Raw genomic sequence first — 216,825 nt, 5'->3', positions numbered from 1 at the left:
TCACTCACTCATCATGTAAAGGTTAAGGGTTTAGGGAGGGTCAGTTTTTTTGGCGTCTTGAGAACTGTTTGACGGAGGCTTTTGCCCGGGTCTGAGGTTATTTGCAGTATGATGTACTTGCTAACATTTCCCTGATAACATGACTGACCCTGTATACTTCTATATAAACACACTTACTTGCCGTTTCCCTTTCTATACAGCCATTACTTTATCTACGTACCCGTTTTCTTCGAGGCGTTTAACTTCCGAGGAGTAAAGGGCAGCTTGTGGAAGATTTTCTTGAGGGTTTCGGGACTTGTTTTGATGCGGTGAATGTCCTTGACCTTTGTCAGACATGTCTCCACTCTCTCCAGCTCCACCTCCGCCTTCCGCGCCGTCTGGTGGAAAACACAACCAGGGTGTGTATATGATTACTGGACCAACAGGTGTGTGTGTGCCTGAGTGGGTGCGTGTGTGTGTGTGTGTGTGCGTGCGTGCGTGCGTGCGTGCGTGCGTGCGTGCGTGCGTGCGTGTGTGTCTGTGTGTCTGTGTCTGTGTGTCTGTGTCTGTGTTGTTGTTGCTGTTTGACGCCCCACTCAGCAATATTCCAGCTAAAGTACAGCGGCCTTGTCTATAATCGAGTCCGGACCAGACAAGCCAGTGATTGATTTTATGAGCAACGATCCACGCGCCGGGTAACACAGAGTCGCCTAGCCTTATCATCCGCTCAAGTAAGTCGCCTTTTCCGACCAGTATAGGTTGCCAGGAACCAGCATAGGTTGCTAGGAACCAGTATAGGTTGCTAGGGACCAGCTTGTTTTGCCTGGGACCAGTATAGGTTGCTAGTGACCAGCATAGGTTGCTGGGGACCAGTATATGTTGCTAGGGACCAGTATAGGTTGCTCGGGACCAGTATAGGTTGCTAGGTACCAGCATAGGTTGCTGGGGACAAGTATAGGTTGCAAGGGACCAGCATAGGTTGCAAGGGACCAGCATAGGTTGCAAGGGACAAGTATAGGTTGCAAGGGACCAGCATAGGTTGCAAGGGGCCAGCATAGGTTGCTAGGGAATAGCATAGGTTGCTGGGGACCAGCATCTGTTGCTAGGGACCAGTATAGGTTGCAAGGGACCAGCATAGGTTGCTAGGGAATAGCATAGGTTGCTGGGGACCAGCATATGCTGCTTGGGACCAGCATAGGTTGCTAAGGACCAGTATATGTTGCGAGGGACCAGAATAGGTTACTATCCACAGGTAGATCCACAGGTAGATCAACAGGTAGATCAACAGGTATTTTAGGTCTTGTTACTGTGAAAACAACATGTGAAATACTGGAATTCTGGAACATATTATCGGAAACTTGGTAATAGAACATTTAGGCAAGATGTAGACATCCCCATGGGCACCAATTGTGCCCCTCCTCTCGCTGATCTGTATCTTTATGCATATGAATCGGAATTTCGGCTCAGAATGGCAAAATCAGAATCGGAAATCTGATATCCTTCAATTATAGCACCCCCTTCCACTGATTGACTCACCTGAACTAGAAATAAAGGATACCAGTGAGACCACCTCTTTTGTTTCATATTTAGACATATGCAATATTCAGAATAAGAAAATCCATGAGACTGCAAGACAAGAGGGATGACTTAAAATTTCATATTTTGACATGTACCATATGTTCCCGTGTTTGTTCACCTGGCTTGCCTTTGCATGTGTTTGTGACGGGTGCCAGGGGTGGGGCAGGATACGCTCACCTTTTCGCGAACAACTTGTATCATCATTTATTTCATAATGATTCATAAATACATGCTCATGATATAGTCGGAATACTACAGTCGACTGCTTTCAATAAATTTCTTAAGACTATTGAAAGGGTTGTCGGTTATATTAACTAACCGTAGTCTTAAAACCTATACGCGGAACAGGGCCTGATTGGTGTGAGCACGTCTTTGTCCCCCATGCTTGCCATAATATGCGACTATGCTTGTTGTAAACGGCGACTAACGGGATCGGGTGGTCAGGCTCGCTGACTTGGTTGGTGCATGTCATCGATCTCAATCGCGTGGATCGATGCTCATGATTTCAATCTCTGGATTGTCTGATCCAGACTCGATTATTTACATACCGCCGTCATATAGCTGGAATATTGCGGCGGTAAACAACAAACCAACCAACAAACAAAAACATTGATATCCATCAGTAGTAACTTGTATGCACTTGTAGTAACAACTTGTAAGATCTGGGTTAGAATTGGTTTTACCCAACCCATGATTGTCGTAAGCGGCGTCCAACGTGACCGGGAGGACAGGGGCATCTCAATTGCGTTGATCGATGCTCATGATTTCAATCTCTGGATTGTCTGATCCAGACTCGATTATTTACATACCGCCGTCATATAGCTGGAATATTGATGAGTGCGGCGTTATTAAAAAACACAAAAACAAAAAATAAAAACAAGATGTCGACAAGCGAGAACTTTGCATCTCAATCTCCGTTTGTTTTCAAATTGAGGTGCGGGGGCAGGGGTGGCCCAGTCGTCTAAGGCGCCGCGATTCGCTGTGCAGAGTTGCGTCCCTTTGGCACGCCAGAAACCTATGATTGTGGGTTCGAATCCCGGTTCGATTATGTTTCTAGGTTTGTCAGCACCATACCCGTGCTCGTGGGTTTCACCGAAGTGATAACGTCAGAGACCTGCATCACTTCGGGCTTTCCTCCCACATTAAGCTGACACGCCGTGATATAACTGGAATACTGTTAAAAGCGGCGTTAAACCCAACCCACTCACTCACTCAAATTGAGGTGCAGATAAACACGACGGTAAGATAAATTCGTTGCAGGCATATCCCTCGGGAAATATCTATATGATGTGTATGTGTATACCCCGCCCCGAAGAGTTAGGTCTACAAGTTATAATCGTTAGTTTACCCAGACCTCCAATCTGCTTATCCCCAGCAATCTCTCGACTCGGTGTTAGCTCACCTTCTTGGCATGTCTCAAGTCGGTCTTGGCATCCTCCAGCTGGCTGGACCGCTGCCGAGCCTTCTCTTGCTTCTCTCGGATCCACGCCATCTTCTTGTTAATATCTCCCAACTTCCGGTCTATGGCAGGCTTCTTGTCCTTCAGCGCGTTAATCTCACTCAACAGACGCTCATAGGCCTCGTTGAACTCACGGCTGTTGTTCTTCGTGGACTGGCGCTTCATGTCCTCTATCCTGCAAAGCATGAGTGGATTATAGGTAACTGTGTTTGTTGTCTATGTATGCTGGGGATTGCATGGACATAATCTCAAGTAAACCTTTGACAATAACATGTAACTAAACATCCCTTTTCCTCGTTGGTCTCACAAGCATCCCGTGAGGTGCCCCTTCCACCAACCGCTCTTTCCGTTGCGACTGTACTGCATTCTGCTACTCTCATTTTTTCACATAGGAGTCAAGTCTTGATAACACAGTCAGTCCATAGATGCTTTTAATACGTATTGCTGATAACTATTTTTCTTTTACATTTTTTACATTTGCAATTTCGCAATCATATCAACACTCAATGCAGACGTATGACTTAATTCATCAAAACAGAATACTTATATATATATAATTTTATAATATCTGGTTATGAAAAACACGTGTAGCACAAGCTACTAAATATTTTTTATCGCCTACCTCTCCAGGGATACCTCAACAGCCATACCTCTCCAGGGATACCTCAACAGCGATACCTCTGGTTAGTTTCTGGTGTTGGCGTTTTATGTTTGCCAATTCATTATACCAGAAAAAAAAAATTCTTACTTTAAAATGATATGATCTCTGCTAAGTGCATTCATCACAATTTGTGAAAGTTATTCCGAAACATGGCAGTTGTAGAAGGTTTAGAAGCGAGAACATCTGTTGGTACTTGGCGTACCTGAACCTGTGCCTTCTCAACATCATGGCGGTTTGCCGGCGCTGCATCAGTGAGTGTGTGAGATAGTTTGAAGCAGCTTCGAACAGTATTCCAATAATACCACGGTGTGTCAGCTTAGTGTGGGAGGAAAGCCCAAAGTGACGCAGGTCTTTGACGTTTACCAATTTGGTGAAACCCACGAGCGCGGATATGGTTCTGACAAACCTTGAAACATAATCGGGCCGGACCGGGATTCGAACCCATAATAATAGGTTTCTGGCGTGCCCGAGGAAAGCAACTCTGCACAGCGAATCGCAGCGCCTTAGACGACTGGGCCACCCGTGCCACCTATACATGATGAGTACTGCATTGTTCAGTACACCCCCACCTCTCCATCTTCCGACCTCCCCCGACCTCCCCCGTATGAGTGAAATTGGCTTCACACATTGTACCCATGTCGGGAATCGAACCCGGGTCTTCGGCGTGACGAGCGAACGCTTTAACCACCAGGCTACCCGACCGCCCCTCCCCCGTATGATGCAGAATTACTTAACTAGATGTATTCATATAATTTTTCACGAGTACTTTTTTTCAATTGGGACAAACATGCCGACTTAAGCAAAAAAATGCTTATTGTCGCCCAACGCAAGTATCCCAAATGCTTTGGTAGGTCACTGGATTATCTGGTCCAGACTCGAACCGTAACTGAAGGACACAACTCTGCACAGCGAATTGCGACGTCGTAGACGACTGGGCCATCCGCGCCCTCGACGTAGCTGTATAAGGGAACTGTGTGAGTGAACATGAAATTAGTGAGTGAGTATGGTTTTACGCCGCCTTTAGCAGTATTCTAGCAATATCACGGCGGGGGACACCAGAAATGGGCTTCACACATTGTACCCATGTCGGGAATCGAACCCGGGTCTTCGGTGTGGCGAGCCAACGCTTTAACCAATAGGCTACACGACCGCCCCAACATGAAATTAAAGACAATAGGACGATCCAGAAGCTCACCTGAAGTCCTTGATCTCGAGGTCAAACAGCACGTCATGGTGTGCCACCATCAGATAACTCTCCTCCTGCTGCAGCTCCTTCTCCTTGCTGCTGACTCGAACCAACTCCTCATCACAGTCAGTGATTTCCTTCTTGATGACCTTCACCTTGTACTCGGTATTGCATACCTTCACCTGCAAGTCTCGCACCTTCCGAGTCTGAGTCTCGCGCTGAGATTCCAGCGCCTCGATATCGAACATCAGATAGGTGGAATACGAGCTATCCGCCTCCAGCCACTTCCGGATGTCCGCGCACACGTTCCTGATGTTCTCACACGCAGCCGGAAATGCCATGAGTATCGACGCATGCATGCAGTCACAACGCTCAGCGACCGTCTTCACCCAGTAATCGAAGTGATTGACATGCAGCTCATCCCGCTCAAATTTATCCGCCATCTCTGTAATATTGTCCACATTCACTTGAATAGCCTGTGACAGTTCCTGACGTTGTTTTTCATAGTTGGTAGCTGTTTCCAGGTAAGAGTCTCCAAGAGGGGTACTGAAGCTCAGCATGTATTTATTCATATACGACAGCAGTTTCTGTATGACGAGAATCATGTCAGAGAATCCAAGCCTTAGGGTTGTAAGAATCTTCCTGACGCACTCATGCACAGCAGACAGACAGTGCATGTCCACCATCAGCTTGTCCGCAGCGTTGTGGACCCGCTCCGTGATGTCCACAACCTGTCGGCGACAACTCAGCTCCGTGTAGCGGGCAGGCTTGATGACCGCTTCTATCTGAGGCAGCCACTTCTTCACCTCCTCTTCTATGTGTTTTCCAGGGCCGTAGAAGGACATCTCCAGCATTGACAGACGCTCCTCGATACCCAGCGCGGCCTGTTTCACGGCTTCGTACACCGAGGACAGACTCTGGGGCCTCTCGAACTCCAGGTTGGCCAAAGACTGGCGTTTCCTGAAAAACTGAAGACCGGTGGCTTTGGGCATTTTGACCACAGTTCAAACGTCTTTAAAATAAGATACCTTACTATGTTTCTGAGAACACTTGCTGAACCGTCTCAACACAGAGGACGATTCTCACAGTTTAGTGGCATCTTGGAAAGAGATCCTTTTATCTGAACAGAATAATTCTACTGAATCCAATCCAACTGTTCTTTCCAATAGTCTTGTAAGCTACGAGATGTCCTTTTTCTAGGTATTCGTAGAGTCTGTGATTACAGAGGTATAACTATATAATTATTGAGAACGGGTTCTTCTCAGCTGTGTTTCCTCAACCCGCGTGATTACAGTGTTAACGCTGTATGTGGCTACGGTGAAGATGTGGCTAGGTTGGACTGTGTTACAACACGCTGTTACTTAGCGAACAAACGTGTCTCCGTCCACGTGTGTGGTCGGCTTCCTCCTCAATAATGGATGGGCCTTCATGATGCGGGGCGTCGATATCCGGGTGTCCTATGGTGATTTCCTGGAGGTGTGTCTCTCATCGATAGTCCCGTGATCGCTGAAAGCAAACATAATATTAAACATTAAATGGGTCTTTGAAATATACATCTATCCTGCAGATCACAACACTAATCTACTTTCATTTTAGAGTTTACCTGGCTTTTGTTTATCGAACATTGCTGAGAAAGTTCACTGAAGAACATTTCATGACCCTATGTCCGCCTCCGTGGCCTTGTGTTTAGAGCGTCAGCATGGAGGACGGTAGGCTATCCATGTTAAACTGTGGCAAGGTATCTCAATGGGCTAACAGTAATAAATTGACATTAGACCGAGTAGTACACGTGGACCCACGCGCACGCGCACGCGCACGCGCACGCGCACGCGCATGTACCATATGTGCGCAATTATCATTCTGTGTACAGAGTGAGTGAGTATGTTTTACGCCGCTTTTAGCAATATTCTAGCATTATCACGGCGGGGGACACCAGAAATGGGCTTCACATATTGTACCCATTCGGCGTGACGGGCGAACGCTTTAACCACTAGGCTACCCCAACGCCCTCTCTGTATAGTACGGTGGCCCATAAGGGACATGGAGCCTGTTTTTCAATATTTTGATATTTCACTTACTGTTATCGTAACCTTTTGCAAATTAACACGATTTGTCATACAAATATGTGATAAATCATGTATAAAGAAGATATTGAATCGCTGAAAAGTGAAGCGAAAATGTCAAAAACTAAAATGAAAATGTCAAAAACAAAAACGAAAATGAAAGTACATTTTCCATGTTTTCGGTTGTTTTTATACATGATTTATCACATATTTGTATGACAAATTGTGTTAATTTACAAAAGATTATGATGAAAGTAAGTGAAATATCAAAATTATGGGCCACCGTAGTATAGAGAACTGGCATAACAAAAATATACATATGACAACAGATATGAGTTGCTCAATAGGATTCACTCCTTTCGAGGATTAAAAGAAAAATCTATACTATTGAAGGTACCTTTTCAGATTATATGTCAATGTTGAATAATATCCTAATACTATGGAGGCAACAGATCAATACCAAATTAAACATAAATAAAATTGACACAGGAACAAACAATAACATCTTCCATATGACAAGGGTTAAGGGGGTTCTACGACAGGCTAAAGACAACTAAAGACCTCCCAGACGTATGCAATAAGTAGCAAAACCTATTCCCAGACAGTTTGTCAGCACCATACCCGTGCTCGTGGGTTTCACCAAAGTGGTAAACGTCTGAGACCTGCATCACTTCGGGCTTTCCTCCCACATCAAGCTGACACGCCGTGATATAACTGGAATAATGTTAAAAAAGGCGTTAAACCCAACTTACTCACTATTCCGAGACATTGCTTTCACTTGGGAGAAAATCGTCCCTCAGCAGAGAAAATGTACAAATGGCGATTCTGAGACTCGAACCCACAACCAAAGGACCCTAGCAACTCAGCAGTGCCTTTGACCATAGGGCCACCCGACCCACCAATAAACAGTATGAGTAGACGTGTATTTACCGTTGTAGTTGGCACTGCTTTTGTATGCAAGAGGTTATAGGTGTCGTAGGCACTAGGCAATACAGCGTTATCTCGCCCCCTGGCTGTGTGATAAGACTGCATGTGTGTGAGGGGGTATAATAGTATATAGTCAGCAAGTCGGTATTATCACGAGGCTATCAGTAATCCCTGGCCTTTGGAAAATCAAAGAACGCGAGCTGAATTGGAACAAATGCGGTCGTATACAGATTAACCTCGAGATTAACCACGAGATCTTACACAAATTACCCGCTTATCAGAAAAAAAGGTTAAATATGATAATCCAGATCGTTAACAGCAAAAGGTCGATTAAACCTATCACCCGTAACTTAGATTAAGAGTGAGTGAGTGAGTATGGTTTTACGCCGCTTTTAGCAATATTCCAGCAATATCACGGCGGGGGACACCAGAAATGGGACTGTACCCATGTCGGAAATCGAACCCGGGTCTTCGGCGTGACGAGCGAACGCTTTAACCACTAGGCTACCCGACCGCCCCCTTAGATTAAGAATTCCGGCTATGTACCACAAGCGGAACCAGGATCGTCTGTATTTTCATCCTACAAAAGTTATTATTGTGTTGTTGCTAGCCCTTGTAACATGATCAGCTGATGTGGATAGTCAAATATCCATTTAAGTGAATAGACACACCCCTTTAGATCATTTAATTGGTTGATAATGTGTTATGGGTTTCAGATTACACGCTGACGTATCATATCTGGGGATAAATTTAGTCTTTGAAAGGCATTTAGAAGTGATTCACATAAGGAAGAGAAAATATGGATGTCAACTTCTTTATTATGAGGAACACCACCTGATGAAGGAGTAAGCATATACTCCGAAACGTTGTGTTCCTCATAAAAAAGAAGTTGATATCCATATATTCTCTTCCTCGTGGGGATAAATTGGTTAACATTTCAAACAACAGCACAGCGTCACGTGCTTGTCGTAAGAGGCGACTAACGGGATCGGGTGGTCAGGTTCGCTGACTTGGTTTATGCATGTCATCGATCTCAATCGCGTGGATCGATGCTCATGATGACAATCACTGGATTGTGTGGTCCACACTCGATTATTTACAGACCGTCGCCATATAGCTGGAATATTGCTGAGCGCGGCATCAAACAACAAACAAACAAAAACAAATGTTCTCGTTCCCCGCCCTCCGATTTGAAACCTTCTGAACAAAATAATGAACAGCATCCCTTATTTCTGTTTAATTTCTGTTTAATGATGCGGGGCATGTGCCACTTTGGTAGAACCAACCAGGGGTGTGGTGCTAACAAACCATCGGTCGTAATTTGTGCAACCTGGGATTTGAACTCGTGATCAACAAGATGTGGGGACGCAACTGTGTATCCCTGTGTTGTGATTATTGAACACATCCAAACAAAGAAACCTGACAAGACAGTTGGGCGTTCTGAGAGAATGAGAAAGAGAGAGAGAGTGAGAGAGAGAGAGAGAGAGAGAGAGAGAGAGAGAGAGAGAGTGAGAGTGAGAGAGAGGGAGAGTGAGAGAGAGGGAGAGTGAGAGAGAGAGAGAGTGAGAGAGAGAGAGTGAGAGCGAGAGACGATAACAACTTGGGAGTGATTTAATCCTTTTATAGGCGAGCGATGGTGTGTGTGTGTGTGTGTGTCTGTGTGTGTGTGTGTGTGTGTGCGCGCGCCTGCGTAAGTGTGTGTCGGGTGTGAGTCAGTGTGAGTGTGTGTCTGTGTGTGAGGGTGAGTGCGCGTGTGTGTGTTGTGTGTATAGATGGGTGTATGTGTGAGTGTGTGTGTGTGTGTTTGTTTGTGAATGTGTGTAGATCTGTGTCGGTGGGTTCATTGGTGTGTGTATGTGTGTGCTTGTGTGTGTGTGTGTGTGTCGGTGGTAGCATGTGTGTCTTTCGGTGTGTCTGTCGGTGTGTGTGTGCCTAATGAAAGTGTAAATAAGCTTTTCACGTCACAGCGTTTTCATTCACAGTAAACTAAGTTCTTTCCTAATTTCCAAAAGGATCCTTAGATTATGTACATGGCAAATTACCTTGATTAATCACGACGGGTAGAGTGTGGGGTTAAATCCTACAGGTATAATAATCCCTGGAGATTAATCTGATACTAGCCACCAGGGTCAAGGTCAACCTGAATATCTAATTAAGTCGAGGCAATCTAGGCGATATCATCAGCTGCGTTCTACAAGTAAGAGAGTGCCTGGCGGGGGGCTGATAAATATTATCTATACTGGGCGGTATGGCGGTGTAAGGTTACAAAGTCAGTGCCGTAATTGCGAAACGTGCAACCACGGACCTAAATAACCGTTGTTTCGTGGCGTAGCTCAATGCTGGGGAGTAGAAGACGCCCCGAGTTTTTGTCAATCTTTTGTCATTTCGCAATGGATCACGGCGCATGCGCTATGTGATTGGTTAATTGATTGGGGGGGGGGGGGGTTAATCTAGGCACTCCCGTGCAATCAATCACAGGTATTTGTGTGTCGATATCTGCGGCGGATAACGAGTGGTTAGATTATCACTGTTCCCCTCACCGCGTTCCCGGCTGCTGGTTAATTGTGACCTTCCCATGTTTATTGATGCAGCGTGGCAAACAGCTATGAGTTTCGCACAGACGATGACAAATTATTCCTTCATTTATTCACTTGTCAGAAAGCTCGAATACGGTGCTGACAAACCGAGAAACATTATCAGGGACTCGAACCCCTGATGAGTTTTTATCACTCCTAAGGGACGCAACTCTGCACAGCTATGTACTTTAAATATCACACTGCATACATCAAGACAGCGGGCAGTAAGGGGGCCCAGCGGTGAAAACGTTCAACACTGCTGTGTCGAACTTTGATGTGTCGAACTATTTACGTATGTCCCTTCGACACAACTGTATTAAGGTCATTTTTGATGTCGTGAAACAATATCTCTCCCTCACTACTTCAAAGACTGACCTTGAAGAAACACCCTCAAGTTCCGGGTGATCATCGAACAAGTATCGATGTCCGTCGTTCGATACAAGCGGAGTAGAGACACCAGACTGTTGTGCTAAAGAAGGCTTCTGAACCCACAAACATCAACATCCTACTATGTAGCATAACTATTTTTATTACGTTTTTATTAGAATCTGACATGGCAAAAATAAAACAAATTCCATTATATACGGCACGTTCAGGAATCGGACAATTGTAAATAAACTGCTGTTTATTGGATAAATAAATCTCTGTAAAAAACCATTACTTCCCACTCGAAACCGTCAAGGTGTGATTTTGCATCGAAATGTAATTAAAATATGAAATGTTGATTATGCAATGAACCTAATGAGACTGTCCAACACATTGTCAGTGGATGCCCAGTAAGTAAAATAAATAAATAAATAAATAAATAAATAAAAGCGACAAAACCATTTTCATAATCATAATAAATCTCCACTAATAGTTCACTGCACGATTCCGACTATTCCATAAGCAAGTGTTGAATCACCATCAAATACTCATGATACCAGGTATTAGCGAAACAGTGAGCGTATCCTGTCCCATCTGTTGCACCAGTCACAAACACATGCAAAGGCAAAGCAATTGTTCACCTAATAAAATACGGGACCATATGGCACAAGTCAAAATAGGTAAAAAGGGACGGTGTGGACAGAGGACGAGTGATCATGTTCATCATCATCCGAGGAGAGCCTAGAGCAGTGTATGTTATAAATATGCACAGAACTATACATTCAGTGTGAGATAACCAGAGGTGCTGATGCCCGTGCTTCTGGACCCACCTGCACAAAGCGATCTTAGCGCTAAGATGATCGTAACTCACATACTTTAACATAGGCTTACAATAGTCTTAGCGCTAAGATCGCTTTGTGCAAGTGGGCCCTGGTGATATGTACATTGTAGCTACAGCAAGTGTACTCACAGTGTCTAGATGATCTCACAAACGACGTACAGCAATATCTTTGTCCGTCGTAGACGACAGGGTTGTCTCATATGAGTAGCCGTAGCAGTTGATGTCGTTGCGTTGTGCAAATTAGCACCAAGGTTGTTTTAAAGCCCATTCATTGCATTCCAGTAGTCCAATACTTTGATCACCGATGTCACTTGACAAATTACCATACAAACCAGGGACAAGGGCACATACCGACTAATTCTGCCAAGATCTCTGCCGCGTTCCACTGGATTGCCACTAAGCGTATCCAGGCAGGCAATTTCGGCACTAGTTGATGTTGTTAGGGAGCGGTGATTATGCGCAACTTTACAATCGAACAGCGGTAATCAATAAGCTTTATTCCTTGTGTGATCACCTATTGTTAATGACTGCTCCCCTCTATACAGCCCAGCTTACTTTCGCGAGGATACCACCTCGCGTGTCGGGCCATGTTCGCCAAATACCTCGCGCTCCAGGTGATCCGGCATGAGTTCAATGTTACGTGCTTGGGAAGGTCATCCGAGTTGAGTGGGCTTTCAGAATGATGAGATCGTGGACAAAGTGTTCTACGATCACTCATCTGTCCCTATAGTGTTTCACTTCCCAGGGGGTGTCACATAGGATCCTGTCAACAACACTCAAGTTTTTATTTCAAACACTTCAAGGTATACACGAATATCTCCACCTGCTTAGCAACAGAATAGTGTGTCATTCAATCCTGTAATACCAAGTCGATCATAAATAAAAACAACACAAACTATTGATTTAGTGAGTGAGTGAGTGAGTATGGTTTTACGCCACTTTTAGTAATATTCCAGCAATATCACGGCGAGGGACACCAGAAATGGGCTTGGGCTACCCATGTCGGGATTCGAACCCGGGTCTTCGGCGTGACGAGCGAACGCTTTAACCACTGGGCTACCCGACCGCCCCAACTATTGTTTTAAGAAAATGGAAATGAAATGAATTATTGCCACGGAACGGTAGATTGTAAGTGTGTGCTTCTCTTAAATAAACACAGCATCGTCCATTCCATCCATAACAAAATCAACAGTGAGTGAGTGAGTTTTGTTTGGATGGGTGGGTGGGTGGGTTGTGTGAGTGAGAGGGTGAGTAAATTGGGTTTAACGCTGTGTTGAACACTATTTTTTCATATCACGACGCCCAACTTAATAACTGAGGATAAGAATCTATGGATGAACAACTTCTTTATTACAATTAAGAGCGACATTTCGGTGTAGGTTCTACCACTGTTATCAAGAAAGTGATCTAACGGTGTTAAAAGTTGTTCATCCATAGATTCTTATCTTTACTTAGTACTCCAACTTCTAAATGCCTATCAAAGAAGCCCAACTTAATGCTTGAGCAGGTAATGAGATGATCACTATCCCGGTGTTCAGATCACTATCCCGGTGTTCAGATCACTATCCCGGTGTTCAGATCACTATCCCGGCGTTCAGATCACTATCCCGGTGTTCAGATCACTATCCCGGCGTTCAGATCACTATCTCGGTGTTCAGATCACTATCTCGGTGTTCAGATCACTATCTCGGTGTTCAGATCACTATCCCGGTGTTCAGATCACTTTTCTCCCAAACAATTCACAAAAATTAACCAGATTTCTTCAGTTTCAGGCCTGAAGAGGAAGACATTCTTGTTACTCTTTCTTTTGTATATTAAAAGAAAATTCAACAAACTATACTTTGCCCCGTCCTCAAATATGTGTCTTTCTGAAAAGTGCATATGTTAACTGGGTTATGACTGTGTGAGTTCGATATTTTTCATTTTTTAAGCAAATATTCAACAAAACAACATGTGTCGGACAAACCAAGTAAAAATCATTAAAGTGACGTCACCACAAAGGGAGATAACCATCTTTGTGTCACGTGCGGGTCCCCTGATTGATGACTGTTCAACTGACATGTAAACAAAGCCACGCCGAGTCCAACCGGTTTAAAAATAGACTGTCGGCAATTAATACAATGTATGAATAAAACCACTTCAGGTCGTATTGCCTCAACAGAGACATTCAACACTGTTTTCAGCCAGTGCCTGACTGAAACCTCGTCAGACAGAGCTGGATATTGGGGTAAACGCTGCTGGGTTAGTGAGGGAGCGAGGTGTAAGTGGGGGTGCGAGGTGTTAATGAGGGGGAAACATGTTAGTGAGTGAGTGAGTTGGGTTTAATGCCGCTTTTGACAGTATTCCATTTATATCAAGGCGTGTCAGCTTAATGTGGGAGGAAAGCCCGAAGTGATGCAGGTCTCAGACGTTTACCACTTCGGTGAAACCCACGAGCATGGGTATGGTCCTGACAAACCTAGAAACATAATAGGGGCGAACCGGGATTCGAACTCACAATCAAAGGTTTCTGGCGTGCCCAAGGGACGCAAAGGGAGATAACCGTGCGGGTCCCCTGATTGATGACTGTACAACTGACATGTAACTTCATCGTTTTCCAAATTCGTGGATCGGTGCTCATGGTGTCAATCACCGGATTGTCTGGCCCAGCCTCGAGCTTGTACAGACGACCGTCATGTACGGGGATATTGGTGTGAATACAGCGTTAAACAACAAAGAAAACAAACAACTGAACAAGCATGAATCTGACACACCAAGGGTCATAATCGGTGAAATTTTGGATTCAAACCCATTTATGCAGCAAATGGTCATCAAGCAGTGTGGATGCGGACCCTCCGTCCACTGTGCTACTAGTGTCAGTGGGGACATGGGGAACACTATCCCGTACTACTAATAGCAAGGACTAGTGGTTGATCTTGTGAGCACCATTCTGCGTAGTGGGGAACGATAATAAAAAAAAAAAAACACCCTGTTGTAGCACCGACCTAATTTAGTCGTTCCTGTTCAGACCGCCTCCATGGTCCAGAGGTAGAGCGTCCGCCTGGAAAGTGTAAGGTCCGGGGTTCAATGCCCGGTCGCGTCAAACCAAAAGACGTTAAAAGATGGTACTTGTTGTTACCCTGTCTGGCGCTCGGTATTAAGGAGCTAAAACAAGGACTCGCGGCTCGGAGTGTACCGTGTCTGAGTGGGGTATTCATGTATCATGGTATCTCAGTGGGCTAGCACTATAAATCGGCATCAGTCAGGACTAATACAAGCAGACACACACACACGCGCACGCACGCAAGCACGCACACACACACACGTGCATGCACGTCGCTATATAAGTGCAATAATCTTGGACGCGACGTTAAACACAATCTCACCTCACCTCACCTCACCTCTCTTGAACAAACCTTGTCCCAAATCATAGGCTGCCCCTTCGCCAACGCTGTCTTGTGTTGTTAGTTTGTATGCAGACTTAAGGCTTGAGTTTGAGTCTAAACAGTACCATTTGTGAAGGACATTCTTCCTCCAGTAAAATGGTACCGCCGAATTACCATTTAAAAGACACATTTGCTGATATCAACGCAACACTTACCCACTGTTCGACTGACAGGAAATACCCCGAGTATTGCGCTTAGCAGTGACCACTGGGGTCATCCAGTCTGTTCGCGACGTGTATACTGATTAAATTACATAACGCAACACGCGTCAAAAACACTTTACATAATCAATAGAACCTCTTCTTTTGTATCGTGGATGTCTGTATAAACACGAGGAGAACCGCCTGTTATTGATGAAGGGATATTGTGTCAAGCCTTGATGAGCCCTACTGCCCTTAACGAGAAGTTAGCATGCAACCTGCTTAGACTGTGCGCCGGTCTATGTACTGGCTAATAACTAGTCAGTTTCACCCATCTTCGGTGTGCCAGGACCTTGACGATGTTTGTTTGTTTGTTTGTTTGTTTAACGCCGCTCTCAGCAATATTTCAGTCACATGATGGAGGTCTGTAAATAATCGAGTCTGGACCAGACAATCCAGTGATTGACATTATGAGCATCGAGATGTGTGAACATATGCTGCAGATGTTCAAGTTCATGGTCAAGGTCAAGGTTGCTGGAGCAGATGTTCTTGGTTCTCTTGGTCAGTGTGGGGATGGTGCCAGACTTAGTTTTACGGGGTTGGCTAAAGCTGAAGTTTGTTTGTTTGTTGTTAAGCGCCGCACCCAGCAATATTCCAGCCATATGACGGCGGTCTGTAAATAATCGAGTCTGGACCAGACAATCCAGTGATTGACATCATGAGCATCGAGCCACGCAATTGGGATACGACGACATGCATCAACCAAGTCCGCAAGCCTGACCACCGATCCCGTTAGTCGCCTCTTACGACAAGCATAGTCCTGTTACGGCAGGCATGGGTTTCTGAAGTCCGGATCTTCACGGGTCGGCTATATGGGCGTGGCCTTATCGCCCACATAGCCAAAACAGTTAGATATCTTAGATATCAACTCGCTCGCTATCAACTCACTTAACATGATAACCTTTGGTATTTTGCAATATAACAGTACAAACACACTATTCATACACACTACCATGGGTTATTTATAATGTAGTTGTATAATTTTGACGTGGCAGTGTAGTCATTATGAAAGGATCGGGTTCGGGCAAACTTGCATTCCTTAAAAGTCTGAATTCCCGAATCTCCCTGTCTTATGCGGGCCGAAGGGACAAGTAATATTGACCTTGACCTTGACTGGAAATGGTCAGGCATTAACTTGCTTGAAAATGGTGAACCCGCACAAAACGGAAAAATAGAAACTGAAACAACGATCGTGGTCTAAAATGCAAGATTCGCTCTGATTATGTTTACAGGCGTCACTCACTCACTCACTCACTCACTCGAGACGCCCACATTATAAGAGAGAACTGCATTAACCACTAACCGACGGAGCACTGATTTGGCTCATTCAAAAACTTCACACAAGCACGTGTAAAAGAATGCACTTCGATAAAAAAAAAGTAGTCATTACGTCACGTGAGTAATTAGAAAAAACCTAAGTTCGCTCGTGACAGATCAGCCAGTATTATGCGAGAATTGTTTGAAGGGTATTTAGGTGTTCTCACTTTGTCATAACTTTGTACTACATGTTTGACAGCTTACCAAGGATCGAGAAAACGCGATAATGTCCCTTACAGTCCCCCATAGAACAGTGTACGTCCGACAGGTGTACGGCATGCGAATGGTCAAACAATGCCCGTCTATCTGAATATCGCCAACGTCTCACAATCGTGTGACAGCCCTTGTCGTTAATTGCTTTGTAGTTAGGCTTTGTTCAGACACAATTAGACCGACTGCATTATGCATAGAGTGTTGATAGCATTACCTGAAGGAAAGGAATTGCCATACCAAACACGCACGATGACGTCACGATCCTGCCGAGCTCGTGTCCGTAATTGGAGTTGTGTGATGGCGGAGTCGATACAGAACTCGCATTCATGATGCTGATTATTTATCAGAAAATGCCGAGATCATAAATTATGAATATATCATTTGAATGGGTGCAAGCAGATGTTATCAAACATTCGGCAGCTACCACTTCAAAGGGTTTTAACAACCACCTGTTGATTTAGCCCAAGTGCGTTACTAAGTTTATTTCTTGTTAAGGACCTAGTGAGTAGTATTGTTTCCGTCCCCGTGAAGATCTGGGTTAGAAACAACTCAAAAACTAAAAGGTATATTTCCGTGTTTCGCATGTATGAATTTGTGCCGCAGTTGATGTTTTAGTGCTTCTCGTGTTGAGCTAGCTCACTCACTCACTCACTCACTCACTCACTCACTCACTCTTATTAGCTTGATAGGGTCCCACAGGCGGGGTAGGATGAAATGTCTTAAAGCCTAATTATAGATCGATTAAGTCAGCGTATTTGACAAGAATATGGATTGTTTATTTGTTCAACATCCATGAAAACCAGTGGTTGATATTATGAGCAACGTCCCCTGCTGTCCGGGTACGATGGACACGCCATCAACCCAGTCCACAAGCCTCACCAACCGGTCCAAGTTAGCCGCCTTAAAGTGCCGAGCACCTCCTACAGCCCGGCTCCAATCATGGGGTTGAGAAGTATGGGGTACAGAGCATCTGACCAGGAAGTCCTACAAATGCTGGACGTTGGGGTCTGGGGCCGGATACAGCGTATAGGCAATCGGAGGTCATTTGTTGGTCACCTTTCTGATCTGTCGGAGGCCATGTAGGTAGAGTAAAGTCAGCTGCCAATATGTTCTGGTCGTGGATTCGAAGGCCAGATTTCGTCAATGTTTCTATTTTTAACCCTACTTGGAAACGTTTGACCTGTGGCACGTGGTGTTTGACCTGTGTCACGTAGTGTTTGATCTGTGTCACGTAGTGTTTTCCTAAATATTCCCAGTGTACCGTTCCAACTCACCGACTCGCGCACCCACAGTCGACCATAGTGTTCCTTATAGTTTAGCGATCATACTTATGAATTTCTGAAACCAGGGTAGCATATGGACTTCCATTCTTGGACGATGTAGTGAGTTGCCGAACCCGTGCCATTGGTGTGCCTGTATCAAGGTCTTTTATTCTGCAAACCGTCGTCATTCACCCTATTCATTAATTCTATCAAATGTCTTCAAATGATTAAGAAATAGCTTTAGGGCTCAGTCACACATTCAGAATTTTTACTGCCGTCCTTGATAGGACCATTCCCGATTAAAATTTGTCAAAAGTCTGATCAAGATCCTGTGGTTCGTGGGGGGAAATTCACAAACAGTCAGATATTGTTCAGGAAGCGTCCCGCCGAATTCGTCCCGATTCTCCCTTTCTCAATCCGAATCTGATCCGATTTGTATCTTCCGCATGGTGAAAAACGACCGAATCTGTCCCGAGAGCGTCCCGATTCTCCCGAATGCGATCAGACAGTGACCGGACATTGAACCGACAAAGACGGTTCGCATTCGGCAATATTTGAACGCAATCTGGATTCAATCGACAAGAAACGGCAATGAACAATTCATGCCCGTCCTTCATGAGAGCGTCCCGATCTACAGGACACCGTCAAGACTACAAAGGACATTGTTACGATTTTGCTCAGATACGGCAGAATCTGTCACGATAGTCACGATTGTAATCCGACTAGACAAAATCGGCGGAGTTTCCCGAATGTTACGGAATGCACCATACCGTCGGGAGTGCTTTTTCGACCTCTCTGGACCTTTCCCGATGCGTAGGACGATTGCGTTCAGACAATGAAAGGACATTCCAGATCATTGAGGATAGTAATACAGGACCTTGATAACATCACCGATTTGATGAGAAGTCTCGTCAATGTAAGGTAGGGTGATTTTGATGAGGCGGATCTCAGTTCATGGCCAAGGTCAAGGTCAAGGTTGCTGGAGCAGATGTTCTTGGCTCTCTTGGGAAGTGGTGCCAGACTTAGTTTTAGATGGGTGGCTAGAGTTGAAGTTTGTTTGTTTGTTGTTTAACGCCGCTCTCAGCAATATTTCAGCCATATGACGGCAGTCTGTACATACTTGAGTCTGGACCAGACAATCCAGTGACTGACATCATGAGCATCGATCCACACAATTGGGATACGATGGCATGTATCAACCAAGTCAGCGAGTCTGACCACTCGATCCGTAAGTCGCCTCTTACGACAAGCATAATCGCCTTTTACGGCAAGCATAAGTTGCTGAAGACCTATTCTACCCCGGATCTTCGAGGTTCTAGAGTTGAGGTGATTGTACTGATCCACAACCTCCCTATGACCGTTAGACCAAAATAAAAGTTGGTATCCATAAGGTTGTACGTTTTCTTAATAACCTCACCAACTTCTAGAGCGACAGTCGAACGGCCTTCCTATCATCCATGACCTAGTTAAAAAGGGCTTCTGACTTATGGACTGTTTTTCTTAAATAATAGGTCGCTTGTCGAATACATGAGTACATATGTCTTATAGTGATCAGTAAATGTGTCTTAAAGAGATCATGGAATTGTTGCATTCAAACAGACATCGTTATGATTCTTATCAGATATCTTCATAAGGATTACAGTTGATGTTGGCCTTTTCAGAATTTTGGAAAATGTATAAAATACCAAAAACGGTGTGGGAAACGTTCTGGAACGTGTCAACGAGGCTCAAAGTGGAGAATTCCTGGAAGCGACGTTCTAATTTTTCAATTTAAGTGTTTGGCCGAAGCTGAATATATTTGGAGACGGTAAAAACATTACACCTGGGTACAACGTGGGTCTCACACCTGCTTTAAGATAACCCATCCCCAGGAGGAAGGAAAATCTGCCTTCATCGCCATACTTCCCAGGTTGATGGTGAAACACTTGCACGTGAAGGGCTACAAACAGTCGCATGGACGCCAGGTAACACTCTCCCAGAAATGAAAGTATTCCGTCACTTTAAACTTGTTCTTGCTCTTGCTTAATGGTTAGAAAATGTACCTTCATCCCGCCTCGTCCTCCTGCGTTTGGGCGATCCGAAAGCAAGTATTTACAGAAACGTAAATAGCTTTTGACTGTTAGTATCGGTAGACTGTACTTTTTACACTGCGAGTTATAGGCTGTACATATTCCTAGCTTTCGTGATAACGAGAATACACATCCAGACATTTTCTTAAAGAACTTAAAGGTAGTCATCGAGTCATACTAAAAGGCTGGAAGACCTAAAGTAACACATGACATCTTTCTGCACACGCCAGCAGCACAACATCTTGAGGAAACGTATCACAAACAACGGTGTATAAGTGCTTGGCGATAATCATGGTTCCCGGGTACCAATTAACTAACCTGAATCTTCACGGGGGGGAGACAAGCATAGTTGCTGAAGACCAATTCTAACCCGGATCTTCACGAGGGGAGACAACTATAATTGCTGCTGAGAATGAATTCTTACCCGGATCTTCACGGGGGGGGGGGGGGAGACAATCATGGTTGCCAAAGAACTATTCTAACCCGAATCTTCACGGGGGAAGACAAGCATGGTTGCTGATGACCAATTCTAACCCGAATCTTCACGGTGCCAAGCATGGGTTAGTGAAGACAATTTCTAAAGGTGATGTTCACGGGGGTAGACAATCATGGTTGCTGAAGACCATTTCTAACCGGGATCTTCAAGGGGTCTTAGGTCAAAATTCAGTCAACATTTTGTCATACGTTTGTCGACATACTGGAAGTGGGAAAATTCCGAGACTGAAATCTGCCAATCGCAACATCGCCATAGGACGTCCTGAAGCTGGAGAGTCCCAATGTTCACCAGAGCACCATATCTCATTGATGGGATCGATGTACCCGCCTCAATTCAACCACCTGTCGTCCGAGAAGTGGTAGACCAAGAGTTACCACCCCTGCACTAGGTCGCTACATCCGGGTCTTTAATCTACGCCATCGACATGCTACTGTCATCGAGACTGCAGGACATGAGCCTCGTTTGAGGAGGGTAACGGACCAAAAAATCACAAATGGTCTGCGAGAGATGGGAATTAGACCCAGAAGACCGGTATTTGTCGCTGTATTGATACGTTTGCATCGACGACAGCGTATGCATGGAGCAACACCGTGCAGGCATGGGTTGAGGAACTGGTGGCGACTTCTTGATGGAAGACAGCGTCTTCAGACGCCGAAAGGATTTTTGTGAACTGAACTGCGCTCGATAGGGTGACAGATTCGATGGCGAAAGTGTGATGGTTCGGAGAGCCATAACCTCTACACGGAGGTCTGACTTCGTGGTGGTGGTGGTGGTGGTAGTGGTGGTGGTGGTGGTGGTGGTGGTGGTGGTGGTGGTGGTTCAAAGGAATCTGACAGCAAATCGGTACGTCGACAATTATTCAGCTTCCCCTTCTACCGATCATCAACAGACAGAGGGGGTTGTTTTAACGTGACAACGCTACACCACACCGCTAGTGTCACTGTTTACTTCATAATTCAAACGCCACAGTCTTGCCATGGCCGTCCAGATCATCAGTTGGATGAACTCGATAGACGTTTACGTCAACGTCAACGTGCGCCACAGATACTTACACAACTAGCCGACGCGTTGCAGGAAGAATGGAAGAGAACTCCACAGGACAACATCCGTAGACTTATTCAGTATGTGCGCACTGTGGTCACACCAGGAACGCCCCCTCGTGGACGCACGTGTCTTGTGACGGGACAATCAGTATTGTTCTTACGTCTACAGATCACGTGACAATCATCATGCTAACTTTCACCCTTGTGTCAATCATATTAAATGAAATATGCACGTTTAATTGATCACAGTAGAAGAAGCAAAGTAAGCCTAAAGGTTGATTACCAAAATATGAGATAAAACATTTTCCTCCACGTCTTTGGAATACATAATGCATTTTTGTGAAAGAAGTCATTATTGTAGATATATTACTGAGTGATATTATTTTCCTGCAAATTCAACTATTTTTAACTTTCGACCTCAACTGGATTCTTACTTATTGCTGATTTTTAAATTTGGTGTGATCCTTTTATCAACAGAGATTATTGAGGGCTCTGTTCAGGATGTTGAAATACCATAAAATTCCTATTATAATGGATGTAACTATCACCAAGCAGTGTTTTAACTCATTGCTCAGCATTGTTCAATCCTAGCTGGCATTTTGCACAACCACAGGTGGCTGAAGTGATAACGTAAATCCTGCTGGGGTATCGTGTAGGAAGCTGAGATACCGTGGGTCCTCCATGACCCCCAGCGAGGTGGCATGGCTTTGTTACTGTTAAAACATGCTTACCAAATTTGCTTTTAAAGATAAGTTTATTTATTTATGACATGCGTGTAGATATAAACTTGTTCGCGTCACTTTTAAGGCTGGAATAATGCCGATGCGACGTTGCATTGTAACTCACTCACTGACTCAACTGACCCATGCTTGCCGTAAAAGGTGACTATGCTTGTCCTAAAAGGCGACTGATAGGATCGAGTGGTCAGGCTCGCTGACTTGATTGATGCATGTTATCGATCCCAATTGCTCGTGTTATCTGGATTGCCTGGTCCAGACTCGATTACTTACAGACCGCCATCATACAGCTGGAATATTGCTGTTTGCGACGTTAAACAACCAATAAAAAAACAAAACTGACCATACTGCATTCGTCCCCACTCGCCCCTTTCCGTCACCTCCAAGAAGCCATTCGGTTTGTCCCGGATTGACACGAGTGGTCACGAATGCCTCGGATGACACTGGAATGTATGCTCACAAAAATGTTACAAGCTGACGCTTTTATATTTTACGGACTCTTCACAACAGTCATGTCTCAGGTGGGGTGTCTGCCACGTCAAGCCAGCATTGTTATATGGAATTGCGATGCATTCTTGTAATTGTATTACATTAATTTTTTTTGGTTAAAGATTCAGTAGACGTTCATGACATTGTTTTAATAGAAATTAGTTGTCAGGAAAGCATTAGTATCAAATGTAAGCAGCGATGTGGAAGCTACTATATTTAGAATTTTTGGAGTCAAGTGACATCTGAAATCTTCTAGGACAGCTACAGACTAATCAAGCTTGGTATGGAACTTTCTAGAAGGTATCTAGACGATATAAGTGGACAAGGGCGTGCCTCCCATCTCACATTACATCAAGACCAGCGGTTGTGAAAATCGTGTTTTCACCCTTGATATTCAGCCGGGGCCGGTTTTGGAAGCTTGACCACTGTTGTTGCAAGGTGAATATTCTTATCACTGACTTTATTGCTATAACCACTGCCATTGTAATTAGTACTGCCATTGTAATTAGTACTGCCATTGTAATTAGTACTGCCATTGTAATTGTTCTGCCACTCTACTGTGTTCTGCCATTGATTTACTTTGCAGTAATTTGTATTGATTTGTTAAACCTAGCTAAATATATGATACTATTGTTAATTGTAAAACATTCCTTTGTTGTGTGTTGTTTCTGAATTCTTTTACGATCTGGGTTAACAAATTGTTTCACATTGGCGGTCGACACTTAACACCATGTCGACATTTACACTCGCAAAACACGCACAGAGAGCTTGTCTTGTACTCATTTAGTTAGCTGGGTGCTGTCTGATTCCTCACGCTTAACGAGTGAATGAAGGAACATGGTTTTACGCAATATTCCAGCGATGTCACGGCAAGGGACACCAGCAATGGGCTTGACACATACCCATGTCGGGATTCGAACTCGGTCTTCGGTGTGACGAGCGAACGCTTTAACCACAATGCTACCCTCCCGCCTACGCATTGCACGAGTGTGTTTTTGTATATAGGAAGAATCAAGAACCCAATACGCATTGTGTTGAGTTGAGGTGAAATGACTTTTAATGTCGCGTTCAAGATTATTCCACTTATATAGCGATGTGCATGCACGCGCGTGAGGGGCCTGCTTGTACTAGTCAGTTTAAGACACAGTATACTGACTCCGAGCCGACCAGTCCTTGTTTTAACCCCTAAATGTCGAGCGCCAGACATGATAACAACAAGTACCATCTTTTAACGTCTTTTGATATGACGACCCGGGGATCGAACCATGGGCCTTTCGCTCTCCGGGTGGACGCTCTACCAGTATACCATGGAGGCGGTCGAAAATGGTTCCCGAGACAAGGGAGTTAACTGACTGGGATCGAACCCCCAAGCTTCCCATTTCCGGGCCACACCACCACACGCCACACCCCAACACCATCACACCATCACACCACCACACAACCACACCATCACACCACATCATCACACCACCACACCATCACATCATCACACCACCTGACCATCACACCACCACACCATCACATCATCACACCACCACACACAACACCATCACACCTCCACTCACCACACCATCACATCACCACACCTCACCATCACATCATCACACCATCACACCACCACACCAAAGCATCACCACACCATCACACCACCACACCACCACACCATCACATCACCACACCACCACATCATCACATCATCACATCATCACACCATCATATCATCACACCACCACACCACCACACCACCACACCAAAGCATCACCACACCACCACACCATCACACCATCACATCATGACCGCCTCCGTGGTCAAGTGGTAGAGCGTCCGCCCGGAAAGCGGTAGGTCCGGGGTTCGATCCCGAGCCGCGTCATACCAAAAGACGTTAAAAGATGGTTCTTGTTGGTACCCTGTCTGGCGCTCGGCATTAAGGGGCAAAAACAAGGATTGGTCGGCTCGGAGTCAATACTGTTTTACACCACCACACCACCACATCACTAATACACAACACCACCACTACATCACACATCACACATCACACCATCACGCCATCACACCACCACACCATCACACCACCACAACACCACATCATAACACCACCACAGCACCACATCATAACATCACACGACAACTACACCATACCTCCACTACACCGCCACTACACCAGGACATTACTACACCACACCACCACTACACCACTACACCATACCACCGCTACACCAGACCAACAATACACTACACCACTACACTATTCAACCGCTACACCACACCACCACTACACCACACCACACCACACCACCACCACTACACCACTACACCGCCACTACACCACTACATTACTACACCACACCACCACTACACCACACCACCACTACACCACACCACACCACCACACCACCACTACACCACCACTTCACCATTACACCACACCACCACTACACCACCACACCACACCACCACTACACCACCACTACACCATTACACCACACCACCACACCACACCACGACTACACCACCACTACACCACTACACCACACCACCACTACACCACCACACCACACCACGACTACACCACTACACCACACCACCACTACACCACTACACCACACCACCACTACACCACCACACCACACCACCACTACACCACACCACCACTACACCACAACTAAACCACTACACCATTACACCACTACACCACTACACCACACCACCATTACACCACTACACCACTACACCACTACACCATTACACCATTACACCACTACACCACTACACCATTACACCACTACACCACTACACCACCACTACACCATTACACCACACCACCACTACACCACCACACCACACCACCACTACACCACCACTACACCACACCACCACTACACCACACCACCACTACACCACCATTACACCATTACACCACACCACCACTACACCACCACTACACCACTACACCACCACTACACAACACCACCACTACACCACACCACACCACCACTACACCACACCACGACTACACCACCACTACACCATTACACCACTTCACCACTACACCACCACTACACCACTACACCACTACACCACTACACCACCGCACCATTACACCACTACACCATTACACCACTACACCACTACACCATTACACCACTACACCACACCACCACTACACCACCACTACACCATTACACCACACCACCACACCACCATCACTACACCACTACACCATTACACCACTACACCATTACACCACTACACCACCACTACACCACTAGACCACACCACCACTACACCACTACACCATTACACCACTACACCACACCACACCATTACACCACACCACCACTACACCACACCACCACCACTACACCACTACACCATTACACCACTACACCACTACACCACCACTACACCACTAGACCACACCACCACTACACCACTACACCACTACACCATTACACCACTACACCATTACACCACTACACCACTACACCACCACTACACCACTAGACCACACCACCACTAGACCACACCACCACTACACCACCACTACATCACCACTACACCACTAGACCACACCACCACTACACCACCACTACACCACCACTTCACCAAACCGCCATTCTACCAACACACCACCACTACACCACTACACCACACCACGGGACAGTGGGTTATCATTAAATCAATAACAACAGAAGCAAAGAGAGGCAGTAATTTTCAACACCATTTTAATTGTGTTTCGTGATATGATGATAATAACATTTCATTTTCTCACAAGAAAAACCAGTCGATTGCCGCTGAAAAGCAATCATTAACGAGAGTTGCAGTAGATCCCAGAAATATCTGGTCGTTCGGACAGCATCACTTTCAAAGATAAGAGTTATTTATTAAATAAATAATAATCCACACCTGTGGGTGAAATTGACTGCCTGATACAGGTGTTTGAACATGAGCCTTGACACGCCTACAGTAACAACAACAACAACAACATACATACAGCAGTACAGTAACAACAATATACATACAGAGGATGTAACACAACAACAATCCACAAAAACAACAATAAATGTAGGCCGGTGGCACTAACAGCACTAAGGACAATATACATGTCTGTAGAAACTCAATATGCACCCGTATACACATATGTCCATTGCACGGAATTCAAAAGTCTAATTTCTTAGGGTACCAGTAATCACCATTAAACACAAGTTGACATACGCCCGATCCCGTCTTCTGTCGTTACAATGAAAAACTGACGAAACGAAATTAGCAAACTGACAGAAGGCCCAAGATCAGCATTGGTCTTACACAAAGACCCGGATGTTCCAAATGCTCCTTTTATGTCTTATGTTGTGAACCAAGGTGAGGGTAAAACACCCACACACCCCACCATCCCCCACCCCACCCCACCCCACCCCACCCCAACCACACCCCTCTCCCAAAACCCCACACCTACCCTTCCGTTATATCGCCTATCCCCTTTTCTTTATCAAGTCTATCGTGACAAAGAGTGTCAAAAGAGGTGACGAACGGGGTGACCATAGGGGTGACGAAAGAGGTGACGAAAGAATACAGACACGTACACAAATACTACTCCTTAACATACCAACCCTAAAACATATGTGGTTATTCGTCGCACTAGGTATTGTCTACTGCTGTTTCCCAGAAACTAGCCCGTTAATATCGACCTCAGTAGATCTCCGGGAAGAAACGTCCATGCAGTGAGAAGGGGATGACAGTTGGGAGGTCTGCTCTATTGGTCAACTCCATCGTACGAGCATCCAACACGGCCAGGTAGGTCGTCCTCCGCACGCCATCCAGGATGGGTAGCATCAGAACACCATCATCCTCCGCCTTGCCCCGGGGGTTAGGCACGAACCACGCCTCCGAGGGGTAGTGGTATGGGACGTACCACACCTTGTCCCCATTCTGTTTACATAGGTCTTTCTTGACCAGAGCAATTTTACTGAGTGTCACATTGTCTTTCTTCAAAACGATTCCGTAAGCGTAACAATACGGCCGAGCTCGGTAGTTTTCGTTGATTGCCGGCATGTCGATGTTTGGCGTGTAGGGGGCGTAGGCTGGTCCTTTAAATGTCTCAACTCTCACTTTTTTTGTGGCTAGGGATATGTGGTAGCGTTTAATTTGAGCAAGTGAGTCAAACTGGTTTCGTTTGATTGGATCTGTCAAAACCTTCATTTCTAAATTCTTGACGAAATCGGGGCTTGTGTAGGCGGACACGTCCAATATTATACCTGTGTCGCTTGTCTCGAAGGCATTTATATGATGCATGGCAAATACATTGCCTGTTGTCAAGGAGGTGACTTTGCCTGTCTTCAACTCTACCACATACACTGTTGTCGGCCGATTGGGATACCAGTCCAGACAATCGAAAGGCTCGGCTTTGAGCACCATTTTCTTAACGTTCACATAGAAGGGGCTCGCAAACAAAATGGCGTAGTTCTCTGTCACGGAGAAGGAATGCATGTACGGCACGCGATCAACGTTCCACCTAGCGATGGTTACTCGCTTTGTAGGGGAGACAATTCTTATTAGACTGATGGCACTACTGGTCCATGGCAATACGCTGACACTCGACAAGAACGTAATGTGATGACCGGTTCCTGGTTCCGGAAGTGGGTGTGCAGACGACAATAAATTGAGAAAACCTAGCAACCCGAACCCACTAGAAGAAGTAGATACGCGTGCCGACACGGCACCGCCCGTAGATAGGTCACGTGGGTAGAAGACATAGTACTTCCAGAAGTCGCTGAGAGCCACGTATTCCGTCAGGTTCCGTTTATTGTCGGTGAAGGCGTAAATGTTGACGTTCATGTTATCGATGCCGCGTACCAGTGCCTGCAACATACATGTAACGTGTATATAGATAATATTTTAATTTTGAGCTGGCCTATTCAAAGCATGGGGTATGCATTGCCTCATCTTCCCGAGGCAAGAGAGTTAACTGACCATAAAAGTCCAAGTTTCCACCCTTGCCGAACTAGGCTGTAATTCCTGGACTCGATCGTAGCGCCACCATTACGATCGAGTCCGTTATTACGACTCATGTCCCTTCTGAGCCTCTCCTATGGACCAATCAGATTCCACCCCTCGTATCACTTGCAGTTGTATCAAACAAAATGGCGGCGCCCAGTCGTGACGATCTGATCGATAATGAAGTTCTATAGTGTGATAAAACGGGTCTAACTGCATTAAATTTCGTGGGCGCCTTGCTTAGAAACATGAAAATATTTGAATTTATTTTTTTTGACAACGAGTTGGCGTTGTACATGCTTTGCAAATCCTGCAATCGACCGAAATATACACAACGGTTTACTGACCGGATTTCGATTTCGTTGCACGAGTTTGATTGTACTATGCATAGACTCGTTAGTCCAGCCAAAATGTAACTCCATAATACAAGCCTAGTTCGGCAAGGGTGGAAACTGGACTTTTATAGTCAGTTAACTCCCTTGCTTCGGGAAGATAGGATTGCCTGGCCATCTCAAGCGTTCAACGAAGCAGAAATTTAGAAACGTGAGTGGGTTTAACGCGGGTTTCAACAGTATTAACAACACGGCGTACCAGCATGGTGGTTTAACATTATTACCACTTTGATGAAAACCACGTGCATGGGTACGGTGCTGACAAACCCAGAAACATAATCAGAACGAACCGGCATGCGTTTTCACATCGGAATCTTCCGAAAACAGTCCAGTCATGAAGAAAAGATGAGGATAATTAACATGGGACTATTGACATACCTGAAATTTCTCCACTTGTGAAAACTCCGGCTCTACACCTTGAAATAGGAGGTATGGGGCGATTGTTTTTTCTTTCATTGAGTCCTTGTAGAAATGCGTACGGAGAAACTTGGTAGAGAAAAAGACGGAGTTGTTTCCGGGAAAACGCCAACTAGCCAGCTTCGCAAAGGCGTCGAACGAATGCGAAAAGTTACGTGGTCCGTTGGAGAACGACCCAAGACCATTTCGCACCTGAAAACAAGAGCGAAAGACGTTAGAGTAAATTAAAAATAAATAAATATGAATAAATTTATATAGGAACCCTTGAATAAAAGGAACCGTCAAGTCTGTTATCTTGTCCTAAAGGGGATGATTATTGGCTGCTAGAACTGAGAAGGGGGTGAATACAGCCTGTTAGAGCTGAAAAGGGGGTGAGTATTGGCTGCTAGAGCTGAGAAGGGGATCAGTATAGTCCGCTAGAATTCAGAAGGGGATGAGTACAGCCTGCTAGAGCTGAAAAGGGTATGAGTATAGGCCGCTAGAGTTCAGAAGGGGATGAGTATAGCCTGCTAGAGCTGAGAAGGGGATGAGTATAGCCCGCTAGAGTACAGAAGGGGATGAGTATAGCCTGCTAGAGCTGAGAAGGGGATGAGTATAGCCCGCTAGAGTTCAGAAGGGGATGAGTATTGCCTGCTCGAGTTAAGAAGGGTATGAGTATATCCCGCTAGAGCTGAGAAGGGGATGAGAATAGCCCGCTAGAGTTCAGAAGGGGATGAGTATAGCCTGCTAGAGCTGAGAAGGGGATGAGTATAGCCTGCTAGAGCTAAGAAGGGGATGAGTATAACCAGCTAGAGTTCAGAAGGGGATGAGTATAGCCCGCTACAGTTCAGAGGGGATGAGTATTGCCCGCTAGAGTTCAGAAGGGGATGAGTATAGCCCGCTAGAGTTCAGAAGGGGATGAGTATAGCCCGCTAGAGTTCAGAAGGGGATGAGTATAGCCCGCTAGAGTTCAGAAGGGGATGAGTATAGCCCGCTAGAGTTCAGAGGGGACAAGTATAGCCCGCTAGAGTTCAGAAGGGGATGAGTATTGCCCGCTAGAGCTGAGAAGGGGATGAGTATAGCCCGCTAGAGTTCAGAAGGGGATGAGTATAGCCAGCTAGATGTCAGAAGGGGATAAGTATAGCCCGCTAGAGTTCAGAGAGGATGTATATAGCCAGCTAGAGTTCAGAAGGGGATGAGTATAGCCCGCTAGAGTTCAGAAGGGGATGAGTATAGCCCGCTAGAGTTCAGAAGGGGATGAGTATATCCCGCTAGAGTTCAGAAGGGGATGAGTATAGCCCGCTAGAGCTGAGAAGGGGATGAGTATAGCCCGCTAGAGTTCAGAAGGGGATGAGTATAGCCAGCTAGATGTCAGAAGGGGATAAGTATAGCCCGCTAGAGTTCAGAGAGGATGTATATAGCCAGCTAGAGTTCAGAAGGGGATGAGTATAGCCCGCTAGAGTTCAGAAGGGGATGAGTATTGCCCGCTAGAGCTGAGAAGGGGATGAGTATAGCCCGCTAGAGTTCAGAAGGGGATGAGTATAGCCAGCTAGATGTCAGAAGGGGATAAGTATAGCCCGCTAGAGTTCAGAGAGGATGTATATAGCCAGCTAGAGTTCAGAAGGGGATGAGTATAGCCCGCTAGAGTTCAGAAGGGGATGAGTATAGCCCGCTAGAGTTCAGAGGGGACAAGTATAGCCCGCTAGAGTTCAGAAGGGGATGAGTATAGCCCGCTAGAGCTGAGAAGGGGATGAGTATAGCCCGCTAGAGTTCAGAAGGGGATGAGTATAGCCAGCTAGATGTCAGAAGGGGATAAGTATAGCCCGCTAGAGTTCAGAGAGGATGTATATAGCCAGCTAGAGTTCAGAAGGGGATGAGTATAGCCCGCTAGAGTTCAGAAGGGGATGAGTATTGCCCGCTAGAGCTGAGAAGGGGATGAGTATAGCCCGCTAGAGTTCAGAGGGGACGAGTATAGCCCGCGATGGTTCATAAGGGGATGAGTATAGCCCGCTAGAGCTGAGAAGGGGATGAGTATAGCCCGCTAGAGTTCAGAAGGGGATGAGTATTGCCTGCTAGAGTTCAGAAGGGGATGAGTATATCCCGCTAGAGCTGAGAAGGGGATGAGTATAGCCTGCTAGAGCTGAGAAGGGGATCAGTATAGCCCGCTAGAGTTCAGAAGAGGATGAGTATAACCCGCTAGAGTTCAGAAGAGGATGAGTATAGGCTGCTAGAGTTCAGAAGGGGATGAGTATAGCCAGCTAGAGTTCAGAAGGGGATGAGTATAGCCTGCTAGAGATGAGAAGGGGATGAGTTTTGCCCGCTAGAGTTAAGCGTTGCTTACCAGATCATGAAAGTGACAGTCGGAATGAGTTTTCTAATCATGCAACCTCGAAAACGTTAACACGGTGTATTCCGAACGACAATTACGGCCCGTACGTCTGATTCCGACAAAATTATCGTCTACCTCTCGCTTCCGTGGGATAAAAATTTAACGGAGGCGGCGTTGCACAATACGTGGGAAGCACTGCCATACAATCTCAACCATATATTAGACATTCCGGAATCTACGTTTGTTCAGTTTTCAAAACTTCAATCAAGAACTGTATCAACATATTTTTCAAGCGTAGTCTGAAATGGAAGTCGACAGGTTTAAACGAGTGCCATAAAGCTCGAGAGGGCTGCTTTCTAAATGGCTGATGTCGACTTCTTGTTATTTATTTCAGTTGTCGGTCAAAGTTCGCGAAAGGTCGTTCTGACGTGACCCGTAATTGGATGTGCGGCAGCGAGAACTTAGATCTGTTTTTAATGAGATCGGTAGAAATTAATGGCCGCCAAACATCGACGTATGTTTATCGCTCCTCCCCTCCTCCCCTCCCTAACAACACAGTGGCAACCACGACTCCGACAAACAAAGACCCAACCCCCGGTATACAGTGCTCTGACCCGTGAAGAAACTAGGTAATGCCCCATGCGGCTGACGGAAGATAACTTGGAAATGTCTCATTTAGAACATACGGAGAAATATCACCAAGCCAAGGCAATCTCGGTCTGTCGCCATGGGATAGTATCAGTGAGGGTAAACAATTTGCGAACGCACGCGGTGGAACGTCGTAAATTTACCGTAGATGTAGTTTTTGGTCCAAATTCCACAAAGCAGTCTTAGCGGTGAGAGTAAGACCATTTTAAGTCCACTTTAAAGTATGGGAGATATGATGGCCTTGGTACTAAGATCGTTTTGTGCAAGTAAGCTCTACCGTCGTTTGGGAGATGACCGGTCTTCTTGGCTGTACTGTGTTTTATGAAACAACTTGACTTGTTATGTAAAATACCAAGGTCAAGGCAGACGCTATATGCGTTTGTTTTATCTTAGGACCAAATGGTAACATGTGACAGACATTACGACATGTGAGTGTAGGTACTCCTTGGTGTCATCGATTTGGAATTTACATCACTGCATCCAGATACTAGGTCTTCAGCAACCCATACCTGCCGTAAAAGGCGATTATGCTTGTCATAAAAGGCGACAAACGGGATCGGGTGGTCAGGCTCGCTGACTTGGTTGATACATGTCATCGATCCCAATTGCTTAGATCGATGTTCATGATGTCAATCACTGGATTGTCTGGTCCAGACTCGATTATTTTACAGACCGCCGTCATAAAGCTGGAATATTGCTGAGTGCTGCGTTAAACAACAAACAAATCTTCCGCAATAAAACTTCCGCATCCAGATACACCTTCCTTCAATAAAACACATCCCAGTTTTAGAATATAAACACTTATAAATCACTTACCAGCGTTCCGCGGATCCAGGGTGGAGCCGGATGATCAAAGGTCAAGGCCACATCATGCATTTCATTTAGGTTAGAGGTGAACAGAAGCTCGAACCCAAGGTCATCTGTCCCACTGCATATTATGGGCACGTGCATCACACTACAGAACGCAGACAGGATCTGATACATCAACATGGCTGGTGGTTGTTGTTGTACACAGGTGTCCGTATAACACAGGTGATTGTTTGAATGCTGTGAAAAACACATATAATATAGTTTCAGACGTCACTGTTGTCCGTATACGACTCCGTCGACAATCCCAGTCTGTGTTGTACACAGTTGACGGCCGGTTGTGTCAGTGGCTTGTTCCACTGGTGGTCAGATATGCAATGAAGATCCATCGGCAGCGCAGCCTATATAGTACCGCGAGGGGAGGTGAGGTGGTGAATGATCTATGGTCCGTTTCAGATAGCTCTGCAACAATGGGCCTTACTTCCGAGTTGCTGCAATGGAATTGTATCACTTGTGCAGGGAATTCAGAGATTCCGTTGTAGGCTCAATAAAGACAATAATATTTAATAAACGACCCATGTACCTGGATCTATCTATCTATCTATCTATCTATCTATCTATCTATCTATCTTTTTTCTTTCTTTCATCCATCTATCCATCTATCCATCCATCCATCCATCCTTCTATCACAAGGTTTCGTTTTTTACACCTATCTTGAACCTAAGATCTTGGGTTCGAGTTCCAAAGTCGCTGTGTTTGTCTGCACCATACAAGTACACGAGATTTTCACCAAGTGGTCAACGTTTGTGTGTCCGTGGTGTGTGTGTGTGTGTGTGTGTGTGTGTGTGTGTGTGTGTGTGTGTGTGTGTGTGTGTGTGTGTGTGTGTGTGTGTGTGTTTGGGTGTGTACCCGAGTTTTTCACCAAGTGGTCAAAGTGTGTGTGTGTGTGTGTGTGTGTGTGTGTGTGTGTGTGTGTGTGTGTGTGTGTGTGTGTGTGTGTGTGTGTGTGTGTGTGTGTGTGTGTGTGTGTGTGCGTGTGCGTGCATATGTATGTGAGCGTGTGTTTGTGTGTGTGGTGTGTATGCGTGTTTGTTTGTGTGTTTGTGTGTGTGTGTCTGACTGTGTTTGTGCGTGCGTGTATGTGTTTGTGTTTGTTTGTGTGGTTAGAGTTCCAAACTCAATGTTTGTCTGCACCATACAAGTACCCGAGTTTTTTCACCAAGTGGTCAACGTTTGTGTGTGATGTGTGTTTGTTTGTGTGTACCTGTCTGTCTGTTTGTGAGCGCATTCAATACCGTTAAATGCGGCGTAAAACACAACTCACTCACTACTTCGAAACAGATGATCTTGAGTTACTTAACGAATAGTTCGAGATATGACAAAAAAACTTTTTACACACATCGCTAATACCACTGTACAGGGGGTACATCCTCAAGTGTTTGTTAACTATGAGTGACATCGGTTTCTATCTCAGAGTATGTGTATAAATAATTGCCATCCTTGTCAGACTATACCAAATATCATAAACTTTAAGGGCGTTTTATCATTGAATCAATAATATTCTTAATGTATCGTCACTCGTCACTCGTCACCTCATTACGATGACGCTATAACACCGGGGAGATACATGGTGTTAGGTTGGGTAAGGCAAGAATTTCCGGAAACTGCCGTTGTGGAAGGAATGTTTGCTAGGCAACGCAAGTACTTGTAATCAGCGTTAGCTGTCGATGTAACATTGCACCGTGAATAGCATCATCTGTCTCGCGCATCAACTTTAGAACCGTGGTCACTCTAGCGGTGAGGTGAACTGGTTTTTAATGTCGCGTTTAGGAGTATTGCACTTCGATAACGATGTGAATGCTCGACAGGTGCGTTGAAGTGGGGTTCAACGCCGTGTTCAAGATCAATGCACTTATATAGCACTTGATCGCACCTATTGCATATATAACCCCATGGTGCCTGATATGGTTAACTACTTCTAGTGGTTGGCGACCTACATCCCGATTTTATACTGTTATAGCCTTACCCTCTTACTTCTCAAATACTGGTTTTATAAACAATTTTTTTATGTTCTAGTTCTCATACTGACAGCCGTCGACATATTTTTACATCCTATTAGTGTAGAACTTGTGCTAGTCACGATATATTGCCGATGTGACTTAGATTTTCACTTATTTACTCACTCACTTGGGGGATAAAGAGAGTAGAAACATTTAACGTCTTTAAACAAAGCTGCTATATCAAACTTAATGCCGTTGTGGTAATGCTTGCTAATGTACCTCATCAATGCCAAATAATTACACTAACACGTAATTGCACTAACGTGTACGTGATAAACAACACGTGCTCAAAATGACGTCATAAATAGACCAGGGTGTGTTTCACAGGATATTATGCTTCTCCTACATCAAAGAACACCTGCTTCTGTCAAGTTAAGTTAACTGTGCAATTATTAGGGTGTTTTTTGTATATGTGTCGTTTGTTTAGACGTGTGTATAGTACTGACGTCATAGCGTTATTACTCGCATTCATTGACATTGACACCCAAACAAAGATGTCGTGATCTGAGAACAGATTTTATTACGAAACGACAGGGGTTAGCCTGCCATCTGTGCTGTTTTGTAATTAGTGGAGTTGTGACAAATTACACATTTAATCATGTGTAAGTTTAAAATTGAATATTACAGGTTATAAATTGGATTTATAGGTTAACCTCAATTCTTGAATACATGACACTTTTTAATGGACAACAAAGTCTTTATTCTTTATAACGACGTTTTGGGGAATGTTCTTCCCTCTCTATCAAAGGACTACCGGGATGATGGAGCGAGAAGTAGCTATGAGATGCTACAAAGAATAAAAAAGTTGTCATCCATAAAAAGTGTCATGTATCCATATTCTTCTAAACTTCTAAACGCCTATCAAAGACTTCATATCAATTCGTGTTGTCAAAAGTAAAAGCTTAAACACTATTAAAATGTTAATGACAATCTACTAAACGCAATTGGATGCTCGCATCTTCAGCAGCAGTCTGTAATATTATAAGCTTACTTCCCGTGCCTGTAAATTAGGCCACAAGAATCAGTGTTATAATGTAAGGTGAAGTCCTGTCCAGATAAAATGCTGTTCCGCAGTCAGGCCTAACTGCGGCGGGGAGAGAGCATTTCCTTGTTGCTCACCTAATGTTGCCGCTACGGGGAAACTTGTAAGGCGTGACGAGTACAGTATGCGCAGACAAACATTGCACAATGTGACAACGGGGCTACACACATTCCTCGCCAGGATACAACTGTTGTAATATTTGAACTTATCTGATGTTACTACTTCCGTGTAAATACAGGAGTGTGGTGAAGTGTGGTGAAGTATGGTTTAACCTTGCGTCCAAGATAATTGCACTTATTGTACAAGTCCGGACTTATAGCAGCATTTCTAGCCCCAGACCACTGAGATACCATGCCGCTGTTTAATATGAATATCCCACTTAGACACAGTATACTAACTCAGAACCGACCAGTCCTTGTTTTAACCCCTCAATGCCGAGCATCAGAAAGGGTAAGAACAAGTACCATCTTTTACTATGTTTTTCTAATGAAGCGGCCTGGAATCGAACCACCGACCATTCACTCTCTGAGCAGAAGCTCTATTTACATGACCACGGAGGAGGTTGTAAATATAGGTTAGGAAGGGTACTGAAAATCCTTGCGACTTCTTATTGCAAGTTAACTAGTTCTCGTGAGTGAGTGAGTGAGTGAGTGAGTGAGTATGTTTTTACGCCGCTTTTAGCAATATTCCAGGAATATCACGGCGGGGGACACCAGGAACGGGCTTCACACATCGTACCGATGTCGGGAATCGAACCCGGGTCTTCGGCGGGACGAGCGAACGCTTTAACCACTTGGGTACCCGACCGCCCCAACTAGTTCTAGATATTTCTATATTTTTAAAAAATAAAACATAACGTCTGCCATGTTCATTTGGAGCATTTATGCATTACACTTGGACTATCTATGGTCGTTTTAATAACCATATCTGAATTTACATGGAAGAGGAAGCCTATTTGTACAGTCATGTATTTATGGGTATCACATCGAGAGCTGATTGTAGGGACGTTTTAATGCTGAATTCAAGTGTTTATTATTTTCGAATTTCAACCACGGCTCTGAAGCGCCTCCGAAATCTAACATACGAGAGATGTTATGAGATTACACTATCTGCTCGCCCGTGAAGATCCGGTTAGAATTGGTCTCTACCAACCCGTGCTTGTCGTAAGAGGCGACTAACGGGATCGGGTGGCCAGGCTCGCCGACTTGGTTAATGCATGCTATCGTATCCCACATGCGTAGATTGATGATCATGATGTCAATCAATGGATTGTCTGGTCCAAACTCGATTATTGACAGACCGCCGCAATATGGCTGGAATATTGCTTAGTGCGGTGTAAAAAAACAACAAAAAAACAACATTAAGTAACACTGGCGTGTCTGCAGTGATAAGGAACCGATTCGCGGGGGTGAGGGAGGGGGTATTTATCTTCTGGTTTTACCAATAAACTAACAATTGCAGTTTGAACACGCTGCATGTCAGAAACTGCATAGTTTGAAATGAAATCTGAAGTGTTCGGCTCGTCATTTCAAAGAAAATTGCATATTTAAAGAAAGTGCCCCCAAATATGTTCCGTTCACAACAGACATCCAAGGCGCCCTCCTAGACAAACCTCTGGTCTCTGGAATGAACATATTTTACAGAAAAAAACAGTTGCTAAATTACAGTTACAAAATATAATGAAAAGGAGCCCAGAGACTTTCTTCATTTGTATTGTAGTAATCTAGACTTGCCAAACATTATAGACTTGTATAGTTGTATTGGATATGTTTGTTTCAGGGTCTGTATGCCTTCCTCGAGCGTTCAGTGGTCGGCCTCTGGAGGAATGTGTCCTCCTGTCCATGCAGATGGCGTGGTATTGCAGGAGTAACATTGTGTCGGGAGAAGGGCTTGTCACAACGTGTTAACATAGCTATGGTATCTGGGTCTAATTGCAATCATGCTATTGCCTCCGGCATAACGCTCAGACGTCGTGCAGTGAAAGGATAATCACTTGAAGCAAACCCTGATCCTCAGTACAGGACACACGTTAGCGTTTATGTATGTCTTTAATAAATCAGATTGCGGAATTTGATTTCCTCACCTGTATACAAACAGAACACTGTAATCATTTACATTAATTTAAAATTTAAAAAAAACAATCGCATATTCGGCAATTTGTCCTAATTTAAAATGTGAAGTAACATGGAGAGGATGAGCCAGTGCTTCATTATCACGCCAGCGGAGGGAAATCGATTATTGAACCAGTGCAAGAAATGAGGAAGTGTGACTTACATCTCAAACAGTGAGTGAGTGAGTTGTGTTTAACGCCGCTTTGAACAGAATTCAAGCTATATCAAGGCGTGTCAGCCTAATGTGGGAGGAAAGCCCGAAGTGATGCAGGTCTCAAACGTTTACCACTTTGGTGAAACCCACGAGCACGGGTATGGTGCTAACAAACCTAGAAACATAATCGGGGCGAACTGGGATTCAAACCCACAATCACAAGTTTCTGGCGTGCCCAAGAGACGCAATTCTACACAGCGAATTGCGGCGCCTTAGACGACTGGGCCGTCAGTGCTCCATATCCCAAACCTGGTCTAAAGTAGTCATGGTAATACAAAAACAGATTTCTTCCTCTTATTGCCAAATGGGAGCTCATTCATCACTATGTTTTTCGAAACATCTCCATAATAACAACAGTAGTTTAACCAGGGTAATGAGCCTTGTGACCTGCAGAGTGAGTGAGTGAGTATGGTTTTACGCCGCTTTTAGCAATATTCCAGCAATATCAGGGCGGGGGACACCAGAAATGGGCTTCAAACATTGTACCCATGTCGGGAATCTTCGGCGTGATTTTGGCCAAGTCTCGCGTTCTCGCGATCTTGCATTCTCGTGTTTTGGGCATTTTTACCTCGTTTCCAAAGGTCGAGATCGCGAGAATGTCCCTTACAGTATTCTGTACACTAGGCGACCCGACCGCCCCTTGTGACCTGCAAGTTGAGGAAGAAATCACTTCACTGGATCGGAACATGTTTAAATTTACAACTCTGGTATAAGTCCAAAGAGTACAAAAATGAAAAACACTATAATATATGCAATGGCCTCTTGCCAAAGGGAGTCGCACACTAAACGAAATAGCATTGGACTCCACGACACAGCTCGTGTATGTATAATACACCATGACTCGCTACATACACCATCACTCGCTACATACACCATCACTCGCTACATACTCCATCACTCGCTACATACGCCATTACTCGCTACATACTCCATCACTCGCTACAAACACCATCACTCGCTACAAACACCATCACTCGCTACATACGCCATTACTCGCTACATACTCCATCACTCGCTACAAACACCATCACTCGCTACAAACACCATCACTCGCAACATACAACATGACACGCTACATACACCATCACTAGCTACATACTCCATCACTTGCTACATACACCATCACTCGCTACATACACCATCACTCGCTACATACACCATCACTTGCTACAAACACCATCACTCGCAACATACAACATGACACGCTACATAAACCATCACTCGCTACATACACCATCACTAGCTACATACTCCATCACTAGCTACATACTCCATCACTTGCTACATACTCCATCACTCGCTACAAACACCATCACTCGCTAGAAACACCATCACTCGCAACATACAACATGACACGCTACATACACCATCACTCGCTACATACACCATCACTCGCTACATACACCATCACTAGCTACATACTCCATCACTTGCTACATACTCCATCACTCGCTACATACACCATCACTCGCTACATACACCATCACTCGCAACATACACCATCACTAGCTACATACACCATCACTCGCTACATACACCATCACTAGCTACATACACCATCACTCGCTACATACACCATCACTAGCTACATACACCATCAGTAGCTACATACACCATCACTAGCTACATACAACATGACACGCTACATACACCATCACTAGCTACATACTCCATCACTTGCTACATACTCCATCACTCGCTACATACACCATCACTCGCTACATACACCATCACTCGCTACATACACCATCACTTGCTACATACTCCATCACTCGCTACATACACCATCACTCGCAACATACAACATGACACGCTACATACACCATCACTCGCTACATACACCATCACTAGCTACATACTCCATCACTTGCTACATACTCCATCACTCGCTACATACACCATCACTCGCTACAAACACCATCACTCGCAACATACAACATGACACGCTACATACACCATCACTAGCTACATACACCATCACTCGATACATACACCATCACTAGCTACATACACCATCACTCGCTACATACACCATCACTAGCTACATACACCATCACTCGCTACATACACCATCACTAGCTACATACTCCATCACTTGCTACATACTCCATCACTTGCTACATACTCCATCACTCGCTACATACACCATCACTCGCTACATACACCATCACTCGCTACATACACCATCACTCGCTACATACACCATCACTTGCTACATACTCCATCACTTGCTACATACTCCATCACTTGCTACATACACCATCACTCGCTACATACACCATCACTCGCTACATACACCATCACTTGCTACATACTCCATCACTCGCTACATACACCGTCACTCGCTGCATACACCATCACTAGCTACATACTCCATCACTTGCTACATACTCCATCACTTGCTACATACTCCATCACTCGCTACATACACCATCACTCGCTACATACACCATCACTCGCTACATACTCCATCACTTGCTACATACTCCATCACTCGCTACATACTCCATCACTCGCTACATACACCATCACTCGCTACATACACCATCACTCGCTACATACACCATCACTTGCTACATACTCCATCACTCGCTACATACACCATCACTCGCTACATACACCATCACTAGCTACATACTCCATCACTTGCTACATACTCCATCACTCGCTACATACACCATCACTCGCAACATACAACATGACACGCTACATACACCATCAGTCGCTACATACACCATCACTCGCTACATACACCATCACTAGCTACATACTCCATCACTTGCTACATACTCCATCACTCGCTACAAACACCATCACTCGCTACAAACACCATCACTCGCAACATACAACATGACACGCTACATACACCATCATTCGCTACATACACCATCACTCGCTTCATACTCCATCACTTGCTACGTAGAAGATATTTGAACAAAATGTTTTACCTTCCAACTTCTTTGTCAAAAGAAGGGCAAAGCCAAACCTCCCGTAAAGACAGATTCTATCAGAGAATACGCAAGGCACTTAGTTTGCCATAAAAAAAATCATGTGTGACATGTAGCAGAAAAAGGGGGAAAGTATTACGAGATAGTTTGACAAAGGCGTCGGTAGAACCCAAGCATGATGGTGATGGAAAACGCGAGTTACCATAGCAACCGCGAAGATGAAACTATTAGCCCAATTAGAGGCAGTTTGAGAGCTACACTGGAAGAATACCTTACATCTCTCAGTGTTCACTTCAAACCTTCTGGACTGCCTCCGTGGTCTAGCGGTAGAGCGTCCACCTGGAAATTGGCAACAGTCCGGACTAGTACAAGCAGCCACACACACACGTGCATGCACGTCGCTATATAAGTGCAATAAACTTGGACGCGACGTTAAACCCAATTTCATTTCACCTCAAACCTTCTGATACAAAGGTGCATCTCATGGAGAAAATCAGAGTAATTAAAGCTCTATACATTGTAAGTGAGAAAACTTAGCTGCACTTCAAGGTCAAATTGGTGCACGTATTCCGTCGCACTCCGAGTTAAACCCCAAACTTAACTGATCTGGAAGAAAATGCAAGGGTTTTATGTCCAGACAAAACACGACATGTAAGTTAACTGCTGTGAACTGCTCAGTCAATCAATAGATGTGCATACCAATATCTGATCATGATTTAAGATTCTATGAATTGCTACTCGTATATACCTCATGTACCAATGTTACGGTTATGACTACGGAATTGAAATTTAAAAAAATAATTTTAAAATATTTTATAAATGCTGTGAAAGATCTTACATTGGCATCATTTTCGCAGAAACACAAGAAATGCAAAATGACAAAGTGCAGAAGACGACGTGATGCGTACAAAGCAGGAACGCCGTCGGCATGGGTGGCTGACGTCAGTCGGACAGATCGGACTCAAGGTCCGAGGAATGTGATTAAATGATTTTGACACGACCCCTGACCTCGCGTCACCAGCCACATGTAGATGCAGGTGGCCAGGTAAAAGAAGGAGCATGTTATAGTCTGTTTCGAATTTGTCGTCGTTCGTATACGTTTGTTCAAAATCGAGTATTTTTCATATATAAGCACCTCCAAAAGTATCAATAATACAATATTTGTGCCAAGTGTAAACTGGGGTCAAACGACACAAACTGACATTTAATGTTATTTTCCGGTGTTTATACATATTTACTGAATCGCGGAAATATTACTGTGCGAGGTAAACTGTCACTTCAGCTCTAATTCAGTTACTCACAAATCCAGATCAGGACGTGCTTTAAGTAAGAGTCGTTCAAAGTAGAGTCATCTTGACATGCCCAAAGTCATCCTGGTGTTATGCAAGGTGGTTCCAGGAGATGCGACGTAAGGTCAAGGTCAGGTATTTCTAGGGGAAAGAACAACAGAAATAGACGGCCGAGTTAATTCTTATAACGAGCACGGGCGTATCAAATGGCCACGCACTTTACCACTGGCAGGTGGAGGTTATATGACACGCGATCGATATTGATAGATGACACAATTATACTCAGGGACAAGAATTGTGATGTGCAGGCTATTTCCAAAGTCATTATCGTGTACAGCAAATGCTAACAATAGGGGAGAGGGTCTTATTTGGAGTGGTTGGGTAAGGGGACAGGGAGACAAAGCGAGAGGGCGGGGTGGGTCGAGGGACAGGGAGACAGAGAGGGAGGGAGAGGGTTGGGCGGGTACAGGGACATGGAGACAGAGAGGGGGGGAGAGGGTTGGGCGGGTAGAGGGACAGGGAGACAGAGTGGGAGGGAGAGGGTGGGGCGGGTAGAGGGACAGGGAGACAGAGAGGGAGGGAGAGGGCGGGGTGGGTAGAGGGACAGGGAGACAGAGAGGGTGGGGCGGGTAGAGGGACATGGAGACACAGAGGAAGGAAGAGGGTGGGGCGGGTAAAGGGACAGGGAGACAGAGAGGGAGGGAGAGTGCGGGGCGGGTAGAGGGACAGGGAGACAGAGAGGGAGGGAGAGGGCGGGGCGGGTGGAGGGACATGGAGACACAGAAGAAGGGAGAGTGCGGGGCGGGTAGAGGGACATGGAGACAGAGAGGGAAGGAGAGGGCGGGGTGGGTAGAGGGACATGGAGACAGAGAGGGATGGAGAGGGCGGGGCGGGTAGAGGGACATGGAGACAGAGAGGGCGGGGCGGGTAGAGGGACAGGGAGACAGAGAGGGAGGGAGAGGGCGGGGCGGGTAGAGGGACATGGAGACAGAGAGGGAGGGAGAGGGCGGGGCGGGTAGAGGGACATGGAGACAGAGAGGGAGGGAGAGGGCGGGGCGGGTAGAGGGACAGGGAGACAGAGAGGGAGGGAGAGGGCGGGGCGGGTAGAGGGACATGGAGACAGAGAGGGAGGGAGAGGGCGGGGCGGGTAGAGGGACAGGGAGACAGAGAGGGAGGGAGAGGGCGGGGCGGGTAGAGGGACATGGAGACAGAGAGGGAGGGAGAGGGCGGGGCGGGTAGAGGGACAGGGAGACAGAGAGGAAGGGAGAGTGCGGGGCGGGTAGAGGGACATGGAGACAGAATGGAAGGGAGATGGGGGTGCGGGTACAGCGGTTTGGAGAAAGAGGGGGCGGGTACAGGGAGAGGGAGACAGAATGGAAGGGAGATGGGGGCGGGTACAGGGACAGGGAGACAGAATGGAAGGAGAGGTTGGGGCGGGTAGAGGGACATGGCGACAGAGTGGAAGGAGAGGTTGGGGCGGGTAAAGGGACATGGAGACAGAGTGGAAGGAGAGGTTGGGGCGGGTCGAGGGACATGGAGACAGAGTGGAAGGAGAGGTTGGGGCGGGTCGAGGGACATGGAGACAGAGTGGAAGGAGAGGTTGGGGCGGGTCGAGGGACATGGAGACAGAGTGGAAGGAGAGGTTGGGGCGGGTAGAGGGACATGGAGACAGAGTGGAAGGAGAGGTTGGGGCGGGTAGAGGGACAGGGAGACAGAATGGAAGGGAGATGGGGGCGGGTACAGGGACAGGGAGACAGAGTGGAAGGAGAGGTTGGGGCGGGTAGAGGGACAGGGAGACAGAGTGGAAGGAGAGGTTCGGGCGGGTCGAGGGACATGGAGACAGAGTGGAAGGAGAGGTTGGGGCGGGTAAAGGGACATGGAGACAGAGTGGAAGGAGAGGTTGGGGCGGGTAGAGGGACATGGAGACAGAGTGGAAGGAGAGGTTGGGGCGGGTAGAGGGACATGGAGACAGAGTGGAAGGAGAGGTTGGGGCGGGTAGAGGGACAGGGAGACAGAATGGAAGGGAGATGGGGGCGGGTACAGGGACAGGGAGACAGAGTGGAAGGAAAGGTTGGGGCGGGTAGAGGGACATGGAGACAGAATGGAAGGAGAGGTTGGGGCGGGTCGAGGGACATGGAGACAGAGTGGAAGGAGAGGTTGGGGCGGGTCGAGGGACATGGAGACAGAGTGGAAGGAGAGGTTGGGGCGGGTAGAGGGACATGGAGACAGAGTGGAAGGAGAGGTTGGGGCGGGTCGAGGGACATGGAGACAGAGTGGAAGGAGAGGTTGGGGCGGGTCGAGGGACATGGAGACAGAGTGGAAGGAGAGGTTGGGGCGGGTCGAGGGACATGGAGACAGAGTGGAAGGAGAGGTTGGGGCGGGTCGAGGGACATGGAGACAGAGTGGAAGGAGAGGTCGGGGCGGGTAGAGGGACATGGAGACAGAGTGGAAGGAGAGGTTGGGGCGGGTAGAGGGACAGGGAGACAGAATGGAAGGGAGATGGGGGCGGGTACAGGGACAGGGAGACAGAGTGGAAGGAAAGGTTGGGGCGGGTAGAGGGACATGGAGACAGAGTGGAAGGAGAGGTTGGGGCGGGTCGAGGGACATGGAGACAGAGTGGAAGGAGAGGTTGGGGCGGGTCGAGGGACATGGAGACAGAGTGGAAGGAGAGGTTGGGGCGGGTCGAGGGACATGGAGACAGAGTGGAAGGAGAGGTCGGGGCGGGTAGAGGGACATGGAGACAGAGTGGAAGGAGAGGTTGGGGCGGGTAGAGGGACAGGGAGACAGAATGGAAGGGAGATGGGGGCGGGTACAGGGACAGGGAGACAGAGTGGAAGGAAAGGTTGGGGCGGGTAGAGGGACAGGGAGACAGAGTGGAAGGAGAGGTTGGGGCGGGTAGAGGGACAGGGAGACAGAGTGGAAGGAGAGGTTGGGGCGGGTAGAGGGACATGGAGACAGAGTGGAAGGAGAGGTTGGGGCGGGTAGAGGGACAGGGAGACAGAGTGGAAGGTGAGGTTGGGGCGGGTAGAGGGACATGGAGACAGAGTGGAAGGTGAGGTTGGGGCGGGTAGAGGGACATGGAGACAGAGTGGGGGGAGAGGTTGGGGCGGGTAGAGGGACAGGGAGACAGAATGGAAGGAGAGGTTGGGGCGGGTAGAGGGACATGGAGACAGAGTGGAAGGAGAGGTTGGGGCGGGTAGAGGGACAGGGAGACAGAATGGAAGGAGAGGTTGGGGCGGGTAAAGGGACATGGAGACAGAGTGGAAGGAGAGGTTGGGGCGGGTCGAGGGACATGGAGACAGAGTGGAAGGAGAGGTTGGGGCGGGTAGAGGGACATGGAGACAGAGTGGAAGGAGAGGTTGGGGCGGGTAGAGGGACAGGGAGACAGAATGGAAGGAGAGGTTGGGGCGGGTAGAGGGACAGGGAGACAGAGTGGAAGGAGAGGTTGGGGCGGGTAGAGGGACATGGAGACAGAATGGAAGGGAGATGGGGGCGGGTACAGGGACAGGGAGACAGAGTGGAAGGAGAGGTTGGGGCGGGTACAGGGACAGGGAGACAGAATGGAAGGAGAGGTTGGGGCGGGTAGAGGGACATGGAGACAGAATGGAAGGAGAGGTTGGGGCGGGTAAAGGGACATGGAGACAGAGTGGAAGGAGAGGTTGGGGCGGGTCGAGGGACATGGAGACAGAGTGGAAGGAGAGGTTGGGGCGGGTAGAGGGACATGGAGACAGAGTGGAAGGAGAGGTTGGGGCGGGTAGAGGGACATGGAGACAGAATGGAAGGAGAGGTTGGGGCGGGTAGAGGGACAGGGAGACAGAGTGGAAGGAGAGGTTGGGGCGGGTAGAGGGACATGGAGACAGAATGGAAGGGAGATGGGGGCGGGTACAGGGACAGGGAGACAGAGTGGAAGGAGAGGTTGGGGCGGGTACAGGGACAGGGAGACAGAATGGAAGGAGAGGTTGGGGCGGGTAGAGGGACAGGGAGACAGAATGGAAGGAGAGGTTGGGGCGGGTACAGGGACAGGGAGACAGAATGGAAGGAGAGGTTGGGGCGGGTAGAGGGACAGGGAGACAGAGTGGAAGGAGAGGTTGGGGCGGGTTGAGGGACATGGAGACAGAGTGGAAGGAGAGGTTGGGGCGGGTAGAGGGACAGGGAGACAGAGTGGAAGGAGAGGTTGGGGCGGGTAAAGGGACAGGGAGACAGGATGGAAGGAGAGGTTGGGGCGGGTAGAGGGACATGGAGACAGAGTGGAAGGGAGATGGGGGTGCGGGTAGAGCGGTTTTGAGAAATAGGGGGCGGGTAGAAGGACAGGGAGACATAATGGAAGGAGAGGTTGGGGCGGGTAGAGGGACAGGGAGACAGAGTGGAAGGAGAGGTTGGGGCGGGTAGAGGGACAGGGAGACAGAATGGAAGGAGAGGTTGGGGCGGGTAGAGGGACAGGGAGACAGAGTGGAAGGGAGATGGGGGAGCGGGTAGAGCGGTTTGGAGAAAGAGGGGGCGGGTACAGGGAGAGGGAGACAGAATGGAAGGAGAGGGTGGGGCGGGTAGAGGGACACGGAGACAGAGTGGAAGGAGAGGTTGGGGCGGGTAGAGGGACATGGAGACAGAATGGAAGGAGAGGGTGGGGCGGGTAGAGGGACATGGCGACAGGGTGGGAGAGGCAGGGAGATGGGGGTGCGGGTAGCGGTTGGGAGAAAGAGGGGGCGGGTAGAGGGACATGGAGACAGAGAGGAAGGGAGAGGGCGGGGCGGGGCGGCTAGAGGGACATGGAGACAGGGAGGGAGAGGCAGGGAGATGGGGGTGCGGGTAGAGCGGTTGGGAGAAAGATGGGGCGGGTAGAGGGACAGGGAGACAGAATGGAAGGAGAGGTTGGGGCGGGTAGAGGGACATGGCGACAGGGTGGGAGAGACAGGGAGATGGGGGTGCGGGTAGAGGGGCAGGGAGATAGAGGGACGGGGGGTGGGCGGGTAAAGGGACAGGGAGACAGAGAGGGAGGCAACACAAATGAACGATGAAGTGAAATTCATACAATGGACTCTTCCAGCCATCATCGCAAATCTTACCGTACCTTATCCATGCACCGTGTCTTCTCAGTCGCGATTTTGAAAAACGAAATAATTTTGGAGTAAGTGTGCTGAGCCTTGTACTTTAAACAGCGCGCACCGAACAAAACAGTAGGCTGCGCATATGAAAAGCTACAGGTCATAAAGCAAGGGACATAAGCCATGGTGTGTTTATTAAGGAAATAGAACTCTCGGTAAATGTGAAAAATATGAACCGATTTAATTAATAAACTATATTGGTTACTTGTGATATTTGTATTGCTTTGGCTATGAAACTACCAGGTAACTAATTTTCATGTTGAAAAGGTACAAGAAAAATAGGTTCATTCTCGCGTGAACTTGCCCTTTAACCGTCCTTTGGAAGAAAAAAGAGAAAATGTGAAGGTTGAAGGATGGAGTTTACTCTGATGACTTGTATACATTTTACTTCTTAGAGATGTTATTATTTTGAATACTTTTTCTCATTGCCGTTTCAGGTTTTAGCAATAATAGGGCTATATGTGGGCAGTGGTTTATTTACATAGCTTTCTGTGTAGATTCATGAGCACTTTCTTCAACCAGAGACCATGTTTGATTTATCAAAACTATGAGAAACTGACACCACCATGTTGATAAATGCCCTATTTACTTCGCTGCACAGGATTATGTAACTTAATGGATTTGGAGAAACCTTGCGTGATCAAGTTCGTGTTGAATTCCGTCTTCGGAAAACATTCACGAGTAGCTTCTTCCCGGAAAATTGATTTTCCGTCAGATCGACTCAAAGTTATTAAGAAGTCGAAAGGGCTCAAATTATCTCAATAGGGGGGCGCGGGGGGCGCGGGGGGCGCGGGGGGCCCAGTCGTCTAAGGCGCCGCAATTCGCTGTGAAGAGTTGCGTCCCTTGGGCACGCCAGAAACCTATGATTGTGGGTTCGAATCATGGTTCGCCCCGATTATGTTTCTAGGTCAGTCAGCACCATACCCGTGATCGTGAACACCGAAGTGGTAAACGTCTAAGACCTGCATCACTTCGGGCTTTCCTTCCACATTAAGCTGACACACCGTTATATAACTGTAATACTGTTAAAAGCGCCGTTAAACCCAACCCACTCACACACTCACTCACTTGGGTGAGATTCCCTATTTAAATACAGGGCTCCTAAGCAAACAAAATGGATGCTGTTACAGAATCAAAGATGAATGTAGTATTTTAGAACGGGTTGTAGTCATATTCCCACTTTTTAACGTTTCAGCACGCGATGTTGAAATATAGGTAACTATGTTAACCTAGCGAGTCATCATCAGCTGTGTGCAACACCCCCGATGACAATTCTGTCAGTAAGCTCTCACTGGTGACCCCATTTTAAATTCTGGCGAGGGACTTGGGGTGGTGGCGGCATTTCTTGTTAGTTTTGTGTTCAAAACACAATAGGGGGTGTTGGACACAGCTCATAATTGTAGTAAATTTAATTTAATTCAATTTAATTTTAAAAAACTCAGTCTCCATCTACTGGAAAAATATCTCATCCTAAAAAAGTCTCGACCGTAATATGGCCATCCTCATCAGTACAGAGTATTTTGGGAGCAAAGCCAGAATCCTTGACATCGAGACATGACCATGATTGACAGTATGTCTGTAACACTTATGTATTATTTCTCATTTCAAATCCTTCATATTCAAAAGGCAATATCATGCAGGTCACTGTGTCGTTATCACTTGTCCCACTGTCATATGACTGACACAGTTACCGACTGTGACGTGAAATGCTCATTAAGCATCATTTACCCTAACTTGGAAAAAAACCTACAACAGAAACATAATTGTATTGTCAAAAACCTGAATTAAACATCAACACCATTAAAAGTTTATGCCATGAATGAGAACAAAAAAGTAGGTGGTGTGTCCATATTTTTGGAGGATGTGCTCAGTGCAGCATTCGATCAACCATCAAAACTGAAATGAGCACACGAAACTCCTTTTAAGTCCTTCAAAATGTCAAAATTGTCAGTCTGTATGCCCCCACCGGAATCAATGCGCGCCCAACACGACCATGAGAAAATGCGATACGTCTGACCATAAGCAGTCTCATTAAAATCAGACCTTAGTTCTCGCTATCGCTAAACAATGATCTGAGGACATCCCATTACGGGATCCCAGAACGACCTTTCATCCGACCAATCAAAGCGTCTCTTACCAGATCATGAAAGTGGCAGTCGGAATGTGTTTTCTAATCATGCAACCTCGAAAACGTTACACGGGGTATTCCGAACGACAATTACGACCCGTATGACTGATTCCGCCAAAATTATTTTGTCTCTCCCACTTACGTGCGATAAACATTTGAACGGAGGAGGCGTTGCGCAGTACGAGGGAAGGACTGCCATTCAAACACAACCATATATCAGACATTCCGGAATGTTCGTTTGTTCAGTTTTCAATTTTTTAATCGAGAACTGTGTCAACATATTTTTCAAGCGTAGTCTGAAATGGAAATCGCCAGGTTGAAACGAGTGCCGTAAAGCTCGAGAAAGCTGCTTTCTAATTGGCTGATGTCGACTTCTTGTTGGTCGTTTCAGTGATAGGTCAAAGTTCGCGAAATGGGATGGATGTCCTCAGATCTTTGTTTAGCGGCAGCGAGAACTAAGATCTTATTTTAATGAGATTGGTCAATAAGAAATAGGATTCAACACCACGCTTAACTGATCCTTGTGTTGCCTTGTTGAAACAGGGTCTTCCCTGTTTTGTTGCAAGAACGGCAGTACAACAGGGTAGACAGATTGGCCAATGTAACGCTGTCCACATTCGTCACCACTCGCCCCTTTCGGTAACCTGCAAGAAGAATCGTCCCCCTATCGATGAATGTTATGTGCGAAAATACGACACACCAATCAGAATGCGCGTATGATTTCAAGTTCTTTGTCAAAGAATCCCTCAGAAACAATTTTTGATTTTACATATGTCTTGCATCTAAAAATATACCATAGACACAGTTAAATGTGTTCAATCATACTGTATAAATCCGCATGTCCCGATGTGCTTTTTATTGCATCTGAAATATATATAATATATATGGGGAAATATATGTAAACCATTACGCAACGAGTTGACAATTGTTTTAGGTATGCCCGTTTTAGCTAAGACGGAACCCGGTCGCACAAATGGACATGAGAGGGGCACGAGTCGCTATTCGGCTTGTCCCGGAATAACACGAGTTGGTCACGAAGGTGATGTTGCATTGACAGGTCTAATGATGCCGCATTGCAGGACTGATGATGCCGGATTGACTTGGCTACGGATACCGCCTTGGCAAGAGTACAGATGCTGCCACCTCCAAACTGTTCCACACCTTGAATGCATCAACGTTCTCCTTGTCGGAGGTTGACACAAATTATTCCATCTGCTAGGAAAAGAATCTGCTCTCTCCTATGAACTGACCCCTTTCTAGTTTGTATTCTTCCAGCGTTGCAGTGTCAGCGCTACATCTGGTAGTGGTCTGAAAGCTCTGATATTGTACCGACGCAGTCTTCTGGACACTGTCCAGCGACTGACAGGATGACTATCTCAGCTGATGATGTCACAGTCATCATTCCACAGATGGAGGATGCGAATGTACAGTTTCCTTGGTGACAGTGACAGGAGGTCTGCCAGTAGGTCTCTCTTCCGCCCTGTATCAGTCTATGCGCATGATGACTACGTATCATTCGTCTACAGGCATAGCTCCTTGCAACGTGACCATGCATGCTCCTATATTTATCATATCTTTCTGTTGTAGGTTTTATCTCAGCATGCTACTGTCCAGCGGTTTGTGTGTGAATGAACAATAAATCCTTCCTTTTATACCCATATATTTGTAGGTTGGCATGCTGTAAGGGCAGCCAAAGTTTCACTTCAAACTTAAGTTCCATTGATCTGGGTACTGTGGCATGTTCATGACTCTGCAAATTGTTTTGGTTGTGTTTGGGCGACGATTATGAACACTTCTGTAACACTATTGAGGGTTTGGACCCAACTTGTCAAAATTTCAGTTTTGTAACGTTTCGTCGTCAGTTTACATCAAAAGTTGTGCTATTTATCTCCATAACCCACAATCTTAGTAACAGAAAAGTACATTCCTGAAGCAGTTGCGAGTACAATCATGTCAAGTTGACCAGTTTTCTGCCAATCTGAAGAAAACTGTACAGTAGGCATTTGCTGCACGTGGTGTTGCCAAAAATTATCTTTTATAATATAAAAATGCTTTATGATGCTGCTCTTTGACGTCTTCGTAGAAAGAGCATGCTTGACTGTACCTCAAAGGCTGTGAAATGCAGACACCAAAGGCTTGAGCTGCTGTGATATTGCTCGAAATAAATGGAAAGTTGGCGCATAGAAAGTCATTCCTCTTGGCATACAGCTTTTGGATAGCTTTTCGTCAAATTGAACATTTATGCATAGATCTAAATATGAAATAGATGAGACGGTGTATACTTTGTTGCACAGGATTATGAATCTTAATGGATTTGGAGAAATCGTGTGTGACTAAGCTCCTATTGAATGTCGTCTCCAGGAAACATCCAAGCGTGGCTTCATCCACGTCACAAACGTGGTATTTTTCAAGAGGTTAAAATTGTTTGATTGAACATTGCTGATATATCATTTATTGACCGAGAGAGATATATTTTTATTGACCGAGAGAGATTGTCAGGTTATCTCCGGTCGTGGGTCCAAGTTGAACCAATGTGATCATTTGTCTGTCTGTCTGCACTTTTCCCAATCTTCCTGAGACAAGGGAGTTAACTGACTATAAAAGTCCAGACCTAGGCCTCAACGATAACCTGCAAATCTTTAGGTTCTAGTACACCAAATCAGAACCAGTTGGGACAGTGGGGTATTCGTAGGGAGCCTTCAGTGCAGATCGAGAGATATCTGCAGGCAGTGATTGGAGGATATTCTGTAAGATTTGTATGGCTTTCAAATGTACATCCATCCAGTTATTAAAACTGACCATGTTTTTCTATATTTAGTTCTGTCTTTTTCAACATGATGACTTATGCTGAATGTGACCACAGCTATTTTCAAGTAGGTGACATTTGGTGCGAAACTGGGGGTGGTGTGTTCAGCATCCTGTACAGGAGCTGGCTAAGCTAGCCATTTTTTATGTTTTTATTGCTGCTCTAAGGCCAAACTGTGCACACACGTACAGGTAATAGCTGTTGAATGCTTAGTTATTTTTTATAAAGATATAACGTTACTATAGAAGTCTATGGGAAAACATTTGGTTGTGTGTAACCATTAGTTACTTTATTGTTTTGTCGGAGGTATATATAGTTAGTTTGATACATTTTCAGGGCAGCATGTGTTAATAAATCAAACACCAAATATATCCGCCTCCGTGGTCTAGTGGTAGAGCGTCCGCCCAGAGATCGGAAGGTCCGGGGTTGGATTCCCGGCCGCGTCATACCAAAAGACCTATGGTATTTGTTGTTACCCTGTCTGGCGCTCGGCATTAAGGGGCTAAAACAAGGACTGGTCGGCTCGGAGTCTGTATGCTGTGTCTGAGTGGGGTATTCATGTTAAACTGCGGCACGGTATCTCCGTGAGCTAGTACTATAAATCGGCATCAGTCCGGACTAGTACAAGCAGGCACACACAAACACACGCTATGTAAGTGCAATAATCTTATAGGCGATGTTAACCCAATTTCACCTCACCAAAATATACCCTTTCGTTCGGTTGAAGTTGACCGGCGACAGATTACGCCATGCATTAGCTTCACTTGGCACTTCATTCCTTTCTTCATTTACAGTAAACTACGGTTATAACGAACACGCTTATAACGAACTGACGGATATAACGAACTTACTTTTTTGTCCCTAAAATTTGCTGTAGTTATGCTATATATATGTCTATAACGAACTACGGTTATAACGAACTAAACTCAGTGGTCCCTTTCGGTTCGTTATAACCGTAGTTTACTGTATTCCTTCCTTCCTTCACCCCCCCCCCCATCTCCCTCCCATCACCCGTGAGTTCAGCCAGCTGCTATACTGGAAAAACGTGTTTTATTCTAGTCTCGTAATGAGGCCATGAGCATGCCACATGTGCACTGAAATAAGTATAGAGGCCGTGTTAGTAGGGCACGTGTTGTACCAAACCTGTTGATGATGTGTAGTGTTGATGTCACCACACAGTCATGACATCAGGTGTTTGCGAAATGGGAGGCGTAGCATGACCCATCGGTGGCACCTGTCACAAACACTTGCAAAGACAAGTCAATTGTTCACCTGTAAAAACACGGAAGCATATGACACGCAGTAGGGAATCGCATTACACATGATTTTATACTGATACCAATTGGAAATATCATCCATATGTCTACCATAAAACATTTTGAAGCTTTACTGAGGACTTGAATGTTGTAACCCTGATCGAACAACTTTTGTACAAGAATCGTATGACGGTCTTTGAAATCTTCGAAGAAAGTGAGTGAGTATGGTTTTAGACCGCTTTTAGTAATATTCCAGCAATATCACGACACCAGAAATGGGCTCCACACATTGTACCCATATCGGGAATCGAACCCGGTTCTGGGCCTTACATTGAAAGATTTACAGACAATAACATATACTTGCCAACAATTTTATCCTGGTTTTGTAACAATATTTCTCATGGGTGACCAAAATGTTAACCACAGCTGCTATGACCTAATTGCACTGGATTTGGTTTGAGATTTGAGATTTTTTATCTACAGCTGCAAAACCAGATATATATTTTTTATAAAAACTATGAGCCTGAATATTGTTTTTAGAAAAACAACTTTCAACAATGAAAGTTTTGTATCAGACAATTTCTTATTTTTATCAACAGTCTGAAACATAATAATATTTTCAAGAATTTTCTGGGACAATTTATTCTATACAATCCCAGCCTGCTAACGTGTGTATATTGGCCTGTTTTGTCGTAAGCACGCTGTGTGCGCCCTCTTGTCGCTCTTACATAGATACATACAGTCAGCCTTGTAGAACACTCCCCCATCCAACAAACTTCTGGAACGATCAAGCCTGCCATGTTCATGTACACAAGGGCGATAACTCTAAATTCAATTCGCTGCCGCCGACAGCACTCGAAATTCATTAAGTTGCTGCCACTGTCATCCACTACAACAACAAAAGTCTCCACTGCCACATAACATTAGCCCAACGTGACGACGGCCGTTATATTACCAATTTCACGTGGCTCTGGACGACAAGCAGTCATGATGAGGGAAGTGGACTCAGTGAATGCTGACAACCCTTGCGATCCCATACAAATGGAAGAAAAATATCGGCCAGCAGTGGCATCCAGTCCATTCTACGCCCCCACAAGCATCATCCCTGGAGTGTTGTGACGAACTAACATCCTTGGTGCATGTTGTTTTGGTATTATAAGATTAGCCACGAGTGTTTTCTTAACGCCGCTGCAAATCCTTTCCAATCTTTCTAATTTCGAGTCTGTCTGGTTTCACAGGAATCATAAACGACCAACTAAATTATTTACATTAAGGAAAAACGGCGGGTTTCAAATGACAGTTTTAATGTACGTCACATCTAACTTCAAAATATAGTTGGCTATCTCTTAATTCCCACCAGGGTATTGAACGTAAGTCGACCTTGGATAGAACCACCAGACTGAAACAGCGCGGGATGATGTTGCCATCTGACAGACATCAGCTTTGCTAATATATGTCCGATAAGCTATGTATTTATTATCAGAAATTAGCGAAGTCAGCAAAGTAATTACTTGGTGTGTAGTTTATAGCGGAAAGAAGTCGATCAATGGATTTTCATCACTTAGCAAATGTTACTTAAGTAGTGCACGGAAGTGAATGGCCGCGGTGGTTGCCAAGGAAGCCATTTCTTTAAAAATGGCCAAGCCAGTCATTCCCTGAAAGGGTTTCACAGAAGCTTCGCTTTCTGGGGTAAACAATTAATATTATAAATGTCCAAAGGATGTAGTTCGTTATTCTTATTAAAAATAAAATAATTGAGCGCCTGTTCATGTTGGAAAAAGTAAATGAGCTTCGAACCATTTTTTTTCAAAATGCTGATCTGAAACGAGACCTTTGTCACACAGGCTTTCATCGAGCGATGTGACAGAATGGTGATGGTGTTGACAGGCTACTGCGTCGCGGCTGTAGCGAGGATCTGGGGCCGTACTGGTTATGTAAACCATGAGCGATTACGCTGAGAATTTAGTACGGCAGGAAGAGATCAACTAATTTATGAGTTCTACTGGTAGTATGCTAAGTGCAGAGAACCGAAGTATTACGATTATTTCCGAATGATTGCAAGCTGTCGACATCATCAGTTGGAAGCTTGGCAGACAGAGAACAGCCGCGGCTTCCATCAAAGTGTTGATATAGATCTGAGGAGGTTGTTCATAGTGGGTAATAACTTAACATGGGGAGACTAATATTAGAAACAAGGATAACAGTTACGCGTGAGCCTGTATGAGTTCAGTTCAGGTCACTAGGTCATGATCATATCAGGTCGAAACGTAGAAAGAAGTAAGACAAGTCAAATGAATATCATGTGCACGTTAAAGGTATGTCCGTATTTTCACTGTGGTATGGTGTGGAAGTGTTAGTGTGTGGTGGTGTTAATGTGGTGGTGTTAATGTGTGGTGTGTGGTGGTGTTAATGTGTGGTGTGGTGTGGTGTGTGGTGTGGTGGTGTTAATGTGTGGTGTGTTGTGGTGTGGTGTGGTGGTGTTAATGTGTGGTGTGGTGTGGTGGTGTTAATGTGTGTTGTAGTGTGGTGTGAATGTGTGTTGTAGTGTGGTGTGGTGTGGTGTGGTGTGGTGGTGTTAATGTGTGGTGTGGTGTGGTGGCGTTAATGTGTGGTGGTGTTAATGTGTGGTGTGTTGTGTTGTGGTGTGGTGTGTGTGTGTGTGTGTGTGTGTGTGTGTGTGTGTGTGTGTGTGTGTGTGTGTGTGTGTGTGTGTGTGTGTGTGTGCTTGAACGTAGCTCCAGCTAGGCGCTGATGTGTGGAGCTTGAACTTCATTATCTTTTTTTTATCGGATCATGATTATCGGATTAGTTTATTCATCGATTACACAAGCCTTTACATGATACGTGTGTGCTTTTACTGCCTGAATGATTTGAATGAAGTGTCACGCACATAAGGACATCAAGAGATACACTATAAATCACGTGTTATACTTAATGTAGGACATTATCAGGCCGGGCCCGTGGTGATCTGGGATAGAATAGGCCTTCAGCAACCCATGCTTGCCGTAAAAGGCGACGATGCTTGTCGTGGGAGGCGACTAACGGGATCGGGTGGTCAGGCTAGCTGACTTGGTTGATGGATGTCATCGATCCCAATTGCTTACGTTGTCAATCACTGGATTGTGTGGTCCAGACTCAATTACTTACAGACCGCCGTCCTATAGCTGGAATATTTCGTGCGGCGTGCGGCGTTAAACATTATCAGGCCGACAAATGTGTTTATGTTACAGTCAATGTCTATAACCATCGACTGATTCACTCAAACAATATATTTATTGACTAAAATGTTAAGTCAATATACATGTTACCTGAAAAATGAGACTGGGTTTTAGAAATGAATAACACTCCTAATGTTAATCTCCTCATTTTAATTTGGATCAGTGTGCAGTTTACACAATATATTGGAATCAATCTCTTTGTTAACGAATGTCAAAACATCACTTATTATCTTTGTTCTCTTAATAAATAGAAAGCAAAACAGATTAGAAGCCAAATAAACTACCGGGCAAAGGAACGTTTTAACCGACTTCACTTGACCAAACACCAAAAACAAAGGCATATGTGAGATTTATGATGATTAATTTATAAACAGAAATCATTTCCATGAATTAGAATGAAAATGCATTGTAATTCCGATTTTGCATTCTCCCCAACACACAAAGAAAGAGTCAAGGGATCCAAATTAAAAATTACACAGATCAGAGTTCATTGAAAAAGTGCATGAACAGTCCATTAATGACACAGTAGTCAGGTAACACGTCATCAATAGCGAGTGTGACCACCCTGGGCATCCATGTACGCCAACACACGCCTCCTCATTGACGTCGTCAGTCGGCGGATAACGTCAACAGGAATCCTGTTCCATAAGTTCAATAGAGTCTGTTCAAGTTCCTGTCGGTTCGCTGGAGGCGGCACATGTTGTCTCAGCTGACGATCAAGATGATCCCAGAGATGTTCAATGGGGTTCATGTCTGGAGAACAAGGTGGCCAGGGCAATACGTTGACGTTAACGTTGTTCAGGTAGTCTTGAACAATTCTGGCGGTGTGAGGCCTTGCGTTGTCTTGTTGCAAAATTAATCCTCTTGGCTGATGTTGAATAAAGGGCACCAGAAAAGATCTCAACACTTCATCCCTGTATCGCAGAGCATTCAGGTTTCCTCGGATGATAACCAGCCGTGTTGTAATGTGGCCACAAATGCCACCCCATACCATGACGCCTCCACCTCAAAACGGTCGAACTTCTCTAATGAAGTTTGGCGCCAGTCGCTTTCCCCTTCGTCGAAAACCACGAACTCTGCCATCGTTCCTGAACAGACAGAACCGATTTTCATCTGTAAAGAGCACTCTCGCCCAGTCACGTCGCTGCCACCGACGTACAGTTCGTGCCCATTGCAGTCTGCGTTGACAGTGTAGACGGGTCAAGGCCATTCCATGGAAGGGTCGGTAGGCTCGTATATCAGCCGCACGAAGTCGTCGAAGGACTGTTCGTCTGCTGATGGCATGCCCTAGTGCTGTTGCCACCGTTGACGTCGCCGTCACACATCTGTTTCGGAGGTGAATCTGCCGGATGTAGCGGTCATCGGCCGGTGTTGTCACTCTCGGTCTTCCCGATCTTGGCCGGTCTTGATTCTGTCCTGTCTGTTGGTAGTGGATTATCAACTTGCTGATGGTGGTCTGGGAGCAGTTGAAGGTTCTGGCTATCTGACGTGGAGTAGCCCCCATATTGGCCATACCGACCGTTCTATCTCGTTGCGCTTGTGTTAGTCTGGGCATATTCTTGTTGTTCTTTTGCCTACTGAATGCCTGCTCTGTCCAACGTCGGTATGTATGCCACAATCACGCACGTGCATTTGGACCAATGTCTCAAAATCACGTTTTGCACGTTTTCAATAATGCATGATTTGGAAAGCTGCGTTCGAAAATCTGCATTGTGGTTGTTGTCATGTTGCATTTGGGCGAATGTTTTCTGCGGGGGTTCAAACCTGTACCAGCTTTTTTGCTTTTTATACAACTATTTTTAAAGTGAAAACTTTCTTTTGCCCGGTAGTTTAGTTAATTAGACAAATAATAGGTAGCAGTGACCTGATAATGCAAAAGTTCCCGACCCGTTTGTTGATGGTGGTGAGGGTGACCCTCGTAATCATTCGTCACCACTCGCCCCTTTCCCTTACCTGCAAAAGGACTCGTCCCCAATTCGTCACCACTCGCCCCTTTCCGTAACCTGCAAGAAGACTCGCCCCACTATCGATGAATGTTATGTGCGAAATTACGACAAACCAATCAGAATGCGCGTATGACTTCAAGTACTTCGGTCAACGAATCCCTCAGGATTGATGTTACACATTTCTTGCATCTAAAATTATACCTCAGATTCACTTAAATGTGTTCTATAATACTGTTCCGATGTGTTTTAAATGACATCTTCAATATATGTGAAATGGGGAAAATATACGTGAATCATCACGCAACGAATTGACAAATTGAATTCTTTTAACTATGCCCTGTTTGCGTGTAGACGGAACCCAGTCTCAAAATGGGCCACGAGATGGGCACAAGTCGCTATTCGGCTTGTCCCGCTATAACACGATTTGGTAAATGATGCCTCGTAATATCATGGGCGCCATTGTTGAAAGAGACGACAGTGACCAATGTAGGGTAGCTGTTCGTGCGACCCGAGAAGATCCGGGTTTAAATTGGTCTTCAGCAACCCATGCCACGAACGGGATCGGGTGGTCAGGCTCGCTGACTTGGCTGATGCATATCATCGTATTCCAAAAGCGTAGATCGATGCTCATGATGTCGTTCACTGGATTGTCTGGTCGAGACTCGATTATTCACATACCGCCATCATATAGCTGGATCCGGTATATTGCCGAGTGCGGCGTTGAACAACAAAGAAATGAAAAAAAAGTAGCTGTTCGTGCAGACCTCCTGGAGAGACAAAATGCCTGATTTTAGACATTGGCCGTAACATGTGTACAAATACATTGTTCATGTGGTATTAAAATATATATGTTTGTATATTTAAAATTTTACGCAATAAGGTATACAAAAGATGACAACGAATGAACATTTTTAAACACATTTTACCCAAGTTTACTAAAATACCATTATTTTATAGAACAGGTTTCATTTTATAATCGCGGGTATTATTGGCGAATCCTGGTTTGTAAACAATATTTGGTAATTCAGCTTTACTGATATCACCGAAAATGGACATTGTAAAAGAGATGTGTTTTATCTTCCATACATAAACTACCGGGCAAAAGAAAGTTTTCACTTTAAAGATAGTTGTATAAAAAGCAAAGAGCTGTTACAGGTTTGTACCCCCGCAGAAAACATTCGACAAATGCAACATGACCACTACCACAACGCAGATTTTCGAACGCAGCTTTCCAAATCATGCATTGTTGAAATCGCGCAAAACGTGAGGCATTGGTCCAAATGCACGTGCGTGATTGTGGCATAAATACCAACGTTGGACAGAGCAGGCATTCAGTAAGCAAAAGAACAACAAGAATATGCCCAGACTTACACAAGCGCAACGAGACAGAGCGATCGGTATGGCCAATATGGGGGCTACTCAACGTCAGATAGCCAGAACCTCCAACTGCTCCCAGACCACTATCAGCAAGTTGATAATCCGCTACCAACAGACAGGACAGACTCAAGACCGGCCAAGATCGGGAAGACCGAGAGTGACAACATCGGGCCGAAGACCGTTACATCCGGCAGATTCACCTCCGAAACAGATGTGTGACGGCGACGTCAACGGCGGCAAAAGCACTAGCGCATGCCATCAGCAGACGAACAGCCCTTCGACGACTTCGTACGGCTGGTATACGAGCCTACCGACCCTTCCATGGAATGGCCTTGACCCGTCTACACCGTCAACGCAGACTGCATTGGGCACGAACTGTACGTTCGTGGCAGCGACGTGACTGGGCGAGAGTGCTCTTTACAGATGAAAATCGGTTCTGTCTGTTCAGGAACGATGGCAGAGTTCGAGTTTTTCGACGAAGGGGAGAAGAGTCAGGCGCCAAACTGCATTAGAGAAGTTCACCCGTTTTGAGGTGGAGGCGTCATGGTATGGGGTGGCATTTGTGGCCAGATTACAACACGGCTGGTTATCATCCGAGGAAACCTGAATGCTCAGAGATACAGGGATGAAGTGTTGAGACTTGTTCTGGTGCCCTTTATTCAACATCAGCCAAGAGGATTAATTTTGCAACAAGACAACGCAAGGCCTCACACCGCCCGAATTGTTCAAGACTACCTGAACAACGTTAACGTCAACGTATTGCCCTGGCCACCTTGTTCTCCAGACATGAACCCCATTGAACATCTCTGAGATCATCTTGATCGTCAGCTGAGACAACAAGTACCGCCTCCAGCGAACCGACAGGAACTTGAACAGACTCAATTGAACTTATGGAACAGGATTCCTGTTGACGTTATCCGCCGACTGACGACGTCAATGAGGAGGCGTGTGTTGGCGTGCATGGATGCCCAGGGTGGTCACACTCGCTATTGATGACGTGTTACCTGACTACTGTGTCATTAATTGACTCTTCGTGCACTTTTTCAATGAACACTGATTTGTGTAATTTTTAATTTGGATCCCTTGACTCTTTCTTTGAGTATTGCGGAGAATGCAATATCGGCATTACAATGCATTTTCATTCTAATTCATGGAAAATGATTTATGTTTATTAATGTACCCCTAATTTAATCAGGAAAGCTATAATCGCTGTATACCCCTAATTTAATCAGGAAAGCCATAATCGTTGTATTACCCCTAATCAAATCAGGGAAGCTATAATACCTGTATACCCGTAATCTAACCTTGGAAGCTATACTCGCTGCATAGTTCTTCTCTCTCCTTTCGTGTATTATCTCCCTTTATCAAGGTCACTTCCGGAGATGTTTTCGTTTCAAAATGGCGTCCAGAGAAGAGCATATAAACGGGAAATCACAATACCCAAATTTGAATTTCGACAAGTTACATGTGTGTGCTTTCAAGACCTGCGTATGGAATCGTTGAAAATACGTTTCAAGGAAGAAGTCGGATTTGATTTTGCGCGCCAAAGGTGTAAGTGATATTGGCAAGCGATCTTTTGAAGATGCATATACAACAGACGTGGTCAATGTGAGACAAAGACATGAAAACTACGGTTTGCTATAAAGATAGACACGTCCATACAATCCGATATCACCATTTATCATCTTAAACTGGCTCCCACAGGAGATATCGCTTGGATGAGATCAAGCGATATCTACACTGTAGATATCGCTGCAATGAAATTACACCACAATGCTTTGCAGACCATTGTGACATCATTGTTACCATGACGTCACAATTAAATGACATCACTAATGGCTCTGCTACTGAAGCTGTTTGCAGTACTTTTTACACTGAAGACACTGCTAATTACTGTCTACAAATTGAAAAAGTTGAAAGAATGATGTAAGATGATAAATAAAATCTCACCCTCGTGTCTTTTGATATCAAATATATCAACACTCGTTGATAAAAGTGGCAAAAATCCTCGGCAAGCTTCGGAATTTTTCCACTTTTATCAACTTGTGTTGATATATTTGATATCAAAAGACACTCGGGTGAGATTCTCTATATATCCAAGGACTTCGCATTGTCATATGTCAGTTCCAAGGTGATTCCTTCAATACCAACACAGAACATGAAAAAAACAACGGGTTATGGCGTGTAGGTGTCCCTGTCCAAGGTTACTGGCCGAGTAGATGCTGCTGGATGCAACAGTACTGCAGGGTAAGTAGATCTACTACATTACCATTAAATGGTAGCTCTAAGGTGTCAATTTAATTTGCATTTGCTGAATAGTACCTAAACTCGTGTATGTATGATTGTTCTGTAACTGAATGAATTTTGCAAGACATACCAATATTGCATTTTCACTGTGAACTATATACATGTATACCTATATAAATATACATGGTATGAGGTTGTAATGTATAGTAACAATTTATTAACCCTACATTATTGTGTTATGCTACTTAAACTTTTGGATATGGAATTAGATGCTTTTATACAGTTTTGATTCAACAATCAGTGAACAATGTACCTGTTTCAGTGAAGAAACGGCTTCGCACATCAACCCAATCAGATGATATCTAAAACGTTAATGCAGCAGCATAAAATGTGGGTGCTGTAGGTGGTTAACTTTATTTCTTTAAAACTATGTGTATGTGGACTCGTCACTAAAGACAGTGTTCATTCTACTAGTTCAACAAAATGTAGAACTCTCTGGGCCCATTGAAATGGGATCATTTTGAAAATAAGGAAGACACAACCTTAAAAAAGCCTTAAAAGTTTAATTCAATTATAACATCATTAATATGCACGTTTTACAAATCTGAATTTGAATTATTCATCCTGGACAGGATTAGTTAATTGATTCATATAATGATGCAAACAGGCTTCTGTCTTCTCCCTCTCCAGTCACATTTCATGTTTGTGAAATGAACACTGTTATGAAGGATGAAGAAGGGTCTTATGACAAGTCTGTCTAAAATACCTGTCTAAAAACTTCTGTTTGTCTTTTCTATGACTTGCTGTTATCGTTTAGTTATGGACAGTTGTAGAATCCAGTCCCCGGGTGTGACATACCAGAAGATTTTATTTAAACGTAATTGCTGGTACATCAATGTGCGTGCTGTTTCTCTCCATGGTTCTGGCATTGAAAGGGATAAAGAAGGGATTTGTTCGCTCAGTCAGTATGTGTCCCAAGTGTGTGAGTGAGTTAGCAGCTGAACTAACACTATTTTTAATGTTAAAAGTCCAAGCTAGTACAAGCAGGCATGCACATTCAACAGTTTAGAAATTGGAACTAGTCCTATAGTCCTTGTCAAACTGCCCAATAGTTACGATAGGACTATTAGGACTTAGCGAAACCCCCAAAGGGCACATTCCTATATGTGTTATCATTATAAGGACCAGTGGACTAAAACTGTTTAGTTTTTATGTCTGTGTAACAAGATCCCAGTATGCTCGGCGTCTTAACAGCGGAAAAGAGTGAGTGAGTGAGTGAGTGAGTGAGTGAGTTGGGTTTAACGCCGCTTTTAACATTATTCCAGTTATATCACGGCGTTGTTTAACGCCGCACTCAGCAATGTTCCAGCTGTATGACGTTGGTCTGTATGATGTGAATCGAAACTATAATCTCACATTTGGTGTTATTATACCTTTTGTTTTCCCACTGAGCCACGTGGGTCAGGTGATGAAAGGTTGTTAAATTTTACACGTCATGACTTCAGTTGTGTCCATGTTGTGTCTCTCGCATGCTTTGGTCGAATGCCTTTTATACCCCGACACATTGTATTGTTTCACAATAGTGAGTGAGTGAGATGGGTTTAACGCCGATTTTAACAGTATTCCAGTTATATCGTGGCGTGTCAGCCTAATGTGGGAGGAAAGCCCGAAGTGACGCAGGTCTAAGAAGTTTACGCCTTCGGTGAAACCCATGAGCACGGGTATGGTGATGACAAACCTAGAAACATAATTGGGGCGAACCGGGATTCGAACCCACAATCATAGGTTTCTGGCGTGCCCAAGGGACGCAACTCTGCACGGCGAATCGCGGCGCCTTAGACGACTGGGCCACCCGTGCCCCATGTTTCGCAATGAGGTATCTCGATGTTATCATATTTTATTCTGGTATCTCGAGCATTTAGACGGTTCATAAGTTGGGGAAAAACACTCGGGCTACTCACTCACTCGGGGTTTTACATTTTCAATCAAAACCCCGACGTCGTATTTATCCTTAACATACAGTTTGGAAAGGGTTTTATCGCTTATATTTATTGACAACACGATCTCGTTATAGATAGACAGCCGCTGTCGATCATAAAAAAATCATTAAACTTACGGAAGGATAAACACGGTATAACCGTCATTTTTTTTTTGTAAATCGAAAACACTGCCCAACCCGAATGACGGAATGTACAGAAGTCATGTTTGTTAGAGAAACGTTACGTCAAGTAGGTACACTTTGAAAATGGGCCGTCACAGTGTCGGAATAAATGATACGACTTCATCAACTGTGAGACAGCAGGAACCGACTTGACCCATATATGAGACAAATAGGACCGACTTGATCCACATATGAGACAGTTGGAATCGACTTGACCCAGATATATGAGACAACTGGAACCGACTTGACCCATATTTGAGACAGCTGGAACCGACTTGACCCAAATATGAGAAAGTTGGAATCGACTTGACCCAAACATATGAGACAACTGGAACCGACTTGACCCATATTTGAGACAGTTGGAACCGACTCGACCACAATATGAGACAGTTGGAATCGACTTGACCCCAAATATATGAGACAACTGGAACCGACTTGACCCATATATGAGAGAGCTGGAATCGATTTGACCCATATATGAGACAGTTCGAACCGACTTGACCTTGCGTTTATAATTGTATCATATATTCATACGTTTTTCATGAGACTGTATTTTTGAAATGACTCATTTGATGGCGGACCACTTCCGAATTCCAGGGGAAACCCTGGGAATTCCCCAGCACAAACAAATACAGGAGCGTTGTTTATGATCATTTAGACACTTTTATCTTATTCGCTGTGCAGAGTTGCGTCCCTTGGGCATGCAGGAAACCCATGATGGCGGGTTCGAATCCCGGTCCGCCAATCTGCTCGTGGTTTTCACCAACCTGAGACTTGCGTGACGGACCTTCCTCCCACATCAAGCTGACATATAGTGATGTAACTGGAATAATGTTCAAAGTGGCGTTAAACCCAACTCAGTCATTCATTTAATCTTGAAATCGGCGTGTTTGCATACATTGGAAGAAGCCATATTGTTTGACTTCATGCCAAAAAAATCTATCCTTGTGCATAAAACACGACATGCACACCCTTACGTCTACCACAGTCTTCATCAATCTAGGGGCGGTCGGGTAGCCTAGTGGTTAAAGCGTTCGCTCGTCACGCCGTAGACCCGGGTTCGATTCCCGACATGGGTACAATGTGTGAAGCCCATTTCTTGTATCCGCCTCCGTGATATTGCTGGAATATTGCTAAAAGCGGCGTAAAACCATACTCACTCTCTTCAGCAATCTAGGACTCTACTTCAGTATCTATTCGACACATCGTTGTGATCACCTTTAAATGATCGGCTTGTTGATCAATAATGACCAACACCTATTCACCCAAGGCTGCAAATTGTTCCGGTTCAAGTGGGTCGTTCGGCCATTGAAGTCCTTACATGATGTGGTACCTCTAAACATCTCTCTCGAACATTAATATTATATAAATCTGATATTATATAAATCTACCTGCTGTAACTAAACTACAAAATACTTCATCACTCGTCTGAATAAGTGCTTTTTGTTGCTGATTTTATCCAAAATAGGAATATAAAACTTGTAATGATATACTTTCACTTTGTGTCACAAGCGCCGACATTCCACAATTGGCCCTCTCAAGGAAGATTTATGCTCCAAAGAACTCACACGAAGTGCAAGCCGATTTTTAAATACCGTACAACACGAGTGGACGAAGCAGATCGTATACATGGTCCTAAAGCTGATGCTACATCCGGGTATTATCTTCATGATACCCAGCATTCACCGCGCCTTCCTGAGCCCGGGGTCCTTTACGTCGCTGACAGCACCCACCCAACGACGATGACCCACGTTCGTCCAGGATAAAGTGTGGACAAAATGGAATGTATCTTGTAAATTTGAGTTTGTTGAGATATTTCTGTATGAGAGGAAGGTCATACACCGCCATTGTATCTCTCCTGTCGCCACCGGAAGAAGACTCTTCGTGCTTCCGCCATTTTAATATCCCCCTCTCTTCGACAGTGCCTGAAAGATGCATTGGACACCGTAATGGAGGTGAGTGTGTATTCATGTTTAGCATGAGGGGGGGGGGGGGGGGGGGGGGGGGTTGTGATTAGAAGTCTTGTGACCATCAAGACCTCCCAGATATAAGATGCGGATATCATAATCATTCATCCTTATTCTTATTCGTCCGCATTCCTAATAATCCACATTCTCATCAATCCATAATACTCAGTCGTCCACATTCTTATCCATCCACATATTCAATCGTCCACATTCTTATCCCTCCACATACTCAATCGTCCACATTCTTATCCATACGCAATCGTCCAAATTCTCAATCATCCACATACTCAATTATCCACATTCTTGTCCATCCACATACTCAATTATCCACATTCTTGTCCATCCAAACACTCAATTATCCACATTCTTGTCCATCCACATACTCAATTATCCACATTCTTGTCCATCCAAACACTCAATTATCCAAATTGTCCATCCACATACTTAATTATCCAAATTCTTGTCTATCCACATACTCAATCGTCCAAATTCTCAATCATCCACATACTCAATTATTCACATTCTTGTCCATCCACATACTCAATTATCCACATTCTTGTCCATCCAAACACTCAATTATCCACATTCTTGTCCATCCACATACTCAATTATCCACATTCTTGTCCATCCAAACACTCAATTATCCAAATTGTCCATCCACATACTTAATTATCCAAATTCTTGTCCATCTACATACTCAATCGTCCAAATCCTTGTCCATCTACATACTCAATTATCCACATTCTCAATCGTCCACATTCTCAATTTTTCCACATTCTTATCCATCTACATACTCAATTATCCACATTCTTGTCCATCTACATACTCAATCGTCCAAATTCTCAATCATCCACATACTCAATCGTCCACATTCTTATTCATCCACATACTCAATCATCAACATACCCAATCATGATGAAGGTCTTTGACATATAAAATTAGCCATTGGCTTATGGTTAAGTAAAACCGTCACCATAAAACAAATACACGCGACAGTCATTAAGTCACTGCTAATGTTCATTAATTAAGTACTGATTATGTTGACGTAATGAGGCCTACCTGGAATTGTGTTGTCTAAGAAGGCGGCGATGAACCCACCTACAAACATACTGGTACCCAGTAGCACCGAGATGATCTGGTTGGCGATATCGTTACCTGCAGGAAGAACCAGTTCAGGAGAAAACGGGGAACACGGCGTGAATGAGGCGAGAGAGTGGGTGAGTGAGTGAGTGCGGGAAAGACGTTTACCGCCAACGTGAAACCAACGCGAGTGAGTGAGTGAAAGACGTTCACCTCCAACGTGAAACCGATGTAAGGGAAAGAGGTTTAGTGAGTGAGGGAGGGAAAGACGTTTACCGCCAACGTGAAACCAACGCGAGTGAGTGAGTGAAAGACGTTCACCTCCAACGTGAAACCGATGTAAGGGAAAGAGGTTTAGCGAGTGAGGGAAGGAAAGACGTTAACCTCCAACGTGAGTAAGGGAAAGACGTTTAGTGAGTGAGGGAGGGAGGGAGGGAAAGACGTTAACCTCCAACGTGAAACAAACGTGAGTAAGGGAAAGACGTTTAGTGAGTAAGTAAGTAAGGGAAATTGGTAACCTCCAACGTGAAATCAACAGGTGTAAGGGAAAGACGTTTAGTGAGTGAGTGAAGGAAAGATTTTTACCACCAACATGAAACCAGCGTAATGTTGGAAGAACGCCCGAAGTTATGGAATATTTTTAGCCTTTGTGTCCAGCGATCAGCGTTTTATTTGAGTTATTTGAGCTATTCTGTCTAGGTATCGTTGTTGTTTCTTTGTTTGTTCTTTAACGCCGCACTGAGAATATTCACAACCTGAACAACGATCCACACAAATGAGATACGAGTGACACGCTATTAACAAAGACACTTAACCTGACTATCCGATCCTCCATCATCATCCTCATCATCATCATCATTACTATAATTCAAAAGAATCTGAGGATGCCTTAAAGATAAGGTGCAATCCAAATGCTACTTACCAGTTTGAATTTTGCCGGAATTTGCCGAGACCCAGCGAGGGCCGGCGAGACCAAAGAAGAGAGAAATCCCCAGGATGAAGAGATTCCGGATGGAGCCGAGGTCAACGAAGTGGAGGTTGGAGATTCCAACAGCAGTCACCATACCTGGTAGAGGGGAGTCTATATACATGGTAGGTTGCTGCACGGGCGTATCCTCGCAAGGTGTTATAATAATTGTTATTGTCCTCATATCAACTTTTAAATAAGCAGACAATATTCTACACATTGGGTGAGGTGAGACGGGGTTAAAATTGAGCTTAACTCGAGTTTAAGAATATTTCACATATAGCGACGTAGAGAGACCATGCTGCAGTTTAAACATGGATACTCCACCCAGACATCGTATACTGACTCCGAGCCGACCAGTCCTTGTTTAAGCCCCTTAAAGAAGAGAACCAGGCAGGGGATCAACAAGTACCATTTAATAACGTCTTTTTGGTATGGCGCGGCCAGGGGGTCGAACCAGCGAACTTCCGCTCTCCGGGCAGACGCTCTATACTACACCACGGGGCTGTTCTTGTTCGAATTCGAAGGTGTAATGACGTTGAAAACACGAATTTGATTGCTTTCCAATATCTGAGGGGCGGTCGGGTAGCCTAGTGGTTAAAGCGTTCGCTCGTCACGCCGAAGACCCGGGTTCGATTCCCGACATGGGTACAATGTGTGAAGCCCATTTCTGGTGTCCCCCGTCGTGATATTCCTGGAATATTGCTAAAAGCGGCGTAAAACCATACTCACTCACTCACTCACTCACTCACTCACTCACTCACTCACTCACTCTGATATCTGAACGTGTGCTCGGGGGTTATTCTAAGAGATAAGTGACTGTTCATATCATTCGACATTACTGCAAACTGACTTACTCAAGTGCTACGATAATGCTACGTCACCAGAAATAAATACTGATATCCGTGAACTACTTCGTAATTGAACATGTCATACACTTTTCGTAAATGTATTTTGCTGGTTAGAACGTTTACGCCCCAGTCAGCCCCAGTGTTCCAACCTTATCTCGGCGACGGGCACATCCGACCAACCAGGAGATAAGGGGCCTTATGGGTGAAAAATCACATTTTTACTCTTTATATTTTAAAACTACAGTATCTTAGGACCACAAAAATACAATTCATAACCTCCAATTCATAGTTATTACAGAGATACACGGCCTCAAACATCGTGACTCCTTTTCTGCAAAGTCCCATTTTCAGACTTAGATAAAATTAGTTCACTTTTCCTAATTATTTTCAAGGTGATTGTTGTATTCACTCACCAAACATGACGATGAACATCCCGCCTACAACCGGATCCGGAATGGTGACAAACAGGGCCCCGAACTTGCCTAAACATCCCAGCACAATCATAATAACGGCTCCAACCTGAATCACCACGCGGCTGCCCACCTGCAAGGGAGACAACTCTTTTAGTTATGTGAACATGTTAAATACTATATTTACTTGTTCTTGTGTAAAATTCCAAGTCAGAAGATAATACCATTGCATTAGTATTACACAGGTTTAACCAAGAATATCCTTCACTGCCCATTCTGCCAGTTCTGAAAATAAAGGTGTAACGGGTACCGAAAATGGTTTGGCATGCTCCCTGACAGAGTAAAAGTGTATTTTATTAAGCAGGGACTGAAAACTATTCTCGACCGCATTAAGTCTTCTATTTCACTCCCTGTGTGAAGAGATGACAAGGTCTCCATAGAAGGCCGTGTAAGAGGAGCATTCTAATCAACCAATCGGCGTCATCGCTTCTAAATTGTGTTCGCCCGCTTACTCACTCACACACTAACCGACCGACCCACCGACCGACCCACCGACCGACCCACCGACCCACACTCATTCACTCACCCATACATACACTCTTTCTCACACACACACACACACACACACACACACACACACACACACAAACGCAGGCACGCACGCACGCACGCGCGCACACACATGCACACACACACATCGGCCGACTCATACTCACTCACTCACTCACTCACTCACTCACCCAAACACACGTATTTCAACATGGATGACTCATTACCTTTGTTTGTTTGTTTGTTTGATTGTTTGTTTGTTGTTTAACGCCGCACTCTGCAATATTCCAGCTATTTGATGGCGGTCTGTTAATAATCGAGTCTGGACCACACAATCCAGTGTTTGACATCATGAGCATCGATATACTCAATTGGGATACGATGACAGGCATCAACCAAATCAGCGAGCCTGACCACCCGATCCCGTTAGTCACCTTCGTACAAGCATGGGTTGTTGAGGGCCTATTCTAACCCGGATCTTCACGGGTATTGTTTTAAAAATAAGGTACAATGAAATTCTGTATATGTCCATAATAAGTGTGTATAAGCAAATGGATAATATATCCATAGAAGCCAATTAAATGGGTCAGACTGCATATGGTTCATTGATGAACTCTTTTACAAGTCTATATTTCAAGACATGTATTTGATAATCATAATAACTCCTTAAAGCTACACAATGGCGACAAAACGGTACCAGCATCACAGATACCTATAATACATTTTTGAACATGAGATACATATAATTACTTTAAAGTTAAATCATGTATCTAAATAGTAAATTAGAAGGATTTACGACAAGCACAGTCGCCTGTTACGGCAGGCATTGGTTGGTGAAGACCTATTCTAACCCAGATCTTCACGGGTCCCATTACCTTTGTAATACCAATAGCTCCGATGTTCTCACTGTAGGAGGTGGTACCGCCACCCGTGCCCCACGCCCCCGCAATCAGGCACGTGACCCCCCTCCATGCCGATACCTGTAACAATGAAGTGGTGGTGATGGTCGTCATTGTTGTGACGAAGAAAGGACATGCATGACACTGTTGTCACCATGGAACTATATGAGTCATCGAGTATCTATATTAACTGAACCCCCCTTTAGACCCCTTCAACAGTCAATAAGAAAGGCGGGGCGGTCGGGTAGCCTAGTGGTTAAAGCGTTCGCTCGTTACGCCGAAGACCCGGGTTCGATTCCCGACATGGGTACAATGTGTGAAGCCCATTTCTGGTGTCCCCCGCCGTGATATTGCTGGAATATTGCTAAAAGCGGCGTAAAACCATACTCACTCACTCACTCAATAAGAAAGGCATTTAAGGAGAGGTTGGAAAGGGGAACGTTTTAGCCACCAGGAAATGGCAACATTGTTTGTGTATTCAATTACATGTACATACATATTTCCCGGACCATTTCCATCAGAGCTCAGTATACAAACTTGAAATAGTCTTACAGAAGCCTTATTGTAGGACATAAGACACCCCCCTACTTAGATGAGTGAGTGAGTGATCATGGTTTTACGCCGCTTTTAGCAATATTCCAGCAATATAACGGCGGGGGACACCACAAATGGGTTTCACACATTGTACCCATGTCAGGAATCGAACCCGGGTCTTCGGCGTGACGAGCGAACGCTTTAACCACTAGGCTACCCGACCGCCCCTGTTGTTTTTTAGTTGAATGTCGATTTCGTAACGCGATTTTGATGTCTTAATGGGATGTCTTCAGATCTTGTTTTAGCGGTAGTGAGAACTAAGGTCTGATTTTTATGTGATTGATGCAAATGATATTTCCAAATATGCTGCACCAGTGACAAAAATGATGTCCGATGCAACTCCCTACATTGACTTGTACCAATGTTCCCATGTTTTTCGGGGTTTTTTTCAGGTGGGCAATTAGCTTGCCTTTGCATGTGTTTGTGACGGTTGTATCAGAGATATCGTTTGATAATGGAAATGGTTTTGTCGCTTTTATTTAAGTAATGAAATACAAACAGAAGGTAATACCTTTCTATTTTCAATGAAGTACGTGTCAATGTCACAAAACAAACCGTTGATTCTTTGGAAATCTCACCTCTACTCACAGCGCTCCCTGGTGGTGGCGGTGCTCCAGCTAGCCTTGCGCATGCGTAGTAATCGCCAACTGATTCAATCATGGATGCAAGGAGGGCGGCAAGCATTCCGAACACCCCGGCCACGCTGACAGTCGGCATACCCCACTGCCCTGGAGTTACAGAGACGATTGAGTAAAGTCATCACCAGGCCTACTTTCGGGTGTTCGTACCTCGGAACATCAGTGATATTAATGAGTTTTCACGAGTCAGTAACACTGTGTACAGTTGTTTAGTTGGGCCGTCTAATAAAATACAATTTCAACAAATCAAAAATTTCAAATACAAATTCTGTCAAGCAATTTCTGCGCCTACCCCCCGTCAGACACATGGGGCAGTTTGAAAGGAAAGGAAAAGATCTAATTCTAACGAGAACGAGTGAGTGAGTTGGGTTTAACGCCGCTTTTAACAGTATTCCAGTTATATCACGGCGTGTCAGCTTAATGTGGTAGGAAAGCAGGAAATGATCCAGGTCTTAGACGTTTACCACTTCGGTGAAACCCACGAGCACGAACATGGTGCTGACAAACCTAGAAATATAATCGGGGTGAACCGGAATTCGAACCCACAATCATAGGTTTCTGGCGAGCCCAAGGGACGTAACTCTGCACAGCGAATCGCGGCGTCTTAGACGACTGGGCCACCCGTGCCCCCGACGACTTTGAAGAAAATGGGAGGTAATGGATCTCTCTCCATGGGCACGATATATTATAAGTTGTAGCAGGATCACGAGGGTTGCATGGCGCATAAAAAAACATGTACCCCGAGTGATCCTGCTACAACGAATTAATATTATAATTAATATGACATTGTAAAATTATTTGAACAAATTCAAAATTGATAGAAAACAGCTGTTAGATTGAGCTGAGGTGAGCTTGCGCTGTGTCACGTGACTTCCATTGATTCGGAAAAAGTGAGTGAGTGAGTGAGTTTGGTTTAACGCCGCTTTTAACAGTATTCCAGATATATCGCGGCGTGTCAGCTTAACCCACGAGCACGGGTATGGTGCTGATAAACCTAGAAACATAATCGGGGTGAACCATGATTCGAACCCACAATCATAGGTTTCTGGCGTGCCCAAGGGACGCAACTCTGCACAGCGAATCGCGGCGCCTTAGACGATTGGGCCATCCGTGCCCCCCCCCCCCCCCCCCCCCCCCCCCCCCCCCTTCCTTTTTGCATTAAAGCGGGGTATAAAGGATATATTCTGCCTCTCAGAAATGCACGTGCAGCTTCACTTGCTCGTCGCGGGGTATAAGCGATTTATTCCCCGCTGAGAAACTTATTTCCATCTAAGGTAGGATACATGGTATTTTATCAAGATCACGTGGACCAATCAGATCTCATCATTTTGACATGGAGGTATGACAAACACGGTTTACATAATCGAGACTATCCAACACAAACTGGTGTTCTATCGCATGAGCATCTAGCTACGCCGTCGGGGTACAATTACACACAAGCGGCATGGCCCCTCGTCGTAAACGCCCCTAACGACAAGCCTGGGGCGCATGCACCCCTTCTTCTACCCGCCATACCTGGATAGGGGAATCTGAACCATTGCGCTTTATGGAGGACTTCTGTCCGGGTGTCAGTACGGGCCTGGTACCCCCAGCCCTTGGGGTCATCGGGGAGCGCTCCTGTCACTGTGAGGATTACACATAGAACCCAGGCGGAAACGATCGCCAGCAGCACCTGGAACACGTGAACAAGTCATATCAGACTCACTGGAAGCACTGGACGCACGAGGATGCAGGAGGAGTGGGCGGGCGGGGGGTGGTGGAATGGCACCAGGATGCAGGAGGAGTGGGCGGGACGGCGGGTTTGGGGAATGGCACGAGGATGCGGGAACACGGGGTTACGAGAACCCGCTGGCCCAGTGTTCAGAGGCGCCCAAACTCGTAGTGCAGAGTTGCTTCCCTTATACTGGGGTGAATTCGGATCTTAGATTGGCCCTGATTATTCCATTCCGCTGTGGCGGTAAAGTCTACGACTAGCTTCGGGTATAATTTTTTCTCCATCCCTTAGCATGATATGAAGTTGCTGAAATAGCGTTGAAAATAGCGTTCAACCCAACTCACTCACACACTCGCTCAAAAAACAATAATTATTCGTGGTTGACGTCTGTTGTGTAACGCCACACTAACCAATATTCCAGCAATGTGACGGCGGTTGGAATTACTTATACACATGGGTAAAGTCATTACTTTTGGGGCGGTCGGGTAGCCTTGTGGTTAAAGCGTTCGCTCGTCACTCCGAAGATCCGGGTTCGAATCCCGACATGGGTACAACGTGTGAAGCCCATTTCTGATGTCCCCCGCCGTGATATTGCTGGAATATTGCTAAAAGCGTCGTCAAACCAAACTCAATCACTCACTCATTACTATAATAATAAATTGTAATCCAATTGGAGCCCAGACTCATGCTTAATTTCAGGCATAGAGCTGAGGCTATATATACTTGAGTTGGATTCATTTCCCCAAATATTCTCTAGAGACCGGGAGGCAGAGTTGCCTTCCCATGGGCCAGAAACCTATGATTTTGGGTTCGAATCCCGGTTCGCCCCGATTATGTTTCTAGGTTTATCAGCACCATACCCGTGCTCGTGGGTTTCACCGAAGCGGTAAACGTCTGAGACCTGCATCACTTCGGGCTTTTCCTCCCACATTGATGTGCCCACCCATCCAAGCCAAATCACACACCCCACACAATCACACACACACATCGCCATATTGCTGGAATATTGGGAAATGCGGCGTAAAACAGTATTCACCCACTTGTATCTACAACCACCTGTAAAAAGCCGAGCCTCGGTGAGCCAGACGTGCTTGATGATCGACGCCGGTGAACGATGCCAAGTAATGAGAGCACCATTGTGACCAACCAATACCCCCACTAGGGAACTTATTACCATTGTGACCAGCCAATACCCCCTTCTAGGGGGCTTACTACCATTGTGACCAACCAATACCCCCAACTAGGGGGCTTACTACCATTGTGACCAAACAATTCTCCCACGTGGAAACTTACTACCATTGTGACCAACCAATACTCCCACGAGGAAACTTACTACCATTGTGACCAACCAATACTCCCACGAGGAAACTTACTACCATTGTGACCAACCAATACACACCCCCCCCGGAACTTACAACCATTGTGACCAGCCAATACCCCCACTAGGGAACTTATTACCATTGTGACCAGCCAATACCCCCTTCTAGGGGGCTTACTACCATTGTGACCAACCAATACCCCCACTAGGGAACTTATTACCATTGTGACCAACCAATACCCCCACTAGGGAACTTATTACCATTGTGACCAGCCAATACCCCCTTCTAGGGGGCTTACTACCATTGTGACCAACCAATACACCCCCCCACCCCCCGGAACTTACAACCATTGTGACCAACCAATACCCCCAACTAGGGAAGATAATACCATTGTGACCAACCAATACCCCCAACTAGGGAAGATAATACCATTGTGACCAACCAATACTCCCACGAGGGACCTTACTACCATTGTGACCGACCAATACCCCCCACTAGGGAACTTACTGCCATTGTGACAAACCAATACCCCCCACAAGGGAACTTACTGCCATTGTGACCAACCAATACCCCCCACTAGGGAACTTACTACCATTGTTGGTAGCCTAGTGGTTAAAGCGTTCGCTCGTCACGCCGAAGACCCGGGTTCGATTCCCGACATGGTTACAATGTGTGAAGCCCATTTCTGGTGTCCCCCGCCGTGATATTGCTGGAATATTGCAAAAAGCGGCGTAAAACCATACTCACTCACTCAGTCACTACCATTGTGACCAACCAATACCCCCGCTAGGGAACTTACTACCATTGTGACCAACCAATACCCCCACTAGGGAACTTACTACCATTGTGACCGACCAATACCCCCCACAAGAGAACTTACTACCATTGTGACCAACCAGCACCCCCACTAGGGAACTTTCTACCATTGTGACCAACCAATACCCCCCTCAAGAGAACTTACTACCATTGTGACCAACCAATACCCCCACAAGGGTACAAACTACCATTGTGACCAACCAATACCCCCAAAAGGGAACTTACTACCATTGTGACCAACCAATACCCCCACAAGGGAAGGTATTACCATTGTGACCAACCAATACCCCCACAAGGGTACAAACTACCATTGTGACCAACCAATACCCCCAAAAGGGAACTTACTACCATTGTGACCAACCAATACCCCCAAAATGGAACTTACTACCATTGTGACCAACCAATACCCCCACTAGGGACCTCACTAGCATTGTGACCAACCAATACCCCCAAAAGGGAACTTACTACCATTGTGACCAACCAGTACCCCTACAAGGGAACTTACTTGATCTCCACGGGGTGGGTGTGGTTGGCACGGCTCGCCGTCACCTTGCAATGTTACACAATACACAGACGAGGCGAGTAAAAGGTTATGTCAGAACCAGGGGCATACCGGAAATAGGTTGAAGATTGGCAAGCTGGTTTTACTACATCCATCACGGCGGGAGTAGGCTGCACAGGGCACTCGGACATTCCGCAGATACTGGGAGAACACCGCGATCAAGGCGACAGTCCTGGAAATAAACATGGGTAGCATACTAATACATAGGTCATTAATAACACGCATCATACTGAACAACGTCATACTTGTAGAGGTCATGAATAAACAGCGTCTAACCTGAAGAGGTCTTTAATAAACAGCGTCATCCCTGTTGAGGTCATTAATAAACACGTATCATACTAAACAGCGTCGTACTTGTAGAGGTCATTAATAAACAGCGTCATACTTGTAGAGGTCATGAATAAACAACGTCATACTTGTAGAGGTCATGAATAAACAACGTCATACTTGTAGAGGTCATGAATAAACAGCATCATATTTGTAGAGGTCATTAATAAACACACATCATAAACAGCGTCACACTTGTAGAGTTCATTAATAAACACACATCGTACTTTCAGAGGTCAATAATAAACACGCATCATACTTATGGAGGTCATTCATAAACAACGTCATACTGATAGAGGTCATTAATAAACAAAATCATATTTTAAGATATACGTCACTGTTAAACAAGCCTTGTATAAGGAAGACGATTTCAGTTAGACGATTGACGTGACACAGTGTTGACTCCTTGTTTGTATTCTAGGGAGATCTAGTTGTTGCTTTAAGCGTTTTAGAGATTGTCACAAGGGAGAGCCTGGCATTTGATGTAAATAATGCCACTTACGTCAATGAAATCCACCATTGGCTGCTTGCCTTGTCGGAGGCGGCCTCAAACAGGGACAGGCCAATGAGAGCGATAGTGGGCGTGATCGTCAGGGGACCAATGAAATTCATCAGCAATCCCATCAACCCGCTGAAGCCAATCACAATTTGAAACAGCGATGACACCATTAGAGCACCTTGCACCTTGAAATAAACACGCAGGTATATTAAAGTCTAAAAAGGGACAATTAAAACACAAAACATTCACAAACAGATTGTAAGACTGTTGGGTACAGTTCTAGGCCTTTTGTAGAATTTCACCACTAGCTGCAGAGACAAGCACGGGTCTTCGTCAACCCTTAATATCACTGTAATCAAACTGGTTGACTTACTGTCAACTAAATCAAGAAAGATTATGTTTGAATATAAAGTCATGTTTTAACACCTTATGTGATAACCTTATTCAAACATCGTGACCAACCAATACCCCCACTAGGGAACTTACTACCATTGTGACCAACCAATACCCCCTCTAGGGCAGTTAGAATCTGTGTCTGTCTTTCTATCTATTTTATTGTTAAAGGATAATATAAAGATGTTTTTCAATATCATTTTTAACTGTTAATTGAGATCGGACTGAAATTTTCGTAATCGTGAAAGACTAACATCTAGTCTCTGAAATGAAGAAAAGAAGAAAAGTAAATTACAGAAAAAAACAGTTGTTAAATTATAGTTAAAAAATATAATAAAAAGGAGCCCAGAGACTTTCTTCTTTTTTAGATACTGCAGAAATCTAGACTTGCCAAACATTATAGACTTGCATGGGCTGTATTTGATATATATGTTCCAGGGTCTCTATGACAGACTAGGTGGATGGCTCTATTGATATATAGAAGGATGTCGACGTCTTTAATTCTTCCAGTGCGACGGTTGAATACTTAAGCCTCTACCTTCATCACTTGATTGACACCAGCATCTGTACCGGTATGTCGCATTGAAAGAATAAAAGACGTTAATATCCTTAATCCAACTCTAGTCATTATATTAGTCAAGTCACGACTGGTGGACAGGCTCCCATGTAAATACTACCAACAATCAAACGGTGAGACAATGTAGTGCCTAGTATATCCTATTATTGCATATGACCAAAACGGACGAATACCGAAGACCTATTTGTGTGGGATAAAAGGTGTATGTACCTCCGCCAGACGGGCCTTCCACATGCTGCGATGTCCATCGCTACCTACTTCCGGTAGACTGGTTGCATTCACTGAAACAGGAAGTTGAGCGAACACATGTCACCATAGCAACTGTACGTTGAGCGTGTTATAGGCTGGCAATGTTAGCTTTACATTGTTGTGTCAGCAGAGCTTGATTTCAGCCTCGATTATCCAGTGTATATCCATTCTATGCCTACCTTTGAGTGGTTAAAAGATTCAGATATATCACCTGTAGCTGACATGCAAACGTCTTGTGACAGAAGGACATCCACTCTGTCGTCTTAATACCCCTGTCCTGCTGTGACAGCCTCCTGATTCGATTTCATATATCGAGGGCTCTTCTGAGTGAGTGAGTGAGTATGGTTTTACGCCGCTTTTAGCAATATTCCAGCAATATCACGGCGGGGGAACCAGAAATGGGCTTCACACATTGTACCCATGTCGGGAATCGAACCCGGGTCTTCGGCGTGACGAGCGAACGCTTTAACCACTAGGATACCCGACCGCCCCAAGGGCTCTTCTGAATATATACATAAAGAACTACGGTTATAACGAACTAAAATAAGTGGTCCCTTTGAGTTCGTTATAACCGTAGTTTACTGTATTTCCATGGCGACCTCTCGCTCAGAAGAGGCATTTTGATTGGCTGCTCAAGAGCGAAAGAAATTATGTGCTAAGTAAGTGATAATAGAGATGACGTCACTTCCGAAAGTGACGCAATGGACAGGATAGTTATAAAAGAATGGATACAAATGGAGTAATAGAGGATGTATTTCCGCAAGGAAGACAGGAATAATAATAATCATCATCATCATCATCATCATCATGATAATAATAATCATCATCATAGACTGTTGGTCTTTGGCCTGAGACCACACGGACTCGAGGACTCGACCCATCAGGTCATAAATTAAGGAAGGCACTAATGTCCTTGTCTAGCCTTTGAGCGAGATCTTCATCGAGATCATAATCATCATCACCATCACCATCATCATCGTCATGATAATAATCATCATCATCATCATAGACTGTTGGTCTTTGGCATGAGACCACACGGACTCGAGGACTCGACCCATCAGGTCATAAATTAAGGAAGGCACTAATGTCCTTGTCTAGCCTTTGAGCGAGATCTTCATCGAGATCATAATCATCACCATCATCACCATCATCTTCATCATCATCATCATAATGATCATAACTTATTTCTGTAGCGCCTAGTCTCCAGCTACTGACTGTTCAGTGGCGCTCTAAACATGTTTCTTAATGCCTTCGCAAAAAGATGGGTCTGCGAAATGTTTCAAGAGTGTGACGAAGCCCCCTCTCCAAGTTTGGTTTTGGCAACACGGACTTATTTGGACTTTGACGTCGCTAGGCTTTGGACCCACATTGTACGACCGTGTACAAGAGTCTGTACAAGAAAGACCTTCTCCAAACGACCTCATTGTTGACCATCTTCAAAATGGATCCGATTTGTGTGGTGTCTTTTAACTGACAATGTCGGATATGTATGAGTGAGTGAGTTGAGAATGACGCCGATTTGAAGTCGGCGTGACGGCCACTGGCCAATCAGAGAGCGAGATTGTTATAAAGTAATGCACGTTAGCTCACCTGCTGGGTTGGTGTATGGGCACTGCCACTCACTGATGGACATGAGTGAGATGACCGGCGTGATGAAGGAGTAGCTGATGCTCTGGATGATAGGGAGTCTGCAACAGAGTGAGTGAGTGGGTGGGTGAGTGAGTTGGCGGGCGGGCTTTAAGTAAGTGAGTGTGTTGGCGGGCGGGCTTTAAGTTAGTTAATGAGTGATAGTGATTCCGTGAGGGAGATGCTGCTTCCAGCGCGAGTGAGTGAGTGAGTGAGTGAGTGAGTGAGCGAGTGAGTGAGTGAGTGAGTGAGTGAGTGAGATGCTGCTTCCAGCAATATTTCAGCCAGGTCACCAACGTATACGTTGCACTCTTGTTTACAAGGCAAGTGTGGATGACCCATCGTTATATCTGTAGAAACGTAGATCGAGAAGAGTACATCCTCATTTTGGTAGTAATCGGTTCCAAAGTGCTAAATGATGTATGCATGTACCGTACCTTGATGTAGTAATTTATTATAAGTCTTATCTTATATATGATATGTGTCTGACAAATGGGGTTGCCACTTGGCTTACAAGCGTTGGATAGTGGAAGAACTCAACTCAGTTTGTGATTTTTAGTATCTGACAAATGAGGTCCTTCTCATCCTCTACAATAGTCGGCTGAAAGAGTGAGTGAGTGAGTTGGGTTTAACGCCGCTTTTAACAGTATTCCAGTTATATCACGACGTGTCAGCTTAATGTGGGAGGAAAGCCCGAAGTGATGCAGGTCTCAGACGTTTACCACTTCGCTGAAACCCATGAGCACGGGTATGGTGCTGACAAACCTAGAAACATAATCGGGGCGAACCGGGATTTGAACCCACAATCATAGGTTTCTGGCGTGACCAAGGGACGCAACTCTGCACAGCGAATCGCGGCGCCTTAGACGACTTGGCCACCCGTGCCTCCCGGCTGAAAGACTCTGGAGACTTACATTCGCCTTCCCTTTTCATCTTACCGGGTACACATTCGCTACTGTTTTGTCCTTAGCCTGTGGTCTAACCCTCAGTGGTAAAGATTGCCATTGCTGCCTGAACTTGATACTCTGAAGCTAGTAACGACCTGATCAAAACTCATCTAAACCAAACCTCACCGCGCTTCCCACCTCACCTCACTACCCACCTCGCTCTACTACCCACCTCACCTCGCTACCCACCTCGCTCTACTACCCACCTCGCTGTTCTACCCACCTCACCTCGCTACCCACCTCGCTCTACTACCCACCTCGCTGTTCTACCCACCTCACCTCGCTACCCACCTCACCTCGCTCTACTACCCACCTCACTCCACTGCTGACCTCATCCACTACCCACCTCACTCCACTACCCACCTCACTCCACTACCCACCTCGCCCCACTTCCCACCTCACTCCACTACTCATCTCACTCCACTACTGTCCTCATCCTACTACCCACCTCACTCCGCTTCCCACAACCCACCTCATCCTACTATCCACCTCACCCCACTACAAACCTCACCCACAACCCACCTCACTCCGCTACCAACAACCCACTTCGTCCTACTATCCACCTCACTCCACTACAAACCTCACCCACAACCCACCTCACTCCGCTACCAACAACCCACTTCGTCCTACTATCCACCTCACTCCACTATCCACCTCACTCCACTATCCACCTCGCTCCATTACCCACCTCACCCACAACGCACCTCACCCCACTACCGACCTCACTGCGCTACCGACCTCACTCCACTACCCACAACCCACCTCATCCTACTATCCACCTCGCTCCACTACAAACCTCACCCACAACCCACCTCACCCCACTACCCTACTCAACCAACTACCCACCTCACTCCACTACCAACAACCCACTTCGTCCTACTATCCACCTCACTCCACTATCCACCTCGCTCCACTATCCACCTCGCTCCACTACCCACCTCACTCCACTACTCACCTCACCCCGCTACCCACTTCACCCCACTATCCACCTCGCTCCACTACCAACATCACCCAACAACCCACCTCAATCCACTAACCATCTCACTCCACTACTGACCTCACCCACTACCCACCTCGCTCCACTACCAACATCACCGCACTACCCACCTCACTCCACTACCAACTTCAATCTACTACCCACCTCACTCCACTACACACTCCACTACACACTCCACTACCCACCTCACTCCACTACACACTTCACCCACTACCAACCTCACCCCACTACCAACCTAACCCACTACCCACCTCACCCCCAGGGTGGTCTGCAGCAAGGTAGAGATGCCGGAGACAAAGATGACAGTTCCGATCATCTCACTGAGCCCCACTGAGTCTCCCACCAGACACAAGAACGGCGCCATCAAGATGGGATAGGAGAACGTCGCCCCGAACGCAGTCAGGAATTGCTGAAATACGAAATACAGTCATACATAAAATCTCACAAGCGGACAAACACTGAACATCAGGACAAATTGCAACTTAAAATAAGATAACTTTCAGCCCGTGAGTCGAGCCTTTTTATGAATGCCAAACACGTTTGTGTTTTTTGCGATTTTTTCATCATTTCACCAAATTTTTGCTTTAACTCATTCTTTCAAAACAAATCAATCCCAATTCATGCAGAAATGACCAATTCATTTTTAGTACTAATTTTGCATGGATGTCGGAATCACTGTCAGATATTTACTAATTTACTAATTTTGCTTTTCTTCTTGTTTTGCAGAGTATACGATGTCAGTGCGATATCACTACGAAATCATACCGATGTTGGCACGATATAGACTAGCTCCGTAGGTGTTGAATTCCGAGTTATTTACGAGTTTACTACGGACTAAACCGCAACCGGAATACGACCGAATGTTGGCGTGTTTTACTGGTGTTCGCAGCATAAACAACACAGTGCTTATCGCAGCGACACCAGCGGCTGACTGTGGATATGCAGTATGTACCACAGGTATGTGGAAGGGGTTGCGGCCACCATCTTGGTTGTCCACAGACGTAAGCGAAGGGAGGAGAGGGACCGACGCCGCGGTCAAGTCAAGTTTGGGTGAGTGAGTGAGTTGGGTTAACGCCGCTTTTAACAGTATTCCAGTTATATCACGGCGTGTCAGCTTAATGCGGGAGGAAAGCCCGAAGTGATGCAGGTCTCAGACGTTTACCACTTCGATGAAACCCACGAGCACGGGTATGCTGCTGACAAACCTAGAAACATAATCGGGGCGAACTGGGAAGATTTGGGTGATAAATTTACTTCTTCGCCGGACGCAGCATGACCTCTACGTCAGGAGCATTCGTCACCACTCGCTCCTTTCCGTAACCTGCAAGTAGACTCGTCCCCCTATCGATGAATGTTATGTACGACAAACCAATCAGAATGCGCGTATGATTTCAAGTTCTTCGTCAAAGAATCCCTCAGAAACAATTTTTGATTTTACATACGTCTTGCATCTAAAAATATACCCAAGACACAGTTTAATGTGTTCAATCATACTGCATAATTCCGCATGTCCCCATGTGCTTTAAATTGCGTCTGAAATATATATAATATATGTGGAAATATATGTGAACCATTACGCAAAGAGTTGACAATTGTTTTAGGTATGCCCGTTTGCGCTAAGACGGAACCCGGTCACAAAAATGGCCACGAGAGGGGCACGAGTCGCTATTCGGCTTGTCCCGGAATAACACGAGTCGGTCACGAATGCGTCAGGAGCTGGCACGAGAGGACAGAATAGGGCTCCAAAACATCCTTCGAGTGGGCCTGAAGTTTTCATGGAGCTTCTGGATTGGGTCGGTCCAAGGATAGACAGACAGACAGACAGAGATTTATTCAGTATTCAGGCCTCCAGCCCATAATACATGTTAACATAATGTAGATCATACATGCTTATATACTATGGCGTTATGTTAAGACAAATAGTTTTAGAATACGGTAGAACAGTGATGAGTTACGTATATTCATAACTTTAGATAGAAATAGTCCAATGTGTTTTAAAGTTCTTGTGGAGTTTGTTGACATAAGGTTTAAAAACTGTTGAAATGTGGTAAAGTTGATTTCACTTTCAGCAAAGCATTCTCTTCTTGCAGCTCGGTATCTGTCACAGATTGACAATACATGATACTCATCCTCAATTAGTGTTAAACCTTTGGAGTGGCAATACACGCACACACGTTCTTCATATGGGATTTTAGAATGTCTTCCAGTTTCAACTGCAAGTTTAAAGTTGTTACACCTGAACATACATATGAATCTTTTATAATAAGCAGAGATTTCACATGATTATAAGTATTTTTCTACGTTAAGGAGAGATTTGTACTGTGAGTAATATTTGCATTTAGATGAGAGCTCTATGGAGAGATGCCAGTTTTGAGAAAGACAGTCATACAGCCTCTGTGCAAGGATAGAGAGGCAGGTGACCTTCATCCGGGAACCATTAGGCCAGCTCTACGCCTGGCCATCATTCTCCGCAACCTTGTGACAGGCAACTCCGAAAAGACCGGGTTCAGGGTGATCAACAGCACAATCTCACGTATTGCGTTAGAAATCTGCAACGCCATCGTCGATGTTTGGAGAGGAGTTCAGGGGTGAAGGGGAAGTGTATTGCGTTCGGCTTCCTCCTCTTCCTGAGGGCCCCGGGACCTTCTTGGGAGTCCGGATGATGAACTGGGCGTGTTGTATGCGTGTAGGGGTGGGGCTCGGGGGATGGGAGAATAATGCCATCGTGCTCCTCGACCTCGTCTGGGGGCACGGGTGGCCCACTCGTCTAAGACGCCGCAATTCGTTATGCAGAGTTACGTCCCTTGGGCACGCCAGAAAACCTATCCCGGTTCACCCTGTTTTATGTTTGTCAACACCATACCCATGCTCGTAGGTTTCACCAAAGTTTTTAAACGTCGGAGACTTGCATCACTTCGGGGTTTTCACCCACATCAAGCTCACTCACTCACTCCACTTGTTTCTCCTCCTGGTCCCTATCCTCATCCTGAGAGTCTGGGGGATCGTCCTGGCTCTGTGTTGGTGTGGCTGTGGGCGATCTCTCCAAACTGGGACTGAGGGGTGGGGGCTGGTCCTGGCTATGTGTTGGTGTGGCTGTGGGTGATCTCTCCAAACTGGGACTGAGGGGTCGGGTTCGTCCTGGCTCTGTGTGGGTGTAGCTGTGGGTGATCTCTCCAAACTGGGACTGAGAGTGGGGGCTGGTCCTGGCTCTGTGTGGGTGTGGTTGTGGGCGATCTCTCTAAACTGGGACATGAAGGATGGGGGCTGGTCCTTGTTCTGTGTGGGTGTGGTTGTGGGCGATCTCTCCAAACTGGGACTGAGGGGTCGGGTTGGTCCTGGCTATGTGTGGGTGTGGTTATGGGTGATCTCTCTAAACTGGGACTGAGGGATGGGGGCTGGTCCTTGTTCTGTGTGGGTGTGGTTGTGGGCGATCTCTCCAAACTGGGACTGAGGGGTCGGGTTGGTCCTGGCTATGTGTGGGTGTGGTTGTGGGTGATCTCTCCAAACTGGGACTAAGGGGTGGGAGCTGGTCCTGGCTCTGTGTGGGTGTGGCTGTGGGTGATCTCTCCAAACTGGGACTGAGGGGTAGGGGGTGGTCCTGGCTCTGAGGGGTTGTGGCTGTGGATGATCTCTCCAAACTGGGACTGAGGGGTGGGGGTTGGTCCTGGCTTTGTGTGGGTGTGGCTGTGGGTGATCTCTCCAAGCTGGGACTGGGGGATTGTCCTGGCTATGTGTGGGTTCGGCTGTGGCTGATCCCTCCAAACTGGGACTGAGGGGTCGGGTTGGTCCTGGCTCTGTGTGGGTAGGTGTGGTTGTTGGCGATCTCTCCAAACTGTGACTTTGTGGTCAGGTTGGTCCTTGCTATGTGTGGGTGTAGCCGTGGGTGATCTCTCCAAACTTGGACTGAGGGGTGGGGGTTGGTCCTGGCTCTGAGGGGTTGTGGCTGTGGGTGATCTCTCCAAACTGGAACTGAGGGGTGGGGGGTGGTCCTGGCTCTGTGTGGGTGTGGTTGTTGGCGATCTCTCCAAACTCGAACTGACGGTGGGGGTTGATCCTGGTTATGTGTGGGTGTGGTTGTGGGTGATCTCTCCAAACTGAGACTGAGAGTGGGGGCTGGTCCTGGTTCTGTGGGTGTGGTTGTGGGCGATCTCTCCAAACGGGAACTGAGGGGTGGGTTGGTCCTGGCTATGTGTGGGTGTGGCTGTGGGTGATCTCTCCAAACTGGGACTGAGAGTGGGGGCTGGTCCTGGTTCTGTGGGTGTGGTTGTGGGCGATCTTTCCAAACTGGGACTGAGGGGTCGGGTTGGTCCTGGCTCTGTGTGGGTGTAGCTGTGGGTGATCTCTCTAAACTGGGACTGAGAGTGGGGGCTGGTTCTGGTTCTGTGTGGGTGTGGCTGTGGGTGATCTCTCCAAACTGGGACTAAGGGGTGGGAGCTGGTCCTGGCTCTGTGTTGGTGTGGATGTGGGTGATCTCTCCAAACTGGGACTGAGGGGTCGGGTTGGTCCTGGCTATGTGTGGGTGTGGGTGTGGTTGTGGGTGATCTCTCCAAACTGGGACTGAGGGGTCGGGTTGGTCCTGGCTATGTGTGGGTGTGGCTGTGGGTGATCTCTCCAAACTGGGACTGAGGGGTCGGGTTGGTCCTGGCTCTGTGTGGGTGTGGTTGTGGGTGATCTCTCCAAACTGGGACTGAGAGTGGGGGCTGGTCCTGGTTCTGTGGGTGTGTGGTTGTGGGTGATCTCTCCAAACTGGGACTAAGGGATCGGGCTGGTCCTGGCTATGTGTGGGTGTGGCTGTGGGTGATCTCTCCAAACTGGGACTGAGGGGTCGGGTTGGTCCTGGCTATGTGTGGGTGTGGCTGTGGGTGATATCTCCAAACTGGGACTGAGGGGTGGGGTTGGTCCTGGTTCTGTGTGGGTGTGGCTGTGGGTGATCTCTCCAAACTGGGACTGAGGGGTCGGGTTGGTCCTTGTTCTGTGTGGGTGTGGCTGTGGGTGATCTCTCCAAACTGGGACTGAGGGGTCGGGTTGGTCCTGGCTATGTGTGGGTGTGGCTGTGGGTGATCTCTCCAAACTGGGACTGAGGGGTCGGGTTGGTCCTTGTTCTGTGTGGGTGTGGCTGTGGGTGATCTCTCCAAACTGGGACTGAGGGGTGGGGTTGGTCCTGGCTCTGTGTGGATGTGGCTGTGGTTGATCTCCCCAAACTGGGACTGAGGGTGGGGATTGGTCCTGGTTCTGTGTGGGTGTGACAGTGTGTGATCTTTCCAAACTGGGACTGAGGGGTGGGGGCTGGTCCTGGCTATGTGTGGGTGTGGCTGTGGGTGATCTCTCTAAACTGGGACTGAGGGGTCGGGTTGATCCTGGCTCTGTGTTGGTGTGGCTGTGGGTGATCTCTCCAAACAGGGACTGAAGGGTGGGGGATGGTCCTGGCTCTGTGTGGGTGTGGCTGTGGGTAATCTCTCCAAACTGGGACTGAGGGGTGGGGGATGGTCCTGGCTCTGTGTGGGTGTGGTTGTGGGTGATCTCTCCAAACAGGGACTGAGAGTGGGGGCTGGTCCTGGCTCTGTGGGTGTGGTTGTGGGCGATCTTTCCAAACTGGGACTGAGGGGTCGGGTTGGTCCTGGCTATGTGTGGGTGTGGCTGTGGTTGATCTCTCCAAACTGGGACTGAGGGTGGGGATTGGTCCTGGTTCTGTGTGGGTGTGACAGTGTGTGATCTCTTCAAACTGGGACTGACGGGTGGGGGTTGGTCCTGGCTCTGTGTGGGTGTGGTTGTGGGTGATCTCTCCAAACAGGGACTGAGAGTGGGGGCTGGTCCTGGCTCTGTGGGTGTGGTTGTGGGCGATCTTTCCAAACTGGGACTGAGGGGTCGGGTTGGTCCTGGCTATGTGTGGGTGTGGCTGTGGTTGATCTCTCCAAACTGGGACTGAGAGTGGGGATTGGTCCTGGTTCTGTGTGGGTGTGACAGTGTGTGGTCTCTCCAAACTGGGACTGACGGGTGGGGGTTGGTCCTGGCTCTGTGTGGGTGTGGTTGTGGGTGATCTCTCTAAACTGGGACTGAGGGGTGGGGGCTGGTCCTGGCTCTGTGTGGGTGTGGTTGTGGGTGATCTTCCCAAACTGGGACTGAGGGGTGGGGGCTGGTGGTCCTGGCTATGTGTGGGTGTGGCTGTGGGTGATCTCTCCAAACTGGGACTGAGGGGTCGGGTTGGTCCTGGCTATGTGTGGGTGTGGCTGTGGGTGATCTCTCCAAACTGGGACTGAGGGGTGGGGGCTGGTCCTGGTTCTGTGTGGGTGTGGTTGTGGGTGATCTCCCCAAACTGGGACTGAGAGTGGGGGCTGGTCCTGGTTCTGTGAAGGTGTGGCTGTGGGTGATCTCTCCAAACTGGGACTGAGGGGTCGGGTTGGTCCTGGCTATGTGTGGGTGTGGTTGTGGGTGATCTCTCCAAACTGGGACTGAGGGGTCGGGTTGGTCCTGGCTATGTGTGGGTGTGGTTGTGGGTGATCTCTCCAAACTGGGACTGAGGGGTGGGGGCTGGTCCTGGCTATGTGTGGGTGTGGCTGTGGGTGATCTCTCCAAACTGGGACTGAGGGGTCGGGTTGGTCCTTGTTCTGTGTGGGTGTGGCTGTGGGTGATCTCTCCAAACTGGCACTGAGGGTGGGGGCTGGTCCTGGTTCTGTGGGTGTGGTTGTGGGCGATCTTTCCAAACTGGGACTGAGGGGTCGGGTTGGTCCTGGCTCTGTGTGGGTGTAGCTGTGGGTGATCTTTCCAAACTGGGACTGAGAGTGGGGGCTGGTCCTTGTTCTGTGTGGGCTTGGCTGTGGGTGATCTCTCCAAACTGGGACTGAGGGGTCGGGTTGGTCCTGGCTATGTGTGGGTGTGGGTGTGGTTGTGGGTGATCTCTCCAAACTGGGACTGAGGGGTCGGGTTGGTCCTGGCTATGTGTGGGTGTGGCTGTGGGTGATCTCTCCAAACTGGGACTGAGGGGTCGGGTTGGTCCTGGCTCTGTGTGGGTGTGGTTGTGGGTGATCTCTCCAAACTGGGACTGAGAGTTGGGGCTGGTCCTGGTTCTGTGGGTGTGTGGTTGTGGGTGATCTCTCCAAACTGGGACTGAGGGATCGGGTTGGTCCTGGCTCTGTGTGGGTGTAGCTGTGGGTGATCTCTCCAAACTGGGACTGAGGGTGGGGGCTGGTCCTGGCTATGTGTGGGTGTGGCTGTGGGTGATCTCTCCAAACTGGGACTGAGGGGTCGGGTTGATCCTGGCTCTGTGTGGGTGTGGCTGTGGGTGATCTCTCCAAACTGGGACTGAAGGGTGGGGGGTGGTCCTGGCTCTGTGTTGGTGTGGCTGTGGGTGATCTCTCCAAACTGGGACTGAGGGGTCGGGTTGGTCCTGGCTCTGTGTGGGTGTTGTTGTGGTTGATCTCTCCAAACTGGGACCGAGGGGTGGGGGCTGGTCCTGGCTATGTGTGGGTGTGGTTGTGGGTGATCTCCCCAAACTGGGACTGAGGGGTGGGGGCTGGTCCTGGCTATGTGTGGATGTGGCTGTGGGTGATCTCTCCAAACTGGGACTGAGGGGTCGGGTTGGTCCTGGTTCTGTGTGGGTGCGGTTGTGGGTGATCTCTCCAAACTGGGACTGAGGGGTCGGGTTGGTCCTGGCTATATGTGGGTGTGGCTGTGGGTGATCTCTCCAAACTGGGACTGAGGGTGGGGATTGGTCCTGGTTCTGTGTGGGTGTGGTTGTGGGTGATCTCTCCAAACTGGGACTGAGGGGTGGGGGTTGGTCCTGGCTTTGTGTGGGTGTGGTTGTGGGTGATGTCTCTAAACTGGGACTGAGGGGTGGGGGCTGGTCCTGGCTCTGTGTGGGTGTGGTTGTGGGTGATCTCCCCAAACTGGGACTGAGGGGTGGGGGCTGGTCCTGGCTATGTGTGGGTGTGGCTGTGGGTGATCTCTCCAAACTGGGACTGAGGGGTCGGGTTGGTCCTGGTTCTGTGTGGGTGTGGTTGTGGGTGATCTCTCCAAACTAGGACTGAGGGGTCGGGTTGGTCCTGGCTATGTGTGGGTCTGGCTGTGGGTGATCTCTCCAAACTGGGACTGAGGGGTGGGGTGGTCCTGGTTCTGTGTGGGTGTGGTTGTGGGTGATCTCTCCAAACTGGGACTGAAGGGTGGGGTTGGTCCTGGCTCTGCGTGGGTGTGGCTGTGGTTGATCTCCCCAAACTGGGACTGAGGGGTGGGGGCTGGTCCTGGTTCTGTGTGGGTGTGGTTGTGGGTGATCTCCCCAAACTGGGACTGAGAGTTGGGGCTGGTCCTTGTTCTGTGTGGGTGTGGCTGTGGGTGATCTCTCCAAACTGGGACTGAGGGTGGGGATTGGTCCTGGTTCTGTGTGTGTGTGGCACAGGGTGATCTCTCCAAACTGGGACTGAGGAGTTGGGGCTGGTCCTGGTTCTGTTTGGGTGTGGTTGTGGGTGATCTCTCCAAACTGGGACTGAGAGTGGGGGCTGGTCCTGGCCCTGTGTGGGTGTGGCTGTGGCTGTGGGTGATCTCTCCAAACTGGGACTGAGGGTGGGGATTGGTCCTGGTTCTGTGTGGGTGTTGCTGTGGGTGATCTCTCCAAACTGGGACTGACGGGTGGGGGTTGGTCCTGGTTCTGTGTGGGTGTGGCTGTGGGTGATCTCTCCAAACTGGGACTGAGGGGTGGGGTTGGTCCTGGTTCTGTGTGGGTGTGGCTGTGGTTGATCTCTCCAAACTGGGACTGACGGGTGGGGGTTGGCCCTGGCTCTGTGTGGGTGTGGTTGTGGGTGATCTCTCCAAACTGTGACTGGGGGTGGGGATTTGTCCTGGCTATATGTGGGTGTGGTTATGGGTGATCTCTCCAAACTTGGACTGACAGGTGGGGTTTGGTCCTGGCTCTGTTTGGGTGTGGTTGTGGGTGATCTCTCCAAACTGGGACTGAGGGGTCGGGTTGGTCCTGGCTATGTGTGGGTGTGGTTGTGGGTAATCTCTCCAAACTGGGACTGAGGGGTCGGGTTGGTCCTGGCCATGTGTGGGTGTGGTTGTGGGTGATCTCTCCAAACTGGGACTGAGGGGTCGGGTTGGTTCTGGCTATGTGTGGGTGTGGCTGTGGGTGATCTCTCCAAACTGGGACTGAGGGTGGGGATTGGTCCTGGTTCTGTGTGTGTGTGGCAGTGGGTGATCTCTCCAAACTGGGACTGAGGGGTGGGGATTGCTCCTTGCTATGTGTGGGTGTGGTTATGGGTGATCTCTCCAAACTGGGACTGAGGGGTAGGGCTCTGTGTGGGTGTGGCTGTGGGTGGTCTATCCAAACTCGGACACAAGCTTAACATCGTGATATATCGCGGCAAACATCGAGATAGTGAGCGGGTAGCCTCATCAGATGTTCATTAGCCCATAACAGTGAAGAAAAGGCGGTTCAGATCTTATTTTCCGCGGATCCATACTAAAAACACCCAACAGTTAGTCCGAGGTCGGTGTCTAAAGGCGTCTGTTGTGTAGCAGTGTCGGAATGTTTTCATGTCGGTGTGACATAGGGTTTGGTGTTAATCGTGTAGCATTGTTCTGTGTAGACGTATACATACCCTTACTCATTCGTTATGCTTAGTTACGTCACTAAAACGTGTCCCAAATAAACCCTTTAACCGTGGGATCGAGATTCGCCTTGAGTATTTTTCTGGGTTTGTCATCCCCATAACCGTTCTCGTGGGTTTCATCAAAGTGGTAAACGTCTGAGACCTGCATCACTTCGGGCTTTCCTCCCACATTTAGCTGACACGCTGTAATATAACTCTAATACGGTTCAAAGTTGCGTTAGAACCAACTCACTCCTCTCTCGCTCACTTACCCACTCACTCACTCATTTACCCTCACTCATTTACCTCACTCACTCATGTAACCCAGGTTAGAACTGGCCTTCAGCGACCCATGCTTCCAGTAAGAGGCGACTATGCGTGTCGTAAGAGAGGACTAACGGGATCGGGTGATCAGGCTCGCTTACTTGGTTGATGCATATCATCGTATCCTAATATGCGTAGATCGATGCTCATGATGTCAATCACTTGATTGTCTGGTCCAGACTCGGATTATTTACAGACCGCCGTCATATAGCTGGTGTATTGCTGTGCGCGGCGTAAAACAACAAACAAGCACTAACTCACTCATTTACTCTTACTTATTTTCTCTCTTTCACTCACTCGACCGCCTCAGTGGTCTAGTGGTAGAGCGTCCGCCCGGAGAGCGGAAGGTCAAGGGTTCGATCCCCGACCGCGTCATACCAAAAGACGTTAAAAGATGGAACTTGTTGTTACCCTGTCTGGCGCTCGGCATTAAGGGGCTAAAACAAGGACTGGTCGGCTCGGAGTCAGTATACTGTGTGTGAGTGGGGTATTCATGTTAAACTGCGGCATGGTATCTCAGTGAGGTAGCACTAAAAATCGGCATCAGTCCGGACGAGTACAAGCAGCCACACAAACACCACACACGTACATGCACGTCGCTATATAAGTGCAATAATCTTGGACGCGACGTTAAACCCCATTTCACCTCACATCATCTCACCTCACCTCACCTCTCACTCTCTCACTCACAGCAAGTGTCTCTCACCTGGAATCCTAGGAGAATACACAGATACCACGGCGGTACCTCCGTCACCGTGTACAGTATTTCCCTCTTCCCTCCTGTCTCTTCCTCGCCACCAGGAGGCGCTGCGGTGTTGTTCTTCTCCACATCATCAGACGCCATTACGAGTTCTCACCAACAGAAACAACCGGCTAGGTTTACTTGTCTCACTTCGCGGGATGGACCGTCGATTATTCCTGCAGGGTGGGATGTGTGTACGGGTGTAAGTGTAGTAGATCTGCTGACAATAATAGGTATCGGCTGAACGTCGTACCTGAAAGAGGTTAATTGTTGTTATAAACCCTTACCTACGGTGGCCCATGAGGGACATGGTGTTTCTTTTTCAATATTTTGATAATTCACTTACTGTTATCGTAACCTTTTGCAAATTAACACGATTTGTCATACAAATATGTGATAAATCATGTATAAAGTAGATACTGAATCGCGGAAAAGTGAAGCGAAAATTTCAAAAACTAAAATGAAAATGTCAAAAACAAAAACGAAAATGTCAAAAACAACAATGAAAATACAGATAAAGGTTACGATAAGAGTAAGTGTGAATATCAAAATATTGATAAACAGACTCCATGTCCCTTATGGGCCACCGTACTTACCGCTCAGCAGCTCTGAAGTACGACTGGTGAACATTAAAAATGCCTTCACGATTGATCAATGAGAAAAGGGTGGAGAATTAAAGGTTAAATACCAGCAAAGATTTCGACATATAGAATATATTCACAGTCCATTTCTGCTACGAGAATACCAAAGCAATGTTAAATTGAACGTGAAGCTGATCACCAGACCCTGAAGAAGCACCTACAACCCCCTCTTTGGAGCATATACCATGTCATTACTACCGTTACATGAGGTTACATGGGCGCCGACCATTTGATAATAGGGAGTGAGGGTTGTTGAACACGGAATAATTGGGGGGGGGGGGGGGGGGGGGGGCACTGCTGCTGCAATGCCGTAGGGTCACGTGTTTCCCAAACGCTCTATCTACCCGTAGGCTGTCTACCTGTGGGATGGCGATATCTTTCATGAACGTCGCTAGTTAACCGTACCCGCCATTTTGTAACACTAAAAGTCGTCGCTATAAACCATTTCCATATCCATAGGAAGGCACGCACACGCCCACGCCCACGCACGCACACACACACGGACGTTTTACTCATTGCTCTTTGAATCTCTGATTAACTGCAGCATATGCCTGTAATATTTACACATCATCCAATTGTCTGCACACACTATCACTCCGATCCGCGTGCGCTCCAAGTTTCAATTGCTTGTTCCAATCGTACGCCCCTTTAACGACAGGTGACATTCACACTCCCATCGAGCCGGCTGCTTTGAATACACCGCAACATACCTCAAATACTCCTTTGATAACATCATATGCCTTCACACTGCACCCACTGAGAGCCCCGCAGTGTAATATCTGAACTGTTGGTCCGCCCTGTGTCAAGTCAACCCAGCCACTGTGTCAGTCAACCGTCACAACGAGAGAGACTCTCGGGGACAGGTGCACACCTTTGGCAAATTTGATCATGTTTTTACAAGTGCCAGGGACCAATGATCGTGACTTCAAATCCTAAATTCGCACTCTTTTCCCCTTGGTTTGTGAGTGAGTGAGTGAGTATGGTTTTACGCCGATTTTAGCAATATTCAACAATATCACAGCGGGTGACACCAGAAATGGGCTTCACACATTGTATCCATGTCGGGATTCGAACCCGGGTCTTCGGCGTGACGAGGAAACGATTCAACCACAAGGCAACCCGACCGCACTGAGAAGTGCGGATGTCTATACGGATAAGACCGCCTCCGTGGTCTAGTGGTAGAGCGTCCGCCCGGAGAGCGGAAGGTCCGGGGTTCGATTCCCGACCGCGTCATACCAAAAGACGTTAAAAGATGGTACTTGTTGTTACCCTGTCTGGCGCTCGGCATTAAGGGGCTAAAACTAAGGACTGGTCGGCTCGGAGTCAGTATACTGTGTCTGAGTGGGGTATTCATGTTAAACTGCGGCATGGTATCTCAGTGAGCTAGCACTATAAATCGGCATCAGTCCGGACGAGTACAAGCAGCACGCACGCACGCACGCACGCCGCTATATAATTGTGATAATCTTGGACGCGACGTTAAACCCAATTTCACCTCACCTATACGGATAAGAAAAGTGATTCAGGAGTCATATTCAACAAAGATTCCATGTTTGATATTGAATGTACAAGTAATGTCACTTCATCATCAGAATCGTCCCAGAGGCTAGAAATTAAAAAACTGTTACATTTTATGTCTCAGTGACAGCAATATTATCTCTTTGTTGTTGATTCTTTTCACACTACATAATTACGTGTTTGTTTATATCATATTCAAATGTGCCACCAAAATCTGCCTTAAATTGTACAAGTGAGTGAGTTAGGTTTAACGCAGCTTTTTAACATTATTCCAGTTATATCACGGCGTGTCAGCTTAATGTGGGAGGAAAGCCCGAAGTGATGCAGGTCTCAGACGTTTAACACTTCGCTGAAACCCACGAGCACGGGTATGGTGCTGACAAACCTAGAAACATAATCGAGGTGAACCGGGATTCGAACCCACAATCATAGGTTTCTGGCGTGCCCAAGGGAGGCAACTCTGCACGACTGGGCCATCCATGCCCCCGTATACTATAAGTACAAAGACATAATAAATACGTGAAATCATATAAGTGATGTGGTTATTCAATTAGTATTAACCTATGTGCCTTATATGATCGTGTAAGAGAATATCTTTTTAGGTTTTCTGATAAATTGAAGCTGTGTAAAAATTACGTTACATTCGAATTGGCTCTTTAACCCGACCCGCCCACGGGTTTCTGTCGAGGACGAAGAGAGGGAGCAGATAGGTATGTTTGTCATTGTTAAGTTCGTACTTGTTTACCTGTGGTAGCATGTGGTATAAGGATAACGTTTTACACTTAGTATTCTTTCTTTATTTTTTTTAGTTTTAAATACAAAGTTAATACTACTAGAGCATTGTCTTCAATTGAACAAGAGTGCTCGTTGGTCAAAGTACACCAACAAAGTAACCAGGGCTATCTCTGGTATCTACGGGTGCCCAGACAATCCTCGAATGTCTTACAGAAATAACGTTGGACGGGTCAAGGCCTATTCCCCCCCAATATACATGGCCTTAAGAGGTCATGCAAACGTATATTTACATGTATGTATTTTGAGCCATGTGAACGCAAAATACTTTTGTGGAAAACTGTTTCATCATGCCTAGAAATAGCAACATGTGACAGGATCTATTTTAATGGCTCAGATCAGGCGATCATTCAAAACATGTATACAAGCCAAGCTGCTTACAAGCTGAACAGAGGTAAAATGGCTACCAGAAAATATAAAAAAGAGGTTCTTCTTGGACTGATGTAGAAACTGAGGCTCTTCTCAGCGTCTGGAGTGATGAAGACATAGAAGGCCAGTTGGACGATCCAAAACGGAACAAGGAAGCAATATATGAACATTTGTCATCTGAATTGTAGAATCGCAGCTTTGAAAAATCAAGCGCACAATGCAAGTGAGTGAGGAGTATGGTTTTACGCCGCTTTTAGCAATATTCCAGCAATATCACGGCGGACAACATTGTACCCATGTCGGGAATCGAACCCGGGTCTTCGGCGTGACGAGCGAACGCTTTAACCACTAGGCTACCCGACAACCCCGATGATGACTTGGAGACGGAGACAGAAATAGTACATACTGAAGCAGGAGAGACCGGTACAGATTTAGTAATTCAGTCCAGAGAAGACGAACAGAATGAAGGTCGCGGAAAAAATACTACGGAGGGTTGAGAAATAAAGGCAAAGGAAAACGAAAAAGGAACCTAAAACTAAATCTATAGAGAAAACTCGATTGGAAGTGGTCCTAGATTCAGTCATGAAAGTCTTTGGAGAAAGTAATGAGAAGTTCGAGATGTTCTTGGGTGTTGAAGCTAAAAAGGTTGATGCAGAGTTAAAGCGAATTGATCTGGAGCAACAGAGAATCGAATCTGAGGAGCGCCAAAACCGCGAAGAACGGGATCACCATCAGAATGATGCAGATGATTTGGGGAAGAATGACACGTCAGTCACATCAGCACCAGTCAGCTGCTCCACCTGGCCCTGGATCTCAGAACTTTGGGAATGCACCCTCCCCTACACCCAACACTGACCGACAGTTCCATCGCCAGGCCTCCACAAGGTCCAACTGCAGCGTATCATATGACTCAGGAGATTCCTTCTAAAACTTGTACCTGATTTCATTAAAGATAATATTTTGTTAAATTATGAAAGTTGTTGGGAAAGCAACTACCTTCTTTAAAGGAACCATAGACACGGTATGCAGTCTAAAGAGGAACGGCTAGTTCTGTTTTCGAAACTGACTTAAAGAGGGGTTTGTCTCTGATACTGCAATGATTTGGACGCTACTATTTGTCTAATGCTTACTTAATTTCCTTTTTTGTGTTGATGTTGTCGCTTTCAAGGCATTGCGGATCTGAGGCAACTTTTCTTGTGACTGCTATCCAATGTACTGCTGTGTCATCCCTTAGTAACCAGCCGTGCGTGCAATATGTATGATTTGAATGGTAGACTAAATATAGTGATGACATAGTTCTACATTGAATAACAGGCGCAAGTATTCATGGCATCGGTGGAGTGTCGCCTTAAACCTGTAATACCATGGGGGTTGATTATTTTCTGTTCGAAAGTAACATAAAATATCCAACTGGTAAGGAAATCACTTCGTTTTCATTTCACTACGATCTGTTGTGATATCCACATCTTTGAATAATAAACATTAAACAATATGTTGAACGATGATTTTTTGAGCATTTTCTGCTGAAATTGTGAAATAAAATTAACTTCATTTTGTCATTCTCTGGTTGATCTTCCACAGTCACATTCAAATTATATTGCTATACACAAAGTTAGGGTTTCAAATACAGAGACTGTTCACACTGAGTCAAAATATGATTCAAGGTCAGAGCGTAGTGCTGCATCACTGACGTCACGTCATCCACCCATCCCTCATACTCCTCCTGCTGCTCTTCCATATCAGCCAGCTGTTCCTCAAACCTCTCACGTCACATCTCACACAGGTTATTATAAGGGTAACGCTATTTTTCAGGGCATTATCATTTGCAGAAGTCCGAGGTCTTCCATTAACTGCCCGACGAAGGAAGCAGTTGAAAAGACCGAGGGCTTCTGCAAATGATAATGCCGTGAAAAATAGCGTTACCGTTATTATGGCTAAAATGGATGGGGGAATTCGTTATCAAATAAAAAGAAACAACTATCGGTTTTGAAACATTTACTGCAATCAACACGAATGTCACTGACCTACTTTTACAAATATGGAAACGTCATAGAACAAACCAGATGACGTCACTATTGATTGTAACGTCATTATCAAGTTACAGTGGCCCGCTCATTTCTGATAACATGCACGCGGTTTAATGATAATTCTATCCATTTTAGCTACAAGCAACAATAATTAAATTTTCGTTGTGTTCATGGAAATTTCTGCATTCTGATTAGCTGAATTGGTCACGTGTTATTGCATTCATTTCCCATTGAATGTAAAACAAAATTAGCTACGCCCACTGCAGCGCACTACTTTTATTACAGCGGAATGTCGGGGAATCCCAATATTTCAGTCGAGGGAATTCCCTTTCTGCTCATGTGTATAGTCATGCACAGGACATTTAGCGACTTTCATGCATATTCATTGTCCTAGTCCCCTTTGAAACCGAAGGCCCAGAATGAATGAAACAGCAAACGTGCCGCCTCGCTCGCCTGTTTTTTTCCCGCTCGCCTCGGTTCAACTTTCATGTCTTCGGGTTTCATTTATAACTAGCATTTCTCCAACTGTGTTTTACCGTAATCAGGGAAGTAATGTTTGAATCACGCAGTAAATGACCATGTTATTTGAAACAGCCGCCTTCTCTCGGACATATTTCTTCCGGTTCGTTACAGTCGGACTGTTGCAGTTCTTTTCGCCTCTTGCCTTAATTGACAGGTCCAATGAACATTGTTTAAATCCCACTCACCGTTGATTGGCTACTGACTGTAGGCGTGTCAAGTTATGTGCATAAATTAAACGATCACCTGAGTCATGTCACGCCACTGTATGTATTCCTACACCTGGAATGTTTATCAATGTCGTCATTTGTCTGTTTTGATATATGCAACTGTTTTGGGTTAAACTATTGTAGATTAAACATGTTTTACGTTGTCGAATTTAATTATAAGCATTGACTGTATTTTTTTCGGTTCATTGAGGTATGAATCGAAAAACCGATGTGCAAACTTTTGTAAGAATCCGCTAGGCGGATTCATACACTTTGCACATCGGTTTTTCGATTCATACCTCAATGAACCGAAAAAAATACAGTCAATCCTTAAATACACAGGTCATCACGACTGTCCACTGACACATCCAGTCTTTTCTGGAGACACAGCCATCTACCTTTCAGCCGACCAAATGCATTTTCAATAGTCATCCTGGCTCGACCGAGTCTATAGTTAAATTGCCTCTGAGTAGGAGTGAGGTTTGCCTGATTGGTGTAAGGTTTTAAAAGCCAGGGTTTAAGGGGATACGCAGCATCAGCAACCAAGCTAATTGGTATAATAATTTCCTTGTCTAGAGTAGCAAGTTTTCTTGGCCACTTGGGAAACAGGTAATTGTTTTCGCCTTTATTAAACAGTTCTGAATTTCCAAAGACACGGGCGTCATGTACTCTCCCTAGCCAGCCAATGTTGATGTCAGTGAAGATGTACTTGTTGTCACATACCGCTTGTAGGATGATTGAATAGAACCATTTCCTATTACGATAATCTCCGTGGGCATGTACTGAGCCTGTTATGGGAATGTATGTCCTGTCAACCACAGTTCGGAAATGCCCAAACCGATTCAAAGCCATCCAGCACTGCTTTCAGATCCTCCTCCTTTGGAAATTTGACATTATTTAACATCATTGTGTCAATAAGTGCTTCACAAACATCTCTCAAGCACTTCCAAACAGTTGATTTCCCAACTCCAAGAGATTTGCAACTGTCCTGGACTCTGCAGAGGATGCAAGCCTGTAGACTACTACAGCTACTTTATGGTCAATGTCCAAACGTTCCCGAACTGGCACAGACGTATTGGACAGGGATTCCTGCAGTTCCTGACAAAGGAAGTAAAATGTTTCCTGAGTCATCCGAAAATGTTCCACCTAATCTTTGTTTTAAACTTTCCTATTACGATGTCATTCCACCAGGCTCTGGACCTCTGTTTTGTCCACACTTTTCTCTCATGAATAAGATCCAGTGCTTAACCAGTGCAGAGAAATATAGGCAAATCTCGTCTTCTCTTCACAATAAGTAGGACCCGTGAAGATCCGGGGTACCGTAGAATAGGTCTTCAGCAACCCATGCCGTCAAAGGCGACTTTGCTTGTCGGAAGAGGCGACTAACGGGATCGGGTGGTCAGGCTCGCTGACTTGGTTGAAGCAAGTCATCGATCCCGATTGCGTGGATCGATGCTCATGATATTAATGACTGGATTGTCTGGTCCAGACTCAATTATTTACAGACGGCGACATATAAATGGAATATTTCTGAGTGCGGCGTAAAACAACAAAACAAACCAACCAACCACAATGAGTAGCCTGTTCATCTTGGTTTTAAGAGTGAGTGAGTGAATGAGTTGTAGAGACTGAACTACTCTGAAACTTACATCACGTATACATCAGCTGTGTTTTTTCGAAAAAAAAGTGCGCACTATACTCAAGAAAATACGGTATATTATTGCACACGGCGCACTTTCTTCATGTGAACGCAAAATGTTTTTACTTTTGCTTATATGTGCAAATTTACTCGGTATGTAAAGATACTCAAGTGTGTATATAAAATACCCCGTTCACATGCACAACATTTACTCACGTAAGTATCTGTATACGTGTGTATATGTAAATGTACTATGCGTTCATGAAAATCAACTTAGGTGTGTAAATAAAGTATGTAAATAGTGTAAGGCACATATCTTCATCAGTTTTTCCACCACTTTTAACATAAAACAGGATGTTTACCAATCAAAGTTGAATGGGCAGAGAGAGCATTGTTTGATTTAATTTGTACACAAAGTTTTGACGCCTTGAAACACAAAGAAAACACCGTCCGACCACCTCTGGATGACCACATACAGTTGGTACTGCTGTATACTGAATACTTCAGAATACAGAACTGTTGACAATTTGTTTGGTGTTGGCAGATCAACAGATATATTAATCAGATCATCCTCTTACGTTGACATAAACGTTCACATTGCAACGTATACACACAGTGCAAATTTACATTTACATTTGCACCTGCTCCAGACATGATGCAAATTTGCTCCTGGTGTAAATACACACACATGAGTAAACGCGTTCACATGGCAAATAATTTCATACTTTGAAGTTTACACTGTTTCTTTCATGCTGATTGGCTGAAGGGTAGTCACGTGATCTGATATTTGGAGTTCATACACCTTAATTAAAGGAGCACTGATCTAACGCAATTCCCCGGGACTGGTTGTTGCCTTTGTTATTGTTTTTTCCCAGTGAGTACCCGGATGTATAGCAGAAATCTAGACTAGTTCGCGACCTCTGTTGCGCCATTCGTAAGCGCATTAGTAACTTTAATGGTTGTAATAATTTTAAGGGCGTATGGTCATATTGATCAACAAAATGAAATACAGTTTTCGAGATAATAAGGAAATGTAGGTATCTTTGAGGGTAGCATAATGGTGACGAAGTTTTGATAAGTCACCTGCTTGGTAGTTTTGCGATTTTCGTTTACACTATTTTGACTTGCAACACAAAGTAAATGTTTCACCTGAGCCTTTTTTATAGTGTGTATATTTTTTTACTGTCAAAATGTGTAACATTTTCAAATTTATTAAACGCTTAAATATTCAGTTATTTTACAAAGTGACTGAAAAAACATTTCCTTCTGTATTATTATGATAACGAATTCCAAACATTTTCATGTTTAATGTCATCACCAAGAGACTGGAAATGTTACGTTGAAAGGTACATTTCTAGGTTGTTTGGCTTCTAATCCTACATAATAATCTGTTGTGATGTTTGTAGGCCCTTTTGATCGTCTTAATCAATCTGGACAGATTTTTTAGTCAAAATGACTGAAATATTTACACATTTTATAAATTGCCTGAGAGAATCACATTTTACAAATTGACGGTAATATATATATACACGTCTATCGCACATTGAAGAATTTCCCAACCAAGACGTAGAGAAACAAGAACGAATCGGTTCAATGCTACAGCAAATGAAGGAAGCAAATACCATAATTACAACCTACCAAATTTATGTGTATAAACTTTAGGCAGCTTCCTTGTTCGAGGAATGTATCCGTGAATATCCACACAAAGGCACAATATCCCACTCGTCTGCAGCTGTACAAAGAAAATTATTCGATGTCACGTGTCTCTGTAAAAATCAAATATTTTACAAGATATATATCGTTTCGGGATATTATAACCCGTGTTCGTTTCTCAACTGATCACTTGGATTGTTTCAGGTGTTTCACATAGGTGTCAAGTCTCAAGGGTCGGCTGAGAAAGCCCACGTGACAACTATTTTCATAACGTCCACGGTTCCTAAAAGTCCATTGAGTGATAGATAACAATGATCAATCAATCAACGTATTATCAGTTAACCCTTTGAACAAAGTATGTTGTTTTTACATCGGCACTTCACGCCATGATATGAGTGTATTCCCTTTGTTTAGTAAACCTAGACATGTAAACACTCACTTTTGACATATCCATTGTGCAAGATAACAGTGATTAATCAATCAACGAATTTTCTGTTAATCCTTTGATGACTAGGAACGATCCGTTGATTTACAAAAAAAAAGTAAATCAACTGATCATTCACCTCTTGCTTGTCTGCCACATGCATATTACATAACACACATTTCACCTCACTTCAAACCCGGATTTAGATTGAATAATTACCCCAGACGCAATAAATGCCAAATGGGAACCTTTGTCAGGTAATCTAAGTGGTGCTACCACTAATTGTACCTGTAATAAATTCATTAACTGAGCATCAAGTGAATGGCGACAAATACACAAGTGTAGGGTTATACGAGAAAACGTGGATGACAACAAGGGAGTAGTGATCGTATTATCGACGCAATCCGAAATCCGAAAATGCTTTCACTGTGTAGCCGGGGTAGTGGTATTTATCCGGCTCGGGCCGTTGGGAAACACAGACACAGTCAGATGGTGATAATGGATTTATTGCAAGGGGGTGGCTGCTGTTGAACTACCTAAAGAAAAGAAAATGTCCTTCCTCCTCAACAGCAGCACATGAAGTCATATATTTGCAAGTTTACAGGTATTATTTATCTTAAATATATAAGTACAAAAGCCATTGATAAACTATACTAAAACTGACTTTAATGTTAAATTACTGTTATATGTTCATGATAGGATACTTGAAAAGCACATGGGCCAAAATGGACCATGTGGTTAATTATTTTACAAGCAAGTTTTATAATATCAATATTCCATTTACTAATTTAATATTACTTTAAATGATATTATATATATTATTCAATTTCATTCAGCACCCTAATATAGATATTAATTTCTGACAGAAGCCGATGAAAACAGATTGAAATATGGCCATTCCATACCTGAAGAAAAGAAAATGTCCTTCCTTCTCAACAGCAGCACATGAAGTGATGAGGAAGTCAGGTATGGAAGGAAGCTACCTGTAGAGGACCAGGGTGGCCAATTAGAAGACAGTTTGCATTAAGCAACAAAGGAAGTGCTTAATGCAAGATATAAATAGACTGAGGGAAACCCTACAGGTGTAAAAAATGTCTGAAGATAGACAGAAGGTTGAAGGGGAAGATCTGGTGAGAGATTCCCAGAGACTGAAAATAAGGGTGTTGAGTTGTTTAAAGAGTTAGATACTGATATTCAACTGTAGACAAGACAGACATTGAACATATAGATGATTATGATGATGATGTATGAATAATGATATAACTATAGGAAGAATATAAGGTACCCTGCTACAACTGCATGGATACTTTTTTTAGTATTAAACTAATAGTATAATCATCTGGAGTATTTCCAAATGACGACATCCGATGAGCTCCGCCGTTCTTTTTGTCTGTTTGTTTAGGCTGAAGAAATTAATTAACATGCGCCATTTGTCGAAATCTTTAGAGATCGCAGTTAACAAAATAGTGTTTATGCAACAATGCGTAAAACAAATATTGCCTCCAGCCTCCAAGTTTATTTAACTGTCCTTGCAGACGGTAGCCCAGTCTCTGGTCACGCTCAGTTGCATAGCGTATCATCCGGGTACTCACGGGGAAAAAACAATAACAAAGGCAACAACCAGTCCGGGGGGTGTCTAGCCGGGAGAGCCACATTTCAGAAATGGCTATTGCCGGTAGAGCCACATTTTCAGCTGAGTGCATTTCACCTATTCTAGCAGGTAATTAATTAATCTGATCACCGATACCCTTACATGAGTGTCCCACATCTAAATTACTAAGCGTGGTGTTCTTTAGAGATACCTTTAAATGAGTGTCCCACATTTAAATTACAAAGCGTGGTGCAGAAAAAAAGGTCTGGTGATGGACTATAAGGAAGATGAGGAGGTGAAGAAGCTGGTGAGAAGAGCTGCTGCCCTCCCTCTAGTACCTCGTGACAAAGTGGATGATGTGTGGCTTGATGCCATTGCTGACTCTCCTGCTGGCCCTAAAGTGACTGCCTTCATGGACTACGTGACAACCAGTTGGGTTCAAGGAGGGGCCTTCATGCCAGAGATTTGGAACCATTTCGAAAACCAAGGCCACCGTACCAACAATCTCCTGGAAGGGTGGCACACCAGTGGCCAGAACCTTCACGAAGAAAGAAGTACAAGGCAATCGATGCAGTATTGCGTCCCTCAAGATCCAGCTCCTGAACCCACACCTGAGTGAGATGGAATATGCTGACCACGTGGGCGACCTCCTTCATCTGCAGTAATGGCATTAAATCCATTATGATATTCATATGCTATTCATATTCATCAATGTAAAGTTTTGATGAATATGTTATCCTTGTTGAATAAAAAATGAGAAAACAAGACTTGTTTTGTTAAATACGGTAACCTGTTAGAATCACAAAGCATGTTTTGACAGCATAGCCGCGAGAGCCACATTATACAATCACGCAACCATAACCATTGCCACGAGAGCCACATCAATTTGGGCTATCTATTTTCGAAATGCGGCTTTGCCGGCCTGTAACCGTCCGGGGAATTGCGTTAGAGAGAGAGAGAGAGAGAGAGAGAGAGAGAGAGAGAGAGAGAGAGAGAGAGAGAGAGAGAGAATGTGTTTATTTAAGTGTCACGTGCACATTATATGATAAAATACAAAATGTACATTCATAGAATTTTAAAAAGCACCCGGCCATATGGCCTATGAGACACTATAATCTAAAATATCACAGAACAACAATAAGTTAAGAAAGCACAAATGACAAACAGTCCCTACATTCAATATATAATTAAAACATGAATTATACCAAAACCTGTATGAGAACAATCATACAGATCTATCAACAACATAGATTCTCGCACAGACATGCATTCCGCCGAACGCATACACACATGTACATACACACACGCATACACACACATACATACACAGACACACACACACACCTACACCTACACACAGCCACACACACACACACACACACACACACACACACACACACACACACACACTTACTTACAAACATTACAGAAATTACGTTAACTAAGTAAATCATAAAAGAGCATTCCTTCTTCTGACCATGAGATGAATCTTAGAAGCAAGTAGGAGTTGGCAATTAGGATTTTGCATTAAAAACACGTATTTTTCTGTTGGGTTTTTATGCATAAATTCATCGTCTACATTCAGGGCATGCTTGAAGACGTCGTACATTATATCTGAGTACAGTGGGCAGGTGATGGTGAAATGGGCTTCATCCTCGATATCTAGGGGGCAGAGAGGACAGATTCTGTCATGAAGTGGAATAGGCGGCTTAGAATATCTGCCTGTCTCCACACACAGAGGCAGACTGCAGGCTCTCAGTCGTATGAAGGACTTGCGGTGGTGTCTAGACCTTGTATTGGTTACATAGGCTTCTGGGTACAGGTCTTTCTTAAACATGCGATATGTCCTAAGTTTATTTCCGTTTGTTAAATTTCCTTTATCGTCCCATATGTCAGTAAACCACTTCTGTTCATCCTGAATGTTCAGCTGCTTGCGAATAAGTGGTACAGTGGATTTAAAAGTCCCAAGGCTTTACTCAGCTTCTGCACTCGGTGTTCCCAGGATCTCCTCCGGTTGAGTGACCGCTTATGTATCTTGTGTGGTAGTCTGGATTCGTGCATAAGTCCCACTCTCATCCACAATCTGAAGACCTCAAGACGTTGTTTGGTTACACAAGAGGTCCAACCCATATCTCCTCTCGTAGCGATGTTCGAAGTTTAAAGACTGGCTCCAAGGAAGAAGCGACACGCTCTGTTTTGGATTGTGTTAAGGCATTTGTGTTCATAGAGTCCCCAAATACCTGCCCCATACGTTAGAATAGGCTGGATCAAAGAATTATAGAGGGCAGTAAATACTTCATAGGCCATTCCACCTGCATCACAAAACTTGGTGAAAAGTGCACTCAGAGCTCTGCCTGCTGAGATCAGTGCCCCTTTAGCCAGCGCTTTTAAATCGTTCACACATCAATGAACCCGTCCAAACTGACGTTCATTTCTTAAGTATACTCACGTATGTATATCTACACATGTATGCACATATAGATACATATGTATAAATCGCATGTGAACGGATATAAGACTGGGAATACTAGATAAGCAATGTTATAACGGGCAAGGTGTGGACAACAGCTACCTTACAATGCATGAATGAATGCAACTGCTCTGCTCTGAAGAATGCGGTCGGTAAGTCATCTCTGAAAGTGTATGTGAAAGTTCCTACCTGTCTCCAGTCCAGTCCAGGCAGTATCTAATACGGTTTCAGGGTCAGTATATTCATTCCCACAACACTGTGTCAGATAAAGACTTAAATCCGTAGGCACGGGTCGCGTACTGTGTCGATCCGCTACGGTGGCTTACTATGTGATGAAATTACAGTCGGCCAGGACAAAAGACTCACCTCGCTCCCACATATCGTTAACATAGAATGGCCTTACCTCCAACACCTGTCTATATATAGACCTTATGGTTGTCTCGGTGAAGCCGGGACTATGCTCTGACATGTCTTATCATATTGTGTCAACAAGTAATCGTATTGACAAAGGTAAAACAAGTGTAGTTTTTTTTGTGCAGCTCTCAATGTGCACTATCTATACCAGATTGAAATAATCAATACTCTACTCTTAAATTATATGTCCAATTTTTGACCAGGTCATATGCAGAGCCCATGTCTCCCCTGGGCGGTCACTCACACAGACGATGGGAGACAAAGGGCAGGGGTGAAGCTTTAGGCGACAACAGCCAGGTGTGTTGTTGCGGGTAGAAATATATAGGTCACATGGTATGGTGCAAAATCTGCAAGTAAAGCTCTCGGACAAATATACAAATACAAATATTTTGGGTGGTATCCCGTTCAACTCTTTTACAAAACTTTATGACAGCATGGTATGATCGACATTAAACTACAGAGCGGCCATACGGGGAACTTCAGATCTATGTTCTATCAATGCGGTACAGAAAGGAGCAATCAGGTACTTCTTGGGATTGGGAAAGTATGCAGCTTACGCAGCAGTGAATGGTGAGACGGGATGGGTGCCTTTCATTGTACGGCAGTCGAGGGCCATTACAAAACAATGGTGTAGATTCAAGATGATCAGAATCATATTTGAGTCGGCAGAACGTTAGGCTGTTGTAGAGATGAAGAAGATGGTGAGGTGAAATGAGGTTTAACGTCGCGTCCAAGATTATTGCACTTATATAGCGACGTGCATGTACGTGTTTGTGTGGCTGCTTGTACGAGTCCGGACTGATACCGATTTATAGTGCTAGCTCACTGAGATACCATGTCGCAGTTTAACATGAATACCCTACTCAGACGTAGTATACTGACTCCGAGCCGACCAGTCCTTGTTTTAGCCCCTTAATGCCGAGCGCCAGACAGGGTAACAACAAGTACCATCTTTTAACGTCTTTTGGTATGACGCGGTCGGGGATCGAACCCCGGACCTTCCGCTCTCCGGGCGGACGCTCTACCACTAGACCACGGAGGCGGTCGAGATGAAGAAGAACTGGAGCAAGAGAATGATGGATAAACTGTCAGAGCTAAACCTACAGAACCCAACTATAACAGTCCATACTGTCAAGAAGTATTTGTGTAGTGAGTGAGTTAGTGAGTCGGGTTTAACGCCGCTTTTAACAGTATTCCAGTTATATCACGGCGTGTCAGCTTAATGTGGGAGGAAAGCCCGAAGTGATGCAGGTCTAAGACGTTTACCACATCGGTGAAACCCACGAGCACGGGTATGGTGCTGACAAACCTAGAAACATAATCGGGGCGAACCGGGATTCGAACCCACAATCATAGGTTTCCGGCGTGCCCAAGGGACGCAACTCTGCACAGCGAATCGCGGCGCCTTAGACGACTGGGCCACCCGTGCCCCCTTTGTGTAGTGAAGTGCTACGATGTGTAATGAAGAAATATCTCCAGGAATGGACTGAAAGTATACAGAAGGAAAATGGAAGACCAAGGAAAAATAAACAAAGAACATACATGCGTTTTAAGACAGAACATGAAACTGAAAATTATCTACTACGACATATGCCTAAGACACACCGTTCACCTTAAGCCAAGTTTAAACGTGGTGGAGCGCCGTTAAAAATAGAAACTGGGCGGTGTGAAAATATTTAAGAAGAAAATAGAGTATGTTTTAATTGCCCATGCAAAATAGAAAAATGAAGCCCATACCCCCATTGAATTGAAAAAGGAAATTTATTTTCAATCATATTAACATGTACATCATTTGGTAAAATACAATATTTACAAATTATCAGTGGTTGTGTTTTACAAACAAAGGGGGCATCTCAGTTCACGTCCATGCAGCTTAATGAGGTGAACGACCCATGAAGGTCCGAGGTAGTATGGGTCTTCAGCAACCCATGCTTGCCGTAAAAGGTGACTATGCTTGTCGGAAGTGGCGACCAACGGGATCGGGTGGTCAGGCTCGCTGACTTGGTTGATGCATGTCATTGTATCCCAATGGCGTGGATCGATGCTCGTGATGTCAATCACTGGATTGTGTGGTCCCTTTCCAAGGAAGATGACTGTACCTTTGAGTATCATTGCATTGACAGGTTCGGTGAGTCGATTGATGCATGTCATCGTATCCCAATTGCGTGTCAATCACCGGACTGTCTGGTCCATACTCGATTATTTACAGACCGCCGTCATATAGCTGGAATAGTGCGGCGTTAAACAACAAACAAACAAACAAACAAACAAACACCATCTTATTGGACTGCAGTGAGTTGTTTTTTTTGCATATGTGCTTGATTTATGATGTATGGTATAATTCTATTGATGTTAAATGTATATGATACGTCTATAAGATTACAAAACGCTATAGATACATCTCATATAATAGACAAATGTCTATATGACAATTGATACAAAGAAGATATGTCCAAATGTAAAATTATATGATACGTTTGTAAGATGTACAAAACACTATCTAATATAAGATACAAATGTCTATATGACAACTGATATAAAAATGATATGTCTAAATGTGCAATGCGACTTAAAGGTTTGAGATGACCCCCGCCACCTTCTATTGTCCTAATATCCAACCAGTACGCCTGACAGCACTCCCTATTCCAAACAATAGGTGGTGGCAAATTGAGACCACGCATGTAGGACATCAGTCGGCGATTCGGAGCCGACGTCCCGCCTAGCCTGTTGGTGATCCGGGCCGGTCTCCTTTATTCACCATGTCGGACTGGTATTGTAGGGAGACTGACAGGCTCGCTGACTTGGTTGATGCATGTCATCGGTCCGAATTGCGTGGATCGATGCTCATGCGTGGATTGTCTGGTCCATACTCGATTATTTACAGACCGCCGTCATACAGCTGGAGTATTGCTGAGTGCGGCGTTAAACAACAAACCAAACCAAACCGTTGTAAAAAAAAACAACCTTAGCGCTACCACTGTCGTAAGTCTATGTTAATGTGTGGGAGTTACGATTACCTTAGCGCGAAGATCGCTCCATGCAATGGCATCCTGAACACAAGCAACAATGACATGGAGACGAGTCTAGACGTCAAGCTTGTCAGCTAAAACTCGTGTGAACTTAGTTCACCATTGCTGACTGAGCTCACTTGCCTGTGAGATGGCCCCTATAACCCCATCTTCCCGAGGGAAGGGAGGTAACTGACGATTAAATTCAAGTCTCTACCTTTACTGCAATTTCGTGGTTCAATCGTAGTGCCACCAGCGGCTGTTACGAGTTATGTCCCTCCTATTGACCAATAAGATTCCACCTTTCATATCAGTTGCATTTGATTTGAACAAAATGGCAGCGCCCTGTCAAGAAGATCTGATCGATCATCAAGATTTTGATTTGTAATAAAACGGGTCTTACCTCTCGAAGTGCATAAAATCACTTGAGCACCTTGATTAAGAACATGAAAAGATTTGGAAAACATATGTCGACGCCCATTTGACGGTACACATTCTTTGCAAATCCTGCAAACGACCGAAATCTGCACGACAGTCGCCATGTTGTTTATGAACCGAATGTCGATTTCGTTCCGCGATTTTGATCAGACCCCATATTCACCTGGCACCAACAGTGGTCAAGCTGCCAAAATAGGCCTGGCTGGGATATCCAAGTTGAAATAGTGATCGTCACACAACTGCTGCCACTTGTCTGGATGTAATGTGAGATGAGAGAGTCACGCTCTTGCCCCCTTATTTTGCTTATATCTCTACTAGAATGTTCTACGGCATGCTGGATTAATCTATCTGTTCTAGAAGATTCCAGATTACACTTGACTCCAAAACTAAACATAGTAACTCCCACACCACTGCTTAAATTAGATAGAAAAATACATTCTTTACAACTCACCATTGTCAAAACACAATGCTATGAACGTCTACTGAAACTTAACAGAAACACTTTAATACAATTAAAACATTGTTTAACAATAAATTACATATGCATGCATCACTAAAATACCGCTTCAGTCATTCATACCACTATCAATAAATACATGCATACTTCTAGAGAGATATGTACAAAGTCTAGAAAGACACCAGATTTACTAGATAATAGCAAATATGCATAAAATACCAAAATACACAAAATACCAAATTACCAATGCATTGAAATATAGAAAGATATGTATAGATAAGCAATACTCATTAGTCCGACCCTAATCTCATCACACACACCCCATTCACTTAACCTTCCATTTGTTTCTGTTTTACAAGTCATTTAAAACCTATCTTACTACTTATGTACTCGATTTAAATTATTGATTAAAAGCATAATGTTTAGATTGATATAGATTAATTATGATTACTAACTTTGATTACTTGATCTTTAATCTATTGTGCATTGCTGTGCAGCACAGGTGTGTTTGCAGCATAAGATTAGCACTGGCAGGTGAGAAAGGGATTTGAATTTAAAGGTATACTAATTGGCTAACAACAGGTAAAATTAATGATGAGCAAACAACAGAACAAAACACCCTTAGAAGTAACATAGACTGGACCATTGACCTTTGACCCAGTAGAAGCTTATCAGTAGCAAATACTGATAAGGACACAACTAATAATATATAGGAAACCAGGAAATGACACAGACCTCTGTTGAATCAAACAAGCTGACCTAGAATAAAAGTGATACCTTATCTACACTAAAAATACTTACATATTTACAAGCTGCAGAATTAACACCTACTACAGTTACGAGGTGACCTTGATCGACACAAGGTGCCTGAGCAAATTCACATTTTGCCTGTGATAGTCTCTCAAAGAAGGCACGGATCCTCTCCAAATGATCGCTCCACTATACTGAATGGCTTACAATGTCATGAATTTGTACCTTCCATGGTGAACTTGTACCCTCCATGGTGAACTTGTACCCTCCATGGTGAACTTGTACCCTCCATGGTGAACCTGTACCATGCTGGTGAACTTGCACCCTCCATCGTGACCTTGTACCTTATGGTGAATGTGTACCCTCTATGGTGAACTTGTACCCTACAAGGTGAACGTGTACACTAATTAGTGAACTTGTACCCTGCATAGTGAACTTGTACCCTGCATAGTGAACTTTTAGCCTCCTTGGTGAACTTGTACATTACATTTTGAACTTGTACTCTCCATGGTGAACTTGTACCTTGCTGGTGAACCTGTACCTTCGTTCTGAACTTGGACTCTCCATGGCGAACTTGTACCCTCATTGGTGAGCTTGTACTATCAATGTTGAACTTGTACCCTCCATAGTAAACTTGTACCTTCCATGTTGAACTTGTAACCTCGTTCTGAACGTGAATCTTCCATGGTGAACTTGTACTCTCCATGGTGAACTTGTACCTTCCATGTTGAACTTGTACTCTCCATGGTGAACTTGTTCCTTCCATAATAAACTTGTACCCTCCATAGTAAACTTGTACCTTCCATGTTGAGCTTGTACCCTCCATGGTGAACTTGTACTATCAATGGTGAACTTATAATATCAATGGTGAACTTGTACCCTGCATGGTGAACATGTACCCTCCATTATGAACATGTACCCTCCATTATGAATTTGTACCCTCCATTATGAACTTGTACCCTCCATTATGAACATGTACCCTCCATGGTGAACTTGTACCCTCCATTATGAACATGTACCCTCCATTATGAACTTGTACCCTCCATTATGAACATGTACCCTCCATTATGAACTTGTACCCCCCATTGTGAACATGTACCCTCCATTATGAACTTGTACCCTCCATTATGAACTTGTACCCTCCATTATGAACTTGTACCCTCCATTATGAACTTGTACCCTCCATTATGAACATGTACCCTCCATTATGAACTTGTACCCTCCATTATGAACTTGTACCCTCCATTATGAACTTGTACCCTCCATTATGAACATGTACCCTCCATTATGAACTTGTACCCTCCATTATGAACATGTACCCTCCATTATGAACTTGTACCCTCCATTATGAACTTGTACCCTCCATTATGAACATGTACCCTCCATTATGAACATGTACCCTCCATGGTGAACTTGTACCCTCCATTATGAACATGTACCCTCCATGGTGAACTTGTACCCTCCATTATGAACTTGTACCCTCCATGGTGAACTTGTACCCTCCATTATGAACCTGTACCCTCCATGGTGAACTTGTTCCCTGCATGGTGAACTTGTACCTTTCATGGTGAACTTGTACCCTCCATGGTGAACTTGTACCCTGCATGGTGAACTTGTGCCCTCCATGGTGAACTTGTACCCTCCATTATGAACTTGTACCATCCATGGTGAACTTGTACCCTCCATGGTGAACTTGTACCCTCCATGGTGAACTTGTACCCTCCATTATGAACTTGTACCCTCCATGGTGAACTTGTACCCTCCATGGTGAACTTGTGCCATCCATTATGAACTCGTACCCTCCATAGTGAACTTGTTCCCTCCATGGTGAATTTGTACTATCATTGGTGAACTTGTACTATCAATGTAGTACTTGTAACCTGCATGGTGAACTTGTACTCTCCATGGTAAACTTGTACCCTCCATGGTAAACTTGTACCTTTCATGGTGAACTTGTACCATTCATGATGAACTTGTACCCTCCACGGTGAACTTGTACCCTCCATAGTGAACTTGTTCCCTCCATGGTGAACTTGTACCCTCCATGGTGAACTTGTACCCTCCATTATGAACTTGTACCCTCCATGGTGAACTTGTACCCTCCATGGTGAACTTGTGCCATCCATTATGAACTCGTACCCTCCATAGTGAACTTGTTCCCTCCATGGTGAATTTGTACTATCATTGGTGAACTTGTACTATCAATGTAGTACTTGTAACCTGCATGGTGAACTTGTACTCTCCATGGTGAACTTGTACCCTCCATGGTAAAATTGTACCCTCCATGGTAAACTTGTACCTTCCATGATAAACTTGTACCTTCCTTGGTGAGTTTGTACCTTTCATGGTGAACTTGTACCCTCTATAGTGAACTTGTTCCCTCCATGGTGAATTTGTACTATCATTGGTGAACTTGAACTATTGATGTTGAACTTGTAACCTGCATGGTGAACTTGTACTCTCCATGGTGAACTTGTACCCTCCATAGTGAAATTGTTCCCTCCATGGTGAATTTGTACTATCATTGGTGAACTTGAACTATCGATGTTGAACTTGTAACCTGCATGGTGAACTTGTACCTTCCATGGTGAGTTTGTACCTTTCATGGTGAACTTGTACCATCCATAGTGAACTTGTACCCTCCACGGTGAACTTGTACCCTTCATAGTGAACTTGTTCCCTCCATGTTGAATTTGTACTATCATTGGTGAACTTGTACAATCAATGCAGTACTTGTAACCTGCATGGTGAACGTGTACCCTCCATGGTGAACCTGTACCGTGCTGTGAACTTGTACCCTCCTGGTTATATTTGTTGCATAGAATGGGCTCTTCGTTCGATGTTGCCTGCATGTCAAAGCGCACGTAAAATATGTATGTTTAGTTTACTGGCTGCCGTGTGATTAACAGAATTGCGCCCCTTACATGTATACGCAACCAAGCTCTATCACGACGCGGGACAACTTCGTTATCCATCATAGTATGGAGAGTTCAACTAATTGGCTATCGCTGTGAGGAGCTTGTAACCGCACCTGCGCGCTAACAACTTCCTGTTTTTTCGTCGAGGTGACTTTACCTCACCGAACGAAGCAGGACCAAATGATATCACCGTAATTTATCGTGAAGAAGATTCATTTGAAGATCACCAATCATGGCATTTCGTTACCAGAAATTAATTCTGAATTTTCGACCAGGATGCAGCAGATTCAGGCTGTTGTTAGACACCGGTAAAGCGCAATCCGCAGTCGGCGCTGGCGCAGTTCAAGTTGCAAACTTGACGTCTTCTCAAAGTCATGGAAACGAAATTCAGCGAGCGAAGCCGTGGCCATACGAAACCAGGCGTTATAATCAGTACTGGCAGTTTATTGATCATACCAGAAAGCGATTTAATGACAATTCGAAGGTGATCCTTGTTGATGGAAATGTCGCGACTGGCAAGTCGGAGTTCGCAGAAAAACTTGCAACAGAATTCGACATGAAATATTTCCCAGATCCCCTCGACAGTATGATATATTTGTCCGATTCTGGGATAGATTACCGAGACCTGAACGAACGGCTGCCACCCGGGGCCCGGAGTCTGGACATAGCAACCTTCCACATGCAGGACGTGCACCCAACTACATTGAAAACTATTGGCAGAACCCAGCTGGCTATCTACAGACATCGATTTCTCAACTATGTCAATGCACTTGAGCACTTGCTCAACACTGGTAAATAATTAGGCTCAGACGTCTCCATGTCCACTTCAGTTTACAAGACACACTAATTATGATTCTAATTAATTGTGTAGGACACTGTGTCTCACTTAGTCTATATATCACCATACATGATATAGCCGGGTTATAGCTAAAACCGCACCTCAGCAAAACGTCACCTGGCGAAAAAGGCACTGATTGGCGAAAACATCACCTCGCCTCAAGCGAAAACGGCTACTATTGCCTGGTGAAAACGGCACCCTATTTCTTTTTACCTTGGTAAAATAAATGAAATTATACTCACAGGGTCTCTTACAAACACCAATAATTGTGAAAAGTTAAAACAAGTTTACATTAGAAATTAACCCACTGAGTCAGCTACTATCACAATGCTCGATGGTACATGGGCCGATATTGTAAACTGTGATGAAGATGAAAACTGAAGAACTGTATATATGTGAATGTATGTAGTTATCTGTGAACAACTGGAAAACAGGAAATAACTTGTAAATACATCAAATGATATGTTACAAATAACATAAATCAGATATACTACTACATAAATCATTCTTATCGTTATTAGAAATAGAGGCGCCATTTTTGCCCGTCATATAGTAGCCGTTTTCACCAAATGCGGTGCAGTTTTAGCCTGCACCCATATAGCCTACTGGGGTAGGTTACCCCCAACACTATCCATAGCCTAAGAATCCCGTCCCCTATCAAGCATCACTTGACAATGATTTTAGCATCAGGTACTCGTAGAGATTCCAGGTTAGAATTGGTCCCTGGCAACTTTTGCTGGCCATAAAGAGGCCACTAAAGTGACCAGTCATTTATTATGGGAAGGAATCGGGGAGGGTCACAAAAAATGCAACAGTCTCTAGTGGAGGGTCATTTTAATAATACACATTTTTGGGGGGGATCATGAAAACAATGTGTAGGGTAATTATTTCCAGTATCACACGTTTTCAAGTCTAGCCTCTTTTCCAGCCGCTAAACGATACCTGACCAAGCACTCAATGACGTAATCAAAGTAGATACTTCACCAAAGACGTCAAAGTGTTCGCCACTTGCCGCTGAAGTTATGTTGCAAATGAAGCTACATGTGTAAAGATATTCAATAAGTAATGAAAACAAACGTCCAAACTTTTTTTTTCACTAATGCACATTTTAATCAAACTTGATCTGATGATAATTTTGCATCAGAACAATCGTATGCACTGACGATGTATCCGCTGCTGTTTGTAAACTTCCTGTCTGTAATGTCATGTGACTGGCCACAGTACAGTAATAGGATAGCGCCTGATTGACAGTTTCACTCGGCGAGGCATTAATTTAAACAACAAACAAACAAGCCTGGATCAGCCTGATTCTGTAGCATGATCAGCTTCACAGATTACCAGCTGATCCCAAGCACTGACTGCTTCTTGTTCCTATTGGCATAACACATCCGTGCCAGCAGTTAGTATTTACTGGTGAACACTGGAGGTTCCTGTCTGCATCTTGTATGACATCCTCAATTATCCACTGTAGTATACCTCTATGTTATTATGATATACCCATTCACTACCCCAGCTTCATTCTAAGCCCGGGGGCACGGGTGGCCCAGTCGTCTAAGGCGCCGCGATTCGCTGTGCAGAGTTGCGTCCCTTGGGCATGCCAGAAACCTATGATTGTGGGTTCGAATCCCAGTTCGCCCCGATTATGTTTCTAGGTTTGTCAGCACCATACCCGTGCTCGTGGGTTTCACTTGAAGTTGTAAACGTCTGAGACCTGCATCACTTCGGGCTTTCCTCCCACATTAAGCTGACACGCCCTGATATAACTGGAATACTGTTAAACGCAACTCACTCACTCATTCTAAGCCCAATTTCAATAACAGGAAAGTAAAAATAGCCATCCAGTCAAATAACACTCTGTGCTGTTAGTGATTTTTCTAATGGAAGCTTTGATGTAAAATGGATCCTTGTTATTTAACAGAATGGACATGATGGAGGAATCATACTCTGGATAAGTGAGGATGCTGTTATCATTGTGTATGAAAGGAACAATGAAAGTTTCAAGGAGTAGTTTCTGTTGTTCCAGGACAAGGGGTGGTGATCGAGAGGGGACCGTGGAGTGACCTTGCGTTCGCAGACACGTTGAGGAAACTTGGCTACATGACAGGAAATGGTAAAGGAGACATTGTGAACAATGTGTCATTTTTTTATTCATTGAACTTTGGGGTTATTTTTGTCATTTTACTCAGGAATGCAACATTAGATATAGCATTTTATACTCAAAGTAGTGTTTTGCCCAAACTATTGGCATGATTTGGTTGCTTTGGTGGTCCAAATTAATCATGTTAATATCTTACCATATTATTGTTCTGACAATTATTATCTCATAGTAAACATGGTAACTACTAGGCATGTCACGATAAATCAAATTATAAATATATCATGTATATTGCTATTGGTAAGCAATTATCATCGATTGTTAAATTAGTTTCCGATCAATAGTATCAATTTCAGTTAGGAATATCAATAGTTTCGATTGTATTTACCATATCAAAAAAATACATGCAATGCTCTTCATATTGGTGTTTCTTTTGATCATGAGTGGTAGTAATTTATACATGGTAATGTGGAAGTTTCTTTTTCTTAAATTATGAGGGTAATGAAAAAACAAATCAGTCATATCTCAAACTTTACTTTTTATTTGTTGTTATCATGATTATGGTTATCACATTCAAAGGAAATTTCAATTCCAAGGTTTAATTCAACTCTAAAATCTTTCTAAAATGATACACTGAAAACTATCAATATTTATCATAATAGTTGCTTGCCATGCTTGCAATATCAATTGTTATTTCAATAGTTGCTTTCAATATCAATAGTTTTTACAATAGTAATTTCCATACCAATCATGCCAATAGTCACCCCTAGTTATTCCTTAAAAGACAAAGTGTATAGTTTCTATTTTTATCGTGTTTAATGCTGGAAAGCTTTAACATAGTTTTGCAGTGTTTTGCCTGATATGATATATGACGGTTATTCCGTGATAAAGCTTTGTCATTTATGTAAATTTTGTAGAGACTTTTCTGTTTCAAACATGCACATGATGTATGATGGATTTGTATCGTCGATTCACGGGATGGTATACACTACATTCCTCATCACTTGTGATTACAAACAACCACTATGAGGTGGATTTGTCTTATGTAAGTTAGTTTAGTTTAGTTCAATTCAGATGAGCTCTACTCGGTTCATAGTTGCTGTATGGCTGAAATAAATGCTGATGTGACTTTAAATTTTTACTCACTCACTTCATGAGCTTTGTGAGAACCCAGGGATTTATCTAGGATTCCCAACTAACTTCCCTTGACAGGCAAATTGGACAAAGTCATTAGTTTGTGCTTAATTGGGATTATTTTAAAGTTTATATTTTCCTAAATTGAGATGTATTAACTGTATATTGGCCCTGTTATCTGTGAAGACAACAAGACACAAGACACCACAACAAAACCAAAACAGCATTTGGGCTTAATTGTTGAATTCTAATTTGGGATTTTTTTACTGACATTATCTTGCCGAGGCAAGAGAGTTAACTGACTTTAAAAGTCCACTTTCCACCCTTGCCGAACTAGGCGGGAATTACTGGGCTCGATCATTGCGCCAGCAGTGGCTATTACCAATTATGTCCCTTCTAAGCCTCTCCTATGGACCAATCAGATTCCACCTCTCGTATAACTTCCGTTTGCTTCACACAAAATGGTGGCGCCCAGTCAGGACGATCTGATCGATAATCAAGATCTATGTTGTGATAAACGAGTCTTACATTGCGAAATGCATCAAATCACGTGAGCACCTTGATTAAAAACATTTGGAAAATATCTGCTGACGAGTTCGCAGTGCACATGCTTTGCATATCCTGCAATCAACCGAAATCTGCACGACAGTTTTCAATGTCATTGCATGATTTTGATTTGACTATGCATAGACTCGTTAGTCCAGCCAAAATGTAACTCCATAATACCAGCCTAGTTCGGCAAGGGTGGAAACTGGACTTCATAGTCAGTTAAATCTCTTGCCTTGGGAAGATGACTGACATTTGCTCCGGACTTTGAGCTAAATATCAGCCTCCTGGCAGGTCTAAATGAATCAGTGGAACCCTACCACTAATCCCAGTACTATTGCCGGATTCTGGAACAATGTGTATGGTAAACAAATGTCAGATGGCTATGACTCTTACCAGAAGAAATATTGCTGATGTAATCTGAGCATTCATTGGTCTGAGCACTCACTGGTACAGGCCTTGATTCGTTGGTTAAACAAGTGACTACACAAAGCAGCCGTAGGGTTGTCATGAAGGAATGTGTGTGTGTGTGTGCAATGACGACCTGTGAAGTATTGACAATGATGGAGTCATCAGATGATCAGCATACATCCGAGAAGGATATGTCAGGTGTTGTACGTATGTTTGCAGGTTACAGATACTACCAGCAGTGGCGAGACAACACAATATGTGAGTTGTGGAAACCTCATCTGGTGCTCTACCTGGACGCTCCAGTTAGTGATGTCCGACAACGCATCAACACACGCGGGCGGGTATGTACACTATATGCTGTCCACAAAGGTGGGGAACGGTTTACTGTGCAGAGTTATGTCCCTTTGTCCATCAAGATCCTGCTGGTCGCGGGTTCAAATCCCAGATTGGCTCTGATTATGATGCTTGGTCGTTCAGGACAAAGTAAACATCTTCAACCCTGACAACCAGGGGCCCCGTTCCACAAAGCAATTGTAGCCCAACGGCAGTCGTAAGTCAATGTTATTGTATGGGAGTTCTATATGAGATCACCAAGATGCCGTGGTGTCTATGTGGAATGGACCACAGGGCCTATCCTTCTATGTTAAGCACTGTTTCTGTTCAAGGAATATTTGGGTCTTGTGTTACCATGGTTTCAGTGTTATTCTCAAGGGCTGTGCACGGTGGAAGGTTTTTTACTCTATACTGGACTTATCGATCAACTCCCAAGATGTCATGTGTATGTTCTGTGTTAAGATGGGTCTTGTTAATGTAAAACTAATATATATTATATTTATGAAGTAGTGTTTTACATCTCTCATTTGCTTATCCAATGCGATTGCCTTCATGGTGTAGTGGTAATGCATCTGCCAGGAGAGCGGAAGGTTGTAGGTTCAATCCCCGGCCGCGTCATACCAAAAGATGTTGAAATATGGTACTTGTTGTTACCCTGCCTGGTGCTCTACTTTTAGGGTCTAAAACAAGGACTGGTCGACTCAGAGTCAGTATACTGTGTCTATGTGGGGTATTCATGTTAAACTGTGGCATGGTATCTCAGTGAGCTAGCACTATAAATTTGGTATTGGTCCGGACAAGCACAAGCAGACAGACACATACACACAGACATGCAAACATGTGCATGCCTGTCGCCGTATAAGTGCAAAAATCTTGAACACAACGTTAATACCCATTTCCCTAGCCATGATATTGCTGATTAGTGCGAAACGTGATGCTCACTCACCTTAGAAGTAAATTGGTCCAAGCCCACTATCGGTCTAATGTTTTGTGATTGGCTGACATTAGGGTGAGAAGGGCTTGTGTTGCATTATCGCGCTGAACAATGTCTTTGATATCGTTTTTGTTGTGTAAATGGTTAATTCAAGCATGAATTTTGAAAATAAGAGGTATCGAATAACAATAAACCCTCTCTGATTGAAACAGCCGATTTGACTGCCTCATAACCATGGAATCTAATATTTTTAGAATAGTACTTCTTTTACAGTTATTATCAGTAGGAATAGATTTATATAATTATATTAACAAATTATTGGCTTCAAAATTTAAAGTTGCAGTTACTACAATATTCAAAGGATGTGGGCAATACATTTCATGAATAAAACACGAGAGAAATCTGCAAAGAGAATATATTTCCAGTTTTGAGGACATCGGAGAGCTTGCTGTTTGGCGCTTTTCTTTATACGACTATGACATCGTTGATGATTGCACGTTCGGTTCCAAATTCATTTTAGCATGGTTAAATCTACAGATAGCCCAGCTCTACATTGTATGTAATACTATGTATATCTCCTAAGTAGGCAGTCTGTGAAATTACTGTTGTTGACTTGTGTATTTATAAGAATTGGCTTCCATATGTTGTTTTCATTTATCTTGTTTATGGAAGTATAAAAGTAAAACTGTGTGTCCACTTCACGTAAATCCACTGTAGAGTTGGATTTATACAGTATGTACAGCTATTTGCACGTTTAAACCTCAATAAATGGGAAAAAAATGTATTGATATCAATTCTTAGATATACCAAAGTACAACTGTGTCCAGTTGTCATGGCTATGTTGATAACATGTTGGCGACTTTGTCATCACAGCCATCAGAGGTGAAGGGGAAGGTCGTGACGGATAAGTACCTGCAGACTGTTGAGGACGCCTACAAGAAGATGGTCCTCCCTAACTACAGGTGAGCTCAACTTCCCCCCCCCCCCCCCACACACACACACTGCCTTGACTACAGGTAAAACCTTCCTCACTACAGGTACGGTAAACCTCCCTCACTACAGGTACGGTAAACCTCCCTCACTACAGGTAAATCTCCCTCACTACAGGTAAGCCTCCCTCACGACAGGTACACCTCCTTCACGACAGGTAACAACAAGGACTGGTATCTCAGTGGGCTACTACTTTTAAATCAGCATTTGTCTGCATAGGCGGGCATGCACACACAAACACAAACACACACTGGCACACACACACACACACACACACACGATTTAGCTTGGCATAGGAAGGGAGGAAGAATATAATGCTAAAGATTAGTTTAAGTAAAACCACTGGGTTGGCATCTGACAGTCTTTATGGGCATTGCTCAAGTTTAGTTCATGGGGCCCATGGGGTCACGGTCAGCTGTAGGGAGATGGAGCTGTCATTTGTTGGAGATTATCCAATTCAAAACTTGATGAACTACATATGTATTCTGCTTCCTCTTTACAGCAAGTATTCCATGGTCCTGAAATACGATGTTGCAGACCTGCCCGACTGGGAGATAGTGAGTAGACAATACTAGAGACGGAATATAAGGCCCGACTGGGAGGTAGTGAGTAGACAATACTAGACATGGAATATAAGGCCCGACTGGGAGGTAGTGAGTAGACAATACTAGACATGGAATATAAGGCCCGACTGGGAGGTAGTGAGTAGACAATACTAGACATGGAATATAAGGCCCGACTGGGAGGTAGTGAGTAGACAATACTAGACATGGAATATAAGGCCGGACTGGGAGAGAGTGGGTAGACGATGCTAGACATGGAATATAAGGCCCGACTGGGAGGTAGTGAGTAGACAATACTAGACATGGAATATGATGCTTGACTTGGAGATAGTGAGTAGACAATACTAGACATGGAATATAAGGCCAGACTGGGAGAGAGTGGGTAGACGATGCTAGACATGGAATATAAGGCCCAACTGGGAGGTAGTGAGTAGACAATACTAGACATGGAATATAAGGCCGGACTGGGAGAGAGTGGGTAGACGATGCTAGACATGGAATATAAGGCCCGACTGGGAGGTAGTGAGTAGACAATACTAGACATGGAATATAAGGCCCGACTGGGAGGTAGTGAGTAGACAATACTAGACATGGAATATAAGGCCGGACTGGGAAAGACTGGGTTGACGATGCTAGACATGGAATATAAGGCCCGACCGGGAGGTAGTGAGTAGACAGTACTAGACATGGAATATAAGGCCTGACTGGGAGATAGTGAGTAGACAATACTAGACATGGAATATATGCCCGACTGGGAGATAGTGTGTAGACGATACTAGACATGGAATATAAGGCCTGACTGGGAGATAGTGAGTAGGTAATACTAGACATGAATAACAGGCCAAACTAGGAGATAGTGAGTAGACATGGAATATAATGTTAGTTTCATTTAGATACGAACTTCAACATAATATTACATCATATGAATATGAGAAGGAAAGTAACACATTAAAAGCATGTATGAAATTCCTTTTGTATTTACTTATATTTTGACAAAAAGATGTTTGATTTTGTTTGAACAAATGACTTTGACCTTGCAGATTGTGGAGGAACTTGAGAGCCTTGACCTTGACACACAAACTCTTGAGAACGAAGAACGGTTTCAGGATTGGATGAAGACACGAGAGGATGATTGGAACCATTACCGATGCCTGTAAGTCCCTAGCTGCCGTTTCCATGCCATCTTGCCATGTTGTTTTTGTTACATGGCCGTGTATGTATTGTAATGAGAGATGTCACTTGTTATCATTTGTCATGTTGCGGGTTTCACTGCCACGTTGTCTCAGGTGTCAGCATTGTCATGTTGCGGGTTTCACTGCCACGTTGTCTCAGGTGTCAGCATTGTCACTTTGCGGGTTTCACTGCCCCGTTGTCTCAGGTCTCATCATTGTCATGTTGCGTGTTTCACTGTCATATTGTCTCAGGTGTCAGCATTGTCATGTTGCGGGTTTCACTGCCACGGTGTCTCAGGTCTCATCATTGTTATGTTGCAGGTTTCACTGCCACGTTGTCTCAGTTGTCAATATTGGGTTTCACTGTCACATTGTCTCAGGTCTCATCATTGTCATGTTATGGGTTTAAATGTCACGTTGTCTCAGGTCTCATCATTGTCATGTTGCGGGTTTCACTGTCACGTTGTCTCAGGTCTCATCATTGTCATGTTACGGGTTTCACTGTCACATTGTCTCAGGTCTCATCATTGTCATGTTACGGGTTTCACTGCCACATTGTCTCAGTTATCATCATTGTCATGTTGCAGGTGTCATTGCCACATTGTCTCATTTGTCATCATTGTGATGTTATGGGCTTCACTGTCACATTGTCTCAGTTGTCATCATTGGTCTTGTGGGTTTCACTGCCACATTGTCTCAGGTGTCATCATTGTCTTGTTGCGGGATTCACTGTCACATTGTCTCAGTTGTCATCATTGGTCTCGTGGGTTTCATTGCCACATTGTCTCAGTTGTCATCATTATCATGTCATGGGTTTCATTGCCACATTGACTGTTGTCATCATTGGTCTGTAATACTGTTCAGAGATGTTAAGACAAACATTTCCACCGACTCCCTCACCCGACATGTTAGTGGCTTCAATGTGAAGTATATGACAACAACTCCTTTGCTCCAGGATGTCCTCCAAGTGGCAGATAGAGAACCTGTTCCAGATGCCCGCGCCATGGGATGCGCCCGAGATGATGGTCAGCGGCGAAGACCTGAAGGAGTTCATCCTGCTGGTTGATAGTGTATGTATATCACACTGTATTTACACGGGGACTGGTCCCTGAGTAGCATTTGGATGAAGATTGATAGCTTAGCTTGTGACCTCCAAGAAAAAGAGTGAGTGAGTGATTGAGTATGGTTCTACGCCGCTTTTAGCAATATTCCAGCAATATCACGGCGGGGGACACCAGAAATGGGCTTCACACATTGTGTCCATGTCGGGAATCGAACTCGGGTCTTCGGCGTGACGAGCGAATGCTTTGCCACTCGGCAACCCGACCGCCTCGCAAAGTAAAAGATAAAAGAAGCTATTACAAAATAAAATGAAGGCACCTTATTGTCAAAACAAGCATTTTATCAATAGAACGCATCATTTAAAAAATCTTAGTGAAATAAAAGTTTGGTTCAAACGTAAAACAGAACAAAGACCTGCTGTGGCTTCTATTACATCCCACTAATATGGAAAGAAGTAACATTCGTCACTGTTTTTCATTCTATATTTGCAGATTCCTGATTTGAAATTTGCCGCAGGATACAACCCAGAGAAAGCAAACGTCCTATTGAAGTTCTGATCACTATATTTCTAGCTGTTTATTCATGTATATTGAGAACAGTGCTCCTCTTTAAGTCATGGTTATTAGCACAACACTGAAACATGGTTGGCTTTCTGGCAAAGAAGTGAAGAACTTTTGAAAATGAAGATGATTGTGTCTGTGGAGTCTGAAGATCTACTCACGAGTAGTCTGAAGAAGCAAACAGATTGGGAATCATTATGGATGAGGTTCAGATTGTTGTTTTGTTGTCAAGCTAATCCTGACATTATCATAGTGCTGTGTGCTGAAAGGTGGAATTAAAGTATTTGAGAGGTTAATTGCTGTATGGAGTTTCCTGTTTTCATCAGTTAACGCAGGAACTTGTGACGGATGGCTCAGTCGTCAAGTCACAGATTTGCATCCCATGGTCATGATAGTTATGAGTTGAATCCAAGATTCACATTATGAATCTTAGTGGGCACCATACCCATGCTATAACATGGGATAAAGTCAAGGAACTGCCCCCTTTGGGCTTTCATCCCAGGTTAAGCAGTCATATGGTTCAGATTGAGTGAGTATGATTTTATGCAGCTTTTAACAATATTCCAGCAATATTACGGCGAAATGGGCTTTTATTCCCCATGTGAGGAATCAAACCCGGGTCTTCAGCTTGAAAAGCGAATGCTTTAACCACCAGGCTACTCCACCGCCCCTGGTTCAGATAAAGCTAAAAACCAAACTCACGGACTGAAACTGTCGATCTTTGTGAAACTACTCACACTTGTTCACAGGTTCGAAATCCCAGATGCACCTAATATTATCATACACGTAATGGTACAACTGTAATACTCCAAAATCAAGTTAACCCTCGGTGATGCAACTGAAATACTCCCACATCAAACTGACACACTGTGATACAACTGAAATACTCCCACATCAAGCTGACACACCATGATATAACTGAAATACTCCCACATCAAGCTAACACTCCGTGATACAACTGAAATACTCCCCAAATCAAGCTGACACACCGTGATATAACTGAAATACACCCACATCAAGCTAACCCTCCGTGATATAACTGAAATACTCCCACATCAAGCTAAAACTCCGTGATACAACTGAAATACTCCCACATCAAGCTGACATACCATGATATAACTGAAATACTCCCACATCAAGCTGACACTCCGTGATACAACTGAAATACTCCCACATCAAGCTGACACACCATGATATAACTGAAATAGTCCCACTTCAAGTTGACACGCCATAACTGAAATACTCCCACATCAAGCTAACACTCCGTGATGCAACTGAAATACTCCCACATCAAGCTAAAACTCCGTGATACAACTGAAATACTCCCACATCAAGCTGTCACACCATGATATAACTGAAATTCTCCCACATCAAGCTAAAACTCCGTGATACAACTGAAATACTCCCACATCAAGCTGACACACCATGATATAACTGAAATACTCCCACATCAAGCTGACACACCATGATATAACTGAAATACTCCCACATCAAGCTGACACACCGTGATATAACTGAAATACTCCCACATCAAGCAGACACCCTGTGATATAACTGAAATAGTCCCACATCAAGCTGACACTCCGTGATACAACTGAAATACTCCCACATCAAGCTGACACACCATGATATAACTGAAATACTCCCACATCAAGCTGACACACCATGATAAAACTGAAATACTCCCACATCAAGCTGACACACCATGATATAACTGAAATTCTCCCGCATCAAGCTAAAACTCCGTGATACAAATGAAATACTCCCACATCAAGCTGACACACCATGATATAACTGAAATACTCCCACATCAAGTTAACCCCCCGTGATATAACTGAAATACTCCCACATCAAGCTAAAACTCCGTGATACAAATGAAATACTCCCACATCAAGCTAACACCCTGTGATATAAATGAAATACTCCCACATCAAGCTGACACTCCCTGATACAACTGAAATACTTCCACATCAAGCTGACACTCCGCGATACAACTGAATTACTCCCACATCAAGCTGACACACCATGATATAACTGAAATACTCTCACATCAAGCTGACACACCATGATAAAACTGAAATACTCCCACATCAAGCTGACACACCGTGATATAACTGAAATACTCCCACATCAAGCTGACACTCCGTGATACAACTGAAATACTCCCACATCAAGCTAACACTCCGTGATGCAACTGAAATACTCCCACATCAAGCTGACACTCCGTGATACAACTGAAATACTCCCACATCAAGCTGACACTCCGTGATACAACTGAAATACTCCCACATCAAGCTAACAATCCCTGATACAACTGAAATACTCCCTCATCAAGCTGACACTCCGTGATACAACTGAAATACTCCCACATCAAGCTAACACTCCCTGATACAACTGAAATACTCCCACATCAAGCTGACACACCGTGATATCACTGAAATACTCCCACATCAAACTGACACCCTGTTATATACCTGAAAAACCCCCACATCAAGCTGACACACCATGATATAACTGAAATACTCCCACTTCAAGTTGACACGCCATGATATAACTGAAATACTCCCACATCAAGCTAACACTCCGTGATACAACTGAAATACTCCCACATCAAGCTGACACACTGTGATACAACTGAAATACTCCCACATCAAGCTAACACTCCGTGATACAACTGAAATACTCCCACATCAAGCTGACACACCATGATATAACTGAAATACTCCCACATCAAGCTAACACTCCCTGATACAACTGAAATACTTCCACATCAAGCTGACACCCTGTGATATAACTGAAATACTCCCACACCAAGCTGACACGCCATGATATAACTGAAATAGTCCCACTTCAAGTTGACACGCCATAACTGAAATACTCCCACATCAAGCTGACACGCCATGATATAACTGAAATACTCCCACATCAAGCTGACACACCATGATATAACTGAAATACTCCCACATCAAGCTGACACGCCATGATATAACTGAAATACTCCCACATCAAGCGGACACACCATGATATAACTGAAATACTCCCACATCAAGCTGACACGCCATGATATAACTGAAATACTCCCACATCAAGCTGGCACTCCGTGATTTAACTGAAATACTCCCACATCAAGCCGACACGCCATGATATAACTGAAACACTCCCACATCAAGCTAACACGCCATGATATAACTGAAATACTCCCACAATAAGCTGACACGCCATGATATAACTGAAATACTCCCACATCAAGCTGACACGCCATGATATAACTGAAATACTCCCACATCAACCTGACACGCGATGATATAACTGAAATACTCCCACATCAAGCTGACACGCCATGATATAACTGAAATGCTCCCACACTAATCTGGAATGCCGTGATATAACTGAACTACTGCCTAGAACCCACTCCCTGATGATTGATTGTGAGCCTATGGAAGTTAAAGTTACTGAAAAAATCAGAAATGAATGTTGTTAAAACTCCGCAGTCAGAAATATTCCAGCTATACAGCAGCGGCCTGTAAATGTCGTCCCGGCAAACCAATCGTTGACATTTAACTTCAGTAAACTACGTTCATGAAGAACACGCTTATAACGAAGTGTTTTTTTTAGTCCGGGCCAATTGCTGTATATATGTGCTAAAAACGAACTACGGTTATAACAAAATAAAATTAGTGGTCTCCATGTGTTCGTTATAACCGTAGTTTACTGTTCGGCACATGCCGTGGAGATACAGGGCCAGGCAGTCGACCATAACACATTGCAACAAGCAAGAGTCACATTTAGAGGGCTGTGTCGTGACACGTATCGTTCAAAGGCACCCTAACTCTCTTTGATGAAACGTGGCTATAACTCAAGTAGAAATACCACTGTCTGTCTGTCGCCACGATGACATCTTATATTGTCAGTTAATAGTATGGAGAAGGCCAGCTTCCCGAGGCAAGGGCGTTAACTGACTAAAACTGGACTTTTATAGTCAGTTAACTCCGTTGTCTCGGGAAGATGGGTTTGGTTTGTTTCTTGTTAAAGGCCGCAATTAGCAATATTTTAGCTATATGACGGCGGTCTGTAAATAATCGAGTCTGGACCAGGTGACCCAGATTAATATCATGAGCATCGATCCACGCAATTGGGATCGATGACATGCATCGACCAAGTCAGCGAGCCTGACCACCCGATCCGGTTAGTTGGGGAACAGGGAGAAGTATATGACTGTAATTTGAAGTGGAGTCGATCTCACACTGCTCTTATGATGACAAATACCCTGAAACAAGAAGCACCACATGTTTAAAAACCCAGGACCTGTCCTTGACCCGTATTTATGGATTCCAAACTTGCGAGACCAGCAGTATTATAAATGTCTTTTTTTTTGCAAATGTTTGGGAGGAACATTGATATGATCTGCCGATGCGGACCATGTAAGGAGTGGTGTACGTTATTGTAGATTTCTCCTGTCGCCACCTGATTCAGAAATTGAGCAGTGTTTGCGTGGATTCACGTGTTACGCAGTGTTTTTCGAACTGACTTTATTTTCACAAAGCCTTCGGTATACATTGTCAATTTCATTGCCCCACGGGGGCGGTCGGGTAGCCTAGTGGTTAAAGTGTTCGCTCGTCACGCCGAAGACCCGGGTTCTATTCCCGACATGGGTACAATGTGTGAAGCCCATTTCTGGTGTCCCCCGCCGTGAAATTGCTGGAATATTGCTAAAAGCGGCGTAAAACCATACTCACTCACTCACTCAAAATGCAGTGAAGAAGACATCTTGAGATTTAAGAGGGAGCAAAAACAGTAAATTTATTGCGAGCAGGATGGCATCAACGTCCAGCTGGTTGCGTTTAAATGTTATGTACAGAGTTATTGGCAGTCTGTGATATAAAGGGACAGTAAAACATTTATTTGTTCGAAACATATTGACCATGTTATTTTCAATTTGTATTTCCGTTTACAAGCAGTGCTGATCTGGACAATGTGTGTAGTGCTGGCACCATTGGTTGAGATTTGATTCCTCTCCCAGAATCACTTGCAGATTTGGACGAAGTTTGCCGCCCTTACCCCATAGGTTGAGATTTGATTCTTCTCCCAGGATCACCAGCTAATATGGACAATGTAAGCAGTGCTGGCCCCATGTGGACTTCGCTTTCACCATTGAAAAATTAATCATGACAACAATACATTTATGTTTTATTAATACAGAATATCCATGTACTAATTCTGCCTTTAAACAAACTGACATGCATATGCTGGCTGCATGAAGAATCAAAGATAGCCATAAAAACAATTAAATGTGTCATTTGATTCATTATAATTTCAAATACCTGTAATTAATTCACAATGTATGAGTTAATTACACCAAACAGTGAGTGAGTGAGTATGGTTTTACGCCGATTTTAGCAATATTCCAGCAATATCACGGCGGGGGACACCAGAAATGGGCTTCACACATTGTACCTATGTCGGGAATCGAACCCGAGTCTTCGGCGTGATGAGCGAACGCTAAACCAAACAAGATTTCAGATATTTTGTTGGCTGTTGCGCCATACATACAGTTCAAACTCAAACGTACGATTTAATTTATATATCCGATGTTCAATACATGCTTGTCTTTTCACGAAGACCTGGTGTCTTCACTAATATTCAGTGATCCATTTTTTAATTTTTATAGCCACTTTACCCAATCTGATTTGTCGGATAATTGAATTCTGGTTATACTCTGGTGTTGTCGTTTTATATTTACGATATATCTTTATTGAACCGCAAAATAACATCATTTCATGAAAATACATGAAAGTCTCCCATTGAAATATCAATTTAAAAGAAGACGGAGAAGTCTCCGTTGTCATTCGAGACAATTTAATGGCAGTTAGTTTATCATCATAGGCAAGGCATGGCAGTTTGTCAACACGCGCACGGACAGCACGTGGTTACATAAAAAATATGAATCGGGTGCATACAAATGTCGAACCGGAACGGAATGGCAGACAAACGAAATCACACCCCACGACATGTTCACAGCATCAGCAAAAGGCGAACAGCCTTACTATAAGTCTTACTATTATTGAACAGCATTCATTCATTACTTTATGACATCAATGCTTGGGAAGGTGTCTCGTTTTTACACTAGTCTGTATCCAAATTTAATGTAAACCGCCAAAAAGTGACACAAATATGGAACATGATTGGTCGCAAAACGCAGCTTAACAAACAACCACGGAACAAAGTTCCGAATGCTTTCCATTAAAATCAAAATTCACTTGCGTTTCTTTGTGCCCTCTCTGATAAACGACACCTATATAAGTGGATCCAACATTCTTGTGCCGATACTAGTGCCATGCCAAGACTTAGATAAACCAGACTTTAGGACAGCTGCATGCTGGTCAGACAGCACGAATTGTTGCCAGGGATTTAATTGATAATAACCACGTGAGAACCACCTACAGAGTACAGTAACGATACCAGGTTACCAACAGCATGCCACTTTCCTAAAGGCGTTAAAAACGAGGCGCCTCTACAAACTGCATTGGTATATCAATGGGAAACTTTCATGAAGCGATTCAGTATAGATACAATCTCATTCAAATCAGATCTCAGTTCTCGCTATCGCTAAACAAAGATCTGAGGACATCCCATTACGGGTCACGTCAGAACGACCTTTCATCCGACCAATCAAAGCGTCGCTTACCAGATCCTGAAAGTGACAATCGGAATGTGTTGTCTAATCATGCAACCTCGAAAACGTTTACACGGGGTATTCCGAACGACAGTTACGACCCGTACGACTGATTCCGTCAAAATTATCGTCTACCTCTCACTTCCGTGGGATAAACATTTGAACGGAAGAGGCGTTGCACAGTACGTGGGAAGCACTGCCATACAATCTCAACCATATATTAGACATTCCGGACATTTTCGTTTGTTCAGTTTTCAAACTTTTAATCGAGAACTATGTCAACATATTTTTCAAGCGTTGTCTGAAATGGAAGTCGCCAGGTTGAAACGAGTGACGTAAAGCTCGAGAAAGCTGCTTTCTCATTGGCTGATGTCGACTTCTTGTTAGTCATTTCAGTGGTCGGTCAAAGTTCGCGAAAGGTTGTTCTGACGTGACACCTGATGGGATGTCCTCAGATCTTTGTTTACCGGCAGCGAGACCTAATTTCAATGAGATTGAGTATAGTTATGAAAAACTGTACATATCTGAAAACGTAAAATTGGCTCATCACTCGAGTGAAATAACATCTTATGCCGAACATCTTTCAGTCTGTCTCAGTGACCAGTGGTTTTCAGATAATTTCAACATTACAACTCGTTAAAAAAAATAGATCACACAGAAACAACGGATGCATATCGTTTTCTACTCATACCTCAATGAACCAACATATGTTGTTTGTTTGTTTGTTGTTTAACGCCGCACTCAGCAATATTCCAGCTATTTGACGGCGGTCTGTAAATAATCGAGTCTGGACCAGACAATCCAGTGATTGATATCATGAGGATCGATCTACGCAACTGGGATATGATGACATGCATCAACCAAGTCAGCGAGTCTGAGTACCCGATCCCGTTAGTCGCCTCTTACGACAAGCATCGTTGCCACTTACGGTAAGCATCGGTTGCTGAAGACCCGGAACCCGAATCTTCACGGGTCTCCAACATATGTCCCCAAAGGCAAGCGTTACTGCGACCCTATGAATTAATTGATAACTGAAAATAATAATAATTATGGATATATATGAACTGTCATGAGTTCTTGTACTGGACGCTTCTGGAATATTGTTTGTTTCTTCTTTAACGCGGCATATTCCATCTCTCAGCCTCTACATAGTCCGGACCAGACACATCAGTGATTGATATTACAATCAACGATCAACGATCAACGCTTTAAGGGCACAAGGACGCCCAATCGCCCAAGTGACCAAGTCTGACCACCCATCCATTAACTTTTCTTACAAGAATATGTTCCTAGAAATCAGTTTTTACCCGGAATTCCCAAGCGTTCTTCTAAAAAAGCACAATATGATAAACCTTTGAATATACTTACATATATTAATCAAAGAAAATATTCATATACTCTTCTGTTGAACCTTATTAACACTGGCCGTGTATTTGTTTGAATGAAGCAGCTGATGACGCTCTGTTTTCATTGTTCATAAGCTTGACATCCATATTGGTGACCCAGTCGTAAGGAACAACAATGTCGTAGAGTTGCCTGTCTTAGTTGTAACAGAATCCTATGATCGCGGGTTTGAATCCCAAATTCGCGCTGATATTAACGTTTAAGACCTGTATCATTTCGGGCTTTCCTCCCACATCAAGGTAACATACCTTTTAATATTATCAGTATGTCGGTGTAAATCAGGGCGCGTACAGGTCACACAGGTCATTTAACACGTGAAATGCACGAGCACGAGTAAGATGCTAATGAGTGAGTGAGTGAGAATGGCTTTACGCCGCTTTTAGCAACATCACGGCGGGGAACACCAGAACATTGTATCCATGTTGGTAATCGAACTCGGGCCTCCAGCGTGACGAGTGAAGGCTTTAACCACTAGGCTACCCGATCGCCCCAGTAAGATGCTGAAGGATCATAATCCGAAGCTAAGATTCGAAATGCTGGAAATAACAGCGTCATTGTCACATTTTACTCAAAAGCAAACTGAATGTTTACGCGGGTTGACGTACAGGTGCGTCCGTCGGGTATCCATCGGGATGTCCACGATGTTCTGTGAAAGGACATGTTTAACCATCTCCGCATGTCCCCCAATACAGGCCACGTGAAATATATTGTTACTATCATCATCCACAAGTGTTGCATCAGCATTCTTACTGACAAGCAGGTCGAACACATCTCTGTGTCCCTTCTCTGCAGCAAACATCACCGGAGTTCGTCCGTGCTGCCCCGTGCTGTTGATATCCACAATGTCCTGGGAGAGGACGTACTGCACCATCTGCACTTGTCCTCCAATACAGGCCATGTGGAGTATGTTGTTCCCGTCGTCGTCGATAACCGACACATCGTCTCCTTTACTCACGAGCAAGTCGAACACGTCTCTGTGACCTTTCTCTGCTGCCAACAACACCGGCGTCCTTCCGTACTGTCCGCTACTTTTGATGTCCAGAGGGCCATGCGAGAGGACATAGTTCACCATCTCCACATGTCCCCCAATACAGGCTACGTGAAGTATGTTGTTACCGTCGTCATCTGCTAGAGACACATCACCCCCTTTCTTTACAAGAAGATCAAACACTATTCTATGTCCCTTTTCTGCTGCAATCATTAGAGGTGTCCTTCCGAACTGACCTCTACTGTTGGTGTCCACAATGTCCTGTGAGAGGATATAATTGACCATCTCCACCTGGCCTCCAATACAGGCTAAATGAAGGATGTTGTTCCCGTCATCGTCCACAACCGACACATCCCCTCCTTTCGGAACAAGTAAATCAAACACCTTTCTATGGCCCCGCCATGCTGCCGACATCATAGGTGTTCGGCCATATTGTCCTCTAACGTTGATGTCCACGACGTCCAGTGAGAGGACATACTTCACCATGTCGATATGTCCCCCGATACAGGCCAGGTGGAGGATGCTGTTACTGCTGCTGTCCACGAGGGACACATCCCCACCGTTGCTTACCAGCAAATCAAATACGTCTCTGCGCCCTTTACCTACCGCAGACATCAATGGCGTCCTTCCGTATTGCCCCCCGCCGTTGATGTCCACAATGTCCTGAGAGAGCACGTAGTTCACCATGTCCACACTCCCACCGATACAAGCAACATGGAGGATGCTGTTTCCGCTGCCATCCACACGCGACACATCACCACCTTGACTCACAAGAATCTCCAACACTTCCCCATGACCTTTCTCCGCTGCAAACATCACGGGTGTCCGGCCGTACTGGCCTCGGCTGTTGATGTCCACAACGTCTTGTGAAAGGACATACTGAACAATGTCCACATCTCCACCCAAGCACGCCATGTGAAGGATGTTATTGCCGTTATCGTCGCCGAGCGTCAAGTCACCTCCTTTGCTCACAATGAAATCAAACATCTCTCTCAGCCCCCTCCGTGCTGCCACCATCACTGCTGTCCTGCCGTACAGTCCCCGACTATTGACGTCCCCCTCCATCAACACCTGCCGGACGCTATCCAGGTCCCCCGCTCTGCAGGCAATATGGAGGGCAGTGTCTGACCTCTCTACATCCTCTGGACTAGGTCTGTCTGGTGACGCATCTGGCAAAATAATTAACTAAAATTATTGTTTGTTTAATTGTTGTTTAACGCCGCACTCAGCAATATTCCAGCTCTATGGCGGCGGTCTGTAAATAATCGAGTCTGGACCAGACAATCCAGTGACTGACATAATGAGCATCGAACTACGCAATTGGGATACGATGACAACCAATGAAGCAAGTCTGCCGATCTATTTAGTCGCCTCGTACGACATTAGGTTACTGCAGACCCATATTCGTACCAGGAATCCCGATATGTGATTACAATTATTGACGGTGATGGGTGTTACAGGACTGGGCGGGGGTACGGGTGGCCCAGTCGTCTAACACACCGCTATTCGCTATGCAGAGTTGCGTCCCTTGGACACACCAGAAACCTATGATTGTGGGTTCGAATCCCGGTTCGCTCCGATTATGTTTCTAGGTTTGTCAGGACCATACCCGTGCTCGTGGGTTTCACTGAAGTGGTAAAACGTCTGAGACCAGCATCACTTCGGGCTTTCCTTCCACATTAAGCTGACACGCCGTGATATAACTGTAATACTGTTAATAGCGGCGTTAAACCCAACTCACTCACTCAGTACAGGACTGTGCTCAGACAAACTTGCAGTATCAGCAAGAACGATTGAAGTTGTAAAATCTATCTGAAATGTTATCATGTGTAACGATATGACAGATAATGATCACTGCATAGTTTCATAGATGGCAACATCTGAACCTAGACTGGATATGGACTGTGGAGCAGAGTTCCCCTTTAAGGATGTCTGGTGGTCTGTCTGAAGAACATTGAACTATTCCTTATATATCTTTTCTCAAATCTGGACGATTAAATCTAACTGTCAAAATTATAAAAGAAAGTGATTAGTGTGCAGTTTCTTGCGATGGATGTGCTGGGTATGGAGTTGCTTGTATCCATGGTGACGCTCCTTGTTCACCGGAAGGTGACTTAAGTCGCACCACGGACATGCGCATGGGTCTTTGTTGCGTGGTACCACGCATGTGAAGATAATTAGATAAACAATAGCCCAACATAAGAAAACAAGGACGCTATGAATCTGTCTCTCGTAACTTCCCCAGCGTTAACATCCTGGGTATGTAATAAATAACATATATCTTTTACATTTTGTTTGTTGTTTAACGCAACAATCGGCAATAGTCCATCTATATTACGGCGTTCTGTAAATAATCGAGTCTGGACCAGACAACCCAGTGATTGATATCATGAGCATTGATTCACACAATTGGGATCGATGACATGCATCAACCAAGTCAGCGAGCCTGACCACCCGATCATGTTAGTCGCCTCTTACGACAAGCATGGGCTGCTGAAGACCTATTCTAACCCGAATGTTCACGTGAGAGTGTAATAGTACAATCATCACGGGGTAGCTGATAGTGTCATCTGGGACATCAGTGACAGTGATGGGCTCCCCCACAGACAAGTAGGCGATGGTCACATAGTGTGTACATAGTTTGGATGTCGACCAGCTGAAGATTGATCTACATATGTTATGTGAACACCTATCGGTTAACACTGGTACATTCTGCTCACACAAACAAACAACAAGTCGGCCTAAATACATCTGTATCTAAGGTACGACGCCAGGACAGCGGCCCACCTCATTCGTGACCAACTCGTGTTATTCCGGGACAAGCCGAATAGCGACTCGTGTCCCTCACATGGCCCATTCGTGACCAACTCGTGTTATTCCGGGACAAGCCGAATAGCGACTCGTGCCTCTCTCGTGGCCATTTTTGCGACCGGGTTCCGTCTTAGCGCAAACGGGCATACATAAAACAATTGTCAACTTGTTACATAATGGGTCACATATATTTCTCCATATATTATATATATTTCAGATGCAATTTAAAGCACATCGGAACATGCGGAATTATACAGTGTATATTTTTAGATGCAAGACATTTAAAATCAAAAATTATTTCTGAGGAATTCTTTGACGAAGAACTTGAAATCATACGCGCATTTTGATTGGTTTGTCGTATTTTCGCACATATCATTCATCGATAGGGGGACGAGTCTTCTTGCAGGTTACGGAAAGGGGCGAGTGGTGACGAATGTCTCATGGCCATTTTTGCGACAGGTTTCCGTCTTAGCGCAAGCAAACAGGCATACTTAAAACAATGGTCAACTCGTTGCGTAATGGTTCACATATATTTCCCCATATATAATACATATTTCAGATACAAAATAAAGCACATCTGGACATGCGGAATTATACAGTATGATTGAACACATTTAACTGTGTCTTGGGTATATTTTTAGATGCAAGACATATGAAAAATAAAAAAATATATCTGAGGGATTCTTTGACGAAGAACTTGAAATCATACGCGCATTTTGATTGGTTTGTCGTATGCTCGCACATAACATTCATCGAGAGGGGGACGAGTCTTCTTGCAGGTTACGGAAAGGGGCGAGTGGTGACGAATGCGGCCCACCTCTGTTTTCGAACCATTGAAGTTAATAGTTGAAGTCTTAATGTAAGAACGGTTGCTATCGAAAGGTTTTGTTTGTTTATTTGTTGTTTAACGCCGCACTCAGCAATAGTCCATTTATTTGACGGCGGTCTGTAAATATTCGAGTCTGGACCAGACAATCCAGCGATTGGCATAATGAGCATCGTTCCATGCAATTGGGATGCGATGACATGCGTCAACCAAGTCAGTGAGTGTGACCACCCGATCCCGTTAGTCGCCTCTTCCTGAATTGTCTGGTCTAGGCGGAATATGGCGTAATATACAACACATAAACAAACAAGTGTTCCGGTACCTACCGTGTATATCTTGTCCCCCCTGCTGGAGTCCAAGGTTAAATTGGCGGAGCTGTAAGAAAAATATCATGACGTCATACGAATACTATAGACAGAGACAACATGTCACGCTCCAAAATCAAGGAGGAAGATTATAGTTCTTTATCTTTCAAGAAATGAGTGATTGAATATTGTGTTTTGTTTTGTTTGGTTTTGTTTTGTTTTGTCGTTGTCAGCACCGTATCACAGTAGCCTGGGAAAACAAGTCTAGGCTTGGGTAGCGAGTAGGGCGACGAACCACGCCGTCAGGGGATGACGGCACACATGCGACTAAGCCGCACCATTTCTTAATCAGTCCGTATGAACACTGCACTCATCAATATTCCAGCTATATGACGGCGGTCTGTAAATAATCTGGGTGTGACTGTCCAGTGACTGACATCATAAGCATCGACACGTGCAATTGGGATACGATGACATCAGCCTGACCACTCGACCCCGTTAGTCGCCTATTGCAAGCATGGCTGTTGAAGACAAATTCTAACCTGGATCTTCACGGGCAGAGCCAATATGACAAACATGGGGTACAGGGGCCTTTTTCCCAGATCCACAATAGATTCTTTATTAATGGGGGCGGTCGGGTAGCCTAGTGGTTAAAGCGTTCGCTCGTCACGCCGAAGACCCCGGTTTGATTTCCGACATGAGTACAATGTGTGAAGCCCATTTCTGGTGTCCCCCGCCGTGATATTGCTGGAATATTGCTAAAACCGGCGTAAAACCCTACTCACTCACTCTTTATTAATGTATTGGAATATACTTTCATTTGTGCGAGTGAGTAAAATTATCTGGTCACTGTTAGTTTCATTCACATAGACATTTTGTAGTCGACCTCAGCGACTATCTAATCATCTTGTACAGGTTGGGATTTATTTAAATATCCACTTTGTAAAGTACTACAAGAAACACCTGTACTTGCCTGCATGATCTGATCTCCATCCATTGTGTCCCCTGCAAGGAGCACCAGCTGACGTCACATCATATGGACTAGAAAGCGCACAGGGCACACGCAATGCCAGGAGTTTTCACGAAACAATTCCAGTACTCCCTATACAGAATCGGCTTTGTCTACATGTTCCAGCTTGGAGAGAACAAAGTGATGACGACTTTCACAAAATATCTGAAACATTTCAAAGAAAATACGCAGATACAGGATCAGTGAGAAAAGTGTTTGATGAAGGTCAGTGATGACAAAACTAAAGACTAGACGGAAAGAGTGAGTGAGTAAGTTGGGTTTAACGCCGCTTTTAACATTATTCCAGTTATATCGCGGCGTGTCAGATTAATGTGGGAGGAAAGCCCGAAGTGATGCAGGTTTCGGACGTTTACCACTTCGGTGAAACCCACGAGCACGGGTATGGTCCTGACAAACCTAGAAACATAATCGGGGCGATCCGGGATTCGAACCCACAATCATAGGTTTCTGGCGTGCCCAAGGGACGCAACTCTGCACAGCGAATCGCGGTGCCTTAGGCGACTGGGCCACCCCTGACCCCTGGTCGGAAAGAAGCCAAAGGTCATGGAGGTCTTAGACTAGCCGGGAGCCGCGATGGGGTCCTACAGTCAAGACATGACCCTACGTCCCGTGATGTGTCTTGACTGTAGGACCTCATCGCGGCTAGTCTTTGACGTTCACCACCATCATGGGAATGGTGTCAGGCAAGGATAATGATCAGAGCGGACCTTGGATTTAAACCCAGGACCAGCTTAATCGTGAATTGTGCGCAGCCTCATTTTCTTCTTCACCTCACACACTTTGTTCACCTTATTCCATAATACGGGGCAGTGAAGTTGCCTAGTGGTTAAAGCGTTCGTTCGTCACGCCGATGTGTGAAGCCCATTTTTGTGTCCCCCGACGTGAAATTGCTGGAATATTCTTAAAAGTGGCGTTAAACCACACTCCGTCACTCAATATACCAGGGACATGCATCAGCTGTATCACGGCGGATTGTAAATAATCGAGACTGGACCAGACAATCCAGTGATTGACAGCATAAGGAAAGATCCACGTCAACAGGACAAGATGGCACCCAATCAACCAAGTGAGCGCGCCTGACAGCCTGATCCATTAGTCGCCTCTTATCAGCATCATGGATATTCTTAGTCATATTCCGTGGGGACGGGGGGTGGGGGGGGAGGGGGGGTGGGTATTTACACAGAATTTTTTAAAAATAGCCTGGCCTTCATATGTGTGTTTCAAGGACTAATCCTTTATCGTACTTTTTACCTGATAAAAGTGCACTGTGCACTGTGTGATCACGTGTACAGTATCTGCTGCAACGTTGTCGTAGGGGGATAGGTTGACGTTCCGGGGTTGGTGGCGGTGTTTGTGGGGCGTGTCCAACCCATTGCTACATGTCACTCCCTACAAACACAGATACACATGGCTATGTAGAATGTATATCGGGAATATCCTCACGTCAAAGTCACTGCAGTACAATTTCCATATTTAATCTGACCCGTCTATCAAGTGCATGATCTCCACCCTGTATTCAATAAAAATACAATCATTTTAGTATCACCCGAAACGACGAACAGAAATGTACATATTTGCGCACGAGTTGAGTTTTACAGCATTCCAGTTATATCACGGTGTCAGCTTAATGTGGGAGGAAATCCCGAAGTGATTCAAATTTTTCACTCTTCCAGTTCTAGGAAACCTACGAGCACGATATGGTGTAAACAAACAAATAAGCACGGGTATGGTGCCGACAAACCAAGAATCATGATAAGCCCGAATCTGGGATTCGAACCCACGATCAAAGGGTTCGGGAGGTAACTCTGCACAGGGAATGGCGACGACTGACTTACCCACCATAATGGTCCCTAAATCATAACACTGTCAGCAAAACGTCAAAGAAACCATAAAAAATGCGCATGATTGTTTAGTAATATCTGTCCGACGTACACTGAAAACTAAATCGGGAGCAGTTATAGCGTTCAGGGCATGTCTGAACTCTAAACTCTACAGCGGCACCGATACGAATGATCCAGTAATTCAGTATGCTTACACGTTTGTGATATCACCGAACCCAAGTCAAGGCCAGGGCGAAACTACCATTGTAGCGGAAAAGCTATTGTTTCACCTAAAAAAGCACAATTTATTTTACACCAAAACAAGCACAAGTAAACCTCAATTTACTATCTACGCAGTAAGTTATTCATTTAAACTCTACACGGTCGGACGTGATATTTATTGTCTCACTTGAAAATCGAAAGCTTTACTACGCAATTTAGGATTTTAGTGGTATAACAACGCGTGTCGGTCTGACGTTGATTAATGAACAATTTGCATACTCGTATATGCAAGGGACCGACGTATGGTTCTCAGTAGGAAGTGACAACTTGGAGACGATGGCTTGCGGCACATACAGTTTTACTTTATACATGTAGATATATATATACAAAAGACACTATGTGCCAGGTCAGCACATAGTGGTAGTGGTTGTTGTCTTGGTGCCCCGGAGCACCCAGCCTAACCCTAGCTAGGCTAAGGGTAAGACGTTTCTTTTCTCCTCCTTTCTGGACCAAGGCTTATATAGCCAAGGTCACCTGACATTTAGTAATTAATAAATATAAATGTAAACAGTAAGTCATCAGTGACATACTTGCACATCTTGTTCAGGATGGCAGACGGTCGATGTACACAAAAATGGGGATTAACAAATAGGATTAGCATCTTATAAATATCAGCAATTAAGTGTTTCAGGCATAAAGATGTCATGGCTCCAGGGTAATGACCCTTTGCAATTAAATGCTCTTTAGACAATGGGTGTCGTAAATCAGTCGCTATGACAACTTCCCTCCGTTACGTGAAGCTAGGACCCCAAGCTTACATGAGTCCAAATTGATATGTGTGAACTTTTTCACCAACGAAAACAACCTTGCAAATGTGAACAAAATCAGTTACATGAAATCCTTATGCAACAAATATATCTATGCAATGACAGTATGAAAGTGATCATCTAGCCATTTTTATTTTGTGCCAGTTTGAAAACTAACGAGGTGATCTTTGTAATGTGCAATTTCACTACAAGGTAATTACTGCTTTGCACAGATTCAATAAATATATCACTGAAGTAGCTTTGAATTCAGGAGTCTAGTTTGGCAGTGCGACTCAGTACCGAATAATGATAATGAGTAATGTCATAAAAAGTACAAATTAAACATCTCAGCAAATATTTCGCATAAAGAAATTTGAAACCAGGAGTCTAGCTTTACCGCGTGACTCAAACGGTACTTGTGGGTACTATTGCCCTTTTAAGTACAATGGGTGCTCTTCCCGTGTCTTTGACGGAGCTTGCCCAGATATTGTGGGTGCGATGCCCAAGAAAAAAATCCTTAATTCCGACATCAAAACTCTGAAATGCTGAATACTGCTTTGCTGTTAATTACTTAATACTGACATACAATAAACATATGTGTGGGGGTGGCTCACCCAAGAATATCCCTAATCTGAATGCAAAGTCCTAGACAATACATTCAATTTTGTACCAAACTGTGCACATTAATAACTTGTAACAAATGACAAATTTTGTCGTTTAGATTTTTGAAATTACGAGTCGAGCTTTAAGGTGTGACTCGATAACCCTACAGCTTAGGTTTGTCCGGGCCCTAGCTGTATCTATATGTCTGGCATGGCCTGGAGACATTTCAAAGATTCCCTACACAATAACTTCAAAGATCTAGCTTGACTAAAGATGTAATTTGGAGTATATTGCACACATACAAAACTGAATTTTGGAAAGACACATTTTGGCATTAATATACTGGCTTTGATTAAACATACCTGCTTGGACTATTCAACAGTCACACAATATATATCCTTGATTGAGTCCATATAAGTAAACACAAATTAGTAAGTCCCAATGAGATATCTTGTACACAGTGTCCATCTTGTAGGTGCCTGTAAGGCGGTTTCTGTATTGAGCAGGGTCTGCATGAAGATGGCTGTGGTCGGATCTCTGTGGAGTACGCGTGTATACTTCTTTTCTTAGGTCATGTGCAGGAACGACATCTTGAAGGGGAAGACTTAGCAGTGTTGCTAAAATATTCTAGCAGGGAAGGTTTCGGATCGGAGAACTTGTTCTTGATCAGAGAGGTTCTTGTTCTTCTTCAATCTTGTTTCAGGCCGTTTCTTCGTTCTTGGTGATTGGCCTTTAGGAAGGTAGTATATCCTTTTAATAAAAGACTGTCACTTCCTACAGTTTTGTGAACCATATGCCATGCTGCAAAGAGGTACAGGAAAGGACAGACTAAGAAGTCTGTCATACCCGATAGCTCCACCAAATTAACAACGCGTGTCGGCCTGACGTTGATTAATGAACAATTTGCATACTCGTATATGCAAGGGACCGACGTATGGTTCTCAGTAGGAAGTGACAACTTGGAGACGATGGCTTGCGGCACATACAGTTTTACTTTATACATGTAGATATATATATACAAAAGACACTTTGTGCCAGGTCAGGTTGTCTTGGTGCCCCGGAGCACCCAGCCTAACCCTAGCTAGGCTAAGGGTAAGACCTTTCTTTTCTCCTCCTTTCCGGACCAAAGCTTATATAGCCAAGGTCACCTGATATTTAGTAAGTAATAAATATAAATGTAAACAGTAAGTCATCAGTGACATACTTGCACATCTTGTTCAGGATGGCAGACGGTCGATGTACACAAAAATGGGGATTAACAAATAGGATTAGCATCTTATAAATAACAGTAATTAAGTGTTTCAAGGCATAAAGATGTCATGGCTCCAGGGTAATGAGACTTTGCAATTAAATGTTCTTCAGACAATGGGTGTCGTAAATCAGTCGCTATGACAGGTAGATAAATGGTGACGTAAAATCGCCCTCACAAAGTTATTTTAATTATAATGATAGGTTGGCTCACATACATTATCTATTCGTTTTAATGTTCACATTTCATTTGTCATCATAGATGTTTTTTGGAGTAAAGTCGAAAATGTGTTGGTGAAACATGTATATATAATACTAAAAACATAATATAAAATTACCAATATTTGTTCAAAATAAAATGTAACATACACCCCAACATGCAGGAAATAGCCTTTAAGAGCATCTAATTTTTAAAATATTTGGGTAAGCGTGCCCCAAAACCCTACTAGAGGGCCCTCAAAAAATTGGTTTTGTTTAAACAATCAATTAGCCTAGTTGCCCCTGAAGGCATTTGTAGGCTGGCTTACCATGAAACGTCGCCATTGATTCCATGTGCACCTTGATCCCAATACACATACCACACATGGATATTTTCATACGAATGTGTGCAGCATGTGCATTCCATGCGATGTGTGATTTTAGGCCGCGCCGTTAATGACATAAGGCTGAACTCATGACGATGCATTATCGGGGCAGCTTATGTCGGATAATGTTTTGTCACGAGTCTGTTATCTATATCAGCGTGAATGTGTACAATCTTGGAGTGGTATGACGAATAATGATTACCTACCTCCAACGAGTATTCGTGAACACATTAAATAGACCTTTGCATGGACAGACATATCCCTGATAAAGTCGGCCATTATCCCGAAAGGCTTACCTTCGTGGGCGCGTCCAGCAGGTCGCTTACATGTCGCCTGGAGTAAATATCCCGAACAACGACAAACACATACAGTAAAGTACGGTTATAACGAACTCGATGGGACCACTTATTTTAGTTCGTAATAACCGTAGTTCGTTATAAGCATATAAACAGCATTTATACAACAAATGGCCGGGACTAAAAATAAGTTCGTTATATCGGTCAGTTCGTTATAAGCGTGTTCGGTATAACCGTGGCTTACTGTAGTGTCATATTGACAGAGCTCCGTCGCGTATTTTGGACAACAGGTCTCCCTGCTTCTATTCCTTGTACTTCATAGCTACTAAATATACTTCTCAACAATTGCTAAGGACCCACCTTTGACGTAAGATGGCTATATTGTTCCTTACCAAATGTCGAGTAGCACAATTCAACCCTCAGATCTCACATTGCGGTTATCTGTGAGAATAGTCTCGGAAACTCTACATCTTAGTCAATTTGATTCAAGTTGTTCAATCTTTATCTGTTTACTAAGTTTTATTTCGTATCCATACCATGCACGTGTGCAATAATTATTCGGCCATGAATTCGGAAAACAGTCGATTCTGATTGGTCAATCAGAGCTTTTAAATCACAATAACCAGCTCTGATTGAAACAGTTGCTTTGAAGGTCGAGTCATCGCATGATATGTGCGTTTGATACCAAATGCAACTTGGCGCGTTTAAATCTACAGCTAAGGGCTTAGTCACACATTCAGGATTTTTACTGCCGTCCTTGATGGGACAGTTCCCGATTAAAATTTGTCAAAAGTCTGATCAAGATCCTGTGATTCGTGGCGGTAAATTCACAAACAATCAGATATTTGCTATGGAAGTGTCCCGAATCAGCCGTTTCCAGCCAAATTCGTCGCGATTCTCCCGTTCTCAATTCGAATCTGATCCGATTTGCATCTTCCGCATGGTGAAAAACGACCAAATCTGTCCCGACAGCGTCCCGATTCTCCCGAAGGCGATCCGACAGAGATCAGACAGTGACCGGACAGTGAACCGACAAAGATGGTTCGCATTCGGCAAGATCTGGACGCAATCTGGACTCGATCGACAAGAAACGGCAATGAACAATTCATGCCCGTTCATCATGACAGCGTCCCGATCCACAGGACACCGTCCGGACTACAAAGGACATTGTTACGATTTTGATCCGATACGGCAGAATCTGTCACGACATAGTCACGATTGTAATCCGACTAGACAAAATCGGCTGAGCTTCCCGAATGTTACAGGACGCACCATACTGTCGGGAGTGCTTTTTCGACCTCTCTGGACCTTTCCCGATCCGCAGGACTCTGTTACGAACGTATACGACTGCGTTCAGTCAATGATAGGACATTCCAGATCATTGAGGATAGCACCGTCTGATCTCAGACGGAAGCCATAATCTACGGAAACCTTTTAGGGCCATTTGTTTTTTTAAAATGTTTCGATACTATCTTGAAATTTCAAGAAACTAAGTTGAAATTTCAAGATATAGAAGTTGAATTTCAAGATACTATCTTGAAATTTCAACTTAGTTTCTTGAAATTTCAACTTAGTATCTTGAAATTTCAACTTAGTATCTTGAAATTTCAAGATAGTATCGAAAAAAATTAAAAAACCAAATGGCCCTAAAAGGCTTCTGAATAATCGGCACTGCGTGAACCCGGCCTAACCTACCTCTACTTCAGAAATTAAGTTTGTTTTTACCCGATGTGCAGTGTATTAAAGTACAGTTTTTCCCGAAACTATTAATAGTTAAATCACAAGGAGACTTTGACATTCCACACATGGGTGGAGAGCAAACATTTCATCTGAAAGTCGCGGCGCCTTATTGAAAATCCTCGAACAGGGCGAACTGATGGGCTGTTCCACTTAATCGCCTGCACCCTTGCGTTAAGAGACGATATACATTTCAAACATAATAAAATAACACTAAAATGGGTAATTTAGGGTTTAAAACGTCACATTATATCATAAACACCAGCCAGAAATCGCATAGTTCCCTCGATCTAATGATAATTTGGAAAATCCAATAATTCTGACAAATTTCTCAAAATCAACACGTAAAAATCTCAGGCGCCGAACTCCGTCACTTGCATTATGCTGAACAGATTAAAAAAATACGTCCATATTACACGAAAGTTAAAAAACGACTGACTGTATCGTCAGGGACGACAACTATGTGTGCAATGACAACGTCACAAACTGCAACATGTGGTGATAATTCTACTCCGATTCGACTCCGGAGAAACACGAACCTCGACTCGACAGAATTAGACACTTAAGAAGTGAGTGAGTTGGGTTAAACGCCGCTTTTAACAGTATTCCAGTTATATGTAAGCTTAATGTGGGAGGAAAGCCCGAAGTGATGCAGGTCTCAGACGTTTACCACTTCGGTGAAACACGAACCTCGACCCGACAGAATTAGACACTTAAGAAGTGAGTGAGTTGGGTTTAACGCCGCTGTTAACAGTATTCCAGTTATATCACGGCGTGTAAGCTTAATGTGGGAGGAAAGCCCGAAGTGATGCAGGTCTCAGACGTTTACCACTTCGGTGAAACCCACGAGCACGGGTATGGTGCTGACAAACCTAGAAACATAATCGGGGCGAACCGGGATTCGAACCCACAATCATAGGTTTCTGGCGTGACCAAGGGACGCAAATCTGCACAGCGAATCGCGGCGCCTTAGACGACTGGGCCACCCGTGCCCCCCACTTAAGAAGTATTTTAGTAGTAAACACAACTGATGTTTCCGCACCTGAAGGCTATTGATGTAATGCACGTGTTGTTTGGTAGTCTAGACCTTCAATAAGATTGTCCTGTGTAACTAAAGCTCACCTGACTTGTGACACCCCCTACATGCTTGTTCGTAGAAAGGATCTATGAGTGAGTGCGTATTGTTTTACGCCGCATTTAGCAAGATTCCAGCAATATCAGGGCGGGGGATACCAGAAATAGGCTTTACACATTGTACCCATGTGGGGAATCGAACCCGGGTCTACGGCGTGACGAGTGAACACTTTAACCACTAGGCTACCCCACCGTTCCCGGATCTATGAGCAGCTGGCAGGCGGTTACGCCATGAATTAACTGCACTCGCAGGCTCCTCACAGCGATAGCCCGTTCGCGGAGCTTTCTATATTATCGCTGCCACCGACATAAACAAAAGTATAAACGTTAATACATTTGGGGTTAGAGGGCAAATTTCAACAATCTTGTAATGGCCGCGCCCACACTGGTGGCAGCGATGTTACCGAGAGTGTAACGAAGGTGTCACGCGCTGGGAAGGAGCTTGCTACACTCGTCGACACCATGGTACCTACAGACAGACAGACAGACATCTCACCGCTGTACATATAACAATGTCAGTAACATAAGAGTGAATACACGAAAAATAGTTCAGCGCCCCGTATATAAAGTTATGAAAGACGACACAAAACTAAATGATATATACATATATTGCACATGAAGCAGATCAGTAAAACTTTTAATTGTTTGACAGGCATTACTTGGAAGTTGACGGGTGACAAGATAGACACAATTTTATGGATAACAACTGCTTTAATACTGTAAAAAAGCGACGTTTCGGTATATATATATACTGACTGAGTTTTCTATAGTTGAGAAAAGTGATATTTTCATTTCAGTGAATTGTTTCCCTTTATCGTAAGTGTCTGGCCCCAACACAAACTGTTGACTTCCTTTTTACGTTAGTTCTGCATTGACAAGGCGAAATAATGACAGGTGGCCATTTATAGAGATAAGATCGCTTCTTGTCGTTTGTTATTCAATTGAAAATGTTACGTTATAAACTGTACATTTCCAACAGCGGTCTCGTAGCTTTCAAGAATATTTTGATTTTGTATATAATCATATCTTAATGTATGGTGAAGAATGTTAGTGACCTCAAATTATTTTGTAATACTTTTGTTTATACATGTATTTTTTTAAGATTTTGCAGTCGGAACTACTTTTTAAGTCGCAATTACAAGGGGTGATGAAATGTCAGGTAGGTAGGATTTACGTTTCAAGGTTTTACATTTGTAATGAACAGAAAACAATTTTACCGTAGACAGATTCACAAAAAGGCACTCGATGTGGGAAGCATGATATTTCACTTAACACATGACATCTCCCCTATATATTAAAATCTACCGTCATGTTTGGCCAGAATGTAGGTTAACAGTGAAGACGAATTTTCAGCGAACTTCAGGACAAGATCACTGTTGAAGGAGACATCAGAAAAAATACTTAAATAATAAGAAAGAGGATAAACTCCAATAACATCGTACCAATACCGTTTCTACTATATCGATATCTAAATGAAAATAGATCTGAGGGTTGAACCTCACTCGAAAGTCTTTTAAATATCTGAGGCCCGTTCCACAAAGCAATCTCTGTTCTATGACTATGGTAAACCCCATACTAGCATATACTAGCGACTGTCGTAACACTAAGATTGCTTTGTTGAACGGGGCCCAACAAACGCCGGTGTCATCACTGAAAGGTCGAGGTAAAGTTCATGATAAGATTAGCGGTGTGGTCAGAGGTGATGTTTTCCGGACTGTGTACCCACTTCATCTATCAGCCATACCAGTTGACAACCCATCCGATATTACCCCCATCACGCGACGCCACCGTGTGACGTCATAGTTATAACCCAGGAGAGACAAAAATACGATGTGGTTCATTTTTGTGTTTCAGCAAATTGTCTACGATGTACATTCGACACAAGTTTCATTTCTGTCGCTAAAGGCAATATTCGGTACCAACTTTAGTACTTTCCAACCTGACCCGTGAAGATCCGGGTTAGAATAGGTCTTCAGCAACCCATGCTTAGTTGATGCATGTCACCGTATCCCAATTGGGTAGATCGATGCTAATGAAATCAATCACTCGATTGTCTGGTCCAGACCTGTTTATTTTCAGACCGCCGTCATATAACTGGAATATTGCTGCGTGCGACGTTAAACAAAAAAAACAAACAAACTTTCGAACCTACAAGTAATAAGTTGTTTTACACTGACATCACGTCAGACAAATACAAAATACAGATTGCGGTTCAGAGTTTGAATCTTATAAAGTGGGTTTTGTTTGAGTAATATACTTAGGTTTATTTGCGTCCTACTGAGACATGGCAAAGTGTTTGTTTGTTGTTTAACGCCACACACAGCATCATTCGATAAATAATCGAGTCTGAACCAGACAATCCAGTGATAGACATCATGAGCATCGATCCACGCAATATGGGATACAATGACATGCATCAACGAAGTCAGCGAGACTGTCCACCGGATCCCGCTAGTCGCCTCTTACGACAAGCATAGTCGCCTTTAACGGCAAGCATTTGTTGCTGAAGACCTATTCTACGCCGCACGGCAAAGTGTACAATATGGCGCATGGAATTTGGAGACACTCATTATTTTGTTTAAAGAACATAGAGATCAACGATAATCAACATTAATCCAAGTTCGTAATACAAACAAACCATATTGTTTTACAAAGATGCTTAAATAGTAAAAATCGGAACAAAAGATTGTATGCCGAATACATGTTGTATAACGCAAATTAAACAGCCAGCGCGTGATGAGACGATATACATAGAAACACAGTCATAGAACAGCACGTGGTGGCGGAAACATGGACGCCAAACATGCATCCAGGGAGTTTATAAAGTTCTTATAAACGAAACTTCCTGCTTCAACCAGCCCTCTCTATACGGCGCTGATTCTACAACGAAGAGTGAAGCCATTAGGAACTAGCCACGTACATTTGGGAGGATACATACGGACAAAATTCGATATTTTTTTAAAAACTTCATCTGTACGGAAATGGTGCGACTACGTGACCCCAAACCTTAAATAACACGACGCAATAATTTAGCTATTATTTGATCATATTTGGCTTACCTTTGTCATCTCGTGTAGCAGATCAGTTTGGTCGTATCTCCATGTAATAGTGATGTTATCAAGACGTGGAACCATAATTTATACAGGCGCTCGGCATTTAGGAATCTACAGCACCAGTTGAATAAACAATGGCTATAAATACCAGGCCAACTCACACATTGTATCGTGATTAGTCTCCAGTGATGTAATACCAGCTAATAAAACATTTCAATTGCAGAACAGTTTGTCATAGCATACCGCTGTGATGCTCGTCACAAGGAGATTCATTTCACAAAAACAGTTTTTTCTGCAGATAATAAACACCCATGGCCTGGTTCTGGTGCACACGTCTCTTGTGCACGTCTGCAAATGTGAAGGTGTCGCTTGGAGGATCGAGTCACTGACGAACGATTTGTTCCGCTTCACGCAACAACGTATTTGGAGTCCGTTATACTTTGATCAAAGAATGGAGCCAGTGAGTCATTCACCGTAAACACCTAAGGATTCTTTCAATTGTTAAGTTAAGAGAGACGGATTCCAGTTCTGTCTGCGCAGGGTGTTACGCAATAAGCTCCACACAGTGATATGTAAGCTCCTCACCGCGATATTCTTAGTCAGATCCGCTATCTATCGCAGATATCATAAAGCCAAGAGATGCAATAGCCTAGGCAAAACTAACTCTATTTCTGATGATGGATGAGTATGGCTTTACGCCGCTTTTAGCAATATTCTAGCAATATCACGGCGGGGGACACCAGAAATGGGCATTGTACCCATGTCGGGAATAGAACCCGGGTCTTCGGCGTGACGAGCGAACGCTTTAACCACTAGGCTACCCGACCGCCCCCTATTTCTGAGAAATGGACAGATACTCCAACGAAAAAAAACAGAGCAAAATGAAATTATATCAATATACGGAAATATTTATATCAATACAAAGCAGAAATTGTATGAATACCAAAACTCGCAATAGATATGGATATCCAATCAAACACAAAGTCCAAAAGAGGGACAGGTCATCCGAAATTGAAATTCAAGAAGGCGACCTCTTAAACACTTAAAACAACAACATCAACAACAACAACTATTCTTAGGACTGGTTTAACTGTGTCACCTGGCTTCATTATTGTCAGACAGTTTGCACTGTAAGGGAGTATGCATGCTGTTTCATCTCAAATAAAGGAGCGTGTCTTGAGTTTCAGTGTATTTCCATCCCCTACCAAATGTTTCCCATCTGAATACATGCAAATCTCATCCTTGGTCACGAGAGTGCGGCACAGAATAAACACAGTTGCTATGCGTCACACACTACGCTGCAGGGCACAGGAAAGTATAAACTTGAAATTTTGATGTAACGACACATTGTACGCTATCGAAACGCTTCCCGGTTGAAAACAGTCGCCGAAAATTGCAAACTTAAGGTCAAAAACACAACTGTGATGCCCGTATGAAATCCGTCATCATCGAATAGCCATTTCTTGGGGGTTTATTTTTCATTTTAGGTACCATCAAACAGGGGGTATACTTTCTTTTGCACAACAGTTGAGTAAACTTGAACATTTCTCTTAAAAAGTCGTGAAAGGAAGGGCGTTAACAAGACGTCGGGGGCAAACACATTTCCCGTTTCGGTTTTTTTAAACATCCTGATAATGTTTGTACCTCAACAGTCATATTCTTACAGCATGGTATTACCTCAACAGCCATATTCTTACAGCATGGTATTACCTCAACAGCCATATTCTTACAGCATGGTATTACCTCAACAGTCATATTCTTATAGCATGGTATTACCCCAACAGTCATATTCTTACAGCATCGTATTACCTCAACAGCCATATTCTTACAGCATGGTATTACCCCAACAGTCATATTCTTACAGCAAGGTATTACCCCAACAGTCATATTCTTATAGCATGGTATTACCTCAACAACCATATTCTTACAGCATGGTATTACCTCAACAGCCATATTCTTACAGCATGGTATTACCCCAACAGTCATATTCTTACAGCATGGTATTACCCCAACAGCCACATTCTTAAAGCATGGTATTACCTCAACAGCCATATTCTTACAGCATGGTATTACCCCAACAGTCATATTCTTATAGCATGGTATTACCTCAACAGTCATATTCTTACAGCATGGTATTACCTCAACAGCCATATTCTTACAGCATGGTATTACCTCAACAGCCATATTCTTACAGCATGGTATTACCCCAACAGTCATATTCTTACAGCATGGTATTACCTCAACAGCCATATTCTTACAGCATGGTATTACCCCAACAGTCATATTCTTATAGCATGGTATTACCTCAACAGTCATATTCTTACAGCATGGTATTACCCCAACAGTCATATTCTTACAGCATGGTATTACCTCAACAGCCATATTCTTACAGCATGGTATTACCCCAACAGTCATATTCTTACAGCATGGTATTACCTCAACAGTCATATTCTTACAGCATGGTATTACCTCAACAGCCATATTCTTACAGCATGGTATTACCTCAACAGTCATATTCTTACAGCATGGTATTACCTCAACAGTCATATTCTTACAGCATGGTTTTACCCCAACACTCATATTCTTACAGCATGGTATTACCCCAACAGTCATATTCTTATAGCATGGTATTACCCCAACAGTCATATTCTTATAGCATGGTATTACCTCAACAGCCATATTCATACAGCATGGTATTACCCCAACAGCCATCTTCATACAGCATGGTATTACCCCAACAGTCATATTCTTATAGCATGGTATTACCTCAACACTCATATTCTTACAGCATGGTATTACCCCAACAGTCATATTCTTATAGCATGGTATTACCCCAAAAGCCATATTCTTACAGCATGGTATTACCTCAACAGCCATATTCTTACAGCATGGTATTACCCCAACCATTATATTCGTATAGCATGGTGTTACCTCAACAGTCATATTCTTATAGCATGGTATTACCCCAACAGCCATATTCATACAATCGAGCCTGCTCTTTCTACCAGTATTTCAAAGAACGTCATACGATTCTTGCTCAGAGGCTTGATCAAGGCTACAACATCTGGGGCCTCAGTGAGGCGCTCAAAAGGTTTTATAGTCGACATGTGGATTACATTTCCAAATGTGACGTATCAGTGACAAAATGATGTTTGATGCTATTCCCTAATTTGACTTGTACCATATGTTCCCGTGTTTTTTTCAGGCGAACAATTGACTTGCCCTTGCATGTGTTTGTGACGAGTGCCACTGGTGGGGCAGGATACGCTGACCTTTTCGCGAACATCTGGTATCATCAGTGTTTCAAAGGGATTCATAAACACATGCTCATGATATGGTCGGAATCGTACAATCGACTGCTTTTGGCAGACATTTCTTATGAATAAGGAAAGGGGTTTGTCGCTTTTATTTCTTAAGTTGGACGGTATCATTCAACAATTAATAGTGTTTTACAAAGCCGCGCAACGCGCATACGTGTTGCAAGTATATTTACTATTTACCTTTCGCGTCTCTAGAAGACTATAAAGAAATATGCAGACAAATACATCTGCACAAATGATTGAACTATGTATTACTTCTGTACTAGACTGGACATCTGTTTTATACAAAGTCGTACCTACAAACTAGGGCTAGGACGAGTCCAAATTTACTACGCGGATACCCACCTTCCTGTCACCCGACCCTACCCGGGTACCCACTGAAGGTCTCAGGAATTGTCTCGAAATGTCCGATTTGGAACAATTTTAGCATAGCCCTGGCTAAACGTATATAGATACATGTATTAAACAATCTGGTCATTCATACACTGAAGTTGAATTAAGTTATATCTTTATTCAACCATATGAAAAATCACACATGGTGCATAGTCAGAAAGAAATGCGAACATTAGTGACATGTAGTGTTACCATAGAGTTCTAGATAATTTTTAACAATATATCACGTGACTTACCACGGGTCCGGGTAGTCCTGTGGGTACCCGGGTCCTACTCAGCACCCACCCGTCCCGGGTACCCGCGTTACTCGTCCCAGCCCTACTACAAACTGATTTTCGTGTTGAATTCCGGACTCACTCGACATATCTTATTCTGATATGAGACAAAGTCAGATAGGTATAACAAGCTACTTACTTTGTCACTACACAGACAACCCTCAGACTTGCGTTGGTTAGCCGTGCAATAATCCAATGATCCTGGGTTCGAATCCCAGATACACCCTGATTGTGATCCTTCGTTTGCCGGCAGCTCACCCGTTACAGAGGGTGGGAATTTATATTAACGTTGTCAAACCGTTATTTCAGTCTATACTCCCACACGTCACACTATGACTGGAATACTCTCCCGTCAGGGTAACACCTCGTGATATGGCAGAAATACTGGGTTAACCCGATCCACTCAACATTCGTTATAACACAATATGATCCTGGACAATGGGTCCAGGGTGTATATCATAAAGAAATCTGAATGCATATATTCTCCGCTTGGTAATCAAGGACGACATAAAATAGACCCACTCACACACACACTAGATCCCGCGAACCGACAATAATACACCCACAGTGCAGTGGCTTGAGAATCGCCCGCATTCCGGTGAGCCTGTACCAATCCTCCCACGCAGATGCGCGTGCGTGTGTACAAAGTACACACGTTACACCCATACATAGAACCAGTTCTACAGCCGTGTATTGTCCGTTTTTTTTGTCTGAAAACACCAGGTGGTTAAAATGTCGTCAAAGGTTTTTCAAGGATTTGAAAATGAAGTTTTAACGAGTGACATGACTAATGCTAAACGCATGTCGTCCTTTGTGAATAGCGTAGTATCGGATATTATTATTGGACTCCTTGATATTCTGGGTTGAAAACTAATCTGTTTTCATTGTGACAAGTCTGCACTGACAGCACTGCACTGAATGAGTGTGTCGCTGAATACTCGTGGCACAGGTCAGTGCTGTTTTGAAACGACAAAGGCATTGATCAAAGATGTGATCAAGCCTATTCCTTCCCACGCCATTCATTTTCTGTTTTTGTTTGTTTGTTTGTTGTTTAACGTCGCACTCAGCAATATTCCAGCTACATGGCGGAGGTCTGAAAATAATCGAGTCTGGACCAGACTATCCAGTGATTGACATCATGAGCATCGATCCACCCAATTGGGATACGATGACATGCATCAACCAAGTCAGCGAGCCTGACCACCCGATCCCGTTAATCGCCTCTTACGACAAGCATAGTTGCCTTTGACGGCAAGCATGGGTTGCTGAAGACCTATTCTACCCCGGATCTTCACGGGTCGGTACCATTCAGTGTCACTTAGTGAGTGATGTTGTTTAACGCCGCGTTGGGCACTATTCCAGTTATGTCACGACGGCCGGTAAATAACCGAGTCAGAACCAGACAAACATGTGATGGATAACGTAAGCAATGATCCACAGGTCGTGACACAATGACGCACAATCAACCAAGTCAGTGAGCCTGACCACCCGATCACGTTAGTCGCCTCTTACGACAAGCAAAGTCGCCTTTTACGGCAAGCATGGGTTGCTTAAGACCCATTCTAACCTGGATCTTCACGGGACCGAAATTTATGTACGGTCGAGTAGTGGGACGCAGCATACCAATCAATAGATTTATTCTTATCGTTTTCAAACACGGAAGGGTTATTTGAGCGTTATTTCTTTGCTAATCTAGCAGGCACACTTGACGGTTCTGGCGATACAGAGCACGTTTCTGAATCGGTTGATCTTTATATGCTACTTAAAAAACATTGAATGGACAGGGTATTGATAAGATTTTATGACGATTGGAAATCTTTATATCGCATGCGAACAGCACAACACATCGTTATGTATCGCGTGTGACTATGCTTGACAACACAGCGTTTGTGAGGCGACACAGTATCTCCCTGATCCGGGGCAGTGGGGGTCAAAGGTCAATGCTCAAAACATTCATCAGACCCTTCCCGCGTGAATACACCCACGTGGACAATAGGCTCAATAGTTTATTTATCAATAACTGTGTCTGTGAATAGTTGTGCTGGCAAAATTCCATTTTTGATAAGCAATGAAATTAAAACGTGTACCTTCAATGTCATTCATGTGTATGTTGCTGTCCGTGCCCTATGGGGCCTCACGTCTCACGGTGTCATGCATACCCTCCCCACGATGCACAGAATTGCCTCAATTAAGACCCCACCCTTGTCAATTTCTGTTTTCTTATTTATTATAGGCTGTGAAACCAAGGAAGACTGGTTTGGTGCTGACAAACCTGAAAACATTATCGGGGAGCATTTGGGATTCGAACCCACGATTATAGGTTCCTGGCACGCCTTAGGGACGAAACAACGAAAGGTCAAACAACAGTCCGTCCCCGCCCATGTATGCATTACATCATCACTGTGCACGTGTCTCCACTACGTCACCAGTGTCTGTATTACGTCATCAATGTTGCACGTGTCTCCAAGAAGTAAACAGTGTCTGTATTACGTTATCAGTGCTGCACGTGCCTCTAAGACGTCAACAATGTTTGTATTACGTCAACAATGCTGCACGTGTCTCTAGGACGTCAACGGTGTCTGTTTTACGTTACCAGTGCTGCGCGTGTCTCCACGACGTCAACAGCGTCTGTATAATGTCATCAATGCTGCACGTGTCTCCTCGACGTCAACAGTGCCTGTATTACGTCATCAGTGTTGCACGTGTCTCCACGTCAACAGTGTCTGTTTTACGTCACCAGTGCTGCACGTGTCTCCACGACGTCAACAGTGAGTGTATTACGTCATCAATGCTGCACTTGCCTCCGCGACGTCAACAGCGTCTGTATAATGTCATCAATGCTGCACGTGTCTCCACGACGTCAACAGTGTCTGTATTACGTCATCAGTGTTGCACGTGTCTCCACGTCAACAGTGTATGTTTTACGTCACCAGTCCTGCACGTCTCTCCACGACGTCAACAGTGTCTGTAATACGTCATCAGTCCTGCACGTCTCTCCACGACGTCAACAGTGTCTGTATAACGCTATACGTGCTGCACGTGTCTCCACGTCAACAGTGTTTGTGTTACGTCATCAACACATGTGTTGCGTGGATATTAATACTCTCTGTATATAACTTTGAGCCTTTAATCCGAGAATCTGGTAATCCGGACATTTCACATTGATTTGTACCGGATTAGTGAGGTTTTGTTGTAATCTGCATTGGCAGCATTAACCTTCCTCTTTCGTAAGAAAAAAACAAGTTTCTGTCGCCCAGGCTTCCTTGATTTCAAGGATCGCATGCATAATGCATATAATCATGGAGGATGCATAAACTGGAGCTTTTCTCGACAAATGTTTACAAAACTTAAACCAGGAGTTTGGACCCTTACAAGTTCACTGAATACATTATGTATATTTGACTGTGATATGAGTGATACTATTTGCTTTGCCTGTAGGAAGTGTGACGTACCGCCCTTCCTACACAGTTTCAGTGTGGCTGGATTCGCGTGGGTTCTCCGCAAACATGCACACCTCGCCGTGTCTATATATACACCAAATATATCCGTGTTTTAACGGGATTACTCATTTAACCGGAATAAGATATTAATCGTTTGATGGCGCTGATACATGTGATGCACTTTTGGGTGCAGACTCACTGTTTAATTTGAACTCCGCGCAGCTGTGATAAAATGGGCAATCATCCCACTTGAGAGTTCACCGCCCCGGGGTAATAAGGCGTGCTAAAAATATATACATATATGACACCAAGAATCCATGTCCCGAGGGGTGGGTTGGGTTGGATGGTTGGAGAGTGTATATGTGTGCCGTGGAAGGAGGGGGTCATTTGAGGGCGATATATGTGGATAGGTGTGAGTTTGTTATTATTTCTGTGTGTGGTGTAACAGATCTATTAACAAGTGTGTATGCGCCATAGTTATATCGAATGGGCCTCTTGATCAAACCAAAGACGTATATAGATTTACGTCTTTGATCAAATCACAACACCTCTGACCACACAACACACCCCACACCCCACACCCCACACCCCACACACCCCTACCCCTCCCCTGCCACCCACCCCGTACCCACCCGTCAGTGTTATTACTCTGAAGGTGTGAAGGTGCATACAGAGATTACGACAAACGTGGATCATACCACTACATACGCGCAGGTTCATGATTCTAACCACATAGGTTACACAGTAGATACACGACACGTTTAATACTCTGGTCCACTAGCACACACGCCTTCATAATGCACACTCACCTTACACGAGGTCCATAGCCGCAAGGTAATGGTCCACTCGCTCTCCACTGACCACACTCTTGACGACCACTTGACTCTGATCAACACACTGAATGCTGACCACACGCGGTGTGAGTCGGACAGTGGGTGTGTCACAGTCCAGCGACTTGGCTTATCCCGGATGTTATTCGAGAAGGTCCGTACACAATGTACAGCCGCCGTCAGATCTAAATTGGGGCTGACGCTATGTCACCCTCGTATGTACAGAATGCGGGGAATTCCTGTTGGTAGGCATACCCGTATTGTCCGCGTCACTCGTTGTATGCTAACAAGGCAGTGACGGGTACTTGACATCAGAGACAGCGACAGAATCTCCGTACACGTCACCAGCCACACTCAAGTGCAGTGTACCATGATAGTGTGGCAGTGAGTGGGTGGATAGGTGTGAGAGAGTGGTGGGTGGATGGGTGTGTGGTGGGTGGATGGTGGGGAGAGTGAGTGGTGGGTGGATGGTGGGGAGAGTGAGTGGTGGAAGGATGGTGGGGAGAGTGAGTGGTGGGTGTGTGGTGGGTGGATGGTGGGGAGAGTGAGTGGTGGGTGGATGGGTGTGTGGTGGGTGGATGGGTGTATGGTGGGTGGATGGTGGGGAGAGTGAGTGGTGGGTGGATGGGTGTGTGGTGGGTGGATGGGTGTGTGGTGGGTGGATGGTGGGGAGAGTGAGTGGTGGGTGGATGGTGGGGAGAGTGAGTGGTGGGTGGATGGGGGTGAGGGTGTGTGGTGGGTGGATGGGTGGGAGGGAGCGGTGGATGGGTGAGAGAGAGTGGTGGGTGGATGGGTGGGAGAGTGAGTGGTGGGTGGATGGGTGGGAGTGGGAGTCACTCGGTGTATGCTAACAAGGCAGTGACGGGTACTTGACATCAGAGACAGCGACAGAATCTCCGTACACGTCACCAGCCACACTCAAGTGCAGTGTACCATGATAGTGTGGCAGTGAGTGGGTGGATAGGTGTGAGAGAGTGGTGGGTGGATGGGTGTGTGGTGGGTGGATGGTGGGGAGAGTGAGTGGTGGGTGGATGGTGGGGAGAGTGAGTGGTGGGTGGATGGGTGTGTGGTGGGTGGATGGTGGGGAGAGTGAGTGGTGGGTGGATGGGTGTGTGGTGGGTGGATGGGTGTGTGGTGGGTGGATAGTGGGGAGAGTGAGTGGTGGGTGGATGGTGGGGAGAGTGAGTGGTGGGTGGATGGGGGTGAGGGTGTGTGGTGGGTGGATGGGTGGGAGGGAGCGGTGGATGGGTGAGAGAGAGTGGTGGGTGGATGGGTGAGAGAGAGTGGTGGGTGGATGGGTGAGAGTGAGTGGTGGGTAGATGGTGGGGAGAGTGAGTGGTGGGTTGATGGGTGGGAGAGTGAGTGGTGGGTGGATGGGTGTGAGAGTGAGTGGTGGGTGGATGGGTGGGAGAGTGAGTGGTGGGTGGATGGGTGTGTGGTGGGTGGATGGGTGGGAGAGTGAGTGGTGGGTTGATGGGTGGGAGAGTGAGTGGTGGGTGGATGGGTGGGAGAGTGAGTGGTGAGTGGTGGGTTGATGGGTGGGAGAGTGAGTGGTGGGTGGATGGGTGGGAGAGTGAGTGGTGGATGGGTGGGAGAGTGAGTGGTGGGTTGATGGGTGGGAGAGTGAGTGGTGGGTTGATGGGTGGGAGAGTGAGTGGTGGGTTGATGGGTGGGAGAGTGAGTGGTGGGTGGATTGGTGGGAGAGTGAGTGGTGGGTTGATGGGTGGGAGAGTGAGTGGTGGGTGGATTGGTGGGAGAGAGCGGTGGATGGGTGGCAGAGTGAGCGGTGGATGGGTGGGAGAGTGAGTGGTGGGTGGATGGGTGGCAGAGTGAGTGGTGGGTTGATGGGTGTGTGGTGGGTGGATGGGTGGGAGAGAGTGGTGGGTTGATGGGTGGGAGAGTGAGTGGTGGGTGGATGGGTGGGAGAGAGTGGTTGGTGGATGGGTGTGTGGTGGGTGGATGGGTGGGAGAGTGAGTGGTGGATGGGTGGGAGAGTGAGCGGTGGATGGGTGGGAGAGTGAGTGGTGGGTGGATGGGTGGGAGAGTGAGCGGTGGATGGGTGGGAGAGTGAGTGGTGGGTTGATGGGTGGGAGAGTGAGTGGTGGGTGGATGGGTGTGAGAGTGAGTGACAGGGTGGATGGGTGGGGGAATGAGTGAGTAGGTGGATGGGTGGGAGAGTGAGTGTTGGGTGGATGGGTGGGAGAGTGAGTGAGTGGCAGAGTGAGTGAGTGGGTGAATGGGGGGGAGAGTGAGTGACAGGGTGGATGGGTGGGGGAATGAGTGAGTGGGTGGATGGGTGGGAGAGTGAGTGAGTAGGTGGATGGGTGGGAGAGTGAGTGAGTAGGTGGATGGGTGGGAGAGTGAGTGAGAAATGGTCTTCAGAGGGTGTGAATTAATGAGTGAGCAAGCCAACAGGCGAGTGAGTGAGTGAGTGAGTGAGTGAGCGAGCGAGTAAGCTTGTGAGCGAGTGAGTGAGTGCGTGAGTGACCGTGTTAGCTTGGCAGAGAGGAAGGAGTGTGTGTGTAACGTGGGGTGTATGTGGGGGGGGCGCTGCCTCATTCGTAGCAGTATTTTCAGCTATAAATATCAGCCTTTTGTGAAGTGACTGACTTCTGGGTCACTCACTAAAATGGGTGTGCTGCTGATAAAACGATGTAAAAATCTTAATTCCTGAATCTTGGGGTGTGTTGTGTGGAGGTGGTGTTTGAGGAGTGTGGTGTGGTGTGTGGTAGGGTGTGATGTCGTAGGGTGTGGTGTTTGGTGGGGCGGGATGGGGCTGGGTGATAGGGTGTGCTGGGTGTGTCGTGATGTTGGGTGTATGGTTGGGTCTGGTGTGTGTTGTTGTTGGGTGTGGTGGGTGTGTGGTAGGGTGTGGTCTGTGGTGGGGTGGGCGTGGGTTGTGTGGTGGGGTGAGGTGAGGTGTGTGCGTGTGTGTGTGTGGGGGGGGGGGTGGGAGAGTGAGTGAGTGGGTGGGAGAGTGAGTGTTGGGTGGATGGGTGGGAGAGTGAGTGAGTGGGTGGATGGGTGGGTGAGTGAGTGTTGGGTGGATGGGTGGGAGAGTGAGTGAGTGGGTGGATGGGTGGGAGAGTGAGTGTTGGGTGGATGGGTGGGAGAGTGAGTGTTGGGTGGATGGGTGGGAGAGTGAGTGTTGGGTGGATGGGTGGGAGAGTGAGTGTTGGGTGGATGGGTGGGAGAGTTAGTGAGTGGGTGGATGGGTGGGTGAGTGAGTGAGTGGGTGGATGGGTGGGAGAGTGAGTGAGTGGGTGGATGGGTGGGAGAGTGAGTGTTGGGTGGATGGGTGGGAGAGTGAGTGAGGTGAGGTGTGTGTGTGTGGGGGGGGGGGGGGGGGGGGGGGGTTGGCGGGGGCGATTTTGGTAAGGAGCGATGGGAGTAACTGGCATAGGGGTAATTTAGGATGTCATCAGATTCACAAGCTGTACGGTTGGGTGGGGTAGGTGGGCCGAGAGTGAAGGGGTATGTCTCAAAACGTCAGTAATCAATATTAAATAATACGTATTTATTTGACATCGACGTTTTGAGTTTCTCCCTCACATCTCACTTCTCGATGTCCAAGGACCCCACGAGCAGAAGATGAGTAATTCTTACAACTACTTTCTTTTTTTCAAAAATCACGTATTTTCTGAAACTGAATATGGAATCGAACGCGTAGCTTGTGCTTTTATACAATCCTGGGTCAGAGTAAGCTGAAGGACTGCACGTTATGACGTATGAATGATAATGGCCTTCCTTGGTCTGTTGGAAATGTCAAGTTTTAAAGTGGAGTAAACTTTTGAAATAATAGCATGAAGTTATCAGACATGTTCTTATAACGGACAACTAGAGATTTGTTTCATTTCTACCACGAACACGTCCTCTGCCCTTTTTCACAAAGCGATCTCAGCGCTACGACTGTCTTACGTCTATGGTATAGTATAGTGACGATCGTATTAGTGCTAAGATCGCTTTGTGCTACATCACATTAGAACGTCGAAAATCATTTGAAAAGGGTGATTTTAGGAACTTCAAGAAAACATCTAACATCCTTGATCCAAGATGAATTTTTCAACCGTTTATATTTCCAGCCTTTTTGGAGATTTTAGCCTTAATTATAACGTTGTTGTCTGGATAAATATAGTTGTTATGTATAACATATTGTAACATGTTTAACAAACTATGTCTCTATGTTCTACTGTAGAACCATAACAAAGCTATCCTCAACACCAGGTAGGAACATAACTTGTTCTGGGCACCGCCTCCGTGGTCTAGTGGTAGAGCGGAAGGTCCGGGTTCGATCCCCGACCGCGTCATACCAAAAGACCTTACCAGATGGCACTTGTTGTTACCCTGTCTGGCGCTCGGCATTGAGGGGCGAAAACAAGGACTGGTCGGCTCGTAAAGTATACTGTGTCAGAGTGGGATATCCATGTTAAACTGCGGCATGGTCTCTCGGTGAGTTATAAGGCTAGACTAGTACAATCAGCCACACACACACACACACACACACACACACACACACACACACACACACACACGTGCTATATAAGTGCAAAAATATTGGACGCGACGTTAAAACAAAACTTCATCTCACCTCACCTTGTTCTGAGTTCGATCCTGGTTTTCTAAGGTGTCAACAAATGTAAGTTGAATGTCTGGTGTAACACAAGACGCTATGTAGGTGAGTGGCAAGTCACCAGCTGTGAAACTGCAGCCGCCATGTTGCTACATCCACATATATTTACAACATGTGTCCGAGTTGACTCAATAACCTTCACCTTGAAATCCTTGTCAGCTGTCTTCCTTGCTGCAAGATGTTTGAACAAGAAATGTCGATGTTATATTCACGAGCGTGTTGCATTATGTTGTGGCGTTAATGTAAATTTAATGAGCCATTAAAGGTAATTTCAAGGTGATAAACAGGCACAGCTATAAACTTTAAACCATAGATACCTTACAGCCATAGTGGGTAAATCAATATACAGTTTCATTGCTAAGTTGTACGTCGAATAATAAAGGGAGTCGGGAACACTGCCAAAGCTGTTGTACTGGGAACATGGCAATGAAACATGCAGAGCTTATATGCCGCTTGAGAAGCTGAAGTGAGTGAGTGATCTTGGGTTTACTGTCGCTTTGAACAGGTCTGGGAGAGAGGCGTTTAACGTGTGGCAGGTCCAACATGTTTCCGACGAACTAGGATTGTTAAGGGAAGGATGATCTGGGATTCGTCAAGGATGATCTGGGACCGCTATTGTTTAGCGGTAGCGAGAACTAAGGTCTGATTTTGATGGGAACTAAGGTCTGATTTTAATGAGATTGGGGATTCGCATAAGTGAGCGAGTGAGCGAGTTGGGTTTAACGCCGCTTTGAACAGTACTGTAGTTATATCACGGTGTGTCAGTGTAAGTCTGTGAGGTAGTTGTGCAGGTCTTAGATTGGACGGGCGGTCGGGTAGTCTGGTGGTTAAAGCGTTCGCTCGTCACGCCGATGACGCGGGTTCGATTCCCGACATGGGTACAATGTGTGAAGCCCATTTCTGGTGTCTCCCGCCGAGATATTGCTGGAATATTGCTAAAAGCGGCGTTAAACCATACTCACTCACTCACTCACTTAGATTGGAACCGCATTTGGTGACGCACACAAGCACTTGTGTGGTGTCGGCAAACCTAGAAACATAATTAGGGTGTATCTGAGATTCGAACCCAAGGGACGCAACTCTTCAAGTGAGTTCCGGCGCCTCAGACGACTCGAACACCCCTTCCCCTACTTGGATTCGAACAAATAACGGGCGTGACACTGACCAAGGCGGAAGTGGAGAAACTGAAATTAAAACACATCTGTGACGTCATTCTATTGTTTGAACGTTCCATGATTTTTCAGGAATGGAGAGTTGTTTGCCAACGATACATTATCTTGAACCAACATTTGAATTAATTTCCACTTGGAACAGACGGAACTATTTTTTACATTTATTAAAAAGTGAATTATTTCAAAAAATTTCCGACGCTACGGCGGTATATGAAGGTATGGTGTGAAATTAACTATTAAATATTTTCATAATTTTGCATAATGCTTAAAATCTAAATTAATATGTATTTATTTTGTTATATCTATAACAATGAGATAAACCTTTGACGAGAAAAAACAAAGCAGGTAATATATATATATATATATATATATATATATATATATATATATATGTATATATCCTTGTTCGAGGCTCTATATTTCCTATTATTAAATACTTAAGTCTGAATGACTGTGTTTTCCAAAGTTGAGAAAAGTGATGTTTTCACTGCAGTGCAAAATAACACTATTGTCATACAAGAGTGACCTCCCCTCAAATGTCTCCCTTCATCGGGAGTGTCTATCCCCTACACAAACTGTTGACTTCCTTTTTACGTTAGTTCCACATTGACAAAGCAAAGTAATGACAGATGGCAATTCATGGAGTCAATATCGCTTCAGGCTGTTTGTTATTCTCTTGAAAATGTTTCGTTATACACCGTAAATTTCTCACTTAACTCGTCAATCGAGACTGTTCGTTTCGCAAATCACCATTTTTGTTGCTTGAGCGGCGTGTATTCTTTCTCTTCCAACAGCGGCAAGATACTTTCAAATATGTTTTTTGTTAAAAGTTGATTTTGTATATAATCATATCTATATGTGTGATACAGAATTTTGGTGCTCCCTAAATAATTTTTGTGACTTTCGTTTATATTTTTTTAAGATTTTGCAAACACGAAACTACTTTTTTAGTCGCGAATACAAGGGGTGGTGAACCGTCCGTGTGTGTAGGTAGGGAGAATTGACGTTTCGAGATTTTACATTTGTAATGAAATAATAAAAGTTTCGGTAGACAACTACACAAAAAGTATTTATCATTTAACTAAAGCATTTATCCATGACATAAGCTTATGACATAAAAACATGTATGTCATACCCCAATGACATAAGTATGCAAATTAGATATGCAAATTAGATAACCGGAAGTGGGACTTTTTTCGCCGGTGCATGTGAGTAGGTGTTTACAAACAACATGGATACCTTTGATGTTGGAGACAATGTTTTAATAGATCAAAGGGGAAGTGCTACAGTGATATCCGTGTTGACAAATGGATATTACAGGTTACAGGTTGATGGTACTTTTTTTCTCAGCGAAGGAGAAAGGCTCGGCAAATACCGATTAACTAAGACTCGGTTGATATTTCCCATATCAAAAAACACTCGTGATGAATCCTCTATATAATAAAAAGGATATTTCGTGTGTCGAGTGAAATATCATGTTTCTACGCCACTCTTGAAAATATCTCCTTTCCCCCGTCACTCGATGAGAGAAAAATGATATATCACTCGACACATGAGATATCCTCATGTCAATGTCAGCTCGCGACGGAGCTTGGTGCACGTGCAACAGCGGCAGAGAACGTATTCCTCGTGCATCACGCAAGGGCGACTCACGCACTATAAATGCAGTCTACGTATGGGTGATACCACGAGGATCCAGTGTCAAATCGTTGAAATTGTTAGTAAAACCACGAGGCGCGCAGCCTAGCTGTATATTCTGAAGACCTATTCTGTCCCATCTTCCCGCGGTCAAGGTGTTGACTTACTTTATGAAGCCATTTAACACCCTTGCCGCGGGAAGATGATTCTACCCCGGATCTTCACGGGTCGCGCAGAGTGAGTGAGTGAGGTTTTACGCCGCTTTTAGCGATATTCCAGCAATATCACGGCGGGGGACACCAGAAATGAGCTTCACACATTGTACCCATGTCGGGAATCGCATACGGGACTTCGGCGTGACGACCGCCCGGGACGCGTGGTATTTGCACCACGAGAACATATAGTGTTGGCTGTGATGTAATTAGACAATGGAGTGACACTATCACAAGGCTCAGGAGGATATCAAAAGAAATCTAAGCAACTACAGTAGTGGAGGTGTAAGTTTCGTTCTTAACGCTGCTTTTTACAATATTTCAGTCATATTATGGTGTCAGCGGTGAAGGAGAGAGTGAGTATGGTTTTACGCCGCTTTTAGCAATATTCCAGCAATATCACGGCGGGGGACACAAGAAATGGGCTTCACGCATTGTACCCATGTCCGGAATCGAACCCGAGTCTTCGGCGTGACGAGCGAACACTTTAACCACTTGGCTACCCGGTGTCAGGGTTGAGAGGAATGCCAGAAGATTCGTGTGGCTTACACGTTTGCCACTCTGGTGAAACTCACGAACACGGCTATGGTGCTGACAAACGTGGCCAGAATAACAAGAAGACGTGGTCATCAATATCCTCAATATCTCGGCATATTTATCCCTGAATGATGTCGACACTGGTATGTTCCCAGCCTTCTACAAGGTCCCTGGAGAGTAAAGAACAAGGCCTTAATGAGTCGGCCTCAAATCAAACTTACCCGTGAAGATCCGTGGTAGAATAGGTCTTCAGCAACCAATGCTTGCCGTAAAGTGCGACTTTGCTTGTCGTAAGAGACGACTCACGGGATCGGGTGGTCAGGCGCGCTGACTTGGTTGATGTTTGTCATCGATCCCCAATTGCGTGGGTCGATGCTCATGATGTCAATCACTGGATTGTCTGGTCCAGACTCGATTACTTTCAGACCGCTGTCATATACCTGGAATATTGCTGAGTGCGGCGTTAAACAACACACAAACAAAATCCCATCAAACTTCTACTCGCCTGAGAACAATATTCTGACCTTTTCAATATAGTTCCAAGGCCACCTTATTAAGAAAAAGCGTTGGACTGCCGACTTGGACACAACTGAATGACCAAGCATGTTCTTGTAAGCGGACACAAAGTCTGACGTTCACACTTTAATATCTCAACATCCGTTCAAATATCAGACGTGTAAATTTCCAGATATATGCATGGATGCATTTCACATTTGTGGCAGAGTAATATTTTGTACATACAAGTTAGGTTTTAATTCTATTTTAGTTATAGTTTTATACACATTCTATTTCATATTTGAATTAAGTACATAGTTTATTTACTATGTCTTATTTTTGCCATATAATTGTATTTCAACTTAAACATTAATACCACAGCTTAACTGTTTCATTCAGTCTATTATTTATCCAGCCTTGACTAACCATACCACTGTATGCTTTTCACCCACAGCACTTAGTATTCCATCCCGCGCATAGAGTACTCTATTGTTCTCTGTGGTCACTCACAGCTGACCACAGGTATACCTTTGTTTTCTAGTGATCTGGGGCAGGTGCCAGATTACACTTGACGTATGTATTTCATAGTCATTTTGTATATATTTTGAATGGATCTTGTCTTGTATTCATGGATCCAATGGATGTGATTATTTCATGGATTTGAAGGTTAGTCGTAGTGTATTTCTTGTGTGATACTTTATATGTATTTGTGTATTTCTAATTCTTAAAGTTAGAAATAAGTTGTGCTTGGTTTATTGCTAATCAGGTTGTGTATTGAATCCACAGTTCAGTGTATTCTGGTTACGATTATTTTATATGATAAAGTGTTATAAAGCAGTTTCTTTAATTGATAAATAGCTAATTTATCCTAGGCTATTATCATCTTAACTTGAACATTAACTAAATAAAACTAAACCCTAAATAAACTGTAGTAATTCTATACCTCATATCACATTAAGGTAATTGTGTTAATTGTGTATAAAAATGTATGCGTATGTGTGAAAGTGCATTATTTAAGTAATTGATCAATCCTTATTTTAAATACCTATTTTACTTAGGTGTTGTGTATAATTATAGTGTAAATAGTATCTGCATTAGTTTATACTTTGTCAATGCAGATGTAACTGGTACAATCTCGGAAGCCTTGGTGACACGGCACATGTTTCACCAATCTGGTATGTATTTTTTATGTGTTATTCATGAATGTATAAATGTATGTATGTATATATATGCTGACGTCGTATATCTTTGTAATTATCATGTAGTATTGTACTTGTCTAGTGTTATGACAGTAGACATGGTTTATGTTTAGTTTAAACTGATTATAGGGTCATAAGCATATATAATATATATATCATTGTGTAGGGTACTTCCTACATGAGTAACATAGGTTTCTCGCTATTTTAAGTTCATATAACTGAATGTACATTAGATTTAAGGCCATTATGTATATTATAACAATGTCAATGTTCTATGTCTTGTATGCAGTATGTCTTATTATTTATACATTGTTGCAGGCCGTATTTATTCACCTTTCTCTTCTGAGAGAATAAACAGCCATCAGCTCACACCCTGTAGCCCGTTTGTTGTGTGTTAACCACCCCGACAACTAGGTGCTACTTCACATTGAATAGAATTTAAATTAGTATCTACTTATTTAAATTTTGGTATTTTGAAAAGGAAAACTGCAACTGGTGGCTGAAATCTTAATGGTACACATGGTTTGTGTTGCTTTGGATGACGTGCACATTCGTGAAGAGTTCCATATTTTTGCAGCTTTTGTACCCCTTGCCTTTACCCCTTTTAATGCTGTTACTGTTCCATGTTACGTCTGTTTTAAATTTGTAATTGTATTCGTTTCATCCCCTGTGTGTTTTATGATTTTGACGGGAATTTAGAAGTGACACACACACGTAAGGATGAGAATTTATGGACGCCAACTACTATATTTTCAAGAACCTGATGAAGGAGTAAGTATATACATGTACTCCGAAACGTTGTGTTCCTCAATAAAGAAGTTGGCATCCATAAATCCTCTTCCTTTTGTATATATTATGGTTTGTGTAACATGTATGGTGTTCTGGTGTAAAAAGAATTCCCTTACGGGCAATAAGGCATCATCTTATTATCTCATCTTATCCTTTTTTTACAGTATGGAAGATAATGTAGTGATATTCCAAGGCTACACTGACTGGCCTTGAAACATAGCTTCTCTATTAGGGGAGGGACACTTCTGTTCTAGGAGGTAATCCCTGTCGCACATACTTCAGTTCAATAGGACTCTGCCAGCACGGGCAGGAATCCATATTGGAACTATTTTTGCTCACGTAACTATCACATGGCACAACACAACCTGAAGGCAGTTGTGACTCCTATATAACTGTCTAAAGTACCAGCGTCTGTTCTTCTCTTCAAGCGAAAGTGTATACATAATTTCTGTTAAACACAGATTAACCTGGTTTCAAAACGGCGTCAGTGATATATATACGAACTTTATTTCACGGAATGAGGCCTGAAGCGGTCTACTGTGAATTTACTACTTCATGACTGCCAGGGTATTATGTACGGAATAAGCCGAGAGGACCCGAGTGGACCCGAGTGGAACCGAGTGGAACCAATATGATTACAAGAACGGTGAACAGTACTGCATCCGGCTGATCTACAACTGTCGCAAAGGTACTTGCGCACCAAAGTCGGGGTCAAGGTACTGACCACTGGCCTTACACAAGTACACCTTGTAGCCAAGGTGGACCACGGCATACGTCACTAAGAATCCGGCCAGGGACGCTGCCCCTATTATCACCCTTAATGTCCACTTCCTCATATCTGCCTCGACGACCATGAGCTGCATTGGAGCTTCCGCTATGACGTCATCAAAGGACAACCGGCATATGTAACGACCCCGGTGATTGGTCGACATTTTGTATAGCACGAGCGAGTTATTAGGTGTTATAAATACTCCACTTCGGTATGATGAGGTATCGTTCATCATTGAGATAGTCACATGATTGGGTACTTGCCACGTTGTGGTAGCCATGGTGATGGAGGATTCTCCCGAACATAAGAACTCGTGGGTTTCTCCTTCAAGTCCCACAAACAACAGGGGTGGTCGATCCGAGAACGTGAGGTTCCATTTCCGTTTCGGTTCGACCACATCCTTCATGCTTTCAGTGGTGGCGAGTTGCTCCGTCACAGGGGTTGTCCTCATTCTGGCGCATGGACATGGAAGAGTTATCTCCCCTTGAATCATCAAAATGGCGAAAGATAGGACGAGGTATATAGTCCTAAGTCCCATTTCCAACTTGAAATGCTGTAATACGATTACAGGGAACATTATATAATACCATGCCATTGCACATTGTTCATATAAAACGTCACTTATATAAGTGAGTGAATGAGTAGGGTTTAACGCCGCTTTTAACATTATTCCAGTTATATCGCGGTGTGTCAGCTTAATGTGGGAGGAAAGCCCAAGAGATTCAGGTCTTAGACGTTTACCACTTCGTTGAAACCCACGAGCACGGGTATGGTGCTGACAAACCTAGAAACATAATCGGGGCGAACCGAGATTCGAACCCACAATCATAGGTTTCGGGCGTGCCCAAGGGACGCAACTCTGCACAGCGAATCGCGGCACCTTATACGACTGGGCCACCCGTGCCCCCGTCACTTATATAAGGAATGAGTGAATAAATATTGCTTTACGTCGCATCAGAGATATCACAGCTATTCGCCGCGAGTACTTATCAAAGTACACTGTGTTAAAGGTAATACAATGTATATCAAATATATCATACCGAGTTACAGGTTATACAACGGATATCAAATAAATCATACTGAGTTTAAGGTTATACAACGGATATCAAATAAGTCATACTGCGTTATATTATGATTAGGTATGTTTCCCTTATGCATAAAATACACTTGTTATTGGAAATACAAGATGTTTTTATAAAGGTACCTACCTACCTGTCTCTGTCTACCCCCTTGTCTCTGGTAAACTCACAAAGTCAAGTATATATAATGAACACAATGCTCGATGTCATCGCGAAGTGCTGTCCTGATGCCGTATAACTAACACACTGCCCTACGGGGAGTTTGGAATGTAACACGTGTAATCGCATATGTATTATGTATTTGAACGTGACGAGAATAGTGTACGGCAGTTTGACGTCATCTCAGGAATACTACTCACATAAGATGTGCAGGATGAACATTCTGACAATTGGATCATTATAATAGATGCCCACATTGTTGCATTTTTTAATCCTTTAGAAAGTCGAGAAATGTAAGGAGTGTTTCAGGGTGAAAATAAATGTGGAACAGTGAGTATTGTTTGAATTTAGCAATATAAATGAACAAGCTGACTGGATACTTATTGAAATAGTGGAACAATCTCATTGGATAAAAATTGATTAGATCATCATAAGCAGACGGGATATAATACCCCCTCAGTTAATCAGACTGATAGTCTACTGTTAATCCTCCACCTACTACATGTATATATATTCTGTACCATGTTCATCCTTAGGCTTGATGACAACGGTATAAGGATCTACACAGAAACGTCGCCTTGTTGTTATCCATAAATGTGTCTACTTTGACGTCGGCCAGCTTCAAAGTAATGCCTATCAAACAATTCATCCATCTACATGGAGACGTGGTTCTCAACACCATCAACAGCCTCACCCGACTAGAGAAGAAACACATTCAAACCATCAAACACCTCACCTTCCTTATGAGATGCTGACATCAATGCAATTGTTGTTACTGTTAATCCTCCACCTACTTTATATATTCTGTACCATGTTCATCATTCATTCATGCTTGATAACGATATAAGGATCTAGCCCGAAACGTCGCCTTCACAGAAAATTAGTCCATAAATTGTCATCTGAGATCTGATTTCATAGAATCTGATCCTGTATTGTTTTGACATGTTCAGCCATCTTTGGAATATAATATTAAATATGCCTCTTTTATTGCAATGGAGAATTCTCTAGATACAATTAGCATATTACCTGGCTCGTTGATTCAGTATACATGTATATGCTGTTATGATATTATGTGACTGCTGGTTAAAAGGTTCTACGCATAAAAAACAAAACCAACAATTGTGAAAGTGTTTTCAATTTTACTTTAGATTGTGAGCAGAGGCATTGTCATGAAATAGTAGAACTCCTGCAGTCGTCATTCCTCATAGCTTTTCTTTGATAGAATCTTTCAGGTGATGAAGCAAAGCAGCAAAGTAGGCATCGGTAATCGTCTTTGACTTTTAAGTAATCAGCGAGGATCACACCCTTTGCATCCCAGAAAGCAGTGGCCATAGCTTTCTTCACTGATCTTGAAGACTTGAATTTCTTTGGTGCTGGAGAAGTGGAATGGTACTATTCCATGGAGTGACGTTTTGACAGGGGATCATTGTGGTGGACCCGTTACTGATCTCTTTTTCAATTTGACAAAATCCTCCTCAATTAGCTCTACATTGTCTCTGGCAATGCCAGTTCTTTTTTCCTTAAGATCTGAAAATGTTGGCAACCAACGAGCAGATATCTTATTCATCTGTAAATGTTCATGTATAATATGTTCAATGCATCCATGGCTTTGACTTGTGCCTTCCTCAAGTTCAGCAATGGTAATACGGTTATCTGACTGTGAAGATTGTTCTATCTCCTTGCTTGAATCTTCATTGATGGAATTTGAGGGAGGTTCAGACCTAGGGTCATCATCAAGGCTTGTTCTCCCAGCCTTAAACATAACTGCCCAACGTTTAACAGTGGAAAAGCAAGGGCACTTATCCCCATACACTTGTGGCATGCGTCATGAATTTCTTGAGGAGTACTTTTCTCAAAAGCCAAAAACTTGATGACTGCTCGGATTCATTTCTATGTCCATTTTGACCCCAATCACTTTCAACTGGCCGTCACTAATATACAAACGGCCTCAACTGACCAAATGCACTTAGTACTACAAAGTACTACATTGACTAGTTCTCTTTGTTATGGCCCATAGTTGAAAGTTAGTCAGGCTTAGAACTTTTTGACCAGTCCTCGTATACTTAAATGTACCCTCACTAAAGAAGTAGCAGTGTATGTTTGGCATGTCCACAACACCATGCGTTGGCTACTGCAGTCATTCAATTTTCGGAAGCACCAACAGTTTCATCAAAGTTGTTCAATTATTAGAACGTGCTGCAGAATGTGGACTTGGCAGCTCATGATGTAACGTTCTCACCCTACTGGTCTGTATTGACAATAACACCTTAGAAAGTTATTCAAATATGGACCAAAATATCGTGAGTAGGCTCCAACTGATTGGGATCACAACTTTAAAACATCATTATGGATGCTGTCTGAGGACATAACAAAAAGGCCTGTGAAGGTCCGGGTTAGAATAGGTCTTCAGCAACCCATGCTTGCCGTAAAAGGCGACTATGCTAGTCGTAAGAGGCGACTAACAGGATCGGGTGGTCAGGCTCACTGACTTGGTTGATGCATGTCATCGTATCCCGATTGCATGGATCGATGCTCATGATATCAATCACTTGATTGTCTGGTCCAGACTCGATTATGTACAAACCGCCGTCATATACCTGGAATATTGCTGAGTGGGCGTTAAACAACAAACAAACCAACATACAGAAAATGAACCAAAAGAGAAGAGGAACCTGTTGATAGTGAGTTAAGTCAGTGTGTCATGTTGTCTTTGGTCGAACACACTAATGGACCCATTCAAATTGTTCCAGCCAGTCTGGGTGCCCTACTTGACAAAGGATTGAATAACATCACCATGATATCTACGCATCACTACATTAATTGTTTGACCACAGAATTTGGTGTGAGTGACATATGAAAAAATTACACATGTAAGGCCAGTATTTTAACTGAGGAAGAAATCTGGCAAAACCATGCATGAACTTTTGTCATGACTCTAAAACTCTTTTGTACTGGATTTCAAAGCTCCCTACAAATCCACACAAAGAGAGACATATTGTTGAGTCCAACTAATGTACCACAACATTCCTGTCTCAAACTTTTACCATAATCCTCAATACAATCAAGGAAGGACTTTCCATAGAAAGTATGGAACTAATACCATGTGGATTCTTAAAAGCTCCAAGGATTTGCCGGTATTTTTTGCAATCTCAGAAAAGGACCAAGTTCAATAATGTCAAAACATTCGATTTTTTGACATAGTACATGACTATCCCACGCAACAAAATTCATTCCTTGAGCCATGCGGCATTTTTCACTCAACATGGTTACCCTTAATAGCCAGTACTTAGCTACTCATAGTCTTCAGAGGTTCAATTGTCAAAAATGAAATTAAATGTTTTCTGAAGTTTACTGAGAAAACAACATGTGAAATGCTTGACATTGAAAAGATCTTTGTTAAACTTTAGAAAAAATACATTTAGGCTAGAAGTAGGCATCCCATGGGCACAAATTGCGCTCCTCTTTTGTTGATCTGTTTTTTTTATGCATATGAATCAGAATTTCTTCTCAGATTGGCAAATCAAAACAAGGCAAATTGGCCAAGACGTTTCACTTAAGCTTCAGGTATATTGATGATCTGATATATACTCAGTAACAAAAGTTTAGCAGAACCCAAATCTTGAGCATTATTTGAAAATGAGAAAATATCAGAAACGGACTAATGCACTGACTTCACGAAGAGAACATATCGCACCAACACACCAAGTTACGCTGATTTTTAGTGACATCTAATTTACACGTGCATTTCACGTGATTTTATTCACATACATATTTATACATCGGGACTCCCGTGAATCTCGTCTCATTAATCGCTATAAAACCTCGATGAAACGTTAGAGGCACTCATTGTTGAAAGGAAAACACTGGACTCTACACTATTTAAATCAAGGGTCGATGCAGAGGAATGCTTGAAAATGCCAGACATGAAGCCATTCCCATGTTAAGGGCAGGGATGAGCTGAGACAAGTTGGGAGACACTTTAATGTGCTTTACAGCACAATTTCCCGTCTACAGACACGTGGTGCACAGACTGGGACCGTGAAAGATCGAGCTCGCAGCCGTAGACCCCGTAAAACCACAGCAAGGGAAGATCGCTACATAGTGACGTCATCACGGCGTAATTGACTAAACAGTGCACCAGAACTTGCTCAAGCACTTCATCGCGCAACTTGAACACGTTTACATCCACAGCTTATCCGTAATCGCCTACATTCAGCAGGTTTGCGGGCTCGACGTCCACTTCGACGCCTCCCCTTAACGCCACGTCACATCCAAGACCGAGTCGCCTGGACACGGATCCATCAAAGATGGCGCCATGCACAATGGAGACAAGTGTTATTCACAGATGAATCCCGCTTCTGCCTTCGGTTTACGGATGGAAGAGCCCGCGTATTGCGACGACGTAGAGAGAGATTTGACCCTAATAACGTCATTCAACATGACCGATATGGTGGAGGAAGTGTAACGGTTTGGGGAGGAATACACTCATTGTGCTGAACAACACTCCGACTGCCCAACGGTACTGCGATCAGGTGATAACGCCAGTGGTTCTACCGTTCATGAAAGCTCACCCTGGACACATCTTCCAACAAGACAATGCGCGCCCCCACACAGCTCGACTGACTCAGAATCTGCTGCAACAACATCGTTGATGTCCTCGATTGGCCGGCTAGATCTCCAGATCTTGCTCCCATTGAACACGCCTGGGATATCCTTGGGAGACGTTTCAGAAGGAACCATCCTAACGTCAACAACATTCAGGACCTTGGCCTTGCCCTCCAACAAGCATGGGTGGGCGTCACACTCGTTACTGAGGGATAGTAACAGTCATGTGTGAAAATGGTCAACAAACCCCCATGTCCTTTGAGTGACTTTTCCTAATCTCTCCTATTGCTGTCACAAATGTGTCGAACATTCATGAATGTCACATTGAATAACACAATGGTCAAGATAATAAAAAAAAACATTTCTCTTTTGAGTTTTTTTATTTTGTGTATTTAAATATGGTGTTGCTAAACTTTTGTTACTGAGTATATAGTTCAATAACAGTCAAATAGCCATTTCCCTTCCACTGTTTAACCCACTTGAACTAGAAATAAAAGAGACCAATGAAAATGCCTCATCTGTTTCATATTTATGTGTGCATAAAGATTCAGAGTGACAAAAATCTGTCTGCGTGACAAAAAGGATGACGTCAACATTTCAGGTCGAGCAATATTTCAGCAGCTACAGCCTTTGGTGCCTTTGTCATCCATTCAACTAAAAAACAAGAGGAGAAGTGAAGGTTTCTTATTCATTTACTTCGGTAACATGGCAAACAGCTCAACAATCAATATGAACATAATATAACAATGGTGTGTTGAAATAATCCATAGGTGATTAGCGCAACATATTTAATTGATAGAGATGCAAACAACTCACTGGGTTCATCCAAGTTGGTTCATTCCTCTGCAGTTACACTGTTGAGGTTACATGATACATGAAGACGTTGGGATCCATAAAGTCTCTTCATTATGTGTATCACTTCTAAATACCTTTCAAACACTTAATCATTGTATAGTTCCAAAATTTCTAAAATAATTGGATGACAAGAAAGAAAATACACGCTTCAAACTCATCAGGTGAAGAAATTGACATCCATAAATTCTCTTCCTAATGTGTATCACTTCTAAATACCTTTCAAAGACTTAATCATTTATAGTTTCTAAATCTCTAAAATAATTGGATGCGTTAGAGATACGCTATTCAGTGCCTGAGGACAAGAAAGAAAATACATGCTTCAAACTCATCGGGTGAAGATGTTGGCATACATAAATTCTCTTCCTTATGTGTATCACTTCTAAATACTTTTCAAAGACTTAATCATTGTATAGTTCCAAAATCTATAAACTAATTGGATGAGTCGGAGATACATTATTCAGTGCCTGAAGACAAGAAAGAGAATAAAATAAGATGATATACTGTTTACATGCAGACAGTCTTTGCATATATACCAAGGTTGTAAGAATAGCATTGACCTCAGCAGTGAAAATAGAGCTATTGTCTGGTACTCTAGTTCTAGAAGATATATTTTTTGATCCAACAACAGTGACTGCTACATTGCTACCGTATTTGGATCCTTTAGTAAAGATTGAATGGTGAGTATCGTATTTATTTCTCAGTTGTTCATATTCCTATTGACATACTAGTTGGTTTGTGTCAGGTTTTATAGAACATGTCAGGGAAAAGTCTAAAAACTGCCAGGGAGGAGTAGATAAATGCCGGGAAGGAGAGATGATATCCGGATCTAGATTGGCAGCAATAATATGAGATTTGATCCAAATTTCAAGTGGATGAACCAGCTTTGGTTTCTTCTGAAAGAGTTCTTCATAGAGGGGATTAAAGACGGAGTCATAAGCAGGATTGGAGGGATGGGAACGTAATTCAGTAATATATTGAAGAGACAATTTAGTACTGCATTGTTTTAAAGAAGGTTTATTAACCTCCACATAGAGGCTGTCAATAGATGTTCAAAAGGCACCAAGACAGTCTTAGTCCATGGTGATGGATTGAATCGAGTTTGTTTTTTTAAATTATTCTTGCAGGCTCCAGCATACACAATTGAGCCATATTCCAATTTAGAACATATTTGTAATCTATATAGGGGAAGGAGGATTGACTGATCCCCTCCCTACTGTGAATTTGAGTCGATTTTCATCTAATCTAGGGCCTTCAGGCATTTTGTCTTCAGATATTTAATATGTGGCAAAAACGTCAAATGATGGTCGAAAGGTAATCCCCAAAACTTGGCTTCTTTTACAATCTTAATTGGAGTGTCATCTAAAAATAGTTCGGGTCTTTATGAGGTTTATATTTTCGACAGAAATGTGTACAATTGGTCTTAAAATGTAAAACTATTGTCAAGTGACCACATGAATTTTATAAAGACACAAATAATTGTCTTTCAATATTATGTATATTTTTAACTCTTGAATTATTAAAATCGTCCAGAAACAATGACCCATCAATTGAGTCATTTAACACTTTTGATAGACTTTTGATTTTTATACTAAACAATGTGACAGACAAACAACTGCCTTGTGTATATTTACCTTGATCCTGATTCTAATGATCAGACATGGTTGATCCAACACGAATTTGAAATTGCCTGCCTGTTAAAAACTGTGATATAAAATGAGGCAAACAGCCATGTTGTATCATAAGCTTTTTCTAGGTAAAAAAGATTGATAGTGAATGCTGGTTATTGACAAGGAAATTTTTAATGAATGACTCTTAACAAACCAAATAGTCAGTTGTACTTCAATTTTGTTGAAACCACATTGAATATTGGTAATAAGATCACTGGTTTCTGTAAACCATACTTGTCGATTTTTGACCATGTGTTCCATGTGTTTTACAAACACAGCTAGTTAACGAAATAGGTCGATAGTGAGATGGATCTGTATGATTCTGACCTGGTTTTGATATGGGAACACAATGGGATTATGCCAAGAAGGACGAAAGTCTCCTGTTGTCCAAATATCATCAAAATATTGAGAAGCATTTCAATAAATAAAAGTGACAGACCCCTTTCCATATTCACAAGAAATCACTGTCACAATCCGAGTCGATTGTACTATTATGACTATATTATGAGCATGTGTGTTTATGAATCAGTGTAAAAAAAGGTGAGCCTATCCTGCCCCGACTGTGGCACCCATCACAAACACAAGCAAAGGCAAGTGTAACACTATCCAGTGGCCAGGGAGGGGGGCAGGTACGTTTTTTTCAGACTAGGTATGTAAAAAGCACATGCATTCAGGCTTGTAACGCTGGATTTGAAGGTGCTGAATAAAGGCACAAATTGATCCGGATATAAGCGATTTAAAAACTGTGAGCAAATCCAACGTCTTGGTTATGATAATATCTATTAGTAACTGTCCACTTCAAAGAGAAGAATTTCTACAGAATGGGGTAATGGTTGAGGAACGTCCTTGACTAAATATGGGACACTGCCTATTGCGTATGGGCTTCCCTTGTTGAAAAATAAGAATGAAATTCAAATACGTAGTCCTTGTGACATCCAGATGTTACAAATGCAAGGGGTCCTTAGATTCCATTACCATGGCAACCCCATGGATCCCCCTTCTTCGTTTTCCATTTCCGATATTTATAAGTGCCCGGAACACTTATCATGGTAAATATGGTATAGACAAAAAACAGCAGTGGCAATGAGTCTTGCATTACTAGACAGATTATCCAGTTTGGACCAGATCACAGAAACTTTTCTTCAACCTGTGACGAGAAACCATTGGCTTTTACCTCTATTGTCATATCAGCGCTCTGTTTCCTCTTTTTCAGGAACGTGCGAGCGTAGATGAGAAGTATGAGGAACATGAGGAGACATGCAATACTTTCTGCCGTGAGGAGATACGCATACCACATGAGACTGTGTTCATCCATAAGATACCCCAGAATTATGGGGTTAACAGTCGTCCCCAAAGATGAAGCTATCAAAATAGCGGATGCAACTCTACCAGACATATTTAACAACTCTTCCTCCGTCCAAGTCAACCCTGTTGGGAAGAAAACAGACATTGACAGTCCAATTGTGACCGAACTGATCCAAATGCCTACAGGTTTATCGTACTGCGCACAAACAAGAAAAGTGATTAGCGATGCTATTAAAGAAGTGCAGCATATAAATAGCAACTTGACTGGAGCGAGAAATTTTACGAAGAAGATACCTAGAAATCTTCCCCCAGCAAAGGATGCCCAATATACTGATGTTAATTCCGTTCCTCTAGACTTGCTCCAGTGTAGATGTTTGACGACAAATGTCATCAGGTACGCTGCAAAGCTGTCCTCGACAGCACAGTACAGCATGTAGGTTACACATATCATTCCTATCGTAAAGATGAACACAGCACATGACACGTTTGGGGGCCCCGGAGTGGCCTCCCCTGCAGTTTGCGTCTGAGATTTTTCATGACAATAAGTTATCAAAAATGGAAAAGCAAAGAACGTCGTCAATACAGCAGAAAATAAATAAGCATAAAATACTATTGTTGCTTGTTTCTCTTCAGTTGGGGTCAAAGTTGAATTGGAGGATATATAAGCTGAGGTGACTGTGATATTCATCCCGCTGAACCCAACATTGGGTGGAGCTGTTGTAGCGTTGATCACATCTGGTAATGGCGACAGGAAGGGCTTGGTCATAAGAGGGGAGATAACTCCACCAAAGGCAAATGCAAAATGAGCTGTTTGCATGGCCGAGCGTCCATTGCTTCCCCATGTACGAACCAGTTCTGCATTCCCGCCTGAAACACGTCAGCTGACTTGAGAGATGGCATCAATGATACTATGTATAACATGGTATTACAACAATACAACATACTGTCAAACCAAGCAAAACATCACACCCCATCAGCTCTGAAAACCTGTCTTACGAGACGAGTATTTTTAGGAACGTCTTCATATTAATTAAAGGACAAGATTCGTTATTCGTTTTTCAGACAGGAGAGGGTTGACAAAATACATAAATATCAGAATCACCCGATCAGGAAAAGGTTTCAATTTACACTACCATTTGTTGAGTAGAAGTATTACTTCTTACTAATTTTCTTATTAAAAGCATGTCACTATAAGAAGTGGAGCACAATTAGTGTCCATGGCAACATGGCAATATATTAACACATAAGACCAGTGAGACCGCCTCATTTTATATTTAGATTGATGCATAGAGATTTAGAGTGACAAAAAACTCTCCACAACACTGTCTGTCAAGAGGGATTACTTCAACTTTCCAATAGTAAACATCCCCTGCATGTCGAGCAATATTCCTGTTGCCCCAGCCCTTGGAGTTTACATTTCACAGCCTTCGAGATACAATCCAGCATCCTCCTTCTACCAAGATGTCAAAGAGAGACTTGCTCACAAGTTACAACATTCAAGGCCTCAGTAAAGCTTTCAAAATGTTTTATGGTACACATATGGAGGACATTTTTCTCGTAGTTTTTCGGTGAACAATTGACTCGCCTGTGCATGTGTTTGTGACTTTTGTCACTGGTGAGGCAGAATATGCCCCTTTTCACTGTTGATAGTGCTCATGGCTTAGTTTTTAGCAGAGATTTATTATCAATATGGAAAGGGTTTTGTCACTTTTATTTATAAGTATATTTAGACAAAAATGTTTGAAAACATCCAAACTCCTAATATCCTAATTCCTATGGGCTTATGATTGTATCATACTGGCAACCAAGGATGATCCCTGAAGATTTCAACTCACATGTGTCGACTCCGCCCATGAATACCCCTGTGATGAGATGGATGGCCACCATTAAGCCATAGAGTGAACAGAACGGCAGAATCCCTGTGCTGATGCCCAAGCCGAGCCCAAAGAAGAACATCGTGAGCACCTTGTTGAACTTGTCGTACACGAAGCCACTGACGAGAGACCCTACCAGATAGCCGGCGGATCCCGCAGTGAAGAACGCAGATCCCCGCTCCACGTCCGTGTCGGTGATTATCTGAAGGTCAAGGAAGGAGGGTCCTCTCTGTCCGATACACACACCCTGGTGGGTACAAAACATACTAATATCGGACTCATAGTTTATCATTAGACGGTTGATCCTTGGAGAATATTACAGAGTGAAACCGCTTTAAGCTTTTGAAGCTGTGGGTGAGTGAATGCTGTTTTGCAGCACACCACTGTCCGAGCTATATCTTGGCAGCATGTAAACGATCTCATTAAAATCACATCTCTCTGCATTAAGATCTCGGGAGACCTCCATAGGAGGTCGCGTCCTGTTCCTTAAAAGGGAACTAAAAGGACAAGATCTGGATGAGGATAAAAACATAATTGTAGATATTTCGCCATAGCATTTCCACCGAATGACTATGTGTCCTGTGTAGATTTTCATTTGTGAAAGTTCCGAATGGAGGAGGTAGTAAAATATAGGTGAATCATTGCTGGCGTCTGACTGGATCAAGAACCCATGCATCATACATTTAGATTGGGCGGCCAAAATTTGTTCAGGGTTTGTACTATTTGATGGTTGTTGTTGTGACTGTAACTTGTTGTGTGTGTTTCTGACAATATTTGATTCACATTTGATAAAATCATCCAAATTAGAATTCAAAATGGCTGTCAGACAGCCATCTCTCATCTTCCCAAAGGCAAGGGCGTCAACTGACCATAAAAATCCAGTTTCCACCCTTGCCGAACTAGTCTGGAATTTCCAGCCTCGATCTTAGCGCCACCAGTGGCCTTCTACGTCCCTCCAACTGACCGATCAGATTCTACCTCTCGTATCACCTGCATTTGCTTTAAACAAAATGGCTGCGCCCTGTCAAGACGAACTGTTCGATAATCAAGATCTATATTGTAATAAAACAGGTCTTACCTCTAGTAGTGCATCAAACCACTTGAGCACCTTAATTATAAACATGAAAAGATTTGCCCTGTTGGTGGGACACATGCTTTCCAAATCCTGCAGTCGACCGAAATCTACACGTTGAAATCCATGTTGTTGCGAACCGGATGTTGAGTTCGTCGCGCGGTTTTGATGGACAATGCATAGACTCGTTAGTCCAGCCAAAATGTAACTCAGGAATTCCAGCCTAGTTCGGCAAGGGTGGAAACTAGACTTTCATAGTAAGTTAAACGCCCTTGCCTCGGGAAGATGGCAATCTCTTGACAATCCAGAATATGTTCTCATAAGCTAAAAGCCTATGGGGCTTAATGTGTGTGGGTGAGATAGTTCATGCCAGTCGTTTAGTTAAATACCAAAACAAATCATGTCCGGTTTACTTACCAACATTCCGAACGCTATGGCCAGGTAGACGGTGTAGATGAACTTGTTCCTGTAAATTTTGTCTCTCCAGCTTGTGCAAATAGTTTCTTCCTGGTCCTCTGTTTCGTTCGCTCTTTGCTTGGCAACATCCTGTCCTATTCCAATCATTGGTATCTGTTCTGGAGCCATCTTGTAGAAATATGAGAGACCTTTCTCTGTCGACCACTGAAATAATAATACCCACAATACAACAATGTGCAGACGTGGATGTGTGTGGAAGTGGATGTGAGTTGTGTATATTGTAACTTTGTTTCTGGTGATTGTTGTGAGAGGTAATTCAGGCGTTCATATAGTGTTGTGGCAGTGGCCTTGATTTAGAGTGACCTCCCTAGTGGTTGTTTGTTAGTCCAAGGACCGCCTCAGTGGTCTAGTGGTAGAGCGTCCGCTCGGAGAGCAGAAGGTCCGGGGTTCGATTCCCGGCCGCGTCATACCAAAAGACGTTAAAAGATGGTACTTGTGGTTACGCTGTCTGGCGCTCGGTATTAAGGGACCAAAACAAGGACTGGTCGGCTCGGAGTCAGTATACTGTGTCTGAGTGGGGTATTCATGTTAAACTGCGGCATGGTATCTCAGTGAGCTAGCACTAAATCGGCATCAGTCCGGACTAGTACAAGCAGCCACACAAACACATACACGTACATGCACGTCGCTATATAAGTGCAATAATCTTGGACGCGACGTTAAACCCAATTTCACCTCACCTTGTTAGTCCAAAGTCCGTCGCAGCGCTTGACACCTACGTTACTCTCCCTGTATAGAGAGATCCGCTGTGAGGAGCTTGTCTTGTTTACAGTTATCAACTTTCGGCAGACTTTACATTATCCTCGGCGCTTCCAGTGAGTAGACGAATGTCCAGAACTTGTCACAGTCGAAGGTCTTGACTGATGCATGGGAACGGTTCTTGAATCCTGGAAACAGTGTTTGAAGCAAGCAGAACAGTATATGATTTCACGATTTCGTCCGCATTGGGCAGTACATAACACGCAGGTCTGATCGTGGAAAGGGTCCATGGCACGCTCTTATATAGGTACAACCTTCTAGAAACGGCTACCTCACGGATGCGACCTGAACAATGTCGTCATCCTCCGGAAGTGAATGGAGCTGTCTTGGCCGGGAGGGCAATGCTGGTGTCAGGCCCTGGAACGGAACGTTGATTGTAAGCACTGAGAGAGGTATCTCCATTTTACGAGTTGCCGTTGGAGTATCACCCGAACATTTTATGAGCGCCTATTTTGTCTGCGACTAACAATCTAGTGAGTGAGTTAGTATGGTTTTACGCCGCTTTTAGCAATATTCCAGCAATATCACGGCGGGGGACACCAGAAATGGGCTTCACACATTGTACCCATGTCGGGAATCGAATCCGGGTCTTCGGCGTGATGAGCGAACGCTTTAACCACTAGGCTACCCGACCGCCCCTAACAATCTAGTTGTAGTAGTTGTAGTCGTGGTAGTAGTAGTAGTAGTAGTAGTAGTAGTAGTAGTAGTAGTAGTAGTAGTGGTAATCCAGTGATTAATATCATGAGCATCGATCCACGCAATTGGGATCGATGACATGCATCAACCAAGTCAGCGAGCCTGACCACCCGATCCCGTTAGTCGCCTCTTACGACAAGCATAGTCACCTTTTACGGTAAGTATGGGTTCCTGAGGACCTATTCTACCCCGGATCTTCACGGGTCCGGTAGTAGTGGTAGTAGTAGTAGTGGTACTAGTAGTAGTAGTTGTAGTAGTAGTAGTAGTAGTGACAGTAGTAGTGGTAGTAGTAGTAGTAGTAGCAGTAGTAGAAGTAGTAGTAGTGGTAGTAGTAGTAGTGGTAGTAGTAGTAGTAGTAGTAGTAGTAGTAGTAGTAGAAGTAGTAGTAGTAGTAGTAGTAGTAGTAGTGGTAGTAGTAGTAGTAGTAGTAGTAGTAGTAGTAGTAGTAGTAGTAGTGGTAGTAGTAGTAGTAGAAGTAGTAGTGGTAGTAGTCGTCGTGGTGGTAGTAGTAGCAGCAGTAGCAGTAGCAGGAGGAGGAGGAGGAGGAAGAGGAGTAGTTCACTTATAACAGGACCAAAAAAGAGGAAAAGTATGTAAGGCTAAACAAGTCTCCCTAAAAACAATTATTCTTATTTCTCTAGGTAACCTCCATTCTTATTATGGCTGACAACATATATAATACAGATAACTCCTCGCCTTGACGGATTCGGAACTGTCACCAATATATGTGAATAAATACACAAAGTAAAAAGTTAAGCACACCCTATTATATTTCATTATTGTTTGGTCCCAACATTTGTAACAGTCATGAAAGATACAATGACGGGAAGAAATATGTTTTCTCGAGATGATGTAATCAGTCATGCGTGACGAACGCTCACGTGCCATGCATGGTATGCCCGTGCAGCTTGCTACCCTCGAGTATCTCTAAAAGCAGTATATCCAAACGTTAAAATTGCTTTCTTAAGCTCGGTTAAACAGTTATTCCATGACATTGTGTGACCATGGCACGAAGGCGATTATCAAACGCCACAAGATAGCAAATAATCGGATGCAGGAATGTCTTGTAATGCCATTGGTCGGAATTTGGGGTATCATCACACTGTTAAGCCGTTTAGTCGAGAAACATGCTCAGACCGGTGATGTACAGGACCGTCACAGATCCGGAAGACCTTCTGTGACGACACATCGCGCAGACAGGGACCTTATTCGTCTCATACGCCGAGATCCTTTTTTAACAAGTACTCGTCTGAAACAGCTGTGGTTGCCCAATCGTCGTTTCAGCACCAGAACCGCCAGGAACCGTCTGAAAGCAGCAGGACAGAGGGCTAGACGAGTTATAAAGCGTCCCTTGTTGAGAGATCACCACAAAGCTGCTCGTTTAGTATGGTGTATTGCGCGAGAGAACTGTAATCTGAGAACTTGGAGACGGATCCATTGGTCAGACGAAAGTCGCATTCTGCTCCACGTCACTGATAGAAGAACGAGAGTTTGGAGGCACCGGAACACGTCCTACACCCCCAGGAACATTAAACCGACTGTTGTAATAACGACTCTACCCTGGTCAGCAATGAGCCCAGATTTGAACCCCCTTGAACATGTTTGGGATATTCTGGGGCGGCGCATACAGGCACGAGATCCGCCTGTACAAGATTTACGCCAATTGGAAGCAGCATTGCATCAGGAGTGGTTGTTGTTGACCCATCAACAGATCCAACGTCTGACTAGAGGCATGAGACGTAGGGTGGAATGCGTCATCCGGGCACGTGGCGGTTATATACCCGCTACTGATCTGTTTCACGTGTCATATCAATTAGAGACTTTAAGGAACATTTTCACATGAAACATCAAACGTAACTTGTTTACTTAATCTTGTAGCTCCATACTTTTTTAGGTATTGTCTAAGGTCAAAAACAGTACCTGTGTTACCATGATGTTTTTGTCAGTAAATTTCAATCACAACTCACCAATATCTTCTTTATTTGTTGTCAAATGTTTGTTCTATCCGATGACATTGGTATCGCCCAGCTCCTGTGGTCAGTCATCCCATGCCATGATGCCCAAAAAGGGGTGTGCTTAACTTTTTTCTTTGTGTGTATTAACACCTATGTTTTTTGCAGGTATAACTCGAGGAAGGATTAAGTAATTAAATTAAGTAATGTTTTCAGAACTAATTATGTCTGGTACCTCATGTTTCATACTTTTCAAGAGCTTTGCACAGAACTATCGTCAATGGGGCGCTAAGCACAGATAAGCAATGGACATTTGAAAGAAACATTGACAGCCATCTTCGATTTTCGGCGACAGCGAGTGAGTTAAAATTTAACGTCGCATCGGCATTATTTCAGCCACATAGCGACGATTTTCGGTAACAAAAGATTCTTTACTTGATCATTACAAGCTATGGACATGTGCCTGTACTGATTATATGGACGACTTTAGCTGTTATCTTCTTTTAATTAAAAAATATCACTGTAGAAATTCATTCAGTGTGGGGTTTTTTTCATGACCATCGACCCGAAGCATAAATGCGGGTATTAAGCTGGGTATTAATATAAATGGTGAATAATAAAATTTTCACACAATCTGATGTAGAGTGTGATGTTTATTTGCAAAGAGGCCCCCGGCCCATATACTAGTATAAGGTCAATGATAGACATGTTGATACTCGTATAATTTTAACACAATATATATATACATGTTGATACTCGTATAATTTTAATACAATATATTTATATAGGAGGGGGAGGGGGAGATTTTTATATATTTGATATTTGATATCCACAAAAAAAGACTCAATCCTCTGAAAAACCCATACTTCGGAACCAAAGCGAAAGCTTTGTAATATTTGTGAATCAAAAAGTTGAAAATATAGGCTTAGGTGGCACGGTTCTAATTGAGTGAGTGAGTGAGTGAGTGAGTGAGTATTCCGAGTATTCACCCGAAGTGATGCAGGTTTCAGACGTGAAACCCACGAGCACGGGTATGATGCTGACAAACTTAGAAACAGGATTCGAACCAACAATCATAGGTTTCTGGCACAGCGAATCGCGGCGCCTTAGACGACTGGGCCACCCGTTCCCCCAGTTCAAATTGGGGAAACATTTACAGTTATCCAAGTAGTGTTTTTCTACCCTTTACAACTGAATTTGAATTAATTTATTCCAGGTTTAATGTATGACTAACATTAACTCCGAGGTATGTATATTCATTTGATATATTAACAGATGTCAACGGATCCGAAGTGCAGATGAGAAAGTTTCGGATACTATATCCATTAAAATCAGATCTAGGTTCTTGCTGCCGCTAAACAAAGATCTGAGGACATCCCATTACGGGTCTCGTCAGAACGACCTTTCGCGAACTTTGACCGACCACTGAAATGAATAACAAGAAGTCGATATCAGCCAATGACAAAGTAGCTTTCTCGAGCTTTACGGCACTTGTTTCAACCTGGCGACCTCCATTTCAGACAGTTCTCGAATTAAATTTTGAAAACTAAACAAAAGAACAATCCGGAATATCTAAAATATGGTTACAATTGCATGTGCAACGCCTCGTCCGTTCAAATGTTCATCCTACGGAAGTGAGACGATAATTTTGACGGAATCAGTCGAATACGCCGTTTTAACGTTTTCGAGGTTGCAATGTTTACAAAACACATTCCGACTGTCACTTTCATGATCTGGTAAGCGACGCTTTGATTGGTCGGATGAAAGGTCGTTCTGACGTGACCCGTAATGTGATGTCCTCAGATCTTTGTTTAACGATAGCGAGAACTAAGATCTGATTTTACTAAGATTGGGACGTCTAAGGTTTCAGTTTCTGTTTCAGTGACAAAATCACAACTGGGAGTATTAATAACTTCGTAAATATCTCTTATCCCAGTTTTCATAGAACCAGTTATATTTTTACACAACAATACCCAGCCACTTATTAATGCTCAGAAACTTTTGCAGGAATGAGTGATGGTTAAATAGACATGATCAAATATAACAACAGTTCCTTCAATTTTCAATTATATAACAAATAAACTTGGTATACTTTTTTTTGCCTCTCAGTTTATGGAGAATCAACAATAAATACTGAAAGTTATAAAAACCCATATTTTCGTGAGACGTTGCAAGGCGTAATGATGTAGAACGTAATATCACTTGAACAATTGAAGGGTTTTTTTTAAGGATGAAGAAATATTTCTATCTGTAGGGCAGGACATGCTTACCCTTCTCGCGAGCACCTGGTGTCAACACTGATTTTCAGAGGTCGATTCATATTATTTTCGCAACTGTTTGCCCTTCATGCAAAATGGAATCTGGGGGATTATCAAAACTGGTTATTCTCTTGCACTGGTGTTTTATATTTATATTGAGGAACATTCTTGTATAGAATGTCAGTTCAATATGCCAACATAAGCAATACTGCCGCGAATAAAATCTGAATCAATCCGATTTTGTTTAATTCATAAATGTTGTATATAGAAAAGCGCTACTTTGTGCAACGTTCGACAAACTTTAGAATAAACTTCATACATTGATCCATGACGCATTTATTGTTAAACGTGGTTGTTGGAATAGGACTTGCGACTCCTCACGCGTACCCCAGTGTATACATAGACGGGCGTCTACTGGTCATTGGGCGTTAGCATCTGTGGCCATTCATTCCCTCTTCATAATGTTCAGGGGCGGTCGGGTAGCCAAGAGGTTAAGGCGTTCGCTCGTCACGCCGAAGGCCCGGGTTCGATTCCCGACATGGGTATATATGCATTGTATGGCGTGGTTAATCATAACTGTCATCACTGTCAACAGTGGCATCAGTGTATTTCTGAATCCATTTATCTTATCAATTACAGCAAAGTAAAATCATTGTTACAAACTGAAAGATTTTTAACTTGTTTAAATGATAAAAGTTTAATAAGAGCCCGTTCAAATTGAGATAGCTTTGACAGTAATCCAAGAAGTGCTTTTCTACCTTTTACAACTGAATTTGAATTCATTTATTCCAGATTTAATGTATGACTAACATTAACTCCCAGGTATGTATACTCATTTGATATATTAGTGAGTGAATGAGTAAGGGTTTACGCCGCTTTTAGCAATATTTCAGCAATATCATGGCGGGGGACACCAGAAATGGGCTTCACACATTGTACCCATGTCGGGAATCGAACCCGGGTCTTCGGCGTGACGAGCGAACGCTTTAACCACTAGGCTACCCGACCGCCCCTCATCTGATATATATTAACATATGTCAACGGATCCGAAGTGCAGATGAGAAAGTTTCGGATACTTTATTATTTGCTAAAGGCATGGACCTCCTCAATCTCATTAAATTCAGATCTAAGTTCTTGCTACCGCTAAACAAAGATCTGAGGACATGAAACTGAAAGATTTTTAACTTGTTTAAATGATAAAAGTTTAATAAGAGCTTATTGTAAACTTAGAATTCCATTGCACAATTTAAATGTAAAATGTAAATGTATCAGTTAATGATAAATCTGCTCAACTCTGAAAATCCCGATATGATCCATGCTGTTTCTTAAAACATGTCTTTAAAATGAGGAGTGTGTAACTTAGTTTAAAATCAAATCATGTACATCACGTGACAAATGTTAATATCCAATCTGCATTGTACTATGGGCCTTGATGCCTTAATCACTGAATAAACTGTCTGTCTGTCTGTTAATCATAACATGTAGTTTACAATTCTTACGCACGTGTAACAGTATATTAGCAGTAAAGGAAGCAACGACACCTACCAGCTGTGAACTTATACTGCCCGTATCCAGTTCTGTCTCTCCGTGCTCGCGGCACTGCGCAGGTCGCTGCCTTTATACTGTTACCCATCAGTTACAATTTGTCACATGACCAGCCCGGGTGAGCTTACCCAACACTGCACACGAATACGTCATAAGTCCACCGGACATAACAGAGAAAACACGTAGCGTCATACTGGTGACAGGTTGGAGAAGAAATCCGTTTTCTATGACAACGACATTGGGCCTTAATCCCATGTACGGATCTCTACGAAGAAGAGTATTTTACTTTATTGAAATAAAAAATATCATCTAAAATTGAATAACTACAACTGTTTACTAATGTTCGGTAAATACATACATGTATACAGCTATCGTGTTGACTTGAGTTCAGCCACGGACCGATATAACCTAAACAAGTTCGTGGTTCAGCTAACACAAGTTTCTTTCCTCCGCTTTTATTCGGCCGTTTAATTTTAGCAGTTGTTATCGCATTGTTAATTCTTGCTAATGTATTATGCACGGTAACTATTTACTTCCGGCCTATCCTTTTCACTTCCCTAACTTAACAGTTTAAGCCAGAGTGATAGCAGAATGATACCAGCGAATTTCCATGCTAAGTAGGTGATGTAATATTATGTTGGTCTGGCTCTGCCCCCTGTGTAAGGAAGCCTTTTAGGGCCATTTGTTTTTGTTTTGTTTTTCTTGAAATTTCAAGGAACTAACTTGTGAATTGAAATTTCAAGATGTTATGTTAAATATTTAAGAAAATAAGTTTAAATTTCAAGATAAATACTGAATTGAAATATCAAGATAATCATATTGAAATTTCAATATAACTTGAAATTTCAACTTGGTGTCTTGATATTTTAAGATAGTATCGAAAAAAATTTAAAAACAAATGTCCCTAAAAGGCTTCCGTACCTATGGACCCCCTGAGGGCATTTTGGAGGGTTTTGGGGAGGACAATGGAGTCTAAAAATAACAATAGATCAAAGGGACCTCGGAAATGTGATACTACAATATAATACAATACAATTCAAAGTGGTGCATTTGTGTCTCACCATTTGTACATAAAGAAAATAAAAGTCAACGGAGCATGATACATTAAAACACCTAAACGGGTTATGACAGAGAGTTATATCAAGAAAAAATCTTGATATAAACATTATTATTACATACACATAAGGTATAAAAAAATAATAGTATATATACACAATTTAGCGTTATATACACCATAGAGAAGGAACAAATAAAGGAAATATAATAAATAAATACATTTAAAAAAAATGAAATATATAAATTATGAATGTTGGAATAGTTTCTGCGGGTGAACATATTAAAGAACATTGAAATAGAAAAGGGAATTTATTCTTCAACAGCATCTGAACGAAAAATACAAACACGTTGGTTTGCTGGGACTGGGTGGTTACTGTACTGTATCTCCAACTTGAGGGAGCCACATCTCAAGGTGAGTGAGTGAGTGAGTTGGGTTTAACGCCGCTTTTAACAGTATTCCAGTTATATCACGGCGTGTCAGCTTAATGTGGGAGGAAAGCCGGAAGTGATGCAGGTCTCAGATGTTTACTGTGAAATCCACGAGCACGGTATGGTTTGACAAACCTAGAAACATAATCTGGGTGAACTGGCATCCGAACCCACAATCAGAAGTTTCTGGTGTGCCCAAGGGACGCAACTCTGCACAGCGAATCGCGGCACCTTAGACGACTGGTCCATCCGTGCCCTCCACATCTCAAGGGAGCAAGGACGGATCTCTTATGGCGCGGTAGTTGAGTATTGTTGGGTAAGGGTTCAGCGTATAATTCTTAAACAGTTTATAAGTTCTGAGTTTAGGCATTACCTGAATACCTTGCAACCCGTTACGTTTATCAATGCCGATAAATTAGGATACAATATTGTTCAAAACCCAGGAATATGATCTGCAGGTAGTAGTTAAAACATCAATCAATCCAAAATCAGTAAAAACACGTTTCTACTCCCAGGACTAGCCCCGTGCGAGCGACCACTTGTGAAACTTATACACAATTCTATCTACAGGCATGCGCTGGAGTCTACACCACAGACGGGCAGTGACCATGTACAGTTTCAACCGAGGTTCCAGCCATCCCATGCCCCACACGTACACTCTTCAAAAAAAGAAACGCACAGGAAGTACGCAGTTCATTGAGCCCGACTACACAAAACATCCGGTATATAAATTGGATGTACACTCTTCAAAAAAAGAAACGCACAGGTAGTATGTAGTTCATTGAACCCGACTACACAAAAATCCGGTATATAAATTGGATATACACTCTTCAAAAAAAGAAACGCACATGTAGAATGTAGTTTATTGAACAAGGCTACATAAAAATCCGGTATATAAATTGGATATATGTTATTGGAAAATGTTCGTGGCCTGATATTCGACAAACGGTGCGTCAAAACGCAGCCATTGTCGATTTGCAAAGTCTTAAACGGCATTGTTTTCACACTTGTTCAAAAATGTCGTGGAGGAAAACAGTAAAGCAAAATGCACGTGCAAGTTATGGCATTCGTAACTCGTGGAGTGGCTATAAAAAGACAAGCATAAGCCAATAATCTGTCATTCAATTGTCAACATTCTTCAAGTTCGAAAATGCCGAGACTCAGCGCAGCCGTTCGCAACATCGCCATAGGACGTATCCAAAGAGGGGAATCGCAGTCTTCTGTTGCACGCCCCTTTAACGTCCACCACAATACCGTTTGCCGCCTTTGGGACACACAGTTTAATTCCACTGCAGACCGTCCGAGAACCGGCCGAACAAGAGTTACCGCAAATGCACAGGATCGCAACATTCGACTGTTCCACCTACGTCATCACAATGCCACAGCCACGGAGACTGAAGGACGCAACCCTGGTTTGAGGAGGATATCAGACTAAACTGTCAGGAGCCATCTTCGCGAGGATGGAATCCGACCCAGAAGACCAGTTATAGTCACTGTTTTGCAACAGATCCATCGACAGCGAAGCTTGCGTTGGTGCCATACCTTACAGCCTTGGAATTTGAGAAACTGAAAACGTGTGTGGTTTAGCAATGAATCACGATTTCTTCTTCACCGGCCAGATGGAAGACAACGTGTTTATCATCGTCGAAATGAGCGTTTTGCCCCACACGAAAATTCGACAATTTCGGTGGCGGTAGTGTCATGGTGTGGGGGGCTGTACCCTACACCACGAGATCAGATTTGGTTGCGGTTAGGGGAAATTTGACGGCAAATCGCTATATGAATCAAATTCTTCAACCTCACCTCCTTCCAATCATTGACGTCCAGAGGGTGCTGTTTCAACAGGACAACGCTCCACTGCACACAGCTCGTGTCACGGTAGGCTACCTTCATAATGCCAACATCAACGTCTTGCCCTGGCCGTCGAGATCTCCAGATCTCAAACCAATCGAACACCTCTGGGATTAACTCGATCGACGTGTACGTCAACGTCAGAACACGCCGCAGACACTCTCACAACTTGTCAACGCGTTTCAAGCAGAATTCTGCAGGACAAAGTTGGAAAACTTATCCAGTCAGTTCCGAGGAGCTGCAGAGCCGTGATTGCTGCCCGGAGAGGTCACACGAGATACTGAGTTCAGCGCAACCTTTTTGCCTTAGGTGACAAGACAATGACAAGCTTAATGTGGGAGGAAAGCTCGAAGTGATGCAGGTCTCAAACGTTTACAACTTCGGTGAAACCAACGAGCACTGGTATGGTGCTGACAAACCTAGAAACATAATCCGGGCGAACCGGGATTCGAACCCACAATCATAGGTTTCTGGCATGCCCAAGTGACGCAACTCTGCACAGCGAATCGCGGCGCCTTACACGACTGGGCCACCCGTGCTCCCCTCAAAAGAAGGAACAGTTTGACAAAGAGCAGGCAGGCCATTGATATAAGCTTAAAATCTAAATCTCATTGTACCAAAATATTGAGAACATGTACAGCTTGTTTTCATTCCATCGCTAATCATTATTAGTGTTTGAATAACCACAGGGACTAGAAAACAACGCTGGCTTTGTTAAATTAATTATAAGTGTAGATATGTGGTAGACACTAATTAGATAAATGTCCCGGTAACGACACAGGGAGCTGCGGTGACCTACAGAAAACAACGCTGGTTTTGTTAAGTTAATTATAAGTGTAGATATGTGTTAAACACTAATTGATAAATGTCAATGTAACGATACAGGGAGCTGCGCATTTTCCCGAGGCAAGAGAGTTAACTGACTTTAAAAGTCCAGTTTCCACCCTTGCCGAACTAGGCTGGAATTACTGGGCTAGATCGTTGGCCACCAGTGGCTATTACCAATCATGTCCCTTCTAAGCCTCTCCTATGGACCAATCAGATTCCACCTCTCGTATCACTTGCGTTTGCTTCACACAAAATGGTGGTGCCCAGTCAGGACGATTTGATCGATAATCAAGATCTATAGTGAGATAAAACGGGTCTTACATCGCGAAATGCATCAAATCACGTGAGCACCTTGATTAAAAACATGAAAAGATGTTGAAAATATCTGATGACAAAGAATTGGCGATGCAAATGCTTTGCAAATCCTGCAATCGATCGAAATCTGGACGACAGTTTCCGAACCGGATTTTGATTTCGGTGCGCGATTTTGATTGGACTATGCATAGACTCGTTACTCCAGACAAAACGTAACTCCATAATACCAGCCTAGTTCGGCAAAGGTGGAAACTGGACTTTCATAGTCAGTTATAACTCCTTTGCCTCGGGAAGATGGTGAGTGAGTTGGATTTAACGCCGCTTTTAACAGTATCGGGAAGATGGGAGCTGCGGTGACTAATACAAAACAAGGCTGGTTTTGTTAAGTTAATTATAAGAGTAGATATGCGTTAAAACACTAATTAGATAAAGATCCATGTGACGACACAGGGAGCTGTGATGACTAATATTTAAGTATTTTCTGACCTTATCGCGAACATCTGCTAATGTAGCGGCCATAAAATTTCCGAGTCCCGTGATGGGATTCGAACCAAGGACTTTCTGATCAGAGGTCAGATGCCTTGTCCACGTGATCAAAGAGGATAACCCCGTCAGCAAGCTGACATCGCCCTGCGAAAAGTGATTCATAAACATGTACTCGTGATATAGTTGGAATCGCATGATAGACTGCTTTTAGCAGAGTTTTTTTATGATTATAGATACTTTAATTTCATAACCTCAAACATACGATTTAAGTCATAAAATTGAATAAGAAATCTTAATTTAACTCACGGATGTTCTCGATTAAGTGAGTGAGTGAGTATAGTTTTACGCCGCTTTTAGCAATATTCCAGCAATATCACGGCGAAGGACACCAGAAATGGGCTTCACACATTGTACCCATGTCGTGAATCAAACCCGGGTCTTCGGCGTGACGAGTCAGCGCTTTAACCACTAGGCTACCCGACCACCCCATTCTCGACTAAGCAACTAGTGGTGTTTCTTTTATTAAAATTAATAAACTAATGTAATCACAATGTGGATACATAACTCAGACTGTACTTATCCTTTTTGGGGTTCAACTAAAGCTCTTCTACGAGAACTATTATGTTTTTCCATCGGTAACCTACTGCTTTAGGTATACGCAAACAGGTTCAATCATAAAGTGCCTACAAAATTTATTGTAGGCACATGGGGATCTCGGTTTCATCCCTATTCATGTAAATGGACTGAACCGCTATTGTTTGACTTCTTTTTCCTGATAGATAAGCGTCAGGATGAATATTCACATAATGCAAATCGTTCTTCGTATGTTATGCCCCGTTCACATGCGCCTCTATGCATATGTGTGTATATGTGCATACGTGTGTAGGAATACATACGAAAGTATACTTGTCATGTGAACGCGTTTACTCATGTGTGTATATTTATACCAGGGGCAAATCTGGTGCAGGTGCAAATGTAAATGTAAATTTGCACTGTGTGTATATGTTGCAATGTGAACGTTTATGTCAACGTAAGAGGATGACCTGATTAATATCTGTTCTTTTGCCAACACCAAACACATTGTCAACACTTGCCAACTTTTAAACCGTGGTTTCAAGGAGTCAAGGAGTACAAATGAAATCAAACACATGTTGCTTCACGCCAACATTTTCGGTGGAACACTCTTCTCATTCAACTTTGATTGGAGGTGAGGTGAGGTGAAATGGGGTTTAACGTCGCGTCCAAAATCATTGCACTTATATAGCGACGTGCATGTACGTTTGTGTGTTAGTGTGGCTGCTTGTACTAGTCCGGACTGATGCCGATTTATTGTGCTAGCTCCCTGATATAACATGAATACCCTACTCAGACACATTATACTGACACCCAGCAGACCAGTCCTTGTTTTAGCCCCTTAATGCCGAGCACCAGACAGGGTAACAACAAGTACCATCTTTTAACGTCTTTTGGTATGACGCGGTTGGGGATCGAACCCCGCTCCGGGCGGACGCTCTACCACTAGACCACGGAGGCGGTCCAAACTTTGATTGGAAAACAACCTGTTTTGTGTTGAATGTCGTGAGCAGACTGACGAATATGTGTGCCTTACACAATTTACATACTTTATGTACACACCTAAGATGCTTTTCATGTGAACGCATAGTAAATTTACATATACACACATATGTATAGTCACAAATGTGTAAAATTACTTACGTTAGTAAATGTTGTGCATGTGAACGGGGTATTAGTCAATCTCCCTGACTGCAATGTCAGGATCTGGTTTCAGCAAAACAAAGGACGAAGAATGATAGGGTGTACACGACACAAATACCCGGAACTACAGAGTAGCGGGAGGCCGAGTCATTCAAGGTGTCGCAGTTCGCTGTGAAGAACACTCCTCAGGAATTCGAATTCCCGAGTCGCCCAAGTGATATTTCTAGATTTGTCAGCATCCAAACTGTTCAACGTCTCAGACCTGCATCACTTTCGGCCTTCCTCCTATATCAAGCCGACACACACGATATAACCGAAATACAGTTCAAATCGACGAAACGAAACTCACCCACTCACTATAGTATGAAAGCTACTACTCGCCATTTCAGCCACGCCCCCACATCTGCTTGATTTTAAGTAGTGTGTCTTCACAGTTTCATGCTAACGCTGGTCACTACATACGGGTCTCTTTCATGTTAAAGGGGCACTGATCTAACGCAATTCCCCGGACTGGTTGTTGCTTTTGTTATTGTTTTTTCCCCCGTGAGTACCCGGATGATACGTAACGCAACTGAGCGTGACCGGAGACTGGGCTACCGTCTGCAAGGACAGTTTGATAAACTTGGAGGCTGGAGGCAATATTTGTTTTACGCATTTTTGCATAAACACTGATTGGTTAACTGTGATCATAAAGATTTCGACAAAGGGTGCATGTTAATTAATTTCTTCAGCCTAAACAAACAGACAAAAAGAACGGCGGAGCTCATCGGATGTCGTCATTTGGAAATACCCCAGATGGTTATAGTTTAATACTAAAAAAAGTATCTATGCAGTGAAAGCATTTTCGGATTTCGGATTGCGTCGATAATACGATTACTACTTCCTTGTTGTCATCCACGTTTTCTCGTATAACCCTACACTTGCGTATTTGTCGTCATTCACTTGATGCTCAGTTAATGAATTTATTACAGGTACAATTAGTGGAAGCACGACTTAGATTACCTGACAAAGGTTCCCATTTGGCATGTATTGTCTGGGGTAATTATTCAATCTAAACCCAGGTTTGAAGTGAGGTGAAATGTGTGTTATGTAAAATGCACGTGGCAGACCAGCAAGAGGTGAATGATCAGTTGATTTACTTTTTTTGTAAATCAACGGATCGTTCCTATAGTCATCAAAGGATTAACAGAAAATACGTTGATTGATTAATCACTGTTATCTTGCAGAGTTGCTATGTCAAAAGTGAGTGTTTACATGTCTAGGTTTACTAAAACAAAGGGAATACACTCATATCATGGCGTGAAGTGCCGATGTAAAAACAACATACTTTGTTCAAAGGGTTAACTGATAATACGTTGATTGGTTGATCATTGTTATCTATCACTCAATGGATTTTTTAGGAACCGTGGACGTTATGAAAATAGTTGTCACGTGGGCTTTCTCCGCCGATCTTTGAGACTTGACACTTATGTGAAACACCTGAAACAATCCAAGTGATCAGTTGAGAAACGAACACGGGTTATAATATCCCGAAACGATATATATCTTTTAAAATATTTGATTTTTACAGAGTCACGTGACATCGAATAAGTTTCTTTGTACAGCTGCAGACGAGTGGGATATTGTTCCTTTGAGTGGATATTCACGGATACATTCCTCGAACAAGGAAGCTGCCTATAATTTATACACATAAATACATAAATTTGGTAGGTTGTAATTATAGTATTTTGCATTTTGTTTTCCTTCTTTTGAACCGATTCGTTCTTGTTTCTCTACGTCTTGGTTGGGAAATTCTTCAATGCACGATAGACGTTGTTTTCACAGGTCTTTTCCTTTGTAAGCGTGTATATATTACTGTCAATATGTAAAATGTGATTCTCTCAAGCAATTTATAAAATGTGTAAATATTTCAGCTATTTTGACTAAAAGAATCTGTCCAGATTGATTAAGACGATCAAAAGGGCCTACAAACATCACAACAGATTATTATGTAGGATTAGAAGCCAAAAAACATAGAAATGTACTTTTCAACGTAACATTTTCAGTCTCTTGGTGATGATATTAAACATCAAAATGTTTGGAGTTCGTTATTATAATAATACAGATGGAAATGTTTTTCAGTCACTTTGTAAAATAACTGAATATTTAGACGTTTAATAAATTTGAAAATGTTACACATTTTGACAGTAAAAAAATAAACACTATAAAAAAAACAATGCTCAGGTGAAATATTTACTTTGTGTTGCAAGTCAAAATAGTGTAAACAAAAATCGCAAAATTGCCAAGCAAGTGACTTATCAAAACTTCGTCACCATTACCAATGCTACCCAGATAGCTACATTTCCTTATTATCTCGAAAACTGTATTTCATTTTGTTGATCAATGTGACCATACGCCCTTATTACTACCTATAAAAGTGACTAATGCGCTTACGAATGGCGCAGCAGAGGTCGCGAACTAGTCTAGATTTCTGCTACACATCCGGGTACTCACTTGGGAAAAACAATAACAAAGGCAACAACCAGTCCGGGGAATTGCGTTAGATCAGTGTCCCTTTAACCCATGCGTTAGTCAAGCTTCCTGATTGGCTGAATGGTAATAGTGACCAGGAAGGTTATGTAACTGCGTCATAGATAACGTTCAATCGTTTCTATTGAGCAGGGTTATCAGGATTCGTGACCAACTCGTGTTATTCCGGGACAAGCCGAATAGCGACTCGTGCCTCTCTCGTGGCCATTTTTACTACCGGGTTCCGTCTTAGCGCAAACAGGCATGCACGCGTATTTTGATTGGTTTGTCGTATTTTCGCACATAACATTCATCGATAGGGGAACGAGTCTTCTTGCAGGTTACGGAAAGGGGCGAGTAGTGACGAATGGGTTATCAGGAGAGAGTTTGTGTGTATTTTGGCGTGTGAATTCAGATGTTCACATATGAATGTACAGTAAAATACGTTTTATAATGATACAATCCAAACTGATGGACATAACGAGCTGGCTTGTTTTTTTTAGCCCAGCCATATGCTGTATATTTTATCAAAATAAAATTGATGGTTATAACGAACTAAAATTTTAGACCGTTATCATTGTAGTTTACTGTATATTTATATCAATATCGCAAAAAATAAGCACAAAAAAATAGAAAACAAACCAAAACACCCATACGTATTTCAGTGATGGCAGGAAAATTATATCCGGCAAGTACCAATGGTGGATCGTACTGTTCACACATCCTTGCTCAATAGAAGAGAACTCATACATGATAATGCCTGGATCGGAAAACAAGAATCTGATTTTTTTATTAAAATAATGAGATAATGATTATTTCCTTCTGCAAATATCAATACACCATGAACGCAATGCCCTTCCTCCAGATGTCACGCATCCCCCCTTATATGGTGTCGAAGTTCAATGAACAAATCCACTTAGTCGGCAGTTATAAGATCCCACGGCCTCGGTATGAGCTTGACTTGCATTCACTGCATGCTCCACACCTGTAGAGGGCACAGGTGGCCCAGTCGTCTAAGGCGCCGCGATTCGCTGTGCAGAGTTGCGTCCCTTGGTCACGCCAGAAACCTGTGATTGTGGGTTCGAATCCCGGTTCTCCCCAATTATGTTTCTAGGTTTGTCAGCACCATACCCGTGGTCGTGGGTTTCACCGAAGTGGAAAACGTCTGAGACCTGCATGTCTTCGGGCTTTCCTCCCACATTAAGCTGACACGCCGTGATAATACTGTTAAAAGCGGCGTTAAACTCAACTCACTCACTCACTCCATACCTGTAGGTCCTAATTGTACGCTGTTTTGCGCGATAATCCTACTTGTTCTGTCTGCCCAAGGACTCCATGGCGTGATGACGTCACAAATAAAACGGTAATTCGCAGGTCTGACCTCCCTGATATAGATGTAAGTCTTGAAATGTTTATTGTGGTCAGGGCGAACGAGGTATGAACTGGGGATAATTTAAACTTTATCCACCTCAGCGGAATGAGATCACTTTGGTTCACAACAATTCTTAAACAAAAATGCCGAAACCCCTTTGAAAAGTCAGAAGAAACCTCTGATACAAGTTCATTGTACGATTCCGACTTTGTTATTACCATGTGTAACTTGGAGGTGAGGTGAGGTGAAATGGGTTTAGTGAGTGAGTGAGTTAAAATGTAAAGTCACATCGGCAGTATTTCAGCCATATCAGTATTGTACATAGTAAATACATTGCAACTATAAAAACCTGTCAACAAAGGACAGTAAAACAACTAGAACATCACAGATTTATATTATATATTTCAGTGTGACAGACTGAGTTTTCCGAAGTTGCGAAAAGTGATATTTCCTTACATTGAACATAACGTTCATGGAACTATTGTCATGTCATGTGTGCGTTAGTGTGTGCGTGCATGCGTGCGTGCGTGCGTGCGTGCGTGCGTGCGTGGGTGGGTTGGTGGGTGCGTGCGTGCGTGCGTGCGTGCGGACTGATGCCCACTCAGATACCATGCCGCAGTTTAACATGAATATCCCACTCAGCCACATTATACGAGCCGACCAGTCGTAGTTTTAGACCCTTAATGCCGAGCGCCAGACGGTACCATCTACTCTACCACTAAACCACGGAGGCGGCCGTATCTCAAGTTGTCACTACCGCCATATGTATATGGTTACACCCAGAGAAAACCTACACCCTTCTTGTTTTCCCGGCGTTACAGAGTGTAAAAGTCTCAGAAGATAGATAAACTGTTCCATGTAATCATCCTCGACTACCCAGGGTATTATATCTCCATTCGATTATAATACATACCCGGCGCCATTCGTCACCATAGCTTGGTTTCCATGACGTCACCATTTCAAGTTATCTCGCTCATGAGGGAAATTTGAGTTGTCGGCTACTTTTAGTGTCATGTGGGGCACTGGTGCCCCAGTCGTCTAAGGCGCCGCGATTCGCTGTGCAGAGTTGCGTCCCTTGGGCACGCCAGAAACCTATGGTTGTGGGTTCGAATCCCGGTTCGCCCCGATTATGTGTCTAGGTTCATCAGCACTATACCCGTGCTCGTGGGTTTCACCGAAGCAGTAAACGTCTCAGACCTGCATCAATTGGGCTTTCCTCCCACATTAAGCTGACACGCCGCGATATAACTGGAATACTGTTAAAAGCGGCCTTAAAACCAACTCACTCACTCACTCTAGTGTCATGTAATTTGAATCCGGCGACTGGATCTAGGATATTTCATGATAAAATGGATATATGTATACATATAACCCTGACCTTTCGAGTAATGTGGAAACTCTCCTCCTGACAACCTTCTTGCGTGGTGCCGAAGAACAGATAATAATTATATCACTGAAAAAACAGCTAGAATAAAAAGAATGTCAATAATGACCCCGCCATCTACTGCCAACACAAACATATATTTTTACAATTATATTTTTATTTCAGTAAATAGATTTCATTTATAACAAAAGAAAAATACGTTGTATATAAGCTTGTAATATATATGTATGTGTTTTGGGGATTTGCTCATACAAATAATTTTCATGCATATCTTTAGGATTATTTGTTTATTTGTAGTTTGAATATAGGCGTGGAAAAATAGTTCTGCCCTGCAATATACAACATGCTATGATATGTAAATTCCGGTCATGTATGTCAAGGTTTAGATGCAGTGTACACTGGCTGGAAATAGAAACTGGTAGAAAATTTAATATCCCTCGCGAAGAAAGATTTTGCAAACTACATGTATGTCAAGTTGGCCTAATAGAAAACGAGTTTCATTTCCTGCTAGTGTGCCCTGCATATACTCACAAATGTCCATCAGTTTAATATTCTTTTATCTACAACCAACACAAAGCTGATTATTAATATCGCTAAATATCTGTATCACAGTAAAGAAGAGAGAACAAGTATTTTATCAGTGTGACTGTTGCCATAAATATGCCATACATTTTGTACAAAGGGCCTGTGGCCTGTACTGTACTGAATAAAGAATTCGATACAATGCAATATAATACTATACAGGTACGTGTTAGCAAATAAAAACATACAGTTTGACATACATACATACATACATACAGACAGACAGACAGACAGACAGACAGACATACAGACATACATACAGGGTAATATCAAACAACTATCACTATAAAATATTTTGTACTAATGATGAACTATCACAATAAAACTAAACAATATAACTACGAATCACAATAAAATATTTTTTTCACAAATGATCGTGAATTTAGAAGTGCTTAAAGACGTTTTAATTCTATTAAACCAACGCTGAGGAAGACGGCGTGTGTGATGGAGGGGCAGCTTATACTGAGACCATCGTGAATCGTTGATCTCTCTTACACCACATTGTTTTGGGACATATCAAACGATATCTACGATAATAGTACATACATCTCTTGAGGGGCGGTCGGGTAGCCTAGTGGTTCAAGCGTTAGCTCGTCACGCGGAAGACCCGGGTTCGATTCCCGACATGGGTACAATGTGTGAAGCCATTCCTGGTGTCCCCCGCCGTTATATTGCTGGAATATTGCTAAAAGCGGCGTAAAACCATACCCACTCACTCACATCACTTGAAAAATAAACATTCCAGACGTAATTACATTCCATGAAATAATCAGAAAGTGGCAAGATCACAGATAATTTTGGTTATATTAATTAGATGCTAGTAATTTAGATAGAGGCATTATGGTGTGGCTCTACGTAAAACGTGGGGGTACAGAGGCATTGATGTGTGTATGTATGTATTGCCGCTGTTAGTATGTGTGTGTACAACAAACGGACATCGAATTGTTTTGTAACGTATTGACACGTAGCTGGCCGGTCATCCTTATTTTGAATTGAGGAGGAAAGAGTTACCTCCGATACCACGTAAGATCAGTGTCTCCGATACTTCGCAAGGAGAGAAATACCCCCGATACCATGTAAGATCAGTGTCTCCGATACTTCGCAAGGAGAGAAGTATCTCCGATACCTCGTAAGATCAGTGTCTCCGATACTTTGTAAGAAGTTAAGTACCTCCGATACCACGTAAGATCAGTGTCTCCGATACTTCGCAAGGGGAGAAATACCCCGATACCACGTAAAATCAGTGTCTCCAATACTACGCAAGGAGAGAAGTATCTCCGATACCTCGTAAGATCAGTGTCTCCAATACTTCGTAAGAAGTTAAGTACCTCCGATACCGTGTAAGATCAGTGTCTCCGATACTTCGCAAGGAGAGAGATACCCCCGATACCACGTAAGATCAGTGTCTCCGATACTTTGCAAGGAGAGAAGTACCTCCGATACCACGTAAGATCAGTGATCTCCGTTACTTCGTGAGGAGAGAAGTATCTCCGATACCATGTAAGATCAGTGTCTTCGATACTACGCAAAGAGAGAAGTATCTCCGATACCACGTAAGATCAGTGTCTCCGATACTTCGCAAGGAGAGCAGTATCTCTGATACCACGTAAGATCAGTGTCTCCGATACTTCCTAAGAAGTTAAGTACCTCCAATACCACGTAAGATCAGTGTCTCCGATACTTCGCAAGGAGAGAAATACCCCGATACCACGTAGGATCAGTGTCTCCGATACTACGCAAGGAGAGAAGTACCTCCGATACCACTTAAGATCAGTGATCTCCGTTACTTCGTGAGGAGAGAAGTATCTCCGATACCATGTAAGATCAGTGTCTTCGATACTACGCAAAGAGAGAAGTATCTCCGATACCACGTAAGATCAGTGTCTCCGATACTTCGCAAGGAGAGCAGTATCTCTGATACCACGTAAGATCAGTGTCTCCGATACTTCGCAAGGAGAGAAGTATCTCCGATACCTCGTAAGATCAGTGTCTCCGATACTTTGTAAGAAGTTAAGTACCTCCGATACCACGTAAGATCAGTGTCTCCGATACTTCGCAAGGAGAGAAATACCCCGATACCACGTAGGATCAGTGTCTCCGATACTACGCAAGGAGAGAAGTATCTCCGATACCTCGTAAGATCAGTGTCTCCGATACTTCGTAAGAAGTTAAATACCTCCGATACCATGTAAGATCAGTGTCTCCGATACTTTGCAAGGAGAGAGATACCCCCGATACCACGTAAGATCAGTGTCTCCGATACTTTGCAAGGAGAGAAGTACCTCCAATACCACGTAAGATCAGGCGATCTCCGTTACTTCGTGAGGAGAGAAGTATCTCCGATACCATGTAAGATCAGTGTCTCCGATACTTCGCAAGGAGAGAAGTATCTTCGATACAACGTAAGATCAGTGTCTCCGATACTTCGCAAGGAGAGAAGTGTGTCCGATACTTCGCAAGGAGAGAAGTGTCTCCGATACTTCGCAAGGAGAGAAGTACCTCCGATACCACGTAAGATCAGTGTCTCCGATACTTCGTAAGAAGTGAAGTACCCCCAATACCACGTAAGATCAATGTCTCCGATACTTCGCAAGGAGAGAAGTACCTCCACTACCACGTAAGATCAGTGACCCCGATACTTCGTGAGGAGAGAAGTACCCCCACTACCACGTAAGATCAGTGATCTCCGTTACTTCGTGAGGAGAGAAGTGTCTCCGATACCACGTAAGATCAGTGTCTCCGATACTTCGCAAGGAGAGAAATACCCCAGATATCACGTAAGATCAGTGTCTCCGATACTTTGCTAGGAGAGCAGTATCTCTGATACCACGTAAGATCAGTGTCTCCGATACTTCCTAAGAAGTGAAGTACCCCCACTACCACGTAAAATCAGTGTCTCCAATACTTCGTGAGGAGAGAAGTACCTCCACTACCCCGTAAGATCAGTGATCTCCGTTACTTCGTGAGGAGAGAAGTATCTCCGATACCACGTAAGATCAGTGTCTCCGATACTTCGCAAGGAGAGAAGTGTCTCCGATACTTCGCAAGGAGAGAAGTGTCTCCGATACTTCGCAAGATCAGTGTCTCTGATACTTCTCAAGGAGAGAAGTGTCTCCGATACTTCGCAAGGAGAGAAGTGTCTTCGATACTTCGCAAGGAGAGAAGTGTCTCCTATACTTCGCAAGGAGAGAAGTACCTCCGATACCACGTAAGATCAGTGTCTCTGATACTTCTCAAGGAGAGAAGTATCTCCGATACAACGTAAGATCAGTGTCTCCGATACTTCGCAAGGAGAGAAGTACCTCCGATACCACGTAAGATCAGTGTCTCCGATACTTCGCAAGGAGAGAAGTACCTCATTGGCAGTGCGTAACGTGGGATAAACGCAGAGAATCAGTAGTAATATCACAGTAGTAGTAGTAGTAGTAGTAGTAGTAGTAGTAGTAGTAGTAGTAGTAGTATTGTTAGTCGTAGGATACTAGTAATAGTAGAAGTGGGCTATAGGAATGTATGTTAAGCTAGTTGAGTTAGTCAGTTTAGTTAGTAGTATTAGTCATTCAGAATAAGTTTAGATTTAAGTGTAGTTTGAGAGAGTGAATAAGTTTTTAAAACTTAAACCTTATTCTATGTTGTGGCTACTTCAGTACGTGGCGGAAAGAATGTGCACATTAGATAATTGGAGTAAATATAACAAGAGTGCTCTGAGAGCACAACATCCCTGCATGAATTTTTTTAACGAGTTTATATTTTTTTTGTATTTTATCAAATAACAACTGTAGATGGCACTGCATTTGAAACAAATTGTGCTGAACATTTTGTTGGGAGTAATCCAGTCTGAATGCTAATGCATAAGGATGTAGCTCACCCACAAAAGCCTTATACAGGGAAACTAACTATAGTTATAGTTATAGTTAGATATTGTGATATTCTCTGTAAACTGGAGGAGGAGTAGATTTCATTAAGCTAAAACAGGGGCAGAAACTCTGTCAAAATAAGTCAAAATGAAACGGGACTGCGATATACGTATCATCAACATGTCGACATCTTGAGTGTAGAGTGTCAGGGAAATTCTCTAAAAGCTGGAGGAGGAGTTGATTTCACAAGCTTAGTACCTCTCTCACAATTAGGCAAAAGAAGCTCCGTAAAACAGGGGCAGTAACTCTGTCAAAATTAGTCGAAATGAAACGGGACTGCGATATGCGTATCATCAACATGTCGACATCTTGTGTGTAGAGTGTCAGGGATATTCTCTAAAAGCTGGAGGAGGAGTTGATTTCACAAGCTTAGTACCTCTCTCACAATTAGGCAAAAGAAGCTCCGTAAAACAGGGGCAGTAACTCTGTCAAAATTAGTCGAAATGAAACGGGACTGCGATATGCGTATCATCAACATGTCGACATCTTGTGTGTAGAGTGTCAGGGATATTCTCTGGAAACTGTAGGAGAAGTTGATTTCACAAGCTTAATAACCTCTGTGGGACGGACAGACGGACGGACGGACTGCGCCACGACATAATCCCCCTTCGGCCATTCTGGCCAGGCGGGGGATAAAAACTGACACACAGTTAAAACAAAACTTGGAAACATCAGGGTGCCGTTGTACAAAACGTTCTGAGCGCTACGACTGTCGTAAATCTATGTTAAGGAATGGGAGTTACGATCACCTTAGACCCAAGATCGCTTTGTACAACGGCATCCTGGAATATACCATTAAATAACTAAAGCGTTTTGATTGTCTTAAACCAACGCAGAGGAGGAAGGCGTGTGTGATGGAGGGGCAGCTGATACTGAAGCCACCGTTACTATACTGACGGAGAAAAATAAGAGAACACGTAGTATCGCAACATGGGCTGCTGTGTCTCTAAAGATGGTAGTTGTGGTATTGCTAAACAATCTTCTACCATATAATGTCCTCGGCTAGTAAATGTATCTGGTGCAAGCTGACAAGAGGGTCGGGTGGCCACAATGTCTGACCTTGCTGATAGTGTGTCATCATAACCAGATGGTCACTCATGCTATCAAATCCTGGCCCAGATTCGACCCTCTATGCTCTATGCTCTACCCTCTATAAACTATCCGCTATCCGCCGTGATATAAGTTTGAATAGTGCTGACTGAGGTATAAAGAAAGTTGATAATAGCCGAGGTGTATATTGGATTCTGTTACATGTGTTCCCTTATTTTTATCCGTCAGTATATACAGATAAAATACGTTAAATAGTTACAATTATTTTGAAGTACATACATGTAAATACATTATAATTATTTCATATTCAAGCCATTTTAATAGTTCATGCATAATTAGTGTATAAGTTTACATCACACATCCTACTCCTTATTCAATGCTACAGTAACTGGAATCAACATGAATACAATGTCTGGTATATGTCATACAGATCAGAATCAATCATCATAATTCAATTTAACCCATTATGTTTCAGTCAGTTCGCATTCTAAAATCATTATCACCAATCATGGTTACCCTCGTAATCCTCGTGAATATGATGGCCAGCTCGTGACCCGGATGTTCTGGTCTGCCTGGCCGCCATGACACCTCGTTACTCCAGAAGGTCCAGGAAGGACGAGACGACCCCGGTTATCCAGCCGAAAAAGGAGTACCCCTTCTTGACTGTGTCCATAACGCCGGATGTAATGGTAATGTCTTGGGAAGACTTGGTCTTCTCGGAGTTGGCTGTCATAAGGAGATGTAATTATTGTACTTATTTTATTCAGGCTTTAACAGTTAAAGGGGGACTCGGCGGGGCTAACTGTCCCTCCGAGCAAATGGGATTCACGGAGCTCAGATAACAGTTTCCTGATCTACTAGTTAAAGTTTCATAATCAAGTAAGCAGTGATTGATAACGCTAATTACACAGACAATGGATTAAGTTTTACACAACTATTTAATCCCAATGCCTAGACCTAAGCAAACAGTGGATACCAGACTGCAGAGCAGAGACAGCATTTATTTATTATTATTATTGTTTAACGCCGCACTCAGCAATATTCCAGCTATATGACGGCGGTCTGTAAGTAATCGAGTCTGGACCAGACAACCCAGCGATTGACAACATGAGCATCGATCCACGCAATTGGGATCGATGACATGGTTTAACCAAGTGAGCGAGCCTGACCACCCGATCCCGTTAGTCGCCTCTTACGATAAGCATAGTCGCCTTTTACGGCAAGCATGGGTTGTGAAGATCGTTTCTACCCCGGATCTTCCCGTGCCAGCAATTACAGCAAGTTGAATTCTTTGAGAACTCCGCTGTCTGCTAGATGGAATTTACTACACGCCTAGACCCAGAGGGGAAACGTGTAGCCGTATCGTCAAGGATCGGCTATTCGCTGTACAGAGTGCCCTCCCTTTTGCCTATGATCGTGGGTTCCAAACCCAGATTGGCCTTATATTCCTAGGTTTATCTTCATTGGTATTTTTTTCAACCACTCATACTCACAACTGAAATAAGTTACCTTACCCATTGTTTTCTTCAGCCTCCGGTTCGTGGAGCCTGACCTGGTTCCGTCTTTCCTCTTCTCTCCAGAGACACGTCTCCGTGGGTCGTGCAGTTCCAACATCAGACGACCCTGATTCTCGTCCGTGGCACGAGCATTCTCTACGGCTGACAGGATATGCAGGTCATCCTTCACTACTTCCGGTAAAAAGCGGAAGTCCTGTGAGTGACGGAAACACGGAGCCTCCCAGGGGGCCTCGAGGTGAAGTCCATCGTCTCCATGGTCGACATAGAGGTAGCGGTTGTTGCCATTCTCCCATCGCAGTGCCTGTGGAAATCAGACCGGGGTTAACTACGAAGCACATTCTGGAAACAATGGTTCCGTTTCAGATCTAATTTCATAGTAAGCGCGGTTTCTGTGTATGATATCGCCATACTATCTACTATACTATAGTATATAATTCGACCCATTGGACCTAGCTCCTACCCAGAGTTCCATGCGACCAGCATAGTACCTCTGCCACAGGCCAGGGCCATTTGACGATTCGTAACATCTTACACGGTCCATTCAAGATATTTCATATGTTTTTCATCTGTTTCATTTTTGACAAGTCTACATATCTAGATAAACAGATGTCACAGAATGGTTAACTTTCATAGATAAAATATCCTAAATCGTGAAAAACTATTTCCATTTGTGTTGTTATCCTATGTTTACATTGGTTGTACGGCTCCACGTGCTGTCATCGAAGCCCTACGGGGAGATAGCAATACTTTGATTTGTACGTGTGTATTGTCATACAACACACTGTCGCAGTTGTAGTAGCAACAATATCAATAAACAATATCTAAAGCTCCCCCAAATACTTGAATTAGTCCGTTCTATTCTGATTTCTGAAAAAGCACGTTTGTTTACAAACAAGAAAAACGTCCGGTCGCGTGATATGCAAATTAGCATGTGGCAGTGGTGTTACGCTAAGTCACCACTGGGCCGGAGTGTTCCATTGGATGCCATAGCTTTGTACCGGAAATGACGTCACAGCCTCAATCGTTCCAATGTCATACTAAGCACAAAATTTCGTTCGTTCATGAGAGTAATTTAATTGGACGGTTTTAACTAGCGCCTTGCCATTCAAACGAAGCAATGGTAGTGACCTGATCCAGGATAGGAATTTAAATAATATCCTGGATAATCGAGGATTTATAGTTAGTTATCCTCGCTACATCGAAAGTGAACGTTGGAGTAGGATTCCTGGTTAAAATTAATCATAAAAAGTTTCCTGGGGACGCTATTTTTCCTTTCAGAACCGCTTCCAATTTTCTGTCATAAAATGGACACAGACTGCGTCCTCTTTGAAAAGTACCAGTCAAAGAAAGCAGCCGCACTCCGCAATATTCCAGCTATATGACGCAGATCTGTAAATAATCGTGTCTGGACCAGACAGTCTAGTAATTGACATCATGAGCATTGATCTACGCAAATTGGATACGATGATATGCATCAACCGAGTCAGCGAGCCTGACAGCCGCCTCTTACGACAAGCATGGGTTGCTGTATGCTTCATTTAAGGTATATATACTGAATACCCCTTACTGAAATAAAATATCACTACTCGTGTTCCTCTATTTACTACACACACTTGAGGCAGGATGTAGTTTCCCCTCTCTATCATCAAGTTACTCCGTAGTCCAATGTGAACTCTACGAAATGCGTATTCGAGGGGACATCATGAAGGCATTCGTGACCAACTCGTGTTATTCCGGGACAAGCCGAATAGCGACTCGTGCCTCTATCGTGGCCATTTTTGCGACCAGGTTCCGTCTTAGCGCAAACGGGCATACATAAAACAATTGTCAACTTGTTACATAATGGGTCACATATATTGCTCCATATATTATATATATTTCAGATGCAATTTAAAGCACATCGGAACATGCGGAATTATACAGTATGATAGAACACAATTAACTGTGTCTTGTGTATATTTTTAGATGCAAGACATATGTAAAATCAAAAATTATTTATGAGGGATTCTTTGACGAAGAACTTGAAATCATACGCGTATTTTGATTGGTTTGTCGTATTTTCGCACATATCATTCATCGAATGGGGGAAGAGTCTTCTTGCAGGTTATGGAAAGGGGCGAGTGGTGGCGAATGGGCATACCTCTGCTGGTTGTAAAATTATAACTAAGTCAGTTCAACAAAAATAACAATTTATTGACTGATTTGGGGCTGATAAATGCAAATTAAGTGCCGATGTATGTGCTGGCTTTTTTTTAATTGCAAATTAGTACAGCGAATTGTGACGCCTTTCATGACAGTAACGTCCATACCCCATGTTGACTATAAAAGGGGAGGGAATATTTGGATACGGAAACAGGTAGATACCCCTTCATCCGTCGCAGGGGGCACGGGCACGGGTAGCCCACGGGTAGCCCAGTCGTCTAAGGCGCCGCGATTCGCTGTGCAGAGTTGCGTCCATTGGGCACGCCAGAAACCTATTATTGTGGGTTCGAACCCCGGTTCGCCAAGATTATGTTTCTAGGTTTGTCAGCACCATACCCGTGCCCGTGGGTTTCACCGAAGTGGTAAACGACTGAGACCTGCATCACTTCGGGCTTTCCCCCCACATTAAGCTGACACGCCGTGATATAACTGGAATACTGTTAAAAGCGGCGTTAAACCAAACTCACTCACTCACTCGTCTCAGTTTTGTAGAGTAATAGTTATCCTCGCGTTCTGCATGGCGCGAGCTCTGAAGTCAGTGGTTTCATTGTGTCATGTGAGACTACTAACGGACAACTGTTTATTATATCGTAAGGTCACACATCGACATCCACCCCTCTGGAAAATGGTAATATTTTTTCATCTGTGTTTATTTACAAGTGTAGTGATTTAGTGGTGAGGACAGACTTCAAAATTGGAATGTGAGTATGGTTTTTCACCGTTTGTTGCGATGTTCCAGCAATATTGCGGCGGGAGACACCAGGAATGCGCTTCAAGTGTTTGGATTTGAACTCGGGCCTCCGGTCATAATAAAAGAAAACAAAGGGAATCAATTCTACGTTTAAACATACAAGTAAAAAAACAAGCTTTGTCCACCGGTTCCTTTATTTTGCCAAACACTGTGTGTAACACGTCGGAGAGGGGTTTAATTAGGTCATTGCCAAAAAAAAGAGCCTAACTTGTATCGCGACGTTTTTTCGAGTGATGTTATTAACAAAACACACATCTCACAGTAGATAACGCTTCCTCCGAGTATTGCTGCGTTTATCGACTTGCTTTGATGCATTTCAGACAATAATCGGTGAGATTCTATTAATACTTTGCACTTATTCGTCACTGAAGGATCTTTAATATTAAATCGTCACTTCCGGAACATTCATACTATACTAATTTGATATTTTCTGTTCTGTAATAATTATTTGAAATTGGCACAGAGCCTATTTTCCTCTGCAAATGAAGTAATCAATCATAGTTAAACGTGTGATTGCTTGAAATAACGTGTGTATTTGTAACTTAGTTGGGCAAAGGGACCCGTTGCACAAAGCTATCGCAGCGCTCAGTTTGATCGTAACTCTCATACTTTAACATATAGGCAAACGACGGTCGTAGCGCTCATGTCGCTTGTGCATCCAGGCCCAGATAAACTGATTACAATTTGTCATTTCAATATTGACTCACCCTTCCCGACCGGGCGTCAGTGACAACCCATTTCCATTCGTATCGGTGGACCTTCTCCAGGATGAGGTTAGCCGTCCATCTGCCCGACCCTGGGGGGAACGCCTCGCGAGCTATAACGCCCTTTTGTGGGTCCCAGCTCCCCAGGGAGGGTGCCGCACCAGAGATGACCAAGCGTTGACCGGCATGACAGTGGTAGCCTACGGACAATGTGACGTCACATGTGTCGGACCGGAAGGCCTGAGCGGGACGACCCCACGCTGTATGAATGGTTCCTCCTATGCTGCCGATGGCTGTGCTCCTTCTGCATGGATCCCAGAGAAGGACCTTGGTCTTCTTGTTGTTTGTAGTGATCCAGTTCCATTCAAAGGTTGATCCCACGGGTATCAAAACCCGTGCCTCCCATTTGGAGAAATTTTCCGAAGGCACGGCATTCACGCTGTGTTCGAGATCCCAGCTTCCCAGCTGTGGGATAGAACCCAAGATGCAGACATGGGAGAAGCAAATTCCCCCGATACCCTCCCGAACACGCGCGTTGTCTGGGGGACAGTGCATCCTGAACACAGCGTAGACGTACTCGCCAGGCATCGTCGGCGTCTGCGACAGCATTCGCAGCGAGACACCATACACGACTGACGGCAAACTTGTTGCTAACTCAGTTTTGGAAAGTCTGTGACGTGATGTCATTATGACGTCACAATAACGCGGACGTCATCTACTGGCTCACAGATGAGGGTATTTCTTAACGATAAGCGTTAACTGGGCTGCTGTCCACCTAAGCTATTCGCGAGAGTGGAACCAGTTTATGATGAGCGCTTGTATAAGCAGATAAAAATAAACTAACAGGAAAACCATGACACGAGGAATCAACACTGCGCCAAAACTCAGAAAACCCGAAAATATTCAGGATATTCAGGGTTTTGTATTCAGTATATGTTATTGGAAGCATTTAAACAAAATTCAGTTCCTGAAAGTTAACTACCCATTGATGCAAGAAATGCATGTAATAACGAAGAACTAATTTCGATGACATTATTTGCATTGATGTTACACTTAAATGTATGTACACTTTTGCCAACAATGTTGGAGGGATTTTATCCCAGTTTCGTAGAAGCCTTTCTCTTGGCTGTCCAAAACATTCTCCACGACGGGTATGACGTCATCGTTCGAGTCAAAATGGGTTCTGGCTCGAGCGTTCTTCATGTTTGGGAGTCCGACAGAGCCAGATGGGGGGAGTAAGGCGTGTGCTGAGGGAGTATAAACCACACTCGTGGATTGTCTCCATGGCAATCACTGATTTGTGCACCGGCGCATTGTCCTGGTTGAATATATAGCACACCTTTCAAGGCTCAGCTTCCCATGTCTCGCAGTCTTAATTTCATCCCGTAATTGCACCGAAGTGCAGCAAAATATGATCCCTTTATTGTTTGGTCTTTTGGTATACTCATTATGATGGCACATCGGCATCCCAGAACACGGAGGCGGTGGGATAGCCTAGTGGTTAAAGCGTTCGAAGGTCACGCCGAAGACCCGGGTTCGATTCCCCACATGGATACAATGTGTGAAGCCCATTGTCCGGTGTCCCCGCCTTGACATTGCTGGAGTACTGCTAAAGACGTCGTAAAACCATACTCATTCACTCATTACTCACTCACTCACTCACTCACTCACTCTCTTTACGGTGACATAGGAAGGAGCATCGTACTCTCTTGGCGTTAACGCCTTTTTCTGTACGGTTCGCCCCGATTATGTTTCTAGGTTTCACCGAAGTGGTAAACGTCTAAAACCTGCATCATTTTGGGCTTTCCTCCAACATTAAGCTGACACGCCGCATTATAACTGGAATACTGTTAAAAGCGGCGTTAAACCCAACTTACTCACTCTCAGATTTCCAGTTATATCATGGCGTGTCAGCTTTATGTGGGAGGAAAGCCCGATGTGATGCAGGTCTCAGACGTTTACCACTTCCGTGAAACCCACGAACTCGGGTATGGTGCTGACAAACCTAGAAACATAATCGGGGCGAACCGGGATTCGAACCCACAATCATAGATTTCTTACTCTCGGTAAGTATAGAGAGCTCAGCGACCGGACTATCACTGTGGGGAGCTTTGTGACCAGGATTTTACTGGGAGTGTAAAGAATATGTCACGCGCTGGGAAG

General features: G+C 43.9%; 11 protein-coding genes across 18 annotated transcripts in view; 4 read left to right on the top strand and 7 right to left on the bottom strand.

Moving 5' to 3' along the window:
- The window catches only part of LOC139464548 (probable DNA double-strand break repair Rad50 ATPase), a 7,887-nt gene extending 1,976 nt beyond the window's left edge, over positions 1-5,911 (bottom strand). The window contains exons 1-3 of the mRNA XM_071246069.1: positions 4,873-5,911; positions 2,960-3,191; positions 221-377 (exon numbers count right to left, since the gene is read on the bottom strand). Coding sequence (XP_071102170.1) covers positions 221-377; positions 2,960-3,191; positions 4,873-5,855 — 1,372 coding nt within the window. The 5' untranslated portion in view covers positions 5,856-5,911. The remainder of the gene's footprint in view (positions 1-220; positions 378-2,959; positions 3,192-4,872) is intronic.
- A 21,447-nt stretch (positions 5,912-27,358) lies between these two features.
- On the bottom strand, positions 27,359-33,801 carry LOC139464547 (beta,beta-carotene 15,15'-dioxygenase-like). Its single transcript, XM_071246068.1, has 3 exons — positions 33,460-33,801; positions 29,649-29,879; positions 27,359-28,743 (listed from the first exon to the last, which is right to left on the bottom strand). Exons 1-3 carry the CDS (start codon positions 33,703-33,705, stop codon positions 27,574-27,576), a joined length of 1,647 nt encoding a protein of 548 aa, XP_071102169.1. The 5' UTR covers positions 33,706-33,801; the 3' UTR covers positions 27,359-27,573.
- Positions 33,802-44,425: 10,624 nt separating this feature from the next.
- On the top strand, positions 44,426-44,770 carry LOC139464716 (uncharacterized). Its single transcript, XM_071246232.1, has one exon. It carries the CDS (start codon positions 44,426-44,428, stop codon positions 44,768-44,770), a length of 345 nt encoding a protein of 114 aa, XP_071102333.1.
- Positions 44,771-45,076: 306 nt separating this feature from the next.
- On the top strand, positions 45,077-45,670 carry LOC139464714 (uncharacterized). The gene has a single exon (XM_071246231.1). It carries the CDS (start codon positions 45,077-45,079, stop codon positions 45,668-45,670), a length of 594 nt encoding a protein of 197 aa, XP_071102332.1.
- A 12,960-nt stretch (positions 45,671-58,630) lies between these two features.
- On the bottom strand, positions 58,631-59,128 carry LOC139464713 (uncharacterized). Its single transcript, XM_071246230.1, has one exon. It carries the CDS (start codon positions 59,126-59,128, stop codon positions 58,631-58,633), a length of 498 nt encoding a protein of 165 aa, XP_071102331.1.
- Positions 59,129-64,844: 5,716 nt separating this feature from the next.
- On the bottom strand, positions 64,845-108,192 carry LOC139464981 (solute carrier family 23 member 1-like). Its single transcript, XM_071246625.1, is given in 15 exon segments — positions 64,845-67,280; positions 68,382-68,477; positions 69,325-69,468; positions 70,634-70,763; positions 72,055-72,144; positions 72,146-72,159; positions 73,251-73,400; positions 74,826-74,982; positions 77,773-77,893; positions 78,551-78,732; positions 79,728-79,798; positions 81,357-81,454; positions 83,588-83,745; positions 93,945-94,233; positions 108,022-108,192. Coding segments are annotated over 14 exon segments (1,827 nt in total). The 5' UTR covers positions 94,083-94,233; positions 108,022-108,192; the 3' UTR covers positions 64,845-67,002.
- A 7,756-nt stretch (positions 108,193-115,948) lies between these two features.
- Positions 115,949-126,745, top strand: LOC139464546 (NADH dehydrogenase [ubiquinone] 1 alpha subcomplex subunit 10, mitochondrial-like). Its single transcript, XM_071246067.1, has 8 exons — positions 115,949-116,608; positions 118,679-118,765; positions 121,061-121,182; positions 122,982-123,070; positions 123,601-123,655; positions 124,702-124,814; positions 125,789-125,903; positions 126,387-126,745. The coding sequence occupies exons 1-8, from the start codon at positions 116,050-116,052 to the stop codon at positions 126,450-126,452; spliced, it is 1,206 nt and encodes a 401-aa protein (XP_071102168.1). The 5' UTR covers positions 115,949-116,049; the 3' UTR covers positions 126,453-126,745.
- Positions 126,746-132,790: 6,045 nt separating this feature from the next.
- LOC139464982 (ankyrin repeat domain-containing protein 50-like) lies at positions 132,791-164,938 on the bottom strand. 8 transcript variants are annotated; one of them, XM_071246629.1, is made up of 5 exons: positions 164,842-164,938; positions 141,744-141,881; positions 140,436-140,636; positions 139,484-139,532; positions 132,791-136,689 (listed from the first exon to the last, which is right to left on the bottom strand). In XM_071246629.1, exons 3-5 carry the CDS (start codon positions 140,457-140,459, stop codon positions 135,101-135,103), a joined length of 1,662 nt encoding a protein of 553 aa, XP_071102730.1. In that variant the 5' UTR covers positions 140,460-140,636; positions 141,744-141,881; positions 164,842-164,938; the 3' UTR covers positions 132,791-135,100. The 8 variants fall into 8 exon arrangements, with proteins under 8 accessions (XP_071102730.1, XP_071102727.1, XP_071102732.1 ...); XM_071246626.1 differs by lacking the exon at positions 164,842-164,938 and adding an exon at positions 160,233-160,444; XM_071246631.1 differs by lacking the exon at positions 164,842-164,938 and adding an exon at positions 156,510-156,532.
- Positions 164,939-171,596: 6,658 nt separating this feature from the next.
- Positions 171,597-172,232, bottom strand: LOC139465066 (uncharacterized). Its single transcript, XM_071246764.1, has one exon. The coding sequence runs from the start codon at positions 172,230-172,232 to the stop codon at positions 171,597-171,599; it is 636 nt and encodes a 211-aa protein (XP_071102865.1).
- Positions 172,233-181,185: 8,953 nt separating this feature from the next.
- LOC139464545 (sodium-dependent glucose transporter 1A-like) lies at positions 181,186-184,925 on the bottom strand. Its single transcript, XM_071246066.1, has 3 exons — positions 184,728-184,925; positions 183,200-183,485; positions 181,186-182,231 (listed from the first exon to the last, which is right to left on the bottom strand). The coding sequence occupies exons 1-3, from the start codon at positions 184,893-184,895 to the stop codon at positions 181,186-181,188; spliced, it is 1,500 nt and encodes a 499-aa protein (XP_071102167.1). The 5' UTR covers positions 184,896-184,925.
- Positions 184,926-210,069: 25,144 nt separating this feature from the next.
- Positions 210,070-211,374, top strand: LOC139465059 (uncharacterized). Its single transcript, XM_071246757.1, has 2 exons — positions 210,070-210,229; positions 211,019-211,374. Exons 1-2 carry the CDS (start codon positions 210,070-210,072, stop codon positions 211,372-211,374), a joined length of 516 nt encoding a protein of 171 aa, XP_071102858.1.
- Positions 211,375-216,825: the final 5,451 nt, after the last annotated feature.

This window comes from Haliotis cracherodii, unplaced genomic scaffold (assembly GCF_022045235.1).
Source record: "Haliotis cracherodii isolate W230 unplaced genomic scaffold, xgHalCrac1.p SCAF_17, whole genome shotgun sequence".
In the NCBI taxonomy this organism is placed as follows: Eukaryota; Metazoa; Mollusca; class Gastropoda; order Lepetellida; family Haliotidae; genus Haliotis; species Haliotis cracherodii.
This window is presented reverse-complemented; position numbering and strand designations above follow the sequence as displayed.

Coding starts and splice junctions, on each gene's coding strand:
- LOC139465066 (XM_071246764.1), bottom strand. CDS start 172,232: ATGGGACTTAGGACTATATACCTCGTCCTATCTTTCGCCATTTTGATG.
- LOC139465059 (XM_071246757.1), top strand. CDS start 210,070: ATGACACCTCGTTACTCCAGAAGGTCCAGGAAGGACGAGACGACCCCG. Junction 210,230..211,018: donor GTTGGCTGTCATAAGGAGAT/GTAATTATTGTA, acceptor TGTTTTCTTCAG/CCTCCGGTTCGTGGAGCCTG.
- LOC139464545 (XM_071246066.1), bottom strand. CDS start 184,895: ATGGCTCCAGAACAGATACCAATGATTGGAATAGGACAGGATGTTGCC. Junction 183,486..184,727: donor CCATAGCGTTCGGAATGTTG/GTAAGTAAACCG, acceptor TGTACCCACCAG/GGTGTGTGTATCGGACAGAG. Junction 182,232..183,199: donor CATGGGCGGAGTCGACACAT/GTGAGTTGAAAT, acceptor GACGTGTTTCAG/GCGGGAATGCAGAACTGGTT.
- LOC139464714 (XM_071246231.1), top strand. CDS start 45,077: ATGGAGACAGAGTGGAAGGAGAGGTTGGGGCGGGTAGAGGGACAGGGA.
- LOC139464982 (XM_071246629.1), bottom strand. CDS start 140,459: ATGGATGGAGATCAGATCATGCAG. Junction 139,533..140,435: donor ATGGAGATCAGATCATGCAG/GCAAGTACAGGT, acceptor TTTTTCTTACAG/CTCCGCCAATTTAACCTTGG. Junction 136,690..139,483: donor GGGGGGACAAGATATACACG/GTAGGTACCGGA, acceptor TTATTTTGCCAG/ATGCGTCACCAGACAGACCT.
- LOC139464716 (XM_071246232.1), top strand. CDS start 44,426: ATGGGGGTGCGGGTACAGCGGTTTGGAGAAAGAGGGGGCGGGTACAGG.
- LOC139464713 (XM_071246230.1), bottom strand. CDS start 59,128: ATGGGGGCTACTCCACGTCAGATAGCCAGAACCTTCAACTGCTCCCAG.
- LOC139464546 (XM_071246067.1), top strand. CDS start 116,050: ATGGCATTTCGTTACCAGAAATTAATTCTGAATTTTCGACCAGGATGC. Junction 123,071..123,600: donor ATGGTCCTCCCTAACTACAG/GTGAGCTCAACT, acceptor TCCTCTTTACAG/CAAGTATTCCATGGTCCTGA. Junction 123,656..124,701: donor ACCTGCCCGACTGGGAGATA/GTGAGTAGACAA, acceptor TTGACCTTGCAG/ATTGTGGAGGAACTTGAGAG.
- LOC139464547 (XM_071246068.1), bottom strand. CDS start 33,705: ATGTGTTTTTCACAGCATTCAAACAATCACCTGTGTTATACGGACACC. Junction 29,880..33,459: donor CCTGGATCCGCGGAACGCTG/GTAAGTGATTTA, acceptor TCTTGTTTTCAG/GTGCGAAATGGTCTTGGGTC. Junction 28,744..29,648: donor CACAAGTGGAGAAATTTCAG/GTATGTCAATAG, acceptor TGTATGTTGCAG/GCACTGGTACGCGGCATCGA.